Source organism: Leucopleurus acutus (assembly GCF_964270905.1).
Source record: "Leucopleurus acutus genome assembly, chromosome: 21".
Taxonomy (NCBI): Eukaryota; Metazoa; Chordata; class Mammalia; order Artiodactyla; family Delphinidae; genus Leucopleurus; species Leucopleurus acutus.
The window spans coordinates 32,906,670-33,195,027 of NC_139163.1; the positions used below are offsets into that span (position 1 = coordinate 32,906,670).

The 288,358-nt window shown below is 43.0% G+C and overlaps 5 protein-coding genes across 9 annotated transcripts; 3 read left to right on the forward strand and 2 right to left on the reverse strand.

The window, feature by feature from the left end:
- The first annotated feature begins 23,986 nt into the window (after window positions 1–23,986).
- POLB (DNA polymerase beta) lies at window positions 23,987–44,573 on the forward strand. Its single transcript, XM_082863747.1, has 14 exons — window positions 23,987–24,108; window positions 24,432–24,489; window positions 26,796–26,862; window positions 28,135–28,209; window positions 28,825–28,883; window positions 30,300–30,349; window positions 32,600–32,651; window positions 34,450–34,504; window positions 34,602–34,674; window positions 36,281–36,351; window positions 36,941–37,027; window positions 42,653–42,717; window positions 43,210–43,349; window positions 44,341–44,573. The coding sequence occupies exons 1-14, from the start codon at window positions 24,048–24,050 to the stop codon at window positions 44,433–44,435; spliced, it is 1,008 nt and encodes a 335-aa protein (XP_082719873.1). The 5' UTR covers window positions 23,987–24,047; the 3' UTR covers window positions 44,436–44,573.
- An 898-nt stretch (window positions 44,574–45,471) lies between these two features.
- On the reverse strand, window positions 45,472–48,610 carry DKK4 (dickkopf WNT signaling pathway inhibitor 4; the record flags this gene model as incomplete). Its single annotated transcript, XM_082863736.1, has 5 exons — window positions 45,472–45,492; window positions 45,675–45,907; window positions 46,759–46,911; window positions 47,344–47,494; window positions 48,503–48,610. The coding sequence occupies 5 exons, from the start codon at window positions 48,608–48,610 to the stop codon at window positions 45,472–45,474; spliced, it is 666 nt and encodes a 221-aa protein (XP_082719862.1).
- An 11,383-nt stretch (window positions 48,611–59,993) lies between these two features.
- On the forward strand, window positions 59,994–72,899 carry VDAC3 (voltage dependent anion channel 3). Of its 3 annotated transcripts, none has more exons than XM_082863926.1 (9): window positions 59,994–60,199; window positions 62,348–62,416; window positions 63,231–63,280; window positions 66,361–66,513; window positions 67,347–67,399; window positions 68,478–68,705; window positions 69,926–70,076; window positions 70,900–70,961; window positions 72,381–72,899. In XM_082863926.1, the coding sequence occupies exons 2-9, from the start codon at window positions 62,350–62,352 to the stop codon at window positions 72,457–72,459; spliced, it is 843 nt and encodes a 280-aa protein (XP_082720052.1). In that variant the 5' UTR covers window positions 59,994–60,199; window positions 62,348–62,349; the 3' UTR covers window positions 72,460–72,899. The 3 variants fall into 3 exon arrangements, with proteins under 3 accessions (XP_082720052.1, XP_082720050.1, XP_082720051.1); XM_082863924.1 differs by having other exon boundaries at window positions 70,900–70,957; XM_082863925.1 differs by lacking the exon at window positions 59,994–60,199 and adding an exon at window positions 60,682–60,779 and having other exon boundaries at window positions 70,900–70,957.
- A 10,408-nt stretch (window positions 72,900–83,307) lies between these two features.
- On the reverse strand, window positions 83,308–188,677 carry SLC20A2 (solute carrier family 20 member 2). Of its 2 annotated transcripts, none has more exons than XM_082863892.1 (11): window positions 188,590–188,677; window positions 131,110–131,660; window positions 126,148–126,288; window positions 124,822–124,907; window positions 121,796–121,892; window positions 112,469–112,585; window positions 107,423–107,626; window positions 105,573–106,140; window positions 97,295–97,480; window positions 95,959–96,043; window positions 83,308–84,760 (listed from the first exon to the last, which is right to left on the reverse strand). In XM_082863892.1, the coding sequence occupies exons 2-11, from the start codon at window positions 131,396–131,398 to the stop codon at window positions 84,596–84,598; spliced, it is 1,938 nt and encodes a 645-aa protein (XP_082720018.1). In that variant the 5' UTR covers window positions 131,399–131,660; window positions 188,590–188,677; the 3' UTR covers window positions 83,308–84,595. The 2 variants fall into 2 exon arrangements, with proteins under 2 accessions (XP_082720018.1, XP_082720019.1); XM_082863893.1 differs by lacking the exon at window positions 188,590–188,677 and adding an exon at window positions 157,010–157,372.
- SMIM19 (small integral membrane protein 19) lies at window positions 184,292–200,730 on the forward strand. 2 transcript variants are annotated; one of them, XM_082863901.1, is made up of 4 exons: window positions 184,292–188,295; window positions 192,831–192,968; window positions 194,497–194,621; window positions 200,359–200,730. In XM_082863901.1, the coding sequence occupies exons 2-4, from the start codon at window positions 192,835–192,837 to the stop codon at window positions 200,421–200,423; spliced, it is 324 nt and encodes a 107-aa protein (XP_082720027.1). In that variant the 5' UTR covers window positions 184,292–188,295; window positions 192,831–192,834; the 3' UTR covers window positions 200,424–200,730. The 2 variants fall into 2 exon arrangements, with proteins under 2 accessions (XP_082720027.1, XP_082720026.1); XM_082863900.1 differs by lacking the exon at window positions 184,292–188,295 and adding an exon at window positions 188,641–188,752.
- Window positions 200,731–288,358: the final 87,628 nt, after the last annotated feature.

Here is a 288,358-nt window from a genome sequence, read left to right on the forward strand (position 1 = left end):
TCACAGGAAATTTTAAGAATACATTGAACTGAATGAAAATAAAAATACAACATATCAAAATTTGTGGGATACGGCTAAACCAATTGAAAGAGAAATTTATAACACGAAATGACCTCAAGGACTTAAAAAAAAGAAGAGCAAAATAATCAAAAGCAAGCAGAAGGAACAAAACAAGAAAGATAAGACCAGAAGTCAAAGGCATTGACAAAAAGGAAAACAAAATCAATAAAACAATGAGCTGCTTCTCTGTTAAGATCAAAGAGAGAAGACACAAATTATCAGTATCAGGAATAAAACAAGATGATATTATCAATGTTGCAGGTATCAAAAGAATAGGAAAGGAATACTGTGAACAACTCTGTGCAATAAATGTGACAGCTTAGATTAAGTGAACCAATTCCTTGAAAAGCACAAGCTACCACAACTCATCAAATATGAAATAATTTGAATAGCCTTATAGCCATGAAGGAAATTGAATTTGTAATTTAAAAATCCCTGAAAAAGAGATCTCCAGGCCCAGATGGTTACATTGGAAAGTTCTACCAAACAATGAAAGAATTAACACATGCTACACTATCTCTTGCAGAAAACAGAATAGGAGGAAATACTTCCCAATTCATTTTGTGAAGGCACTATTAACATTGTACCAAACTAGACAAAAACAGTACAGAAAATGAAAGTTAACACATAAACATCCTCATGAAGATAGATGCAAAAATCCTTAACAGAATATTAATGAAAATTCAACAGTGTTATAACCCATGACCAAGTGTGGTTTTTTTTCCATGGATACAAAGCTGGTTCAATATTTGGAAATCCATCAGTGTAATCACATATTAAGAGGCTAAAGAAGAAAAATCACACGGTCATATCAGTTGATGCAGAAAAACTCTGGACAGCATTTAACACCCATTCAAGATAAAAGGCTTAGAAAAATGGAAATAGAAGGAAACTTCCTCAACTGAATAAATAGTCATCTACAAAAACCCAGCAGCAACCACTTTACTTAATGGTGAAAGACTGGTGCTTTCCCCTTACATTTCAAATAAAGCAGGGATGTCCTCTCTCACCCCTGCTGTTCAACATAGTAGTAGGAGTGTTAGCACAATAAGGCAAGAAAAGGAAATAAAAGGCATAGGGATGGGAAATGAAGAGATAAAACTGTCCCTATTTGCAGATGACATGATGGTTTATGTAGAAATCCCAAAGAATCTACAAAAGCTCTCCTAAAGCTAAAAAGTGACTTAAGCAAAGTCACAGAATACAAAGATAAACATTCAAAATTCTATACTAGATGAGCACATGAAACCCCAAATTAAAAATACACTAGCATTTATAATTACTCAAAACCAAATTAATACTTAGGTGTATTAATATCCAACATATATAAACAGCTCATACAACTCAATGTAAAAAAAAAAAAAACCTGATTAAAAAATGGGCAGAAGAACTGAATAGACAATTTTTCCAAAGAGGAAATGCAGTTGGCCAACAGGCACATGAAAAGATGCTTGACATCGCTAATCATCAGGGAAATGCAAATCAGAACCACAATGAGATACTACCTCACACCTGTCAGGATGGCTATCATCAAAAAGAACATAAATAACAAATGTTGGCAAGGATGTGGAGAAAAGGGAACACTTGCACACTGTCGGTGGGAATGTAAATTGGTGCAACTGCTGTGGAAAACAATATAGAGATTCATCAAAAACCTAAAAATAGAATTACCATATGATCCAGCAATTCCACTCCTGTGTGTTCATCTGAAGGAAACAAAAACACTAATTTGAAAAGATACATACACTCCACTATTTGTAGCAGCATTATTTACAATAGCCAAGATATGGAGGCAACCTAAGTGTCCATCAACAGATGAGTGGATAAAGCAGATGTGGTACATCTATACAATGGAATACTACTCAGCCATAAAAAAGAATGAAATTTTGCCATTTGCAGCAACATGGATGGACTTGGAGGGCATTATGCTTAGTAAAAGAAGTCAGAGAAAGACAAATACTGTATAATATCACTTATATGTGGAATCTAAAAATACAACAAACTAGTGAATATAACAAAAATGAAGCAGACTCACAGACGTAGAGAACAAACTGGTGGTTACCAGGGAGGGGGGCAGTGGGGAGGGGCATTGTAGGGGAGGGGGAGTGGGAGGTACAAACTATTGGGGGTAAGACAGGCTACAAGGGTGTGTGTGCAACACAGGGAATAGAGCCAATACTTTGTAATAACTGTAAATGAAGTGTAACCTTTAAAATTGTATAAAAAATGAGAATAATAAGAAATTTGAAAATCATAAAATAAAAATGGATCCGAAGGCAAAAAAAAAAAAAAGATACTTAGGTGTAAACCTAACAAAACATGTATAGGACCTGTATGCTGAAAACTATAAAATGCTGATGAAAGAATCCAAAGAACTAAATAAATGGAGAGAAATACCATGTTGTGGATTGGATGACTCAACATTTTAAAGTACCAGTTCTCCCCAAGTTGATAGGTTTAACACAATTTTTATCAGAATCCAAGCAATACTTTTGGTAGATATAGGCAAGATTATTCTTACATTTATATGGAGAGACAAAGGAGCTAAATAGCTAAAATAATTCTGAAAGAGAAGTGTGAACTGGATTAATGACTCTACCAGTTTCAAGAGATTCTAGTGGTTAGAAAAGTAGACACACAGATCAACTGAACAGAAAAGAGGAACCGGAAATAGACCCATACAAGTACAACCAACAGATTTTTGACAAAGGTGCAAAAGTAATTCAATGGAGGAAGATTAGTCTTTTCAACAAATGGTTGGATATCCATTAGCAAAAATAAAAAATTTGACCTGTCTCACACTTTATATAAAAAATATCTCAAAATGGATCATAGATTTAAGTGTAAAATGTAAAACTACAAAACTTTTAGGAAAAATACAGAAATTTTTCAGGGTGTAGAGCTTGGTGAAGTTTTCAGACATATCAAAATCATGGCCCATAAAATTTTAAAAATCAATAAAGTAGACGTCATCAAAATTGAAAACTTTTGCCCTGTGAAAGATACTTAAGAGAATGAAAAGACAAGTTATAGATTTGGAGAAAATATTTGCAAACCATGTATCTCACAAAGGATTCATCTAGAATATATAAAGCATTCTCAAAACTTCACTTTTTTTTTTTTTTTTTTTACTGACAATCTGATTAGAAAATGGACAAAAGCCATGGAGAGATATTTCACGAAAAAAAAGGATGCACGGGTGGCAATCATGTAAAGAGATGTTCAATAGAAATTCAAATTAGAACAATTAGTAATACAATATCATTATCACTTACAAAGCAAGTAAATTTTAAAATGGTGACAATATCAAGTGTTAGTGAACCTGTGGGGAGCTGAATCACTCAGACGTTGCTCATGGTGTATAAAGTGGTGCCCTGGAATCATTTGGCAGTTTCTTAAAAGAACTAAATAGATACCATACGACTCAGCAATCACATTCCTGGCATTTATCCTAGAGAAATGAAATCTTACGTCCACACAGGAAGGTGTTCATTGCAGCTTTATTTTTAAGAGCCAAAAACTGGAAGCAACATTTCCCACAACAGGTGAATAGTTAAACAGACTGTGATACATCATAACGTGGAGTACTACTCAGTGATAAAAAGACACAAACTATTGACACATGCAACAATTTGGATAGACCTCAAGGACGTTATGCTGAGTGAAAAAAAAAAAGCCAGTCTCAAAGGGTCACATACTGTGTAGTTCCATTTATACAATGTTCTCAAAATGACTGTGTTATGAGATGGAGAATAAAGGGAAATTAGTGATTTCCTGGAATTAGTAACGTTGGAGGGGTGGAGGGGGGGTGTTTAAGGCATAACCCAAGGGAGGTATTTCTGGTAATAGAATGGTTCTGTATCTTGATTCTGCTGGTGGTTGCACAAATCTGCACGTGATGATACAGAGCTATACGCACACATTGAATCAGTGTCAGTTACCTGGTTTTTGTAAGATGTGACCATTGAGAAAAACTAGGTGCAAGGTGTGTGGGACCTCTCTATAGAGTATTTGCAACTTCTTGTAAATCTGTAATTGTTTGGAACTTCTTGTGAATCTATAGTTATTTTAAAATTAATAGTTTTTTTAAAAAAGAGCAAAAAATCCCTGGAGGTAGAAGCCCATTTTTGTGGATGGGTGTTGGGCTGGGGCTTGGGGAGAAGAGGAAGGTGTGGGCAGAGACGGTAATGGTAGAAATGGAAAGAATGGGAGTGACATGGACACTTAGTAATATATTCTGTGTATATAAGAAGTGTATGTCTATTGCAGCAACAGGGATGGACCGGGAGGGCATTATGCTTAGTAAAATAAGTCAGACAGAGAAAGACAAACACTCTGTGTTATCACTTATATGTGGAATCTAAAAACAAAACAAATGAAGGTACATAACAAAACAGAAACAGACTCACAGATATAGAGAACAACCCAATGGTTAGGGGGAGGGGGGAGGGGAGAGGGACGGGGGAGGGATGTGATGGGGGTAGGGGATTAAAAGGTACAAACTATTATGTTTAAAATAAGCTACAAGGATCTATTGCACAGCACAGGAAAATATGGCTGTGATTTGTAATTACTTTAAATGGAGTTTAATCTTTAAAAATTGTGAATCACTATGTTGTACACTTGAAACTAATATAATATTGTAAGTCAACTAGACTTCAAAAAAAAGAAGTGCTCGGTACAAATTGACAATCTGTTCTAGTTAGTGATGCTGGTTTTATCTTATCCTTTTCTTCTATACGCATTCTGATTAATAAATAATAGGTAGCATCCTCTTTACCCTCCTCACCCCGTGTCATCTTGACGCCAATCTCAGATTAAAAATTGTTAAAAACAAAGATATGCATTTTTGCCTATTCCAAGTTGCTAAAGATATTTTCATAATCTACATTTACTTTTAGAAGCTTTCTATGTTTAGCATTTAATTTAATATCTGCATATGTTATGAAGAATAAAGTTTCAATTTTATCCAAAAAAAATATATATATATATGTCTTATTAATAGAAGTTTCTAGAAAAGTGCTCCTCAATAGAACTTCGTGTGGCAACAAGAGCCATCCAATCTGCACTGTCCAGTAAGGGGGCAGCTGAGACTTGAAATGTGGTGAATGCAACTGAGGAACTAGATTTTTCATCTTACTTGTTATTTAATTGCATTTTCAATGTGAATAGCCATGTGTGGCAGGTGACTACTCTATAGGATAGTGCATTCTAGAAGGAAAACACTGTCTTTGAAAGATGTATCTGGAGCAGGACCAGCATGTGTAGACTGGTTGCAATGTGCCGGGCACTGGACTAACTTTACTTGAAATACATGTTTCATCAGCGATAAAAAGGGTGTAATTTTTTTACCGTGGGACATGTTTTTGAATCAATGTCATGTCACAGTTGTGGTTATTGACTTACAGTTGTCATTTGCGTGTGTGAACTTGGTCATAGCTGTCATTCAGTTGAGCCATGTACACTTGGTACTACCCACGTTGAATCTAATTGCCTTTAAAAATCTCTTCAGAAAGATTACCCTTTTTCTTTTTTTTTTTTTCCTTTGGCCTCGCCACATGACACGCAGGATCTTAGTTCCTCAACCGTGGATCGAACCCGTGCCCCCTGCAGTGGAAGCGCGGAGTCCTAACCACTGGACCGCCAGGAAGTCCCAGAAAGATTACACTTTGATTCAACTTGACACAAATGTATTGTGTACGCAGAAACGCATAGAAACAGCAGTGAGCATAAATCTGATATTGGTCAAATAAATATTTCATGTGGAGATATGAACATAATTCTACCAAATTCTAATGGGTCATAAGAACAGAATATACCTACAAAAAGGCGAGCCTGTCTGTCACTGAAACACAAGCCAAAGGACAAAGGTCTATCTCGCATGCCAAGCAATGCAGTGGAAGGCAAGAGGAACTGCCAGGTCCCTCAGGGTAGCTGAAAACCTTAAAGCAACAAGAGGCTGGTGTGACTCGTTCCTTTGTCATGGCGATTACTGCTAAGACGTGGCGCCAAAGGGCAGTTGCGGGCATTTTCTTCTTACTGGTACATAAAATCATGGTGTTTCTTACAATTCAGTGGGTTTAGGTTGTTGAGATACAGCCTTTGGTAGCCCTCACAATTATCCACGAGGAAACTAGGGCTATAATCAGCTTAAATTAAATGTGATCTTCTCATGGGGCCCAGGAGGTCTCTCAGAAGTGGCTCTCCCTCTCCAGGAAGAGCTGGCTGCGGGGTGAGGGCAGCAGTCAGATTTTTCCCATCACAAACTGTCTCCCAGTTTGTTGGGATGATGCTGGCTCTCACAGGATGTGGCATCCCTGCATGGGTCACTGCACACAACTCACTGAGAAACTGCCTCCGGGCGCGGGCCCCCAATAGGAGCACATCCGAGCAGCAGGAAGAGCCCCTCCTCCTCTGTGTCCCTCCAGTGTTCCCAGTGACAAAGCTGATAACCGGGCCAGCCGGCAAGGCGGAGATGTTCCAGCATCAAAAACAGGACCGTGAAGGGTGGATTTGGGATGAACAGGCAATAAGCCGGTGATGCGCAGAGCCCAGCCCTTCGACCGTCAGCTTCCGTATCCGTCCTCCCACATACACTTAGACTTCCTTCCAACAACAAAGCAACTCCGTTTCCACCTAACAAGATATGAGCATCCTGCACAGAAATGAAAATGTTCTCACCCTTCCCCCAAATCAAGAGATACAGTCACTGTATCCATCACCAGCTGTATGAATGACTCCCCAAATAAAGTCACACTAAATTATAAAGTTTTATCTCCAACAACCTGTATATGAAATAATATTAGGAAGAAGGAGAGAGAAGGAAATGGATTGCATGTACAAGTAAGCACACACGTAACAAGCAAAGAGAAACTGCACACAGCCCCTGCGTCCTTGTTTCTGTACCTGACACCTTTGTCTTCCGTGAGGCTGGAATTGATCAGATGGCTTGCTTTCCCCACTACGCATTCCATGTTTCCCCTGCCCTCAGCCAGAGCCTCAGCTGGTCGGGATTCTTTGCCAGGTGCTGTGATCCAAATCTTCATTCCTAAAAAATCCAAATCCAAAATCATACAGCCTTTTTTTTTTTTTTTGCTGTAATTTTACATTAATCTTAACTATTGCACATAAAAGTGCCAAGAGACGCTCCAGAGAATCCCCTGGGTTCCAGACACAGTTCTCACTGCCCCGATTGTACAGCAGCAACTCAATTTCTTCCTGGAAATCAGGATCAATCATTCTAATCAGTAGAGTAAACACTCTCCTGGCCTGTTGGCTCAGTGGCATCAGGAGCCCAGAATGGGCAGGTGGCAGTCTCATGCTCCAATTAAACGGAACGCTGCTGGTTGAAGTGTTCCCTCCTTGGGCACTAAGACCTCCAGACCAGCAGAGCTCAAGACTGTCAGTGTGGGAAGCAAAAATTCTGCAAGGCTTTTTTTTATATATATAGTGAGCAAAGTCTCTTCTTTCACCCTTTCAATCCCAGACCCATGCATTCTCACTGTGGCAGAGATAACATCATATAATGTCCTTTGATTCAATGTGTAGATTGCATCATAATAAGGCAGAATCCCATCCTTTCAGGATGTTGTGTCCCAACTGGTACTGTAACTGTGTCTTCATTAAGCCACTCCAATTTCTGTTTTCCCAGCCACTTCCAGATGATAGAGTATGCGGTTGCACTTCCTCTGCTGTGAAATGAGCTCCTTCATCAGGAGCAGTGCTGTAGGGAGTGTGGTTCTATGGGTCTGCAGACGGTGGTGCTGACAGAGGCAGATGGGGAGAGCAAGTCCATATCCCGAATGCGGAGCTGTTCCAGTGGAATGATGCCCAGGATGAATTGCTGCCTCTTCCACTATAATCAAGCTGCCGTCATTTGGCTGGCTTGTCTCCCTGGGAACAGTGCCATGCTGGGGGCTCATGGGTGTCTGCTGGCCGGTTAACAGCAGCATTATCCATCTCTGCCTTGGTCAGAGGAAGGTCATACTATTGAACAAACAGTGTGGTGGCCGAGCAGAGAAACTGACCAGCATCCACTTACCGTGTAATTTTGCCCGCCTTGTTATTAACAGGCTCCCTGCAGTGGCTCTCCTCTGTGGGCATTGACAGGAGACACAAGTATCTTCAGTCTCTGCCCATCCTGGGACGTGCCTCTCCTCCAACCTCCCTTGCCCACTCCTTCCATGTCCCTTATCATCCAGCCACCCATGAGTGACAGCCCAGGAATCAGAGTAGATCCATACTTCTGGCCATTTCTTATTCCAGACAAAGTGGACAAGAATTGTAATGCTCACTGAGAGGCTTGGCCTTCACTTCTGTGCTTCCGAGCTACCCGAATGGGGCTGTAGTGCTGCAGCTATTTACTTCCAGGTGGCATCAGCATGTCATGCAGAGCCATCCACAAACCAGCCTTCAGTATTTTCTTCTTTAGTCCACTGGCCATAAAGAGCACCCCCAAGAGGCCATAGGCATGGATTGAGAAAGAGGAAGAGGAAGCAGCATCAGTTAGTGTTGAAGGGGTCTGAGCCACCCACTCCTGCAACTTACACCCTCTGGACCTTCCCTCCCATGCAATTACCCCCCCCCACCACCACCAAAAAGAACCAGTGTTCTGACCTCTCTCACTGTAGATTAGTTTTGCCTATTTGCACTTCACATAAATGTGGTCACATAGTATATACTCTTTGGTGTCTGACTTCTTTCCCTCAGCATATGGCTGTGAGATTCATCCACGTATTGTATCTGTCCATTTATTCGGGTCTTCCGGAAAGCTTTAAATAACTTAAATATTTTCCCCATGTAGATGTTGTGCATTAAAAAAATTTCTAGACAGTTTGTTGTTTTGGTCTATTGTAACTTAGGCCATTTTTTCCGATATATTTTATTTCTACAAATTTTTGAACACTAACCAATAATTTATTCATTTCTGTATCTACTTACATCTTTTAATTTTTAAGACATACATTTATGGTTCTTTCTCGATTATACTGACAAAATATTTTTCTTACTTTCAATCTGGTAGGTCCCTTTTGCTATATGTCTTGTTGTTGTACTTGGACTATAGTCAGTTTCTGGCTTTATCCAAACTCACTTTTCAGAGTGACTTTGCATAGAAGGGTTTTGAAAGATTAAGAAGAGTTTGTATAAGGGATCTCATCTTTTCTAGGAATTACGAAAAGGGTATAACCCTCATTGGGCTTCTTCTGTTGTGTTCTAATAAGGCTCTACTGTTGAGGCCATAGTGTAAGGCCATCCTCGTAGAGGTAGACATGATTTTCTCTGGAGAAAGTGAGCATCCCTGCATCAATCATCTGGAAAGGGCAGTTCCTCAGACAGATGTCCAGATCTTGGAAGGTGGGTCTAGACTTGGGTGAGGACTCCTGACTTCCTGTGGGACCACACTCCTGCTGGGCTTCTAGGTGTACTGACTATTTGATGATGCTCCCTGGTGGTATGGAAAAATGGCTTCTCCCAAGGACTAGTCAGGAAGGCAGTACTCCCCTGGAGGGGATCCTAAGATGAAGTGATACACTTTCAGATTATCAAGCATTACGTTGCTCTCTGTGTTCATTCCCGTCTAGCTATGCCTAAGTCTTTAGCAAAGCCTTATAATAGTTTCGCCCGGCTCAGGTCTCAGTTGTACACTAAGGACCTTAGGTGAGAATTTGGAGCTAAAGAAGAGACAGTAACTTGTTAACATAGTTATATGTGGTTATAGTTATTAATAAGGATAAAGCTATCAGGTATCGAGTACCCACTCAGTGCCAGGCAATTTACATATGCTATCTCATCTAATCCTCACAACAATCCCAGAGGTAGGTTCTATTTGTATCCTGTGTGGACGAGGAAATCGAGACTCAGAGAGATTACAAATCTGCACACATCCCATAGCTACTGGGAGGTCGGTTTTCAATCTAGGTCTCTTCTGACTCCAGAGGCCAAACACACACTTGTCAAATTACTTAACTTTTCAGAACTTACGTTTTTCTGTTTGAAAACATGTACCTTCTAGGGTTGCCCTAAGAATTCAGTGAAATGATGTATATAAAGGTCCCAGGCCATTCACTAGAAGGCAATAGGTATCCCCCCAAATGGTGCTTATCATTATGTTTTCCTTCTGCCTTTCTGGACATTTCTTCTTAATATCTTTCAAGGCTTCCTCTTCTTCTGATGACCTGCTAAATCGGTGTTCCCTAATTTGTTTTTTAACTAAGCACTCTCCTTAACCCAGGGTTTCAGCCACCATTTTTATTCTGGTGACTTCTAAGTCTTTATCTTCAGCCCTGATCACTGCTGAACTCCAGACCCAGATATCCATTTATCTGACATCTCCACTTGGATGTCTCGTAGACACACCAAATTAAATATGCCCCAAACCAAACACATCGTCTTTCTGTTCCAATTCTGGCTTCTGTCTCAGTAAGTGGCATCGTCAAATCACCAGATACCTAACCTAGAAGCCTGGGAATCTTTCTCTATTCTCATTCTCACTCATCCCTCACACTCAGTCATCAGGTTCTCCCAAGTCTCTTTTTATTACCTCTTGTGTCAGTCCCTCCCTCTCTCCCTGTCCTCCCTCAATTTCATTTCTACAGCCACTCTCACTGCCTAAATTCAGACTCTCATCACCTCTATCAGGCACTACTGCAGTAGTCTTCTAACTGGTTTCCCTACAATCTACTCAACCCTCCTATGTGTCCTCAACATTACTGATAAAATGATCTTTCTGAAAAGCAAATTGTATCATCTATTTCCTACTTAAAATCTTTCAAGAGCTTCCCATAGATTTCAGGACAAAGTTCAAATTCAGCACACAAGGCCCTTCAAGATGTAACTTCTTCCTGATTCTTAAGCTGTATTTCCCACTATTTATTTTTCAACTTTACCCTTTGTATCTGCTTTAAAGAATTACTTGGGACTTCCCTGGTGGTGCGGTGGTTAAGAATCTGTCTGCCAATGCAGGGACACGGGTTTGAGCCCTGGTCCAAGCAGATTCCACATGCCGCGGAGCAACTGAGCCCGTGCACCACAACTACTGAGCCTGTGCTCTAGAGCCCGTGCTCCGCAACAAGAGAAGCCACTGCAATGAGAAGCCTGCGCACCGCAATGAAGAGTAGCCCCCGCTCGCCGCACCTAGAGAAAGCCCACACACAGCAACAAAGACCCAACACAGCCAAAAAAACAAAAATCAGTGCTTAAAATAATTGGCTATGAATTAAAAAAAAAAAATAGGAATTACTTGAACTTCTCTCTAAAGAAAGCTATTTCTAGCCTTGGGCCTTCAGACATGTCCTTTGGAGGCCTATCCTTCCTTCCTCCTCCGTCCTCCTCCTCTACTGCCACCTTGCCCAACTGCCCCCCTTTCAACTCCTTCCTCAAAGCTCAGCTCAAGGGGCACTTCTCTGGAGAGCTTTTCCTTGAGCTTGACTCTGGTGCTTCTTCTTTTAATTATTATTATTATTATTTGTTGTTGTTGTTGTTTTTGCGGTACGCGGGCCTCTCACTGTTGTGGCCTCTCCCGTTGCGGAGCACAGGCTCCGGACGTGCAGGCTCAGCGGCCATGGCTCACGGGCCCAGCCGCTCCGCGGCCTGTGAGATCTTCCCGGACCGGGGCACGAACCTGTGTCCCCTGCATCGGCAGGCGGACTCTCAACCACTGCGCCACCAGGGAAGCCCTATTATTTCTTATTGGAGTATAATTGCTTTACCATGTTGTGTTAGTTTCTGCTGTACAATTAAGTGAATCAGCTATAAGTATACCTATATCCCCTCCTCTTGGACCTCCCTCTCACCCCCACCCCGTCCCACCCCTCTAGGTCATCACAGAGCACTGAGCTGAGCTTCCTGTGCTTTATAGCAGGTTCCCACTAGCTATCTATTTTATGCATGGTAGTGCATATATGTCAATCCTAATCTCCCAATTCGTCCCACCCTCCCCTTCCCACCCTGTGTCCACATGTCCCTTCACTCTATCTACGTCTCTATTCCTGCCCTGCAAATAGGTTCATCTGTACCATTTTTCTAGATTCCATATATATGCGTTAATATACAATAACTGTTTTTCTCTTTATGACTTACTTCACTCTGTATGACAGACTCTAGATCCATCCACCTCACTACAAATGACCCAATTTCATTCTTTTTTATGGCTGAGTAATATTCCATTGTATATATGTATCATCTTTATCCATTCATCTGTCATTGGGCATTTAGGTTGTTTTCATGTCCTGGCTATTGTAAATAGTGCTGCAATGAGCATTGAGGTACATGTGTCCTTTTAAATTATGGTTTTCTCAGGGTATATGCCCAGTAGTGGGATTGCTGTGTCATATGGTAGTTCTATTTAGTTTTATAAGGAACCTCCATACTGTTCTCCACAGTGGCTGTATCAATTTACATTCCCACCAACAATGCATGAGGGTTCCCTTTTCTCCACACCCTCTCCAGCGTTTATTGTTTGTAGATTTTTTGATGATGGCCATTCTGACTGGTGTGAGATGATAACGCATTGTACTTTTGATTCACATTTCTTTAATAATTAGTGATGTTGAGCAGCTTATTATGCGCCTCTTGGCCATCTGTATGTCTTCTTTGGTGAAGTGTCTACTTAGGTCTTCCGCCCATTTTTTAATTGGGTTGTTTGGTTTTTTCTGAAATTGAGCTACATGAGTTGTTTGTATACTTTGGAGATTAATCCTTTGTCTGTTGCTTCGTTTGCAAATATTTTCTCCCATTCTGTGGGTTGTCTTTTCGTCTTGTTTATGGTTTCCTTTGCTGTGCAAAAGCTTTGAAGTTTAAGTAGGTTCCATTTGTTTATTTTTGTTTTTATTTTCATTACTCTAGGAGGTGGGTCAAAAAAGATCTTGCTGTGGTTTATGTCAAAGAGTGTTTTTCCTATGTTTTCCTCTAAGAGTTTTTTTTTCTTTTCTTTTTTTTTTTTTTTCGGTACGCGGGCCTCTCACTGCTATGGCCTCTCCCATTGCGGAGCACAGGCTCCGGACGCGCAGACTCAGCGACCATGGCTCACGGGCCCAGCCATTCCGTGGCATGTGGGATCTTCCCGGACAGGGGCACGAACCCATGTCCCCTGCATCGGCAGGCGGACTCTCAACCACTGCGCCACCAGGGAAGCCCTCCTCTAAGAGTTTTATAGTGTCTGGCCTTACATTTAGGTCTTTAATCCATTTTGAGTTTATTTTTGTATGTGGTGTTAGGAAGTGTTCTAATTTCATTCTTTTACATGTAGCTGTCCAGTTTTCCCAGCACCACTTATTGAAGAGGCTGTCTTTTCTCCATTTTATGTTCTTGCCTCCTTTGTCATAAATTAGACGACCATAGGTGCGTGGGTTTATCTCTGGACTTTCTATCCTGTACCATTGATCTATATTTCTGGTTTTGTGCCAATACCATACTGTCTTGATTGCTGTAGCTTTGTAGTATAGTTTGAAGTCGGGGATCCTTATTCCTCCAGCTCCGTTTTTCTTTCTCAAGATTGCTTTGGCCATTTGGGGTCTTTTCTGTTTCTATACAAATTGTAAAATTTTTTGTTCTAATTCTGTGCAGAATGCCATTGGTTATTTGATAAGGATTGCATTGAATCTGTAGATTGCTTTGGGTAGTATAGTCATTTTCACAATATTGATTCTTCCTGTCCAAGAACATGGTATATTTCTCCATCTGTTTATGTCATCTTTGATTTCTTTCATCAGTGTTTTATAGTTTTCTGAGTATAGGTCTTTTGCCTCCTTAGGTAGGTTTATTCCTAGGTATTTTATTCTTTTTGTTACGATGGTAAATGAGATTGTTTCCTTAATTTCTCTTTCTGATTTTTCCTTGTTAATGTATAGGAATGCAAGAGATTTCTGTGCATTAATTTTGTATCCTGCAACTTTACCAAATTCATTGATTAGTTCTAGTAGTTTTCTGGGGGCATCTTTAGGATTTTCTATGTATAGTATCATGTCATTGGCAAACAGTGACAGTTTTACTTCTTCTTTTCCAATTTGTATCCCTTTTATTTCTTTTTCTTCTCTGATTGCCATGGCTAGGACTTCCATGTTGAGTAAGAGTGGCAAGAGTGGACCTCCTCGTCTTGTTCCTGATCTTAGTGGAAATGCTTTCAGTTTTTCATCATTGAGAATGATGTTTGCTGTGGATTTTGTCATATATGGCCTTTATTATGTTGAGGCAGGTTCCCTCTATGCCCATTTTCTGGAGAGGTTTTATCATAAATCAGTGTTGAATTTTGTCAAAAGCTTTTTCTGCCTCTATCAAGATGATCATATAGATTTTATTCCTTAATTTTTTAATATGGTATATCACATTGATTGATTTGCATATTTTGAAGAATCCTTGCATTCCTGGGAAAAATCCCACTTGATCATGGTGCATGATCCTTTTAATGTGTTGTTGGATTCTGTTTGCTAGTATTTTGTTGAGGATTTTTGCCTGTATATTCATCAGTGATATTGGTCTGTAATTTTCTTTTTTTGTGATATCTTTGTCTAGTTTTGGTATCAGGGTGATGGTGGCCTTGTAGAACAAATTTGGGAGTGTTCCTCCCTCTGCAGTTTTTTGGAAGAGTTTGAGAAGGATGGGTGTTAGCCCTTCTGTAAATGTTTGATAGAATTTACCTGTGAAGCCATCTGGTCCTGGACTTTTGTTTGTTAGAAGATTTTTAATTACAGTTTCAATTTCATTACTTGTGATAGGTCTGTTTATATTTTCTAATTCTTCCCGGTTCACTGTTGGAAAATTGTACCTTTCCAATAATTTGTCCATTTCTGTGTGGTTGTCCATTTTATTGGCATATTTTTGTTTGTAGTAGTGTCTTATAATCTTTTGTATTTCTGTGGTGTCAGTTGTGATTTCTCCTTTTTCATTTCTAATTTTATTGATTTGCGTCCTCTCCTTTTTTTTCTTGATGAGTCTGGCTAAAGGTTTATCAGTTTTGTTTATCTTCTCAAAAAACCAGCTTTTAGTTTTATTGATCTTTGCTATTGTTTTCTTCATTTCTATTTCATTTATTTCTGCTCTGATCTTTATGAGGGAACCAGTATTCTGACTTCTCTCACTGTAGATTAGTTTTGCCTATTTGCACTTCATATAAATGTAGTCACATAGTATATACTCTTTGGTGTCTGACTTCTTTCCCTCAACATATGGCTGTGAGATTCATCCCTGTATTGTATCTGTCCATTTATTCAGGTCTTCTGTAAAGCTTTTAAATAACTTAAATATTTTCCCCATGTAGATGTTGTGCATTAAAAAAATTTCTAGACAGTTTGTTGTTTTGTTCTATTGTAACTTAGGTCATTTTTTAAAAAATTATTTATTTAATTTTGGCTGTGTTGGGTCTTCATTTCTGTGTGTGGGCTTTCTCTAGTTGCAGTGAGCGGGGGCCACCCTTCATCACGGCACGTGGGCCTCTCACTGTCGCGGCCTCTCTTGTTGCGGAGCACAAGCTCCAGATGCGCAGGCTCAGTAGTTGTGGCTCACAGGCCTAGTTGCTCCGCGGCATGTGGGATCCTCCCAGACCAGGGCTCGAACTCGTGTCCCCTGCGTTGGCAGACAGATTCTCAACCACTGCGCCACCAGGGAAGCCCCTAACTTATGTCATTTTTTCCAATATATTTTACTTCTACAATTTTTTTTTTTTTTTACTGGCTGTTACTCATGGGAAAGTATTAATTAATGTTTATAAGTCAATTGTGTATCTGAGAACCTTACTGGACTTTTATGAGTTATAATAGTTTATCTTGACTCTATTGTGTTATCTGTATAAAAGTTATTTTTAGTTGCAAATAATTATGGCTTTGTCTTTTCCCTTCTAATCCTGATGCCTTTTATTTCTTTCTCCTGTCTTACTGCATTGGCTAGGATCTCCAGTACTGTTTGTACAGTTGTGATGATAGTGGACATCTCTGCCCTCTTCTGAGACTAAAGTTTCCCTGTCAAAAAGAGCGTTTACCCTAGGCTTTTATCAGAGAGTCTTTGTCAAGTGAAGAATATTTTCTACTGTTCAGTTTTCTGAGTCCTTTTAAAACCATAAATTGGTTTGAACTTTATCAAATGCTTTTTATTTATATATTGAGATTATCATGTGATGTATTTTTTCCTTTATCCCATTATAGTGAGAAATTGCACTGTTAGATTTTTCTGGTGTTAAGCTGTTCTGGTATTGCTAGGATAAACTCTACTTGCTCAAGATTTTTAAAAATAGACTTTACTTTTTAAAGCAGTTTTGGGCTCACAGAAAAGTTGGGCAGAAGGTGCAGCGATGTCCCAGAGACCCCCTGCCCCCACACATGTGTCACCTCCCCCACCACCAACATCCCCACCAGACGGTACACTTGTTACAACTGATGATCCTACGCTGCACATCATTATCATCCAGAGGCCATAGGTTATATCAGGCTTCCCCCTAGGTGTTGTACATTCTGTAAGTTTGGACAAATGTATAATAACATGTATCCACCATTATAGTATTGTACAGAGTAGTTTCACTGCCATATAATTTTTTGTTCTGAAAATCAGCTAATATTTTATTTGATATTTTTACATTATTTTAATATCTGAAATGGGCCTATACTTTTTCCATGGGCACTCAAAGTAGAATGTATATTTTATGAAATTGAAGGGAAATTCTTTTTTTTTTCTCATGGTTGATGTACATGGACTGTCATCTTTATGTGGATGGCTCATAAATCTACATTTTTATCCCTAAATTTCAAATTTGTATATCTACCTGTGGTAAACATATCCCATTACCTCAGAAACACTGACTTTATTATCTCCCCTCCCCCAAACCTGTTACTTGTATATTTTTGATTTCAAGTATTAGCATTGCCTTCCACTAAGTCCTATAAACTGGAGGTTAGTGATTGTGCTGGACCCCTGCATCTTCTTCACTCCCTCCCTATTTTCTACATTTTAATTTTTTTTTTTTTTGCGGTACACGGGCCTCTCACTGTTGTGGCCTCTCCCGCTGTGGAGCACAGGCTCCAGACGCGCAGGCTCAGCGGCCATGGTTCATGGGCCTAGCCGCTCTGCGGCATGTGGGATCTTCCTGGACCGGGGCACGAACCCATGTCCCCTGCATCGGCAGGCGGACTCTCAACCACTGCACCATCAGGGAAGCCCCTCTACATTTTAATTTTTAAAAAATTTTCTCTCTCATGTTCTCTTGCCTTAATTTTTAAAATAGTCTCCCTGCTTTCAGCCCACTTTCTAACACCTCCCACAAAACAAAAATTCATTCTTTGTAGTGCTGCTAGAGTGATTTTACTAAAGGAAAATTGAAAAATGTCACTTGGCTATGTGAAATCTTCCAGTGACCCTACAGCACCTAAAGATTAAAGTCTAGTCTCCACATTCTGGCATACATGATCCCATCTTGGTTTCTTTTTTTTTTCAATCTTCTAATTAGAATTTTTTAATTGAAGTATAGTATTTCAGGTGTACAGCAAAGTGACTCAGTTATGTATATATTCTTTTTCAGATTCTTTTCCATTGTGGGTTATTACAAGATATTGAGTATAGTTCCCTGTGCTACACAGTAGGTCCTTGTTTATCTACTTTATATATAGTAGTGTGTATCTGTTAATCCCACACTTCTAATTTATCTCTCCCCCCGTTTCCCCTTCAATAACCATAAGTTTGTTTTCTATGTCTGTGAGTCTCTTTCTGTTTTGTAAATAAGTTCATTTGCATTCATCTTGGTTCCTGACTTCACATTCCTCTGTATACACCAATTGTTTCTTCTTTATGGAAGGTTTTTCTCATGCATCACCTAATGTAATCCTTTTCATGCTTATTGGTGGCTCTTCCTGTTTTCTTGGTTGATTCCATGACCTCTCCCTGACCTCTAAACTAGTTGCCCTCCCCACATCCCACCAGGAGTTCTCTTATGTAATCTATCTTTACTCCCAAGGTGATTTAATCCTGCTTCATGGCTTTAAATCCCACACTATGCTGATTCGTTCACCTCAACCCTGAACTCCAGAATAATGTACCCGACTGACCCTTCAGCATTGCTGAGCGGATGTGGAACAGGCATCTCACATTCCAAAGTCAGCTCCCGATTTCTCCCTTCCATTGTGCGCTCCATGGTCTCCCATCTCCTTACATGGCAGCTCTTCTCTTCCTGTGGCTCAGTCACGGAACCATGGAGTCATCCCTGACCTCTCTCTCTCTCGCTCACATCCCACCACCCATCCATCAGTGAATCCTGTTGGCCAGCCTTCAGCCTAGAGCTGGAATATGAGTACTTCTTACCATCTCCTTCAGCCTCACCTGGCCCAAGGCATCATCACTTCTTGCCTGCATTATTGCATTATCCTCCTAACTGTTATGTCCTAATGCATTATTTCATTATCCTCCTAACTGTTATCCTCCTGTTATGTCCTCACTCCCCTACATCAGCCAGAATATGTCTTTTAAAACCAACTCAGATCCAGTCACTCCTCTGCTCACAACCCTGAAAGGGTTCCCACCCTACTCTTAGTAAAGCCAGAAGTTCTCACAGTGGCCCTGTAGGATCTGGCCCTGCTGTTCTCTGACCTCACCTCCTACCCTCCCTCTGATGCTGTGCTCTGGCCACCTCCCTGGCCTTGGGCTGGCTGCATCCTCCTCTGAACACACCTCTGACCTCATCGCCTGTTCCCCTCATCCTCGCTCACTCTGCACCACCCACACTATCCTCCTTGCTGGTCCTCGAATAAAAGAAAAAGATTTCGTTCCAAATTTGGTCTCATCAGTATCACCATTTGTTAAGTGCCTGGATCACTTTCTCCCCAGATATCCTCCTGTGTCCCTTCCTCTTCACCTACATCTCTGTTCATCCATGGCCTCATCAGAGAGGCCTCTCCTGGTCATCCTCTCTATCCTGGTACCCATCCCTTTCCCCACCTCCCAGGCACTGCCCTGTAACTCTGTTGTCTTGACTTCTTTGGGTTTTTTTTTTTTAAGCTTTATATATATATATATATATATATATATATATATATATAGTTTTTTTGGCTGTGTTGGGTCTTCGTTGCTGCATGCAGGCTTTCTCTAGTTGCGGCGAGTGGGAGCTACTTTTCATTGCCGTGCGCGGGCTTCTCATTGCGGTGGCTTCTCTTGTTGCAGAGCATGGACTCTAGGTGCGTGGGCTTCAGTAGTTGTGGCTCATGGGCTCAGTAGTTGTGGCTCATGGGCTCTAGAGCACAGGCTCAGTAGTTGTGGCGCATGGGCTTAGTTGCTCCGTAGCATGTAGGGTCTTCCCAGACCAGGGCTCAAACCCATGTGCCCTGCATTGGCAGGAGGATTCTTAACCACTGCACCACCAGGGAAGTCCAACTTCTTTGTTTTTATGCCACTTATCACCATCTGATATATTTATTTGTCCCTCCACACCCCCACTAAAAAGATCCACAAAGCATGGGATTAACAGATATATACTACCATATACAAAATAAGTAAACAACAAGGATTTACTGTGTAGCACAGGGAACTATATTCAATATCTTGTAATAACCTATAATGGAAAAGATTTCAAAAAGAATGTATATATATCGTAAATGTATATATATTTTAACAGAATGTATATATATTTGGTTATATATATATTTTAAAAGAATATATATATTTAAAAAGAATGTATATATATTTGGTCAAAAATATATGTGTATATATATATGTATATACATGTGTATATATATATAACCAAATCACTTTGCTGTACACCTGAAACTAACACAATATTGTAAATCAACTATACTTCAATTTAAAAAAAACCTCTGCAAGATGGAACTCGGTCTGTTCATTGCTGTATACCCAGACTCCAGAGCAGTGCCTGCCTCTTAGTAGGTATTCAATAAGTGTTTTTTGATTAATGAGCAATTTTTACCCCAGAGACACTCCCTCAATCACATTTATCTCAGAAGTACAGAGCACGCTCTCTTTAAAGGGTTCAGGCTTTGGGAATCCTAAAACGAGAGACAGGGGCTGTTATATTCCAAATTAGGTTTTGTTAGTGTCACAATTTGTTAAAATGGTGACAAAACTTAGGATGACCCACTTGTCTCGGTTTGCCCAGAATTTTCCTGGTTTTAGCCTTGAAAGTTGTATCTTAGTAAACCTCTTCTTTAATAAACCACTTGTATCTTAGTAAACCTCTCAGTCCCTGCCAACCTGAGATGATCAGCCATCCCACATCATAATCGGTCAGTATCCTGTGTAATTTGAAATATTTGACACTTCACTTCAGCAAGATTACAATTTAGGATATTCATCCAAGTTTTATTGAGCACCTCTATGTGGCGAACAACGATGAAGCCCCTTCTCCCATGGAGCTTACAATCCATGTTGGTGGGAGGGAGGGTCGGGCAGGGAGCAGGTAATAGGCAACTAACATGTTTCAAATAGTGTTCATACTAAGAAGAAAATAAAAGGCGGTAATGGAACAGAGAGTGCCTGAAGGTTGTTCAGGACTGTCACTCAAATGATGAGCAGAAAGCAGTCAGGCAGTGGCTGGAACGATGGGACATGAGCCCTGAAGCAGGTACCTGTGTGCACACCTGTGTCCTAGACAAAGGGGAAAGTGGCAAGAAGTGAAGCAGGGGAGTTGGTAGCAGGCGGACACATGAGGCCTTGAAGGCCATGGAAAGGAGCTTGGATTTTATTCTAAGTGCAGTGAGAAGGTATTTAAGCAAATGAATGACATATGCTGATACATGTTTTAAAAAAATCACTGTTGTCCTATTTGGAGCGTGGCCTTTAGGGTAGACGTCCCCAACCCCCAGGCCACGGGCTGGTACCTGTTAGGAACCAGGCTGCACAGCACAGCAGGAGGTGAGCGGCGGGAGAATGAGCGAAGCTCCATCTGTATTTATAGCCGCTCCCCATCGCTTGCGTTACCGCCTGAGCTCTGCCTCCTGTCAGATCAGCAGCGGCATTAGATTCTCATTGGAGCACAAACCGTACTGTGAATTGTGCATGTGAAGGCTAGGCTGCACGTTCCTTATAGGAATCTAATGCCTGATGATCTGAGGTGGAGCTGAGGCAGTGATGCTAGCGCTGGGGAGCAGCTCTAAGTACAGATTATCATTAGCAGAGAGGTTTGACTGCACAGAGACCATAATAAATCAATTGCTTGCAGACTCATGTCAAAACCCTATCAGTGAGTGGCAAGTGAAAACAAGCTCAGGGCTCCCACTGATTCTACATTCTGGGGAGTTGTATAATTATTTCATTATATACTACAATGTAATAATAATAGAAATAAAGTGCACAATAAATGTAAAGTGCTTGAATCATCCCACAACCATCACCCCCCGACCCCGGTCCATGGAAAAATTGTCTTCCACGAAACCGGTCCCTGGTGCCAAAAAGGTTGGGGACCGCTGCTTTAGGGGATAAGAGCAGAAGTGGGGAGGCCACTACGAGGCTATGGTAGTAATTGGGAAGCAAAATCATGGTAGACTGGACTAGGGTGGTGGCAGCAGAAGCGGTGAGAGGTGATCCAATTCAGAATAAATATTCTGGAGACAGACCAGACAAGACTTGCTGACAGATTGGATGTGGGGTGTGAAAAGAGCAATTAAGAATGACTCCTAGGATTTTGGCCCGATGGCAGGGTGGATTAAATGTCATTAATGGAGATGGGGAAAAGTTAAGGAGAAGCTAGAGGGGCAAGAAGCAATAGTTTGTAGGACATTTTGTCTTTGAGATGGTATATGAGACTAGAGTTCAAGGGAGATCAGGGCTAGAAATATAAAAGGAGTCTTCAAGCTAGACTTCGCATTTAAAAGGACAAAGCTGGACAGAGTGGAAAAGCTGGTTAAAGGCTCAAGGCCTGAGGCACTTTCCCACAAGGCTGGAGAGTGGAGGAGGAGCTGGGAACCAGCACACACACAAACAAACCAACACCTGAGAAGGGGTGGCTAGTAAGGAAGATTGAGGAAGAAGGGAAACCCAGAGCACGGGCTAACTTAGAAGCCAAGTGAAAACAAATTGTTTCCAGAAGAGAGTGAATGAGTGGATCAAATGTTACTGGTTTATCCAAGAAGATGAGGACAGAGAATTGATCATTTTCCTTGGATTTTCTGGCACTGATCTTTTAAAAGTTGACATAACTCATATAGGGATCCCACAGTTCCCTAAAGTTGTAACTTTCATTATCCAGAGGTGAATAAAAACTTTTTTTTAAAATGAGAAATGATCATTCTTCGGAACCAAATAATATGAACATAACCTGGAATAGAGATTGCATAGGAGAAAAGGAGAACAGAGAATATCTAAATGAAGGTGGGAATCAAGGTGGTAAGAAGCTTTAGAATAAAGTTAAAAGGCAAGGGACAAGAGGATAGTGCAAATACTTACAAAAACTTTACAAGTAAAATATACAAAAAAGTGTTAGTAGTAATATTTTAAAAATCTAACAAGTTCATAACAGACAACTACCCCATTAGAAAAATGAACTGGTGGCACAGTGGTTAAGAATCCACCTGCCAATGCAGGGGACATGGGTTCAATCCCTGGTCCAGGAAGACCCCACATGCCATGGAGTAACTAAGTCCATGCGCCACAGCTACTGAGCCTGTGTGCCACAACTACTGAAGCCCATGCACCAAGAGCGCAGCAACGAAGACCCAATGCAGCCAAAAATAAATAAATAAGAAAAATGAACAAAGGATATAAATAGGAAATTCAGAAAAGAAGAAATACAAATGTCCAAGAAGCATAACTTAAGATGTACACTGACAGTGTAAATAAAAACAACAACAACAAAAAAAACCCACACAGCCTAATCACAAAAACTTATTATATCTAAATAATTATTCCATTATTGAAAAGGATTTAGAAAGGACTGGATTAGAAGACTGGAAGTATATGTCCCAAAATATTGATAGTGGTTAAACTGGATGGTGAGATAATCATTTATGTCACTTTTCTATTCTCCTTTTATCTGTTTCTTAGATTTTTCTACAGCAACCATGTATCATTTTGTTAAGCTTTTAATTTATTTATACACAAAGCAATTGCCTGGAATTGGCAGTTGAGTACGAACCCCAGGAGTTACTCTTGTAAGTAACATATTGCTGATGTCACATTTCCATTTCTTAAGCAGAACTGTAAATTTTTCAGATATAGGTCACCATGTTGTAATGACAGTTGCATTGCTCATTATCTAGGTTAAGGGCTTCTTAGTGTTTTTTTCACTTTGGCCCCTGCCGCAAAAGGAGGGGACTAAAACATAAAATATCTTTTGACACTGGTTGGCATATCTGCTAAAAAGTTTAGTATGGGAGGCATTCCTGTGATCGGCAGATTTCATTCCAGACTCCTGCCGCAGCCTTACAGGACTCCTCTGCAGCGGGGACTGCATTGCGGTCTATGTACTCTACTCGCACCCCATCATCTTACATACCCCATCATCTTACATACCCCATCATCTGAAGTTTTGACTTCGGAGTCAAGACCAGACTTCCCTTCTAGGGAGAGGACTGCAGAAAACGTTATGCTTGGGAAGACAGGTACAACGCCTTAGGTTAGGAGTCCAAGTCTTCCCATAGGAACCCCACTGGGTTGTAATCCTGAGGCTCCCATTTCCCTTCCGCCAAATCTAAGCTCGGGTCCAACATCCTCCTCCCGGTCCTGCTGGCTCCAGGATCCTTTTTCTCTCTCGCCGTTGAGGCCCCTCCCCGGCCCCGCCCCGCCCCTCCCCTCCCCGGCCCCGCCCCGCCCCTCCCCGGCCCCGCCCCTCCCCGGCCCCGCCCCCTGGCCTTGGGCCCCCCCCCGGCCCGCCCCTCCCCGTGACGTCACTCGTGCGCCGCGCCCCCGCCCCCCCCCCCAGTCAGAATCCCTCATTGTTCAGCCAGTCGCGCTGGTTTCGCCGCGTTGGGCTGATCTGCGTCCTCTCCAGGTCGCAGCCCCTCCCGAAAGCTGGGCAAGGGGACCATCCCTGGCTGTGAGCTCTCTGCGGTCCTCGGGTGCAGGCCACCATGAGCAAACGGAAGGCGCCGCAGGAGACGCTCAACGGGGGCATCACCGACATGCTCACAGGTTAGCCCGGCCCGGCGCCGCTGCCTTTCTCCTCTCCTCCCTCCCCGCTGCTTTCCCTTCCTTCTCTCGAGTCCCGACAGCCCAAGGATGTCCGGCCCCTAGCAGCCCGGAGTCTTCCGTGCGGATCTTCCTCCGGCGCCGGTGGCAGATTGTCAGTCCTGCTGGAGACCCTTGAGTCACGCTTGGGCTGCCCTTAGCCTGGCCGGTGTACAAGCGGGGGGGTCCCTGTCCCTTAAGAGGTCGTTACGCCTCCTTCCAGGAAACTCAGTTCTCGTTTGTTTACTCGTGGTTCTTGTTCACCGAGCCTCTTGTTGCCTTTTCAGAACTCGCAAACTTTGAGAAGAACGTGAACCAGGCTATCCACAAGTACAATGCCTACAGGTGGGACGGGGGGGCATTCTCTGTTAGCATGCGTTCTCGGATGTGTGGCAATTAACAGGGCCGAGGGTCCAGTGGATATTAGGACCGTCTGTAGGAGGGGATAAAAAGCAAGAACTGAGGGTATTGACTCTGGTGGCACTTTACTGCGATATTTCTGGGAGAATTTGGGCAGAGTTCTGTAGGATCAGTTTTGATTAGTTGCCAATTCCGATTGAAAATAGGCTAATACATATTTTTCCCATCATTGAATGTGAATTACTGAAAATGCAGTTTGATTTTAAGTCATAATGAAAGATAGTGGGTGAGGTCTGTGCTGCAAAGTAGATGTGGTTCAGGGGAATCTTTCCATCTGGTTGGTGTGTGGCTGATCTGTCACCTTTTGAATCTCATCCTTGTCCATTTCACCAGGGCCGTTATCCTAGCCGTTAATGCCATATCCGCCTGCTTCCGCCCCTTTAATCTGTAAACATGTCCAAGTCCCTCAGCTCTTAAGAGCAAAAACAAAGCAATCTTCTTCACCTCCCTCTGCCCTCTAGCTGGCACCTTTTTCTTTCCTCCACTTTACAGTTAACCTTGAATAATCTGTATTCCTTGCCTGGATTTCCTCATCCCCAGTCATTCTTTATCTCATTGCAGTGTAATTTCCATCCTGCCATTCCTCTGAAAAGGTTCTCACCCATATCTCATCTTACTGGACTCTCAGTGGCATCATCTTGACTTCCATGATGGCACAATCTTCTGTTCTTTCTCCTCTTGTATCTTACCTTTTAATGTTGGTAGTTCCCAGAGGTCTGCCCTGAGCCCTCTTTTCTCACTTTTATACGTTCCTTGGCAATCTTACCATTCTTGGCTTTGAATACCAGTCAGTGACTCCAGATCTGTATTCACTGGGCTTTTCTCCAGATTTTCAAGCCTATGTTACCTTTGTCTCTACCCTTTCAAAACTAAACTCAACTCCCATCTTTCCTTCTCACTCACCATAACTAAAAACTGATTACACTCCCTTTCTTTACCTCCTGTGAATTCCTCTGTAAAATATTTGTACTGTTGTCCACACATTTGATGATCTCAAAATCAGAGAGAGATTCAACCCCGTATTCTACTTGAGTCTCAGGTGGCTTCAGAGAGGAGGTGTTTAGTCTTCAAGGAGCCCATCAGGAGATAAGGGAGAGGAGGAACAATCTAGAGAAAGGAAACAAAATGAGCCAAGGCACTGAGACACGAAGGGGTATTGCATTTTCTAGGAAGTCAGTAATTCAGTTTGCATAAGGGGTATAGTCTGAGTGGGCAATAAGTCTGGAAAAGCAGGTGATGCCCTACCACCCCTGCAGGCTCCTCCCCAGCCCCCAGTCCCCGTATACATTTCTCTTGATGTGACCAAAGTATTCTCTTGAATTAAATATTTCCTCTTTACCTTGATAAAACCCCAAAGCATCTGCATACAAAAGGCCTTTCCTGATTTAATTCTTCTTCCCTTTCAGGCTTTGTGCCATAGTGCCAATTATGTGGAACTGCTTGTCTTTGCTGAAACAATTTCCTCCACAAATTGCCCTCAACCTACCTTTCCAGACTCATCATCAGTAACATGCTAATACAGAAGTCGAAATCCAAATCTGAAGGTTATATGTGCTAGAACAGAGTGAAAAACTAAGGCTTCAAAGACTGTCCAAAACTACATTTAGCATTGAAATTATAGACAGGATACCATCAGTGAGCTCCCAGGGTGGACCCAATCTGTCACCAGACTACTGAGCTAGGTATGTGTGGAGATGGCAAGGATACAGGTCACTGCTTTACGTGGAACCGAAATGAGAGCAATGAAAAAAAAGAACTGGTACAAGGACATAGGGGAATACAGTTTTAAGCCATGAATTTAAAAATAACCATCCATAAGCCAGTTTGGTATGTAGTAGTTTGAATACTTCTAGGTGGCACATTGTTTATGAAAGGAGAGTTATGAACAATTTCTAAAAACTAGCTATTAAAAAAAAAGCTCAATGATATTTTCCACTTAATCCCAGAAAGGAAAGCCTACTGGTTTCCTGGATCTCCCTAGTTTTACATATACGGTTGAAACTGTGTTATTCTCAAATGCGAGGGTTTTCAGGATACTTTTACAAGTTAGAGATGCAGGTGGTCTGTCAGCTCATTGAGTTTTAAAGTTTTACACGGATGTGGAAGATAAGTTCACCTTGGTGAAAGTTTAAGCTGCATATTTGTTTGTATGTATATTCCAGTTTAAGAAAAACTAATACTTTGCTGGCTTTCCAATTGGTTTTCCTTTTTTTTGTTCTTTTTACTTGTAGAAAAGCAGCATCTGTGATAGCAAAGTACCCACACAAAATAAAGAGTGGAGCAGAAGCTAAGAAACTGGTAAGTTTAGGGAGCAAGTTGATCGAAGAGCTCACACACGTACCGATCTGATGGGTTCCCACAAGATGAAATTTGCCTCCGAAGCTGCCTTGACCCACACGGGCAGATTTCACTGCTTTCTTGGAATAATATTAATGCTGTTTCAAGCATACTTTTTCAAGCTTGGAGTGTTTTTATTGGGGGAGGGGGTGGATTTAAGATTTTTTTTAACATATGTAATTACAGTTTTCTTTCTCTACTTTGCCACGTATATGTGTACTCATTCTCACGCTGAATTTCAGCTTGAGTGTTACTCCTCAAGGAGAGTGTGGTAACAGAGCGGTACTCGCATGTCTGCTCGCTAGCTGTTCTTTCTGATCCCCAGGTAGGGAACTTATGTGAGTTAGTGTTCCCAAGGAGATCTTACCTGCTAATAAGCACACGATTAAGCCCCTTTGCATGTTATGACATTTAGCCCTGTTCTCTGTAATTTCCGTGAAGCCCTGTATGCTAATAGTGTCACTCCTGGGTGGGACTTGGCATTCTTTGTTCCAGCACATCCCTCACGTGATGCAGGTGTATGCAGAAGCCTGAGAACTTCTGTTCTAGAGCAAGTCCATGACAGCATTGTTATAATTTCAAAAATTGGAAAACATCTAAATGTTCTCCTGTACAGTAGTCTTAAAGTAAATTATGATACATTCATACAATAGTACACTATGCGGTCATTAAAGATGTTGTAGTTTATTTATCGATACAGAAATTTGTTCATGATTCATTTTTAAGTTAAAGCACTTTACAAAGCAGTATGATTCTATTTTTGTAAGAAAAATGTAGCCGTATGCATACACACACACACACACACGCACGCACGTAACTTTGCATATATATATATATATATATATATATATGAGCAAAAAAGAAGTCAGTACATAGCAGATGTTAAGTGGCAAGGTTACAGGTTATTTTAATTTTCAGGGTGATGAAATTAACAAGTGATTCTAATATTTTCTTTATTCAACTTTATATTTTCTAATTTTTCTACAACAAAAGTTAATTTTGAAAAAGCAAGGTCATTTAGAATTGTCTTATTAGGGCTCCTCTTTTGCCAATCATTTAAACATTTTGTCTTTGGGAGAATATATTTTTACTGGTGCTCAATTTTCTGTGTCCTTTGTTTGAAAACTGGTCATGTGATGATCACTTTTTTCATTTCTCATTTTTTCCTTTATCTTTTAGTGATTTGGTAAGCATAATATTTATGTGACTTTTATATTTTTATTTTCTATGTAGCCTGGAGTAGGAACAAAAATTGCTGAAAAGATTGATGAGTTTTTAGCTACTGGAAAATTGCGTAAACTGGAAAAGGTAAAATGCTAACTTACTTGTTTGCTTATAGTGTCTGCCTTTATGGCAGCTATCATGTAGCACCATTGCAGGGTGGGTGATGTCATCCACCCTCTGTTAGATTCAGTGAGAAAAGGGAGGAGCAGTTTATGGCTTTGTAAGTGTCCTATATTTTAGATTTTGAATATTGTTCTTATAAACTGTTCACTTATTTTATGTTGCATTTAAGAGACTATTAGCATCTGTGATAGAATTACTTCTTTATTTTCAGTACCATTTAGAAGGGAGATTATAAACTTTGACTAAATGATTGTTATCTTTTAGAATTTCTATGCTTAAACTCTCGCAAGCATTTTTATGGTTTTATTTCACCCTGATGATAGTCATTATATCACTTCTGGTCTTTTTATGAATAAGCCTTTTTAAAGTATTGGATAAATTAGAGAAGAGCCATCTTCATCTGCTTTCTCACTCACCTGTAACCACTGGGGTTTTACATGAATCCTTCTGCATGGGGTATCCAGGCAGTGTAAAAGGCTCTTCAAGTCTCTTAGCAGCCTAGTGTATTTCTAATAAGATCATTTGAGTCCTCAAAGCATTCCTAAATCATTGTTAGACTTTTTTTTTTCCTTAAAGATTCGGCAGGATGATACGAGTTCATCCATCAATTTCCTGACTCGAGTTAGTGGCATTGGGTAAGAATTATTTTTTAAGCAGACACAGTAGTAGGGTTGTTTAATTTTTTTATGTCAGCCAAACTAAAGTACATGCTCTTTCTCTTCAAGGCCTGTACCTTTCCACCTCTGCGCCTTTGCCCATGCAGTTCACTCACCCATATTTAGATGTCTCAGGCTGGTTCTTCAGAGGCTGCCGCGACTTTAAAAGCCCCATTCAAGGCACGTGAATCCAGTTTGAGTCCCCAGCCAGAAATAATCTCTCCTTCCTCTAAGCTCCATTAGCACTTGCTCTGTGGACTTATTATCACTCCCTCCACATTGTGGCTCTTTTGCCTCTCTGAGCGTGGTATTTATCTTAAACATTTAAGCTTTTTCTGTAGTACCTGGCATATGAGCTTGGAACAAGCACTCGAGTATTTCCTAATGAAGCCATCTCTGTTTTAAAGTTGAGCTAGCAGAGGCTTCTTTGACACTGAGAGAGTAAAGGTTAACACTGAAGTATTAGGGCTGCAGTGCTTTACTTAACTCTCTTCTTGATGGAATGAGGCCATTCTTTTAGGTATATGATGATTGTTCCTTAATGGCAACCATTTGATGAATATTATTTTAAAATATATTAAATTCCTAAACCTAGTATACTGAAAAGGAGCATGACTCCTTGGGGACCCAAGACAATTATAAAATGTTAATATTTGTTTTAGAGAGCGTCTGTTACATTATTCTCATTTTCCAGGCAAGAAAACTGAATGCAGAAAGTGAGATAGCTGTGGCAGGGCCAGAATCAGAACCTGGGTCTCCCGACTCCCAGTCCAGATCTATTATTTCTGTGCCACATTGCCTTCCTGATATGAATGTCAGTTTCTGTACCAAGGCTTTTTCTCATTAAAATCTCAGTTTAAATATCATCTGAGAGGCCTTCCCTCACCACCCAATCTAAAGAAGACCCAGCCACTCTGTCATATTACCCTATTTTAATTCATCTACCAGATATTTTTCTTTGTTTATATATCTGTTTATTGTCTCTCTCTAACCACTGGAATGTATAAACAGGTAAGACCAGGGCCCTTATTTGTCTTATTCCTGCTGTATTTTCAGCACCTAGAAGAATATCTGACACATAATAGGCCCTCATTAAATCTCATTTGAATGAATGGTTTTCAAGTGCCTGTATGTCTGGTGTATGAATAATGTACATGGGCATTATGCCACCTAGCTGCTTGGATGTCTTTTTCATATCTAAATTTATGACTGTCTTCCTAGATTAAGGCTTCAATAATTTGAACATTACCAAAGTAACCACACAATAGTTTAGCAGGTGCTTTTTTTAGCTCAAAGGTAGCTTTTATGTTTGACAAGAGGAGGCATAACTGGTTATTTGTTACAAGGATCCTGAGTTTCACTTGACACTGAGATAATGCTTTTCTTTCTTTGTAGTCCTTCTGCTGCAAGGAAGTTTGTAGATGAAGGAATTAAGACATTAGAAGGTGAGTCTGTACAGTGGGTCACTAATTTCAGGTCAGATATAGTGCTGAAGGACCATGCTCTAACAAACTGGAATTTGAAAAACCCTTTCTCAATTAGTAGAAACGAATGGTAAGATTTTCTTTTTAACTCTACAGTAGAGAACAGATATAAAGTATAGCTTATATTCCCATTTTAAACATGTTTTGGTCTATAATTTAGAAAAAAATCAAGAAGAACAAGAAGTGGCTTCTTGGTTTAAAGGCAATGATTCATTTGTAGATTTTTAGACGATTTTTAAATTGCTTTTGTTTCTTTAATAAAATTCTAGACCATAAAGTCCTATACATTCAGCCTAAAAGCCAAGTTATGTATATTGAGAAAAATTCTGTTAAGAGGCTTGCAATGCTTATTGAAGGGATTTTTGCTTCCAAAGAAATGATAAAAATAAAAGTCAAGTAATTATAAAACATTTTCCTTAAACCTAATATAGCCATCTTTTAAATATAATTTATCTCTTCATGCTTTCAAGGGTATATACTATATGGATTCATTACAGCACATCTGTGGCACTTGAGGATTAATATTTGTGGGCTCAACTAATTTATAAGCAACCCAGATGGTCAGGTGGACAGATTTTGGAGACTGACTTGGGTTTGAATCCAGTCTCCACCCCTTTATTAAAATAGTTGACTGTGGGGGCTTCCCTGGTGGCGCAGTGGTTGAGAGTCCGCCTGCCGATGCAGGGGACACGGGTTCGTGCCCCGGTCCGGGAAGATCCCACATGCTGCGGAGCAGCTGGACCCGTGAGCCATGGCCGCTGAGCCTGCGCATCCGGAGCCTGTGCTCCGCAACGGGAGAGGCCACAACAGTAGGAGGGCCGCGTACTGCAAAAAAAAAAAAAAAAAAGTTGACTGTGATACTTCAGTCTCTCAGCTACAAAATGGTATCATAATATCTCTCCCATATGATTTAATGCAATAATGTATGTAAAAGACTTAGCAGAGTGCTTGGTACCTAGTAAGTACTTAAAAATAGTAACTGACTCTTAAAAGGCATGATTAATTAGTAATATTATTAACTTGAGAATTTGTGTGAATCACATAGCTAGAGAATGAATTGTTCTATATATGCATCTCAGAGAGGGTTTGTGCTTTTCTGCGTGTGGCATATATAATTTACCTGAGTGAAATATTGGTTAAAGAGGTCAGGAGTTTGTTTCTCAAAGGTATTCGTTGCATCCCTTGGGGGCGTCAAGGATCTACTGTGGTGGTTTTACATTATTTCACCATTCACAGATATGTAATGTAATAGCTGTCGATATCCCTCTCTCCATATATAACAAACTCAATATTTCTGTGGCATTTTCGGTCATATACCTTAGTGTTTTCTGTGTGCACACAATTATGAGAAACATTACATGCTTATTTTTAATAATGAAGGTGCTTATTTTTCTCCATTTTATGTCTCCAGAGAGAATTTATGTTTGTGAATATAAGGGTGACCATAGGAATTGCTTTTTTTTTTTTTTAACATCTTTATTGGGGTATAATTGCTTTACAATGGTGTGTTAGTTTCTGCTTTATAACAAAGTGAATCAGTCATACATAAACATATGTTCCCATATGTCTTCCCTCTTGCGTCTCCCTCCCTCCCACCCAGGAATTGCTTTTGAAGCATACGTATCTTGCCGTTTCTTTAACAAGGCTCACTCCTGTGCCTGTACCCACTAAAGGACCACCCAGATGGGACTCGGTCACTTTCAGTTTAAGATATTACAGTTTTCTTGATTAAAAAAATGATAATACTACCCCTCCTTTCAATGGGCTTTTTAGCATAGTGCCTGCACAAATCGGTACTCAGTAAATATTAATCCAGTGAAGGAGTGAATGAACAAATGAACAGTATGAATGAACTTCTCATGCTGCTATTAACCGTAAATTAAGCAATATAGGTTCTTAGAAGGTGCGTTTTGCTATACTCAGTGAAGTTTGGTATGATCCTGGTATGTTTTATCTACTGTTCTATGTAGCTATAATTGAAATTTTGATTCAGTAAATAAAAATGATTATGCAGTCACTGTTGGGTTTTACTATTGACTTGAAGAATCACTTTTATCTAGTTCTTACTATCTGAAAGTTTTTTCATTTGCTTTTCAAAGTCATTTCAGTGTGTTTTCCAGGTAGTTCTTTGAAAAAAAGGATCACTGAAATTAGCATTTTTTTCTAAAAATGTTTAAATCAGCATTTCAACTTTATTTATCTTCTATACAGATCTCAGAAAAAATGAAGATAAATTGAACCATCATCAGCGAATTGGGCTAAAGTAAGATAGCAGATTTCCTTTTGACACTTGAAATGTAAAAGTAAAATTTTTTATAGCCATTCTTCCGTACACCGTAAGTCTTCAGACTTAGCTAAACACAGCCATTTTACTAATGAGAAATGCTAAGATTTGTTGCAGACTCCTGTAGAGAATAAGCCTGTATTCACACGTGTTTTTTTACTGCCTTCTAGTTTGTTTGCTTGTTTTGAGTATATCCCACATTACCTTGACTTTAGCTGGGAACTTCCCCTTAAAATACATAGAACTGAGGGCCTCAGTTAGTCAGGGTGTTTATTTCATGCTTACATTGTAGAAAGCACTGCCTCTGAGGTTAGGATATAAAGAGGTTCTGTGTAGCTCTTAAGAAGTTTAGAGTCTACCTGAGAAGATGGGACATGACCATGAAACACTAAATTTTTTTAAAAAGGAAAAGGAAGAAAACCCAGACACCTAAATACCAGAATAGGAATAACTAGTAGACGTGTCGTCTGTCAGCATGGGTAATTACTTTGTCAAGTGCAAGATACAGACCCCCCCTTCTGACTGATTATTTACAGCACGTAGTGTACATGCATAAGCACGTATCTCCTCTGGTCTTAGGTTGTCTGTTGGCCATTCAGTCCTAATAACCTGAACTTCCCTGTTGATGCCTTACCACAATATTTTAAAACTTACACTGCCTTTCCAAAACTCTGAATCAGTAAAAGATCAGGATGATGTAGTTCTCACTCTCCTTGCATTTACATAGTTACATAGTAAATGGAGTTCTTCTGAAGAACTTGCTTGTTGTGAGAATTGGTTTTGAACAGGCACTTTATCATTCTTAGATGTTATTTAATACTAAGATAGTATTTTTTTTTTTTTTTTTTTTTTTTGCGGTACGCTGGCTTCTTACTGTTGTGGCCTCTCCCATTGCGGACGTGCAGGCTCAGTGGCCATGGCCCACGGGCCCAGCCGCTCCGCGGCATGTGGGATCCTCCCGGACCGGGGCACGAACCCGTGTCCCCTGCATCGGCAGGCGGACTCTCAACCACTGCACTACCAGGGAAGTCCCCTAAGATAGTATTTTTAATAGCCTTATTGAAATATCATTTTATATACCAAGTAATTCACCCACTTAAAAGTGTGCAATTCAGTGTTTTTTTTATATTCCCAGAGTTGTGCAACCATGACTATAGTCAATTTTAGAACATTTTTGTTATCCCCAAAAAAGCCCAAACCCATTAGCCATCACTCCTCATTTCTTCCCAATTGCCCTTCCCTCCCCCAGCCCCTGGCAACCACTATTCTACTTTCTGTCTCTATAGATTTGTCTATTCTGGATATTTCATGTAAATGAAATCATAATATATGGTCTTTTGTGACTGACTTCTTTCAGTTAGCATAATGTTGTCTCGGTTCATCCATACTGTAGGATAATATTTTAAAATACAAGTATTTTTCAGGATTTAAGAGCAATAAACTGTAATCCCTGGATTTGCCAGTAGGGAGCAGTCTAACTTGGAACCGTATTAACTTAAATATATTTATTTACTCTTGGTATGTGAATGCGAAGTTTATTTAAAATAAGTTTGGATGGAATATCTGGAATATCACAAAACATGACACTTAAGGATTTTGAGCCAAGTTAAGGAATAAACCTCTCCCCACCCCCCCAATTTTACTCTTGTCGTAATGAATTTTAGTCTTGATTTTTGAAAGATCTGCTTGTATAAGGACACTTGATAAAGTAGGCAGTTTAATTTCTAAGATTCAAATTTCACAAAAAATCTTTTGTCTACTTATTTTGTCTTTATAGATATTTTGAGGACTTTGAGAAAAGAATTCCTCGTGAAGAGATGTTACAAATGCAAGTAAGAGTGTGCTGAATTGTATTCTTTGATTAGAATTGAGAATGTCAATTGGTGAAAAGCCATTTTTAGAATACTGACTTAATTTTTCTTCTATTAGGATATTGTACTAAGTGAAGTTGAAAAAGTGGATTCTGAATACATTGCTACAGTCTGTGGCAGTTTCAGAAGAGGTAACATACTTCCTAAGCTTAGGTTATTCATGCCTTGATGTTAAAATTGCCTAGGGCTTCCCTGGTGGCGCAGTGGTTGAGAGTCCGCCTGCCGATGCAGGGGACACGGGTTCGTGCCCCGGTCCGGGAGGATCCCACATGCCGTGGAGCGGCTGGGCCCGTGAGCCATGGCCACTGAGTCTGCGCGCCCGGAGCATGTGCTCCACAACCGGAGAGGCCATAACGGTGAGAGGCCCGCGTACCACAAAAAAAAAAAAAAAAAAAAACCCTAAAATAAAAAAAAAAAATTGCCTAATGTATATGAAAAACATGGATTAAAAAGATGTAATTTGTGTTACTTTATAGATTTACTAATATCTAGTAGTATTAGCTAAATTTATTTGTTTATAAATGGGAGTATAAATTAGAGGAAATTCATCCTGATTTTATTATAAGATGGGTTTTTTTGATGACTAGTTCTAATAAAATTATTATAAAATAATTTTAGGTATATTAAATGCTAATAGTGGTTATCTGGCTAGATGCTAGTGAAGCCATGAGTAGTTTTTCTGTTTGTTGTTTTACTTTATTTAATTTTCTAAGTTTTCTCTAATGGATCTAAGTTTAATGTCTCAGAGACATCAGCTCAGAACCAGTTCTCAAAACAACCAGGTTCTTCAGAAGATCTTAATTTACTATGTGAATGTGAACAAAGTGAGAACCACACAGTCCTGGTCTCTTACTGGCTCAAAATTTCGGAAGGGTAACCTAAATTTTAAAATATTATCTTAAAAAATTGAAATAGAACTTTATTTAAAACCTTGAAATAGATGTCTGACTGAATCTCTGGCCACCTCTGGAGTTTTGCTTAGGAAGTGGTAATAGGCTATCAGAAATTCTCTGGGTAGCTGCTATAAGAATCTAGCATTCTCTTTTTTTTTTGCGGTACACGGGCCTCTCACTGTTGTGGCCTCTCCCGTTGCGGAGCACAGGCTCTGGACACGCAGGATCAGCGGTCATGGCTCACGGGCCTAGCCACTCCACGGCATGTGGGATCTTCCCGGACCAGGGCACGAACCCGTGTCCCCTGCATCGGCAGGCAGACTCTCAACCACTGCGCCACCAGGGAAGCCCCAAGAATCTAGCATTCTTATCTATGATGCCATAATAGTAATTGTTACCAGTACTCATTAAGTGAATTCATTCAGAAGAATTGAAATGAATTTTCTGATTAACCTTTGCAGAGTTAGAGCATATTGTTTAATTTGAGATTTTTAAATATTTAGTGTTCATAGATATATTTTAAAGGTATATTTAAATGTTATTTTTATTCAGTATTGAGTAGTTACTTAGGTACATTTTTAATAATATTTAACCAATTGTATGCAACGTATATCTAACATCAATTACTGTTGTTATCCCAGATTCTGCTGTTTACATTAATATACCTGAATAGTTGGACAGAAAATTGAACTCTTTTAGCTAATTCTGAATATGAAGCACAGTGAAATAGAAAGTTAGGCTGTAAGAAGTAAGACTCTTCTATGTGTGTCATCACCTTGGTTCTGTGTTTGCCTAATTGATAAATTTACAAGGAGAATTCCATACATATTTTTTGCTATCATAGGGGCAGAGTCCAGTGGCGACATGGATGTTCTTCTGACCCATCCAAGCTTTACCTCTGAGTCAACCAAACAGGTACCTCAGAATTTATAAGCAAATGTGATCGGTCTTACACAGCAGTGAATATAATTTTCTAAATGATAGTTGGATATTTTCAGAATGAGTTTTTGTTTTAATCTTTCTGAAAGTCAGATGTTTTGTACTGACTGAATTCTTTGAGAGGCAAAGTAAGTTGTTGGAAGGGATACACATTGTTTGTCCACAAATAATTGGCAGGACAGTCTAGCATTTGGAAGAGATGAAATTTAGTAAAATACTTCCAGAATTATTTATTGTCTATCAAGAAACTTAAGCTCTGTTAGAAGACCCATGAAGGCAAAATGCTTTTGATTTTGGAATATATACCTTTTAAAGATGAAGCAGGTAACTTTTTGTTTAATGAAACAGATAAAGACAAATGATGTCTATTTGGGGGTATCATGATATTGGTGAAAAGTGGTGGTTTCATTTGATAAGATGAATTTTCTGTTAGAAGAAAAGGTACTCAGAACATAGGAAAACTAGGCATTTCTGCATAGAGCATCAGAAAACTCATTTTAAAAATGCTCTCTTGCTGTAACAGAGTAATTGCTTTTTTTCTTATTCCCTAATTATGATTCTATAGCCAAAGCTGTTACATCGTGTTGTGGAGCAGTTACAAAAGGTCCATTTTATTACAGACACTCTGTCAAAAGGGGAAACAAAGTTCATGGTAAGTACTCACTTGAATTAACACATTTAAAAAAAAACTGTGGAGACTGTCCAGTAACCATTCTGAGTGTGACCTCACTGTAGCTTAGTGTCACGGTCAGTAAATAGGACATCCTAGACCTTAGAGGAGATATATTCTCTAATCTGAGAATATTTTAGTAAAGAGGGTTTTTTTGTTGTTTTTGTTTTTTTTTTTTAATTTATTTGGTTGCATCAGGTCTTAGTTGCTGCAGGTGCACTCCTTAGTTGCAGCTCAAGGGCTCCTTAGTTGTGGCATGCGAACTCTTTGTTGCAGCTTGCATGTGGGATCTAGTTCCCGGACCAAGGATCGAACCCTGCATTGGGAGCGTGGAGTCTTAACCACTGTACCACTAGGGAAGTCCCAGTAAAGAGTTTCGTTCTAAATTCCCCACTTGTAAATAATCTGTGCCATTGGAATAGGTAATTATGCATAATCTGCTATTTTTAAAATATCCGTAATGACTTTAATAATTATATTTTTTCCCTAAAATAGCAAATACTCTTTGACTCAGAATATATTAATAAGTGAGATTAGAATTGTCTGAAGAGTATTAATCTGTTACAAGACCAAAGAAAGAAGGCATCAGGGTACGTGATAGAACGTCCAGGGGAAGAACCATGCTGTATGAAGGGGGCTCATAGAGGGGGCACCTGTGGAGTCGTCCCAGTGAAACACACTGTGATGGACTGTCAAAGTCCTGTGTTCTTCCTAGGGGATTAAGACTTGAGGATTCAAGACAAATAGCAAATGGATTAAAAACATTAATATTTTTATTCTTATTTTTATTTTTTTTTGCTGTACGTGGGCCTCTCACTGTTGTGGCCTCTCCCGTTGCGGAGCACAGGCTCCGGACGCACAGGCTCAGCGACCATGGCTCACGGGCCCAGCCGCTCTGCGGCATGTGGGATCTTCCTGGACCGGGGCACGAACCCATGTCCCCTGCATCGGCAGGTGGACTCTCAACCACTGCGCCACCAGGGAAGCCCCTAAAAACATTAATAAATGGTCCTGTATAAAAACCGAAGGCAAACAGAAATCTAGGGCTAATGTAAGAAAGGCTTACATTTATCTGCTGCTCACTTAAATACAGCATTTGGGCGCTCTTTTCTCCATGCCCCCCTTTTCCTAAGTCAGAGACTATGCTTTTGGAGCATGGACATGCTAAAATTAGCAAGAGTCTCACTGTGTAGATTTGACAGTCTTAGCCAAAAGTAGAAGAAGATGGTTGAGATAGATAATTGAATTACCATGTCATTCAGAAAATGGAACGGTGGTTGCCAGGGCATGGGCGGGGCAGCAGGGAGATGGGGAGTGAGTGTTTATGGGGACAGAATGTCAGTTGGGGAAGATGAAAAAGTTCTGAGGACGGATGGTGGTGATGGTTGCACAACAGTGTGGATGTACTTAATGCCACTGAACTGCACACTTAAAAAGGGTTAAAGTGGTATATTTTATGTTATGTGTATTTAATCATATATGCAAAAAAACATGTCATTTGATTCAGCATGGTGATTTTAATGGGCTATGAAAGTATATTAACTAAGTTGTCACACTTTATCAGTATTTTCAAAAGAACTTTGAGAAAGGTAAAAATAAAAATTCTAGTCAGTTTTTGAGAATTACATTTATGATCTGTTCTCCCTAGTCTGTCAGGTTTTGAGCTCTTACTCTATGCTCAAAAATATATGCACACATGAGATATTAATAAAAGTAGGATTTGTATATGCCATATGAACATCCTTTTAAGTTTAGATTGACTTTAAATCACTCAGAATGAATGTGCATAAATCTTACATTTAAAGAACATTCAATCAGATAAAATTCTAAAAATCATGTGCTAGACAAGTTGGGTTGTTTTTTTTAAATAGTAGGAAAGTGTCCTGGTATGCCACCAGGGACCCCTTCTGGCCTCTCTTCCTTCAGTAGTTATCTCTGTGAAAGCACTGGACTCTCTCCTGGGGAAGTGTAGCAGCTGTTTTCAGAGTTAGCCACCAGGAAGGTGTTTACACAATAAAAAAGCAGAAGCATTTTTTTACAGTCTGAACAGTATTCTTCTGTGCCCAAAGAGATCCAGAGGAAAGACCTACAGAGGCTGTAGTAATCCAGCTAGCAAGAATACAAGGAAAAATTACAAGCTGGTGGGCTGGGTGTAACCTGCAAAGGAAGGTGGGTAGCCAAGTATGTGAACATAAAGAGTTGCTGACATAGTGGAATTGGGTTATCCTAGTAGCTGCTCAGAGAAGGGAAGTCCTTTGTCTAGGAAGGTCAGAGGCAGCCAAATCCCAGCGATGCTGCAGAGTCGGCCGGTTCAGACCTCACAGTACATGTGGTGTGTGAAAGACTAGGACCGCTCACCCATCCGCGGATACGGGCTGGGATTGTGGAAGTCTTGGCTCTATCTAGCCTTCCGTTCTCTCGGTCATACCTGGCAGCACATGTACAGATATTGCCAGAAGGGGAATCCTCCAAACCTCTTTCCAGAAGAAAACAGGTTAAAAAATAAGAAAGCAGGCTTTTTGTTTGTTTTCGAAGTATAGAAGACTTAGACCACAATAAGAGACCAAGGCCTTTATGTTGTGACATAGGAATCCGTCTTAGTGGATGGTCTGTGTATAAAGTTTGTATACTGTACATGTAGTTCCTGTATTCACTGAAGCTTAGAAAATGCCGTGTTTGAGCCTGCTGTTTTGACATTTATAATTAGTATTTGTTAGGATGAGAAGCACTCCAGGTCAACTTTCAAATCATTTTATTTTGGAGGCAATAAGAAGTGATTTGTGTCTTGTTGCAAACACGGTGGGTGTTGGTATGTTGCATTGTAGGAAAGTAGATTTGGATACGGAGGCTTTAAGATCTTCTGGTTCCATTACCAATTTGTTGTGTGACATTGACAAGTTGCTTTACTTCTCTCAGGCCTTAATTTTCTTATTTATAAAATGATATCCTTGCCCTCTGTCAAAGGACTGTTATGCAGATCAGATTAAGTAATATATGTGGAAACGTTGAAGGGTTTGTACAAATATCTTTTGAAGATACTGTATCTTCAAAGAGTTGTGCAGTGTTATACTAGTATAATACATAATAATAATATAAAAGATAATATATTTCTATTTGGAAATAGATCAGTTGGAAGAAGGTAGTAACCTGGAAAGAATTAAATTGGGGAACAGAAAAAGGGATAGAAAAAGAGAAGATGGTGCTATGAAAGAACAAAGTGGGGAGAATGAGTGTCAGTAGGAATGAGAAGGTGTATTCAGTCAATTCACCAAATACATACTTAGCATCTACTACATTCCAGGCTCTGCTCTAGGAGAATGGGATAGATTAGTGAATTTAAGTAGAACTTTTTTTTTTTTTTTTTGCGGTACGTGGGCCTTTCACTGTTGTGGCCTCTCCCATTGCGGAGCACAGGCTCCGGACGCGCAGGCTCAGCGGCCATGGCTTACGGGCCCAGCCGCTCCGCGGCATGTGGGATCTTCCCGGACCGGGGCACAAACTCGTGTCCCCTGCATCGGCAGGCGGACTCTCAACCACTGCGCCACCAGTGAAGCCCTAAGTAGAACTTTTATTTGAGGGTATGGGAAGGGACTGCTACGTAACAATGAACATATTAAGTAGGTAAAACGTTAAGATAATAAGTATTATTTTTTAAAAAGAAAGGGAGTGCAGGAGACGGTATTAAAGAGTCCGGCCTTATTGAGAAGATGAGACCTGGGGAAAGACTTGAAGTAAGGAAGTTAGGCAGGCAGGTCTCTGCGGGGAGAGAGAGGCAGGCAGGAGTCAGGGCAGTGACCCTGAGCACGTGAACATGAGCAGAGATCACCAAAGGAGTTAAGATCTCTAGGTTTCTGAAAGGAAATTGGCTGCAAAATGAATTCAGCTTATGAAGTGGAGTAAACTCCACTCCATGTCGATCCACTTGTTTTCAGAACATCTTGTTGCTATAAGCACTGACTAAATAGTTTTAAAGATATGACCATCTGTGTGTTTTTTAAGTTATCTTCAAAACATGAATTCTCTTAAACTAATAGTAATCAAAGCTTAGGAAAACCAGGGTTATTCCAGCTCTTCTTGTAAACTCAGGGTCTTTAGTTAATTGAACTATTCTTCCCGTGAATATAATGACATTTGGAAGAAAAACCAATTTCCTCTGCATTTAGATGCCTTTTTACTTTATGTATGGTGAGTACCACTCAAATTTTAGCGTTTCGTGCAGGTTTGACCTCGGAGGATGATTTTCTGTGAAATATCTACAGCGAGGATTCACAGAACAATAGAAGATACCTTGGCTACACTTGGGGAAATGAAAGAGGCTTTATTTCAGACAGTCAGCATGAAGTGACCTAACTGAAATGCCAAACAAAACTAATCCACTCAATTGAATAAAGAATTTGTAGTAATACAGAGAAATTCTTTAACATTAGCACTTCAGAAAAAGTGCAGGAAATAAAATTAGCCTTGAGGACAGGAACAAAGCCATTAGATGGAATCCTATTACTGATGTGACAAACAGAAAGATCATTGCCTGTGGGTTCAGACATCCAGATCTGCAAGGTAATGCCTCATGGTAATTCCATTTGAAGGTTGAGTTGGAACTTGTTAGTGCCTAAGAAGGTAGGTTTCATATTTGAAGATAAACAGGTTTCATTAATCTCTCAGGAATAGGAGTTGCTAAAGAAAATACCCATTTTAGATTTTAGATTTTTCTATGTTGCTGAGTGAAAAGTATGTCTTTTAGTGACGTGTGTACCAACTCGACTGCTCTTTAGGACCAGAAACCTGTCACTTGTGTAGTTTTCTTAGAATGTGGCATTTGAAGCTTTAGATTTGAAATTTGGTGATGTTTGTATTTCTTTTTACATATTTATGCGTTGCTGCCCAGTCCATAAACTGTCCCCATTTTCCTGGAAAAGGAAAAGATAACAAAACACACCTTGATAATTATTGTTTAAAAACTGCAGAAGTATTAAAAAAGAAAACTGCAGAAGTATAATGAAAACTCACCTGTAGAGAAGGAAGAAAACGATCCTCTAATTTTCTTATCTTTTAAATTTTTCTTAATTTTCCTCTCTCTGTCTTTTCTGATTTCTGGGAGATTTCCTCAATTTCAACTTCTTCTACTTCTATCATATTTTAAATTTTGATTTAAATCTTTTCCTTGTGTTTTCTTTTTCTGTAGAATTCTGTCCTTATTTCATGGATAAAAATCTGTGATCTGAGAATATTACCGATAGCTTTTGTGTCTGTTTTCTTCTCCCTGAATAATCATTGTTTCTTCCAAGTTGCTTTTTTCTGTTTGTTTTGGTCTCTGTCTTTCACGCTTTCCTTGATTAGCTTCTCTTGTTTAGAGTCACACAAAAGCCAGACCCTCGTAACCAGAACCCTTGCCTGCTGTTTCATGTGGTTCTTTAGTTATCATGAAGCACAGTAGGAAGGCAGGGATAATATATAGTGCATAGAAAAGCTACTAAGTTACAAGAGCTCACAGTTCTAAAACTGCCTCCATTTAAAGCAAAAATAACTTCACAGTTAACAGTCTTTGATTAGAATTAAGCCTTAAGTTTAAAAAAATCTTTAAACATTATTTTTAAATATACGTTTTAGGGTGTTTGCCAGCTTCCCAGTAAAAATGATGGAAAGGAATATCCACACAGGAGAATTGATATCAGGTATTACTCAAAATTTGTTGCTGACCTATTAACTTTTCCCTTCTTTTCCCCTTTTCCCCCTCCCTCTGTATGTCTTGGAATTTGCATAAATGTCTAAGACCCCTTTTCATTCCAAAGTGCCACGTGTCCCTGCAGTAGACAATGTTTAGCCTGAAAGTATGTAAAGAATGATGACTGTCTGCAGAATCTACTTTATTATCTCTAGGTTCACCATGGTGTCTTCAGCAGCTCAAAGTAGATCCTGCCTGGGGAGAGTTGGTTGTAACAAGTGATACTGCTTTGCATTTGTCCACACCTCTTGCAGAGCATAGTTTACTGAAACCTCAACTAACTGCAAAGTTGAGGTCATTTGAATGGTCTACCTAATGATGGTGTCCTCTTCAGTTATTGGACCACACAAACTTGTTTTGTGCCTTAATGATTTTAAGAGTACTATTTTTGCTAAATTGGAAATATGTAGTAAAAGATTGGTGAATTGTTTATTGGTTGTAGGTTGATACCCAAGGATCAGTATTACTGTGGTGTCCTCTATTTCACTGGGAGTGATATTTTCAATAAGAATATGAGAGCTCATGCCCTAGAAAAAGGCTTCACAATCAACGAATACACAATCCGTCCCTTGGGAGTCACTGGTGAGTATTTTTGTCTGCATTAGAGATAATCCTAGTCATCTGGATATTTCGGTTTAGCAACTTTGGTTTTTCTAAAAAGCCTTTCAGTAACTGTGCCAGTTAATTGCAGTTTCTTTGGTATTGTTAGTCCCTCAGGCAACAAAAAAAGCTTTAATCCATAGGTGCTCCCAGGCCCTCAGTTGAAGGCCCATGATGACAAGATTCGTTTATTTCCAGCTCTATTAGAATGGATTAAATTCTTTCTACCTCTGGTGGTCAGTAAATAATCTTATTGATCTAAAGTGTTTTTGTTTTCTTAAATGTATCTCCAAGACTTCCAAAGAACCCAGGTATTTTTGTTAGTGCCAGGCCAAACTTGGTAGCTTTGGCCCCAAGCTTTTAAAGTTTAAAGAGTAAAAATTGCTTGATTTCTGTTCTATAGATCTTGTTAACATTTCACAATATACTGTGTGGTTTACTATTCTCTTCTAGGAAGATGAAGATTTTGTCTTTTTGTCCTAAAAGTGTTTTTCATCCCTGGTAGATGAGGGCTGTGCTTCTCACATGTCAGTGTGTATACAAACCATGTGGGGACCTCGTTAAGTGCAGATTTTAGTTCGGTGGCCTTCTGCATTGCCAGTAAGCTGCCAGGTGGTGCCAGTACTGCTAGTCTGGGGACCGTATTTTGAGTTGCAAAGGAACTCACTAGAGTGTTTTCTCTAATACGGTGGAGATCCAGCAGACAGAAAAATCATGGATTAGGGCCACTTCAGCTGGCCAGAGTTGGGGTACTGAGGTTCTTTGTGTAGCGCCGGTAATATGTGTGGCAAAGCACAGACACAAGCTCACGGGGGAGGGGGAGGGCAGTCAATATCTTTTTTTTTTTTTTTTTGAGTGGCTTGGGGACTATTTTCTTTTTCCTCTGAAAGTGAGTCCTGTGTAGCTCTCAGTCCTGAAACCTCTAAACTCCAGAACCGGTTCACGAGGAAGGTTCTGTTCTCCCTCCTGGCAGGAGTTGCTGGAGAGCCGCTGCCCGTGGATAGTGAGAAGGACATCTTTGACTACATCCAGTGGAAATACCGAGAACCCAAGGATCGAAGTGAATGAGGCCCATCCTCCCCGGCACAGCCCAATAGGTCTTAATTTATTTCTTAACCTTTGCAACATAAGGGTCTGTGGTGTTTTTAAATAATTGTTTCTTCATGCTGTAGCTTGCGTTAGTCAATAAAACCTCTTGTACTATTATCAGATGATCTTGTGCTTATTTTATTAGCAAATACGTTTAAATTTATATATTCTGTTCATGATGACACTTTACTAAGGGTCAGTGGAGAGGAGTAAGAGATGAGATGATAACGAATCTTAAATGGGAATTTTTGTTTTCCCATTTTCTGCCCTTATGCTATAAACCACATTACCTCATTACCTTTCCTCCTATTTACTGATTGTAAATTAGTCAATTAGGCAAGCCTTTGGAAGAAGGTTCAATCTTTTTTAGAGACTTTTTTCTATGCTTGGCCCATATGCGATTTTGTAACATATACTTATAACCTAATTCCAAGAACAGGTGTGTGGTTTATCTCTTAAATGAAATCTGTAACAGTTGATTGTAATCCATCAGAAAGAGCTTCCCTAATTAAAACCACTTTTAATATGTACCCATATGTATAAAATATGGTCTCTTGTACTTTGAACAAAGATTTTACTTTTTTTTGCCCTAGTTTTCTTCCAGTGTAACTTTTAAGTTCAGATGGTCAAAATGTATAAGTAAAAGCACTCCTTGAAAGCCCTAGCTTTGAAATATAGAAATTATTTAAATACAAAATATAGGAAGTTCTCAAATGGTAAGTAAAGCTATTGAAAACAAAATAATGTAAAAATGCTTTGTAACTTGCAGTGGGCTATACAAACGTAAGATACTACCTTTTGAATCTTACTTCTTTATTAACCAAGTTATTTTGTAGCAAAACGGTATTTCCCTTCCAAGAAATAAGTGATTATAAACAATGGGGGTTTTAAGGAAAAATAAAGTATTTGCTGTGATAATTTTCCCTGCCTACTACTGTCAGGTACCATAACTTCACCAGAAATTACGTAAAGATTTATTTGAACTAACGGAATCACTAGATCAAAGTTAAATTTGTTATAGAATCACATCACTTTTCTGCAGAAATAGACAACAAGCCCAAACTAGTTTCCATTCATCACAAGGCAGTTTCTCCAGCTCAGTCTGTTTCACTTACTACAAGATTTGACTTTAAGAGTTATTTGTATGGGAAGATTTTTAAGTTCTTGTCTGAGACTTCTGCTGGAAGACGTGCAGCTGTTTAGATTTTCTGGCCACACTCTTAACCGTGAGTTTCGTTGATTTCCAGTTGCCTGACTTCGACATGATAGTCCAGGACCACAGTCACAGCGCTGGAAGATTTCTGGAGCTTGTGCGGTATCTTTGTGTGCTCTCCTAGAGCAGACCTGTCCCTCCAATGGGACCGGTTTACAAATTTTAGTCCAAAAATGACAAGCACAGCAAAGTCCAGGTCCACAGTCGAAAGTTCTAAGACAGCTTTCTCCCTCTTGTCCTGTAACGAGATTGATATGGGCTTTAGTAATAAGCAGGGGGAATGGTGGCTTGTGAGGGCATGACTGGGTTAGGGCGTGGGGTGTAGGATAAAGTCGCAAAGTAAAGATAGAGCAACAGCATGCCTGGCTCCTGGGCTGAAAGCAACAATGGAGTGGACGTCTCTGTCTTCCCAAACACAATTTACTGCTTTATAAAGTTAAAACATTTATTAAAGAAAGATGGGATTTCCAGTCTTGAGACATGAAATAAGTATCACTCATCAGTGTTTTATTAAATGGGATTTGTACTGACCCAAAGAGAGACCACTACTTACACAGGGGGCAATTAGCCGCCTTCAACAAACAAGAATGGCCAATTCACCACCTTCAAAATCCTAGCTGCTTTATGTCAGAGACTGGAATTTGAGACTACAATTTTGTAAAAAGCATCTTAGTGAAGTTTGTATTTTGTCCGAGAATGAAAAGTTATTGCATCTATGTTCATCTCTCTTTTATTTTGTATTCTGAGAATCTAGAAAGGGAAATTTCTATTTGTTAAATTATAGGCTATAAAAGATGTACATATAAAATTTAATTAAACAATTAAAGGCTTTCTTGCTAATCAGCCGTTATTATAGCTATTCTCCGTCCTCTTGGCCTGCCAACTACCTTGTGCTCTTACCCCCATGATCTCCATAGCTGTTTATGGAAAGAGACTGGAAATAGGACATGCTCCCTAGGTGTTTCTGGGGTGGAGAGGCATAAGTCAGTTTCAGCCTATCCTTAAGAGCCTAGGAGGGGAAAATATTTTTCTTAAAAAAAAAAATATATATATATATATATATATATATGCTTAGAATGCTGCTGTTACCCTTACTGCCTTGTGATTTTTTAATATTTGGCTTCCTCTTGGGTTTGTTTTCCTGAATTGGGTGCTCATTTGTTCCTTGTGTATCTGTGTCGTCTTGGTCATCGATCTGCCTCTCCAGTATTGGGGTTGCATCTTCCACTGCAGTGCAAACATCTGAGAGACAAGCAGGTGGAGTTAGAGGATGAGAACCACAGACAGGCTCATTATCAGACTGTCACAGGGTTTGGCAGTACTTCCGCCTTCAGTTTCTGTATAACTTTCTAGATTTCCGGGACACAGGCACTAAATATTTACATCTCACATATGGCAAAGCAGGTGCTTAAGTAATTAATGGAATCTAAGTGAAAACAGAAGAACTTGAAAGATTCCAACTTGAACCCTTGCTTTAAAATCATCTCCAAGTTGCTGGCAAGAGTTGTTGCCGGGAAAGAAACTATTTTGCTGCATCGGGAAGAGGCAGCTGCGGAGAACCACTTTGGAGCCTTTAGAGAGTGCCTGTCGTGGAATACCCCAGTCTAAGAGACCCGGATGCTGTGTCTGCTCTTTGGGAGCGCTGCAGTCCTGCAAGTCTTCGTGCTGACTCACCGTTCATGCAGAGCGTCCCCGGGCAGCACACGGCAGCCCACTGGCACCACCTCCGTAATCCACGACAGGTAGCACAGGATGGCTTCTCATCCTGGGGTTTGAGGCAGAATTTTCTAGTGTTGCAGTCTTTGGCAGACATGCACTGTGAACCCTGTAAAGAGAAGCTGTTGTCACAGGGCTAGGGAAGAGTTTTTATTCCAGGCAGGAGATGGAGAAGGCCAAAAAGAGAGGCACTTTAAACACTGAGGCAAACCTCAAGCAGCATCTTGACTTTTCACTAGAATTGGTTTTCTTTCACAAAGGGGAGAGCAAATCACCAACGAAGAGACCTAGGTGCTGCAAAGGTTATTTGTGTCTGAAAAATTGTCCTACTTTTAAACATAGAATTTCATCTTTTATGCTCTCTGTGAAAATGGAAGAAAATGTTTTCCCACGTGTGTCTTAGAGATGGTTATGAGATTTTTGATATGTATCTAGAAGCTCTAGATGCTGTGCGATAGTTTAAAGAAGTGTTGGTGTTTGTGGCATCCCTATTTGACCGTTTTACTCCAGTGAATCACATCAGTCACCATTTGCCAACTAGGCCCCTCAGTGGGCCAACCCAACCGTCCTTTGATTTCTAGTGATGCCTCATTTGCAGAGAAACAGATACCGAAGACTGATTTCTCTCATCTACGGTTGATGCTTTTTCATATGTATATGAAACATTTCCTATAAAACAATTCTGTGAAGTGAGAGGGTTGGCACGCAGCATGTAACTTCTGACTCCCATATTCCCTGGCTGTGTGGCCTTGGTTAAATTCCTCAGCGTCTCTGAGCCCATTTCCACCATCTGTCATTAGGAGATGTGACAGCTATCTCAAGCTCTGAGGAAGAGGAGATGAGATAGTATGTATAAAAGGCCTGGCACGTGGTGTATAGCTTTCTAAACGTTAGCTTACTCCCTGATTTATAGGTGAATTGATAGCCCTGAAATTCAATGCCCTGAAAAGCCACTTGGCTCATCTGGTGAGTTAATGCTAAAGCGACTGGATTCTTCCAGGGTGCCTTCCACAGCCTCAATCCGGCCCACCATCTAGATGAGCTACTTCAGATGCTCATCTGCGTGATGGCTTCACTCAAGCCCAGCGCCCAGCCCTCCTCCTCTACCGAGCGTTACCTTCCGGGCTCCTTGCGCATCCACAGAGCTCTTGTTGTTGACATCCAGAACCAGGGCTCCCAGGGGGGCGCACAGCCAGCCAAGCCGCAGCAGGACCAACACCACCATCCTGGACCTTCTCAGCCCTCCCTGCGTCCTCCTCGAAGCTGGGCTGCTCTGAACCCACGAAATGGGAACTCAGCAAGTCGCCCTGGGATTGCTTTTTCTGAAAGAGAAGCAAATCGTTGGAGGAAGGTGTGTGAAATCAGGCGAGCGAGGTCTGACCGGCGGGTTCCCTCTGAAACTGTTTATAGACGTGCCCCCTCCTTTCTCTCCTCCTCCTTCCTCCTCCCTTTCCTTCCTTCTTACCCCACACACGCTCCAACAAATCCCCTCAAATCTGTTTGATCAATAGTTCAAAACGAGGACTCAGTAGAGGGGGAGCAGAGGCAGGGCTGCAGCCACTGCTCCTCCAGGGGTTGAACCCCTCTTAATCACTGCGTATCAAAGTCAGTTCAAAGGGCCAGCGGAAGAGCAGGATGTCTGTATCAAAAGCAAACTGATAATCACCTGCATTTCCTACCTTCAGTAATCCTGTGAGGGTGGAGGGAGTCTGCTCTAAGATCTGTTTTCACAGCTAGTTGTGCTCCAAAAAAGGATGAAACCTGTTAGCCAATACGCTCTGCGGGATGCCAAAAACTAATGAGTTACAAAAAATATACTGAGAAACTTTACACTGTGCTCAGATAGTGAAGACAGATAGAAAAGAGACAAAATGCCCCCTGAGTGTCTCTGGTATTCAGATGTAAAAATCCCAATAGCTTAAGAGCTGTGAATGTAACAGCACCTGTCCCGGCTAAATGTCAATTGGAAAATAATTCTCCTTAAAATGAAAATGGAACTGTTTGAAGTTAGGATTATTTAATTAAGAAGATAATGATTTTATAAAAATTGCCTTTTTTTAGTGATAGGGACAACCGCAGAAAGCCCATTTTATATACAGTTTTATACAATTTAATGGGAAGTTTAGGTGTATTTTATGAGCAATGGATTTAATTTGTGTTGTATGATGTTGAAGTGACTTAAGCAGAACAGGCTTCAAGACTGTAACTCATTTCAGATGGCATTTCATGCATTTTCAAGTTTCCTAATTTGAATTTTTAAAAAATCCTTCATCCCTTTTTCTCTGATTTTTTTTTTCCAGCCAGACTGTTAGCAAAGTCGAGTGATTTAGACACGTGCTTATCACTGCCTAAGTCCTTTAAGGGTAGATCTGGGTCCCCAAATCCCTTCATTGTTTGCTTTGTTCTCAGGGTAAATTCATCCCCATACCTGGGGTGTAAGGCGCCATTTAAAATCTACCAGTGCCCCTTATCTATGCCATCAATGGTAACCTTGGTGTTACTGGGTCTTCCTCCAAAACACCTGACATCAGTCCGTCAAGAGGTACCTGGACATTCTGTGCCAGGGGACCATTCCCAGCCTCGAGGGACACCTGGAGCCCAGTGGCTGGGGCAGGTGACCTGAGGGTCCGTTACCTGGCTCTCTTCTGGGGTTGGATGCCTGTCCCCATCGTGTGGCACAACGGAGCTATTTCTTCTGCAAGTACTACTTGTTTTCATGTAAACTGAGAGCATCAAACACCCTTTGATAGTAGGATACTCCTGGTGACTAGGGGTGTTCCAGAATTTATTTTGAAGTTGGACAATTATGGCCAAACATAAAGGAGAGAGCCCCAGGGTTCGCTCTCTGCTGGGTTTCCCTGCTTCCTGTTACCTAACAGAAGAGAGAATACCAGGGCACCAGAGGCCTCTGGCAAAACACACAGACAAAAAGGACTGGAACCAAACCTTCATTGAGTACTTTGTACTTAACAGAACCTATGTGTAGGTGTTGGGAATAAAAGATAAAACACAGTCCTTGCCCCTGAGGGGTTAGTGTCCAAGAAGATCTACATGTAGAGATGATTTTGATATATTATAATAAGCACTAAGATAAAGATAGAAATGTGGGGCTGAAGGATCACAGGGGAGGGTGTGATTAGACCTTCTGGAGGAATGAAGGAATGCCTCTACAGAGGTGGTGACTGGTCATTTGAGCTGGGTTTTGTGGGATGAGTAGGAGTTTCCTAGGTTGAGAAGTAGGGGATGGTCTTACCCCAGGCTCAGAGGGTGAAGTGTGTGCAGGGGCAGGGAGGTGCATTTTGGTTCTAGAGAATCTGTGTGGCTGGGGCAGATGGTGGAGAGACAAGAGGAGGCTAGACTGTGAGGAACCTGATAACAGGCAAAGGACACCGGGTATTATTTCATATGCAGTAGAAAGTCATCGGGGTAATATTTGAACTTGAAAATGGCAGGATCTAATTTGCTTTTTAGGAAAGCAGTGCTGGTGGCGGTGTGGAGCTAGGGTGCCGTGGATTGAAAGCGGATGCTGGGCCAATGAAGAGAAGGACGAGGAGGCAGAGGAGGGCCAGTGTAAGGCAGTGACACGGTGACAGTGAGAACCAGCCAAGGATGGGATTTGGCACTTGAGTCCCTACCATTTGATGTGGGGGGTGGTGGGTGAGTGAGACAGAAGAGCTGAGGTTACCCTGACATTTCTAATTCCACGCACAGGTGGATGGCTATGGCACTGAAGATGGAATTCAGGATGGAAAGCAGATTGGGGGGGAAGGGTGACACTATCCAAATCATCAAGGCTTTGCTGGGTATCTTAACATGGAAGATGGAAGATTAACCCCCGTGTCTTCCAGGAGCGATGCTCCCACAGACCAAGAAGGGTGAGGATGCAGACACACCAGGTGCAGGAGGCTACAAACAGGGCAACAAAACCGAAAAGCAGGCTCCTCTGTGTCTCTGTCTCTGCTTGTCTTTCTCTCGGCCTTGTAAGAGTGCAGGCTTTGGAGTCAGGCCAACCTGATCTGAGCACAAGTCTGGCCTCCCCTATAGCCCCCGATCCCCCCACTCTCCCAGGCATCCGGCTGCCCGCCATGGTGTTTATAAAACTCTATTGTGATTGGGTACTTCTTTGTCTCTACAACGAGGTGATAAGCTCTGGGTGGGCAGGGCTGTAGCTGTTCATCTTTGTATCCTCCTGCTTTGAGGGCCTGGCATATAATAGAAGCTCCGTAAGTTGTTTCATGTGAGGGATGGCTGCAGAGATAAATGGATTTATAGTGACTTTGTGACCTTGAACAAGGTGCTTCAACTTTCTAGCCTGTATCTACACAACTGTAAAGTGGGCACGACCTCCCCATAATGACTATATTCTGAGGGTTTAATGTGTGGATACGTGTAGAGGGCCTGGCACCATAACTGGTACTCATAAAACTCTATAAACCAATGTCCCTCACTCATTTCCAAGCCTGGACTTTCCATCCTCACGTGAACTTCAGGACCTAGCATGACTCACAGCCCTCCCATGGAGGCTCTCTGTAGAAGTGTGTGCAACCCAACGCACCGAAGAAGAATCTCCCCCAATTAGTCTATTATTTCTAGGTCTCCCAAAAGCCAGAGCAATTTTGAGGAACTAAATATGAGAAGCCTCCCTGGAAGATGACCTTTGGTGTATTTTCAGATCGGCGGAGGCTGCTTGTGCGCTAATGATCGGTGTTCATCAGCCAGGACGCCCTGTGGGCACCCTTACGGCCCTAAGGCTGAGCTCAATGACTGGGGATCGGAGATGATGGAGCAGTGCGGAGAGGAAGGCTTTATTAGTGTTTCTGCTTAAAAGGCGTTTTTTTTTTTTCTGCTCTTACGTCAGGGCCTGGATTTCCCAGACGCAGACAGCAGAGCACGTGCAGAGCCCACCGCCCCCACGGGGAGCCGTGGCCCCGCTAGCCACACAACGAAGGAAGCCCTCCCGTGCACTTCCGGCCAGGATGCTGCCACGGGGCGGCCCCTGGCAAGGACTGTGGGCCACCTGGCAAGCCCGCGCCGGTCCTCCTCGTGCCTCCGGGTGAAAATTCTCGAGAAGAAATTCCCCGGGGCTCCTGGTTCAGCACGGCGGGGGATGCCAGCCCCCCGGGTGACTCCTGGCCAGGGCGGAGGTGCGGCGTGGGCTGGTGTGTGGGAGTGACACCTGCATCCTCCGGGGACAGCTGCTGTAGCTCCCGGAGCTCACGGCGGAGGCGGCGCCGTGAGTTACGGTCACTCCGGAACGGACAGTTTTATTTGTTACGTCTCCTGTGTCGGCACCAGTGTGATTTCCGTACACTTTGCTTTTCTTAAAAGCAAATCGAAGGAGCCGAAACAAGCGGGTCTTTGGCAGGCTCTCACGGGAAATGGTCAGTAAATGAAAGATGAGGGGGCAGGTTGATGAGGGGAGACAAAGATTGCAGGATCCGTATAATCACAGCGCTGGTGTAAGCACTGCCGCTGAGGTACCTGAGGTCAGGAGGCACATAGCTGCCGGCCCAGGAAGCGGGTTTATCAGATGTCTTGCCCCTCAGGGCGGGCCCGCTTCCAGAAACAGCCTGGGAGCCTGGGTCCAGCTCATCACCAATTGTGTGGCCTTGGCTAGCTCACGTACCTCTCAGCCTCAGCTCCTCGCGGCCTGCAGGGCTCCTCCAGACCAGTTTTCCGGGAGTGTGTGATGCCGGGCGGAGGGGGAGGAGGGGTTGGGGGGTCAGCCACCATGAGGCTCACCCCAGGGGCACCACGCAGACCGGCGCATGTGTGAGCGGCTCCCTTTGGAGTTGGCCAACCAACCACGTGGCGCTGGGACCTGCCTTTCCCGTAAGGCAGCCTCCGTTCTCCTGATCCCAACCTGGCGTCCAGCTGGAAACAGCACCAGGGGCCCCGAGCTTCCTTTGTCAAGGTTGTGCTCTGCCTTCTTTTTGCTTAAAAAAATTAGATGATGTTGTGTGTGACCCATCAATCCTAAATGCCTTGTCCACCCTACCCCATTCCTGGGCACGCTCCATACCTCTCTGTAACAGAAATCCCACGGACTAGGTGCTTCTATACGAGCTGAAGTCTGAGGTCAGGGTGCCCGTGTGGTCAGGTTTATGTCAGGCAAAGGCCTGCTTCCTGGCTTGTAAACGGCCACCTTCTCGCTGTGTCCTCACGTGGAGGAGGGGGAGAGGGAGCTCTGTGGGGCCTCTTGCACGAGGGCACGAATCCCGTTCATGAGGGCCTCACCTCATGACCTGAGCACCTCCGGAGGCCCCCCTCCTAACACCGTCACACTGGGCGTTAGGATTGCAACGCGTGAATCTGGGGACACAAGTGTTCAGGCCACAGCAGGGCTTTTCCTCCTCTGCGTCCTGCAGTCCCTGACACACTCGTGCTACACGAGACACAGAGGTGGGGGTAGTGACAGCAGATGCTGCGATGAAAAGGCAAGAAAAGGTTTGTAAAAAGCTGGCCATATCTCAATACACATTCGCTGGAAACAGCATCTCTCGTCTTAGGTCACAGCAGGAGTCAGCCTGTTGGGACAGTGTCGGCACCACTCTGACTCGGGGACCAGACGTCCTTTCACCAATGCCACTGAGGGTCCCAGCAGCCTGCAGTCCCCATGTGTGGGCGATTTGGGGTGGTTTCTTTTTCAGCTGGATTACATTTATGTTTCCAGAGGAGATCACGAGGCCCTTTCAGCCCCTTGGTTCTATGAAACTCTCATGTGGAGCACCGACTTGGAAAGCAAGGTATTTTCATAGAGTCCAGTTTGTTTTATTCTCTTTACTGACTGTAATTTAATAGTAAATACACTGCAGGGACGAGGGCAGAAACCTATAAAATTGAGTGGAGGGCTTCCCTGGTGGCGCAGTGGTTGAGAGTCTGCCTGCCGATGCAGGGGACACGGGTTCGTGTCCTGGTCCAGGAAGATCCCACGTGCCGCGGAGCAGCTGGGCCCGTGAGCCATGGCTGCTGAGCCTGTGCGTCCAGAGCCTGTGCTCCGCAACGGGAGGGGCCACAACAGTGAGAGGCCCGCGTAACGCAAAAAAAAAAAAAAAAAAAAAAAAATTGAGTGGAATTCAACCTCCATTCTTCTTTTCATTTCATCGTTTTCCTTCTACACTTTTGTCCCCCGCATTCTTCTTCATTTGAGTCTTTCTCTTTTGCCTCATGTTTTTTCATTTTCTTATTGTCTCCTCCCTCTGCATCCCTATAACTAACCCCGCTTATTCCTCTTTTCCCTTGTGTCCAGTCCTAGGCAATGGTGTTCTGGTGGCCCTCAGAGCCTGGGGGCATGGTCACCTGACCTGAGGATCACCCCGTGGCAGCCGTCCAGGCCAGGGTGGGTGAGGGGGGGGTGTGATCTGTAAGCAGGAGTGGTGTCTCTAAGTGGGAGGCTGGAGGGTTGTAGAGGAAGGAACGAAGGCCCCCCTGCGACACTGCGTATGACTTTGAGGGACAGAAAGTGGACCCCTGCGGCGGTCCGCACATCCCAGGACACCTGTTTCAGGGAAGGAGCGTGCAAAGGGGAATCCTCCAGCCTGCAGACAAGATGGGTTCTGCTGTCTTTGGGTTTGGACCCTACCTGGGGTCTGATTCTTTTTCCTCGAAGGTAGGGAGTGAATCCCATAGTGTTAGGAGATCCCAGACCTGCCTGGAGTCCCAATTCTGAAGACACAAATTTTTCTAAATGAATGGCTCTGGCAACTATAGTTAACAATTCTGTACTGTGAACTTGAAAGTTCCTGTGAGAGCAGAGCTGTAATGTTCCCACCGTAATAAACAACAAAAAATGGTAATTATATGAGGTAAAGGACACCCTTAACCAACCTTACTGTGGTAATTATATTTTGCAATATATATTTGTATCAAATCATCACACTGTACACCTGAAACTTACACCGTGGTTCATGTCAATCACATCTCCATAGAGGTGAGGTGGGGTGGTGAATGGCTGCCCTGAGCTCTGCACACACGGGCTCCCGAGTCCCCACTGGAGGGGTGGGGCTACAGGCCTCGCCTCTCCTGGGGTGTTCTCCAGGGGCCCCTAGCTGTAGACTCCCTCCCCGCAGCCCCTCCACACCCCTTCAGGTGAGTCTGTGTCTGGCTCCTCCATCGTCCTGGGGTTTGTGATGTGTGCGACTCACTGGCGTGATCTGGCTCTGGCCCAGGGTGAACCCTGGTGTGTGGTCCAAGCCTCCTCAGAACTTTGGCCACAGAAAGCCATCTGGTGGAACCCCCTGGGTGGGCCCCATCTGGACGGACGGTGTACTCCTGGGGATCTCCGTTTTAAAGATGAAGACACCAAGGCTCAGAGAGGTCAAGTAGCTTGCCCAAGGTCACACAGCCGGTGAGTTGCAGACCTCGGATTTAACATAAGTTTTCTGGTTCCAAAGTTGATTCTTCCCTCTACACCACACTATACAGCTCACTAACCTAAGGCCATTCCCCAAAACATCAAGTTGCCTGAAACACAGCTATATATTCACTAAGGGGACATTGCCTATTAACTATTTTTAGGTTCCATAGGAGTATGCCATCCTCTTTTTTCTTAATTTATGTTTCACGTATAAGTGATCATAGTGCTTCACTAGCAAGTGATTAAGAAGAGCTAATTTGCAGGTTGTGTCAGCCAGGCTGTACCCTAATCCACATGCGGAACTTTGACAAAATTGGTTTCCTCATAAAAACAATTTGTAAATATTTGCTGCCCTTTTGACATTCAACTTGGACTCTAACTTGGGTAGGAAAACCCCCATAATTGTGTTCACAACCGTATGGAGAGCTTGGATGAGGCTCTGGGGGCAAGGGGAGGACAGGGGTCATCACCCTGACTCGAGTCCCAAGCCCCCTGCCCACCAGCAGGGTTAGCTACTCTTTACCTTGGTTCCTTGCGCCCTCTTGTGGCCAAGAGTGAAGGGAGCTCCCAGAAAGCCCAAAATAAATTCCAGGGACTGATCCCAGAGACATTTCCAATTTTGGATGGAAATTGCCCACGGAACAGCATGCCCTTCTCATGAACCTAGGTACTTCCCCACCTTATGAAAGTGAGTTTAAATTTTCTGATTATAACAGAAACACGTCTCCAAATTTTAGAAATTTTGGAAAATACAGAATAGTGTGAAGAAAATAAAAATCACATATACTCTGACCCAGCAGAGATAGTCACTATAAGATTTTGGAAACATTTTCCCGATTTTTTTCTATGTACATACATATACACACACATATACAGCATCTGTTTATTATATATACATATATATATATATTATGTATTATTAATCTATCACCAGTCCAGAATTAGCCATTACTAACGCCTACATCTACCCATGTGGGCCCCCTCTACCCAGTCTCTCTGTCTGCCCTGCTTCTTCTTAAAGTAAAACTGTAACACACACACACACACACACACACACACACACACGCACGCACGCACGGAATTACACTGTACTTAAACTTTTGTTTCCTTCCCCCTTTTTTTAACTGAGGCTTTCCCCCAGATCATCAAATATTATCAGAACACACGGCTGTACCATATCCCAGAAGATGGGTGTATTATAATTTAATGAATCCTCTAAATGTTGGCCATTAAGTTGTTTTTAATTTCTTACTACTGTAATTCATTCAAGCTATTCAAGATGAACCTTTGCACGAGTCTGTTTCCTTGAGAAGAGTCCTCAGACATGGAATTTCAGGGTATGATATACACCCTCAATATACAATAACACAGTCTTGGATGTCTGTCCCTCTGCACTGCAAGCCATGCCCCTCTTGTCCACCTGACCCATCCCTGGCACAGTGAGGCACTTTCACCGCTGGGTCCCTGTGCTCTGCTGCCCCTTTGAGGAGGCCCAGGGATGGGGCTGGTCCCTCTGCTTCTTCAAAGATGCCAAGGGGATCCTCACCCTTCATCAGAATTCTGAAGTCCTTGAAAACAAACAAGTGGGCCCTTTTTGCTTTAAAGAAACAGGGAATTAAATAACACCGCTGGCTTCAGAATCTTAATTTTCCTTACACTTAGGGCAATCGAGCTACTAAATCTTCACAGTGGGGTTTCTGTTCTTAGGGTGTTTTTTTTTTCTCATTTTTGAGGGTAAAACTATACTAACCTTCTGAGATTTCCTCTCAAAGGTAACACAGGCAGACAATCAGGTTACCTTGACTACAGCAGGTGACCTGTGCTGGGAGCCTGCTCACCAGGGCCTCTGGACGCACACAACACGGATGTGTCTGGGCGTGTGCTCATCCATCAGCTCTGAGCCTGGTGTCCTGTACGCAGTAAGCACGTAGCAAATGTCTCACAAACGAAGGAGTCCAAAGCCCCTTCCCTGCCCTAAAATTCTGGTTCTAGACATTTTATAGGAGAAGAATGCCAGGTGATTAGAAGTTGGACTGAGAAAGTCCTTTCTATGCTTCCCAAGAGCTTAGAGCCCATTGTGGGTCGGGGGTGAGCAATGGCTGTAGATTGGAGGCGGCAGAGGCTAGAGGCTTGATATGGACGTTGAGGGGTAACGTGGATCCTGATAAGCCGGCGGGGCCAGAGAGATAGCAAGCAAAGGAATGATTCCCTCTGCAGCCGCCGTTTTCCTTAACAATTTCTTTTACCACCTTCCTGCATCAGGTGCTGGGAGAAAGAGGAGGTCTTTTGGTGCATGACCTGGGACTGGTGTTATCAGTTCCCTTCAGAAGAAAGGTCTTTGGATAAAGAAGCCCAAGGAAGGAACGTTGCCAAATTCCCATTCAAAGTGCTCTTTACAGCCTTCAATGGCCTGTTGTACCCGACAAAGTCCAGATCTGTGCCAAACTACAGGCTGAAGCTGTGGCTCTACTATGCATATGTATGTGAATAAACGTAGTTTTGCCTGTACAGCTTTTAATCACTTATAGCATATTTTCATCTGTGTTATTAACTAATGAACATTTTCCATATGTCAGGTAGATTGTTATGTGCTCTGGATACATTATTTTCTTTAGTATTCACTACAATCCTCTGAAGTAGACCTTATTTAGTTCTGTTTCACAGATGTAGAAACAGAGGCATAGAGAGGTTAAGTTGCTCGCCAAACACCACATAGTTGGCAGATGTGAGATACAAACCCAGCCTCTTTTGACTACAAAGCTCATTTTGTTTAGCCTACTGAGTTCTATTGCTTTGTTGATGACATTTATCATCTTCTGCCTCATTCAGCAGGTATTTGTCCAAGTCTTACATTATGAGTCCTTTGGGAGCATGTATCTTATCTCTTATTAGCCTGAAATGCCTTACACACAGCAGGGAAATAATCTTTGCCTCTTGATTCAAGCAGCAACCTGGTACCAGGAACTGAATATCAAAGACTTTGTGGGGTTTTTTTCTTCCCAACTTTTTATTTTGAAAAATTTTAAACTTATCGGAAAGTTTCAAGAGTAATGCAACGAACATCCACATATGCTCCACCTAGCTACACCATTTGTTAACATTTTGCATGTTTTTTCCCTTGACCATTTGAGAGTTAGTTGCAGACACATGCTATTTCATGCCTAAATACTTCAGCACGTATCTCCTAAACACCAGGCCATTTCTGCATAATCAAGGTATAATCATCACTCTCAGAAAATTTTACATGTTACAATACTACTATAGTCGACATTCAAGTTTTCTCAGTTGACCCAAGAATGATCCTCAATAGATGCTTTTTGTTTTTATTTTTTGATGCTTTTTGTTTTTTGATCCTGGGTGCAATTTAGAATCACATTGGTCTTGGAGTCCTATCTTTGTCTCCTTTAATCTAGAACAGTTCACTAGCCTTTTTCTTAATATTTCATGAAATTTACATTTTCGAAGAGACCAGGTGGTTGTTTTGCAGAATGTCCCTCAATTTGGATTGTCCCTCAATCGGATTGTTTCCTTGTGAATAGAGAGAAGTCACTTTTTTGGCAAGAATGAGCATGTGATGTCAGTCTGTACCATCCCTGGTGATGTCAAGTTTGATCACTCGATTGAGGGTGACTTCTTTGATGTGAAGGTACCCTTTTCTCTTCACTAAGTAACCTGTGGGATGACACTTTGGAACTGTATGAATATCCTCAACCGTCCAGCATCTATCGATGAATTTTGCTTGAATCAGTTATTGGTGGCTCCAAAGTGGTGATTTCCTATTTCTATAATTTCTTCTACACTTATGAGCTGCAGTTCGTCTCTGAAGGAGAGCTTTCCCGCCTCCATCTCCTGTCTGCCTTTGAAATATCATTTACCCTGTGTCATCTTGAATAAGTCACGTCACTTACCCCCTCGGGACTTATTTTTCTCATCCTTAAGACGAGATGACCTAAGGGCCACATTCTTGAATTTTAGTCACCCTTACACGAAATCCCCATACAGATCTGCCAGGCATCCGCCAGAGAAGAAGACGCCGGGGTCGGCTGTGCCAGCATCCACTGCGGAGTGGCTGGTACCGCCGCATCCGCCGCCGCGGCCCCTCCCCTGGCAACGGTAACTAGTAGTCTCCGCGCCTTCTCGCGAGAGCGGGCCCCTCGCGGACAAAGGTGCGGTCGCCCGGCCTGCGCGCCCCACGTCAACCTCCGCCCGTCCCTGCGCGCCGGGCCCTGCCGCGCACGCGCGCACTCGGACGGTTGGAGATGTAGGTCCGCCTCGGGCCTGCCGCGCGCGACCCCGGCGCGACACTCCGGCGCAGCCGCGACGCGGGGCTCGGGGCGCGCAGGCGCCGCGGGCGTGGGGCCGCGCAGGCGCGGACGGCGTTGCTCTGAAGACTTTCTTCGGTGCCCTGGCGGAGCGGGCGCGCCCTCCTGGCTGAGCGGACAGGTCCTCCCGTCGGAGGTGAGGCGAGCCGGGGCCTCGGGCCGGCGGCCGGGCGGGGGCGGGGCGACCGGCAGGGCCCTGCGGGAGGAAGGGACGCCTAACGGGGCGCGGGCCAGCGGGCGGGGTCGGCGGGGACCGGCCCCTCGGGTGATGCACCGCCGCGCCGCCACCTGCTTGCGCCCGGCCGGTCCCCAGGACTCTCCGGGCGTCAGGCCGGACGGGAGGTTGGTTTCGAGGGAAGCCGGGTCCTCGAACCCCGAACCCACCCCCGCCCCCGGCTTCCTCCCTGGCATTGGAGTCCACCATCAGGGGGGCTCTTCCACTCCCTGCCGCCGAGGGGAGGATGCTGAATGTGCACCTTCAAGGGGCGAGGCGAGCTGACGGTCCCGTTAGTAATCGTGTGAAGCTGGGTTATAACTAACCCGTCACCCCCATCCCCCGACTGCGGCTCCTGCAACCCCGGTGCGCTGTGCGTGCCCACGGACAAGTGCATTTGTAGTCATGGAAATGTGCGGAACGTGTCGTCTCTGGGGCTTCTCGAGTTTTTGCTTGATCATACCAGCAGTGCACTTCCCATCAGGATCCTGGGCCTGAAAAAGTAAGCTTGAACTAGGTAAAATTGAGGTCCAACCCCCTACACGACTTTTGCAAAGTGTCTGGCAGGTCGTTTTGAAAAAGAAGGAAAATGCTAAAAGACTGTAATGGGTCCCTGGATGGATGTTTCTAAACATTTAAGTGTATCTTTTCTCTTGTCAGTAGAGAAAAAACCAGACTGTAAAGCCTTAACATTTCTTTTTGAATACGTAGTGCCTGCATTTCGGGAAACATTTCAACAGATACCGGCATCGGTTGTGATCATAAAGAGTAATATCAGATTGCAGTTGGCAATGTGTAAAAAGCCTAAAATTGATCCTTTGAATACAAAGGACTGAATTGTAAATCAATTGCTCTGGGAGTGAACTACGAAACCTTGTGGCTTAGAACAACAAAGCTTTAGGATGGCTATGAGTCAGTACATTTATCTCCTCTCACCTTTACGCTTTCTTCTTAACTTTATGTATATTTTAATACTCTGTTCTCTTAACATATCCTAATATCTGTCATATTTGACAGGTTTAGGTTAAGGGACAAATTTTAAGTGAATTCACAATTACGAAGTGCACCATAAAGTGTGTGTAGTGTTAAGGAATGGTGGGATAGGCAGAAACTTAGCAGCAGGCCAGACTAAGAGCTCAGCCAAATAGAAATAAATACCTTCGGTTGTGTAGGTGGTTCAGGGGCTAGCTGGTGCTCTGGATGTTTCTGGTGTAGTAATGGGGCCAGTGGGGTTGCTTGAGGTGGTTCTACGACCTGTTGGATGTGGCTGTTGAGGCTGCTGCAGGAAGAGGTTTCCCGTGGTGCACAGGGCAAAGGAGCGGTATGTTCAGCAGTGTCAATAGGCCTGAGATTTTGATGTGAGGGTCATCTTGACAGTAGAAAGGCTGGCTGAATACTAAGTAGGCAAGATGAAAAGTCAAGCCCCTTGGGTTTTGAAGGCTGTAACTTTAGAGTGTATACTGATTTGGGGGAGCAGACCGCTGCATGTAGACCCTGTCCTATATCTGGTTACTAGGTAAGATTATAGCACTTTATTTTAAGAAGAGTTTTGAGAGAGGGCATACTCTGGGTGAATACATTTCAATTAGTGTGGTAATTCTTAAGAACTGAATATCAGAGTGGCAAAAACGGTAACCCTGAAGATGTTTAATTGCATCTGTTTTACAGATCCTCAGAAAATTTACCTTGACATCTTACACAGCTCTTTGGCTTTATAACAGCCCGAGAAATGTTTTTCTAATGTACATTTTTGCATTTTTTTAAAAAGTAAAAGTCCAGTTTAACAGAGCATCTCCTTCAGCCTGGGAGAAATTTCTTTTCTTTGCAATGCAATCAGAAAGATGACCTTTGTGAATCTCATGAAAAACCCTTTTATTCTCTAGCATTCTGGAAAGCTCTTTTTAGAGGAGCAGCATGCTTTCTCTTAACTTGGCTTGCATTAGGGCATAAGCATTAATGACACAAAGGAAGAAAAAACTATATACCTCTTCTCACAGAACTAAACAGCTGAACAGTGAATAAATACTAAATAGTTACTTTTATTCCCTTGTCCTCATTTTTCTTTATAAGATATGTGTAACACACCGACTTACTGTGACCTAGGAAAGGCTGCCAAGGATGTCTTCAACAAAGGATATGGTAAGTATGCTATTGTGAATTGCCAATCTGGGGGTAAGCATTCGTACTGAATGCCTACTATATGGGAGAGACTGTGCTTAGTAAAATGAGGTTAAGTCAGCATTAATTTATTTTACAAGATTTAAGGGGATCACCATTAGCAGGTTACTAGACTTCTGTTTTTAGAGGTAGAGTCCCACAGGCATTAAAAGCTGTTGTGTACATTAACACATACATAGCATTTGCGTATTTAATATTATCTGTTGGGTGAAATCATATAAATCTGTAATATGTGTGCCTCCTTTGGTTAGCCCTGGGGACAGCTAACGTAGGGGGTGTAGCTTTCCTCCTCCAAATAATGGCAGTATTTTCACGAGGGTGAAGACACAGCTTTTGACTTCTTTGGAGGAACATACAGTGTTTGAAAGCAAGTGGACATTTAGTTTTAAAAATTTAGTCTTTGCATTTTTAATTTTTTGTGCTGTACACATTTGTTTTTTTATTAACTAGTAATGTTAATTATATATTTTAAGCTTGTATATATATATCTGCATAATTTCTAATAATTTTGGTTCTTAAAATAGTACATATTCTTTCATCCATTTGTTTTTTTAACTTATATTTTCAAAATATGTCTTTATTATTTTGAGGGAACTTAAAAATTAAACTTAAGTTATTTTGTTATAATTCAATTCCTTGTGGAACTCTCACCTAACAAGAATACTGAGTACTTTCCATGGAATGTACTATGGACTATTTTCATAATTTCTAAGTTGCAAAGACTGGAGTGCATGTCACATTTTGTACATTAATGTGTATTTCTGTGTGTGTCTAGGATTTGGCATGGTCAAAATAGATCTGAGAACCAAGTCATGTAGTGGAGTGGTAAGTACTTAATATATATATATATATATATATTTTTTCAATCAATTAATTATATTTTTGGCTGCGTTGGGCCTTCGTTGCTGCACGCAGGCTTTCTCTAGTTGTGGCAAGCGGGGCTGCTCTTCGTTGCGGTGCACGGGCTCCTCGTTGCGGTGGCTTCTCTTGTTGCAGAGCACAGGCTCTAGGTGCACGGGCTTCAGTAGTTGTGGCTCGCGGGCTCTAGAGCGCAGGCTCAGTAGTTGTGGTGCATGGGCTTAGTTGCTCTGTGGCATGTGGGGTCTTCCTGGACCAGGGATCAAACCCGTGTCCCCTGTATTGGCAGGTGGATTCTCAACCACTGCACCACCAGGGAAGGCCCTTAATATATTTTTAATAGATGTAGCATAATTAAGTTAAAGAAACCTGTTTAAAAATCATTGTTTAGTCAAGTTACTTGAAACGGCATACTTTTGGTGCTATGCTGTCTTCCCTACAGCTTTGTCCTGCTCTCAGATTTCAGTGAGCTGCCCAGCCACTTGAGCCCAAGGACAGTCAGGTTGAATTTGGGGGGAGACCCTTTGTGTTTGTCATAATAAGAGTATTCTGAGTCTTATTCTCAGAAGATACAGAATATATGTATACATATGTATGTGTATATATATATATATTTTTTTGACCCATGCCATATCTTTATATGTATACCTATGTATGTGTATATATATATATATATTTTTGACCCATGCCATATCTTTATATGTATACATATGTATGTGTATATATATATATATTTTTGACCCATGCCATATCCTTATACTTTCATGAATATGTATATGGACACTAAAATCTTTGCTTCCCTTGTATTGGGTTCATGCAAATTTTGTTGCCCTTTTACAAAAACAAATTAATTTTAGTCTCTGTCCCTTCATGATTAGTTGAAACAAATGTAGAAATGCATGTAGAAGATTAGTCTACAGTTTTTATTAATGTTCATAAAGTCTTTTTTACTGGAAGTTAAGAATATGGTAAAGGATATATCAGTGTATTATCAAAGCATCACTAACCAGAGCTTTCTTTAAGTAAGTCTCAGCAAATAGATCAACTTTACCCTCACCTTATTCTCTGATTTCTCTTTATTGGCTGCATCTTTTTTGTTTGGTATTTACCTATTCAAACCAGCGCAAATTTTATTTCTGGATATAATGATTAAATTAGAAGGGCAAGAAGCATGTGGAGTATTTATGGTACTTTGTCTTATGCTTCATATAGTCCTGGTTTGTCACTAAGATTCTTTCCCTGGGTTTTCTAGTAGTGAATAAATATGTATGCAACTCCCCTACTAGGATGGGATTTTGTTATATCACCTATTAAATTAGAAAAGTTATACTCATTTTGATTAGTACTTCAGAATTTGCTCAAGGTAGGTTTGTCTTGCAAAAATCAACAACTAAAATTTTATCTCCCTTTCATGCTGCTGTTGTGTGTGAATATTCATTCAGATGGTAAGAGAAACAGTATATTTGTGTGCTTGTTTTTATGGCTGCTTTTGTTCTCTGGTACTGATTCAGGGTAAATTTCATCCACTGCTCCAAATTTTCTTGATCGTATCTTGGTATTTTTATGATATGCCATCTATAACAGTAACATTTTCATGATTGTTTTGTTGCATACTAGCATTTAATGCAGAACCGTAGATGTTATGTGCATGTTATAAATATATTTTGCACTGTTTGAGCTAATTATGAAATTAGACAAAAACTGAAGCAATTGTGAGCCTGGAACTCAACTTAGGAAAATTCTAGCCTTTTCTTTGAGATTTGTACCTCTGGCATTTTAGATTTTTGACAGAGCTTCAGACTAAGAAATGATGATAAGAAAGAAATATAGACTAAATACTCTTTTACCTTTATTTTTTGCACCAAAATTAAGGTTTATATTTGCTATACTTGCAAGTTTATGAAAGGTAAATGTGAAAAATGAAACACTAGGTAGCTGGATCTACTAAAAGAAAGTGATGTGAACTATTAAACGTGACTAGCATTTTATCGTGTTTTACCAAGGCCTTGCCCTTAGTGTGCAGTGTGATATTCTCTTTGAAAACTTTCTGCGTGGTGTAGATAAACAGATCACAGTTTCCCAGTTGTTTCATCAGCCTGTAGAACGAGCGTTAGGGGGCAGGGTTGGCAGGGTTTCTTTACTGTTGGCAGTATTTCAGAAATGTTCTTTAAAAACAGGGCCAATCAGAAACATTTTTTCTTGACAGTTCATAGATTGACAGTGACAGGTGTTGACTGTTTGCTTCCCCTAGAAGGAGATCTATTTCTAATTGCTTATTGTCATATGACTGAGGGACACCTAACTGGGAGGAGGATATATTTTAAGGCATTCATAGTAACTATTTGACAGGGAAGAGGGATAAGTTACAACATTCCATTTTCTTGTGAAAAATGGGTACTTTCAATTATTGAAATTGTGTACGCTGATAGTCTTATGGATAGTTTTGTGGACAAAAGCAATAAAGTTTTTTATAACAGTGTGAATGTACTTAATGCCAGTGAACTGTACACATAAATATGGTTAAAATGATAAATTTTATGTTAAGTGTATTTCACCACAATAAAAATAAGGCTTTTTAATGCATTAAAGTTCTGGCCCTATTAAAAGGGGGCAATCTAGGGCTTCTAGTGTTTGGGGATTTTTAAGGACTTTAAAGTTAACTAATAGTTCACAAGGTACGATGGAGAACTGATAGTCTTTTTCGTGTCATGAAAGTACATATTTAAGATTCAATATTTTTGTCTTTTTAGAAAAGGCATTTATTTTCAGTAAAGATATTTTTCTTTTAAAAGAGAGATTCCCATTTAGTAAGAGAGTATATGGCACAGAAGTATCAGTAAGAGAGGTGGAGTAATGGGAAGATGCAAGACTGGTTAAAATATTTAGAGACTGGAAAGAAGGAAGGAAAGCAGGAAATAAGTTGCTGCAGAGTAGGGCTGTGGTAAAAAGTAAGTTGTGTTGGTTTCTGCTACATTGAACATTACTTTCTGGAATGAATATTTTCTATCTCATAAGCTGATTTTAAAGTAATTATTTTTTCTTACCAGGAATTTTCTACTTCTGGTCATGCTTACACTGATACAGGGAAAGCATCAGGCAACCTAGAGACCAAATACAAGATTTGTAACTATGGACTGACCTTCACCCAAAAGTGGAACACAGACAATACTCTTGGGACAGAAGTCTCTTTGGAGAATAAGGTAAGAGAGCGTTGGAAGATATTTGTAGGGTAAAATTATCTTGGGGATAAAATGATGAACAAATCCCAAATATAATTTGAGATCTTGCAACCCTGTCTAGTTTTCGTATTTTTTCCTCTGCATGTGACCTTCTTTGGTATGTTTTATGTTTCTAGAAAGTAAGGTTTTGTTGCTGTGTACATAATTATGATATCTTTTGTTCTGACCAGTTCTATAATACTTATTGTTACACAGCTGAGCCTCTCCTGAGTAGACCAAGCTATTTGTAGTGATCTAATTTAATTTTGTTTTGTAATCATTGCAAAATTGACTCCACAGAAAAATGTTTCTAAAATTCTTTAATGTTTTCAAAGAGAAAATCTTTCAGCAGTTGTCAAGTGCCTGCTACATTCAGGGCACTAGTTTTTGAAGTATGTTTATTTGCACATTACCATATATAGATAATGCATATGTATACATAGCTGAATAAATTACTTAGGTTGGCTTGTTAAATGTCCAGTTACAATAATTTCAAGAGAGTATCACAGTTATTTTGTTGTATTGGGATTTTCTGGTTTTGTACTCTAATTTACATTATTGGCTATAACAGGATTTGACCTGTATGTTTTAGCCTTTTTTTGGGTGAGAGAATCATGATGAAACCTGGGGGTGAGGGGAGTGGGATAGGGGGCAGGGAAGGAAGAAGAGGAAATTTATTAAATCATTTAATATTTGGCTTTCTTTAATGACTTTCTTATTTGTTAGGAAGTTAGAGAAAACTTTAGAATTGGTTTTTCAAGTCAAGAAAAGAATCAAAAATTGCTGATTGTTAATTTGAAATCTTTATTTTTCAGTTGGCTGAAGGGTTGAAACTGACTCTTGATACCATATTTGTACCGAACACAGGGTAATTATCCCAACCGCATTTTCTGAAATGGTCTTGTGGCTTGAAGGGATAGAGGGGTCTAGGGCAGGGAACTGCAGGAGGAGCTCTGGAGGTGAGGGGCACAGAGACCTGTGTGTGCAGGAGGGAGGGAGGGACCCTCCCTGAGGACACTCCCTATGTGACACTCAAAGAGGCACCTAGTAGAAAAAATGTAGGAGCTAGAGGGGTCTGAGACGAGATATTTTTTAAGCTGTCCTGAAGATTCACGGATGTGATGTCTTGCTGAGAAGTTAACATCTTAAGAGAAGAATGTAGTCTCCTGGCACCAGAACACTGCAAAGAATAGTTCTGCTTACTTGATTTCTTAGCCTTTATAAATCCCCCAACTTCTCTGACTCAGTTTTTTCATCTGAAAAATGGCGATTATGTTGTTTCCTACCTGCCTCTCTCTAAAGGACAGGTGCTCGATGGGGGCCACGTGGCATTTCTCCTCCACTGTAACAGCAGGCGTGTCCTTCCTGCTACACACCTGTGTTGTCTTCAGGACAAGCACAGGACTATTAAGAACTGATTTCGTGTTTTCAGTATTGTCCTTCAAAAATGTACACTTCTGTTCCATCCATCTAACATTGTCCAGGGAGAAAACACTGGCCTAAGGAAAATAAATATGCTTATTAAAAAAAAAAAGTACACTTCTCTCTATGACAGGTTACTAGTTTAGAAGTTTGTCGGGCATTACCTTTTGTAGCATTTGGAAACATTTAAAGAAATTTGGTTTCTTATATGTCTGTATACATATACATTCAGATTATTAATTTGGTACTGAAATATCTTACACCTTTTTATACTTATGCTTTCATGAAATTAATCATGAAATACCCTATCATTTGAACTTACAGCGAGGAATAGGTAAAAAATAGTATATATATTTCTAATCCTAACAAAATTACATTTGTAGAGCTGTCATTTGAAACATTTTTACTGTATATGGGCCACCTGCCAAAACAGTATTTACATTATGGGAGAGGAGGGATCTTACTCTAAAAATTTCTGGACAGCAGTGAAAACTTGTGCTGTTTTCATTTGGTTTTTTTTACAGAAAGAAGAGTGGGAAATTGAAGGCCTCCTATAAACGGGATTGTTTCAGTCTTGGCAGTAATGTTGATATAGATTTTTCTGGACCAACCATCTATGGCTGGGCTGTGTTGGCCATTGAAGGTTGGCTTGCTGGCTATCAGATGAGTTTTGATACAGCCAAATCCAAACTGTCACAGAATAATTTCGCCCTGGGTTACAAGGCTGCAGACTTCCAGCTGCACACTCACGTGTGAGTATTCACGGTTCAGAGTTCCTCCTTTAGTGCCGGCACAGTCGCCCAGAGGATGGTAGCCATTAGCATGTGGAGAAGGTTGGATGGGGTGGTGCTGGCATGACGTCATGCCTTGGTGGACATACAGCTACACTGTGCCGCTTGTAGTCGGCAAAGCACTGCAGAGTTAGTGCACTTGGCGCTGGTGTTGTGCTGCTGGCAGTTGCTGGCCTCTGAGCCTGTACCCCAGCCACTGGGATGGAGAGGGCCCGGGGCAGGGGTCACCTCCTGATAGAAGGGATCCTTTGGAGGCGTTCCTGCTTCCTCTGGTTCCCTGTTCATCTTGTCAGTTTCTAGAAGCAGGTCTGTTAGGATCATGAACAACCTCCTAATTGATCTGAGCGTCCTGGAGCATCCCCAGTGTAATTCTCTGGAGGTTTTCAGGTACCCTGGTCAGAAGCAGTTACCTGGGTTGTATTCAGAAGTAGCAGAAGTCCTCAGAGCAGTCCTGGGTTCAAGTCTGTAGGCTGCAGCCTGGTGGTTACATGAATTTGAACTTATAAACTGTATTTTATGTCTTGGCCTACTGGGCACTGCTGCTGTCCCAGGAAGAAAAGCAAAGGATCAGCTCTGTGTTTTTGAAGTGTTACAGATTGCTTTCCACTAGACAGTCTGTTCCACTTAAATAAAGTCGCTAGTGGTGTAGAAAGAGGCATTGAAATTGATAAAACAGTATTATGAAAACTCAGGGACTGACTGCTGAGGTGCTCTGAAGCAATACGTCGTGTACTTCCCTGGGGCCATGCACTGTAGCTATTGTCTGGAGGGTGCTTTCTAATGCTAAGATTGTGTTTTGAGTGAAATCCAGAATTGGCTTGTACTACTATATAATTTTTTTTGCAGAATCTTTATATAACTCTACTTTGAAGTTTCTAAATACTGTGAACATGTCAGAGACATACAGATCATACTTACTTGAGGTGTCTGCCTTTGTGCATAATTGAATTGTGTCTAAGAAATTCATGTCTTGTGGAGGAGCCAAGTAAATGAGTCAGATGTTACTGTGCTTTAATTAGGTGGCTATAAATCACATAACCGGTTTGTTTGGAAGTCTGTTGTGCTAGAAGTCTGCTGAAGTCTGTAGCTGTAAAATAAGACCCGATTTAGTTAGTCTTAGAATTTGTTTCCATATTGTAACAAACTAGATATTTATGACTTTTCTTACGCTGTGAAAACAGGAACGATGGCACTGAATTTGGAGGGTCGATCTACCAGAAGGTGAACGAGAAGATCGAAACATCAATAAACCTCGCGTGGACGGCTGGCAGTAACAACACCCGTTTCGGCATCGCCGCTAAGTACAAGCTGGACTGTAGAACTTCTCTATGTGTAAGAATGTGCTGCAGATTGGGTCTGCTCTTAGGGTTTCGTCTAAGTCGTAAATGGATGCTGTGATGTGGTTGTAGTTTGCATGTTCTTTATTAACTTTGAGCTACTCATTGTGTAGTGAAAAGAGCATATACCTGAAGTCAGGAGCTGTGGGTTCTAATCTTAGTTCCTTCTGTATTTGTTGTCTGACCTAAAGTCATTTTATCTCTTTGGCCTCAAAATTTTCTTATCTGTAAGTTCCTGGGTTTCAATTACTATTCCTGTTGCCATTGGTAATTCTTGTTAATAACACTAATTGAGCTCTTAAATTTCAGGTCCTATGCTAAGACTTTATGTGTATTATCTCATTTAACCCTCACAACTAATTATTGGATGAGTAGTATTACCCTCATCTGCATTTTATAGATGAGGGAGCTGAGACTTAGAGAGGTCAGGTAACTTGCCCAAGGTCACACAATAAGAGACAGGTGCCAAGATTTGATCCCAGATCTGTCTCTCGCCAGAGTTCATGCTCATACCACTGTCGGAGGCTGTAAAACTGGTAACTCAAAAGAATTCAGTTCACAGGAGGGATGTTCGGCTGCACAGTGTTTTAAAATTTTGCTCGAGGCCTTTAAGCATGCATTCTCAAGGTCCCCTCTGTCCTCTACTGACTTCTTAAAAGATTTATCTTTTATTAATTAAGTTTTCAGTTTTACTAATTCTGGATTGGTCCTAAGGTGTTTCAGCTTTGGAAATCTGATGCATGGAGTGGTTATGTTGGACTTACATATTATGAAATTGATTGTTCTCTAACTGTTTCTATTTCATCTCCTAATCTTAGGCTAAAGTGAATAATGCCAGCCTGATTGGACTGGGTTATACTCAGATCCTTCGACCAGGTGAGTAAAGGAGTGAATAACTATGGGCTAGGGGTAGAAGGTGATTGAGGAATAATGAAAAGAACCTACAGACAACCTGCAATCACTTTAGGTTGATTCAGACCGTTTTGTAACATTTGGTTGTTCGAAGTAAAACAGATTGAGCACTGTTGTTTAAAAAAATATTTTTTGGGGGCTTCCCTGGTGGCGCAGTGGTTGAGAGTCCGCCTGCCGATGTAGGGGACACGGGTTCGTGCCCCGGTCCAGGAAGATCCCACATGCCGCGGAGCGGCTGGGCCCATGAGCCATGGCCGCTGAGCCTGCGCGTCTGGAGCCTGGAGGCCGCAACAGTGAGAGGCCCGCGTAACGCAAAAAAAAAAAAAAAAAAATTTTTGTACAGTAAGTTCCCTACATATAAACGAGTTCTGTTCCAAGAGCGCGTTTGTAAGTCCAGTTTGTTCGTAAGTCCAACAGAGTTAGCCTAGGTACCCAGCTAACACAATTGGCTATATAGTACTGTATTGTAATAGGTTTATAATACTTTTCACACAAATAATACATAAAAAAACAAGCACAACAAATAAAACATTTTTAATCTTTCAGTACACTACCTTAAAAAGTACAGTAGTCCAGTACAACAGCTGGCACACAGGGGCTGGCATCGAGTGGACAGGCAAGAAGAGTTACTGACTGGAGGAGGGAGAGGAGGTGGGAGATGGTAGAGCTGAAGGGTCGTCAGCAACAGGAGATGGAGCGCAAGCTGCCATTTCACTCATGGCTGACGCTGATGGCACAGGTTCTGGCTCCTTGCTGGATTCAATTCTGTCTACCCTCTTGAAGAGACGATCTAGTGATGTCTGGGTAGTACTGTACCAGCTACATCACCACTGCTTTTGTGCTTGCTTCTGGACATCCTGGGCTTGAAATAGAGATACCGTACTACTGTATTCTATACAGTACTGTACAGTAAAGTACACAGAAGCACAACCACTTGTAGAGGATGCACACATGTGACCGTGTTTGCCAGACACGTGAACTAACTTCCATGACTGGACGTGTGAACACACGTTCGCATCTTTGAAAGTTCACAGCTTGGAGGTTTGTATATAGGGGACTTACTGTATTCCTAATAATAACTTGGTTACTGTGGCTTGTGAGTTTGGTTGATCACTCATCATTCTTAACCGTGAACTCCAAATAAAGTGTGCCATGACTGCTTTACAGATCAGGTGGCTGTGGATAACCTGGCATGGAGTTAGTAACAGAGGTAATCTCATAGCTTTACAGATCAGGTGGCTGTGGATAACCTGGCATGGAGTTAGTAACAGAGGTAATCTCATAGCCAGCTGTAACCCATGCCATTGATTCCACCCATTGTTTCTAGGAAATGCAGATCTGATTGTAATGCTTGTTACAAGTGATTGTGGTGTTTGCTTCTTCCTAGGAGTGAAACTGACCCTGTCAGCTCTAATCGATGGAAAGAACTTCAATGCAGGAGGGCACAAGGTCGGGCTGGGATTTGAACTAGAAGCTTAATGTGGTTTTGAATAGAGCATCAGCTTTGTCCCTGGAGGTGAAGAGAAGTCAACCCACTATGTTTTGGCCTTAAAATTCTTCTGTGAGATTTCAAAGGTGTGAACTTCTTATTCTTCCAAAGAATTGTAATCCTCCTCACACAGAAGCCTAGATATCGAGTCCAGCCTAAGGGAGGTGTGCCTGAAGGCATGCCCGGAAGTTGTCATGTTCGTGCCACGTTTCAGTTCAGTTCTGCAGTGTTATTTTCAATGTGTTGCTCAGCGACAGTGTAGTGTCATGTTACAAAGGAGATGACCCGACCCTCCAGTTGTCCATCACGTCCTGCATGTCCCACACCACTTTTTCATGACCTTGTAATATATCGGTCTCTGCGGTAGTGGAATCTTTCGTTTTGCATCAGAGTAAAATAAAATAAACCCATCACATTTGGAACATAATTGGTCATCTCACTTGCCAGTGCTGGTTTCTTATATTTGGCGTGATTGATTTTGTTGTGAAAAGCACTCACCCGTGGGATGTGTGTCTGAATCGTCTGTGCTGCCGCCCGTCCCCGCTCTCCTGCTGCTCTTCTGCGGTCAGGCCGCGTTGTCAGACGGCGCGCTTTGTTCTGGGGGTTAGAAGCACATCTGCCGAGGTCCTTGCCACCTGTTGCAGTGTGAGAGACTGTATCCTGTTGGTAGTTTTGTAAAGCTGCTGAGGGACAGTGAGCGTGTGAGTGGATGAAAAGAGGGCAAAGGAAAGAGGACAACTGGGGGAAATGCTGCCAGGGAGAGGCTGGTGGGAGGGGTCACAGCTGGATGGGGTGCATCCATGGCCCCCCCCGGGCCTCAGGACAATGCTTTTGATGACTAGATCTAGAAGAGTGATGGCCAGAGGATGGAAATACCAGTTTAGAAAAGAAATGAGTAGACTATGATGTCTTCAGGGCTTACTGGTAAATCATCTTTCTAAGAGTAGAGCTCCTTTTGAAAATCTTTTTTTTTTTTTAACAAAATATGTGCTGGTTGCTACAGATTCAGTCAATGTAGACATAAATAAAAGTGAAAATTCCCATTCCTCTCTCCAGTCCCTCCTTCTTCCACTGCCACTAATAGTTTGACATGTGTCCTTGTGATATTTTTCAGTGTCTTTAGAGATTATATAAATATCTATCTATATAAAATGTTAAAATGCATATCTTGTCTTGCAACATACTTACAAAGTTAACAGCAGAGTCCTCTGTTTGTATAAATATCCCTCATATTTTTAATTTTTGCACTTTTGTATAAATGTGGCATTTGTTTATTCCGCTTTTTCCTATATCCAGTCTGCTTTACAGAGAGCGCTGCCTTGAGTATCTCTGTCCGTTTATCTTTCTCCACTTCTGTGCGTATTCCCATGGCAGCACTGCCCAGTAGAACTTGCTGTGATGATGAAAATGAGGTATGTCTGCACTGTCCCACACGGCAGCCACTAGCCATGCGAAGCTGTTGAGCACTTGAAATGTAAGTAGGTCAGTGGAAGAACTCAGTTTTTAATTCTGTTTCATTTAAATTACTTTTAAAATTGAATAGCCACATGTACAGTAGGGGCTGTTGTATGAGAGGTGCAGGTCTACAGGATCGGTTTCTGGAAGTGAGATTGCTGAGTCATAGGTTGTGCACATTAGATAAGTAGTACAAAATCGCCCTTCAGAAATTTTGTGCCAATCTGTTTCTACCAGTGGTGGTGAAGAGTACCCATTTCCCCATATCCGCAAAAACGCTGAATGTTATCAGACTTCAAGATTTTTACCAGTTTTAGAGGTGAAAAATGATACCTTGCTTTAATTGCATCGCCCTAATGGCCAGTGAGATAGAGCTGTTTTCATATGTTTACTAATCATTTATAATTCTCTGATTTGCCTATTCAAGTTCCTTGCTCAGCTTCCAAATGAGTCATCTTAAAAACAACTGGACACGATTGCTTTTGGAAAATTTCCGTGCTGCAAGGTATTTCCCTACCACCACCAAAGATTATCTTTACTAGAATCCAAATTCCAACCACCACTTCTTATGTCAGAAGATATCTGTGATACCAGCCACATGATACAGTTTTATCTTCTCACTGTCTTTGTGGGTTGAGCCACCATTACAGGAGATTAAGTATAACAGAAAAGGAAAAGGGAATGAGGGGCGTAAACAACAAATTCATTGTGTTGTTGACACCTGTATCTTACAGGGAGAACTCTGTGCAGACTGAACGGGGATGGGATGCTGGGCTGGGCTGGCAGCTGCACCGGGAGCTCCTTGGGTTAGAGGGGTGTGGCTGTGGACATGTCTCTTCAGTCTGGTGGTGTTTAGGGGCGGTGGATGGAAATGGGGCTGGGGCATGAGGAGGTGCAAGGAAATGCTGCTGAGATACTCCCCTAATTAACTGCTTCGTTACTTACCTGTGAGGTTGGTTGTACTTACGGCCTGAGTTAGATGGGAAGCGATTGCTGTAGGTCGGTGCTTTATCCTTCCTTGTGCTTCCCTTTTAAGTAACGTGTTCTTACAGAGCTAAAGAGCCATACTTTGTGTTGATCCAATACCCAGACATGAGCGTAGGGACGTGAAGTTCAGCCTTTATTCCGCAGTTTTACTGACTCATATTGCTGGCTGGGCTGTGTTCTGAGTACCCTCGTCATTACATTGTAGCAGAAAGGAAAGCACATTTCTTGAGCTTCTGTGCCAGGCCCTGTCCTGGTCACCTACGTGACGTAATCTGCTGGCTGCTCACACAAACAGCTTGGAGTGCAGTCGCCCGGGAGTGGAAGCCATGCCAGGGGTCCTGGGACAGAGGTCTTCCTTGTGGTTTCGCATGTGGAAATTCTCAGTACTAGCTCTTCTCTCCTGTAAAATGCACCTGAGCAATTGCCCCCTCCGCTGCCGCCTCCGTCTCTCCAGTTCAGCCTTGTAACTCCTGTGGCCGCTCATTTATTTGATCTTATTTAATTTGAAAAATGGATCCATTCAGGACCCTGCTGGGATCCTCATTCTTGAGCCTTACCCTCAAGGTAGCTTATTTGCCCTTCAGTGCAGCCTGGGAGCAGAGGACCAACATTCTGGTTTAGACACATCTATGTCAGGTGGTTCTTTGATTCGGTGGCTCCATGCCTGGGAATTTGCCTTAAGGAAATCATCAGAGATGCACACACATTGATGTACAGGGTTTCTAACTGCAGTGTTCTTTATAATAGAGACATTCATAACTGTTCAAATGGGGATGATGAAATGAACGGGGAATGATGGTATGTCTCTCCATTAAGTGGAATATTACTCAGCCATTAAAAATCATGTTTTTGAGGAGTAAGAATCATTGAGGATTGTTCACAATGTTACACAGAGAAAGCGAGGTAAAAAACTAATCTGTTTTATTTAAGAAAAATGTTTATGCAAATATAGGAGAAAATACTCCAGAATATTAATGTTCATTACCTCAGGAAGGTGGAATCATAGCTAATTTTTATTTGTTTTATGTTTTACTACAAGTTTTCTGGTTTTCTAAAGTGAATTTGTTATTTCTGTAACCAGGGGCAAGCTCTTCTAATCAATGTTATTGTGAAAAAGGCAGAGGGCTCCTCGCGGGCCACAGCAGGCAGCATATCTGGCAGTGGTGAGTGCGTTCAGGGCTCAGCAGAGGACGCGCCCCCCGGTCCCAGGGTCCGCGAGGCTGGCCATCAGTGAAGGCAGGAAACACCAGAGGCTCCTGCTTGCTCCCCTTGGGAAAGTTACCCAGACAGAGACATTGAGCAACGTGTTGGTGTTGCTCGTGATGAGAAACTCATAGGCATGAGGTTTTTATTAGATTTTGTAAGAAGAGGTGGAAGTTCACACACCATATTTTAAATATTAATTCCCTCTGCAAGAGACTGTGCGTCGCTAATCCATCATCATAGTCTGAGCGTAACTGCTCAAAGGGCAGAGGGCAGTCAATGTCCTGAAGCTTCATTTAGTTATTACTAAGTGTCTGTGCTTGGAAGCTCACTGCCAACTTGGCCAGGCTCAGGTTCTAGAACCTGGGACAGAAGGAGCCCTGAGAGAGAGCTGGGGCTGTTTGTGGGCGCCCCCTCCGTGTTCTCTGCACGCACATGCACGTGGAGCCCCCTTTCCCTTTAAGCCCACAGCTCTGTGTGCTCTTGGGTCAGTTCCCTCGGCCTCTTCCCCTTTAGAAACAGCACCCCTGTTCTTTTTTCTTTTTTTTCTAACATCTTTATTGGAGTATAATTGCTTTACAATGGTGTGTTAGTTTCTGCTTTATAACAAAGTGAATCAGTTATACATATACATATATCCCCATATCCCCTCCCTCTTGCGTCTCCCTCCCTCCCACCCTCCCTATCGCACCCCTCTAGGTGGTCACAGAGCACCGAGCTGATCTCCCTGTGCTGTGTGGCTGCTTCCCACTAGCTATCTACCTTACATTTGGTAGTGTATATATGTCCATGCCACTCTCTCACTTTGTCCCAGCTTACCCTTACCCCTCTCCATGTCCTCTAGTAGGTCTGTGCCTTTATTCCTGTCTTGCCCCTAGGTTCTTCATGACCTTTTTTTTTTTTCCCTTAGATTCCATATATACGTGTTAGCATACAGTATTTGTTTTTCTCTTTCTGACTTCACTCTGTATTACAGACTCTAGGTCCATCCACCTCATTACAAGTAACTCAATTTAGTTTCTTTTTATGGCTGAGTAATATTCCATTGTATATATGTGCCACATCTTCTTTATCCATTCATCTGTTGATGGACACTTAGGTTGCTTCCATGTCTGGGCTATTGTAAATAGAGCCGCAACGAACATCGTGGTACATGACTCTTTTTGAATTACGGTTTTCTCCGGGTATATGCCCAGTAATGGGATTGCTGGGTCATATGATAGTTTTTAAGGAACCTCCATACTGTTCTCCATAGTGGCTGTATCAATTTACATTCCCACCAACAGTGCAAGAGGGTTCCCTTTTCTCCACACCCTCTCCAGCATTTATTGTTTGTAGATATTTTGATGATGGCCATTCTGACCCGTGTGAGATGATATCTCATTGTAGTTTTTTTTTTGTTTTTTTTTTTGCGGTACGCGGGCCTCTCACTGTCGTGGCCTCTCCCGTTGCAGAGCACAGGCTCTGGACGCGCAGGCTTAGCAGCCATGGCTCACGGGCCCAGCTGCTCCATGGCATGTGGGATCCTCCCGGACCGGGGCACAAACCCGTGTCCCCTGCATCGGCAGGCGGACTCTCAACCACTGCGCCACCAGGGAAGCCCTCATTGTAGTTTTGATTTGCATTTCTCTAATGATTAACGATTTTGAGCATTCTTTCATGTGTTTGTTGGCAATCTGTATATCTTCTTTGGAGAAATGTCTATTTAATTTGTATGGAAACACAAAAGACCCTGAATAGCCAAAGCAATCTTGAGAATGAAAAACGGAGCTGGAGGAATCAGACTCCCTGACTTCAGACTATACTACAAAGCTACAGTAATCAAGACAGTGGTACTGGCACAAAAACAGAAATATAGGTCAGTGGAACGGGATAGAAAGCCCAGAGATAAACCCACGCACATATGGTCACCTTATCTTTGATAAAGGAGGCAAGAATATACAATGGAGAAAAGACAGCCTCTTCAATAAGTGGTGCTGGGAAAACTTGACAGGTACATGTAAAAGTATGAAGTTAGAACACTCCCTAACACCATACACAAAAGTAAACTCAAAATGGATTAAAGACCTAAATGTAAGGCCAGACAGTATAAAACTCTTAGAGGAAAACATAGGCAGAACACTCTATGCCATAAATCACAGCAAGATCCCTTTTGACCCACCTCCTAGAGAAATGGAAATAAAAATAAACAAATGGGACCTAATGAAACTTCAAAGCTTTTGTACAGCAAAGGAAACCATAAACAAGACCAAAAGACAACCCTCAGAATGGGAGAAAATATTTGCAAATGAAGCAACTGACAAAGGATTAATCTCCAAAATTTACAAGCAGCTCATGCAGCTCAATATCAAAAAAACAACCCAATCCAAAAATGGGCAGAAGACCCCTGTTCTTTTGCCCTCCACTTAAACTTGACGTTCAGGTTCTGCCCTCAGCCTTGGTTATTCTCTACCTCGACGCCCTGGGGGTATGTTGGAGTGAGGAGCTTTTTCGAATGCCCTGGCCTGTCCTCAGTGTAAGGGCAACAGCTCCGTCCTCCCTCCCTGGGGCTGTGAACAGATTGCGGGTCAGGACAAGGTGGCTTCGTCCTCACCACTGTGAGTGCTACCTGACACTAGCTCGGGGCGACAGTGACAGCAGTGTTGGGCCGGGCTGCCCAGCCTGGGTGGCACGGAGGAGAGCGGTGCTTGTGCTCCGACTGGTCTTTCTCCCCAGTGCAGCAATCAGACACACTCACTCCCTCGGGAGTATAAAATATAAGGGCACAGAGAGTCCGGAGTGTGATGCTGGCAGTGGCCCATCACACGGAGACGTCCGGCATATTCACGCCTGCAGTGTGCGCTTTTAACCCGCCCTCCCCCGGAGGGATGGCCAGGCAAGCTTCCGGCTGGCGGAGAGTGGGGCGTGTGCCCTTCCCACGGCCTGGAGCTGCTTCTCATCCCTCACCGCCCACCGCGCCCATCTTCCTGCCTGGACTGCTGAGCCTCTCCCGACCTTTCCTGCAAGCGGCCTGTCAGACGCCTCTTCTCCGCTATTCTGCCGGCATCTGAAACGTGCCATTTCCCAATAGAACCAGTGCTCTCGCTGCCACTCTGCGCTGGGAGTCTTCGCCAAATTTCTGCCTCTTCCGTGAAAGCTTCCCTTCCCCAGCCTCTAGAAACAGCCCCCACTCCCCCCCTCCGGCGGCTGCAGTCACACCCTACGGCAGATTTCCTTTCCCAACTGCCCCTGAAGATGATCTCCCAGAGACCGATCCTTTTGTCCTCCTAGCCTTCTGTCCTCTTACCCTCTGTCCTCTTACCCTCTGTCTTCTTATCCTTCTGTCCCCTTACCCTCTGTCCTCTTATCCTCTGTCCTCTTATCCTCTGTCCTCTTACCCTCTGTCCTCTTACCCTTCTGTCCTCTTACCCTCTGTCCTCTTACCCTTCTGTCCTCTTACCCTCTGTCCTCTTACCCTCTGTCCTCTTACTCTCTATCCTCTTACCCTCTGTCCTCTTATCCTCTGTCCTGTTTGCCTTCTGTCCTTACCCTCTGTCCCCTTACGCTCTGTCCTCTTACGCTCTGTCCTCTTACCCCGTCGCCTAGCCTCTTGTGGCCAGGTCAGCACATGGCACATGATGGGCATACAGTGGTCGTTTACTGAATGAAGAAAGTGAGCCGTCAGGCGGGTGGGCCTGCTTTGGAGTTTCTGCATCCGGATTGAGGTCCTCCTTTGGCAGGTACTCATAGTTACCTGTGGCCATCAAAGCAGCACAGGTAATTCCTGACATTTCTAGGAACTCTTTGAATTATGACCTAATGAACATTCCATGAGGCGACTTCATTGCTGCAATTTAAAAAGTTCTGGAAAGAGGGCCATGACCGCAATTACATCTGACCCCACTAGGTGCCGCTGCTGTCGCTGCTCATGGAAGGTGTTTGGCCGGGAGGTGGGGTGGGGTCCCGGCCTTCTGTCCTGGAGGTCAGTCTGTCTCCTTCCTTTTGACCTCCTCCCTCCCTTCCCCAACACGTCCCAACTCATAGTTTGGAATCTACATTTCAGGTTTGGTTTAACCTCTGAATTTCAGGCCTTGGGGAGCGGGCAGCAAATCCATCCTGCTCTGGCTCTGTTGGTCTCATCTTGTTCCAGGCAGTGGAGTTGCTCACCCTTACTGAGTCTGAAATTCCCTACTTAAAATCAGATTTAATTCCTCGTGTTTCTCTATAAAAACAGTCAGAATAACCCTCTCACCCTTTTTCCTGGGCTTCCTTTCCAAGGTCTTAATCGTGTTCCTTCTCTGACCCTTCCTCTCTTGGCCACGGCACCGTCCTTTATCTAGAGACCACATTTGTGGGCACGGTCTGACAGCCGCTGAACCGGAGGAGACGATCCAGTCAGGCCTGGGCTGCTCTGTCCCGTTACCATTGGGCTGCCTGAACTTTTTCTCATCCCGTGCCTCAGTTTCCCCAGTGGCTGGCCAGCTCCAGGTTTCAAAGGCCAATGTTTCAAAAGGAATGGTGGTGGGGTGACGGAGTGTAGGTGATTTTTTTCTTAATACGTTTCGGGGCTGTTTCATTGTCTTTTCAGTAATAAAGGATGATGCGCTGTAAAGGTATTTAGGAAGGTGACAGTCCGAGAACAGAGTTACATCCCCTCGTGAGAGTTTAACCACATTCCACCGGCATCCCCAAGCCTGCAGAGAAGCCATTCTCCGCGTTCTTTAGCCTCTAGTTTTGCCTCGCTCAGCTAACCGCGGTTAATCTACTCCTTTTCTTTTCTTTTTTTTTTTGCGGTACACAGGCCTCTCACTGTCGTGGCCTCTCCCGTTGCGGAGCACAGGCTCCGGACGCGCAGGCTCAGTGGCCATGGCTCACGGGCTCAGCCGCTCTGCGGCATGTGGGATCTTCCCGGACCGGGGCACGAACCCGTGTCCCCTGCATCGGCAGGCGGACTCTCAACCACTGCGCCACCAGGGAAGCCCAATCTACTCCTTTTCTTCATCACCTAATTCAGTGCTGCCCTTTGAGCACTCCTGTGGGAAATCATCCTTGAAAAGTGGAAGAACAGGCCCCTGTTTACGGAGCCCTACTGTGGGCCAGGCCTGGAGCGGCCCCTCTCCTGCCACTGTCCCAGGGACCCTCACGGCCCGTGTGGTCCCATTGCCCCGTGAGGAACGTGCGCCCCGGTGCCCCCCGAAGAACCTGGAGGCAGTGGGCGGGGCGGCCTGCACACAGCCTCCTGTGAGGCCCCGAAGAGCCTGTGTAATCTCCCTCAGGCGCCCTTTTCCTGCCTCCCTCTGTACTTGAATAAGCTCGCTGATGCCACAGATCTTTACACTCTCCCATTTTCTGAGGGATGAGATGGTTTTAAATCTCTACTGTGCAGCTTATTCTGAGGAGACAGGGAGATTGACAGGGAGATCCCTTCTTTAAATTATCTTCTAGAAAATGAACAAATGTGTTTACATATTTGCTCAGGAGGTCAGTTCATTTGGAAAAGCAGAGAATGAAGTACAAGAACCTTGTCCCAGAGCTCGAGCTCCTTCTGCAGCCTGTGCTGCATGCAGGCTCTGCCTCAAGGGGAGGCCGTGTCCCCAGGCGCTCCTGAGCTGCACGCCGCTGTCTCTGCACAGTGCAGTATCTGGTGACAGAGTCACAGTAAGGTGCCATGGATGCGGAGGGTCCCTTGTCCGAGGAGTGTTTGTTTGCATTTTTAGAGGAAGAGGCTGATTAACTCAATGGAAAGACTATCAGGCGTCCCCTCCCCTCGGGGGGAATCCCTCCTCTGCCCTCATCCCAGTCACGTAACAGGCAGGGAGGGGCAGCGGGGAAGGCTCGTCTCTGCACACAGCTTAGTCATTGCCTAGTCTCAGTGTTGTGTTCTGAAAAGATGCTTGATATGATTTCAATTTTCTTAAATTTACTGTGAATTGATCTGTGGCCTAGCATGTGATCTATCCTGGAGACTGTTACATGTGCACTTGAAAATGGTGTGTATTCTGCTGCTTTGGGATAGAATGTTTTATAAAGAGCAATGGACTGGCCTGAAGGCCAGTGTTTCTGGACTGATTTTCCGTCTGGATGATCTCTCCATTGACGTCAGTTAGGTGTTCGAGTCCCCTGCAAATACTGTGTTACTGTCAGTTCCTCCCTTTATGTTTGTTAATATTTGCACTATGGATTTAGGTGTGCCTATGTTGGGTGCATATATACTTACAATGGTTATATCTTCTTGGATTGACCTTGGATTAGTCCCTTGATCATTATGTAATGTCCTTGTCTTCTGTTACAGTCTTTGTTTCCATTTGTATGGAATATCTTTCTCCATCCTTTCACTTTAAGTCTGTGTCTCTAGATCTTAAATGATTCTCTTGTAGGCAGTCACTGAGGGCCCAGTGTGGGTGTGACCTTTGTCCCACTTCACATCCAGGGCCTCTGCCACCCTGGCTGCGGGGCTGAGACAGCAGCCTTTCTCCCAGGACACAGCTTGCAAACTGACACTGTGTCGTGCTGTTATTTTTCTTACAAAGTTTAGGAGGCAAGAGAACTTCTTGAATGCATCGTTTTAACAAAAGCAGGGACATGAAAGGCTTAAAATGCCATTTAAAAATCAGGGTGGGCAGGTTTCTTTGTGGAGAACTGTTTACACCTGGCCAGCTCTCCTCACCTCTTACCTTTCCGGCTCCAGAAGGAGATGGACTCCTGCTGCAGAGACTGGACGAGTTTCCTTCTGAAGCTCCTGATGCTTCACGGAGCTGGGTTTTTGAGCTGCCTGAGCAAGAAGGGAGATAGGACGTGCATTCCTGCTGGGTCCTCAGCTCTGGACGTGTGAGCTGTGGCCCCAACTCCCCTGAGTCTGACCGACTTAAGAGCGAAGCGGGAAGACCGAGCAGAGTGTGACAGTCCCTTTAACAAAGGTCCCATGGGGGACCAGCTCTCCTGGCGGACGGCTCATCACCAAAGGCTCAGTGTGTGTGAACGCACGGCAATTTCGGGATGCCGGGCTGTGCGGGCCATTCTTTCCTTTTCTCCCTCATGTGTATTTTCTGCACACACATGTACTCGTAGTAAAATAAGAGAAAAAAAGGTATTTGAAAAATAGAAGTAAACAAATTATAGCTTTTATTTTTGTGGAAACTCAATAAGAAACATCATATAGGCATTTAGAAAAAGACTTCAGAGGCAAAACTTTTGAGGGGCATGTTTTTATTATAAATGTAATATGTTTGATTAATGAAAAATCACAATGAAGTACCGAGAAAATGTTTGTCAATATAAAAGTTTTAGCAGCATTTCCATAGTTTCAGGCTCTAGCATTAGTCACACTTCCTCCCGCTATCGAAAAAGAAGACGCCAGTGGGGCTCCAGCAGAACATCGTGCTGCTCCACTTAGTGAAGGCCTCAAGGAAGTCAAGTCCAGTGTATTGTCTAACAGCTCAGCCCTCCCCACTCCTGAGCTTCCAGAATGTCAGAGCACTTGCCTCCGAGTCTGAGGTTAGAGGTCCATCCTTCAGGCTGCAGGGGAGGAGGGGGCGGAAATTTAAACTGGACTTGATATGTAGTGCTCGGTCACACGTCCTCGCCGCTGTACCTTCTCTACACTGACAACAACGAAGGGCCAAGATCTGGCACGGGGCAGCAGTGGCAGCGTGGTGGCGGGGAGGGGGACCGGAAGTGGGACGTGCACACACGCGGGGGGCTGGTGCCTCACCATACACCCTGCTCCAGGGCAGCTCAGAGCATGGTGGTCCTGCCGCATCCCAGGCTAATGGTAGGATTAGTGAGAAGGGGAGACAAACAGTATGAAAATATAATACTGGCAAACTATTCCCCTGCTTCTTTGGTACTTTCCAAACTTCTCTGATCAAAAAAGGATAAGGGAAGCACACCATTAAAAAATTACAGTTTTAAGTATTTACAGAAGCAATTATGATATATTACATAATCAATACACAGTATATGAACAAATTCTTCAGTGAAAGCACTTGTGAACTCCTGTTCCAGTATTCAGTAGCACACTGACACACATACACCTTCCCAAATGGGTATCATCCATCCTGTATCTCACTTACATTACAGTATATTAAATGGGAAAAAAATACCATTTTCCAATCTACACTTTCCTTTTCAAAGGTTCTTAAAATTTGCCACTGAAATCAGTATGTACAAAGATTTGCTGAATATCGACTTCTAGGCAAGTGTCTCCACGCCCATTTCGAGTATGTCTGAAATAGCACTACCTATTATTCTATGTATACCATATATATTTAATATATAAGTAACCGCACCATGTTATATCACCACGATACCAGTTTAGTGCACATGATTATGTACAGTAGTCAAGTTAGCTCTGGAGGACGACTCTACACCTAGGTGGACGGTGTGGTTTGGAACATCACAGAGGGTCGTGGAGGCGCTGGCGGGAGACAGCACGCAGCGCCCACACGCAGCCCGGCCCATCCCTTGTTTACCGGCTGGAAGAGGACCGGTCACACGAACGGAAGGATCCCGTACACGAGCACAGCCATGACAGCAGCACTGAAGAGCCCTGCTACAGGCACGGTCACGAACCAGGCCACAAAGATGTTCCGGAAGAGGCGCCAGTCCACGGCCTTCCGCGAGCGAATCCAGCCCACGGCCACCACCGAACCGACCTGGAGGGGCACAGGCGTTTCAGAGTCAAACCAGAGGCGAGACACAGTCTACACACTTGACCGATGTTAACTGGCTAATCTCAGAAATAAACTACATCACAGGATTCCCAATTCTTTCCCCTAAATTGGGTAAAAGCTTTTAAAAATACTTTTTAGATTTTAGGTACAATTATTTTAGGATTATTCCATTCAGAATTCAGGTTCTGATGCACTTTTCCACCTGTATTCTGCTCTATTTGAGTGGAAGCTTAGCCAACCAAATGTTTTCTATTCCCCCTGCACCTTATCAACTAGCGATGACCGCCCTCGTTTTAAAGATTCCCCAGGCATGATACTGCTTATTACAGTATGTGAACCTGCTATAAGTACACAAGGAAATGGCGATAAAGTATCCTTCTCCTGGAATAACAGCATCATAAAATGTTGGAGCTGGAGACCTCTGCAAATATCTAATCCATCTAATCCCCGTGGCTCAGTCTGCAGAGAATAAAACATTTCCAGAGGGTTTGGGGCATGAGGAGATTTGTAAATCACGGCAGGTTGAGAACTAGAGCTGAGGCCTCGTGATCTTAAACTGGTTTTCTCCACTATCTCCAACTGCCTTGCAGTCCTTGTACTTCAGCTGATTAAAAAATTAACTAAATGGGCTTCCCTGGTGGCGCAGTGGTTGAGAGTCCACCTGCCGATGCAGGGGACACGGGTTCATGCCCCGGTCCGGGAAGATCCCACATGCCGCGGAACGGCTGGGCCCGTGAGCCATGGCCGCTGAGCCTGCGCATCTGGAGCCTGTGCTCCGCAATGGGAGAGGCCACAACAGTGAGAGGCCCGCGTACCACACACACACAAAAAATTTAATTAATTAACTAAATGGAGCGTAAATATAATTGGATCTGTCAATCATGCCTCACAAAATGATAGAGATACTTGAAAATCAGAATGTTAACCTGGATTAAGATATTCTTCTGTACACTCGCAGTTCGTTTTGTGATTTGTTGAAAATGTACAAGGGAAAACCCCACAATTTTAAGTATCTAAAAATGGAAATCATAAGAAAGTACAAATCCTGTAGCATCTCACACCTCACTCAGGCTCTGGTGAAGCTCAGAGACATGCCCTTGACGGTGCCCTTGGCCACTGGGAGGTGGCCCCTGAAGATGTCCAGGAAACAGGCTTCGTCTCTACTGACCCACAAATACTTCAGAGTCAGAAGGGGCCAATGAGGTTCAAAGAGCAACTGGGGTCTATTCTGGGGTCAACAGAAAAAATAAAAGCCAACACTTGTTTATGGAAGCAAACTGGAACACCAAAACCAGCAGCATATTTAGAGGCAGTTAATCTGACATTTTGACAACCCAAGTCGTGATTAACCAGCGATTCCATACATCTCCAGGTAGCAACGAACAACCCATCGAAGGGGCATCAAAATGATCATTCTACGTAAACCCTTTGTCTATAACCAGTGTACTGCACGAACCTGATTATCCTGCTTAGCAGTTCCTAGCACACGCCAGCCAACTGAGGCTTTTCTACTGCAAAAGGACTAGCTAGGTTCTTCTGGTCCTCGAATATGGTCAAATCCACTAACACTAGTTTCCGAGATTAGACTCTCCTTGTTACCATCCTTCCAGGGCCTGTCCCTCTTCAGCGCACTTCAGCTTGGCTCACACATAGAGAACGTGCTCAAGTTTCAAGGTTATCTACGCCCTCTTCCTTTGTTAAAACACTTTTCTTAAAAAAGCATAAAAGTAATATAATCGTATTATAGCAAGTTTATGTAAGAGGAGTGGACAATTACCCACTACTAATGGGTTGCCCCAAAACACCACTATTGTCATGTTTATATATTCCTTTCTACTATTTTTTATAAATATACCTTTACTTGTAAACAATAGGGTACATTACTATTTCCTTTCTTTAAGAAAATAAGCATCTTCCCATAGTGCTCACAGACTTCCTGAGTATCATGTAAAATGGTACACCCTATAGGTGGATGTACCTTTATTTAAACATTTCCAATTTGCCTCTAATTTTTCCCTATTAGAAATAATTTCATGATTAATATACTCATTCATATAGCTTATATTTAGGCTTTAAAAAATAATATTCCCTGAAATGGATTATTAGTTACAGGGGGCATCTTAAAAATATCTTGAAATAATGTGGAAACTTAGAGAAAATCTGTAAGAACTCTCATACACCCCTTATGCAAATTCACCAATTTTTAATATTTTGCCACAATCATGAAGAAACATTTTAATACCACTGAAATATCCTGTTCCTCACCAACTGCCCGCGCCCACCCCCGCAACTTCTGCTAAAGATTCAGCAATCCAAGCTTTATTACAGGGGTTGCAAAGTGGTGATTTACCAACTCCCTTCCCATGTCATCAGATGGAATGTTACTTTGAGAAAGAACTCTTTCCTCTCCTAATGCATTTTAGGATCTTGATACCTACTGCCAAATCAGTTGTAAATGTACAAGGGCATCCCTAATCTGTGAATTTCAGCACACTATAACAATCCTGTGAATTGTTCTCTTTTTGCTAATCAATCAACAAAACGTGTTACTGTTGCTTTTATTTGCATATCTTTAATTACTACTAAGGCTGAACTTTAGTTATATATCCAATTTTACTCCCTCTAGTCTTTAGATATAAAAATTGTCCTTTCCATAAAGATGCAAAACATGACACCAAAATATAAAACATGGGAGGTGGGGGAGGAGTAAAAAACCGTAGAGCTCTTAGAATGTGTTGGAACTTCAATGACTATCAGTTTAAAACAAGTAGATATAGGTTGATGTATATGAACTGTATATGATACGATATATATGTATATGTATATGATAACCACAAATCAAACTTATAACAGATGCACAAAAAGCAAAGAGAAAGGAACTCAAGCATAACACTAAGGAAAAGCATCAAACTATAAGGGAAGAGACTAAAAGAGGAAGAAAAGAACAAATGAACTACAAAAACAACCAGAAAACAAAGTGGCAATAAGTACATACCTATCAATGATCACTTTAAACATAAATGGACTAAATGCTTCAATCAAAAGACACAGGGCGGCTGAATAGATTAAAAAACAAGACCCATCTATATGCTGCCTACAAGAAACTCACTTCAGAGCTAAAGACACCCATAGACTGAAACTGAAGGGATGAAAAAAGGTATTCCATGCAAATGGAAATGAAAAGAAAGCTGGGGTAGCAATACTCATATCAGACAAAATAGACTTTAAAACACAGTCTATAACAAAAGATAACAAAGGGCATTATATAATGATAAGAGAGTCAATCCAAGAAGAGGATATAACATTTAGAGACATATGCACCTAATGTAGGAACACTTAAATATATAAAGAAAATATTAACAGACATAAAGGGAGAAACTGACAATAATACAATAACAGTGGGGGACTTTAATTCCCCACTTACATCAATGGATAGATTGATCATCCAGACAAAAATTAGAAAGGAAACACTGGTCTTAAATGAACATTAGATCAGATGATCATCTACAGAACATTCCATCCAAAACCTGCAGTATATACATTCTTTTTAAGTGCACGTGGAACTTTCTCCAGGATGGATCACACAAAACTAGTCTCAATAAATTTAAGAAGATTAAAATTATATCAAGCATCTTTTTCAACCACAACAGTATGAAACTAGAAATCAATTACAGGGAAAAAAATGGAAAAAAACACAAAACAACAAAAGACTAAACAACCTGCTACTGAAAAACCAATGGGTCAATGAAGAAATCAAAGAGGAAATAAAAAGATACCTTGACAGATAAATGAAAGTGAAAACACAACTGTCCAAAATCTGTGGAATGAAGCAAAAGTAGTTCTAAGAGGGAAGTTTATAGTGATACAGGCTTACCTCAAGAAACAAGAAAAATCTCAAATAAACAACCTAACTTTCCATCTAAAGGAATTAGAAAAGGAAGAACAAAGCCCAAAGTAGCAGAAATAAGGAATAATAAAGATCAGAGAGGGAATAGAGACAAAAAAAAAAAAAAAAAAATAGAAAAGATCAGTGAAATCAGAGATGTTTTTCTTCCAAAAAAAATCCTGACAAACCTTTATCCAGACTCATGATAAAAAGAGAGAGGGCACAAATAAACAAAATTAGAAATGAAAGAGAAGTTGCAACCAATATCAAACAAGCATAAGAGACAACTACAAACAGTTATATGCCAACAAACTGGACAACTTAGAAGAAATGGATAAATTCCCAGGCACATACAATCTTCTAAGACTGAGTCAGGAATAAAAGATCTGAACAGACCAATAACTAGTTTTGAAACTGAATCCGTAATCAAAAGACTCCCAATAAACAGAAGTCCAGGACCAGATGGCTTGACAGAGGAATTCTACCAAACATTTAAATAATTAATACCTGTCCTTCTCAAACTATTCCAAAAAATCGAAGAGGAGAGAACACTTCCAAACCCGTTTTACGAGGCCAGTATTACCCGGATATCAAAACCAGAAAAAGATGCTACAAAAAAGGAAAATTACAGGACAATATCCTTGATAAACACAGATGCAAAACTCAACAAAACATTAGCAAACTGAATTCAACAATACATAAAAGAGATAATACACCATGATCAAGTGGGATTTATTCCTGGGATGCAAGGGTAGTTTAATGTCCGCAAATTAATCAACATGATACACCTCATTAACAAAATGAAGGATAAAAATCACATGATCACCTCAATAGATGCAGAAAAAGCATTTAACAAAATTCCACATCCTTCTATGATAAAAAAATCTCAACAAAGTTGGTATGGAGGGAACATATCTCAACATAATAAAGGCATTTATGATAAACCCACAGCTAACATCATACTCAATGGTGAAAAACTGAAAGCTTTTCCTCTAAGATCAGGAACAAGACAAGGATGTTCACTCTCATCACTTCTATTTAACATCGTATTGGAAATCCCAGCCACAGCAATCAAATAAAAAGAGAGAGAGAGAGAAATAAAAGACATCCAATTGGAAAGGAAGAAGTAAAACTGTCACTGTTTGCAGATGACATGATCCTATATTTAGAAAACCCTAAAGACTTCACCAAAAAACTGTTAGAACTAATAAATGAGTTCAGTAAAGTTGCAAGATACAAGAGTAATATAAATAAATGTGTTGGATTTCCATACACTAATAATGAACTATCAGAAAGAGAAACTAAGAAGACAATCCCATTTATAGTCAAACCACAAAGGATAAAATACCTGTGAGTAAATTTAACCAAGCAGGTGAAAGATCTGTACGCTGAACATTAGAAGACACTGATGAAGGAAACTGGAGACAATACAAATAAATGGAAAGGTATCTTGTGTTCATGGACTGGAAGAATAATATTGTTAAAATGTCAACACTACCCAAAGCAATCTACAGATTTAATGCAAAGCCTATCAAAATACCCATGACATTTTTCACAGAACTAGAACAAACAGTCCTAAAATTTTTGTGGAACCACAAAAGATCCTGGATAGCCAAAGCCATCTTGAGAAAAGAGAACAAAGCTGGAGGTATCATGCTCCTTGACTTCAGACTACACTATAAAGCTACAGTAATCAAAACAGTAATGTTACTGCACAAGAACAGACAAACAGTTCAATGGAACAGAAGAGAGAGCCCAGAAATAAACTCGCGCACTTATGGTCAATTAATCTATGACAAAGGAGGCAAGAATATACAACGGGGAAAAAACAATCTCTTCAATAAGTGGTGCTGGGAAAACTGGACAGCTACATGTAAAATAATGAAATTAGAACATCTTCTCACACCATATACAAAAACTCAAAATGGGTTAAAGACCTAAATGCAAGACATGACGCCATAAAACTCCTAGAAGAAAACAAAGGCAGTATGGTCTTTGACATTGGTCTTAGCAATACTTTTTTGGATACGTCTCCTCAGGCAAGGGAAACAAAAGCAAAAATAAACAAACAGGACCTAATCAAACTAAAAAGCTTTTGCACAGTGAATGAAACCATCAACAAAATGAAAAGGCAACCTACTTAATGGGAGAAGGTATTTGCAAATGATATGTCCAATAAGGGGGGAATATCCAAATATATAAACAATTCATACAACTCAATATAAAAAAAGAAACAACCCGATTAAAAAATGGGCAGAGGACCTAAATAGGCATTTTTTCAAAAAGATGTATAGATGGCCAGCAGGCACATGAAAAGCTGCTTGACGTCACTCATCATTGGGGAAATGCAAATCAAAACCACAATGAGACATCACCTCACACCTGTCAGAATGGCTATCAACAAAAAGACCACAAATAACAAATGTTGGCAAGGATGTGGAGAAAAGGGAACCCTGGTACACTGTTGGTGGAAATGTAAACTGGTGCAGCTACTATGGAAACCAGTATGGCGGTTCCTTAAAAAATTGGAAATAGAACTACTATATAATCCAGCAATTCCATTCATGGGTATTTCTCCGAAGAAAATGAAAACACTAACTTGAAAAGATATGTGCACCCAATATTCACAGCAACGTTATTTACATACAAGAGCCATGACATGGAAGCAACGTAAGTGTCCATCAACAGATGAATGGATAAAGGAGAAGTACTGTGGCACAAGGGAATATTACTCAGCCATAAAAAGGAATGAAACGCTACCATGTGCAACAACATGGATGAATCTGGAGGGTATTATGCTGTGTGACATAAGTCAGAGAGACACAAATACTGTATGCTTTTACTTATATGTGGAATCTAAAAAATAAGACAAATAAATATAACAAAACAGAAAGAGACTCACAGAATCAGAGAACAAACTAGTGGTTACCAGAAGGGACAGGGGTGGGGAGAAGGGTAAGAGATGAAGGGGATGAAAAGGTACAAACCACTAGGTATAAAATAAATAAGTTATAAGGGTATAATATACAGCACAGGGAATATAATCAATATTTTATAATAACTTTGTATGGAGTATCATCTATAAAAATATCAAATTACTATGTTGTACACCTGGAACTACTATATTGTAAGTCAACTATAATTCAATTTAATAAACACCAGCTAAAATAACATCATGATAACATAAAAAAGTCTCTTCATGTATTTTGCCCATTTACATATTGGAATCTAAATGTGTCTCTTATTTGTTTATGTGGTGTTTAAATAAATTTTTTTTTTTTTTGCGGTATGCGGGCCTCTCACTGTTGTGGCCTCTCCCATTGTGGGATGCACAGGCTCAGCGGCCATGGCTCACGGGCCCAGCTGCTCCGCGGCATGTGGGATCTTCCCGGACCGGAGCACGAACCCGTGTCCCCTGCATCGGCAGGCGGACTCTCAACCACTGCGCCACCAGGGAAGCCCTAAATAAACATTAACTCTGATATTTAATGCAAATACTTTCTCAATCCAGTATTTTGCTTTCACTTTTAAGTTTCTAATTTCATGCAATATAATACGCTACGCTTTTCTTCTGTGATTTATCCTTAGCTTGAATATTTGATAAATTCTCATTTATTTTAAATTTTCTAAAATAAAATTCTATTTTATTCTAAATTTTAAAATAGTTTAAAAACATCAAGCCATCAGACATATGTTCACGTATTTTGAGAACTGTGGGTCTACTTTTATTTTTCTAGGGTGATAGCCAGTTACTCAACTTCAATTATTGGTTAAAATTTTCCTGCCCCAAACTATATGCTCATATATACTAGGTTCTATCTCTGGTCTATCTACTTTCTTATACAAGTATCTAATTTTTTATTATTGTGGTAAAATACATAATGCAAAATTTATCATCTTAACAATTGTTAAGTATACAATTTAGTGGCATATAGATCCTCATTGTTTGGCAGCCATCACCACCATTTATCTGCAGAACTTTTTTGTCATCCCAAACTGAAACTCTCTGCCATCAGCCCTCCTTCTCCCCACCCTCCTACCTCCTGTTTCCTTATAGCAGACTTCCTATCTGCTGAGGCTACTCCCTCTTCATCGCTTTTCTCTGTAGATCATTTTATATTCTTGCTAATTTAACCCACCAAATTAACTTTAGCCTTATTTTGGAAAGTTATGAGAAAAACTTGGTTGGGCTAGTGTTTGAGGACTTTCCCACCCAATGACACAGTGTGTCTCACATTCAGGTTTTCTTTTACCTCTGAACAAAGCTTTGTGCCTTCTTCATGTACATCATTCACTTTACTAGGGTTTTCAAATGTCTTTTTGGCATGTATTTCAACAGATGACCGTACGTTGTTTTCTAATGCATCGCTGAGCCGTGTGTTATTGAAGACGTCTGTAAACACCCATTTGTTGAGCCCTGTGAGGAGCCAGACCTGTACAGGCACCAGCCCTGCCCTGTTCCGGAGCCTGCATTCTGATAATCCAGATCAATGTGGTCCTGCTGAAATGTTCTTTCATGATATTGTTGATGTCATTTACTAGCATCTTAAAGTTTTAAAATCAACATTCATATGTAAACACAGCTTTCATTGTTTGTGATGTTTTTAATCAGGTTTCGGTATTAGGGTTATTCAGTATATGTTTTATAGACCAAACTGGAGAGTTTCCTGTTTTATTTTGTTTTTTTCTCCTACATTATGGAAAGTTCATATAATGTGAGAATTATCTATTCTTTTAAGATGGAAAAGATTAGCCAGTGACTCCATCTACAACTGGAGTCAGCAGTGGCCTCCTCCTTTTTGCCTTTTCAGGTGAGAAGAATTGTTTTTGGAGAACTTCCTTAATTTCTTCCTATTGCTCTGGTCAGGGTTTCCACTTTTTTTCTACTTTTTGTGTCACATTTATTTGTCATGTATATTTTTGCAAAAAATAATTCATTTTACAGAGGTTTTCAAATCCTTAGCATACAGCTATATGGTTTTATATTTTAAAATTCTCTCCCAAATCTGTTATGATGACTTTCTTCTTTCTAACTTAATTCCCCTCCCTTCCTTTTCTAAGAATTTGATGTTATTTTGTTAGTAAACACTTTCCTCTCCCCTTCTCCTTCACTAGTTTTGTTTTAAAATTTATTTTGCTTTTATATCCTTCTTGCTGTTTCCTGAGAATTTTTATTGTTCTGAACTTTTTATAAAATACTAATCTGAATGTTTGGTTCTTTTATTTTCCCTTTGCTCAATTAAAGCATGTAAATATATGAATTTTTATCTGAGCATAAGTTTGCTATGTATACACACACGGACACACAATTTGTTTTTTTCTCTTTTCCAAGAAATCTATGATTATAATTTTTAAACTCCTTGATTCAACTGTTACTTAAAAAGAGCATTTTAAAATGTCCAAGGGGATACTTCCTTTTTTCAACATATATTTTTAGTTTAATTTATTTGGGATTAGAGATTGTGTAGAATATCTGTTCTTATTTTATAAATTTAGTTGTGATTTTCATCATGGTCTTCTGAATTTATGACTAACTTTTATAAACGTTTCATGATACTTGACAAGAAGGCATAAAAATTTGATATATATTTATTAATTATACTGCTATAAATCAAATCCATTATATTCCTAAGTACTTCTGTCTTCTTCATTTGTCACAGACTTAGACACATTAATTTCTGAGTTCTAACAGCTTTTGCCTTATGTTTTTAGTTGTTATGTTATTTGGATCACAAGGGGCCCAGAGTCCCATGTCTTTACTACTGATGAGGTCTTTTTTTGATATAAGGTGGTATTCTTTGCTGCGTTCTGACTTGCCTCTTAATAAGTTGAGTGTGTTTCCAGATTAAGTCCATCACCAGGCACTAACAGCAACAGAATTACTGAGAAGTAGGGGAACAGACAGCATCGATATTACGAGTCCTCTAAGGTAGCCCTTTCATCTTCCAGGTTAGAAACTGAAACCTAGGGGCTAGTGGTCCTATTTGTACTTATTTTTTAAATTGAAATATAATTGATTTACAATGTTGTATTAGTTTCGGGTGTGCAGTAAAATTATTCAGCCATATATATATATTTTTTCAGATTCTTTTCCATTATAGGTTATTACAAGATATTGAGTATAGTTCCCTGTGCTATACAGTAAGTCCTCGTTGTTTATCTGTTTTACATATAGCAGTGTGTATCTGTTAATCCCATACCCCTAATTTATCCCTCTTCCTCCGTTACCCCTTTGGTAACCATAAGTTTGTTTTTTATGTCTGTGAGTCTGTTCCTGATTTGTAAATGAGATCATTTGTATCATTTTTTAGATTCCACATATAAGTGATATACGGCATTTGTCTTTCTCTGTCTGACTTACTTCACTGAGTATGATCATTTCTAGATCTATCCATGTTGCTGCAAATGGCATGATTTCATTCTTTTTTTATAAGCCTTTCACATTTAGCGGTGCTTGTTTACAGACACACTGGTTGGAGTTTTCAGGCTGTGTGTAAATGGAGAGCCCATCACTGTCTTGGTCACTGCGGTACCCTTGGTGCCCAGAGTGGGAATAAACAAGCTTTTCAGGAATGACAGGAATCTATGAACCTAGGAAAATCTGCAAGCCGCTTTTGCTTTGTTGAAGTTGTTGGTGGGTATATTTGTATACAGGAGATATTTTAGAATTCCTCCAGGTACCGGGCAGCCCTGGGTTACAAGGCCTGGGTTCCAGCCCTGGCCCACCCCAGGGGTCCTTGGGTAACTCCCTGAAACTCGCGGGGCCTGTGTCCTCTTCCTTCATCTTTAAGCTTCCTTGTGGCTCCAACAGCCCAGGTACTAGACAAGGAATTCCCTCTCCCGCTGAGTTCTAGAGCACATGACAGTGGTTAATATCATCCGGAATTCACTCGAAGGCAATTGAGTCACTTCGACCACCTTATATTAGAAAAAAGAACTGAAACAACTGTGTCTTACGATTCCATGGAAACGATTTCTGCCTACTTCTGTCCCCCTGTCAAATCCTGGGCCCCTGGGCCTACAAACACGGTTCGTGGACGCACAACCTCAATGCAAAACCCACTGTGGAAACGAGAGAACCAGGGCATGTGGAAGGAGGGCAAGCTCCCGCCGGGCACGCGTGGAGCAGCCAGGTCTGCGGGACAGGAGGCGATCCGAACCGCTGCCGGCGGTAAGGGCCGGGATTTGCCCCCGGGACACCCCGCCGTGACTCTTCCACCGACCGCGTGCCGAGCGCTGCCCGAGCTCCCCTCGGCCCCGGGTGACCGGGCAGGACGCGCGGGCGCCGGCCTACCTTGCAGTGCGTGGTGCTGACGGGCAGCCCGACGTTGGAGGCGGTGACCACGGTGAACGCTGAGGCCAGCTCGATGGTGAAGCCGCTGCGGAGGAGACAGGGGATGCGTCACGGGCGCCGCCGGTGGCTCGCCGGCCCTGGGTGCCCAGGCCTCACCAGGACGCTCCTTGGGTGGACTGCGTCCCACGTCATCAGCAGAACCAGGGACTGCGGCATGGCGGCAACATGGCACCAACGCTTGGCATGAGGCTGCTTGCGGCCCTAAGGAGCCTCGTTTTCCCGGTATGTTTTCAAAAACCACACCCTGTAGGAGCTGGGTCAGAAATTCCTGCTGAGCCGAAGATGGTGAATTGTCATGTCTAAAGTGGCGCAGGGAAAACTACGCTCTCATTTTTAAAATGTGTACGTATCATAAAGGAGTGAATTTTTTCTCAGATCACTAATTTTTCTTCAAATCAATCTTGTAAGAGAATCATTCATTAAAATGACTTTCAAGGGGGAAAAGATCTCTTACAATAGGTAGTTTCAAGTTTTATCTGTATTTGGAAAGTTCTCCTGTGAATTTGTTATTTAACCAATAGCTCTAAAGCAGTGGTCCCCAACCTTTTTGGCACCAGGGTCCGGTTTGGTGGAAGACAATTTTTCCGGAGGGGGATGGTTCAGGCGGTAATGCGAGCCAGGGGGAGCCATGGGGAGCCACGGGGAGCGGCAGATGAAGCTTCGCTGCCTGGCTCACCCTCGCCCGCCACTCACCTCTTGCTGCGTGGCCTGGTCCCTAACAGGCCACGGACCGCCGCCGGTCTGCGGACCAGGGGTTGGGAACCCCTGCTCTAGAGGATACACACTAGAAGGACCATAGGAAACAACGTGGGAGTCTCCAAACCCCACCCCAGGGCATGGGCACCCCTCCTGCCAGCTTAGTTCAGGAAGCAAAGGAAGGATGTAGAGTAGACCTTGAAGGGCAGCAGGGGACAGCTGCCTGCAGCCAGCAGGTGGAGCTGGTGAGCAGAGGATTTTCGGGAAAGGCAGGCCCAAGAGCCCTTCTCTCCCTCCCCGCCTGCTCTCTGGACCTCAGGCGGGGTAAGGGCAGTGGGAGTGTGGGAGGGGAACAGGGTGCGGGTGTGGCTGCAGGTGGATTCGCTTTTTCTCTTCCCTTCCTGCTTCTCCCTCTATTCCCGTTCCTCCCACTCCCACCCTCATCTTGTGCCACCGCTGAGCAGTGCATGAGGGTGCCGGGTGAGGATGGCGCACGGGGACCCCGCTGCAGACCCGGCTGTGCAGAGAGCCGCGCTGGGACGTCCAGACACACCCACTCCGCGCCGCCCCGGCGGCTTACCTGGACGGCGTGATGGGGGTGAGGTCCTTCCCCATGGTCTGGATCACTCTTCTCCCCCAAACCCAGAGGCCTGTACAAATTCCAACCCCTCCGTAAAACAGCAGCCAGACGGGAGTCACTGCTTCTTGTAGGACCGCACCTTGTTCATAAATCAGCCACAGAGCTACCAGGGGACCAATGGCATTACTGGGAGGAAAAAAGAGGTTAATTGTATAAACATCGTACATGCATACAGATGACGCTGTACATGACATGCAGGGACTTCTCTTCTTGAGAACAGCCCATCTGTCGCATTTGGGGCTTGCCTATGTAATCTACAGGTGATAAAAATGATTTAGTAACTTGCTTGGTTGTGGTTTAAAAAAACAGAAAGTTTACCATCTTGACTATTTTTAAGTGTACAGTTCAGTAGTGTGAAGGATATTCACACTGTTGTGACACAGGCCTCCAGAACTTTTCATCGTGGAAATCTGAAACTCTGTACTCATTAAATAAGAATTCCCTTTGCCCCTGCCCCACCCCCGGTAACAACCGTTTAACTTCATCTCTGAGTTGGAGTAGCTCTGCGAGTTTTCTCCTTAAGTGCAAGTGTATGGTATTTGTCTTTTTGTGGCTAGTTTATTTCACTTAGCATAATGCCTTCAAGATTCATCCATGTTGTAGCATATAACAGAATTTCCGTCCTTTTTTTTTTTTTTTTTTTTTTGGGGGGGTACGCAGGCCTCTCACTGTTGTGGCCTCTCCCGTTGCGGAGCACAGGCTCCGGACGCGCAGGCTCAGCGGCCATGGCTCACGGGCCCAGGCGCTCCGCGGCATGTGGGATCTTCCCGGACCGGGGCACGAACCCGTGTGCCCTGCATCAGCAGGCGGACTCTCAACCACTGCGCCACCAGGGAAGCTCCCCCATCCTTTTTAAGGTGGAATATTCCACTGTGTGTGTGTGTGTGTGTATGTATACATACGCACACACATACACACACACACACACACACACACACACACACACCATATCTTGTTTAGCCATTCATCTGTTGATGGACACTGGGGTTGCCTCCACGTCTTGGCTATTGTGAATAGTGCTGCTGTGAACACGGGTGTGAAAATGTCTCTTTGAGACCTTGCTTTCCATTCTTTTGGGTATATGCCCAGTAGTGGGATTGCTGGGTCATATGGTAATTCTATTTTTAAATTTTTGAGGAATCTTCAGACTTTTCCACAGTGGTTACACCATTTTATATTCCCACCAACAGTGCACAAGAGTTCCAATTTCTCACATCCTTGCCAACACTTATTTTGTTTTTAGAGTAGCCATCTTAATGGTTGTGTGATTTGTTAATTTTTTTTTTTCTGGCTGTGTTGGGTCTTTGTTGCTGTGCACGGGCTTTCCCTAGTTGCGGTGAGCAGGGGCTACTCTTTGCTGCAGTGTGTGGGCTTCTCATTGCGGTGGCTTTCCTTGTTGCGGAGCATGGGCTCTAGGCGCATGAGCTTCAGTAGTTGCAGCACATGGGCTTCAGTAGTTGCAGCACACAGGCTCAGAAGTTGTGGCACGCGGGCCCTAGAGCACGCAGGCTTCAGTAGTTGTGGCATGTGGGCTCTAGGGCGCACAGGCTTCAGTAGTCGTGGCACGTAGGCTCAGTAGTTGTGGCTCACGGGCTCTAGAACACAGGCTCAGTAGTTGTGGTGCAAGGGCTTAGTTGCTCTGCGGCATATGGGATCTTCCTGGACCAGGGATCGAACCCATGTCCCCTGCATTGGCAGGCGGATTCTTAACCACTGCACCACTGGGGAAGTCCCTAATTTTTTTAAAGTACTGAAAAATCACAAGAAGTGGATACAAATTCTTTTTTTTTCTTCCTTTCTTTCTCTATTTCTTTCCATTTTCACTGCCAGCACAGCTACTAACATTAGCTACCAATTTGGGGCAGCTGTGCCAGCCTCCCCACTATGGGATCACAAACATTATTGCTAATCATTAGTTCTCAGGCCCACCCCTTAAACTGGCTATTGTCACTCCCATTTTACTGATGAGAAAACTGATGCCAAAGTCATGTCCCTAGCAGGAAGCAGAACTGGGATGTGAGCTGAGGACTCACTCAGGTGCTCACCCCTCCCCCCAGACCCCCTCTCATCACTCAGGCCCTTGGCAGGCAGGCACTGACTTTTTTGGGGGGATGCCACAGCTTTTCTTCTTTTTTAAATTAAGACTTTATTTCTTTAGAGCAGTTGAAGATTCATAGCAAAACTGAGGGGAAGGTACAGAGGTTTCCCATATACCCTCTGGTCCACACATGCATAGCCTCCCCTCATCAACATCCCCACCAGAGTGGAACATTTGTTACAACTGATGAACCCATACTGACACATCAGAATCATCTGAAGCCCATAGTTTACAGTAGCATTCACTCTTGGTGTTGTACATTCTATGGGTTTAGACAAATGTATAATAAATGACATGTATCCATCATTAGGGTATCATACAGAGAATTTTCACTGCCCTAAAAATCCTCTGTGCTCTACCTATTCATCCCTCCTTCCCACCCCAACCCCGGATCTTCTGTCTCCATAGTTTTGCCTTTTCCAGAAAGTCATATAGTTGGAACCATACAGTATGCAGCTTTTCATATTGGCTTCTTTCATTCAGTAATATGCATTTAAGGTTCCTGCATGTAATTTCATGGCTTGATAACTCATTTTAGTGCTGAATAGCATTGTGTAAATGTACCAGTTTTTATCAATCCACCTATTGAAGGACATCTTGGTTGCTATGTTTTGGCAATTTTGCGTAAAGCTGCTATAAACATCCATGTACAGGTTTTTGTGTGGATATAAGCTTATCAGGATAAATACCAAGGAGCACGACTACTGGATGGTACAATAAGAGTATGCTTAGTTTTGTAAGAAACTGTCCCACTGTCTTCCAAAGCAGCTGTACCATTTTGTATTCTCACCAGAAATGAATGAGAGTTCCTGTTTCTTCACATCCTTGCCAGCACTTGGTGTTGTCAGATCAGTTGACTGTCATATTTATGTGGGTCTATTTCTGGGCTCTCTATTCTGTTTCATTGATTTATCTGTCTGTTCTTTCACCAATACCATACTGTCTTGTTACTGCAGCTTTACTAGCAAGCTTGAAGTCGGGTAGTATCAGTTCTTCAAGTTTGTTCTTCTTCAATTTTGCGTTGGCTATTCTGGTTTTTTTGCCTCTCCATATAAACTTTAGAATCAGTTTATCAGTATCCACAAAATAACTTTCTGAGGTTTTGATTGGGATTGCATTGAATCTATAGATCAAGATGTGAAGAACAGACATCTTGGCAATATTGATTCTTCTTATCCTTGAACATGGAAAATCTCTCCATTTATTCCATTCTTTGATTTCATCCATCAGTTTTACAGTTTTCCGCATATAGATCCTGTACACATTTTGTTAGATGCATCCCTAAGTATTTCAAGGTGCCAGTGTACATGGTACTATTGTGTTTTTGAATTTCAAACTCCACCTGTTCTCTGCTAATATGTAGGAAGTGATTGATTTTTGTATATTAACCTGTATCCTGTGTCCTTGTTATAATTGCTTATTAGTTCCAGGAGTTTTTTTTTTTTTTTTGGTCAGTTCTTTCAGATTTTCTACATAGATGGTCATGTCATCTTCAAACAAAGACAGTTTTATTTCTTCTTTCCTAATCTGTGTACGTTTATCTCCCTTTCTTGTCCTAGTGCATTAGCTAGAACTTTCAGTACAGTTTTGAAAAGCAGTGCTGAAAGGGGACATCTATGCCTTGTTCCTGATCTTAGTGGAAAAGCTTTGAGTTTCTCACCATTAAGTATGATATTAGCTGTAGTTTTTTTGTATTTTTTATCAAGTTGAGGAGTTCCCCTCTATTCCTAGTTTACTAAGAGTTTTTATCACGAATAGGTATTGGATTTTGTTAAATGCTTTCTTCTGCATCTATTGATATGATCATGTGACTTTTTCTTTTTCGCCTACTGACATGATGGATTACATTAACTAATTTTCGAATGTTGAACCAGTCTTGCATACCTCAGAGAAAGCTCATTGGTCATGCTGGATAATTCTCTTTATACATTGTTGGATTCAATTTGCTAATAGTTTGTTGAGTTTTTTCTTCAGCGAAGTTCATAAGAAATACAGGTCTATAGTTTTCTTACAATGTCTTTCACTGGTTTTGGTACTAGGGTAATGCTGGCCTTACAGAATGAGTTAGGAAGTATTCCTTTTGCTTCTATCCTCTGAAAGAAATTTGTAGACAAGTATAATTTCTTCCTTAGATATGTGGCAGAATTCATCAGTGAACCTATCTGGGCCTGGTGCTTTCTGTTTTGAAAGGTTATTAATTATTGATTCAATGTCCTTAATAGATATAGGCCTATCAGATAGTCTATTTCTTCTTGTGTGAGTTTGGGCAGTTCTGTCTTTCAAGGAATTGGTCCATTTCACCTAGGTTATCAAATTGGTTATTCATAGTATTCCTTTTATAGTATTTTGTAGTATTATCCTTTTAATGTCCATAGGATCTATTGTGATGTCCCTCTTCCCTTTCTGATATTAGTAATTTGTGTTCTCTCTCTTTCTCTGAGTTAGCCTGGCTAGAAGCTTATCAACTTCATTAATATTTTCAAAGAATCAGCTTTTTGTTTCATTGATTTTCTCTATTAGTTTCCTGACTTCAATTTCATTTATTTCTGCTCTAATTCTTATTATTTCTTTACTTCTGCTTACCTTGGATTTAATTTGCTCTTCTTTTCCTATTTTTCTAGGCTGGAAACTTAGATTGATTTTATTATTATTTATATTATTATTTATTATTTACTGATTTTATATCTTCCTTCTTTCCTAATACATGAATTCAATGCAATTTGAACCAGTCTTGCATACCTCAGAGAAAGCTCACTTGGTCATGCTGGATAATTCTCATTATACATTGTTGGATTCAATTTGCTAATAGCTTGTTGATCCACCTGCCAACGCAGGGGACACAGGTTCGATCCCTGGTCCAGGAAGATCCCACATGCGACAGAGCAACTAAGCCCACGCACCACAACTCCTGAGCCTGCACTCTAGAGCCCACGAGCCACAACTACTGAAGCCCGCGTGCTGCAACTACTGAAGCCCACATGCCTAGAGCCCATGCTCTGCAACAAGAGAAGCCACCGTAATGAGAAGCCTGTTTACCGCAACGGGAGTAGCCCCCGCTCGCCACAACTAGAGAAAGTCCGTGTGCAGCAATTCAATTCAATTTTCTTCTAAGCAGTTTTTGCTGCTTCCCACAAATTTTGATGTGCTTTCATTTTCATTTAGTTCAAATATTTGAAAATTCCTCTTGATATTCCTTCTTTGATCCAAGTGTTATTTAGAAGTGTGTTGTTTTTTGTTTTTGTTTTTGCGGTACGCGGGCCTCTCCCGTAGCGGAGCACAGGCCCCGGACACGCAGGCTCAGTGGCCATGGCTCACGGGCCCAGCCGCTCTGCGGCATGTGGGATCTTCCCGGACTGGGGCACGAACCCGTGTCCCCTGCATCGGCAGGTGGACTCTCAACCACTGCACCACCAGGGAAGCCCTGTTACAGTGTTTTGATCTCCAGTGTTCTTTTTGGTTCTTTCTTAGGATTTCCTTCTCTCTGCTTACCTTGCTCACCTAATGGATGCCTACTTTATCCATCAGAGACCTCAGCCTATGAATCGTAGCTGTTTTCAATTCCTCACCTGATAATTCCAACATCCCAGCCATGTCTGGTTCTGAATTTTGCTCTGTCTCTTCCAATTGTGTTTTTTGCCTTTTGGTATGCCTTGTAAATTTTTCTTGATAACCAGACATGATCTCCTGGGTAGAAGGAACTGCTGTAAATAGGCCTTTAGTGATGTGGTGGGAGGTCTGGGGATGGAGAAGCCTTCTGTAGTCCTTTGATGAGGTCTCGGTCTCTCAGTGAGCCTGTCCCTCTGGACTGTGAACTTCACAAGTGTTTCTCAGTTTCTGCTTCCCCCTTAAGTGGGACAGGATGGCTCGAGGTGGGTGCTTCCCTTCGCCCAAGCGGAAGATGAGGGAAGTGTGGAGTGTATTTCCCCTCCCCAGGTCAGTTAGGCTGTGGTAATCCCCCTGCAGGCGGGGCTCTGGTGACCTGGTTTCCCCTGGGAGCGGGCCTGGTTAAGCACACAGTTGCTCTCTTCTGTCAAATGCTTTCCCTCTTCCCTATCTCTTCCCTGATATTCACTGTGAGGACCTGGTACAGCTCTTGGACATAAATCTCACAATATCATGGGGTCCCCCTACCATGGGTCCCCTGGAGCCTCTAACTCTCTGCGTGTCCCCCCTGAACCTCCAGGGTCCATCATTCCAGTCCAGGTTTCCCTGGTTCCATGGCAGCTTCCACTCCTGAGTCACTCTTCCAGGACTGTCTGTCCCTCCAGTCTTGGGGGCAGTGGTTTGTCCTGTGTCCTCCTCTCCTTTCTGGATCCAAGAAGAGTTGTTGATTTTACAGTCCATTCGGTTTTCTCCTGTTGTTAGGGTAGAGTGACAACTTCCAGGCTCCCTATGGGCTTTCAACAGCCTCTGTAGCTCTCAGCCCACCCTCCACTCTGCAGACTGAGTCACGAAGAGCCAGCTCCCAAGCCCGCTTCTCTCCAGCTGTGTGACTCTGGGCAAGAAAGTCACATTTCTGAGCTTCAGATTCCCCGTCTTTGAAGGATACCACTTAGGACTGCAAAGGACTGCTCTGAGGAGGGTTAGGGTAAGTTACAAGTGGTTCAGCTCTGAGCCCTGGTACAGACTTGATAACTTCTTCCTGAACGAACAGAAGCCCCCTCTTCACATCACACCATTATTTCTAAAACCTTGCTTTCATCAGACCATATCCCTGCTCAAAAGCCTCAAAAGCAGCCCCCAAACTGCAAACAGTTGCTCTAAACTCTGCTCACCTATAGCAGCTACCACCTAGACTCTTCCTCTGGCCTTTAAATGCTGTTCTGAGGTGTTCTGTTACTTTTCTACGTGTATGTCTTTCTTGTCTCCTTAACTGGAATTTAAACTCCTAAAGGACAGGGACCCAATTCATAACACTTTGACAGTACCAGGCTTTCAATAAAGAATTTGTGGATAAAGAGGAGGAAGTGGGCTGGTGGGGGAGGGCAGAAAAAAAATTATTAAGAGGAGACAGAACATGGTGCCCCCAATTAAATAACATGGCGACCCCTAGACGACACTGAGCAGAACATAAGATGTCCAGGCCTCTTCTCTGGCACAAAGACTTCTTTTAAAAAGAACAGAAATGCTGGTGCACGTGGGTAGACAGTGTAAAACAGAGTCATATAACTGAGCAAAAACACAAAAGCAACAACGGCATGTTTTCCTGATTTGGACAGAAACATTAGCCTGTGTGATAACTATAATAATAGTAAGAGTGAACATGTAGGGATATTGATTATGGGAGAGCTCTGTCTTGAGCTTGTTATATAAAGCATCTCACTTAATCTTCACAGAAATCCCATGTGGTTGGTACTAGCTTTACTCCCACTTCACAGATTGGGACACTGAGGCTTTGGGAAATTCAGTGACTGGTCCGGAGCTGCCCAGTGAGAGGGGGGTAGAGACTACACATCCGGGGCTTCCACGACCCGCCGACCTGAGCGTCTCCACGCTCTTGCTTGTGGCTCTTCCCGGAACCCCACCCCCACCCCCAAGGCATGTCCTGCCTCGGGCCCTCGCATCTGCTGTCCCCTCTTCCGGAATGTTCTCCTACAGACGAGCACACGGCTGCGCCCTCAGCCCCTGCAGGTGTCACTCGGCGAGCCCTCCTGACCCGAGTAGCCGTCCAACACGGCAGCTCTCCAGGGGTCCCACACCCCTTTGTACTCTTCTCTTCCCTTTAACGCGTGTCACCGTCTGGCACACTACAGGAGCTACTTATTCACAGGTGACCCTTGAACAACTCGGCGGAAATCCGGGTACTGCTCTCTCTGACTCAAAACCAAAAGGAACTGATTAATAACTCAGGCAGGGCAGGAAGCTGGAACGGCGTGGGCAGAGTCAGGGCTCAAACCCCACGTCTTCTGATAATGCGTGTTGTGATCTCCGATCCAACACAAACCTTCCCCCACACCTAGTTCATTTAAAGATCCGTGCAGTGAAGATGCGGGTGCTACACTCGTGGGGGAAAAGCCCATGTCGGTGGACCCGGGCAGTGCAGACCCGCGAGGTTCCAGGGTGGCCGTGTGTCTGCCGTGCGCCTCCCCCCCGCCCCGCCCGCGCGCCCTGGGCACTGACCTCACGTCGTTGCCGCCGTGCGCGAAGGAGCCGAAGCAGGCGGTGAGGACCTGCAGGAAGTGGAAGAGCAGGTGGACCTCGGCCGAGTCCTTCTCCTCCTTCTCGTCGTCCGCCGCGTCATCGCGTGGCGGCTCGGGCTCGGCCAGCGGGGTGGCCAGGCGCACCTCCACGCCGCCCTCCTCGGCCTCGATCTCGGCCTCGGCCACGGCGTTGCAGTAGCTGGAGTAGCTGTCGTAGCGCAGCCGCCGGCGGGAGTAGGCCACGGCGTCGGCCACCAGCTTCTCGCTGTCCTCGGGCGCGGGCGCGTCGCCGCGGCGCGTGGCCAGGCCGGGCAGCCCGCAGATGGCCGCCGTGTAGCACGTGTAGCTGTTGTTGCGCCGCAGCAGCCGCGGGGCCCCGTCCGGCGCCGGCCGCTCGTCGCGGATGCGGTGCAGCAGGTCCTTGTAGAGACCCGAGTCCTTGTGCACCGTGTGATACACGTGGCCGTCGCCGCGCGCTGGGCCGTCGAAGCCGAAGGTCCCGTTAGACACGGGCGACTTGGCGCCGTGTGTCATGGACAGCGCCCGGCCTGCAGGGGGACAAGGGGACAGACTGAGAGCCGAGGTCATCTGGGGAAGGCGGGGTGGCGGGTGCTTTTGCTTTTTCCCACGTGCTCCATTTTCTAACTTGACTATGAAGGCCCTGCAGTATGGTTCAAATAAAAAGGGAAACTTGGAAACATACAACAAAGGGTAAGTAAAACTAACATGGTAGTTAAAAAATGATGTTACGGTCTCTTAAAATGCGTTTTCCAGAAATCACGGTAGCATTCTCTCCTTTTCTAGGAACCAGTGAAAGGAGGATTCCCTGTAAGGAGCTCATTTTACAAAAAACTTCATATAAGAGGGACCCAACCCAGACCCCTGTGAGATACAGGCTGTAGGTGCTCCTTAAAAATATGACACAAATGGACTCATCTATGAAACAGAAACAGAATCACAGACATAGAGAACAGACTGGTGGTTGCCAAGGGGGAGGGGCTGGGGGAGGGTTGGAGCGGGAGGTTGGGATTAGCAGATGTAAGCTATTACATAGAGAATGGATAAACAACGAGGTCCTACTGTATAGCACAGGGAACTATATTCAATATCCTGTGATAAACCATAATGGAAAAGAATATTTTGAAAAAAGAATGTATATATATGTGTAACTGAGTCACTTTGCTGTAGAGCAGAAATTAACACAACACTGTAAATCAACTATACTTCAATTTTTTAAAAAGAGGCCAGTCTGGGGAGTCAAAGGCGGATCTGTCAGATCAGTGGGCAGTTTGTTTGCCTTCTTTGGCCAAGTCCCAAACGCAGCCTGGAAATCGGTACCGGTGCCCCTGCAGGGAGGTGGGCCAGGCAGACGCTGGTGCCTGCCCATCACTGTCCAGAGATGCTGTGGGACAAAGGACCGCCCCCCCAAGATGGTCCTGATGGTTTCTGTGATTCTCTAGTGGGACCCCCTCCCGTTCCAATGTCAGCTTTCGCTCTGCGTCTTCCAGGAGGAAGGTGTTCGTATTAAGCTGGATAAACCGACCTTCCAATCTCCAGCAGTTAGGTGACTGCACGTGGAAGATGCAGGTGAGGCACTCAGAGGGGTGGTACGGGGGGTCTGGGTGCCGCTGGGAGACTGTAGGTAAATGGCTCTTGGAGGAAAATCGCAGGACACGAGTAAGCCTGCTCTGCGACTGCCTGGTCCCTGAGGCCTCTTTAGCGCCTGGGTTTTCTCAAAGCAGAAACCGGGGGACACTTGTGTGCACTGGAGGCTCAGTGCTACACGCAGGCCGGCAGGCCCAGCGCCACCTCAGCCCCCGGGGGTCTTACCGTATGGTACGCGGGGGTGGTGTCCCCCTGTCGTGCTTTCTGAGGTCCCGGACGGCTCCGCGGCCGACCCGGTAAGGGGGACGGTGCTGTCGTCATGAGCCCTGGCACCCGGTAGCTCTTTAAATACTGGGGACTCCGCTTCCTGAATTTTGTTGAGGCTTTCATCAGAGACTCGCGATAAAGCACTTTCTTTTTGTAATTTGCCTGAAGAAAATAGAGGCATAACTGAAAATTTTGTCAGAGAATTCTTGTTACTGACAAATGAATACAAAAATAAGTATTTATCTTGTTACATACTTACTTTGGGAATCAAGAAAAAGGTTAGACAAAATAAAGTGGAGAGTTCAATCATCTGGGAAACACAGGCTAGAAAACTCAGCTATGGAGGGAAAGATGGAGGCTTAGGCCTGAGTTATCTCATCCAAGACCAACAAAAAAGACAGGATTAGATTGATTCCCAAGGTAAACATTCTGTAAATACTACAACCATCTAGACTGGCCTTCTATTTTCTTAAACTAACCTCAGAATCCCTGAAATGTTTATCCTTTTTGTCTTCAAAGATACTGTTATAGTCTGCTTGGTTTTCTTCTGTTCAATAAATGACTGCTCTCAGATTTCTTCAGGCCACCAAATCTTCAGAAACAAGTAAATCATTTTCCTCAAAAGGAACAGAGAGGGCTTCCCTGGTGGCGCAGTGGTTGAGAGTCCGCCTGCCGATGCAGGGGACACGGGTTCGTGCCCCAGCCCGGGAGGATCCCATATGCCGCAGAGCGGCTGGGCCCGTGAGCCATGGCCGCTGAGCCTGCGCGTCCGGAGCCTGTGCTCCGCAACGGGAGAGGCCACAACAGTGAGAGGCCCGTGTACCAAAAAAAAAAAAAAAAAAGAATGCTCTCCAGCTTTAAACTGCTTTTTAAAAATCCCTGGTTTCTTTTGAAAGTAAAGGATTTCTAAAAGTAAGTAGAATCTCTCTGTTCCTTTTTTTTTTTTTTTTTTTTTTTTTGGCGGTACGTGGGCCTCTCACTGTTGTGGCCTCTCCCGCTGTGGAGCACAGGCTCCGGACGCGCAGGCTCAGCGGCCATGGCTCACGGGCCCAGCCGCTCCGCAGCATGTGGGATCCTCCCAGACCGGGACACGAACCTGTGTCCCCTGCATCGGCAGGCGGACTCTCAACCACTGCGCCACCAGGGAAGCCCGAGAGCATTCTTTTTAATCAAATCTGGTGTGTGGTGCTGGTGATTTATGACCTTGTTTCCTCACCTGAGCGGATGTCTAAGCTCTTACCTACCCAACTGAAATGGAGACATTCTCGGTTCCTCTGCTGAACACACTCAGCATCACCTCTATTTCTATACTTACCCTAGATAGTCAGATACAACATAGATTTTTTAAAAACTAAATTTGTTATGTACTGCAAGGAACAAAAAAGTGTGCATACAGATCTCTGACCTCAAGTTGCTTACAATCTAGATGAGAAAAGATAATATTTGTAAAGATTATAATAACAATTTTTAAAAAACACTTTTTTTTTTTTTTTTTTGGCCTCACTGCGCGGCTTGTGGTATCTCAGTTCCCCAACCAGGGATTGAACCCGTGCCCCCCTGCAGTGGAAGCGCGGAGTCCTAACCACTGGACCGCCAGGGATTTCCCCAAAAAACCTGTTAACACATGAAACAGGTATTATTATTTTCTCTCCTTTATAAACAGCAAACTGAGGCCCAGAGAGATTAAGTCATTTGCCGAAGGTCACATAGGTAGCAAAATGCAGTCGGTTTACTCTCTGTCCACGCCCTTAACCACAGTCTGTACTTAAATTAATAGAAAAAGATACATATATACTGAAATGTCAAAATACGTGGCATTGACCAAAAAATCTCCTGGGAAGCCAGTATGGGTAGTGATGTCAGTTTCCTGCTGTAACATTATAGCCTAAATGTGGAAGAAAAGATTTTATGGCCCATTTCACATTAAGGTTCAGGTATTAGAAAAAGCCTTTAGACATCAGAGCATTTAAGTCTAGTTTATCACTGCCCATGGGGTTAAGTGAGCCAAGCAGGATGTTTAAGGTGGGCCCCTTCTCAGCCTGGAGTGGGAACGGCTACACAGGAGATGGAGCAGCAGCTGGTTATCAATCTGGCTTCACTACTTAGTTTCAAGTTGTATGTATTCATGCCGTTTTTTTATTATTAGTTTTTAAATCTACATGCAGTAAATTGGCTCTGTCTGTGTGTGTAGAACCTTGAGTCTAACAAATGTCTAGATTCCTACAGACAGTCCACAATCAGGATAGGGAAGGGTTCCATCAGCCCCTAAAGCCTCCCTGGCAGTCAGCCCCTCTGCCCATCCCTAGCCTGTGACAACCGCTGATCTGCTCTCTGGCCCTACAGTTTTGTCTTTTCCACATGTCATATAAATGGAACCATAAGACATGAGCTTTTGAGGCTGGCTTCTCTGACCTGGCATGATTAGTGCATCTGAGGTTCACCCAAGTTGTTGCAGGTTTCAGTCGCTCACTCTTCTTCACTGCCAAGTAGTGTTCTAATACATGGGTGTATTTATTTACATAAATACGTGCTTGTTTATTCGTTCTGTGGATAATCCGTGCTGTTTCTAGTTTTTGGTGATGGCAAATAAAGTTGCCATAAACATTCATAGCCAGGCTTTTGTGTGAATTTAAATTTGCATTTCTCTAGGGTAAATACCTAGGAATGGGTAAGTGTATATTCAACCTTGTAAGAAACAGCCAAACTGCTTTCCTGAGAGGCTGCACCATTTTGCATTCCCACCAGGAGTACAGAGCATTCCAGCTGCTGCTCAGTCTGTAACTTGTCTTTTTAAATTCTCTTAATAGTGTTTCTCACAGAGCAATAGTTTCTAACTTTGATGAAGTGCGATTTACCAACTTCTTTTATGAACTGTTTTTGGTATCATATCTAAAAACTCTTTGCTTTACCAATGGTCTCAAAAGTTTTCCCTTTTTTGTCCTAAAAGTTTTATAGTTTTCTGTTTTACATTTTTATCTATGATGCATCTTGAGTTAATTTTTACAAGGTGTAAAGCTTAGGTCAAGGTTCTCTTTTTCGCATTCAATATCCAACTGTTACAATACCATTTATTGTAAGGACTATTCTTCCTCCATTGAACTGACTTTGTATTTTGTCAAAAATCATTTGCCCATATATATTTGTGGCTCTGTTTCTGGACTCTAATCTGTTCTGTTAATATAGATGTCTCTTCACCAATTCCACACTTTCCTGTAGCTTTATGGTAGCTCTTAAAGCCAAGCAGTACAGGTCTTTCAAATTTACTCTTTTCCAAAATTGCTTTGGCTATTCCAGTTCCTTTCCCTTTCCATATAAATTTTTAAAGTGACTTGTCTAAATCTACAAAATATCCTGCTGGGATTTTTATTTAAATTGTGTTAAATGTATAGATTGATTTGAGACAAACTGACGTTTTCCGGTATTGAGTCTTTGCGTTCATGAGCATGGTATGTCTCCTCATTTGTTTTGTTCTTTGAAATATGGGTTTCTCAAATTCAGATATATCCGCATGAACGTGCGATTGTAAGGTACACTCTGAGGCCAAAATTAAATACTTCTTTTCTTTTGAGAGCCCTGTAAAAGGCTCTGTGTGGTCTCCAGACTTGGAATTCAATCATGTTGCCACTGACAGGAAAATACCTCCTGCAATTTTCTAAGCCAGTCTTCTTCTTCTTTTTTAATTGCTTTCATTGAGGTATAATTTCCATACAGTGAAATTTATACATTTTAAATGTACAGGTAGATGACCCGTGACAAATGACTACAGCCTGTAACTACTCCCCAATTAACAGAGTCCTGCAAAGTGCCTCCTGTCCCTAAAGTTCCCTCCTGTCCCTGCAAAGCTCCATCCTGTTCCTAGAGTTCCCTCCTGTCCCTGCAAAGTCCCCTCCTGTCCCTGGAAAGTTCCCTCCTATCCCTACAAAGCTCCCTCCTGTCCCTGCAAAGTCCCCTCCTGTCCCTGCAAAGTCCCCTCCTGTCCCTGCAAAGTCCCCTCCTGTCCCTGCAAAGTCCCCTCCTGTCCCTAGAGTTCCCTCCTGTCCCTGGAAAGTTCCCTCCTTTTCCTACAAAGCTCCCTCCTGTCCCCGCAAAGTCCCCTCCTGTCCCTAGAGTTCCCTCCTGTCCCTGGAAAGTTCCCTCCTGTTCCTACAAAGCTCCCTCCTGTCCCTACAAAGCTCCCTCCTGTCCCTGCAAAGCTCCCTCCTGTCCCTACAGAGTTCCCCTCCTGTCCCTGCAAAGTCCCCTCCTGTCCCTGCAAAGTCCCCTCCTGTCCCTAAAGTTCCCTCTTGTCCCTTGTGCCCCTTTGCAGTCGGTCTCCAGCAACCAGTGGTTTCTCCCGCTGTGGATTACCGTTCCCTGGAATCACGCAGTATGTACTCCTTTGTGTCTGGCTTCTCCCGGTACTTCTTCTCTTCACTGCTAATTTGTCTTCTATTGTATGAACAGACCATAATTTGGTTATCCATTCACTTTTTAATGAGCATGCCGGTTGTTTCCGTTTTTTGCCTAGTATGACTGACCAATTTGTGTACAAGTCTTTTTATTTCTCTTGGATAAATACCTAAGAGTGGAATTAATGGGCCACATGGTAAATGTTTGCCTAACCTTACAGGAAACTGCTCAACTAACTTCCCCCATGGCTGTACCAGTTTTTATTTCACCATAAATATATGAGAATTCCAGTTATCACACTTGTAATCTAGTCTTTCTACCTTTAGCCATTCTTGAGGGAGGGAAGTGCTACCTGACTGTGGTGTTGATCTGTATAATCTCATGTTTCTCAGCAGGCAGTTACCTTCCATTAGCCATGGCGACTAGGACCTCACTGTCACCTGGGTCCCAAGTTACCAAGGAAAAGTTTGAGCCAGAAAGCCGTCAGGAGCCACAAGCCAAGGACTGGCCTGATCTCGGTGTGCGTCCCTCTGTCAGTCAGGATCACCGTGGACGACAGCGAGGGCTCAGCAGTCAGAGCACTCTTGCAGATCAGAAGAACGGCAAAGCCCTTACCTGCTATCTTTCTCCGCATCCACGGACACACACAGAGCCACACGAAGAGGGCGAACAGCAGCGCGACCCCGAAGGAGATGAGCACAATCGCCCACATGGGAAGGACCAGGCCCAGCACTGGGGATAAAGGGGACACTTCTCAAACGTTGGGCATCACGTCCACATACCTGCCGTTCCCCAAACCTGAAACGAACCACCTGGATTCCGTGTTTAATAAAACTCTCAACCAAAAAAGATGTGCTAGGCTTTCAGGGCGTACAAAGCTGTGTGTTTAAGACACACAGCTTTGCAAATATGTGGTTAAATCAGTAAGTAACCTAATTATTAAAAATCGACCAACTTGGCACAAACGGCATATTAAGTTGGGAATAAACCCATTTACAGTATTATCTCAATATCTAAATTCCTGAGTGGACAAACAGGGGTAACAAAGGGTCCGTCTTCCCTCCTAGTGCCCCCGCCTCCGCCCCCGGGCAGCACGAAGCCCAGGGCTGCAGCAGGCACAGCAAGGCGGGCAGCTGCCTCTTTGGTTTCTCAATAGTCAGCAGCCCGGCTTTAAATGGACATGACGCTCAGATCACACACACGAACCTTTTTTAACGTCAGATTAAATTGAGAAACAGCAGACACAGGAAGAGTCTGCTGCCCCCTTCGTAAGTGCCTGAAAGCAGGGCATAAATTTCTTGTGAGAAACGTGCCTTCCTTGTTCCAGGAAGAGCAAAGTGACCCTCACCACTGGAAACAAGGCACCAATACCAAGATAAGTCTGCACAAACAGACCTTGCTAAAATAACCGTTCTATTCTGTTTCCTCCTGTATTTCCTAGTCACTTTCCATAATTGATCACCCTTTGTCAAAATGGTATATAAGTCCCAAAGTCTAACTGCTTCTTTGCGTGTTCATGTCTTTTCTGTGAAGGCCTCCATATGCATAAATCAACCCTTTCTACTGTTAAAAATAAAATAAAATAAAAACTTAGATGGCAAAGTTTTTTAAAAGGACACTGACTTTGAAACTCAACTCCTCTTTGAAGTGTCACTCATGGAATTACAACATAGAAAAACTTTTCATTACTATCCAGTCCAGCACACGAAGTGGCCATTCCATCAGCCAGTGAAAGTATGGAGGGTGGAGAAGCATCAGGCTTCCTAGCCCCGTGGGCCCCAGAGCCCAGCTCTCCCGGCCGCACAGGCGTGACTCACACACGCTCACAGGGGCACCCTTGCACAGGCACAAAGATACAGGCACAGGAACACTCACTACAGCATTATTTGTAATGGGAAGAATTTGCAAGACGACTGATACACGCATCATTCCATGGAAACGTTGTCAGTGTGGTGCAGAGCGTAAAAATGAGGTCAGTCTAAACATACTCATAAGGAAAGAGGCCCGCGATCTAGTTAAGTAAGAAAGGCCACCTGGATCATGGTGTGTTTACCATGACCCAATTTATGTTTAGAAGAGAAAACAACCCCACACATACACTCCTACCATATGTGTGAATAGACAGAAAAAGTTCTGGAAGGAATCAGTGGTTCCTCCTGTGGAGAGATGAGAAATTGGAGGGGGCTCTCCCTTCTCACTACATATACTTTTGTACTGTTAACTTTGAAAATTTATAATGGGCACACACTTTTGTAAATTGTTAAACTTTTTTTCAAAGTTTGAAAGGAGTGAACTTTGCTCTTAAACAAATCTCTAATGATACAGCCTTTGTTAGTTACACTGCTAGCCACTCTGTACATACAAACCAACTTACAGTTACTCAGGTAAGGTATTATTAGACATTTTGGTAATGGTAAGAGGGAGAGCAGGTAGTTAATACTCTAACTGGGGAGTCAGAATTAACATATATAAATATAAAAACAAAAAACCAAGATCACCCAGCCTTAGTACAGCGGAGGGGCCACTGGTGGCAGCAGACACTCAGTGGTCAGGCCACTCCACCCTCAAACGCCCGATTACACCAGAAAGCACATGGCCCCGTGCAGGGCTGCACTGAGGCACCTGGCAGCCCTGCTCCAGGCCCGGCTGTGGCCTCGGACCCGAGGCTTGGAACTGCTTGTAGAACCACTCAGGCTGACCTCACTGGCCACGCTCACGGCCACGGCTTCCTGCTTCTGCTTTATGTCTTCGTGCCAGTGTCTGATACATGTGGTAAAAGACCACTCCAAAGCTGTTTCTTGCTAACTGAGTGGTAACTGTTAATTACCAACATCAAACTGATGAACGTCAACACCAACTACAGCTTAAAAATACTTGGCTTTTGAAGAGGTTTCACGGTTTCCTTGGTGGTTCCTGGTTCCGTTGATGATAAAATTGTTACTTGGGCTACTTTTGGCTTCACTGCGTTAACTTGATCTAAGACAGGCGAGCTCTGGGTACTCTGGGGAGGTGATGCAGTTTGGGAGCTGGATATAGGAATATTTAAACGAGTGAACACTTTTGCCCCCAGGCCCCGTTTGTTTCCTTCCCTGCCGAGCAGAGCTCACCACAAGGCAGGGCAGGGCTGCTCTACGTGCGCCTTCCAGGCCCCTCTCCACGCTCTCCGCGGAGGTCACGTGAGTTCTGGAGGGTGTCAGGACCCACATCCGAAAGGGAGGAACTGAGGCCGGCTACACGACTTCTGATGCTTCTCTTAGACAATAAGCCACAATGTCACCTGACCCTTGAACCTTTACCATCACAACTACCTTCGCCATCGGTTTGGCCTGGGAAGTGGCCAAGAAGGTCCGAAGCCACCCTCTGAGTCACAAGAACTGGACGGGAGGTCAGGGGCTCCACACATCACTGAGGGTGGAAGGGGTGGGAGACAGAGGGAAAAACCAAGGCTGTGAAGCTCAGCTAAGGAACCAGGAAAGCGGGGCAGTCATCCACGGTGAGTAAGAGAGGAGGGGAACAGAATGGGGACAGGGCTCGGGCCTTACAATTCTTATGCCAATTTAGTAAATTAACAGAGCATCAGAAGTGCACAGGATTGACGTACATACAAAACAGAAACAGACTCACAGGCACAGAAAACAAACATGGTTACAAAGGGGAAAGTGGGGGGATAAATTAGGAGTTTGGGGATTAACAAATACACACTACAATATATAAATAAGGATCTACTGTAGAGCACAGGGAACTATACTCAGTATTTTGAAATAACCTATAAGGTTAAACCTTACAGTAAAAGGACCCGAAAAAGAATATGTGTGTGTGTGTGTGTGTGTCTGTGTGTGTGTGTGTGTGTATATATATATATATATATAACTGACACCTGAAACTGTACACGTGAAAAAAAAAAAAGCGCACCAGGATTTACTTTTAAAGCCTGCATATAAGAAATGCAGACTGACAGTTACGGGATACAGCTCTAAACTGTACTAAATACATAAAATCAACTTTCATGGATAAAAAAACAATTAAATACAAAAATCCAGCACGGAAAAGCCTTTGCATCAACGTACCTCCAGGGGAAAACTGTTTTTCTTCTGAAAATTCAAGGTTGACCTTTTCACAACAAAATTTTTGACAAAATACTTCGCAGTGATCAGCCTTCCTGCGAGGATCTCAAATTGTTTTCCGGTAACAGCACTCCAGAGGGCACTGAGGCCCGGCGCCGTCACCCCATGGAAGGCGAAGTAGGACACGGCTTGCATTGCTCCGGTCCCCGCGGCCAAGAGCGGCTGCCAGGAGCCCACACTGGGCGCTCGCAAGCCCAGGCCTCACTCCAGCCCCTAAATGGCCTTTCATCTCAAGCTCTTTCATTTTCTGAACAGCAAAGATATGATGAATAGTGATTTAGCTCTAACCACAAGCATCCTTGCAACTCTCTCCCAAATCCCCCGAAGATCAGGATATCCAAGTGACATGAGGAAAAGCGGAGAACTTTTTAGAAACACAGTCTTCTGGAGTCATTATTACTTTGCTACATCTCTTGTTTTTCATATATAACAATCATTGTTAGAATCTAATAAAATAAATTAAGCTTCTATAAAACCAGTAAGGCTTTTTAGCCCATATTAGTTCCCTTACACTACTCATCAGCCTCTCCTGCACCCTCTCTTCTCTCTCTCTCGGGTTTAATTTTAAAAATAATAATATGGTTATAAAAAGATCATCCATAGATAATCATCAAGGACCTACTCTACAGCACAGGGAACTCTACTCAATACTCTGTAAAGACATATATGGCAAAAGAATCTGAAAAAGAATAGAGATATATATGTATAACTGAATCACTGTGCTGTACACCTAAACTAGCATAGCATTGTAAATCAACTATACTTCAATATAAAATAAAAAATAAAAATATCAGCTGTATAAAACCGTATCACGTACAACTGTGGAAATTCCTCGTCGTCCATCCTTCTGGAACCCACTTCCCAGAGTAACACTGTTAACTATTTGGTGTGTATCTTTTCAGGCATTTTCTAGATATAAACATATGGTGCAGAGTGTTTGTGAGAATTTTTTTTTCTTTTCCTTAAATTTAATAGATGTAAATCACACTGTATATATTCTTCTGTGCCTTCATTTCTCACATAACAATATATTATGGACATCGTTCCACAGTAACATGCACACACAGACACACGTCTGCCTCATTTGTAGAATTACTTTTTACTAGTCCTACCGTCCCTGATAAATGAAGTTTCTAGTTTTTGTTTTGTTTTAGATCAACACGCTCAAGCATTAGAGGAGCTCCCTATGTGAAAGGAATCTTGGGGTAACTTTAAGAAAATGAAGCATTGGGCTTCCCTGGTGGCGCAGTGGGGGCTTCCCTGGTGGCGCAGTGGGGGCTTCCCTGGTGGCGCAGTGGTTGAGAGTCCGCCTGCCGATGCAGGGGACACGGGTTCGTGCCCCGGTCCGGGAAGATCCCACATGCCGTGGAGCGCCTGGGCCTGTCAGCCATGGCCGCTGAGCCTGCGCGTCCGGAGCCTGTGCTCCGCAACGGGAGAGGCCACAACAGTGAGAGGCCCGCGAACCGCAAAAAAAAAAAAAAAAAAAAGAAAGAAAGAAAATGAAGCATTGTTTTGAAATTCAAAAATGCTATTTCCTAATTTGTCCTATAGTTGGGATTGTTTTTTTATGCATATGGTACCAGCTTTCTCAAACCAGGGTTCATTTATAATAATTCTGAGAAGGAAGTAAGTTTAAATCACTCTGTTCTGAATCAAGCTCTCAGTGATACTGGAGAATCTTCTCAGCCCAGGCCTTCCCCACCCAGGGCCCTGGGCTGGGAATCACTGAAGCTCCAACGCCCAGCTTCTCTACAGCCCAGAACATTCTCTACAGCTAACGTGGAACACAGAGGTCCTCTGGGAACAAAGCTCCTTCTCCTGAGTCATTGGGGACCTGAGGGGTGGCTGATGCTCTGGTTCCCTCAAGGGGGCTGGACCAGAAGAGCTGGAGGAGGAGGAGATGGAGGAGAAGGGGGAGGGGAGGGAGGAGGAGGAGGAGGGGAGGGAGGGGGAGGAGATGGAGGGAGGGAGAAGGAGGAGGAGAGGGAGGGGGAGGAGAGGAGGAGATGGAGAAGAAGGGGGAGGGGAGGGAGGAGGAGGGGGAGGGGAGGGAGAAGGGGGAGGGGAGGAGATGGAGGGAGGGAGAAGGAGGAGGAGAGGGAGAGGGAAGAGAGGAGGAGATGGAGGAGAAGGGGGAGGGGAGGGAGGAGGAGGGGGAGGGGGAGATGGAAGAGATGGAGGAGAAGGGGAGGGGAGAGGGGGGAGGAGGAGGAAGAGGAGATGGAGGAGGAGGGGGAGGCAGCCCCATCTCAGGTGCAGACCACTCTGGGGAAGCCAGAAACCAGGCCTGGTTAAGTCTGAGAATTCATCTGCTAGTAAGGAGTGAGCAAAGGTTGCTAGCTAGAGCGTTTGAAGAGCACCCCTTACATGAGAACCGTGATAAGGCAGTAGCGTTTACGGTAAAAGGTTATGATAAAGGGGTGGTTAGGGCAGGGGTCATCTAAATGCACATGCATCCGATCACCCAGGGTCTCCCTGGTAAACGCAGACTGCTGGTCTGCATTTCTGGTTCATCGGGTCTAGGGCTGAGCCTGAGAATCTGCATTTTTGGCAAGTGTCCATGTGACGCTGATGCCGCCGGTCTAGGGACCACACTTTGACTTAGAAAGCTTCGTTAGCGGATCTGCTCTGACGCCTCAAAGCCGTGTGCCATGAACCTCAGCGTTTGTTCTTTAAATGCTAAACAAAAAACAGGTCCTGTACAGCTGAAGACTTTCCTTAAAAATAAACTTCAGGCTTCCATCTAAGCCAACCCAAGTGAGTACTTTATTTTCCTCAAGTTATTTTTGCTGCTTGCAAATTATTTTTTAAAGGACAAAAATGCAAAGACAATTTTTTAAAGTGCAACTCAGTTTCTGAAGGATGACTTTTGAGAAAAGTCATGTCAAACGCAAAGTAAAACAAACCAAGCTAGGCTCAAGATATAAACAACTTCAAAATAACTTAGAGAGGAGGAACAGAGGAAGTCAAACCAGAACCCTGTAACTCAACAGCCCACGGGTCCCCACTGAATTCACGTCCATCTAGAAAAAGGCTACTTATCAGAATCTCTGCAAGTTGAAACGGGGTAAGGTGAATGCTGCCACTCTTTTTTGTTAGCAAACTTTTCATTCTTTCCTTTTATCTCTGGGGCCTATGTGTTGAACGGAAGCGTTCTAAGAAAGAAAAGGACTAGCAAGAATAAATTCCAACAGGCAGAAAGGCAGGCAAGTTCTAAAAGGGGCAGAGGACCGAGTCACTGGGGAAGTGATTCTTCCCAGCCCAACCCTATCCCCAACTATGACGCCACAGCTACAGATGACCATAGGATAGAATTAATGTCTAGTTTTAACCTTAGACGTTTAAATAAAAATAGGATTTAGACTCACCTATTGAACATCCCATAAACACTCCCCAGGAGCCAAGACATTAGCAAAGTCCTTTTCTGACTGAGTGTATTCTGATCATCATTAACAGCGACATTAGGTACCAGGCACTAGATACTGCGTGTCTTACCCCCGCCCCATCGTGTGTCAGAAGAATGTCATATAACTGGGGCTCGGGACCAGGCTGCCCACTTAACATCTGCTTCTGCACCTGACTAGGTATATGACCTTGGGCACTCAGTCAGCATCACTGTGCCTGCTGCCCACCTGGAAGGGGGCGTTAGCAATATTACCAATTTCCCAGTGGAGTTCAGAGGACACAAAGGATTAATTCGTGTAAAACTCAGCTCAGTAAAAGCGTTTATTATTTATTTTTCACAACTTCTCTATGAAGTATTTATATTATCCTTAGTTGCCTCATCCATTATCTAGTTTCATTTTCTCTAGAATTTTTTTTTTTTTTTTTTTTTTGCGGTATGCGGGCCTCTCACTGTTGTGGCCTCTCCCGTTGCGGAGCACAGGCTCCGGACGCGCAGGCTCAGCGGCCATGGCTCACGGGCCCAGCCGCTCCGCGGCATGTGGGATCTTCCCGGACCGGGGCACGAACCCGCGTCCCCTGCATCAGCAGGCGGACTCTCAACAACTGCGCCACCAGGGAAGCCCTTCTCTAGAATTTAGTCCCTTAGTAATCTGATTCTTCTAGCAAATTTGCAATAAAACTGCAGCAAAAGATGAGAAAAAGAAGTGATGGAAAAAATAGGTAAGTATGGGAAAAGTCAAACTTTAATAAAAATCATACAGTTGTGGTCCTCTGACATTCAGACCGAGAACCAGGGAGCAAGAAGAATAGAGGCTAGGGAAAAAAAAATGCAGAAACAGAACTAAATGGTTGTCATTTACACCAATTCCCACTTCCAGGACTCGCACCCCGGCCTTCATTTGTTTAATCTCTTAAATCACTAGCCCGGGAGGTGTCTGGCTATTGATGGCTGGTAGGCTTTTTGTTCCGTTACCCTGGGCTCTGAGAGCCTGCACAGAACTAAGAACAAGGGCTCAGGTGGACAAGACATCTCTCTGCTACGGCTGACTTCCCACCTGGCGCTCCGGGCCCCGCCCAGCACCGCATGGAAGCTTCGTGAGATTCACAGACTTGGGGTGGGGTGAGCTTCAACTTCATGGTACGCAACTGCTGTTACTCTGCCTCTGTGTTTTTGTTATGGATCATGAAAACAGTCTGTGACAAACACACTTCATATTCCGTGAATGATCAAGCCCAAAGGGCCGTCAGGCCGCTGTCACCTGAGGCTAGGGTTTCATCTCCCTCCAGCTCACCATGACGTGCAGCCTTGTGCTTTTCAGATTACTTAGAGCCGCTGTGGTGCTTCACGCCCCCTCCCTTCACCCAGAGTCTGAAAGCCCAGCACACAAACATAGAATTAGGTATGGCTATACAATCCGAGAAACACTGCCTTGAGAAAACCCGGTTGGAGAAATTAATAAGGATTTCCCCCGTTTGGGAAGAGGGCGCTTTCAACTGTAATACGACACACCATTTAGCAGAAACTTTATCTTTTGAACAGAGAGAGGGAGGTTTTAATCAGATATGGCCCGTAACTGAATCTTAATCCTTAAAGGACATTAACAAGAAGGAAAACGACACACACAAACATCTCTGCTCACTCTGGCCATCCCACAGCAATGGACGTGTTCAGGATCTAGCTGCAAGAGGCACATCTCACAGAGGGCAATGGGGGACCCTCTCTACCAAGATATGCATGGAAATGGTGAGTGAGAAGAGTTAACCACCTCCTCCACACGGGAATGTTATGCAAATGACAGTACTGTACGTAAGTTCTTCTTTACCCACTGAAAACGTAAAAGAAAGGAACTTTTAATGCTGCTCCACCCCAAATCCTTGAAAAGAAAGAACGAAAGACATCGGAATGGGAAGAAAAGGAGCAATTCTGAAAAGAAAGTCATCACTGGTTCCAGTATCTGAAATGCAGAACCAGAACGGCAGGGCTCTAGTCCCTGGACTCACAGGTTTGAAGAGTTCTGGGGGGGGTTAGATGTTTGTGCTGTGGACCACGTGACAGCCCCGCCCCGGACTGTCCCAAGGTGGTGACCTACTGCTTAAGCGAGCTCCCCCCTGCCTCCAGTGGCCCCCCCAGCTCAGGGAGGCTCAGGCTGTCCGATCATGTTCTGCGACTCAGCACCAGGAATCTGAGGCACAAGGGGGATTTCAATTTTCTTTTTTTAACCTGAAGTCTGTTGCCTGTGTACTTCACATCTCTCTTGAGTATTTAAAACAAGTAAAGGCATCTCCTACTCTTTTCACTGCTCCGTAATGAGTAACGATTGTGAGTAGTGCTTCTGACTGTTGGCCAACAAATCCACCACCGCCGCTGGACTCTGACACCACCTGCTGGCCGTGACCTTCCAAGGGCTCTTACCTGGGGCTCCTGTGTACATGATGGAAAACACATTGATCGCGATGGTAGCGGCATAGAACACGGGAAGCGCCCGGAGGCCGTTGGGAACGGGGTCCTCCTGTGGGGTAAGGAGATAAGGGGGTAGGTCAGGACTCCAGGGGCATCTGCAGGCAGCACAGGCAAAATGACACAAGTCATTTTTCCAGGAAAGCCCTGTCCCTGCCGCGGGCTGTGTGCACCTCCAGACCCGGGGCTGACCTGGGCTGACCCTCCTCCTACACGAGTGCTGTGGCAAGGGGCCCATGATGGTGACCAGCAGACGCATTAATGCGCTGGGATCACATGAGGTGGTGACAGATGTGGGGACAGAGAAGGGCTGTTGGTGAGGCCAGCTTCTGGGACTAAAGCCCTGACCCGGAGCACTCACTATTCTAGCTACATTCACATTGGCCCAAAAATCCACTTTCAGCAAATATTTTGAGGCCTGACCCTCTGAGGATGCCCTGAGAAAGTCAAATGACTTCAACACCACAGCATTACTACGAGATTTTATGGTACTCCGTGACACGATCCGGGTTGGCTGTGCTGAAATATAAAAAGCAAGGAAATACAGGACCACGTGCTATGACTTTCAGAATCCTTTCACGAGGTGGAGCATTCCACCTTCAACTATTAAAAAGTGAAAAGAACTGTGGGTTCTTTGTCTAAGAAAACATTTTTTTACAACCTTAGGCTTCTGGTACAACACTTCCGAAATCTAGTATTTCAGCGAGAACAGTACTGCACGTGTTTTAGGCAAAGTCACACCTGGGAGAATATTCGAAATTTAGAGTTTACAGAGGAAAAATATAGAGTTTGAGGGTTTAGATCTACAGAGGATTTTGAAGCAAAAATATGAACTGGGAACTCCTCGACGCAGAACTGGCACATGGTGTTGCTTAAATAATTCAAACATGGGCTAATTTCTGATGACCATGTAAGACACTCTTGTACATTGGTATGAGTCTATGACCCACCCATGATAAAAGGAAAATTAGGTCTAAGCTTGATGCGAGCTACAGAAGTCAGGATAAGTACAGACTATCTCACAGTTCCTAGTTGACAGTTCCTACTGTCAAATGCAAACGTGTGCAAATCAAGTACGTTTGCAGAACTGTAAACTCATCAAGAACCTGCCTGCAATGTCTCAAGCGGCCACCAGCACTTGTCAGGAGGCCTGAGGTGAATGGAAGTGAGATGTCAGGAAAGGGAGAGCTGGGGTGGAAGGTGATTCAGCCGCATGGGAGCCCCAGCCACAGTCACAGGACGGCAGGTGAGGAACAGGTACAAAGGGATGGGCAGGAGCCTGGGACGAGGACATCACCTCCCGATCTGCCGTGGACCTGGGACAGGAACCCAGGCTGAACTGAAAACGAAACGTTGAGATGCTCACATGCCTACTGCCTCCGCTTCCAAAATGCTGTTTTCTGGGGGATGACGGCTGCTACAGAAAGACTCCCAACCAGTAACTCCTGAAGGCGTAAAGTCTTCAGTTTGCGTGTTGTAACTGAATCACCTTATGTTTTCTCAAATAACCTATTCTTTTTTTTTTTTTTTTTTTTTGCGGTACGCGGGCCTCTCATTGTTGTGGCCTCTCCCGTTGCAGAGCACAGGCTCTGGATGCACAGGCTCAGTGGCCATGGCTCATGAGCCCAGCCGCTCCGCGGCATGTGGGATCTTCCTGGACCGGGGCACGAACCCGTGTCCCCTGCATCGGCAGGTGGACTCTCGACCACTGCACCACCAGGGAAGCCCAAAATAACCTATTCTTAAAATGCAAATGGCAGCTGTCTCATTGAGACCCGTCTCTGTTCCTCCTCCTGTCTCGATCCCTCCCTCCCTCCTTCCTTTCCTTCCTTCTCTGCACCCATCACCTGCCCCCCATCCAAGCAGCCATCCCTCTCTCTTAACAGATGTTCAACCGGTGTCTCTGAAGGGCCTAAGCAGCGCTGGACGCCGTCTATGCATGCGAAGAGACAGTCATGGTTTCTACTCTCACAGATCTTACGGTCAAATAGCGAACAGGGGGCCAAGCAGGAGATAAATCGCTGCACAACGACGCGAGTGCAATGATAAGAAGGCAGTGAGCGTGTGGGGATACAGAGGGACGTACCCAAGCGGAGGCTGGGGCAGGAGAACCTGGGAAGTGACTCCTGGCGGGGGGGCAGATGACGGGGGTGCAGGGGGGGCAAGAGTGGGTGGCACCTTCCAAGATGTTACTGGGTCCTAGGACAGCTGGACCCCGGAGAAGGGCTGGTGAGTTTGTGACCGTCCAAGAGACTGAGCCCGCCTAGAAGAAGAGCTGTGTCTTCAAGCAAGGAGACGGCTGAAGGCAGGCGTGTCCCGATGTGCTCGCGCGTGTGCAGAGCAGCCAAAGGCAAGCAGCAGGGCTTACGAAACGCAACAGCCCCTTGACGGGCAAATCGAAACGTAACCCCGGTTTTCTTTGTTTCTTGCCGAGAATACTGATCTCAGTAAGCTTCCATTTTCATCTCATTTTATTTTTGATAAACATGTACCCACACAGCCCCCGCCCCCGTGGGTGTTATTTCCTTCTTTTTATCCTATCCTCAAGGATAGGAAGAAAACCAGTGTCTGAAGCTTCCTTTCTCCATTAAAAAACAGAAAACACCTTACACTTGCGTAAAGAAATTCTCCAGCTGTTTTTAGTGCTAGTTAATTTCAAAATCGTAACACTATCTTCCTCTATTCTGTTTACTGTTCACAAAATAATTATCTTTCCTTTTTTGAGGGGTGAGCACCGTGCCCAAGAATGCTGACCAATGAACTAAGTCGTATGGCAAGACACCTCATGTCCAGTGCTGGTTCTGGGGGAGCCCCTGGGCACTCACCCACCTCTTCCTGCCTACTTTTGAATAACGTCTAATTCCAACTTCAGGGGGCTGTGCCTTAACAATTATTCCTCTGACTCCCTCACTATTAATTTCTATTGAGTAGAACCAAAATTAGGTCTAAAACTTAATTTAAAAAATAATAGCCTCACTTACCTTTCTTAAGATGAACTTTCTGATCAGTACAAACAGCACGCCAGACATGAAACCAGACAACAGCGGAGATATAAACCAAGAAGCAACTGAATAATCAAAAGAAAATCTAATGAATGTTAAAATTCTACATAATTCAGGTCCTATTTATATAATACAGTGATAACCAGCATATAGCACATACATTAGTCAGCATTCCTGGAATTGTTCACCTTGACTCAGAACCCAACAAACCCACTGCCTTGGCAGACTGACCTCCACATAGGGGTCACCGTCCTCACAAACAGACCTCAGGCCACGGCACACACACCACCTCCCAGCTCCGGCCTCCGACGACGGTTCCTTTGATTCCCACTGAGCCCCTTCTGCCTGCCCTTCGTGCAGCCCCATCCCTGGACCACCTTCCCTTTCAATTTCCAAGGCCAGCCTCGTACTGTCACCCCGTAGCCTCTGGCTGCACACTGGAAACATCTGCAGAGTTTTCAAAAACTAGTTACGTTCTGGGTCCACCCACAGAATTCTGCTTTAAAAGGTCTGGAATGGGGTCTGGGCACTGATATCTTTAAATTGCTCTCCCAGGTAATTCGAAAGTGCAGCCAGAATGAAGCACCACTGTTCTAGAAGCCTGGGACCTCGGGTGAGTTTCCTGGGACCTCGGGTGAGTTTCCTGGGGTCAGCAGAGTTCCCTGGCAATCTGTGTCCTGCTTGCAGTTCAGGGATCCGCTTACCCTAGGCCTCCTAAGGCCACTACGATTCGTACAAGGATGGAGATGGGCGAGAGAGAGTGTTTTTCACAACGGGCGTGTTGGTACTTAGGGGGCTGAAAGGACTTCCCCCTTACTGAAAAAGTCAGACCCAGGAAGCAGGTTGTCAAACCCCTCTTAACAGTCCCCACTGGGCAGCCCCCAACCCAGAAGCAGCACCAGGCAGACTGGGGGTCTCCTGGATGCAGTGGGGCAAGGAGCACCCGGCTCACTTCCAGCTTCCGCATCACCAGGAACTCTGACTCCTGGACCAGGGCCCAGTTTTTCTCTGCCTACACACTGATTTCAACCAGATAAATTTCTAAATGCCCTGTGAACAACAGATACTGATTTTCAAAGCTGTATGACAATGTAGCATTTGAAAAGAGCATCTGGAGTTAAAAACTGCATAACAGTGCACAATCTCTGCTAACAGAAATTTTAAGGGAAAACGTTCACAGACCTATCCATGTAGGTCTTCTAAATGTTCACACTTAAAGAAAAAAGTATAACGGTGACTTTTAATAACACTTACTCTAGAAAATGTAAACTTTCCTGCTTATAAGTGAAAGAAAATGGCAATTACCGATCTTGACCAGCTCCATCCACTGCACACCTTTTGTACCAATTGCGACGAGGGAGAATCCAATGGTGGCCCCGACAATGCAGTGAGTCCCCGAGATCGGGAGCCTCAGGAAAGATGCAATGAGCTGCCAGACGGCGGAGCCTGTGGGTTGAAGATAAAAAACAAAGACAGAAAAAAGTCAGATATACAGCGATGTCTCAAACAGCCATAGATGGAAGAAAGCCAAATTACGTTCTCCTTCCTAATGCCTCCCTGGGGTTAATTGTCTCTGGATTGTTTCTTTACAAAGCCCTGGGAGAAACCACTCAAATAACTTTAGCCAAAGGAACATTCTTCAACACTGAAGGGATAATGCTGACTTATTCAAAGGAAAGTACTTGAAAGTATTTAAAGAAAAGCCCCGTGATGTCAGTTCCTAGCTGCCTTTGTCATGGTTAAGCAAGGGTGGGGTGATGAGGTGAGTTCTGATGTGAAGTGTGGCCAGGACCAAGCAGGAGACTGAGGACGAATGAACATGGAGAAACAGGAAAGGCTGCGTATTGGAAAAGATTCTGCTGTAGTTACGCCGTTCAGTCACATCATGAGGAGGCTAGATACCGCCTACGTATATTAGTCGGTACAAGAGAGAGTATAAAATACAAACAGCAAATCACAACGCTGTATACCTGAAGCCAATATAATGTCACGTCGAATATACCTCAGTAAAAACAAAGAGAGAGTGTGTGTAATCCCGCATAACTTTTCGCAGTTTTGCCTCTCCTGTGAGAAGTAACCGTGATATTTAACCCCACGCTGGGCGGCTACCCTCAGCCCCTGCCCAGGCGGCTGGGCCCCTCCAGGCCTTCTAATTCTCAGGAATTAAGAGGATCCCTGGGTTTGGGCTTTGTGTCCTTTTACCTCAATTTCGCCACCCTTTTCTAGGCTTCGTGTTCTTCCAGGCTACAGTTCACTTCAGATATTTTCATGAGCAGATCAAGTTTTGCAGGGAGTATTAAAAGCATTGGCTGGGGAGAGGTCACTTTCGGAAACAGCTGTTGAAAAGCTCACAAAGGGCTGCAGGGGACGAAGGGCCTGGCTGATAAGCAGGGCACGGCCTTAATCCCAAGTGTTAACTCTGGAAATCTGGCTGCTTGGTAGCAGCACTTTTAAACAGACCCCTGGCATTTTCTCCAAAAACATCTGCGTCACAGAGGCTCGTGAGAGGTCGTGCAGGTCCCCATTTGCGGAGCAAGGCTGACAGCTGCTCTGGGAGCGCCAGGCAGGCTGACCTTTGTGCCGCAGTGGGCCGTGACCCCGAACCTACCCCCTGAAACGTGTGCTGGGAGGAGGAGGGCCAGCCTTGGGCTGCCAAACCGGTGACAGGCTTGATGGCAGCAACCAGGCTCCCCCGCAGGCAGTCCTGCAAGCCCGGACATCTAAGCCCTGGGCTCCTCAGGGACTAGTTGTTTTAAAAATAAAGCCAGACTTTGGAGCGTGTTTCACACCACAGAACCAGAACTTAAAAAGCAAATATTCTTACAAAAAGTAAAATACCCTAGTGATGTTAAGAGAATGGGATAAACTCACCCATGTGAATTCAGACCATGAGGTTTTCAATCCTGAAAGCCACTATCCTCTCTCTGGCTGACTTTATAACAGGAGGGTTGGTAAGGAAAGGTAGGGGGACGGGGCTGCCTGAGAGAGGGAGGAATGGGGGGTGGGCACTGGGGAGCAGGGGACAGAGGGGAGGACGGGGCCTTGCAAGGCGAGAGTGGGCCAGAGGCCCTCCTTGACCTTGGGAATTCCTGGAGGTGAATGGGATTACATTAACTGAAGGAAAACAGTGGGAAAAAGAGAGAGTTTAACCTAAGATAATGATGTCCTGCAGTGAAGGAGGGGATTAAGCACAGGATGAGGCTGCCAGACAAAACCTGGGGAAAGTGGAGGTTAAGATGGGTGTCTGAGGCCACAGCCTCCTGGAGGATGAAAGAACAGCAGAGAAGGTACAGGTTACGCGGAGGCAAAGAAGACTCAGCACTTCCTAGGGTGGTTCCAGGAGATGGCTCGGTCGTGCTGTCGTGGGTATTTCCAGGAAAAGATGGCGCGTTCTGAATTCTCAGTGGATTTTGGGAACCATTGGCGGCTTCATAGTAAGTGGATCGACTGTTGCTTTAGGGCTGAGCTAGAGTCCCCAGAGGTGCCTTGTTCAGGAAGTGTGGCTGGCATGAACAATTTCTTCTACCCAATCAGCTTAACACTACCGCAACTTTACCAGCAAGCGCAGAGATTCATGGGCTTGGGGTGGAGATTATAAAGAAAAAAGAGAAAAAAAATAAAGAGATGGGAAGAAAAGGGACAAAGAAAGGGATGTTGACTTTAAAAGAGGAAGATTGGGAGAACTCAGGCATCTGAACAGAATCATCTCGGTTTGGGCCAATCATGATTATACCACCATCCTAAACTTCCCCAGTTCCCATGTACAAGGAACCCAATTTTAAAAGTCTAGGTAACTCTCACCAATTCCCAACAAAATAGGCTTTGAGATTCTTCTAGCCACACACCAAAAAAAAAAAAAAAAAGACACCAAAGCAAACCAAATCAAGTTATTCAAGCAAAAATCCCCAAATGCTTTGGTTGACCTAAATTCTAGTGGAGGTAAGTATCCTTCATTCTTTGAGTGTAGAGACCAAGGCCAGGGGTGGGAAAACCCCAAAACTGGACAACTTATGCTGTCTACACGGCAAGTTAGTGGTGACGTGGAGCTCAGCCCGCAGGCCTTCCGTCCACCCAGGGCCCTGGGGCAGCCTCACAAACAAACCTCCTCGGTAAGCACCACCACTCCCCAAAGGGCTCATCCAACTCAAGGAGGAGCCTCTGTTAAGATTGAACTTCATCACTGTATAGCACAGGGAACTCCACTCAATCCTCTGTAATGACCTATATGGGAAAAGAATCTACAAAAAGAGCCGATATATGTATATGTATAACTGACTCACTGTACACCTGAAGCTAACACAACATTGTAAATCAACTACACTCCAATTATAAAATTAAAAAAAAAAAGATTGAACTTCATCAGTGTTTTTCTTTATTTCTCCTCTACTTTCAATATATCTTGTCCGCATCATACCAACTGGCAAAATCTTAATTTCCTCTTGATATGATTATGTCTTAGATATTGATCATGACTATTGAGGGTGAATTTGACAAACAACTGTCAAACTGTCAGGGAAACGTCAATTATACCAGACTGTGATGAGAAGTACATGTTCAGTGAAGGTGAAAATTCAATCATTACAGTAGCTGTTGTAGTAAATGATTTTTAATTCTTAAAAATAATGATGAATTAAAGTCATCATGAGCCTTACATCTTTCACACAACATGTGCAGCTGACAAAGAGGAACTCCTCAGCACGTATGACCAGCTTACTGTGCTTTAGTAGTATTTAATTCCTTACTGAGGACATCCATCTTCCAACCAAAGGCCTCAACTACTCTACTTCTCAAACCAACCCGCTGTAAAGAAAAGATGATGGGCCACCTTAAACCTGGCAAATGACCTGCACATTCTTAAGAAGTGCTGGCGGTGGTAAACCCCTGGGGATCCGTGGGATGTAGCCGTGTTCTTGGTCCACCGGCATCCGGCCTCCCGGTGCAGGGCTCTCCCCACAAAAACACGTGCCCTGTTGAAAGCAGAAGGTGGCAGGACTCCCCTCTCCCACCTCTCCCCCACTACCCGTGTAGACACGCCATCTGCTGTGCATCACCTCGACCTAGAGGCAAGCAGAGGAGGAGCTTGTCGGCTGCACCTAAGGCCCTGCTGCCCGAATCTTCCAGCTCAGCGAGGGCAGCGCCCACGGTGCTGCCAGTGTGGAGTCGCCTCGGGCAGGGGAGGAACCACATGCCCGACACCACCAATAAAAGGTCCTACTGCAAACAGGTGACATACAAGCGATCTTCCGGTGGAAAACGAAACAAGCGTACTAGGGCTTCCCTGGTGGCGCAGTGGGGGCTTCCCTAGTGGCGCAGTGGTTGAGAGTCCGCCTGCTGATGCAGTGGACACGGGTTCGTGCCCCGGTCCGGGAAGATCCCACATGCCGCGGAGCGGGGCTGGGCCCGTGAGCCATGGCTGCTGAGCCTGTGCGTCTGGAGCCTGTGCTCCACAACAGTGAGAGGCCCGCGTACCACAAAAACAAACAAACAAACAAAAAACAAACAAAAAAAACAAGCATACTAGATGGAGCTCCCAGGGGTGGAATCAGAAAATCCAAACAAACACTAACAAAAGGAAGACAAATGACAGAGAAGACCAGAATTTCTTGAAAACACAGTCACTTAAGAGTCAATTGGCAACTGCTTTAAAACTTCAACAGAGAATACAGAAGTTAAGCTAATAAACACTGTTTTGGAGCAACCAAGTTTTCAAAACATTACTTCCTAACTGATGGAAAATCTATGAAAAAATAGAAATGAACCTTCAAGGTTTATAAATAAACCTAAGTAAACCTCTCAAACACATTCACTTAGACGTGTTCTTTCTTTAATAACTTTCAAACAGCTTTAAAATGACAAAGAGCTATGCTACAAATATCTTTTTCTGGACTTTATGAAAAGCACTGACTTAACCAAAATCTATTTGGACAAGCAAGTCTGCCATACATTCAAGGACAGAAATGGTTGCTTGATATTTGAACACTGACCAAAATGATAACTGAATTAAACACAGAGAGCACAAATAATAGTAGTAAATGAGTAAATAATAGTAAATGAGAAATCTGAAAAAGTATACATACATATATATATGGCTGAATCACTGTGCTGTACACCTGAAACTGACACAACATTGTAAATCAACTGGACTTCAATAAAAAAAAAAGAACCACCAAACCAGTTTTTGAAAAGTTAAAACAAAAATCTCACTTATGTATATGAGAAATGGGTCAGTGGACACATTCCCACAGGTGGAAAGACGAGGCTACTTACCGACCATGGCACTGACCTCCCCGGCCATGAGCGTCTCCACAGTGTGGTTGTACAGGTTCACGTCAATGATGCCTTTCCGGATGGTCTCTCCGACTTTGGCCCCCAGTAACACCGAACCGGTGGTTTCAAAGATTGAAGCCAGGATGCAGGCCTGCCTCAGGGTCACCACGCCCGAGCCCACGGCAGTACCAAACGAATTGGCAACATCATTGGCACCCACGGAAAATGCCAAGATAAAAGCTATGAAAAAACCCAAGATGACCATCCACAGATACTCATCTGTGGCCATTTTGGAAAGGGGGTTCCGGGTACTTTTCTTTTGCAGAAGTATTTGAAAGGTGCCGAGCTTGAGGTTAAAACGTCGTCAGGCCGAGAGTTCTCGTAAACAATGAGTCTGCTCTGGAAAGTGCCGGATGATGCTGGAGCTGCACAAACTGCTAGCTGCTGGTTTTCAAACTACTGTCAGGACAGTTCATTGGGTTGTGTTCAGTCAGCGGTAAAACACATTCCATATTTCCCTTCCCAGTCTGGGGAAGCTGTGAGATCTCCCCCTGTAACAGGAAGAAGACAAAAGAGATCAATTACCCTGAGCAACCGGTGACAACAGTTTGTTCTTTCAGAAAGAAATGTTTGGAAACTGCTGATAGGATCTCACGCTGGCATGTGGCAGATCTGACCATAAAGCAACGCAAGGAAGATGATAGTCAGGCTACCTGCCCAGCCCACCCCCAGGAAAGCTGATTCTAGAGCGTCCCAGGGTGTAGCTGCTTTATGATCACAGGTAGGAAGTCTTAATAGGATACATTTTTATGCAATTGGAAAAATATATGTGGTCTTTAATTTTACAAAGAAAAAATTGCCTTGGATGAGCACAAGATAAGGAAACGAGAAATTCAGAGTTACCGCGTTCCTCAAATACGTGGACCACGCCTGATTTCTTGGAACAGGATGACCCGATGTGGCTGTGACACCGTGGGGTGTGGCAACTGTCTACCTGACCATTTGCACACCCTGAGCTTGGCAGACCCGGGTCAGACACGAAGTGACTCCTTCAAAAGATGACAGGATGGGAACTGAAGGGGCTCCCGGGGGACAGGGAAGCTGGAGCGAAGCGACCCTGTCAGAGCAAGAAGCAGATCAGGTCACTACGCCCTGTTTCCCACCTCACTCGGGGAACAGTCAGAGGCCTGACCATGGCCTGGGAGGCCCTCCCAGATGTCCTTGGGGCTCCCCCCCAGATCTCGGGGCTCCCCCACCAGATCTCCTCGGGGGTCCCCACCAGATCTCCTCGGGGGTCCCCCACCAGATCTCCTCGGGCTCCCTCGCCAGATCTCCTCGGGCTCCCCCCAGATCTTGGGGCTTCCCCATCAGATCTCCTCGGGCCCCCCACCAGATCTCCTCGGGGCTCCCCCACCAGATCTCCTCGGGCTCCCCCACCAAATCTCCTCGGGGCTCCCCCAGATCTCAGGGCTCCCCAACCAGATCTCCTCGGGGCTCCCCCACCAGATCTCCTCGGGGCTCGCCCCCCAGATCTCCTCGGGCTCCTTCCCCACCAGATCTCGGGGCTCCCTGACCAGATCTCATCGGGCTCCTCCCCCACCAGATCTCGGGGCTCCCCACCAGGTCTTCTCGGGGCTCCCCCCCAGATCTCCTCAGGCCTCCCCCCCAGATCTCCTCAGGCCTCCCCACCAGATCTCCTCAGGGCTCCCCCACCAGATCTCCTCGGGCTCCCCGCCTGACCTCCTCGGGCCTCCCCCCCAACCCCGCCCGGGCTCACTGACCTCAGTCCCTGCCCACCCCCTCCCCTCACTGGCTCGCTCACCTCAGGCCCTTTGTACCTTCTGGTCCCTCTGCCAGAAACAGCCTGTCTGATGGCTGCACAGCTCATCACCGGCTCCAAGTCCCTCTCTGCCCAGATGTCACCAGAGCAGCCCTCCCTGACCCTGTCGAAGAGCACCCCGCATGCCATCATCCCTCCCTCTCACCTGACCTTTTGTCTTTTCTACTGACCACCTCATCATTCATTCACTCACTCACTCCTGTCCGGCCCCTCACAGGACGCAAGGACTTTGCTGCGTCTCCAGCACACAGACTAGCGCCTGGCACGGGGTAAGCCCTAATCAAGTTGTTGAATAAGTGAAGAAAGAAGCTATTAAACAAATGAAATAACTCTTGCATAGGCTTCCTCCTGGGATGAAGATGTGACATCACAGAATTAATACATATGTGAAGTAAAAAGGTCACTAAAAGCCTCAGAACGGTGGTATTCTATTATTATATAGTCAAAGTACCACATCTGTGCAGTTCCTTTGAGCGGTTCTAGGCATCGGGAATGGTGCCCATAAATGCTAACTGAACTGAATGAAACAGGCTCATACACCACGTCATACACAACATAATGATCAATCAACATTAAGGTTATTTAGAGGGAAAAGAGCAGGACATAAAATTTATGTACCTGTGATTGTGGCAACGTTAAAAGGCATATAAAAGACCAAATGGTAATCACTAAAATTGTAACAGTGGTTGAGTTTAAGAAGCAGTGTCAAGATCATTTTTTCCTTTCCTCCAAAAACTGTATACCATGGTGATGTGCTTTTCAAATTAAAATAATACATAAAAAACAAATCAATAAACGTATATTGAGAACCATCTTTTTAAAAAATATAATTCACTAAAATGTGGTGAGTACACGTGCTGGGAGGGCAGTGTAGGCAATGCTACAAGGCACACGATGAAATAAAAAATGTGCCCTGACCACCTTCTCATTTTCTAAGCTTCGTGGTCCACGCAATTCTGGAGATTCTGGGCCCGACGGAGACACGGGAAAAGACCACTCTAAAGGCAAGAGACAACGTTCTATAAATGAAAATACAAAATTAAACCATTCTGGACCAATATCATCTATCTTAAAATATAAGAGAATTCTAGATGAAAGTCCATCTGTCAGGTTAGGTGGCCCAGAGGGCCAACAAGGACAATGCCCAACAGATATTTACTGCAGGCCCCCGCCTGCCCGTCACGAGGAAGATGCTGAGTGATGATGGACGGGGTCCTGCACGTGCGGAGCTCCCCTCCAGGGAGGGAAACAGATGCTCATCGACAAACACACGTCAGACCATCAGCTGCAGCCGATGCTGCGGAAGCAGGAGGCTCTCGCTGCACGTGCAGCATCACGAGCACATGATGGGGGCAAGGCCTGGTCTGCGCGGGCAGGAGAGTGTCCCCTGCCGTCTAAGGACGGGGGGTCAACCTGCGACTGGGGGAGGCATTCCAGGCGGTTCCCAGCTGGGAAGGAGCGGGACGAGGGGAGGGGACCGGTGGCAGCCGGGGTGAGGGGCCCATGGTGGAAGCTGAGCTGGACCATATTAAAGACTGTGGTCACCGACTAACAACAGGGGGCGCTGAAAGGGTGCTGTCATGCTCAGACCCTCCTTCTGGGAGGCCCCCTGGCCACAGTGGGAAGAGAGAACAGGATGGAGGCCGGGGTGGATATGGGGAGACTGCCTACGAGGCCCCTGCTCGGCGCAGATGGGGTGTCCTGGGCCCAGGGCAGGGGTGTTGACAGGGGAAGAGAAGTGATGCAAAGAAGCCAACCATGGCGTTGGCTTGTCAACAGCGGTGGAGAGAGGAGAGCTGGCGCCTACCTGTGGAGCTGGGCTGAAAAGTCACTGAGCAGGGTGTGTTTTCCCTTCTGCACTGTACTTGGTTTTGTTTGTCAGTGGCAGGATGGTGTCTGAGCACAGCTCGTGGCTGGACACGGCACACACAGGGGTGAAGGCAGCTCAGCAGCGATGCCCTCAGCCCAGCTTTGCTTGGAGTGAGGCTTCTCATTGTCTTTATGGTGCCCCTGGCACCATTTCAGAGCAGGGATTCCCTCTCCTACTTAGATGACCTTAGATAACTTATCTCCACAACTGTGTCTATGTTTTCTCCTTCACACTCAAACCCTCAGCCAACCGGCTGAAGTGCAAAAGCAGCTGGTTGAGGAGAAAGGCTTTTGCCCCTTTTCTGAGCCCAGATGATTTCTATCTTGCATGATATTTACCCGGCCAGTTTCTTATTGCAAGTACCAACACCCTGACTTTCTCCATTGATTTTTATCAAATGTGAGCAAAATACAGAGCTTAAATAACCACACAATCTGCTCTATGGAAAAAGATAGCAACGCTGCTGAGACCGAGCCCTCGGCGGGCCAGAGGACCACTGTGCAGGAGGCCACAGTGGAAGTTTGCCAAGAACACCGCCCAAATTCAGAGCGGCTGAGGCCCGACCAGGATGCCGTCGGGGAGTGCTGGTGTCTGAAAGTAGGATTTTGAAGGGAGGTGATCACATCAGTGGGGAAATCTGACTTATTCAATAAATGATGCTGGGACAACGTGCTAGCTGCTAACTATCTGGAAGGAAGAAAAAAGTGAGATCCCTACCTCACACCAAGTTAAAGGTGGAAAGAATCAACACATGTGAGTTCACGGGAATCCTGCAGCTGGAGACAGAGGAGTCTGAGGTGTGGAAGCATCACTTGGAAATGCCTCTTCTCGTCCTCAGCAATGGTTCTCAACAAGGGGCAGTGCTGTTTGGAACCTCCAGCAAATGCCTTGTTCCTTCTAACTCTCCTAGGAGGGCTTTTCTGAAAAAGGTCAGGACGAGGTGGGGGGAGGTTGGAACAAGCTTCCTCTTTCCCTCTCCTTCCCCGAGTGTGAAAGCCCCTACGTGGTCGGGATTCACAGGACTGAACGTTACGAGACAGTCGTCAATTTTCAGATGCCGTCAACCTCCTGCACTGGAAGAACAGAGCCCTTCAACTGTTTGACTTATCGCAGGAGGTACTGAGGGTCTCATAAGCTGTGTCCGAAACGCGTCCTGTTCACAAGATCCTGTCTTTCCTCAGGGGCTTCTGAACAAGCTGCTCGGCTCGGCTCTCCTGCCCTCGTGTCTAGGCCTTCAGCTCTGAATGAGCCCTCCTCAGGGATCCTGAGCTGAGGCTTATACATTCTCTACTTCCACGAGCATCTGCCTCAACTCTCCCTAACACCCTCTTCTCCACCCTAGAAACAGGAATGTTAACGGAAGGGTGAAAACAAACGTTCTCAGGATATTTCTAGTCACGTTTGTATGCTGTTTAAAAACAGCAATGTTGCTGAGTTGTAGCACTTAATAGACATTTGTGCACAGAGGAGCTTGGGTGGGAGGGTCCCGCTCTGAAACGCTGCCAAAGGCGACACCCGAGGAGACCCCTGACCCTTCCAGCAAAGGTGCTGCTCCAGCCCCCCTCCACCCTGCACACCCCTCCCCCCAGCCTGGGGTCTAACCATCTCCCCAGTCCGGCTACCAGCCCCAGACAACCAGGTCAGTGGCAGACTGTGGCCTGTTCAGGAGCTCAGACCCACGCAGAAAAGAATCCCAAAGATGACTTTTGGCTTCTTCCCCAAGCACACACCTATTTTCATCAATTCATGTGCCAATTTCAAACTCAGCTTTTTAAAGAACACCTCTCATCCTGAAGGATGCTTACCGAGCTGCCCTTACATTTCACCTAATAACTTCGCAGTCCTCCTGTCCCTATGATGCAGAAGGAATTCAATACATCTATAAAATGTCTTCTTTCCTGGGTCTGCTAGGAAACAGTGTAAGTAGGGCAAGGTCCTACTTGATGAGGCTTAATCTCATTTACTGACATGAGCTGAGTAATAATTAATAGCTGCTTACATCCTCCAGCTTGATACGCTCTAAAGCAGATAGGAGGAGGGCATCCACTGTGCTGCTTCTGGGCTGCGCGGCTCTTTTCCCTGACATTCATGGGCCACAGCCAGGCCAGGCCCCCCCTTTGACAGATGACGGGAAAGAGCCAGGTCCCCCATGCAGAGAACCTGGGGCTCTGAAGTTATTTTCCAACACCTCCCCTGAGGCCCAAGTGCTTCACACACACCCTCTGAAAATGTACCACCTGCTCTCCCGGAAACCGGGGCTGGATCTTGAATTCTGACACTTAAGTCGAAATAGCTCTTCAGGGGCACGACGTAAAATCCAGTAACCCTCTGCTACACGTGGGTGAGCCTGACTAGTAAGACAAAGAAACTACTAGCTTTTCCTGGTAACATTTAAATAAAACGGAAGATTCACTTTTGGAATCTTATGACTTGCGGAGAACAGTACAGCAGAAACATTTTTCTTTCACCATTCAGGATGTAGATCTTGTCATAAGGAGTTTCTATTAACAACATCATTCTTTTTTTTTTTTTTTAACATCTTCATTGGGGTACAACTGCTCCACAATGGTGTGTTAGCTTCTGCCTACAGCATCATTCTTGAATAGCTCACGGAAACATCGACTGCAAACGCTTAAATGTTAAAAAGACAGTTTAAAAAGTAATAGTATATTTAGGGTAGAAAACGCTGAGTTTCATATTTTCACACGAATGATAAAAAATGGAAACATTACTAGAATGGGTCTGAAACTGGCCTCTGCCCCCTTTAAACAGCATATTCACAGATAAGCGGAGCCGCCCTGGGAGCAGAGGTGCCTGGAGAAAGGCAGGTGGATGCTGTTCTGATGACGGCAGAGGCAGGGGGACGGGCAGAGGGGACGAGGAGGGGAGAAGAGGGAGAAAATGACGTCAGAAGGCAAGGTGACAACGCAGCCAGAGGTCAGGCACCACCTGGAACAGGGGTTTGGAGGCAGAAGATGCAGATAACAGAGGCAGGAGAAGCAGGTGTCCTCGCTGGGGACTGAGCACGGACACAGAGCCTGGAAACAATGACGTACGACGTGCAAAGTGAACGACGCGGGACTTCCCTGGTGGCGCAGTGGCTAAGCCTCCGCGCTTCCAATGCAGGGGGCCCGGGTTCCATCCCTGGTCGGGGAACTGGATCCTGCAGGCACGCCGCAACTAAGGAGCCCGCCTGCTGCAGCTAAGACCCAGTGCAACCAAATATATTAAAAAGAAAAAAAAAGGGAACGACGCAAACTGGAACAGAAGTGGCCTGGACGTCGGCCAACAGATGCGGCCCCTGCCCAGCCCTGTGTGTCCTTCGCCTCCTCCTTTTCTCTCTGCTGTTAGAAAAGAGCATTTGTTTCTCCTGCCCGGAGAAGGGGAAAGAGCACAGGGCCAGTCAGGGCTCCGGGTCCATGCCACCGCAGCCTCCTCCTGGTTCCACAGCCCTGGACAAGTCATATCAACGCCTCATCTGAAAAGTGGGAAGAACGGCACACAGCATGGTGGTGGGTGAAGGCCCCCAGCTCAGCGCCAGGGATCCACACCTGGCGACCTGCCGTTACTGGCAGATAAAGCCCTGGGCAATGGTCAGGAAACCTGAAGCCCAAGCCTGGCGCTGCTACTAACTAGCAACGTGACCATGGGTAAGTCCTGTCTCACCATCTGCAAACGGGGACAGGAATAGCAAATCTAATGCATGCAAAGTGTTTTGTAAGTTGCGGGTAGCCTCAAGCAACTTGAAGTTATGGTATCACTGTAGTCACAGGAATTGTAACAGAGTGACGTTCCCAAATCCTTCTAGAAGGATCTTTCTCACTCGTATGCCTCCGTCTCCCTCCAGTGCGGCTCTTCTTCCTCGATGTACCGACTCTGGCCTTGTCTTTGCTTGAAGACTGACATACACTGTAAGGTGCAGGAACTTCTTTGAGGGGTGGAGGGAGGCGAAGAGGTAGAGAAAAAAGAACCCTAAAAGGTACTAAGAGAAAAAATCCACACAAAATGGTAAAGCCACTTTGGAAAACAATTTGGTGGTTTCTTATACAATACAGCATACAAGCCAGCAATCCCCTTCTGAGGTGTATTTACCCAAGGGAAATGGAAACACACGTCTACACAGGAAACTTTCTGTTCTCTCTCTTGCGTATGGTGGTGGTTATACTACCATGCATGTGTGTCAAAACTCATGGAACTGTACACTTACAGCTGGTGGGCTTGACTGTATATAAATTATGCCTCAATCAAGCTGATTAGAAAATAACACGAATATACAAATAGGTGAGGTGATGGATGCACTAACTGACGAGATGACAAGAGTCCTTTTGCAATGTAGATGTACAAATACGTATCAAATCATCACGGAGTACACTTTATTTTTTTGCGGTATGCGGGCCTCTCACTGCTGTGGCCTCTCCTGTTGCGGAGCACAGGCTCCGGATGCGCAGGCTCAGTGGCCACGGCTCACGGGCCCAGCCGCTCCGCGGCACGTGGGATCCTCCCGGACCGGGGCACGAACCCGTGTCCCCCGCATCGGCAGGCGGACTCTCAACCACTGCGCCACCAGGGAAGCCCGACACTTTAAATTGTAACATTTAAATGGTAGTATCTTACCATTTTATTTGTCAGTTATATCTCAACAGAGCTGAGGAAAAAAAGAAGGAAAACGACAGGGTCATCTTTGATATTTTCCCTTCCTGTACTGCCACACTGTCCCCCCAACCCCCAAGTCCCCTAGGATAAGGTACAAAAGTTATTAAATAGTTAAAAACAGAAAGAAAGAGCCACTCCCTTACCTGAGGAAAGAAGGAACATTCCACTCAGACACAGTAAAACCAGCCAGTGCAACCAATGGAGCCAGGGGTCAGGGGCAGGCTGTCACCCTTGCTCCAAACAATGGTGTCGAGAAGCAAAGAGCACACCAGATCAGAGGAGGACGCTGCACTGCACAGGGAAAGGCCCACAGAAAGGGACTCACACACAGCTTTTCCGAGGCCAGAGACGAGAGAGGAAGGCCTGCTGCTGGGAGAGCCTACTGACCGCCCTTCAAGATGGGCACTTAGTGCTTCCACAGAGAAGAGAACAGCCGGCCTTCCCGTGGAGGTAAGTCTCCATCAGTTCCGTAGGACCCAAAAAGAGGTACCCTTCGAGAGCATTCAAGGTTAGGGCAAATATAAGCATTTCAGCTGAAAATCACTTCTGCGGAGGGCCACAGACTGCAGGTACTTTAATTTTATTTTATTTTTGGCTGCATTGGGTCTCTGTTGCTGCACGCAGGCTTTTCTCTACTTGTGGCAAACAGGGGCTACTCTTCCTTGTGGTGCGCGGGCTTCTCATTGCAGTGGCTTCTCTTGTTGCGGAGCACAGGCTCTAGGCTTGTGGGCTTCCGTAGTTGTGGCACGGGGGCTCAGTAGTTGTGGTGCATGGGCCTAGCTGCTCTGTGGCATGTGGGGTCTTCCTGGACCAGGGCTCGAACCCGTGTCCCCCGCATTGGCAGGCGGATTCTTAACCACTGCACCACCAGGGAAGCCCTGCAGGTACTTTAAATCTGAACTTGTGGACATCTCATGTACCAAAGCTTCCAGGAGGTCAGTTACAGTAGATGAGCGCATGAGATAATAAAAGTGTCACCTTGTTTGCAACTCCAATACCAAACTCGAAAATCAGTCCAGTAATGTCATCTCCCAAAAGTACAGTCAGAAATGATTTACACGGTTCCGAGCAACGGTGTTTATTTTCATATGAGGAATGGTGCTCGTACGCTTGCCAGGCTGGGCCAGAGGCAGGGCCATCCCGGTCCTCTACCTTGAAGGAGGAGGACTCAGGTAGGGAAGGGGTGTTCTTTATGACATCAGTCTCAAAAGTTCAAGAAAACAAGTAAATAATTTAAAATGTGAATAAATACTCATGTACAAAGATGTTTATTAACAGGGTCATTTATAATGATCATGAAAAAGAGGAAACCACCTAACTGTCCCCAGACAGGAGAATGGCTGCAGAAACACGGGTGACTTCTAAAGATGAAATATTATGTAGTCACTAAAATGGTGTAACTTGAGAGTTTTACATGACATCGGAACATAGTAATAATCCTAAGTGAAAAATCCGTAAACAAAATGGCCTGGGCCATATTTCAACCATGTTTAAGAATGCACCGGGGGCTTCCCTGGTGGCGCAGTGGTTGAGAGTCCGCCTGCCAATGCAGGGGACACGGGTTCATACCCCGGTCCGGGAGGATCCCACATGCTGCAGAGCGGCTGGGCCCGTGAGCCATGGCCGCTGAGCCTGCACGTCCGGAGCTAAGGGACTAAAGAAACAGGCCCAATAAGAGCGACTCTCTCTAGGTGTTCTTTACATTTTTTGATATTATGAAAACTGTTTACAATGAGCAATTACTACTTTCATCAATTAAAAAAAAACCTTCAAACACTACAAAGAAAAGTACTTTTTTTAAAAAGTTAGGCATGTACAACCAAAATATGCTTAGTTTTTCCTAGTAGAGAAAATGAATTTCATACGAATCTGTCTGTTTTCAGCCTAGGCCTCTCAGACAATTCTTTCTTCCTTACGACCCACAACTTAAGACACAGAATACGTCTTCTGTTCTCTTCATTGATCTTATCTTTGTTTTTCACTTTCAAGGCTGTCCCTTCGTTCTGGTGTCTGAGCCCTCGGTGAATAGGTCTCTGCATGGTTTGGGGCCTCGATGTGCAGGAGTCTAAAGGTTCCTCCTCGGTCACACTTGCTCTTTCTCTGGATTCTTTCTTCATCCTTCTCATGCTCCTCTGGAGGTTTTGGCCATCAGGACTGAACTTAACCCAAAGAATAAAGCAATTTCCTGATGGTCCAAGTACTTCACAGTAGTTGAGGTTAATGTTTACAAGAAACAACCTATGATTAACTCTTTTAGCCTATCTTGGTTCACAGAATTAGAGAATCATAAAACATTCGAACTGAAGGGACTTTTAGAAGTTATCTATTCCAATTTTGGTCCTTCTGAAGATGTGACTGTCCTGAGAGTACAGGTTGTGATTACCCACTTACTGTGTAGGCGGCGCTCAAACGAAACCCGTGTGAAGGCAGCAGAAGTGATGCCCCTGGCTGACATGCATCGGGCTTTCTTAATGACACTACTCCTGACCCCGGGGGGTGGGATACCTTGAGGTCCTGGCCTCAGCCAGGGGTGGGAGGCAGAGACCATGGGGAAAGAGCAGAGGGTGATAAAGAGAACGGGCTACCAAGAAGGCTGCAGAGCCTGCACCCTGGAACGTTTTCAGGGTCAGCTGATGTCTCAAGTGCTGTCCAGCTCCATTATTTTACATCATCCAGAGACCACAGGGCCGGGAAGAGGCAGTTTAGCCTGGAACTATGAACCACAGGATTGTCCTGTGGGGAGAGGGAGTGGAAATTTCTGACCCTCTCCTGAGCAGTGCAGTCAACGGCCTTCATGAATTTATGGAACATGAACAAACTTATTTTGGTCCTCTAGCTACAGTTTCCACTGCAGAGCCTGTGGGCTCAGCTCTTCTGTACCAGGCCTCATTCCGGATATATTCACTCTCCCTCCTGCATTTTTGTCATTCTGACATTTAAATGTCTTGTTGGCTCATAAAGCGTGTGTGTTATTCAGATGTTTTCCACACAGCCTTTTGCTCCCTGGGAAGGCACTGTCTAAACCTAGTCAGTAAAAATATTTTTTAAAGGATGAAGAAATAAAAGCAAAATTAATTCAAATGAATTAAAAGTTAAAGGAGTTAGGATGATTTGGCCAGAAGAAGGGAAGATTTGGGAGGTCCTACATGACTTACATGAAAAATATTTCTTAGAAACGGAAAGACGGCCTCAGGAGGCATAAGTGTTAGTTTCCTGGAGGTGTTCAAATGGGATCTGAATGACTGAGTGGTGGGTTAGAGCAACAGAGCCCCTACCTATTATTTCCATTTTAAACGGATAATTCAGTGATTCCATGAAAAGGTTACCAAAAGGAAATACATTATCAGCCACTCTTTACCCAGTTGGAGATACAGCAAACACTCTTTCCAACGACAGGTGAATAGATAAACAAGATGTGGCACATACATACAATGGAATATTACTCAGCCATAAAAAGGAACGAAATTGGGTCATTGGTAGACACGTGGATGGACCTAGAGTCTGTCATGCAGAGTGAAGTAAGCCAGAAAGAGAAAAGCAAGTATCGTATATTAATGCATACGCGTGGAACCTAGAAAAATGGTACAGACGAACCCATTTGCAGGGCAGGAATAGAGACGTAGACGTAGAGAACGGACATGTGAACACAGAGGGGGAAGGGGAGGGTGAGACGAATTAGGAGATTAGGTTTGACATAAATACACTACCATGTGTAAGTAAAATAGATAGCTAGTGGGAATCTGCTGTATAGCACAAGGAGCTCAGCTCAGGGCTCTGTGACGACCGAGAGGGGTGGGATGGGGGCTAGGGGGTGGGAGGGAGGTCCAAGAAGGAGAGGATATAGGTATACATAGAGCTGATTCACTTTGTTATACAGCAGAAACTAACACAACACTGTAAAGCAATTATACCCCAATTAAAAAAAAAAAAAGTCTTTCATTGTAGTAAGAAAAACTACACTCAGGAGGAAAAAACTTTGTAACTGAATGGGTTGCCACACACTGCAATAAGCTCCCACTGGAAATGTGGAATTACTTGCAGTGAAGATTTGAAAAATAGATTATTACCATCTTGCGGAGTGTTTTAGGTGCAATAGTGCTTGAAAGCCAGGGACTAGAATAGCTGAGCTTTACACATTTTCTCCCACTCCAAGACAGAAGTGGCTCCTGAGCGTTTTTCCCTTTCTGTAGGCACTATAGACAGATTCCCTCCAAATATTCTAGGTAAAGTTTTTTCTTCACTCATAACCAAAAATAGACGCATTTTCACGAGCAAACCACTTAACATCCCTTCTATCAACTGGCAAACCTAGGATCACTTGTTCCAGTTCTGTGCCCTGAAGTGTTGGGCTGCTTGGCTAAGTTCCAGGAACTATATTAGGGAAATACTTTCCCTTCAGCCACAGTTTAAAATGGAACTATGTATATAAATAGATATCTTGGTTCTTACATACTTATTTGCTAATTCTGTTCCAAGTATAATGGAAGCTCAATAAAAATGTGAATGACACAAAAACATTGATTCCTGATACCACTACGTATTATTTCTATTAATGGAACATTAGTATAAATAGAAGAGTTGATAGATGAAGATTATTATCTTAAGTATTCTCCATGCTCAACTTATAGCCCCATATTTCTTGTTCTCATTCCAGAGGTTCTTAGGCAGCAGAAGCAAGAGAGGACAGATAACTATTAAAATGATTTAGTCGGACTTCTTGTGATGTAGCAAAGTCTGTTCAAGGCTCTGAAGTGCCTCATCAGAAGGCTGCAAACGATTCAATTCCACCATCAAGTGCAAAATACAGCGTAAGCAGCCTAAACAAGGCAATAAGGCCATAAATCGTTCATCTGGTTGGTAAGTCAGGTGAACATTTAGCAGTTCTTCATATCTCTAAGACTATGAAATTAAAGTCTTGTTACTAAATTAAGAAACCAGAAGCATTTACTTGATATCACCTTCAAAGAACCACGGAGACAGAAGTTAAAAAATATAAGAGAGATAAGACAGCTTATAAGGTTTCTTTGAAAATTATTTCCCAATTCTGAGAATGCTCCCGGCACTTCATTCCTTATGCATGATTAAGATAAACTTTCTTGGGCAAGTCACTAGCTCCCTTTGCCTCAATTTTTCCTTCAGAAAACTTAGAGCTGGGGAGGATGCTTTGATATGAACATAAAGAGCTTTCTTAAAACAACCAGAAAGCAACCAGATATAAGCTACTCTTTAGTGATGTTTTAAATCAGTTAAGAGAAGAAAAATATGTAATTATACTGTCTTTTATCATTACCTACTTAATTACCTTTACTGGAGTTCGTGTGTGGATTCAAATTGCTGTCTTGTGTCACTTCCTTTCAGCCCAATGAACTTCTTTTAGCATTTCTTGTAAGGCAGATCTGCTAGGAGGGGATTCTCTCAGTTTTCATTTACTTGGGAATGCTTTTATTTTGAAAGACAGCTCTGCAGGATGCAGGACTCTCTCGGCACTTTCACACGTCTTCTCACTGCCTGCGGGCCTCCACTGTTCCTGATGAGACGTCAGCTGTAGTCTTGGTGGGCTTCCCTCATACCCCCCAAGTCACTTCTCCCTTGCTGCTTTCCGATTTTCTCACTTTCAAAATTTTGACTATAATATGTCTGGGTGTGGATCTCTTTGTGTTTATCCTCGTTGGCGTTTGTTAAGCATTTCGGGTGTGTAGGTTAGTGTTTTTCACCAGCTTGGGGAAGTTGTCAGCCATGACTTCTTCGAGTGTTTCTTCTGCCCCTTTCTCTCTCTTTTGCTTCTGGTATTCCCATTGTGACACTTAACAGTGGGCTATCTTTTTCTGAGGTTCTGTTCATTTTTCTTCATTCTTCTCTCTTTCAGTTCCTCAGACCAGATAATCTCTGTCATTCTATCTTCAAGTTTGCTGATTCCTTCTTCTGACAACTCAAATCCACGGTGCAGCCCCCTAATGAGTTTTTCATTTTGGCTACTGTACTTTTCCACTTTAAAAAAGTATTTTAATTGTGGTTAAAATAAACATAAAATTTACCATTTAACCATTTTTAAGTGTATAGTTCAGTGACATTAAGTACATGCACATTATTGTGCAAACATCCCAATCACCCATCTACAGAACTTTTAATCTCAAACGGAAACTCTGTACCCATTAAACAATAATCTTCCATTCTCCCTGGCAACCACCATTTTACCTTCTGTCTCTATGAATTTGACTACTCTATCATATGAGTGACATCATACAGTATTTGTCTTTTTGTGACGGTCTCCATTTCACTTAGCATAATGTCTTCAAGGTGCACCCATGCTGTAGTATGTGTCAGAATTTCCTTCGATGTTTTAGGCTGAGTAATAGTCCATTGTATGTATAGACCACATTTTGTTTATCCATTCATCTGCTGATAGACCTCTAGGTTGCTTCTACCTCTTGGCTATTGTGAATAATGCTATTAAAATGGGTGTACAAATACCTCTTCAGGTCCCTGCTTTCAATTCTTTCGGGTATACACCCAGAAGTGGGATTGCTGGGTCGTATGGCGGTTCTGGTTTTAAGGAACTGCCGTACTGTTTTGTACCGCAGCTGCACCACTGTACATTCCCCCCAGCAGTGCACAAAGGTTCCAATTTCTCCACATGCTCACCAACACATTATTTTCTATTTTATTTTGTTTTTAATAGGGGTGTGAGGTGATATGTCCCCCTGTGGTTTTGCTTTTCATTTCCCTAATGATTAGTGATGTTGGGCATCTTTTCATGCGCTTGCTGGCCATCTGTAAATCTTCTTTGGAGAAATGTCTATTTAAGTCCTTTGCCCATTTTTGAACCAGGTTGTTTTTTGCTGTTGTTGTAGGAGTTTTTCACACATTTGTATTTTGGATAATAACCCTGTATCAGATGCATGATTTACAAATGCTTTCTCCCATTCTCTAGGTTGGCTTTTCACTCTACCGATCGTGTCTTTCGATGTGCAGAAGCCTTTCATTTTGAGGTCGTCCAGTTTATCTGTCCTTACTTTTGCTGCTTTTGCTTTTGGTGTAGTATCTACATTTGGTTCTTTTTTTTTATCATTTCCCTCTCTTTAAGGATAGTCTCTATCTATGCGATGAGTCACTGCTCCCACACTTTCCTTTAATTCTTTAAGAATGGTTTCTTTTAGTTTTTGAACTAAGAAAATAAAATAATAGCTTCTTTGAAGTCTTTGTCTGCTAAGTTCAGTAACCGGGCCCCTCCAAAAGCAGTCTCTACTGCCCAGTTTCTCTAACATGTCCCATAATTTTCTGTTGAAAAATGGACATTTTTAGATAATATATTGTAGCAACTCTGGCTACTGGTTACTCCCTCCCCACCAGAGGTTGTCTGTTTGTTTGTTTACTTGGCTGGACTAATTCTGTGTAAGTCTGCTTTCCCTACAGGGCGCAGCTGCTGATGTCTCTGCTCGGGTATTTCTCCCTTTTGTATACTTTGGTCTGGCTTGCTAGGGATCACCCATGGGACAGCATAGGACACCTACTGGTCAAAGGTTGTGCTTAAGTCTCCTTAGCTAGTTAAATTTTCACCCTCTACCATGACGTTTGGGGCCTAGAGACTACTTTCACAGTTCAGAGAGCAAGGGACGGTGGGAAGGTCTGAATATAAAGGAGCTGCACTGGAGTTGGAATTATTATGTATCCTGGCTGTGCTGGTGGCCATAAAAACCTGAGCATGTGTAAAACCTCATACCACTGTACACCAGAAAAAGTGAACTTTACTGTATGTAAATTTTTAAGTGACTGGATTTGCCTTTTAAGAAAAGATACCTCGACACCTGTACTGCTCTTACACAGCTGAATCCAATGTGATCACTTGGGTTCTTAAAAGTTCAGTACTTAATATTTAATAGGGGGACAGAAAACAAAATCTTTCTTATTATACTATTGCCTACTGGGGGTCATTTCTTCTCAGAACACAATACAAACTAAACTTAAAAAACCATATCCTTCTAATGCTTAATAGTTAGTATGATAAGGTCAAGCTTTTATACCTGACCAAAGAAGTCTCTTCTGGATTAGGTCTCGTCGTTTTTCTTCAAGTAAAAATTCTGGATTTCCTTAATTGTTACTGACAAGGCCCACAGAGCCTGAAGACACTAAGACTTAAAGATCCAGGAAAAATCAAGCGAATGTATACAAAAGTAGAGATGGCAAAAATCGGGCCTGACAGACGGGGTGCGAGGCTGGACGCACTGCCTGCCGGGTCCCCAAGGATCCCCAAGTCTGCACAGCAGGCTGAGGCACACAGTGACAGAACGACTCAGCGAGCCTCTCTTCCCACACCAGCCGCCACTTTAATTTCAGGTCAAGTTGAAAGCAATCCCTCTTTTTTTTTTAAACCTTTACGACAGTAGATGAGCTCATTTATAACTCCCAACCACCTCGCTACTCTCATTTTTGCTTTTAATCTTCAGAGTAAAGGCAAAAACAAACAAAACAAAAAGGGAATGAACAAACAAAAAAACAAAAAGGAAGAAACTCAGTCCAAATTTTTAAGCCAAGATTCATTCTCTTGCTCTTACAAAAGCCACCCTTTCCCTCGACAGCCACCAGTTTCCTGCCTTTTCTAATGTAGCCTATAGTTTCACGAAATACTTTTATCTGCTTTATCCCTTTTATTTTATTTTATTTTATTTTTTATAAATTCATTTATTTATTTTTGGCTGTGTTGGGTCTTCGTTGCTGCACGCAGGCTTTCTCTAGTTGCGGCAAGCGGGGGCTACTCTTTGTTGCGGTGCGCGGGCTTCTCATTGCGGTGGCTTCTCTTGTTGCAGAGCACGGGCTCTAGGCACACGGGCTTCAGCAGTTGTGGCGCACGGGCTTACTTGTTCTGCGGCATGTGGGATCTTCCCAGACTAGGGCTCGAACCTGTGTCCCCTGCATTGGCAGATGGATTTTTAACCACTGCGCCTCCAGGGAAGTCCCTGCTTTACCGCTTTTAAAAAGATGCTCTCTTTCTTCCTTCGTGCCACTCAACTGGCAAAACCTTCTATTAATCAAACTGTGACCACCTGCTTATTCATCTTGATACACATCTGTGCTCTCGCTGTGTGCGGATAGCTCTGTGTCTCACTGAAGTTGGAACCACTTGGTGGCAAGGATGTGCGTAAGTGGCCTCCACGGTCCCCACTGGGAACAGGGCTCCATCCACTGAGTATCTGACTATCTGGGTTAAACGGTTCACCCACTGCTCTCTTCCCCTCCCCTGCCCAGCGAAAATGAAGATAAACCCATGGGAGATGTGCCTTTACTTCCTCGGGGAGGCAAGAGTGTGGAGAAGGATTACGAGATTATTCCTACTGTGTAAGTGCAGGAGAAAGAGACAAAGATGATGAAGAAAGGAAAGAGAGGATGAGGAGAAGAATGCTCCTTGTAAGGATAAAAACAGTAGGAAGGAAACTTGAAAAACCAGCTTTCTCTGTTCTCAGGATTCCAGGAAACACTCCTGATGAGTAACAAAGGTTCTGAACCAAAGACTAGGTCAAAACATGGTTGTACAGGATCCTAGATTCCTTCTGGTTTCTCAAGGCTCTTTGGCTTTAAATTAAGCTTAAGGTATCAGTCCCATTGAAAGTGGATTCAACTGAATCTCAGTCCAGACCTCCGTCTTCAAGTGAACGTGGGGATGGATCCACTCATTTGGGCCGAGGCTTAGGAATAGACTGAAATGAGAGGCCCTTTACATAACCATCAGAAGGACTTACCCTCTCGACTAACCATACAAAGCGGGTAGAAAGGGAGGTCTCCTGCTTCTGCTCAAGACTTTCTTAAATCAACGGCCACCCGTACCAAAACACCTCCCCCAAACAGCCTTCTGATTAAGGCCACAGGGACATCCTGGCAGCCTGTGGCAGAAGTAACTAAGATAGCCAGTGCTCTCCTACAGGGCCATCACTCACCTCAGTAAACGCTGCTGAGATACACGCAGATACCACACGGTTAAGTACTGTGGAAACACTACCCGAGGCCCCCAGCACATGGTTCTACCACCCACTACTATGGATCTATGATCCAGAAGGATGGCCCCTGACAAAACTTAAGTGGGTAATCGTAACACTAGGCACACCATTTTAATGACTTTATAAAATATGCTGGATTCCCCAGCTCCCTGCCTTTGCTCTCCACATAACACTGAACCTGAGACCCTGGCCCATTTGACATTCATGTGAGAGTTCACAGAACCTCCAGAGCACCCAGTAGTGACAGCAGACCCCTGCCGAATGCCCTTCTCACTGCAGAATTAACAGGATCAACCTTCACTGGTAACTGCTACACATCAGCCTATGTGGGCCTCTTCCCAAGAAACAACATCTCAAGTCTCTGCCTTACAGTTTTCCACTGTAAAAATAATATGCATGCATATAAAAATTTTGGTAAATACGGAAAAGGAGAAAGTAAGGCAAGGAACAATGCTCCTAGCCCACCACTGCAAAATGACCCTTGTTTTTGTGTACATTTTGGTGTACTAGTTTTATCCACAGGGGTAGGCATTAATTATGTAAGCCACTGGGAGGCCACTGGGGAATTAAATAAAATATAGAAGTCAAAATAAAAATGAGTTACAGGGCTTCCCTGGTGGCACAGTGGTTAAGAATCCTTCTGCCAATGCAGGGGACACGGGTTCGATCCCTGGTCCGGGAAGATCCCACATGCCGCGGAGCAACTAAGCCCACGCACCACAACTACTGAGCCTGAGCTCTAGAGCCCGTGAGCCACAACTACTGAAGCCCGTGTGCCTAGAGCCCGTGCTCTGCAATGAGAAGCCACCTCAATGAGAAGCCCACGCACCGCAACGAAGAGCAGCCCACGCTCGCTGCAACTGGAGAAAGCCTGTGCGCAGCAACGAAGACCCAATGCAGCCAAAAATAAATAAATAAATAAATTTATTAAAAAGAAATTAATTACAACAGTTCCTTTTTGAAAAGAAAGTTTTTCATTATTACATAAGTAATATATGCTCGTTGAAGAAAAAATGTCTAAAATACAGGTAACCAAAAAGCCAGGGGGAGAAACATCATGCATGAGCTCATCTCCTACAGATAACTACTGTTTATATTTGGTGCACTGCATTCTTTTTTTATGTACATATAAATGCCTTCCTTTTAAAACAGGAATTAAAGCCATTAGCCCGTTTAAAAATGCCTTCCATTCAAAAAATGAGGTGATACACGTTTTCTGTAACCTGCTAGTTTTACTCCATGTACATCCAACATCTTCATTTCAAATGGCTGCAGTGTGTTGCATTATATAGCAACATCATAAATTATTTAACCTGTACTTTTTTGGTTGTCTCTGGGGATCTTTTATTGAATTATTAGGTAATTCTTGTGTAGTCTAATAACCAGCTAAGGAGTTTTTTTTTCCTCTCCTTTCCAAGAAGTTAAATTTTTTGACTCAACAACTACCATGAGACAAAGTTAATCCCAAACCACTTAACCACTCTCATTTTTAAAAAAATTTTTTTAATTAATTAATTTACTTTTGGCTGCGTTGGGTCTTTGTTGCTGCACACGGGCTTTCTCTAGTTGTGGCGAGCGGGGAATACTCTTCATTGCGGTGCACGGGCTTCTCATTGCGGTGGCTTCACTTGTTGTGGAGCATGGGTTCTAGGCGCGCAGGCTTCAGTAGTTGTGGCACGTGGGCTCAGTAGTTGTGGCTCGTGGGCTCTAGAGCGCAGGCTCAGTAGTTGTGGCGCACGGGCTTAGTTGCTCCGCGGCATGTGGGATCTTCCTGGACCAGGGCTTGAACCCGTGTCCCCTGCACTGGCAGGCAGACTCTTAAACCACTGCACCACCAGGGAAGTCCCACCACTCTCATTTTTAATGACACATCTGTGGACTAGATATGACTGATTTTAGAAACAAAATTACTTTTGCCAGGGCGAAATACCCAAGAAGACTATTTTGTCATTTCTCTTTGCACAGAAATGAAAATAGCCTTTTGCCTGCTACCATGAAGAACCAAATCAAGTAGCCATTTGGATTTCCTCTACTGAATATATAGTTATTGAGAGTTCAGGGGTTTTAAAGACAGTATTTTCTATTCAGAGACTGATCCAGGGCGTTAGAAGTCAGTCGTCTCTGCTCTCTGAATCACTAAGACAAACCTGTCCTCTCTGTGTGCAACCACCACAGGGACCAGGTCTCACATACTCTGTGCGTAGATGTAGAACGTGACAGCACACGCGGCCTCATGTCTGAGAAGTCAGGTTTTTCCAACATAACGAGGTCTGAAGACTCAGTGACAGCCTTGGAATACTCACCTGCCACCTTCACCCTCTGTCTCGCATGACAAGGCAAACAAGTCTGCACCAGACTGCCCTCACTTGAAGGAATGTTGAATACTCTGCAAATGTGTGATAAAGAACAGCTATGAAAGCTAAGGATGCCACTATCCCGGTTCTCAGCGCTGAGCTCTGAGGGCCTCAGAGCCTGGCTAAGGCAGGACGTGGCCTCTCTGGGGACAACAGTGTGATCCAGGTGTGACACTTTCTAGGCAAGACTGGCAAAACATGTCCTCAGAGAACCCTTTCTTCACTCTGATCACAGGAAGCTCTGATTGTCCTAAGCGCTATACAAAGTGTAACAGACACACTCTCCGTAGTTTGTTTTCAACCCCAGACAACTCCTTCAAGCAAAAGTACAAAGGAAAAATACACAAAAGGGCAAAGACAACTAAATTAGGATGATTTTTTTTTTTTTTTTTTTTTTTTTGCAGTACGAGGGCCTCTCACTGTTGTGGCCTCTCCCATTGCGGAGCACAGGCTCCGGACACGCAGGCTCAGCGGCCATGCCTCACGGGCCCAGCCGCTCCGCGGCATGTGGGATCTTCCCCGACCGGGGCACAAACCCGCGTCCTCTGCATCGGCAGGCGGACTCCCAACCACTGCGCCACCAGGGAAGCCCAAGATGCATTCTTATTATGTGCAAAATGGGGGGCTGCGGGGGGAGGAGAGGGACTCTTAGGAATAAGTACCTGGACTGGGGAGGGTCAGAACTGCCAGCTGCCCGATTCGAGATCATTAATTACATGGGCAAGGGCGGAGCACCTGTGGCCTTGGACGGTGCAACAGAATAACTCACTAAGTATTTGTGTTAAGTGCCTACTAGGTGTCCCGTTGGTTGTCTGCTGCGGATACAAAACAACAGGATAAACAGGTCCCTATCCTCCGGCTCTAAGGGACCCACTACCACAATATATTTAGGTCCCCCTGTCCCCAGCTTCCAGGTGGCAGGTGGAACTCCCCGTGCAGGCACGAGGGATGGCATCCTGCAGGCAGAAGGGACAGAGTTGGGAAGATGGGGTGGCATCACACTGCCCCGTCCCCACGCTTCTTCTGAAATGGGGAAGAGCCCCCCCTGAAATGGGGACTGTCACAGCAGTCTGTGGCACAGAGGGGTCACGGGCCAACACCAAGGGGCTCCCCATTTTCACAGCTGCCCAAACTTGCCCCCAGGTGGCTGCTGAGAAGTCACACGGGGAGCAGACAGTCTATTTAATGACACTGTGATAGAGCAAAGGCAGGAGATAAAACACAATATGACTTCAATCACAATATCTCATCTGTTCCTCATCTAAAACGGGCACTGTCTTAACTACTGAGTTCAGAAAAGTAATTGCAAAATTATCCTGGGTAATTATTAGTCTTCTCTCAGTGACAGAGGAAATCCAGCGCAAAGTTAGGGCTAGAGGGGGCTCTGACAGGTCATTTAACTCCTGACTTCAGACAGAATACTGAAAACACTGCAGACAAATATGAACCCATTTTTAGATGACTTCAGGAAAACCGTTTACATTTTCCAGTACCCAAGTTCCCCATTTTGTAATACTCGTCTTTGTACCTCATCTAGTGGTCCTCCAACTTCATCCGAATCACTTGGGGGGCTAGCTAAAACCAGATTGCTGGGTCCCACCTGCACAGTTTCTGAATCAACAGGTCTTGGGTGGGGCCTGAGAATGTGCATTTCTCACAAGCTCCCAGGTGGTACTGATGCTGAGGGTACTAGGACCACACATTGAGGACCACGGTTCTAACTTAACCCTTACTGGACCAAACCCTTACATCCTCAACAGAACTGGATACTAGTTGGCCAGCGTCCCCTGGTCCAGAGGCACACAGATACTGGAATAACAATCCAAGAGTCCCCTGGTCATTTTTTTCCCTTCAGCCTAAATAACAGAAGTTCCCTAACATCTTATTATAGGCACCATTTTCCAACCCTTTAATCATTTTTGAGGTTTTCTGTTGGGATCTCTCCAAGTCCCTTTTAGTTGTGGAGCCGTGAACTAGACCCGGAACCTTAGTCAGAGATGGGATGAGGTTGAGTATAAAGGGAAAATGACTCACAGATTCATACCACATCCTCCTTTTATTAACCTCCAATACCCGAGCTTGCCTTCTTAGCTCCCTCTGATTCCTGCCCTTCTGACACCGTTACAGGCTGCAGTAATGCTGAGTTGACCTTCGAAACGCCTTTCTTCAGAGAAGCTCAAAGCACTTCTCTAAGTAACACAACTGTTGACTTGACATCCCCAACCAGATTGGGGATGAAGTAACTTGTTCAATCGTGTATCAGTTTAAGAGGGAGAGAAAATCGGGAACCCAAATTCAGGTTTCCATCCAGATATCACTCTGTGGAGAAAGATGCCCCTTACTTGTATTGCTTTTATGCGGTATCAAGTTTCCTCCTTTATAGACTAATAAACAGTCCCTTTCCAGGTGCAGGTGAAACTCCTGATCTCCTTCCCTGCGCGGGGAATCGTCCCAGAGACCTGCGGTTGTGGATCAGGCCCTGGGGGCCATCCCCCTCTTACCTCCATCACTTCCCCAGCTGCTGGAAGAGACAGGGAAGCAGGGCCCCGTGGCACTGCCGGCTGCCCGAATCCTACAAGGCAGAAGCCCAGATGGACTGAAAGCAGCCCACGGGTGACCCCCGACCCTCCCCATTTGTCTTCCTTTCCCTCCTTCTATTCCTTGCTCTGCAGGTTTACTCAGTGTGCAAGTCGCGGCCCAGGCTCTGTCCCGCCTAATCTGAGCATGTGGGCTCTTTGAGAGTAGGAACTATGCTTTCTTTGTGCATTGTATGGCTCTGGGGGTGCTTAATACATGCTAAATAGTAACAGCCGTCCCAGCATTTCCAGAAGCAATCGGCATTCCTGCCGAGGGCCAGATCCTATTACCATACACTTGTGCCCAAGACAGGCAGCGCTGAAGACACCCCTCTGCTCACTGCTCCTTTCATCCGGAACTCAATGTATCGAATCCTATTCCTGCAAGAGTTCCTTCTGAAAGAACATTCTAGAAGTGTGATCACTGAGCACATGCATTAGGCTCCCAACCAAAAGGCAACCTGTTAGATAACGTAAGTCTAGCCACACAGTTACCTATTAAAAACCGCATGTGGATGAAGGGGAGCCAGAGAAAACGTTCCTCTCCACTTCCCTGAAAACCCCTCAAAGCTTCAGAGCAGAAGACTCTTCTCTAGGAATGAGGTCACAGTAAAAGAAATCTACTGCGATCAGGAGTTACTCTGTCAGAGCCTCTGGGGCTGTAACTATTTTAAGGGGGAAAGGACTAGGACAGAAGGGCGGGCTGCCAGGGAGAGCAGCTTATTAAACAGGGCTGGAGGTCACACCTGCACAAAGTTAAGTGCAGGAGGCTCAGGTGTGCCCGGCACACGGCTGAAACCACGGGTCCCGGGCTCCTTCCACAGGCCACAAAGCTGCCCATGTTTCTCAGCATCTGGACCCCCTGTTGGTGACTCTAGGTTGAGCTCACTGTGATTGGTCACGGCCAAGGTCACAAGTAGTCAACAGAGCCTCTTCTCAGGAGGGCACCGAGACCACTGTCCCTTTACCAGCCCCCCCAGGGTGAGCCGCAGGAGGAGAATCCAGGCTCCAGCAAACAGGAGAAATTCCCACCCTGACACTGACATCACCTCCTGGCCTAGATCACTCTCTCAAAGCGCATAAATCACAAAAGCAAACACTCGGAGAGCGTCTAGGGGCATTTTAGTAACTCCTCCTAAAAGAACATACGCTTCCTTGTAGTAAAAACACCTTGGGAAACTTCTTTCTGTTAAATTAAAAACATGGATAAATCTTAAACAGCTTTTCTTTTTTGCAGGACTAAACTACAATTGAGCGGATGAATAATAGCTTGAAAAGGATCTAATACCCAACCACAGTATACCTCTAGAAACACTCCACTGAGACTCTGATGGTGCCTTATTAACAGTCGAAAGTAAGAACAGTTACTCTCTTTGGATAAAAGTATATATTCTGAAGAATATCCTGGAACAAAGTCGCTTTAACTGCTGAAGATGACATTACAGACTTCTCTGTCATAATTACAATGAATCCGGATGGCAAGTTTCTCTTCTACTCAATAAAAAGACTTAAGTTAAAAAAAAAAAAAAGTTTATTTCTAAAAATAGCCCAAGAACTCAGTTCTATTTTCCCGTCTTACATTCTTTTCCTACTAAATGTACCACTGAAACATTTCCTTTCATTGTTGGCACCTTGGGTTGTTCGGATTTAAAATCAGACAATACATACTAACAAAGAAGTCTTTAAATGCAGCTTTCCAAATGGAAAATGGCATCTGAGGGCAAGCCTTCCTCCGGGCCCACAGATGATGGAGCCCTAACGCCTGGGAGCAGCTACTACCCCGTTAGAACTGTTTCATTAAAATCAACATTCCCAGGGGGGAGATAATTTACGTATTAATTGATAAAGAAATTCCTGCCAGGTTCTGTGTCATAAGCAAGTTGTTTGGCATGAAGTCAGAGTCTTCTGAATTAAAACACACTTTGAACTAAGCAAGGTGATTCAGACTTAATTGAAAATATTCTACATTAAAATCTTTAGTTTTCTTCAGTCCGAATTTAAGCCGGCGACTTGTTACATTAAAAGCAGTTAAGATTAGGGAATTCTTCCAGAAGATAATTTCAATTACTTTCCAAAAGCTTCCTCCTAAATTCATTTTATTTTTTAAGGGCTTCTCTTTAGGAGTATATGGATTTAAGCACCAAATCGTCCTTTAACAAAAACTGTCCATCTACACGTTTTACAAAATTACATTTGACACTCCCATTATTTCTGCACATAAACTTGTAGCTCACAGTAAGTGTAACAGGAATCCACTTGCAACATTTTTTTTTCCTCTAAGAGTTAGGTAACCATTGAAAATAAAGCTCAATGACACACCATTCCATTAAGCAAATATCTGAGCAGATGAAGTATATAACAATCCACAGACTGCTTTTGCAAAGATAAAAATAGTAAGAATCACATACTTTCTCTTGGGAAAATCGAGGAAGGCAGGTTTCTTGCATTAGGATACATTTAAGGAAAGCCCTTTCGCCACCATTCTTAGAAGCCTCTGAAGTGCCCACCCCAGAGTTCCCAGTTTTCCCAAGAGATAAAAAATTACTATGATAGCAACATTAGGAAGATTTAAGGAGAAAAGAACAAGGAGGAATCTGAAAGATTCCCCCAGTACTCACAAGTACTTTCAAAGAAAATCGGGGCTGCAGTTCTTCAAAGACTGCTCTCTGGGGATCACCGACACAACCTGAGTCTAAAATAGACGCCTCTCACATGGGGCGGAGAAGTCACATTTCAGCTTGCTAACTTCTACTTGGGTAAACAGTTTTACAACTCATAGAACGAACCCTGGCTAAAATTAACTGCACCGGCGCAGCGGGCAGGAACTCGCTGATCTGCATCATGTGTGCGGGGATTTATTCACTGGGACAACATCGGTGTCCTCTTAATGGGAGATCTGGCCAAGGGGCGTGCCCTGGGGAACAATACGGAGCATCATGATTATGCTAATTATTGAATTCAGTCCCATGGTGCTATCTCCTTTTACGCTGTTTTCCTGTTTTCGCAAGTACTGACAGAGGGAGAGAGAGCAAGCTCTTTTTCACAGCAGGCGTTCACTTGATTTTTAAGCACTTTCAAATCAGACAGAACTTTGGCAACAAGGTGGCAGTGCTGTATGCTCTTCACAAGGAAAAACCAAGTAAAGGGATATTCTGTCAGATTATTTACACAGCATGATTAGACGTGGTCCTACGTGAAATTAAACAGGCATCAAAGACACATACCAGTAAGTCTACCAACAAAGAGCGGTAAGTGAAAGCTCTTTTTCTGATATATAATGAACGAATTTCGTTTGCCTTCTGGCTTTGTCTTCTGCATCTCCCAACGAGCCGCTGTGAGGATACAGGTTCACTAATAAATTACAACTGAGAACAAATATCTCAAATATTTGCAAAAGGCATCGTCCTTAGCGAGAAGCATGTTGAAGTGTATTTAACTGCCTGGCTGTCTGGAACTGGTAAACTGTCCTTTATAGGTGACAGACCACCTATAAATCATGTTGAAGCTCAAGTTGACAGTTAAAGACCCCAAGTACATAGCTGATATTCAAAAGAAAACTGGAAGTAACACGGAACTTTCTTTGAAAAATACAAGTTGCCTTAATAAGTACAACTTGGATCAAAGACACAGAACTGCTTATCTACTCAAGATGGTTCAGACTAGTCTGTGTAGATATTTAAGTTCTTATGACACATTTTGCTCTTACTGGACACTTTATGAGAACTATCCAGGCACACTACCAACATCAATCAAATCTCCAAACATCTCTGGGAGATGTCATTTTCCCATTTTGTTTCTAAACAGATGGGTAAACAGGGAAATTCAATGCCTTGTCCAACGCTTCTCACTGAATCAGCACGGGATTATTCCACCTCTGCTCCTAACCTCTCTATGACATGTCTTCCATGTTAGCTATTCAGCTATAATCCTACAAATCTTTTCAGAGCTGTCTGTTTTCCCAATTTTAAAATGTCATATGTCAGTTTAGATTTCAAGAGATTTATTCTGCTCAGCTCCCAGATCCCAGGTCTGAGCTCTGAGGCTCACACCCCAACTCCCTGGTACGGGCAGGTGACATGGACCCATAAGACCTGGATGTGTCCTTACGAAGCACTTGGCCACCTGTGGCACGCCACCCGAAGTGGCGAACGGGTTGGTTCTCACTGGCATGAGCTGGAGCCACCAGCACAATCCCCCTCCCGGCTGTTTACAAAAACTGCTGGCTGCCAGTCTGGGCTTCCACCCCCAGGCCCAGCCTTATGCGGCTACAGCCAGCACGTGCTCACCCCCGTGAGATGGTAGCTGCCCTGCATTCACCATCCCAACCCGTCACTGGAGTGGGCCCCCCAACTCTGCGCCAAAAGGAAAGAACTTATCGCAGATGGCTGACCTCTGATTAACATGATCACTTCTCAGTGATCCACAGTGAACTTACTCTGGAATTCTTAATGCCAAAGGAGGACATCAAGACGCTATTTTTGACACAATTATCCTTATCCTATTATGTCACAGTTCAGTCAAAGAGTTTCTAAGCCAAAACATTATTTCTAGCCTAAACTGAAAAAAAGAAAAAAGCCAATACACCGTAAATACTTATGCATAGGATCTGCCATCGGAGAGGGTCAGGATGATGGGCCCACATCCCTTACACTGAAGGCAGGAGACGCCGAGCAGTTTTCCAGTTCTTCACGTATCAAATATGCTGAGTATGACTCCACTGTTGCTTTCAACAGAGGCCACACCTGTTCCAAAATGCAAGAACTAAAACATTCCAAAGAAAATAGTGTATCCTCCAATGTACGAGTCACCCTGCTGTTTCCTTTTCATGAGCGAAAAGAATGTGAGAGTCATCTGGACTCTTGTTCCAGGCATACCTGTGACAGTAGAGAAAAATCTCTGTGCCTCATTTCAAAGCAAGGTAAAGCCTCCCGTTCGCTGTCATGAACTGTGGGTGGTGGGCATGAGGCAGAGGCAGAGCTATGTGCGTGGGGGCCGGCGCCTAGGGGCTCCAGTCTGACAGACCCATGAAATCCAGACAAAGACAACTGTTCTGACAAACTCACGTTACTGGCCTGGCCTGGATCACGACCCTCTGGAGCAGCTACCTCTATAATTTAAAATTTTCTAGTCACGTTAAAAAAGTAAAAATAAACAGGTGAAATTAATTTTAATAACATTTTTTACTTAACTCAATACATCCAAGATGCCGTCATTTCAACATGTAATGAATATAAATATCGCCAGTGAGAGGGTGGGAGACATGGAAAGCCGAGGAACTCAGACAAACAGGAAGAATATGACTCAGAAAAGAGAAAGGACTAAAAGGAGAACAAACAGACCAAAAGGAGGAGAGATGAAAAGAAGAAAAGCGGTTCTCCCTGGGTATGGAATCGAGTTATAGAATCATGTAACAAATACTGTTCCCGGAATACTGGAATGTTGCCGTTCTGGGACATGCTGCTGGGGATACAGAAAGGAAAGACAAGGTCTCTTATGTCAAGGAGCTCACTGCTGAGTGAGAAGAACGGACCCCCCCAGCCCCAACCTGGCAAATACACGGTTCTGGTAAATAGGGCGATGCAGTTATGTGCTGTGGGCCATGGGAGCACAAGGAAGGGGGACAGCTTCATTTTTAAATGAAGGTTATTTCTAATGAAATTTTTTTATTGAAGTATAGTTGACTTTCAATTTTGTGTTAGTTTCAAGTGTACTGCAAAGTGATTCAGTTATATACATATAGATATTTCTTTTTCAGATTCTTTTCCCATATAGGTTTTTACAAAATATTGAGTAGAGTTCCCTGTGCTCTACAGTAGGTCCTTGTTGTTTATCTACTTTATATATTGTAGTGTGTGCATGTTACTCCCAAATTCCTAATTTATCCCCCCCCCACTGAAATTTTAAATATATGTCCTAGAATATTTCAGGATTCTGAATTTTATTTTGGACTCTAGAACAGTCATAGATAGATTATTCCAAAATATTTAAAAATGACATCTGGAACCAGCAGTAAAGTTTCCCCTCTGAGTTATTTATCATCTTCATTACACCTGGTTATCTGGCCTAACTAGTGAAGGTACAGGGCAGGAGAAAGGTAGGAAGGGGAAAAAATTCACATCTCACCACGGTCCCCAGGTTTTCAGAGGATGGCATAAAGCACTCAAAAACTTCGTGCTGAAAAAAACATCCCCAGCCCACTGGGGAGAAAGTCTTCTTTGGACCATAGCTGGGGAGTCAGTAAGACCTGGTTCAAAAGGCAGCCCCACCCACCAACTGTATGACCCCAGGCAGCTCAGCGGGCCTGTGAGTCTGCTTCCTTGCCACCCATAAAACAGGGGCAATGGTGCGACAGCAAGGGGCAGCGTGAGGACTCCGGGCCGGCCAGGCACCCGGTCAGGCACGGCCACGCACGCGCTCTCAGTAAACCACTGCACCTTTAGGGTCGCACCCTTTCCACGTTCAGTGCAGTCCTCGCTGAAGACCGGTTTGGAATGTTACTGAGTGAGGATGAAAGCCTCCCGACTTTCATTCTTCAAAGCTTCAAAACAGAAAAAGTTGAAAGGGGCTTCAAACAATTGTTAAGTATTTCAGGGAAGCCAGGGTCTGCCAACTGTCTCTGAAAACCCTGCGGCCTGGACAGCCTGCTCAGTTCTCCTCCATCAGAGCAGCTCAGGCCGCAAGCCTAAGGCTGGATCAGAGTTTAGGGACACTGACCAACAGTACGCACAGATTTCATATCCGGCAGGTGGTGCAGTAACAGCCCCCTATCTGTTCCTGCTTCCCTGTACCCACACCCTGGGGGAGCCCCTGCCCACACTGACCTGGGCTTGGCCTGCAGACATCACCCAAAGACTTAAGGGCGGGCCCAGGGGAGCCTGCAGCCTCCTGCTGCACTTCGGAGCCCTGAGACCACCACCTGGAGACTCCCGGCTATAGCCTTCTGAGGATGAGACCACGTGGACACAGGCTTGCCCTCTGCCACTGAAGCTCCACCCCGGGCAGCCCGACGATGGCCCGACGGGCCAGGAGGCCACCCCAGGCCTGCGGCCCCAGCCAAGCCACCAGCTAACTGCAAAGACCAGCCGGGCTAGCTCCAACCAGAAGAGCCACCAGGGTGGCCTCCCGAACTGCGAGACAGAAGGTTTCCTTTTCCCAGCTGCTAGAATTAGGTGGCTTGTTATATAGCAAAAGCTCACAAATATACAATCTTCAAAAGGTCTGTAACAGTCCATCCCTTTACTTCCAGACGAAATCCTTTAAGACTAATCTACGTCTATCTTACTCTTAAAAATTCACAATTGTAGCTTAAAAAAAATCCACAATTCTGATTACTACATTTACTTTGTCATCTCCACTATCACGTTAATCAAACTAAAATGAAATAGTGATATGGTCTGATGATAAAATTGCTAAAATGTAAGTGCTCTATTTATTTCATCTTATAATTGGAAACAAATATAAGTGGCCTTCGATGCTACAACTCCCTGTGCTAAAGTAATGACTTCTCCATCCTGGCCTTCAGAGTGATTACATGGGCAGAGTTCACAGCCTTTCAGTCTGTCTTAATACTTCAGAAATGGATTAAGAGTACCATTTACACACACATGAGCAGAGAAATCTGACTCAAAGAATAAACCACTTTTTCTCCAGCATTTTTTGCAAGCTAAAAATATATATACACATAGTAGCAAGTTCAAGACAGTTCTTTTTAAAGCCTTTGATAAACAGCTAATTCTGCATAATCTATAACATAATTATATCAGGACTATGAAAATAAAGGCAGCATTATTACTGCTGTTGTTTGAATACTTATTAGAGTTAATTTTTTAAGTATCTTAGAAAATTTTAAATTTCTAAATTTTAAAATTAAAAAATTTTTTAATTTAAAATTTAAAAATTCTAAAATTTCTAAATTTTCTGGGGAAAATTTATCCTCACCATACATTCCTAATAGTCACATCCATTTAACAAACACTTGTTAAACAGCTGCTTCCTGCCACTAAGAAACTCCCAAGCATTTGCAAGATTTGAACAAACGGCAGGCGGCCCAAGACTATAGCAGAAAATGGTGTTAATGACAGTTCTACCTTCAAGAGGCTCATAATCTGATAGGAGACATGACAGTGTATATATAAACCTTTCTACCATATAAGAGGGTAATCAGTAAGCATCCCAAAGGGTGAAAATCCTTTCCAATAGGAATCTAAGAAAAGAAGAAGAGGCTTCTAGTTGGGTTAGTCAAGAAAGGCATCTTGGAGAAAGTGGCATGTGAACTGAGCCTCTGCCTGCTGATAAGCTTTCAACAGTAAAAGGAGTGGAAAGAACATTATACAGAACCAACAACGTGAGCAAAGACATGAGAAAAAGGGAGGCTGTGATGCATGTCTGTAGAATGTATGTCTGGGAAATGGATTTCAGCTCTATCAATTAATAGCTGTTTAGATCACTAATAAAGTTCCTTAATTTCTCCAAGTTTATGCTGTAAAGTGTCCAATGATTGTGTGGAGTCCAGAGCAAGACTGCCCGGGTTCCTTCTAGTTTCAACACTTAATAGTGGTTGACCCTGGGCAATTACTCTCTCTGTGTCTCAGTTTCATCATCTTTAAAATGGGCATAACAATATACAAATTTCATAGGGTGATTATGAAGATTAAATAAGTTTATATTTGTAAAGCATGCAGAACAGTGCCTGGTGCTTAATATATAAATAGTTTGTTAAATAAACAAACTCATGTTTATGCATACATAGCAAGACAGATAGATAGTTAGATAGCTAGACCAGTAGACAGATGTGTATCAATACAGAAATACAGATATAGCTATATCACCAAGGACAGAACATGCATGTAGTAGTTGCTAGATATATTTAATTTTTTCCTTTGTCTGAAGTTCACAGAGCACTGTACTAGAGCACGAGGGTCAGCCATGTTTTCCCGTGCCTCAACATGAGCCTCCACTCAGAAGATCAGAGACTGTCCCTCCCCTTCTCTCTTGGGGCAACCGTTGTGCACGTGAGATGCTAGGTTTAAACTGCTAGACAGACACAGCACGGCTGCCAGATTCAAACAAAGCTGTAGTAATGTCTCATGTAATAAATGTACCTTCATTGGAAAAATAAGCATAGGCTCATTAAGTACAATCGAAACCTCTATAATTTATTAGTATTCAAGCTAATCTAAAACAAGAAACCTTAAATGTACTGTAATTTGAGATTTCAGGCGGAAAAAAGTAGACAAAGGCACATGATTCAAAAGGTAGGTTAATGAAATCTTACTAATTCTAGTCTAATTTGGCTTCAAGTAGTTATATATCCAAACTGAAAACACTTTTAAATGCAGTTGTATTACTTGAACCTATTAACAAATATTAAACTGAGTTCCCTCTGTTTTTAAGATGAAAATACAGATTATACTAAAAAAAAAATACTGCTAAAAGTACTTGAAAATATTCTGTCGTGTTGAAATAAGTAAAAATGTCCTGCAATCTTACACTATTTGTTTCAAAACCTCTTTTTCATAGATAATGCAGCAGTGAAAATTTCACCCACCACAGATCAAACTGTATTGTCAATTCCGCACTGGTGAACAGAATGTGAATTAACAAGTTATGCTGAACTGCTAATCGTAAATGCCCACTTCTCAGTTGACTCCATCCAATTATAGGAAAACTATTAAGAATCAGACAACAAGCTATTAACCTCCAAAACCTTCTGGCACATTAGCATTCAGTATTCATTTCTGTTATTTCAGCCACGCTGTTTCACAAGCAATTAAGCCAACTTCAACAGCTCCTACAATCTCTTTTCAGGGTAAGGACTAAAAGAGGGCTGTAGGTGAGCTCTTTAATAGAGCCGTGCTGCTGGGTTCATTCGAATCCCAACTTCACTGCCTACTAGCTTAGCAACCACAGGCAAGTTAACAGACTGGTAAAAATGAGTCAATGGACATACAACACTCAGAACAGTACTTGGCATGGATTTTTTTAAAAAATGTTTATTTTACCTATGTAAAATAATGATGAAGGGGAATTCCTGTTTGAACCACCTGTACATAGTAGAGAATCTACTTTGGGGCTCTGGGTTTTTACAGGAAACTTGCAGGGTAAATCTGAAAGGACCCTCATAATAGCAGCCCAAGGCTGCCAGTTTTACTAATAATAATTTCAAGTAAGTTCTCATGGCTCCTGTGTTCCATTCTCAAGTCGCCGAGCATCTGTAAGATGCCTAAGTGTGTGGGAAAACACGACACTTGGTACCAGTTTACCAAAACAGTTGGGAAATCAAGGATTTGCTTTCTAACTTTTAACAGGTTTTTTGTAAATGGATGTGGTCTGTTCTCAACCAGACACACTGAGAAGTGGTCACTTCGGGGGTAAGCAGTTCAAAATCAACCTCAAATTAGAAGAGCTGAAATATTCATAAGAGATTCTAACTTCACTTAGCTACAAGAATCCAGTAGGTGGCTGGTTTCAATGGGGGGACAGAGCCTAGTCTCTTGAGATAAATGTACATGATTCTCTCTCTTAAGTACTGTATATTTCACTTTAAAAAGTGCTCCAATGAGGGCTCATTTTTCAGAATATCAGCAATAAACAAAAAAACAGAAGGATTAACAACTCAGCTCTTAAAACTGTAATAGCCCAGAAATTATAATAATCCAAGAGGCCATTCTCAGAAACATAGAGACCAGCTCCTTTACACAGACCCTGGTTCACAAAAAGAAGCGTGGACAAATGGTACTGGGGTATTGGGGTTGACTGTAGACTGTGAAACAGGAAACAATTACCCATTTTAGACCTTAGCGCTCACATTGTAAGACTCGGTTTCTTCTTTTTCTTGACATTCTCTTCCTGTCTCTCTAATTGCCAGGAAAGGGTGCATTTCCCAGTTCTTTTTTTTTTTTTTTTTTTTTTTTTTTAGAGACGGGGTCTCGCTATGTTGCCCAGGCTGGAGTGCAGTGGCTATTCACAGGCGCGATCCCACTACTGATCAGCACGGGAGTTTTGACCTGCTCCGTTTCCGACCTGGGCCGGTTCACCCCTCCTTAGGCAACCTGGTGGTCCCCCGCTCCCGGGAGGTCACCATATTGATGCCGAACTTAGTGCGGACACCCGATCGGCATAGCGACTACAGTCCAGAACTCCTGGGCTCAAGCGATCCTCCTGCCTCAGCCTCCCGAGTAGCTGGGACTACAGGCGCGCGCCACCGCGCCCGGCTCCCAGTTCTTTGAGTCAGATCTGTTTTTAAAAACGTGTTCCTAAAAAATAACTAAAAATTATTCTTTTTAGTTTCACTAATTAAGATCCTTTCATGTCAACTACACTGAAAGGAGGAGTTCTTGATAAATCCAGATTTCTTTAAGGCTGAACGTGGGGAATACAGCCAATATTTTATAATAACTATAAATGAAGCATAACCTTTAAAAATTGTGAATCACCACATTGTAGACCTGTAACTTATAAAACACTGTACAACTATACTTCAATTTTAAAAAGTAAAAAAAAAAACCCTCTTTTTAAATAAGATGATGGACATGTAAAAGAGTAGCATATTAATAAATTCCAACTAACACTTTGATTTTGAATAAGAAAATTCTTGTTATTATTCAACTCTAAGATATGATATTGGATTATAGAATAAACAGCCAGTTAGACAAAGGGTATTCTAGTCATTCATACACAGCCTATCAGAAAAACATGCAAATCATGATGTCAGACTAGTACTTACTGTTCTTTGTGTAAAAGTGTTAAATAAGCCATATCTTCTCCTAAGAGTGTAGTGGTAGGCCAGTGTACAGGAAAAATAATTAAGATAAAGCCCCAAACAATATCCAAAAGAATCTCTCTGAGATCATTCACTAAAGTAATCTCTTTCAAAATTTAATCCTGGGCACTGAAGAAAAGAAGGACTCAATCACATTTAAGTTACGATTCTTTAGAATGTGTTGGACAATTCTGAGACACACTGAGAAAAAAAGTATTAACAACAGCCAAGAGAAGACGGCAGCTAAAACTTAAGGGTCAGAGATGAGATCAAAATTAGAAACATATGATGTCTGGAGAACCGTCCATATAAGGGTATCTTTAAATCAGTAACTAAGTTAGGATAGTCCACTGGGCAAAATAAACAGCTGCCACCATCGGAGTGGCTGATTCTTCGTCTCTCGTTCAGAAACCTCGGCACCATCTCAGGAGCCAAACGTCACATGACTGTAAGCTCAACAATGTTTGGAGCTATTGTCAAAGCTGGTCTCGACTTTCCTAGTCCCAGGTGAGAAACTCATATACTTCCATCCTTCCTTTTCATAAAAGTACAAAAAAGCAACAGTAGAGGATGAACTTCTGCCGAGCCTTCCTCACCGCATCTGGTACAGCATAGTTACTTATACGCTCAACCCCAAGGGCTTTCTGATTCCCCAGAGTAGGCTGCTTTCCCCTCGCATTTACTTATTCATCAGACTTTCAGGGAACTTGTTAAGCCGGTGCCAAGCACGAGAAAGGTGAAATAAATAAGGATCTTACCTTCTAGGAGTTCAGTGTGGTATGGAAGACAGACACAAATAATTGTAATACAGTGTAAGGCCTATAACAGAAGTCTGCACAAAAGGAAGGTTGCAACTGTCTTTGGGACTTGGGGAGGGTCTGCGACGGAAATGACCAGGCAGAGAAAGAGCGAAAGGCATTTGAGGCAGAGCGATCAGTCCAGGCAAAAGCTTGGAGCACGTTCTGAGAATAGCAAAAACTATGTGCCCAGAGTGTAAGTGACAGGATGTGAATGGGGGACGAGGCAGAAGATTAGGCTGAAAAAGTCGACTGCTGAGGTCCCTATGTGCCATGCTAACGCGGTGGTCCGCTGTCTTGTACCGCTGAGGCTCTCAACTCTGGCTACACGTAAAAGTCTCCTGGGAAGCTTTAAAACAAAATATTGATGTCTGGTATTTGTTAGTATCAATTAATTGGTCCAGGATGGGGATTGGGCATTGGTGTTTTTTAACAGTCTTCCCATGTGACTCTGTTATGTGGCTGGGGTGAGAACAGCCACTACAGGCAACAGGGAGTCAACACAACTGTATGCACAGGATGGGGGTGTAAGAACACTAAATAAATAAATAAATAACTGGGCAACAGTGTGAAGAGTAGATCAGAGGCACAGAGACCAGGGGAGGAATGTCAATGGACAGGTTACCAAATACAGTCGAGAGGTAAGAGTCTAAGCCAGTAGTTAGTAGTAACCTTTCCTGCGTCACTGACCTGTGTGAAAGTCAATGATAAAGGTTAGATGCCTTCTCCTCAAGAAGAATACACCTATGTCAAAATTTCAGGGGATTATGAACCTCTTTGAGCAGTGGACTCAAGTGAAGAAACCCTGACCTAAAAGCAGTGAATAGAAAGAGGAGAGAGAGACTTCTGAGGTAGAATCAATAGCACTGATGACTCCCAGGTGAGGGGAAGGAAGAGGGATTCAGGCTGACACCACCACTTCTAGCTTTAGAATTGTTAGTGATAAACATGTATTTGTGCACTTACTTAAGTGTCAGGAATGACACTAAGCACTTAACGTGTACTCCTCTCAGGGAATCTTCCCAATTCTAGAAGACAGATTGCAATCAGGTTGATCACTGAAGAAACTGAGATTTAGAGACATTAAGGCGCTTGTCCAAGGTCATGCGGCATTAAGTGGTGGAGCAGGAATTCAATCCTCCAGAGCCTGCGGTGCCCCCAGCACCTCTGGAGGGTGGAGAGGAGACAGGACAGAGCAGAAGTAGATTTAGGATGAGAGAAGGAAGGGGGAGGGGAGGGAACACACAAATTAGTTTTAGACATGCTGTGTTCCAGATAGTATAAGACATATCAGTGGCACTATCTGCTACGTCAGGAAAAAAATAGAAAGGAGCTCAAGAGGGGACAGCAGAACATAGCAGTAGAATGTTTAGGGAGTCCTCTCCATGAGCCGGGCACCATGCTAAGTGCTTCTATCGGGGTGTAAGTGCTATCGTTACCTTCCCTCTACAAGGAAACAGACTGGGAGATCAGGTCCCAAAGCCAGCAAGTGGTGGAGCCCATCTCCTTAAGCCCTAACCTAAACCTCTCTGGCACCATAAAAAGGAATGGAACCCATGGTCAGAAGTGGCAGCAGCCCCCAAGCTGTTCTAAGACCACTAGTGTGAGATACAGGGTTTTTCTTTTTTTTTTTTAAGCTTTATAATTAAAAAAAAAAAACAAAAACTTGACAGTATTTATCCATTTCCACAACCTAAAGGATTTTTATATTGTTTCAGTTATTGAGGGGCAATAAGAGATATCTGTGTCTCACCCAAGTGAAATATCAGAGCTACATCTGCACAGGGAAGTATGCAGACTTGGATGCCGGCCTGTGCAGACAACAAGCAAGACACAAATTCCAGGCAGTATTATTATCATCTGAGTCAGGATTCCGAACAATTAGTCTAATGAAGATAGTGTCCTATGTTTCCGGAGGCCACAATGAAGCCAGGAAGTGGTGAAATTTCCTTTTTTACTCTCTTTTTGCAGCATGAAAAGAATGTGGCTTTTCTCCTCTCTAAAGAAACAAAAATAAAGTCTTAAACCACACACTACAGGCCTAGACTAGTTACTTCAGGTTTAACAGTGGAATAACTTATGCGCCGCAAGTTTCAGATAAAAACCTGTTATATTTCAACATTTCAGCACCTTTCAAACACCTGTACTGGCAATCATGTAGCCTTTGAGTTAAAACCATCGCCTCTATAAAAGCACTTTAAAAGAGCCTACAATATTATCCTAGAATTTTCTCCTGTTTTGGAATTTAAGCACCTGAGAGAAGAAATATGACAATCCAATTAAAAGGGTTTTGAAGTCCTATGGTACAACCTTTCACTTAGAGCAGGAATTCCTTCCTACAGCCCCTGTCCTGGTCCCCCCATCATAGGCTTGAAGTCATTACTCTCCAGGGCACCCACCCCATCACTGGAGAACTCTCACCAGAGCTCAGAGCAGGTCACAATCCTTTGCCTTGTGATGTCCACTCCGTCAGGTATTTACTGAGCACTTGTGCGTCCACACGCACAAGCTCTCCACACCACCTTCCGGTCCTGCCAGTCCCTAATGGACGTCGCTCTTCAACACCCTCTCCTTCTGCTCCAACGACCCAATTCCTCCTCCGGTGGTTCCTCCCGCGACTTATTTTCTCAGCCCACCACCGGTCTCCCTCCCCTGCTAATGTCTCACCTAAGCATGGGTCACAGGAGTAAACACATTCACCAGGTGTGGTCTAACATCTATTTTCAGCAGCCGCATCACAGAGAGGCTCACAGAAGCCTGTGGCCAAATAAACTCATAGCTCGTTTTTGTCTCAGATGCATGTGGGGCGTCCTCAACTCCTGCAGATGGTTCCTCCTGAGGCTACTTCATCTTGCTGGTTTTAGAACATTACCACAACCTGTTCAGATTATTCTGAATCCAGTCTGCTATGTGTGGTATTAGTCATCTCTCCTAGGTTGCTGTCAGCCTTCCTTGAGGAAACAGCCCTGTTGAAAATCTGATGAAAGCCACAAAATGTACACAGTTTTGCAATCAATATCAAATGATTCTTGGACCCCCATGAAGCCCATCCATTGGCCTGTTTAAGGTGAAACCTTAGGAATTCTAGGACCTATGAAAAACACCTACGGTCACTAGAATTCATTCAGATCCATTTCTAAAATAATTGATTCTCCTATCTAATGCCCAATTTAATACCCAGAAGAAGCCAATCAACTGGAATTCAACTGACCTTAACTCACTAATTCTATCAGAGAAGATATCCAGAAACTAAGAAATCTGCCCAAAACCAAACCACAGGTTTTAAGAATACTTTAGACACAAAAGCACAAGCATCTAAAGTTATACATACAAAGATACGTGTAGCATCACTGTTTGTAGTGACAAAAAAAAAGTGTGTGGGGAGAAACATCCTGAATATCCATCTGCAGGGAAGTGGTTGAATAAATTATGGTGTGTTGAAAATTTTAATTCATTTTTTGGAAACAAGAGTTAGAGCTGATCTATTGACTTGGAGAGATACCCATGATATATTAAGGAGGAAAAGCAAGCTTCAGAATAATATATTGAGTATGATCCTACTTAAAAAGCAAAAAAACCCGACAAACCCTACATCCTGAGACATACTTTTCTGAATACAGGAAAAGGTGTGGAAGAATTCACATCTGTGAACATGGGTGGGGGATGAATTCTTTTTTTCTTTGTTCATCCTTGTATACTTTCACTTGTTACAAGCTAATGCTGCTTTTGCAAAGTAATAAATTCTAAAAAGAAAAGAAACTAAATAAAGCTGACAATAGGATCTATAAATAGACTCAGCTCTCTCATCCCAGCACTCCAGGCAGGTTTTCTTTTTCTTTGGCTGCACCCCACGGCATGCAGGATTTTAGTTCCCGGACCACGGATTGAACCCGTGCCCCGCACAGTGGAAGCATGGAGTCTTAACCACTGGACCGCCGGTGAAGTCCCAGGCAGGTTTTCTAAATGCCTAATTTCTCCCAAAGGTTCCCACCCACAGTATACCTTGGACGAAGTCTAACTTCCTTTTTGACTTTTCAGTGATTCTGAGTTTTTTACTGTTTGGGGTACTTGATTCCATGTCACAGGCACTCTTCTGTAATACAGAGTAAAGCTGTGTTTTGTAGATTAAATGTGTCCACAATTCACAAGTGTGATTATTTTTCCCCTTAGGAAAATACGCACCTCAGCAGAGCCGTAAATAAAAGGTATGCGGAATCCACATTAGTCCAATACGCAGGAGATGGACGCATGAAGCACAAACACTAGCAAATTCTAAGGTGAAGACATATGAGCAGAGACGCCATTCCTGTTGGTTCAGGGGTTCTCAACCTTGGCTAAACATCAGAATTACCTGGAAGCATTTTTTAAAAATACCAGTGCCTGGGCGCCACTTCCGGAGATTCTAAGTTAACTGGCCTGGGTGTAGGTACTTGTTTCATTTTTAAAGCTAACTAGATAATTCAGACAGAGTTAAGAACCACTGCTTTTTACAGTTCATCCTCTTCCTTCCTTTCTCCCAATCTTTTACAAAGAGCTTTTTCTTTATCGGTTATTTTAAGGCTACATTTGGGAAAGCCAAAACCGATCAACCAGCTGACCCTGTCCACCGTCTATAATTCACATCGTCCTTATGTGGACTTTTGATGCCCAAATTAAATAAAGTTACGTAAATCCATGGCTACCACAATTAAGGACCCTTCACATGTCAAAAGAGTATTTGTAGCTTCATCTGAATAATAACATCATTTATTATAAACTTTGGAGACAATGATTTTATGAAACATCTTAGGATGCCAAACATTATGTTGGAAAGCAAAAGTGCCAGCACTATTCTACCGATTATCTGAAATTTTGCCACATATTAGTCAATTAATGGACTTCCTGGTTTTTTGCGCTAATCTAAGTATTTTTAAAAATTCAGCTCTACCACATCGTAGAAAATTGATAAAAAGAAAAACCATTGCATGAACTATTTCCCCCATTCAAATTCAGTATCTGAGAACAATTATATGTCCAAGAAAATTTTTAATAAAGTGTGAAAGGGGATTCATTAACAAAATGAAATATTTATTTAGTACATATTACATTACAGTACAAAAAAGACAGAATTCTATACTTCGGACGCATGCCACAATTTATACAGAAAGATAGTTAAAACAAAGGACAATGTATATTATTTACATGATTTATAATGGCTGGTATTAACAAATAATTGTCTATGTCTATATGTATATATATATATATATATATATATATATCTACAAGTGTGGACGGCATTAGCATATATTTTCAAAGAAGCTTACAACGGTCCATCACATGAGTTTTGATCCAGGAATTGCACTCCTAAGCATTTATCCTAGTGAAATGAAAACTCAGGTCCACACAAAACACCTGTATACAAATGCTCACAACAGCTTTATCTGCAATAGCCCCAAACTGGAAACCACCCAAATGTCCTTCCAAAAGACAAAAGGTTAAACTGTGATACATCCATACCATGCCAGTACTCAGCAATAAAAGGGAACAAACTTGATACACGCAACAGCGTGAAGGGATCTCCAGGGCATTATGCCGAGTTAAAAAAGCCAATCTCAAAAGGTCACAGGCTGCATGATTCCATTTATATAAGAGTCTCAAAATGACGAAATTATAAAGCTGGAGAACACATTAGTGGTTACCAAGGGTTGGTGGGTAGAGGGAAGGTTATAAAGAGGTAGCAAGCAGAAGCCTTGAGTTGATGGGTCAGTTGTGTGTCCTGGTTGTGGTGGTGGCTACACAGATCTACACGCAATGGAACTGCACACACACACACAAACACACACCACATATACATACACACCCACACATAGTCACACACACCCACACACCACATATACATACAAACCCACATAGTCACACACACACACCACATATACACACACACACAGCCACACACACACCCCACATATACATACACACCCACAGTCACACACACACACACCACATATACACACACCCACAGTCACACACACACACCTCACATATACACACACACCCACATAGTCACACACACACACCCCACATATACACACCCACCCACACAGTCACACACACACACCCCACATACACACCACACAGTCACACACACACCACATATACATACACACCCACATAGTCACACACACACCACATATACATACACCTCCCCACACAGTCACACACACACACCCCACATACACACCAGTCACACACACACACCACATATACATACACACCCACACAGTCACACACACACCATATACATACATATCCAGTCACACACACACACACCACATATACACACACCCACACAGTCACACACACACACCCCACATATACACACACACCCACACAGTCACACACACACACATCTCACATATACACACACACCCACACAGGGTCACACACACACACACACCCCACATATACACACACACCCATAGTCATACACACACACCCCACATATACACACACACCCACACATAGTCACACACCCACACACACACACCCCACATACACACCAGTCACACACACACACAGTCACACACCCACACACACCACATATACACCAGTCACACCCACACACACAGGCACACACCCACACACACCACATATACATACACACCCACATAGTCACACACACACCCCCTACATACACACCCATAGTCACACACACCACATATACACACACCCACACCCACATATACACACACACCCACAGTCACACACATAGTCACACACACACATCACATATACATACACACCCACACACCCCACATATACATACAAACCCACACATAGTCACACACACACCACATATACATACACACCCACACACAGTCACACACACACCACATATACATACACACCCACACATAGTCACACACACACACACTCTCACACACACACACACACACACACACAGTGCATGTAAAACTGGAGAAATCTGAATAAGCTCTGTGGATTGTACTGAGGTCTATTTTCCACTTTTGCTCTGGTACTAGCTGCCTCTGGGGGAAACTGGGTGAAGGATACACGGGAACTCTGTATTTTTACAGCTTCCTGTGAATCTGTAACCATTTCAAAACAAAAAGTTTAAAACAAGTTTGAGGGAAACATGAAGGTGGTGACTTACTTACAATAAACCGTTTTTCTTCATCTAAGTGAAGGTATAAACAAGTAAGGGGAGATATACCAGATGGCTGGAGAGGAAAAGATGACGAATAGTATTTACTGAGCATTTATCATGCGCCAGGCACTACAGCTGATCTCATTCAACTCAACACTCAGTCCAGTGAGGTGGTGGCTGCTAAACAGCCTCACTTTTCAGATGAGCAAACGGAAAGGTAAGAAATTCAGTCAAGGTCACACAGCTGGCAAGTAGCAATGATGTCAAAGACCATCTCAAAGCAAAGAGGATGATTATTGTATCAAGAAGGGTTTAAAAAGTAGCTTAATATAGGCAGAGTAGGTGAAATACTACAGATGTAAAATCTTAAATATGCCCACAGCATACCTGCTGAACAGTGTGTCTTCCAAGAACTTAAATCCACAATACACATCAGCCCTGGATAGCTGAATGCACGTGACCAGAGATGTATCTGAAACTGTGGTTATTTTTTTATCTTTTAAACTTTTGCTTAGAATTGAGAAGAAGAGTAACATTGATTTCTCCTCTTTAAAAGGTGCTCGCTGAATGGAAACAGGTAGATAAGAGGGAGCCAGAATTCGGAAATAATACGAACAAGGCACTCAAGGTGGGGGAAGTAAAGCTAATTGACTGTCACAAAGCCTGTTCAGGAAAGAAAAGGGAAAGCTTGCAACCTCGTCAAATGCCAGGCAGGATCGTCTGAATGAGGCTAGAATAAAACCAGAATCCTCATACAATGAACAACAGGGGCTAGCAGGATGAATATTTATTTGCAATAAAATAGTTTTAAATACAATAATGCAGTTAAGGTTGGCTTCAGTATGGCTTAGAAAAAGCAAAAGGAAACTTTCTGCCCTTTATCACTCCATCCGTAAATTCAATGCAAATAATAAGTGGGGGGTGGGTAGTGGGTGGCAGTTTTAAACAAGATTGGCCACAAGCTGACAGATAAAGCTGGGCGATAGGGACACGGAGATTAATTCTCAAAGCAGCTTTTCGGGCCACTGGTGCCACCTGCACCACCAGCCCTGATCACATGAAAAAAAGCAAAAAGAAGGGAGGCAGCCACAGTGATAAACACACCACTGTTTTCCCAGGACAGGTGGAAATGCTCACTCCTCAGAAATCTGCTTAAATATCCTTAAGAAAGAGTCAGGGACACCTAAAATGTAAAATGGGTAGTCCTTTTAACACTGCAACTTTTCCTGAAGGATCAAAGAATATTTTCATAAATACAGTTTTTGAAGACTGTTCATCACCAGCTTGTTTACAATGGTGAGAAATCTGATACCTAAATTATCATTAAAGAGGGATTAAATATATTATGGTGTACTCTTACAATGGAATACCAAGGAGCTATGTAAAAAAAGGAAGACATTAACCCACAATAACAGGGTATGGCAAAGGGAGGCAGGAACCAGCTGAAAGCTCTCCAGATGGCCAAAGCTGGAACAATTTGAGCCAGACAGTAGTGTTGTGTCAGATTATAACACAAGTATAAATACCCACTGGTCTACACTGATATAAGTAAACAGACTGGATAAATGAATACCTGCGGAGAACAGACAAAGCTCCTGTGCTGCAGAATTCCAAACACTGTAGGCAGGTCCCCTGCCCTGCCCCAAAGAGGTGGAGCATGGCCCCCGACTCCTGACATGGGTGCTGCCTTCTTCCCAAGAGCACAGATGTGAAGGGGAGAAAGAGAGTAACTTCGCAGTACCGACACCTGACAAGCACCGCCTCAGTCAGGATACCAAGGTCAACGTCACACAGACAGCAGGCACCCTTGAAACGATGGGATGAAAACGGCTCTTGGCCCCAGGGGTCTCTCTCCCCCAAACACACAACCCCAGTCGAACCATGAGAAGAACATCTGCCAAGCCCCAGCTGAAGGGCACCCTACAACACCTGACTAGTACACCCCCTAACTGTCCAAGTCATAAAAAACAAGAAAAGTCCATAAGAAACTGTCACAGGCACGGAGAGCCGAAGGAGACCTGAGGGCGGAAGTATGGAATCCTGGACGGGATCCTGGAACACAAAAAGACAGGAGGTAAAAAAGCTACGGAAATCTGAGGAAGCATGGACTTCGGTTAATAACGATGTATCAATATTGGCTCATTAGTTCCGACAAACACACCACACTAAGGTAAGATGTTAATGATCAGGGAAACAGGGAACTCTTGGCACCAGCTCTGCGATTTTCCATAAACCCAAAACTGTTCTAAAATAAAAGGATTATTTTTAAAAAATGAAAAAGAAAAATTTTGATGAAGATGTAAACTTATAATGCTGTGGAAGGATGGCCAATATATAATAAATGAAAGAAGAATTACTAAACAACATGAATGTTATGAATCTATTTTTGCTTTAAAAATATACATATGTGTATTTATACACCAAAAAGTCTGGAAGACCAACTATACATCAAACCACATACCTAGTGATTTTCACCACCTCCTTTATACTTTTCCGTAGTATTTAGTTTTGTTTTTCCACTAAGCATTGGTTACTTTTAACATTGAGCCTCATTACTCCCAGGTCAAGAACACAGTTGTTTTATTTTTGGGGAAAAAGTAGCTGTACAGCATAGAATTAATAGAAACCACCTTAGCTCAAAATAAGATGCATTTATAAAACAGCTAAACTTTACTTTTTCAAGGGGAAATATTTTAAAGGCGGAACAGAAAAATGATTGAAAGCATGGGATTTCATCAGACCTGGAGTACAATCCTGGTCTCACCATTTGCTGTCTTGTGTGACCTTGGGCGGCTCAAAAACCTCCCTCAACATCCTTACTTTCACAGTGGGGAGACGTAACGCTCACCACAAACCTATGCATCTGCAGAACTGCCCTAACATTTATCTGCCTATTTATTTATCAATATAAACACATATTGCACATAATACATAAATGTATTTCATAACCTCAAATTTTATTAGAAAATTACCTGACTAGTAGCAAAGAGTTCGATGTATGCCAAGAGCCTGGCCCTACTGAGGCTCCATAATGGTAACTGTTGTTGTTATTAATAATAATAATATTGATTATTAAAATCCAAGAAAAAATAAAACACTATCAGAAAAACATTTCATTTCTCAAAGTATGTAATAAGGAGCACTGAGAGACAAGACCAACACCTCAGCTCGTCCTACACCATCTGCTGTGCTGCCCCAAAGCCCTCTGCTAACTAGACATTCATCAGGGCGACCAAGCACGTTCGCATGCCCAGAGGACTGCTGTGGAGAATTTTCCAGAGAATACAAGTGAAAGCCACTTGTCTAATCACAGCCGGCTTAAACTAAACTTTGGAATATTAACGCACCAAGTCTCCCTTGCTGTGGAAATGAATGTAACATCAATACAAATTAACACCAGCCATAAAACACAAACGAAACTGATTTAAATCCCTTGACTGTAAATAAGGAACTTTAAAGATGCTTTAGACAAGACATACATTTTCATCAAAATTCTGGGCTGGTAGTTCTAGCCCAATACTGATATTTAAAAATTACCCCAAATACAACACTTATAATACACAAAATCACGACAGAATAGACAAGTCTAATCATGCTATGAATTAGTGGACTTTTATAACAAGACTCAACAACACAGAACAGAAGAATCATTTGTTTCAAGTGAGAAGTTTACCCGGCGGGGTTATCCTATGGTCTAGGACATAGACCCAGATTTTAAAGAAATTAATCAACCATAATATAAGCAAAATAATATTAAATCACTGTGCCAATTTTTTCTACTACACTAGAAAATGCAGACTGTTCAGTATGGTTCTGTTAGAAGAAGTTAATTTAAACAGCTTTTAAAATAACAAAAACATAGATATAATCCAGGAACTAAATTCAGGTTCGTATATATAACCCAGTGTTGTGATTACAACTCTACAAAGACTGATTTTATAACACACTCCAAAGTGTCTGTATCCAATAAATCTTACTCTAATTTTCCTGAGAGCAGTTGTTACGGAGACCTAGCCCAGTGATGTCATTCTAGCTGAACACTTTAAAACCTGTGGCATATTTCTGTCAAATATGCTTAACTGTAGCAAATTTTAAATTTGAGAATGGATGTGATGTATGGGAAGAAATCACCGTCACTGACAACTACACCTGGCAAGTAGACTAAGCGAAATAAACTTCTTTTGGTTAAAAAAAAAGAGGGGATTGACTACAAGGTTTTTACTAAGGTTAAGTTTTCCTAAAAACTATAAAACCAAATTTGAAATGGGAATTCCAGGCATGTGGGGCAGCAACATTATCTACATAATAAGAGTATGTTCATCTGCCATGTTCTCTACCGGGTGTTTCCTTCTCCAATTTTTAAACGATAACTGAATAATGGACCATACTGGCACCTCGTATATATTACCTCATTGAATCCATGTAACATTACTAGACAATTATCACCATTTCAAAGTGAAGACACTGAGCCTGAGTGCTTTCAGTAACTTGCCCAGTTCACACAGGTAACAAGGAGAGACCAGCAATTACTTCATAATCGCAATACACACACACACGCACATCCCCCATTACCTACACATTACATCTGACTTTTTGAGGTTTTTGACCTCTACTTTCTGACTCTCCCAATTAATCTCTTCCTATGACAGCAGCTACTTACGTATATTTTTGCATCTGCCCTACTGTGTTGCAGTTGTCACTTATCAACATTCCCTACTCAACGATGAGCTTCCAGAGAGAACGGCTCACACCTTGCTCATCTCTGTAATCCCAGAACACAGTCCTGTATTTAGCACATCTGCATGCATTTCTTGTTAGTACTTAACAGCGGTTCTGATGTTGATTCTGCTAGCTGCTCACGGGTGGTGAACATTACAGAACCAGCTTCAAGATACCTGCCAACCACCACCTCAAGGAGGGCAGACGCAGGCAGAAAGGAGGTTCAACATGATCAGCTTGAATCTGTAGGGCTGTTCTTACCATAGCATTTAGACACTACATTATGCGGTATGTAGGGTTTTTCTTTTTCACATTTAATAAAGCTGCATCTGCACTCACATTAGTCCACCTCCAGTAGTTCACTGCACAAAACGAAATTACAGGACAGCACGACACGCATAGTGCATGCAAGAATGAAGGAAAAATCTACAACAAGGTAAACCATCAACAGCAGAACGGTAAGATTTTGCCAAAAAGCTACCTTTTCATTACAACATGACTCCAGAGTCCAGAGGGGCAAGACCACACAATTTATACGCTTTCCCACACAAGAAACTAACAGGGTTGGTTATTCATGACATTTGGAGACTGGTACGGTATAATTACAAAATGACACAGGTTAATACTTAAGGAGACATCAAGTCTCTCAAAATAAAATGAATATTTACAAGATTAAGTTTCTGTTTTGTTATTAAAGTCCTGGAACTTCAAGGAACATATAAAAATACAGATGACTTAGTACTCAGATTAGTTAACAGAATTACTGATACTTTTTATTCTTTTAGGGGACCTTTTACCTACTAAATCTTAGAGTCTGCGGTTTGTGGTTTCCGTTTTCCATCTATAGAAATTGATTGCGAGCCCTTTTGTGGTATTTATCTTTCTCTTCTCATCCTCCACCCGCCCCTACCCCCAAACCTGCTTTGGATGTCTGTCTTCTTTAATTTTTCAAGACAAGGCAGTGAAGTGAAATGGCATGAACTCTTGAATAAAGAGTTAAAAATGTTAAAATCATATGACTCTCCTCTCTTTAAAGTAGTATTAGTCTTCTAGAATACCAATCTAATTCTTAGAAGCAGAAAACACAGGAAGCTCAATGTTCCAAGAAAAGTTAGTAATAATTGATTCATCCTGGCTACCCAGGAAATACACAGCAAGGACCTGTGTTCTATGCAAGTACAGACAACAAATGCATCTAGTAATACCTGCCACCCAGGGACAAGGAAAATAGAAAAAGAGCTCACGGAGCAAATGCACAAAAGGTACAGGAAGAAAACAGCATAAATGTAGGGCTGATCAGGAATCAGAGCTCGATGAGAGCCGTGACAGATCAGTGAGCTCTACGGACAGAAGCAGACGGAGGTGGTGGAGGAGAGGTCGTCACTGACGGGAGGTGACAGAAGTGAGCAGAGGCGAGGAGGAACCAGGCAGGGGTGAGAGGACAGGAACTAAATTACAAGAGGGGACAAGAAAGAACGGCGGGGCCGGCGCAGAAGGAGGCATGCCCCAGGAACAGACAGCATTTTTAATGGGAGACTGAGTCATAGAAAAAGGAAGGAAGGAGGCAAAATGCAAAGATACCAAACAAGAAATTCTGGACAAATGAGGAAAAATGTAAAAGTGAGACCAGGTGATAAATACGTAGGGTAGAAAGGCAAAAAAAAGGATAAAGTAAAAGAAACCTCTGGGAAAGGAAATATTAAAAAAAGACAAATGGTTTCTGGAATTTCACTATATTAAATTAAATTTTTAAACCTGTTCTTTTGTTTCTGTTTCTCGCTGCTGGGTAAAACTTGATTGCGAACAATGGTTTCCACAATCTCCAGAGGAGAAAAGTACTGATGAGGTCAACTGACTTAGTAGCAAAACTAAGAAGAGCTGAAAACAATAAAATTTACTTATGTCAGTTAACCATCTTAGCTCTAACCCACAAACTAATTTTCTTTCCTTCTTTTTTTTCTGTCAACTTGTTTCATCCATACCTATTTCCTCCCTCCTGTATTACTATTATATTTTAACATCTTTATTGGAGTATAATTGCTTTACAATGGTATGTTAGTTTCTGCTTTATAACAAAGTGAATCAGTTATACATATACATATATCCCCATATCCCCTCCCTCTTGTGTCTCCCTCCCACCCTCCCTATCCCACCCCTCTAGGTGGTCACAAAGCACCAAGCTGATCTCTCTGTGCTATGCAGCTGCTTCCCACTAGCTATCTATTTTACATTTGGTAGTGGATATATGTCCATGCCACTCTCTCACTTCATCCCAGCTTACCCTTCCCCCTCCCCGTGTCCTCAAGTCCATTCTCTACATCTGTGTCTTTATTCCTGTCCTGTGCCTAGGTTCTTCATAACCTTTTTTTTTTTAGATTCCATATATATGTGTTAGCATACGGTATTTGTTTTTCTTTCTGACTTACTTCACTCTGTATGACAGACTCTAGGTCCATCCACCTCACTACAGATAACTCAATTTTGTTTCTTTTATGGCTGAGGAATATTCCATTGTGTATATGTGCCACATCTTCTTTATACATTCATCTGTCGATGGACACTTAGGTTGCTTCCATGTCCTGGCTATTGTAAATAGAGCTGCAATGAACATTGTGGTACGTGACTCTTTTTGAATTATGGTTTTCTCAGGGTATATGCCCAGTAGTGGGATTGCTGGGTTATATGGTAGTTCTACTTTTGGTTTCTTAAGCAACCTCCATACTGTTCTCCATAGTGGCTGTATCAATTTACATTTCCCCAACAGTACAAGAGGGTTCCCTTTTCTCCACACCCTCTCCAGCATTTATTGTTCCACAAACTAATTTTCACACTGACACATACACATCAATGACCTTAGTGACCAACTGCTTCATTTACTAATCACAAAGCTTTCTCTCTCTCTCACTCTTTCTCTCTCTGTGCTTATCAGTATTTGGAGAAATCCCCGCTTCTTACTACTGCCCTAAAAAAGAAAGGGCAGAGTAAGAAGGTGACATTTACATCAATACTGCTAAAAAAAAAAAAAAAAAAGTCTGATGGAAGCTTAACACAAGGTTAAAACAATAACAGTGAAAAGATGCAAATTTCCTATAAATTTCTATGACCCACCTTTTCTGGACTCCTACATAACTGAAAACAGAACACAGAGATCATCCTTCATTTCCATCTAGAAACAATAGAAGAAAACAAAACACTTAACAAGAACATAAAAACAATAAGGAAGAGCTATTCTGAAAAAGAAGAGAAATTATTGTACTCTTAATCCTAGGAAATAACCAAGGGTAGAAGAGCTACCGTACCAAAGGTCTATTTATGAAGCTGTAATTCGTATAACTCTTATTTTTAAACTGAAAAAACATAGTCATCAGATTTTCAGTCCAAAAAACTGTGCAAGGAAAAAAGCAGGCACACACAGAGGCTGAGAGGAAGATAAAGGAAGATGAACCTAAAGCCCCAAAGCTTTGAACAATCACTGAGAAGAAGCAGTTTCTCAACATCCCGCGCCTTGAGGAATTCTTCAGTGAAAGTCAATTTCTGAGGGCCAACATCCTATTATAAGCTCCCATTCCTCCTATTGTATCTACTGTTTCTCTATCCACACAGATTGAAACTCTGATCGTAAGCAGATTACCAGCTTCAGCAGCAGGGGAAAAATAACTCAAATATTATACACAAAAGCAATGGGGTAACAAAGACAATGTAAGAAACATGTAAAGAAATATGCTACAGTCTTGTTGCTCATATTTGCAGAACTATCTTCTTTCAGCTGCTCAAAAATCCTAAATGGCATTGGGCCAATTCTTGAAATTTGCCTTTTCTTCAGTTTTTTTTTTTTTTTTAAACCATTCTTCCATGAATATCGTAACGGGTCACGTGGCCATACAGTCCATTCACAGGCATCTGACATGATTATTTACTTCTGGAAACAGCTGCTGAATTCCAAGGCACTGGGACACTTCTTGAAGGAACAAACCTGGTTCTCTGGTCTCTACTGAGGACACGGTGAAACTAGGATTCTCTGAACTCAGCGATGACACGGAAGCCAAGCTGTGCTGTTTCCAAGGTAAGATGCCTTGAAAAAAAAAAAAGCTAAAAATCAATCAGATTTTAAAAACAAAAAAACTCTAATAAAGTAGTGAAAATTCTCACACAGTGTTATATTTTCGCTAAGACTGAAAAATAAGTAACTCAGATAAAAAATTTCAATCCTTCACTTCAACTTTAAATATATTTTCAAAAAAATTTTATAGGGCATCACAGGTTATACAATTAAAAATACTGCAAATAATTGACTGTTCCTGAAATTAACAAAAAATAGCCATTAAAATTGTAAAGAAATTCTGGTGACTGACGTTTTGATGTTTACCATGGCCAGGATAGAAGATGGGCTTTGAGAAAACACTATTTCTCTGCATTCATATCTTATTTGGAAATGGTATGAACAAGCATGATTTATACTGAGCTATAAAGTGAGCTACAGAACTGATGACCTGGAAAATTTCTTCTAGCCATAAAATTCTGAAATTGCATACTATCTGGTGATAAAATCTTGACACCACTGAACCAGCTGTAGGCAAGCCATTTGACTTTTCCCTGATTTTCTCATCTATAAAATACAGGGCTGGGGCTTCCCTGGTGGCGCAGTGGTTGAGAGTCCGCCTGCCGATGCAGGGGACACGGGTTCGTGCCCCGGTCCGGGAAGATCCCACATGCCACGGAGCTCCTGGGCCCGTGAGCCATGGCCGCTGAGCCTGCGCGTCCGGAGCCTGTGCTCCGCAATGGGAGAGGCCACAACAGTGAGAGGCCCGCGTACCGCAAAAAAAAAAAAACCTCTAAAATACAGGGCTGGTTCTTCTTACATGAGGAGATGGGTACTAGGGTCACCTGAGGATGGCTTAAAATACAGATGCCTGCCCAGCTCCAGCTCTAAAGAGCCCTAACCTCTGGGATTAGGCTAAGGCATCTGCTCCTGTTACTGTATAACGAACCCTGGGTCATTCTATATACACTCATACTTAAAGAACCACCACACTAGGTCATGTTCGGGATGCAGCTCTACAGCCCTAAGAGTCATAAAACGGGGCAGTAGGGATGCCATTACTCCAGCTTGACAGGTTTAAGACAAATGAAATCACTGTGTCATTTTCTCCTTCCCTAAAAATCCCCCGTTCAGAGAAGATGCCAAAACTAAGATTAAGGCTAACGTGCCAAATGGATAAACACTTCAATGGAGATTATTTTTAGCCCAAATTGTCCCAACTATATCCTCAGATATTTAAATAGAACACAACTGCAGGACGATATTCATAGTCATAAGCTGCTGCTCTGACAGGCCATCACAAAACATGAGCTGATGTGAAAATGATAGCAGCAACATGCCATTTCTTACTCAAATTATAAAGCTGCCCCCAAGACAAAGGTCACACCCCCCTCCCCAGCAGAAGCGACATGTCACGCAGAACACCGTACCTGCAGAGCCGCTAACCGGGGCTGTGGCCCAGGCTTCACTCCAGGGCACCTCCTCCTGTGATTCCTGGACAGCGGGTATGGTGACGTGTGTGCTCCCCTATCGGCCGAGTCATGTGGATTCAATGGGCTCTGTTGGTGCCCAACACCCCCAATATAATACTGTCAGCTCCCGACTAAAGGGATACAAAACTGGGCTTTCAGAGTAAACCACTTTCCTTCATCTGGCTGGATTTTGTTTGCAGGCCCTCATCCAAGTCCACATGGCTTCAAAGTGACCTCACTCCAGGTTTGTCACCAAACCAACAGTGCCGTTAAGTTTTTTTCCACCAAATGAATATTACTTGGTTAGAAGAGGCCTCTGGGCCCCAAGAGTGTGTTCTACTGTCCAACACAAGCTGAAAAAGTGGGTCAAGATTTCACAAAAGGACAAGGCAAACGGACAGATGGGCACCGGAAGCCTTTAGTAATGCTCCCATCCTGGTAAATTACATTCACTAGGGGTTCTTTCACATGAGTTATTTGACACTGAATTAGTACCTTAAACAGTCACTGCCCTTTGTCCTGGTGAATCACTGTCCTAGAATTCAACACCTACCAAGAGTCCTAGTCTCCCTCAGCTTTGAGGTTCAAAATTTGGTTTTTCTCCTCTTGCCTTCAGTCATTTCAAAATACAGTCCCCTCAACCATTTCGTTATCAACCTCTTCTGCCTGGAAAATCCAGCATTGTTTCTGCAGCTCAAAGTCATTGCCACCATGTATGCTACTTTGAAATTTTTAAAGAGCTTCCTTTACAGCTGAGAAACTAGGGTCAACTTTTAGCTCTCTTTTCTGTCTTTGATAAAGTAAAACTCCCCAGAGAACCCACACTGATTCAAGAGCCAGGCTGCCTGGGTTCATATGCCACCTCCCTGCTTACTACTCACTTTGTGGTCTCGGGCAGGTGACTTAATTACCTCCCTGTGCCTCAGCTTCCTCATGTGGAAAGTGGGATTATAACTGTACCTCGGTCAAAGGACTGTTGTGAGAGTCGAATACGTTTACATGTAAAAGCACATTGTAAGCACTACATCAACGTTAGCTATCACTATTTGCTTTATGTAACTCCAAATTCTCTTATTGTTCCACGTGTGTACACGATGTTTGCCCAACTGAAATACTACCTACTCGAGGACTGGGACCACATTTTGAATATTTCTGATGTTCCCCCCATGGCACCTAATATTCACTCAATAGGTAAAAATAAACCTACTCGGTACAAATTATTATACTGGATGAACAAGGAAGTTCTCAAACACAGACCTGTGTAAACATGTATTCCCTGCCCTCGAGTAGCCTGTATTTTGGGTGGGGAAACAAAACACAGGAAACGGTCATGCGACAATATAAAGCCATAAATGATTAAATGCCAAAGTATGTGGTTTAAACAGCTACCATTCAAAGGGCTCACTGTGAGCTGGGACTCTGGAGAGGGCAAGCCTGCAGTGGCCCTGCCCCTAGAGGTGACTTGGATTTCCACGACAGGTGGGAACAGAGAGAGGATTCCAGCATATCTGCTCATTCCACAGATATTTACTGCACACCTTCCGTAGGCCGGCCTCTGTCCTTGGCTCTTGGAATACGGCCATGAGGGACCCAGAAACGGCCCATGCACTCTGGGACCTAAAAGGGCACTCACTCCACGTGAGAGCCAAGTTCTGAAGTAAGGAGGAAGGGCCTGTCCTCCAACCCAATGAAACACAACATCCCTTAAATGTCTCGTGAACAGGAGCCAATGCTGGCATTACAGTCACTCCGGCTTCCAACAATGGCAAACATACAGAAATTAATAACTTTTCATGTACTGTATTCTAAATATCTTCCATTGTTTATGAAGCACATTAAAGAGATATTCTCCATATTTCTGGATACAAATAACATATAAGAGATTTACAGACACACACAGTATTACTGGAACAGTTTTCGTAATAGAGGCTGCGGAGGCCCAGCTGCTCAATCTTGCCCAAATGAAAGCCTATTCATTAAAGCCCTGTGCTTTGTCTCCTCCCGCCCTTTTCCCTTCTTCTTCTACTAGTGGCTGCCCACAGATATCAAATATCTACTAGAAAAGTGCCTGAAGATGCATGTGTTGGCAGGAATCAGTTAGTCACGATGGGTGGAAGTGTTAACACATGCATCTTTTTCTTCCTGCATCCGTCCACTCATCTCCTCCCAGAAGAGAACGCCTTCAGGTAAAGGAACCCTCTTATAAATACCGACTGGCAAAGCATTCTCACTCCTTTCTTCTGCGATGATGGACCACTATCTGAAGATGCGTTAAGTCCAATACGCTCTAATCACAAATATGACACATTTCCAAGCGCTTCGCTCATCCTCTACAGGCCTCTCACCCGATCCTACTCTCCCAAGATGCAAACTGCTGGATCCCACCATCATTCTCGTCATTGTTACGCCTACATAAATTATTACATTGTACCTTTGGAAACACAGAATAAACTTCTTGATTAAGGAAGTCAAAACTACTCAATTAAATCCAGTCAAAAACTTAACTTCTTCATGCACAAAGTACTGGACTCAAATATGTTTAAGACATGTAAAGGCAAACTGAAAAGTAAGGTAGAACCCCTACAACGTAGATTACTTAACATTCTCAACATCTACATACCCATGAAAGTTAGACTCATCAACAAAGTAACAGCCAACCCAGTTTTTTATTTCCTTGGTTTGGTACTGGAAAATCACATTCCTGTTTGACTGTCATTCGTTAACCCTTAATTAGGAATGTTGCTTAGAAACTATATATGGAAAAAGGGCACCTTTCAGAAGGGACCATTAAGGCTTTCCCAACATTTACTTTTTTCCAACATCCAAGCATAGCCTGTTCATTGGGTGACAATGACATGTAATGGGAACTCTGATAAAGAGACACAGGGCTTTGGAAACTATTGAATACCCCAATAAAGGGACTAATTGCAGTTCTGTGCAAATGCAAAGCCTTCTTCCAACTTGAAAAACACATTAAATTACTCTATGAATCATTTTATATTGCCCACACCCTTATTTTACAAAAAACAGAAACAGAAGCAATTAATGTACATATTCCGCATTTGGACACGTTCAAATCAAACTCGTGTACTCAAGTATTTCTAAGCAACCTATGTTTATGCAAAAAGTTATCCGGAAGATTAAATGAGATAAAGCATGTAGACCATTTGGCAAAGGCCTGGCAAGCAATCAGTACTCAACATTGCACATTATTATCGTTCCTAATTTTCCAACTCTGTAATCATACTAAACAGTTACAAATTTATGCACGTGATTATGTATATATAATATATATAAACGAATATGTGTTACTACTAGAAATAAAGCTTTTATGTTATGTACCAAGCAATGCTCTTCATCCAGACAGAGGTGAGTTTAATTTTAACAGAATGATCCACAAAGAAGCAGAGAAAGCTGGCTAAGGGGTAGGATGTTAAACGTTACCTCTAATCTCTGCTTATCAATTAAGGATACAGCCTCTACATGGCCTAGTATGAATTATAATCAGCAGTCAGCTGATCCTAGAGAACTCACTCAAAATGAATAGTTAAGACCTCAAGCACGTGGACAAGTGGCCATTTATTTGCAAGGCTGTGCCAACCACTGAAATCTGATTACTTCAATACTCATGCTGAAATCCTACATAAATTCATTACTTGTCTCATGCTAGAATTTTGCAAGTCCTTACAAAAATTTTAAATATCCAAAAGTCACTTAAACTGACAAGACTACAGCATCCTGGGCACATCCAGTTTTTAGAACACTTCAATAGCCTCGGCCACGCATCATTTATTATGACAGGGAAAATGCAAAGACAGTGACAGCACGCGCTTTCCTAAGCAAATATTAAAAATAACCCTATGCCCTCATTACGAAAAAGGAAAATCTTCGCCTTCCCAGCTTAATCTCGACCCGGGGCCAATGCACACTCCCACCTCCCACGCCGAGACGCCGCCCGGGCGCGCCGAGGTGGGGCTGGAGGCTGCTCGCGCTCTCGGGAGGACCCGTCCCCTCTCCCCGCGCGCTCGGACGCAGCGCGGCCAGACCCACGTGGACTCCAGGCGACGGCGGCCGGACCCACCGCCGGGGTCGCCGCCCAGGGTCGCGGGGAGGGGCCGGGGGCGGGGCCAGCGCCGCGCCGCTAGGCCGGGGAAGGGAGCCGGGCTGCACTCACGCGCCCGCTGGGCGGCACCGGGGCCGTCGCGGCGTCCCTCCGGTTCGCACACTGCGAGAGGGGCGGGGGGGGCGGGGGGGGGGAAAGACCTGGCTCCTCGTTCCATCCGGAAGCCGCCGGGCCGGCAGGAAATGACGAAGCAGAGGTCGTCCGGTCCGTGCGGTAACCGGCTCCGCGCGTCCGGCCGCGACTGCCGGGGAAAGAGCGCGGAGCAGAGCCGCCGGGCCGCGTGCCGCCTGCAGAGCTAGCGGCGTGAGTCGCCCCGCCCCGCCCCGCCCCTCCATGCGGGGGGAGGGTGAGAGGGAGGGAAGGGAGCCCGAGGGCGCCCCTAGCCCCGCGCCCGGCCGTCCCAGCTCCTCTGCCGCCGCGCCCCAGGCTGGAGGGAACAGTGAGGCTCGCAGCTCCAGAATCGCGGATCGAAAGGCGGAGGCCGTCGCCTGCGCAGCGCAGGGCACCCGGGCTGGGAGGATGGGGGGATGGGGGTGTGGAGCGGGCGCGCTTCAGGATCGCACCGCGCGCAGCCCGCGGCCGCCGAGCCCTGGCGGCTCCGGCCCCTGCCGCCTGCCGGGGTGGGGGTTACATTGTCTGCCCGCTAGACTGCTCCTCTCTCCGGGACTGGCAAGTCTCACGAGTCTGGGCAGGGCCGGAAGCGCCCACGTTTGGGAGTCCAGCGTGCGACTCGCTAGCCTGGGTGGTTTTGGGCGAGTTGTGTACCCAGCCCCCCACCCCGCGTCGTCTGCCAGGTGGAGCTTTCGTGCCTCCCAGCAGGGTGATGGTAACAATTAAATGCATATGTGGACTGCCCAGCACAGGCCCCTCAGATGTTAATTGCCTTCGTCTTGCTGGTTGAAGGCCTGTGACCTTGTACCCTCCCGCTTCAGCAACCCAAGTCTTTATTTAGCGTTTCAGAGGACTGAGGGAAAACAACATTGATGCGATGGATTGTGTTGTATGGAACTCGTAGAACTGTGTGAGTGACTCCAATCTGAACTTGTTTCAAAATAGCAAAGCTCTAAGTGAGAGACGAAATGGATACCATTCAGGACACGATGACAAGTGATCCTCAAAACTGAACCACCTAGACACGGCATCGGGAACCCCAAATACAGAAAATAATTTAAAAATGATACAGCCGCTTGATTCCAAGAAGAGTACTAGTTCTCTACTTAAAAGTTTGTCAAACTGAAATCAAGCGCCAGTTGTCACATTTTGCCAACTTTATCTCTGGATAGTTATGTTCAGCTCATCCTAGCAACTCCTTACTGAAATAGCTCAAGCATTAGTTTACAGGAAAAATATGTGGAAAAGGTGCAGTTTTCTCAGAAAAGCCCTGAATGACAATCCAAGCACATGGTGGTCTTGCTGAAACATCCATTAACTTGCCAGGAACAAACCACTGTAACGCCCCTGGGCATTGTGCTTCAGACTTAGAGGGAGGCTGTGAGGTGTGCAGTAGCCGCTCAGCAGGTGTGTGTGTGTACACTTGGTTAGACTGTGGCGAGCTGGGTGGGGACCAGTCATAGTTCAGGCCACATGGGAGCTGTGGTCTGTACTGTGACTTTGTACAGGACCACTCCTTATTCCTGGCAGTCTTACAAAGGCATGCCATTGGTCATGATGGAGGACCAGGCACGAAAGGCCTACCCCCGGTGCAAGTCTTTCACAACCATACTACTAAAAGTAACTCAAAGTGTGTGTCCCCAGAACAGTAGTGTCACTGCGTACCAATCAAGTTGTGTAATTCACAGTAAAATTTCACCATTCTTGGTCAGCAGAAGTTCAGAATCCTTCTCTAAAATATAATGAAAAACTGGCATATTTGTAGGAGGAGGAAGACAGCTCTGTAGGAATACACCATTTATTGAGTGGCACATGAACAGAATTTTGTGGAACACTAAAGCAAGAAATTCATCTGGCTCAGATCCAGTCAGGCGGTAGAAAACACGTAGGAAATACTTTAAAAGTGTGTCAGATAAAGGGCACCTGCGAAATGTCTCAGTAGCCATTGTTAAGTCTGCTCCCCTTTTCTTCTCCAATTTGTTCGTAACTCCCAATCCTGAAACCTGCCACCCTCACTGCGTGGCCGTGCCGGCCCTTCCGCAGCACCTCAAACCAGACCTCTGAAGTCATCTCTTATGGCCAATAACAGTCATCGTTATTTTATGTTTTGGCACCAACGGAAATCTAGAAAAAAATGCTAGATTCCATAAATTGTAAAGACAATTATAGTCTCTGATGTTCCAAAAGTTTCCATTCCTAAAGTAGGCTGATTACTTACTATGAATAATGTTACATCCAGAGAAACTCTGGAGTTCAATTTTAAGGAATAAGAATTGAAACTGTGAATAATGCCAAATCCCCCTGCGCCTCCCACTCTCTTAAAAAAAAAAACAAAAATCCATAGCCAATCTTTAATATGTAGGAATTGGGTATGTTTAATGATTTAATATTTAGATCTTGCATCTATAAAGTTTTAAGTTCTGTTTTTATTATTCTCTGTTTAATTTTTAAAAGACCAATCCTTATGCTCATCAGACACCAATAGATGTTTCACAGGAATGACTCTTGCCCTCAATGTCTAGAATGTAAGTTAAATGGCCATTCACGATACTCACTTTAATACAGTCTGTCCGCGAACGTCTGACAGAGACTTCAGGTGCCAGAATGGGGCCAACATGCCACCTGGCCTGGGAGCAGACCCCAAGGAAATTTCATTCATTTTATGCAGAGGCAAACTGTAAGAAAGAAAACAGACTCTGCCCTTAATATACACTTATTAAGTTACTGAGCCAAATCTACACTAAAGAACATTTTGGGGACTTCCCTGGTGGCACAGTGGATAAGACTCTGCGCTCCCAGTGCGGGGGGCCTGGGTTCGATCCCTGGTCAGAGAACTAGATCCCACATGCATGCTGCAACTAAGAGTTGGCATGCCACAGCTAAGGGGCCGGTGAGCCGCAACTAAGGAGCCCTGGAGAGGCAACTAAGGAGCCCACTTACCTTAAAAAAAAAAAATTTTTTTTGGAGGCTCACAGGACAGATTGCAAGATATTTCAGTGGAGGAATTTCTGCAATGCCTTCACTGTTATAGGGTGTCTAGAAAAAATTGCAAAACAATTTCTTGGACATTCCAGATACCTTTTTTCTTGGTATTAGAAAATGGCTATCTTAGTAGAAACTACAGTACAGTTATCACCTGTCATTTGTTCAGTTTTTCTCCTTTTTTTTTTGCGGTACACGGGCCTCTCACTGTTGTGGCCTCTCCCGTTGCGGAGCACAGGCTCTGGATGCGCAGGCTCAGCGGCCATGGCTCACGGGCCTAGCCACTCCGTGGCATGTGGGATCTTCCCGGACCGGGGCACGAACCCGTGTCCCCTGCATCGGCAGGCGGACTCTCAACCACTGCGCCACTAGGGAAGCCCAGTTTTTCTCCTTTTGATAGAGTATCTAAAACAACACTTCTGAATTTCTTTCACATATTAGGTCATTTTACTTAGACTTACCTAGTTTAGATTTAACACAAGAGCAGAACTTTCTCTTTAAGGAAAGATTCAGTGAACTTCTCAAGTGCAAATAAGAAACCAGTACTCTTTCCCTTGCTACTTGATATACTTGCTGTTACCATTCATTTTCTGTGGGAATGTCCAAAAAATGCATTTCCTTGAATAGAAGTCACAGCTGTGTAAATAGCAAAATAACTTTTTATCCCATAGCTTCCACAGTGGGCCAGGAGGCCAAAACTAGATAAAGCTCCAGACATTTTCGTTTTCCAGGTGTGTCAGGGGCCTGTGGAAGAGCACGGTCCTGGCTGGCGCATCTCATCCAGACTGCTATCACGGGTCTAACGCTGTCCTTCTCTCTTAGCATCCCAGCCATTTGTGTGGACCTCTGTTTTAAGTATTCAGTTGCTTTCATCTGGGTGATAGTTACAGTTTGGAAACTGTGCAGTGACATTTCAACCCATATCCTTTTAGAAATATGATTTTTAAATCCCAAGTTTGAACCTTTATGTAGGAACTGTGATGTTTCAAAGTCAGAAATAGGCGAAAATGTGTTCCATGCCTTAGTGATCTAGACCAGGGTTGGCCAACATTTTCTTAACGGGCCAGATGGTAAACATTTTAGGCTTTGAGGGCTGTGAGGCAAAAATGGAAGATGCTCTGCTTAAAATGTATCCGTTTAGAAATGTAAAACCATTCTTGGCTCCTGGGCCATACAAAGTCAGGCAGGGGGCTGGAACTGGCCAGCAGGCCCTCTGTTTGCCAGCCCTTGTCCAGCCATCACACCATCACTAACTGAAAGAAACCCTGCCCTCTTTGCTGCCTTACAGTCCCATGCCTGGCGGTTACGGAGTGATGGGTGACGAGGGCTCTATCGATTACAGCGTTCATGAGGCCTGGAATGAAGCCACCAACGTGTACCTGGTAGTGATCCTTGTCAGCTTTGGGCTCTTCATGTATGCCAAGAGGTAAAGGCTTTAGATTCTCAGGGTTGATAAGAACCCAGCCATTTATAAGTTTTGTAGTTTGTTTGTTTGATCTAAGTTAAATGCACAAAAATAATTTCATCAGCATTTTTGTTCCTGCTATGAAATCACTGTCTAGTCGGGTCAGCCCTCACATTACCGGACACCAGGATTTGGCTTGGAAAACCCAGTTGCTCTGAGAGATGGGGATGTAAGTGCAGCTCTCGGCGCCCAGGCCAGATGCTCTATGCTCCTATTCTGTCATTTCTGGTGCGGCTCAGTTTTCTCATTCAGCCAGCTTCACTGTCACTCTCGGATGAGCACATATTTTGGGCCAATGTCCCTGAAATGCACAAACTCTAACTCCTATGTGTTCAGCAATTCTGTCTTCGCAAATTTCAAGCCTTCCCTTCTGTTTCTTGTGCATAATATTGGTATGATCCAATTACTTGTCTGTCCGTCCCCCAAAACTCAGTCCCCTGAGAACAAGGACTTTTATTTAACCTTTGTGTCCCTGATGTGCCACATGGTGTAAATCCTCAATAAATATTTCTTGCTGTGATTCCAGATGCTGTAGCGTAATCCAGCTGTTCTTTTCCACGCTCCCTGGCTCCTTTCCTTCAAGTACAGTTAAAAACAAATGCACGGTGAGGGGCGTGCTTTGAAGAGGAAAAACAGCAGTAGTTGGATTGAGCTGCTGCTGCCCGTAGCCATGTGCTCGGTGGCGTCCTCTACCAAGGTCAAAGGCATTAGACAGTTCAGGATAATTAGTCAACCAAGAATAATTGATGCTCCGCCCAGGGAACAGTTCAGACCCACACTTGCCACGGGACCTGCAGGCTCGCCCTTCCCGACCCTGAGACCCCTGAGCTGCTGGCCAGCTGGCCGCCTGGACTCTCGGGGGAGCGGGGCCGGGGGGTGGGGGGCAGGCGAGAGGAGGCCTCCACAGAGCATGGGGGAGCCGCTGGCAGGTAACAGCCTTCCCCTAAAAATAGCCACCGTCTCCTCCCCACCCCAATGTTTTAAAGGCAGAGACAGGCTGTTGTTAATTTTAACTATATGACCCCACTAAGGCCATGCTACTCTATTTAAGAAATCGTTTATTCATTGTTTTTCAAAATTAAGGTCTGCTCACATTCTGTTTATTCTCTGTCCGCAATAACTTAGTTTTATTTGCGTGACATGAGAGGGAGGGGAAGAATAATCATACGTTTTTTGTCTGAGCATTTTTCCATACAACAGGGCTTTTTTTGTGGGGATTGAGGGGAGACGCTTTGTTGTATGAAGTGGGCATGTTCAGCTACTGCCTTTTCTTTCTTATAACCCTGTGACTGTACACGTACAGCTTCATACTTCTAGTGAAAGAAAGAATACTTGAGCCCAGGAAGCATCTCACGGGGACAAAATAGAAGATGGACTCAGGGCCACTTACGTCCTTTTAATGCAGCTTCTGGTTACTACGATCATGTGAATGTTACAGTCCTACAACTATGAATACAAATCTCTTTTCTGCATTGGTTTTGTCTTTTAGAAATAAAAGGAGAATTATGAGGATATTCAGTGTGCCACCTCCAACAGACACTCTGTCAGAGCCCAACTTTTATGACACAATAAGCAAAATTCGGTTAAGACAGCAACTGGAAATGTACTCCATTTGTAAGTATTCTGTGCTTAATTACGTACGTAAGCATATTTAAAATAGACTCTTTGGGGTTGAGTCTCGTTGGCAAAGGTTATCAGAAATAGCTGATAATGACACAGGGAACTATATTCAATATCCTGTAATAAACCATAATGGAAAAGAATATGAAAAAGAATATATGTATGTATATCTGAATCACTTTGCTGTACACCAGAAACTAACACAACATTGTAAATCAACTATACTTCAATTAAAAAAATTTTTTTTTTAAGAAAGAAATAGCTGGTAATGAAATCGTAGGGCCTTTTTTAGATGCTCAACACAGTATCAGCAAACCCGGTTTGCATGAAGTTAGTGTTTCAGGACACTTCACTTATTTGGGGCCCTTCCAAGACCCTGAGAAGAGCCCTAGCAACGTGTTTCACGTTTTGAAAATTTGGCAGAAATTAGATGCCTTAACAGTCGGTGAGGCTCCTGTCTCATCCTTCTCTAATTTCCCTCCTTTGCACTTCCCTCATGTGCAGTGGCGTTGAGGTGGCCAAGAGCATTTGGGGGATCTGGCTGAGGGGACGTTGAGTTGAACCTACTTTAGTTCAGGTTTGAAATTTTGTGTTTATAGAGTTTGCAGTCACTTCTTGACAATTAAATTACTATGTGCTGCAGCCATAGCAGTATAGAAACAGCTTCCAGGCCAGAGGTTATTAACATGTCCTGTGGTACTAAACCCTGTGAGTAAGTGGTGGAGAAGAAACAAAGGTTAAAGGGCAAGGAGCCAGGATGAATTGTACATCCAAGCCACAGCCTTTGATGCCACCATTTAAAAAAATGAGGTGTGGTTTCCATGGTGTATCATTAAATGAGAAAAGGCAAGATGTAATTATATATATGCTAGGGTACTGCTCCTTTAAAATCAAATGACCAAAACATCCCTATCTACGTGTAATAAAAATGTAGTATAGAATTTTTTTTTTATTGAAGTATAGTTGATTTACAATGTTGTATTAGTTTCAGGTATACAACACAGTGATTCAGATATATATATATATATATATATATATATATATATGTTATTTTTCAGATTCCTTTCCCTATAGGTCACCACAGAATATTGAGTGTGGTTCCCCGTGCTATACAGTAGGTCCTCGTTGCTGTTCCACTTTATATACAGTAGTACACATATGTTAATCCCAACCTCCCAGTTCATTCCTCCCCAACTCCTTTCCCCGTTGGCAGCCACAAGTCTGTCCTCTATGTCTGTGGGTCTATTTCCATTTTGTAAGTAAGTTCATTTGTATCTTTTTTTTTTTAAGATTCCACATGTAAGTGATACATGGTATTTGTCTTTCTCTGTCTGACTTACTTCACTTAGTACAACGATCTCTAGGTCCATCCATGTTGCTGCAAATGGCATTATTTCATTCTTTCTTATGGCTGAGTAATATTTCATTGTGTATATATATATATATATATGTGTATATATATATATATATATATATATATATATATGTACTTCCTCTTCTTTATCCAGTCATCTGTATATGGACATTTAGGTTGTTTCCATGTCTTGGCTATTGTAAACAGCACTCTAATGAACATTGGGGTGCATGTATCTTTTCAAATTTTAGTTTTCTCTGGATATATGCCCAGGGGTGTGATTGCTGGATCATATGGTAACTCTATTTTTAATTTTTTAAGGAACCTCCATACTGTTTTCCATAGTGGCTGTATCAATTTACTTTCCCACCAACAGTGTAGGAGGGTTCCCTTTTCTTCACACCCTCTCCAGCATTTATTATTTATAGACTTTTTGATGATGGCCATTCTGACCGGTGTGAGATGATACCTCATTGTAGTTTTGATTTGCATTTCTCTAATAAAAATGTTGAGCATCTTTACACGTGCCTGTATGTCTTCATTGGAGAAATGTCTATTTAGATCATCTGCCCATTTTTTGATTGGGTTGTTTCTAAAAATGTTCTGTATAATTACACAAGTCTGGAGGAAGGCTTGGAAAGATACACGTCAGATTATTAACATTCATTACCTTGATGGGAACACTGTGGGACTCGAGGGAAAAGATTGGATATTTTTAAAAGAAAGATAGATGTCTGTGTGTTTGCATGCTCGCATAGAAAGAAGCAAGAAAGAGTGATCAGCAAGATGTTACTGGTATGTGTCTCGGGTGGGCTGGAATTTCAGGTGAAAAGTAGAAAAACCATATATATATATATATATTTACACAAGTAGAACCTCTAGAAATTTCTTCAGCATAAATTTTATCCTGAGAAGTAGTAACAGCAGTTCCTTTGGGGAAAGGAACTGCAGGACTAATCAGGTGGGAGGAAGGTACATCTTCCCTGTTTCCTCTTTTGTCCCTTTTGCATTCATGTTTTACTAGTTCAGAATAAGAAGTAAAACTGAATGTTACAGAGTAGCATTATTCACAGTAGCCAAAAGATGGAAATAACCCAAGTGTCCTTGACTGATGGATCCACAGAATGTGGTCTATACATGAATAGGATGTTATTCAGCCTTTAAGAGGAAGGAAATTCTTCTTTTTTTTTGGTTGCATTGAGTTTTCTTTGCTGCACACGGGCTTTCTCTAGTTTCAGTGAGCGGGGGCTACTCTTCGTTGTGGTGCGCAGGCTTCTCATTGCAATGGCTTCTCTTGTCGTGGAGCACGGGCTCAGTAGTTGCAGCACGTGGGCTCAGTAGTTGTGGCTCGCAGGCTCTAGAGCGCAGGCTCAGTAGTTGTGGCGCACGGGCTTAGTTGCTCTGCGGCATGTGGGGTCTTCCCGGACCAGAGCTCGAACCCATGTCCCCTGCATTGGCAGGCGGATTTTTAACCACTGCGCCACCAGGGAAGTCCCAAGAGGAAGGAAGTTCTGACACATGCTACAACATGGATGCACCTTGAAGACATTATGCTTCGTAATTATTTTTATTGTGAAGTGAAAGAAGCCAGTCACAAAAGAACAAATATTGTGTGATTTCTCTTCTGTGTAGCAAATTCACAGAGACAGAAAGCAGAATCGTCAGTAGGAGTGGGGGAGGGAGTGGGGAGTTACTGTGTAATGAGGACAAAGGTCAGTGTGGGGTGATCAAAAGAAGGGTGGTGGTGGTGGCAGCACAACAGTGTCAATGTAGTTAATGTCCCTGAACTGTACACTTAAAAATGGTTAAAATGGCAAGTTTATGTTTTTGTATTTCACCTCAAAAAAATATATCCTTAAGGAAATTTAAGTATTTAAAAAACAAAAACAGGGAACCAGAAGCTCTGTATAGAAAATTATAAGTAAAGAGTTAGGTTTTCATTGATGCCTAGTCAAAACAGAAGTTTGTGGGTGTTCCCTGGTGGCCTAGCAGTTAGGATTCGGTGTTTTCACTGCAGAGGCCCAGGTTCGATCCCTGGTCAGGGAACTAAGATCCCACATGGCTGGAGGCACAGCCAAATACAAACAACAAACAAACAAAAATCAGAAGTTAGATCCTATCAAAAAATATTCCGTAGTATAGCATATACAATTATAAAGCCAGTGTGCAGCTCTTTTTCTTCTTTGATGAGAATGGCGTAAAATGAAATTTATCAGGACACCTGTGTGTGTAAGGCATGGTAGTTTTCTGTTGCTGCTGTATTATCACAAATTCAGTGGCTTAACACAACACAGATCTTACAATTAGAGATTAAAAGTCCTACAGCAGATTCACTGACTAAAATCAAGGTGTTGGCAGAGTTCTGCTGTTTCTTTCTGGATGCTCTAAAGGAGAAGCTGTTTCTTTGCCTTTTCCAGCTTCTAGAAACCACCCATGCTGCTTGCTTTGTGGCTTCATTCGCCCATCCTCAAAGCCAGTAGCACTGCATCTTTCTGACCGTTCTTCCATTTTTATAGTTCCCTCTCTCTCTCAACTCTGCCAGGAAAGGTTCTCTGATTTTCAGGGCCCCTGTGATCAGGTTGGGCCAGATAATCCGGGGTAATCCCCCTTCTCAAGGTCCTTACCTTAAAAACATCTTTAAAGTCCCTTCTGCCCCAGAAGGTAACATATTCACAGATTATGGGGATTAGGATGTGGACATCTTTGGAAACCATTGTTCTTGTAAATAGTGAGTATTTGCACATTTAAAGAGGCCCATCACAGGGACTTTGGAAACCATTGTTCTTGTAAATAGTGAGTATTTGCACATTTAAAGAGGCCCATCACAGGGACTTCCCTCGTGACACAGTGGTTAAGAATCCACCTGCGGTGGGGGGTGGGGGAGGCTCCCCTGGTGGTGCAGTGGTTAAGAATCTGCCTGCCAATGCAGGGGACATGGGTTTGAGCCCTGGTCTGGGAAGATCCCACATGCCGCGGAGCAACTAAGCCCGTGTGCCACAGCTACCGAGCCTGCGCTCTGGAGCCCGTGAGCCACAACCACTGAGCCCACGTGCCACAACTACTGAAGCCCGCGCGCCTAGAGCCTGTGCTCCACAACAAGAGATGCCACTGCAATGAGAAGCCTGCGCACCGCAACGAAGAGTAGCCCCTGCTCGCTGCAACTAGAGAAAGCCTGTGCAGCAACGAAGACCCAACACAGCCAAAAATAAATAAATTAATTAATTCAAAAACAAAGAATCCGCCTGCCAATGCAGGGGACACGGGTTCGAGCCCTGGTCCGGGAAGATCCCACATGCCGCAGAGCAACTAAGCCCGTGCGCCACAACTACTGAGCCTGCGCTCTAGAGCCCATGAGCCACAGCTACTGAGTCCGCGTGCTACAACTTCTGAAGCAGTGTGCCTAGAGCCCAAGCTCTGCAACAAGAGAAGCTACCGCAGTGAAAAGGCGGCGCATTGCAACGAAGAGTAGCCCCCACTCGCCGCAACTAGAGAAAGCCCGTGCCCAGCAACTAAGACCCAACAACGAAGACCCAATGCAACCATAAGTAAATAAATAAATAAATAAATTTATTTACAAAATAAAGAGTCCCATCACATTGCATCATTCTTAGTGCTGATGATGTCTAGTCCTGACTTAGTCTGGAAGTTCAAGAGGAAATAGCAAACAAAATTCTTTTCCTTAAAGAGGACTCCCAAAATTGTAAAGCTTTCAGCCACAATAATCTGTATCCGCCCTGAGTATATAAACAAACAGTATTTCTTCCTTGGCTGGTAAAAACTTAATGAAGAGACTGAAAGTTTGAAAGCCAAGCAGTGAATGACATTTGCAAAGACTTTAGCCCTGCACTCTCTCTAGTTTCAGTTTAAGACCTTCAATAAATATTTCTCAGAAGCACAAAAAGAACACAGAATTGCAAGTCTGTTTTTTCTTCTAGTTTATATTAATGACAATGTTCAGTAAATCTCTTAGGCTTCTCATTTAAAATATAGTCAAATTCCTTATGATGTGGACAAAAGCATTATTATTAACTTATCTTGAGGTGGAGATGGGAAATAAGAAAGGACATTACAAAATGTTAATTTAAGTTTAGTAGCTTAATTAGTGTTTACCCTATATTTCAATGCTCTGAATAATCCTGATGTACAAGACAATAATAATAAACATCTGAAAATGGATATCAGCACTGCTGAGAAATTAGAGGATCATGAAGTATAATAAATTTCCTCTAATGAATAAAAAATTGTTTAATTCTAAGCTAATTCTTTACTGAGAATCATGACTTGACTGATTTAATGATGTGAGCTCATAATTATTTTGCGATTTTATTAATCATATCTCCTTTTTTCTTGCTTATTGTTTTGTTTGTTTTTCAATAGCCAGAAAGTATGATTATCAGCAGCCACAGAGCCAGGCTGACAGCGTGCAGCTCTCATTGGAATGAAATCTCAGAAAATGAGCAGCAGGAATGATCGTTGTTCAAGAGTGCAGTCTCCTCGCGCTGCCAAGTCACGAGCAGCATTTTTTTTAAACTTCTGTCTCCATAAAATCATTTTATTTGTGACTTTTCCCCAATTTGTTGGTGTGTTTTGTTTCACTTTTTTAAACCTCATCTCCAAATCATTTGTTCCACAAATCAGAAATTCCTCAAAAGGCCTGAACACAGAGAGTCTGCACGTACCTAGGAAGATAGACTATCACCAGAGATGGTGACTGTACCTTGTGAAGACTTTGATCCCTTCAGGAGACAGTCAGGAAATAAAAGCACATCTTTGGAAGCAAGAGTCTGGAGCTGATGCCACTTTGGAACTTCTTTGCCAACTTAAAAAATAAAAATCTAATCATTGGAATAACTTCCTCTTCGACTGTGTTCTGGGATAAATATAATAAGGATAACGGACTAACGTATGTTCTTATGGCTGTTGTTACCTCTAACCGAATTAACCGTTTTTGCTACTTCAGAATTTGCACAGTAAACTGTCTTTTCTGCGTTGTGAAATTGTGATGCGCACCCCCCTGCTAACTGTAGAAGTTTTCTGTGACTGGAGTTTGTTCCCCTTAATTGTATTCCCAGGAGTTTCTTCCACCAGAAGAGTCTTCTTTCGGCCGTGCTGGGGCTATACTGCGGAATACATGGGCACCTCTGACTGGTGTCAGCAGCTTGCTTTGGGGTCATGTGACCATCAGTCTTTAATGTAACTGTATGGTTTCTTAGGCTTTTTTAGCATAATAAGCTTCCCTGCAGACTCTCATATCTTGTACCATTTTGTACTGTACATTGAAATGTTTTCACCCAGTTTTTCATATTTATTTAAATAAAAGCCGGTTGGGGATAGTGGCAGGGAAGTTCAACTGTCCATGTAACTGTCCATAAATTAGTTTTTGAATCAAAACTATAATTTTAAGAGTTAGAGTTAATATTTCAAGCATTATTGCCTTTTCCTTTATAATTATGAGGTAAAGAATATAAATGAAAAGGTTTAGACCAAATAAAATCATTTCAGGGAAATTGCATTTACTTTTAAAATTTAAATCTTTTCAAATACATATATATATTGTATAAGGTGAATTGTTGACCAAATGGAATAAGTATTTCTTAACTCACAGATGAGTTTGAACGCACCGCCTGTATGTAGAATGAATACTCGGACTGAAGGACTGTAAACAGTTACAATTATGGCCTGGCGATAGCAGAGCAGCAAGGGGACAGTCTTCTTAAACTTTGCTTTGCTCTCATGTAATCAGGAACGGGGGCGGTTTACCTGCTGTCCCTGATGTGTGGCACAAATCTAGACAAATTACGAAAACTGGCTATCTCAGCTGATTTGTACAGTGTACCTAAATAAACATCAATCACAACGAAATGGACTGTGATGGTTTTTTATTTGCATCCACTGAACAGAGACAGTCACGACTAAAACCTCACAGATCATTTGGTGAGAGTGGAACTCTGGCAAGTGAGAGAGGAAGATTCCTCATTTCTTCTCTAAAGCCCGCTGATGGGAGTCACGCCTCCACCAGCAGGATCAACAGCAAGTCCGCCTTTGAAGTTTCTTCTCTGCTTCCACAGCTGAGCTGGGAAAGCAGGGGATGCCCTGCAGCCACACTTCAAAGGGACACCAGTTATTGTCCTGCTTCTGCCCCTGAATCCACCAAGGGTTTGATGGAACTATTTTCTTTGGAAGAAAAAAGGCATGACTAATAAACAGGTCAGTAACACTTGTGTTCTCTGTTTCCTCATTTCTCTCTAACTGCATAAGATGCTCTGCGGTAAGCATGGAGGGGCAGCCTCCCTGGGTGCACAGCTGGGCCCAGCCCACTGCCCCAAGGGGCACAGATGCTTGCTAATGACCCCACACCGTTTCAGGTGGAGCTCCTGATAGGATTCAGCAGAAAACGAGATGCAGAGTTTAGGGTGAAATTGCTGTAATGGCGGAAATATATTTAAGTATTGAGTAAAAATAAGAGAGAAAATGGTAATAAAAATAATTTCAGATATTAAGAATAAATGTATCTTAGTACTATATGTAAAATAATCAACAAATTTCATATATCACTTATATGTGGAATCTAAAAAAATGATACAAGTGAACTTATTTACAAAACAAACACAGTTACCAAAGGGGAAAGGGGTGGGGGAAGGATAAGTTAGGAGTTTGGGTTTAACATATACACACTACTATATATGAAATAGATAACCAACAAGGACCTACTGTATCGCACAGGGAACTCTACTCCATATTCTGTAATAACTTATGTGGGAAAAGAATCTGAAAAAGAATGGATATATGTATATGTAAAACTGAACCGCTTTGCTGTACACCTGAAACTAATACAACATAGTAAATCAACTATACTCCAATATAAAATAAAAACTTTTTATAAAGAATAAATGTATCTTAGAAAATATAATTAAAGGGAGAAGGGGGATTCCCTGATGGCACAGTGATTAAGAATCCGCCTGCCAATGCAGGGGACACGGGTTCGAGCCCTGGTCCGGAAAGATCCCACATGCTGCGGAGCAACTAAGCCCATGCGCCACAACTACCGAGTCTGTGCTCTAGAGCCCGTGAGCCACAACTACTGAGCCCGCGTGCCACAACTACTGAAGCCCACGTGCCTAGAGCCTGTGCTTTGCAACAAGAGAAGCCACCGCAATGAGAAGCCCGCGCATCACCACGAAGAGTAGCCCCCGCTCGCCACAACTCGAGAAAGCCTGCGCACAGCAACGAAGACCCAACACAGCCAATAAATAAATAAATTTTATTTTTTAATAAAAGAGAGAAGGGACCAAAGCATATTACAGGGAGCCAGCTGATTCGTTCAACACAGAGTTACGGAGGACAAACTGGGCTAGCCATATGTCATCCTCTATAGGCTATTTGATTCTAATGACAGAATAGGAATAGGTGCTGGAGAACTGGAATTAAAAAGGACACCTGGCTTATATCCAACCTGTATGCAAAATAGTGAGGCTCATAGAAGAGGAACTGGAGCTTAGTCTTAAACTGTTTCCCACTTGACACCCTAATAAATCCAGAGCCAGACTCACACAAAACTACAAAGCAAGAAACATTTCCCACCCGTCTTTTTGTCCCTCTTCAGCCTCCTGTCAGTCTCTTTGGGCAAGACAGGTCTTGACTGAGGATTTAAGAGTGGGGATGATGAATAAGCCAAGAACTAAGGAGGTGGAAGAACATGGAAACTTCCAGCAGCAGGTCGTCTTTCTTCTATCCTGGACCTCTCGCCCCCAAATAAATGAGTGACCTTTAGCACTGGAGTCTATGCTGACCTTTATTTTATTTAGATATAGTGAAAAGCTAAAGCCATTTATGCAGCATTCCACACCCGAGGTAGCAAGATGATAAGTCAAAGGGGAAGCCAATCACTGTCTGGGGTTATTGGTAGCCGTTCAGCACCAAATTTGATACTGAAGGACCACTGTGCTTTTCACATCTTTTATTTTTGATGTTTCTAGTTCCAAAGTTTCTTCTTTTCCAAATCAAGAAATGACAGAGGTGTCACTGTTGCAAGAGAGTGGCTCCACCCCAGGGATTTGTATGAAAAAAATATTTTGACAAATTGCAAGCTAGCTGAAGAAAGTTGGGGCTTTTTAACTGCAACCAATATTGATGTTATTAATATTAAACTCAACTGCAAATGCCTTTGGCCTCAGAAATCTGAAAAAAAAATGCACCACATAAATGTAAAGTATTTATGACATAACAAGTTAATGTATGTTTATTATATTCATTTTGGGGGAAGGGATTGCAAGTGTCTCTGAATAACACTTTATCTTGAGGTTTTAAAAAAAGGCCCATTTAAGTTGACTACAAGCTAATATAAATCATATCTGAAATGCTTTCTAGCGCCCAGTACTAGAACAGTAACTAGCCCAAAGTAAATACTTGGTAGGTAGTTGCTGAAATAATTAATTTATTGGCAACAATTTACAGAATTGATGTTTATTTTTTATATTTTAAAAAAGTGTGTGTAGGTTCTGTCTCTGGTAATGGAGGAATAATTGTGTCAGACTAACTCTCTTACAGATAATGAGTTCAGGACAAAACATAAAAACAACTATCTGAAGGAAACCGTAAGCAGACAAACCAGGAAGAAGATGACGCTTGAAAGAAGGAATGGCACTGGCTGAGATTTGTGTTTATGTGGGTTTCTTGCCTGACGGTATTTCTTAGTCCACCAGTTGAGAATAACTAGAACTCAAGGAGAAAGCTACAGTGAAATTGGTTTGAGGAACAGGGCAGTATTCAGAGCTTCTAGACTGAAAAGTGAAGTGGGACATCACAGAAAGAAGTGAACCCCAGAAGGGGGCACCCCAAAATATATATGTAAATTCTGCCAAGTCCTTGGCTGATCCCTGAATTATGAATCTACATGAGAGACCCTAAAGGAGACTGGCAGAAAACAAACAGCTGAAAGGCTGAAAGAACTAAGCAGGGTATTCAGCTGTTGCCTACCATTGGAGATACAATTTGAATCCTGCCAAATTAATTACCTGCTAGAACAAAACTCAACACTTTTCAGAGGAAGATAAAAGAATCTAGAGTCTCTAACACTGTATCATCCACAATGCCCAACATACCATCAAAAATTACAGGAATGAGAAGAGCAGGAAAATGTGATCCACAGTCAAGAGAAGAAATGGGACAACGTGGTCCCTCAAGAGAAAGAACAGTCAATGTAAACTGACTCCAAGATGACCCAGATGTTGAAGTATCAGACAAGGACTTCAAAGTAGCTGTTACAAATATGTTTAGATAAATGAAATACTTTCAGGTAAATGATAATTGAAAGGCTCTATCATCAGCAGATCTGCTGTAAAAGAAATACTAAAGGAAGTTCTTTGGGGGAAAAAAAAAGAGAAGTGATAGCAGCTGGAAACTCAAACCTAAGCAAAGTCTAGGCATAATGAATGACCAGTTGGGGAAAGACAATGATGAGCAAGTAGGGGCTCTTATCAAGTGGGAATAAAGAGTATATAGGACTTTTTGTACTATTTTAACCTTCTATAAGCTTGAAATTCCTTTTTTAAGTTATAGAAAAAGTATTTGTCAGTCAATTTCTTAGTCAACCAGAGTCTATTTTTTGTATCACACCAATCATTGGCAAAACTGAAAAACAGGCAGTGTGTCTGAAGGTGTCTTGGACAACATTATACTTCTTTCTTCTTTACTTCTTCACACAGTTTCCAATATCCTTCTGTCTATCAAAATCTATTCCAAGAAAGAATCTAAAACACACTTCCACAAAAGTATAAATGACTGATAAAACTGGGTGTCTGTTCTGCATTTTAACAGAGAGAGCCTTCAGCTGGAAAGGAATGAAGTTTTCAGACATTACAGAGAAGTTTAATTTTCAGGCATAAGAGAGCCTTTACGTAAGCAATTATGTAAGCAATTAACTAAACTGCACCTATCCATTTGGCTGCCACACCCAATTCTGCCCTTCTCCATCATCTTAGTTCAAACTCTAGCAATGAGACTGTCACCTCTTCCCCACCAGAATGATTAAATGCATTGGAGTCCCTAAATAAAGAGAGTGATTCTACAGTTTTGTATCTGTTAAAACAGTCAGCTCTGTCTCACCCCAGTGAGGTAGGAAGAGAGATGAGCTTTTGGTTACCATTTTACAAATGAGGAAAAGAGAACAACGGGATTGACTCTTCCAGTCCTGAACTTCTGCAATACTGAGAAATGTAAAGATTAAATGGGAAGAAATGTCTCCAGGGGCAAACAGAGAGAGGTACGAAGGCAGGTATATAAAAAGGCAGTTTCTGACAAACATATAGCTTGCTGTCAAGTTTTTTCTTTATCCACTACAGTGGATACTTTAAAAATTCTAGGTGTTTAACAAATAATCACTTAATTAAATCATCCAAGAAGGCAGCCATGCCTACGGAATAAAGCTGTCTTAATAGTTTTCTATTTTTTCCCAGTGCAAGAGAGTAATAGTGTTTCTACCATCCTTGCAGCCCTTGCTAGAAGTCCTGTATACTTTGTGACAGTGATTAAACTCCAACAACATATAGTAGTTTTTTATTTTATTTTTTTAGTGCCTTACAATAACAAACATTTATTTTCTCACAGTTGAAGAATTTGAGAACAGGGTCTCTGGGTGGCTCAGGGTCTCTCGAGGCAGCAGTGAGTATGTCAGCCTTCAGGTGGGGTCACCTTCAGCCGAAGGCTGGAAGGGCTGCTTCCAAGGTGGCTCCCTCACATGCTGATGGCAGGAGACCTCACTTCTTCACCATGTGAGCTGTGTCATGTTAATACCCTCCCAAAAGCAAAAAAAAAAAAAAAGGATGGATTTATTTTCCTTAAAATATCCCAGAGCACAGTAAGTATACTATATATTTTTAAGGTGTTACAATTTTAAATATATATATAATTATCCTTCAAAAAACATTGGTAGTTAAATCTCATTTCATCATACCAATGAAAATGGTCGCATGGAAAGTCAAAAAAAGCAAACAATCCCAAAACATTAACCTTTTTTGTGTGTGTGGTTACACATTTGCCTTTCCAAATTCGTTTTGCTACACCAGTATTTTAATTGGTTTGTGATTTCTTAAACTCTTTCACCCTAACTGTAAAGGCCAGCAAATGCAAAGCTCTTTGAATTCCAAAGGGAACAAAGCTGGCCTGGGGCTGTGAAGGGATTGCAGGTAATCTACAGATGCGCCAGTTGGTTTTAGACAATCTTTAGTGGACCAATTCCATCTTTTGAAAGAGTAGTCAGGTGCAGGTTTTTACAGATTCATTTCTCTGTTGTTACATTCAGGTTTAGTAGATTACCACAGCATCACATTTTGAATTTACTTAAGTCACCATCTCCCACAATTTATAATTCTTAAGTAAAATCTAATGGATCTAGAGATTATCATACTAAGTGAAGTAAGTCAGGCTAAGACAAATATATGATGTCACTTATATGTGGAATATATGCTTTGTTTGTTTATTAAAAGGAAAAAAGATGCTGGCAAATCAAGTATGCTTCAAAAGAGTTACACGATTTTTAAAAACACTAGTCCTTAATTACTGTTGTGGGGAACTTCGAGCTGAATGTATTAACCATACACTTACTGTTCTGCTAGCTGACAGCTTTGACTGACGCTTGAGGTTTGCTTTTTCAAGCTATTTGAGGGTAAATTTAGCTTGAAACAGTTCTGAATAGAGGGAAGCCACTTCATGGTCCAAACAACCCATTTCCTTTTGAACTCTATTATAACTTGTGGTTTTTGGCCAATCAGAAGGATCTAGTTCATCTTTCTCCTAAGAATTTTTTTTTTTTTTTTTTTTGCGGTACGCGGGCCTGTCACTGTTGTGGCCTCTCCCATTGCGGAGCACAGTCTCCGGACGCGCAGGCTCAGTGGCCATGGCTCACGGTCCTAGCCACTCTGTGGCATGTGGGATCTTCCCGGACCGGGGCATGAACCCGTGTCCCCTGCATCGGCAGGCGGACTCTTAACCACTGCGCCACCAGGGAAGCCCTTTCTCCTAAGAATTTAAAATATAATTTGATTTTGATTTAGTTTGTATCAAGCCACATTTAATACAATCAAAGACAATTCTTCATTTCTGTATGTTTCAGGACAATTTTGAAAGCACCAACAGAGATACAAAATGAACTAGGTAATGGTTTAGTTAATAGAACACAGAATTTGAAACCTGAGTTCCAGCCTATTTCTATCTGTGTGGTATGTATTTGAATTTGAGCGTAGCTCACTAACTTCACCAGGCCTCAATTTGTTCACCTGTTAAATGGAAATAAGACTGACTGCCTTTAGCCCAGGGATGTTCACATCCTAAATGATATACCACCTGATCCCCTGGGAAGGCAATGGAATGATCCTTGGTGATGTTAAATATTTTTTTACTGTGTAATCAATGTCTATATTTAAGAGCTCGAAAGAGCAGAATCAGACAAGGATGGAGTCCCTAAAGCCTCCTGTGGCCACTACAGCGTGTATTCATCAGCTTTCTCTGCAGTCCCAGGAAAAGCAGCCAGCTCATGAAAATGTATAAAGTCCAGGAATTAAGCATCAAACAAAACTGCCACGTGTGAACACGCAGCTAGGTATCTCACGACATCTAAAACCCTTTGGTCTCTGTTTCATCCTTCAAGTAATGAAACTATCTTCATTTTTTTCCAGATGGAAATATGGGCACAGAGAAATCAGGGGAGAGGCCCAATGTTAAAAACCAGGGCTTCCCTGGTGGCGCAGTGGTTGAGAGTCCGCCTGCCGATGCAGGGGACATGGGTTCATGCCCCAGTCCAGGAAGATCCCACATGCCGCAGAGCGTCTAGGCCCGTGAGCCATGGCCGCTGAGCCTGCGCGTCGGGAGCCTGTGCGCCGCAACGGGAGAGGCCAGAACAGTGAGAGGCCCGCATACCGCAAAAAAAAAACCCAAAAAAACCCCCCAGAATTATGTTGTCTCTTGAGATCCTTGTCACTCTGTGCTTCTTATGATTCTCATAGAAACAGAATGGTTTGGAGGTTCAAGCATTGTTTCCGTAGAAAATAATGCAGATGTTACTGCTGGGGAATAAATTAGCACACCTAATTTATCAACCTTATTCAACTCCGTTGGAGATCAAAGAAAAGTCAAGCAAATTGCAGCAAGTTTTCCTTACAGTATTTTTAGAGTATCATTCCCAAATACTCAAATATAGAGGATTCTTTCCTTTTCTTTGTATTCATTTGATTACCCCATAGTTTATAAATCACACGTCTGTTTTGTACACTTTGTACCAGACAAGTCCGGGCATGCAAAGCTTGTAGCCAGTTCACAAAAGCCACTTAACATATTTGTTTGTCATTTAAGTTATGACTTTGAAAACAAAAGAAGACAAGGGCTTTCACAGTGACAGGCAGGTTTACATAAGCTGCTGCACAAACTAAATTCAAAATAACTCTAGTTCATATTGAAAAAGTTATTCTTTCATTGCCACTCTGTCATAACACTCTTTGATATTTTTTAAAATATCCACAGTAATTAATAAGTATGACACAAAGCTTTCCCTACCTCTTCTCCTGTGTATCCTTTTTGTAAGTCACAGAAACTGCAGCCACCAAGGCTTTCTACTGACGACTGGATGAAGTCTTGCTTTTCCTCCAAAGCACTTGTCCTGACATGCTGTAAATCAGGAAAACAACCAAGAGACATAGGCTTAGGGGCACATATAGGATGTGGGGTTGGTTCATTTGCTTCTTTCTAGTATCTCTTTCTGCTACAGTTTCAGTTCAGTTCCTCAAGAATATGCAAGTTAAAAAAAGAAGAAGACTCCTACAGTGCAGGTACCATCAGTGACCCAGTGAACACAAAGTCAGTAGGTGTGTGTGGCGGATGTGCATCCGAGGGGCTAGCAGCGAGAGCTGTGGCCCGAGAAAGACCTGATTTCCATCCCAGCTCTTTTTCTACTGGCTTCGCTCTGTGTCCTTACCTATAACATGGGGATAATAACTCCCACCTCAAAGAACTATTTTCAGGGTTAAATGAAATTCCCAGTGTTAACTGCTCAGCATCGTGTCCGACAATATGTGTTCCGTAAGAATTGTTGTATACTCGCTTTGAGCCAGCCTATTTGTTTTATGCTAAAAATAAAGTAAAGCGTTGCTAGGATGAATCAAGAAAAAAGACCATTCTCAGGAGTGAAATATTTGTATGGTATAATTTTTAAAATAATGGAGTTTCTTACTTTCAGTAACATACAGTAACAGAACATGCATAGATTATGGCAAACCTGTTTAATGAACAAATAAGAACCACTTAGAATTATCATAGCAGGATATCATGGAAAGGGGGTTAGATCTGCTTGATTTCAATTCTACATTTATTCCTTGAGCAAATTTCTTTATCTTTGATCTTTAGCTTCATTGTTTGTTAAATAAACCCCTGAAGGGGTGTAGTGAGGATAAGATGTTAAAACAAAATATATGTCTGTCCTTCGGTCTAAGATAATATATTAAAGCTATATACATATCTATCCATCTATCTATCTGCCTACCTATCTAGAGAGGGAGAGAGACCACACAATAAACTATATAGAGTAGTGATTATTCCAATATTATGATAAATTTTTTTACTGCAAGTAAGATTTTTAAATTAAGTGCTGAAAATTAATATGATATATGTAAACATTCTCTTTGCAAAATTATTTGCATAATTGCTTACCTAATCCTTTTGTCATTTGTATAATTAAAACTTAACCTGAAGGGAGTTGTGACTGTGATGGGCACATGGGGTGGGGGGAGTGAGTTTCTATTTCTTGACCTGAGTGGTAATAACAAGGGTGTATCTGCCTTATCATTACTAATTAAGCTATATATTTGTTTAGTGTGGGTTTTGGTGTCTGTGTTGTATTACACAATAACATTTTTTTTTTTTTTTTTTTTTTTTTTGCGGTACGCGGGCCTCTCACTGTTGTGGCCTCTCCCGTTGCGGAGCAACAGGATCCGGACGCGCAGGCTCAGCGGCCATAGCTCACGGGCGCAGGCGCTCCGCGGCACGTGGGATCTTCCCGGACCGGGGCACGAACCCTGTCCCCTACATCGGCAGGCGGACTCTCAACCACTGCGCCACCAGGGAAACCCAATAACATTTTTTTTTAATAAAAAATTCACTCAGTACAATAGCCAAGACATGTAAGCAACCTAAGTGTCCATCAACAGAGGAATAAAGAAGATATATATATGTATATGTGTATATATATATTTTTTCATTCCCCCAATGGAATATTACTCAGCCATAAAAAAGAATGAAAAATGCCATTTTTAGCAACATCAATGGACCTAGAGATGATCATACTAAGAGAAGTATAAAGACAAGTGACAGAGAAAGACAAGTATCATAAGATATCACTTATTTGTGGAATCTAAAAAGATGATCCAAATGAATGTATTTACAAAACAGAAACAGACTCAAAGACATAGAAAACAATCTTATGTCACCAAAGGGGGCAGGGAGGAGAGCTAAATTAGGAGTTGGGGATTAACATATATACACTACTATATATAAAATAGATAGACAACAAGGACTGACTGTATAGCACAGGGAACTAAATTCAATACCTTGTAATAACCTATAATGGAAGAGAATATACACATATACATATATATCACTTTGCTGTACACCTGAAACTAACAAAACATTGTAAATGGGGCTTCCCTGGTGATGCAGTGGTTAAGAATCTGCCTGACAGTGCAGGGGGACACGGGTTCAATCCCTGGTCCGGGAAGATCCCACATGCCGCGGAGCAACTAAGCCCATGTGCCACAGCTACTGAGCCTGTGCTCTAGAGCCCGTGAGCCACAGCTACTGAAGCCCGTGCGCCTAAAGCCTGTGCTCCGCAACAAGGAGTAACAGCCACTGCAATGAGATACCGCGCACCACAACAAAGAGTAGTCCCCACTCGCCGCGACTACAGAAAGCCCGCGCAGCAACGAAGACCCAATGCAGCCAAAAATAAATAAACTAAAATAAATACATTTATAAAAAAACAAAAACCAAGAAACATTGTAAATCAACTATATTTCAATTAAAAAAATTTTTTTTAATTCATTCAGCCTGGGAAATCCCTGGCGGTCCAATGGTTAAGACCCTGCGCTTTCACTTCTGAGGGTGCGGGTTCAACCCCTGGTTGGGGAACTAAGACCCCACAAGCCACAAGTCGTGGCCAAAAAAAAAAATCACTCAACCTAGTTACTGTATGAACTACTACAAACGTGAACTCATAGAAGACTGATTCAGGTTTAATTATGTTTTAAAAACATATAAAATAGAGTTAACACACAAATAAATGAGTGATATTGATTCCTACCTTTTTACTGGGTCCTTCCACCAACACACCAAATTGCTATCTGAGTTTTCCACTTTCATGTGAAAAATTTTGGATGCAATAAGCATGGTGTGCCCAACTAAAGACCAAAAAGTGTAACCAGTTAAAAAGAGATCAGTGGAAGACAAGTTGAATGTGAGTTCACTTTTGTATGGCTATTAAAAGAATAAAAAGATGCCTTACCACTCTCTCACTTCGGGTGGATAGGGACGGTGGGAGGGAGACGCAAGAGGGAGGAGATATGGGGATATATGTATACGTATAGCTGATTCACTTTGTTATACGGCAGAAACTAATCATTGTAAAGCAATTATACTCCAATAAAGATATTGAAATAAAAAAGATGTCTTAGCCATAATATTAAGTTACTATTACCTCTAATGAAAATGTGAAAGTTGCAATTATTCTGTTACTAAGTAGAAAACATGTGACTAGGTATCTTTGGGATACTTACTGGAGCTTTCTCGAAGTAAAGGGATAGAGAGGTACCTTATGACCAAAGCTTCATGAGGGATCAGAAGCAGAAAACCTGGCAAAAAATAAGGAAAACCTGATCTCCCTCCCTTGGCCCCTTGGACTTTTGCTCTCTTCTCCCTGCAGACAACCTCCCCTCCTTGAAGAGCAGCACATATGCCCCGAAGGGCTGCCCCTCTACAAGATCTCTTGGGGCCAGCATCTGATGCTGTCTTTTACTCGCTCTGTCTGAGTTCCAATTCCAAGTAACTGTGGACAAAAGAGACCATGGGAGCGGAAGGTTCTCTGCTAATGCATTGTAGGCGCGAGAGGAAATGACTTACTGGAATTCCACATAGATAACGACACGGCCACTACCATGAGTCATTTATTCATTCCACCAACATGGAACTACCATGAGTCAGAATGCACTGGGGATTCAGAGATGAACAACACTCAGTCCTTACCCTTGAGGAGGTCAGACTTCAGAAAGCAAAACAGAACATCACAAGAAATTCCTTAAAGCAGATAAAATAAAGGAAGTATAAATAAAGACTTTCAAGATCCTAGAGGAGGTGATGACTAATTTCATGGAGTAGATTTGAGTAGAATAATCTTGAAGAATGAGTATTAAAACTCACAACAGACTCCAGCAAAAGATATGTTAATTTGCTTTCATCAAAATTGGGAATATCTCTTCAGTGAAGGACACTATGGATTAAATCTTTTCGGGTCCAAGAGGAGATTTTTTTTAAAAAATTGGAGTATACTTGCTTTACAATGTTAGTTTCTGCTGTACAGCAAAGTGAATCAGCCACACGTATACGTATATCCCCTCTTCCTTGGATTTCCTTCCCATTTAAGTCACCACAGAGCATTGAGTAGCGTTCCCTGTGCTATACAGTCTATTCTCATTAGTTATCTATTTTATACATAGTAGTGTATATATGTCAATCCCAATCTCCCAATCCATCCCACCCCCCCTTCCCCCACTTGGTATCCATACGTTTGTTCTCTATTTCTGCTTTGCAAATAAGTTCATCTATACTATTTTCCTAGATTCCACATATGTGCATTAATATATTTGTTTTTCTCTTTCTGACTTACACTTCACTCTGTATAACAGTCTCTAGGTCATCTATGTGTCTGCAAATGGCACAACTTTGTTCTTTTATATGGCTGAGTAATATTCCATTGTATATATGTACCACATCTTCTTTATCCATTCATCTGTCAATGGACATTTAGGTTGCTTCCATGTCCTGGTTATTGTAAATAGTGCTGCAATGAACATTGGGGTGCTTGTATCTTTTTGAATTATGGCTTTCTCTGGGTATAGGCCCAGGAGTGGGATTTTTGGGTCACATGGTAGTTCTATTTTTAGTCTTCTAAGGAACCTCTATACTGTTCTCCATAGTGGCTGTATTGATTTACATTCCCACCAACAGTGTGGGTTCCCTTTTCTCCACATCCTCTCCAGCATTTATTTGTGGACTTTTTGATGATGGCCATTCTGACTGGTGTGAGGTGATACCTCATTGTGGTTTTGATTTGCATCTCTCTAATAAATAGTGATGTTGAGCATTTTTTCATGTGTTTGTTGGCCATCTGTATGTCTTCTTTGGATAAACATCTATTTAGTTCTTCTGCCCATTTTTTGATTGGGTTGTTTGTGTTTTTGATATTGAGCTGCATGAGCTGTTTATATATTTTGGAGATTAATCCCTTGAGAAGATTTTTGAAATATCTAAAACTGAAAGGATCTAAGGCAACTCAGGAAGAAAATGATGGGTGCTCCAAGTGAAGATGGTAACGTTTGTAAGCAAGCAATGACCAGAGGAGGAAACCATAAGCATTAAGCATCACTCATCCCTAAACATTTTATACCAGTTAGACCAGCAAAATCAGCAAGCTGGATAGTGCCAGGTGTGGGCAGGGGTTGTGGGCTGTCAGCTCTGGCGTGGGAGTACTAATCAGGGTATCCATCCTGGAGAGAACTCAGCAGTGCTTGTCAAGTCTGCATTAATACTCTGCATCCAGTGCAGGGGGAGGGGGACAAAGCAGAGAGGCCAGCTCAGAAGGTGTTCTGTGAGTTTGGCTTTGATTTTAAAGACAATGGAGAACCAAGAGAAGATTCTAAGCAGTCCAGGGACATGGCCAGACAAACCTGATGGGGTGTGAAGTTAAAAACGGAGTGGGGTGGGGGAATGGCAGCTTAGAAAATGAGTTAGGGTCATGGATACGTAAAATGACACAGTGAGTAAAGCAGAATGCGAAATAGTACTACATAAGAATGCAGAGTACGTTTACTAAAAATCAGGAGTGAATCTGGAATCGAGTGTGTCATATTTAACATTCGTAGGTTTCTCTTTTCCCATGCAACAGCTTGTTTATGATTTTTTCTAAATTTTTTTTTTTTTTTTTTTTTTTTTTTTTTTTTGCGGAACGCGGGCCTCTCGCTGTTGTGGCCTCTCCCATTGCGGAGCACAGGCTCCGGACGCGCAGGCTCAGCGGCCATGGCTCACGGACCCAGCCGCTCCGCGACATGTGGGATCTTCCCGGACCGGGGCACGAACCCGCGTCCCCTGCATCGGCAGGCGGACTCCCAACCGCTGCGCCACCAGGGAAGCCCCAGACAGTTACTTTTTATAAGTCTATTATGAAAATTTAGAACCTAGTTATACATAAATTACTCTTTAAAGAATGTAACTACTCTGAATTTATAGGATTGTGAATTTTTTTCAAAATATGTTTTACATTTTTTACCATTTTTTACAATGAGGTTGTACCTCCTTAATCTACTATTTTTCCAAATTAAATTCTGATTTTTAAGGTAGATGAATGTGAGATTTGTTTTATATAGAGGTGCAGTGGAATCGTAAACCTTGACGCTGAACCTAGTTCCTCTTGGGAAATGAGCTGAGTGGGCCAGCTCATCACTGATGTCACTGTGACCTCAGCCAGTGGGCGAAGCAGCCCAGGCCCCAGGGCATGTGGGAAAGTCAGACCTGGCCACCAGCAGGTTCTCTTCAGTGATGAGACCTACAGAATCCATGCCACTCACCAGTGCAACCTGTAGGTGGTCAGGAAGGGCTGGTTAGCTTCTTTTTTGTGCGTGCAGACAGTTAATTGCCTCTACTCTTAGAAACTGTCCATTTTGGCTTCTGCCACCTGAATATTAATTAGCACCCTTTTCTCTCTCTGTGCACCTAACCATCTCAGGGCAATGCCAATGTCGAGGATACACAAAGTCTTTTTTCTTCTTTGCGTCTAGTTTTCTGACTTTGCTTTCTCCCTCTGCCTCTCTCCCTGCTTTCCCTCAGCCCCAATCTGCTGTCTTTCCTTTTGTACCCTGTGTCCTAGGCTTGCTGACTGTTTTCCTCATTAATCCACAAGGAGACTGCATTGAGGCCTGGACACGATCTAGACCAGTGGGCCCTCTGGGTAGAATGTCTGTGTGGTCTTCTGCAACAGGACTGCACAGAGAGCTGGTTGGAGGATTTATGCCCCTTCTGCAGTGATGTATTCTAAGGCCAAAGAGCCATGTAAACATTATGTTACCTGCTGGAATGTTTTTTTAAAAAGTAAATACTTAGGATGCAGGCAAGCTCTTCATTTTATTGAAAATATCATCCAACTACTAGAAATGATATTCAGTGGCACCAGGGATTATGATATGTCAGGCCCAATTTCCTTATTGGTTTTAACTTAAACACCTTTAAAGAATTGCTTCAGGGTTTCCCTGCTGGCGCAGTGGTAAAGAATCTTCCTGCCAATGCAGGGGACACGGGTTCAGACCCTGGTCCGGGAAGATCCCACATGCCGCGGAACAACTAAGCCCGCGCACCACAACTACTAAGCCTGCACTCTAGAGCCTGCGAGCCACAACTACTGAGCCCGTGTGCCACAACTACTGATGCCTGTGCACCTAGAGCCTGTGCACAAGAGAAGCCACCACAATGAGAAGCCCGCACACCACAACAAAGAGTAGCCCCCTCTCACCGCAACTAGAGAAAGCCCGCTCAGAGCAATGAAGACCCAACGCAGCCAAAATTAAATAAATAAATTTATTTTAAAAAAAAGAATTGCTTCATATTTTTTGGCCTTTGTGGTATGATTTACTATATTAAAGTAATAAATGAATAATAAATAATTGACATGATTTACTTATTATTATCTACTTAATGCAATAGGCGAGCTCCTGAAAAGTAGTATATAAATAAAATTAAGAATAGAAAGAATAGAATTTGAAATGACTGAGCTCTGTGAAGAAATTCTGTTGTTAATTGCCCAATAGTTAAAGAATCTTCTTGCAAATAAGGTGGCAGCATTAGAGTGTGGGAAATAATAGAATCTGGAGTAATAAAACCTGGGTTTCAGTTCTGATTCTGCAGAGTATGAGCTGTATGATACCCAAATGCTCTCAGCCACAGTTTTCCTCTGTGAAACAGGTAGGGATTATTTCACAATAGTGTTGCACTTTGCAAATTATAAAGGACTATACAGGTGTGAGCTGTCGCTATGATTACTGCAGAGCCTTTTAATATACAGGTTCTTGTGTGATCCTCCTGCATCCCGTGGTGGTGACAGAGCGGATTTTATTATACTTTTCTATACATATGAGGAAAGTAAGGGTCAGGAAAGTCTAGGGATTGACCTAAGGTAACATCTCTTCAAAGGTGGCAGAGGCAAGAACCCAAAGCCAACTTTTTTGGCTCCTGAGTCAGGACTTTGCACTATACTACACTGCCTCAGACTTTAGGAGTAGGGAGGGGAAGTGGAGGGAAAGGGGAGATGAGTTGTTACACATTGATATGCTTTCCCTGCTACAGTGGAGAGTGGGCAGGTATGGGAACCAGTAGTGGCTGAAATTCTAGGTCTACCTCTTATTAGCTGTGTCAACCTGGATATAATAGGTAATCTCACTGAGTATCCCTTTAGTCAACTATAAAATAAAGATAATAATATATAATTTGTAAGGTGGCTAAGATTAAATAAAGTGATGTGCATCTTACACACGGTACATAAAAAGCATTCGTTAAGGCACATATTAGTACCAAATTCAGTCCCACAAAGGTATGGGAGAAAAGAAACCCAGTATGTCTAAAGTGGCATGTGGAAAGGCAGTAGTTCTGCCTGCCCTGCTCTCCTACAGGGCTGCTTGTGGACCAGGAGAAGAGAAACATTCTCATCTTCCATGAATTTCCTCCATGCAGTCATTCTAGCCATTGAAATTGCCTGCAATTCAGAATGTCCTTCCCACTTCTTCCTGAGAAGCAACAATGGAATTCTTTTTCTTTTTTTTTTGATAGAAGTATAGTTGATTTACAATGTTGTGTTAATTACTGCTGTACAGCAAAGTGATTCAGTTACACACATGTCTACACTCTTTTTTTAATATTCTTTTCCATTATGGTTTATCATAGAACATTGAATATAGCTCTCTGTGCTATACAGTCGGACCTTGTTGTTTATCCATTCTCTCTATTATAGATTACATCTGCTAAGCCCAACCTCCCCCTCCATCCCTCCCCCAGCCCCCTCCCCCTTGGCAACCACCAGTCTGTTCTCTATGTCTGTGATTCCGTTTCTGTTTCATAGATAGGTTCATTTGTGTCATATTTTAGATTCCACATACAAGCGATATCATATGATATTTGTCCTTCTCTTTCTGACTTACTTCTCTTAGTGTGATAATCTCTAGTTGCATCCATGTTGCTGCAAGTGGCATTATTTTGTTCTTTTTTATGGCTGAGTAGTATTAACAATGGAATTATTTCTTGATTACTAAAGGAAATGGAAGATTTTCAGTCTCAGATGGTAGACTGAGTACATAAAATTATAAACTCTGCATTAAGATGCTAATAAATAATATCTTGAAAACTTTAACAATAAAGAGGCTAGGAAGGCGTATCATCAACAAACAAGGGAGTTTAACAAACTTCTGTAAAACAAAAAGTGTGTATCGCGCTGAGTGATGAAGCAGACCCTCTGGAGCCCAGATTATGGGATTGCGTTTCAGGCACTGGGGTGACAGTGGACCTATAGACAGCCCTGAAGAGCCTTCAGATCCCATGGTGGGCACGAAGTGAGGGTGAACACAGGGACTGGTTAGAGACTTACACATGACAATCACTCCTCCCCATAATTCTCCCCTATTTCTCTATGCATGATGCCTTATAGCCAGGCATTTAAACCCCAAGCAAAGAAAAAACACCTTTTCTAAAAACATCAGAAGAATTCTCCAGGGAGAACTAAAGAGGCTAGACTGATGGTGACCCAAGTAAAACTCCCCTCTTCCCGGTTCTCTGCAGAGCACGGCCTCCACCCGCCTGTCTGCCTAAGTCTAAAGCAAAGTGTGTCCAGAGGAAAACTCCCACCTCTGTACCCAGTACTCGCGGTCAGTCTTTGAATTTCCACATTGCCAAATATAAGCAGATACCCAAAGCTAATCAGACATTTGAGTCAGACTTGCAAAGTGGAAGAGAAAGAACAAGTACACAAAAAGAAAAACTGTCCCTAGAAGACACAGAACTCATTAATGAAACAGAAGATAACACTTTAAATACTGTAATTAGTACCAACAGAGATATGAGTAAAACAATATATTCATGAAACAAGGAAAGGAATCCGTGCAAAAGAAACAGAAAATTAGAAAGAGCTCTTAGAAAGAAAAAGAGAAAGATTTTTGAAATTACAAATTCAACCGAAATCCCTCAGAAAGTAAACCAAAATGAAAAACATACAGAAAACGTAACCAAAAACTAAGAGGCATAGAGCCTTAATCTGGGTGGCCTGACTTATAAGTAGTAAGTTTTCCAGAAGCAGAGAACAAAGAAAACAGAAGGAATGAGTTTATCCAAAAAACTATCATAAGTTCCAGAGGTTGTAGGGAAAGAGACTACAGGATGTCCAGAAGGATAAGTGAAAAAAGAGCCATACCTAGAAATCTCACTGTGAAGTTTGAGAACTCCAGAGATTTAAAAAATTCGAAAAGCCTCCAAACAGCAAACAGGAAGGAAGAGGTTTATAAGACACTCGTCCCACCAGAGTGATGGCAGGATAATGGCCCTTTCAGATGGGCAAGGCTGAAGAAAATTTACTTCCCACCCAGTTTTTTTGTAGAACGAGGAGTAGGGTCTAGGCTACGGTGACTATGAGCCAGGGGAGTACTGATGGTTGCCGTGTAGTGGGCCCAGAAATCGACCAGGTCCAGATCAGAGCATGGGGGTCCTGGAGGGGAGGACCCAGGGAGAAAGATGGTGCAGCCATTTCTTTAGACCAAATAAAATGACTCACTCAGAAAATATAAACGAAGATATTGGGTTGGCCAGAAGTTCATAACATCTTACAGAAAACCCGAACAAACTTTTTGGCTAACCCAATATAATAAAAGCATTGGATCCAAGAAAGTAACCAGAGACACCAGGAAAAGCAAAAAGCTGTTTGAGAAAACCACAGTCTACACACGAAAAAACTGGAGTTTCAAAAAGAAAAATGGAATCGTTTCCAAGCAATGGATAACATATAAGAACCTGGAAGAGTGGGGAGCTGGTCAAGAAGACATATCATGTTAACGCATCTGTTCCTTCTTACAATGAAAGAGTAATTAGAAACTCATAAGAAAAAGTATAAGAAAGACATTTTCCAAATACAAGGCAAACTGCAATGTGGCCTGTTTGAATCCCATGTTAGAACCTTCGTATCCGAGGGACACAGGTGCTTGGGAGAAAGCATTGTGTTTAAAGACACTATTTGACAGTCATGATAATGTCAATGCTGCTAATTATCTTTAACATTTAGAACCGATTTATAGACAAACAGCAGAAAAGAGCATTAGGATTACAATGCAGGCTATGCTTGCAACCACCTTTGATATTTTAAAATAAAGGTTCAGCCCCCAAAGTTGAGATGGAGAGGAAGAGCCTGGTCACTAACATTCATAACACAACATGGGGAGTTGGGGAGAAAGAATCCATCTCGATGGAGCCAGAAATGGAGGTTGAAGTGTCCTGTGAGAGCTGCAATGGTGTCAGGGCACCAAATCCTTAACTGTTATAGCAGGAATTGAATAGATAACATTTAAAGCTGATGAATCAGTAGCGGTATAGATACACAATGGTGTAGATGTGTAATTTACTGATAGGGAGTAAACTCCTAGAATAAATAACAATAGAACGAGGCTAAAAGTGACGGCTGTGGTAGGAGGACAGGAAGTACAGAGGAGTGAGGGTGGGGGGCAGTTTGCTTTCCTTGTAACCCCTTTACAACGTGATTTTTAGTTTTTTTTTTTTTTTTTTTTTTTTTTTTTTTTTGCCCGCACCGCGGAGCATGTGAGATCTTAGTTCCCCGACCAGGGATCGAACCCGTGCCCCCTGCAGTGGAAGCCCGGAGTCTTAACCACTGGACCGGCAGGGAAGTCCCTACAGTATGTTTTTTTAGTCTGATAAAAGTTCTAATTTTTTTTCAGCTTAATTAAAGTCTAGTACGCTTTGCATATTATGTTGACACTTTTTACATACTTCTGTCCCATTTTACAGAAGGGACACTGAGGCTTAGAGATGCTGAATACATCCCTTGATGCACAGCTCCTAAGAGCAGCACCCAAATGCCAGCCCAGGTGACAGGAGCTCTTATTCTCTCTTTTCAAAAAAATTTATTTATTTAATTTATTTATTTTTGGCTGCGTTGGGTCTTTGTTGCTGCACGCGGGCTTTTCTAGTTGCAGCAAGCGGGGACTACTTTTCGTTGCGGTGCGCGGGCTTCTCATTGTGGTGGCTTCTCTTTGCTGCGGAGCACGGGTTCTAGGTGCGCGGGCTTCAGTAGCTGTGGCACACGGGCTTAGTTGCTCTGCGGCATGTGGGATCTTCCCGGACCAGGGTTCGAACCCGTGTCCCCTGCATTGGCAGGCAGATTCTTAACCACTGCGCCACCAGGGAAGTCCCATTATCTCTGACTTAAATAACTGATTTTTCAAATCATATTTGGGATCCGGGTGGTCCAGGTCCTCACTCCTGATGCTGGCCCTAGAGTCCATTCTTAAATCTGAACAGGTTTGAGTTCTGATGGTCTGAACTGTAAAGCAAGTGCACAAAGCATTTTCTTCAACAGACATACAGGCGATTTGACAAAGGAACCCGTGGTTTTTATTTCACTTTCTCCTGAATCCTTCAGATTCTTACTCTTTCCGTTTTTCCCATTCTCTCCATCCTATTATCCACCGACTTCCTGAATGATTAGTCTTCACTTCCTGTCTCTACATTCTTACTTTCCTATTCCTGCTCAACCTCCTGAAATCCGACTTCCTGTCCTTTCCCCAGAAGTCCTGTCCTGCTGGGCAGGGTCCTCGCGGAGTCTCTTTCGGTCATGCACCAGAGCTCAGGATGACGTCTGTTACATCACATGGCAGAAATTTAAAAAATACATGTTGTTGGGAAAACTTACGTAGGCCACGGATAAAGAGAAGGTTAGACATGGATTTCCTGATCCTTCCGTCATCTCATAGAGAGATATATTGGGGTTGCATCCCAGGTGAGGCGCTCTCCCTCCATCTGTCTTTCTTTTGAGGACAAGTGAGGGAAAACTGTGTTGCTTAAGGACAGTGTGGGTGCCTGCTGTTTAAGGAGTTATCTGGGAACTCCGGATGCCCAGCCTGGGGAGACTGGGGTTCATAAAATATCCAGGAAGCTACACATCCGGTGAGAAGCTGAGCTTGGGTTCAGGGATTCGAGCTCTCAGTCCTCACCTGTGCCCTCCTCTCTCCCCATCCCAGGTCATTGTCCAGACAACCCAGAATGAGTTCCCTTTGCCACTTTCAAACAGTTCTGTCCATTTCACAACAATCACTAGCCCTCTTGAAGCTGTTACAGCTGGAAGTGTAAGTCAACAACTTGATAGCCAAATAGAGTGGACATTACTTGGTCCTCACCTCCTTATCAGCTTTAGGGCCCTTGACACCATTGAGCCCTCTGGTCCTGAAATCCACACTTCTCTTGGCTTTTCTAATATTACTTTCTTGGTTTTCCTTCTACTGGTCTGACCTCCAACTCATTCGCTAGCTCCTTTTATCTCATCTAAATGTGGGAGTGGTGAAAAGATAATAGATAATGTTTAAAACGGAAAACACAATCCAAGATTTTGAATATTTTATATAATATTTAGAAATATGAGAAATAGATCCATGAAGAAATAACGAAAAGAGTTGAACGTGGTTTTCTCTAGGAAGATTAGGAATTAGTGACAAGGAGAGCTATTGTAATCTGTAATAACCCCTTTGCGGTACTTGACTTTTTAAATGAAGTATAACTATTTATTTGATGAAAATTTAAAATCTACTTTAAAAATCTCAGTAGAAAGGCTGAAAGATAAATAAATCTATACATGTACTGATATATGGAAATATCTCTAAGATTTGTTAAGAGACGAAAATCACAAAGGAAAAAACTGGTTAGTACGTGGCTATGTGTGTGTATAAGTATGTGTATACAATGCCCACATATGTATAGAATATCTCTGGAAACACGTAAAATAATTTCACAGGAGTCAGTTCCCTGACTCTGGGGAGGGAAACCAGGTAGTTGGAGGTCTGGGATATGATTAATATGTTTCAGGGTATGTATACCCTTTTTATTTTTTGAATTTTGTATTATGTGCATTTTTTTTCTTTTTTTTACTTATTGAAAATAAAATTCTACTCATCCAAATCTGGTTTAAAGTAACATTTGACAAGTAGCTCTTGAAAGCATCACCTCCCAAGCTTTTATTAAAATATCCATAAAGGTAAAAGTTCATACCCTCACCAGAAACTAAGACTGATGGACATCAATGAATTCTCAAAGGACTTACTCCTAATTAATTATAAGTCAAATGAAGGCGAGTTGAAAACATGTACCCAAACTTTCTCACGGCATGCCACTCTTAATTTACAAAAGACACTACCTTAAAATGGTGGGAAATGCTTTAAAACCTACACCTCACTCACAGCTCAGAGGTTTGGGTCCATTTATTGGTTCATTCTTATGACAAACATTACAGACTAAGTCCCTAAGTATTGTGTGACATGCTGTCCTTGTACTGGGGCTAAACCCAAAGGCAAGACAGTCACGGGCATGGCCGTGCTACATTTGTAACCTGGCCAGAAAACTGGGAAAGCTGTCTCCATAAAGCTGGGACTGTTTTTGTTTTTTTGGGGGGTGGGGTTGAGACCGCCAGAGCACAGCTGCCATCACCTTGCCCCCCTCCAGCCCACCCACACCCCTTTGTCATCTGTCTACACACATTAAGAGACAAGAACTCTCAGGTGGCAGCTGGAAGGGGTGCAGAATATTCCTCACAAGTACAGAATTTCTGTCATGGGTAGCTGGGAAGAATCCTGGTAGCTGGGCAGCCCCAGTTGTATTTCCTTTGTTTAGAATATTACAGAATCAGGCAGAGGGAGACTAAGTACACTTGTGAGTACTCGCCTCAAACTTAGATTTGGACTGAGAGCTGGACTCACCACCTCGTCTCCAGAGGTGGATCTGTGATGGGACATTTTTGTTTGTTTTTGGGTTTTTTGCTCCTACAATTTTTTTATTAGAATATAGTTGATTTACAATGTTGTGTTAGTTTCAGGTGTACAGCAAAGTGATTCAGTTATACATACCTATATATCTATTCTTTTTCAGATTCTTATCCATTATAGGTTATTACAAGATATTGAATATAATTCCCTGTGCCATACAGTAGGTCCTTGTCCTTTATCTATGTTTTATATAGTAGTGTGTATATGTTAATTCCAAACTCCTGATTTATCCCTTCCCCCTTTCCCCTTTGGTAACCATAAGTTTATTTTCTATGTCTGTGTGTCTGTTTTTGTTTTGTAAGTAAGTTCATTTGTATCATTATTTTTTTTAGATTCCACATATAAGTGATATCAGGTGATATTTGTCTTTGTCTGTCTGGCTTACTTCATTTAGTATGATCATCTCTAGGTCCATGTGATGGGCTTTTTTTATCATCACTCAAATAGACAGAGTGAGGCCAGAGGCAACCCATACACTCTAAATATTGATAAATGTTGCCTTAGAATTCTTTCAAAAGATATCAAATGAGGCCTATAAACATATATCACAACAAAGAGAAGGGAGCAGCATACGGAAGACTTCGAGAATTCCAAACACCAGAAGAAACTTTCAGAAACTGTGCTGTCCTTAACAGAATACAGGAAGGTATGGTCAATATGAAATACAACAGAAAAATCGTAAAGAGTAAATAGAGGAAGATGAAAAGGCATCAGAATGAATTAAAAGGGTCAGGGATGAGATAAAAAGGGAAAACATGGAAACTAAAAACAAAATAGCAGAATATAATCTATAGACCAGAATTGATTGTGTAGAAAATTGAATAGGTAATATGAATGAAGCATATGGTAGACTGATCACGTTAATGACCCTAATTTAGAGTCTCCCTCTGCCTATGCCCTTTACCCTAGAACTTTGGAGTTCCTTCCACTTTGACTTTGGGCTCAGCCGCGTGACTTGACAAAGAGACAGCAGCAAACTTGACCCATATAGAAGCTAGAAAAGTGCTTGAGCATTCTGGATCCTCACCCTGTCCTCTGCCTTCGCCCTGAGTGTGTGCCTAGGCTAGCCTGCTGGAGGATGAGTGACCACATGGGGCAGAACCAAGCCATTCCCACTAAAGATAGCCTCACCCAATGGCTATCATCCCTCCCGCCGACCACAGACACATGAGCAAACCAAGCTATTAGCAGAGTCCAGCTCAGATGGGCAGAACCACCCAGCTGACCTATAGATTCTTGAGAAATAATAATACATGGTTATTGTTTTAAGCCATTTTGTTTTGAGGTGGTTTGTCATATAGCAGTAAATAACACAAGCTTGAGAAGCTATCCCAGAATTTAGGGGAAATAACAAAGAAACAGAGAATGTGTGTTTAGACAATAGAGGACATCCAATAAACGGATAACTGGTATTCCTGCAAAAGACATCCGAATAAGTCAAACAGAAGGAATTATCAAAAGCAAAGTAAAAAAAAAAAAAAAAAAAATTTCCTGGGCTGAAGAAATCCTATGTAGTCAGATTAAAAGTGTTCATCAAGTTTAAGCCAAAATTTATGTTTAAAGGCTTATACCAAGACATCATCTAGCACATTCTGAATTACATGAATATTTTCTTCTGTAGTCTATTAATATGATAAATTACATTGATTGATTTTCAAATGTTAAAATACCTTTGCATTCCTGGATAAACCCCATTTGGTTGTGATGTGTTACCATTTTTATATATTTCCAAGCTCGATTTGCTAATATTTTGCCCAGAATTTTTGTATTACATGTTCATGAGAGATACGGGTCTGTAGTTTTCTTGTAATATCTTTGTCTAGTTTTGGTATTAGAGTAATGCTGGCCTCATAAAACAAGTTGGGAAGTATTCCTCTTCTGTTTTCTGGAAGAGAATGTGTAGAGTTTGTATTATTTCTTTCTCAAGCATTTGGTAGAATTTGCCAGTGAAATCATTTGGGTCTGAAGTTGTATTTATGAGAAAGTTTTTATTTTATTTTACTACAAATTCAATGTATTCAATAGATATAGGACTATTTCAGGTCATCTATTTTCTTCTTGAGTGATTTTTTGTTTTTATCTTTCAAGGAATTGGTTGATTTTACCTAAATTGTCATATATATGATCATAGAAGTTTTCATAGTGTTTCCTTATTATCCTTTTAATATCTGTAGGTTCTGTAGTGATAATGGTAATTTGTGACTTCTCTTTTTTTCCCCCCCTTGGTCAGTGTGGCTAAAGGTTTTTCAAGTCTTTTCTTTCTCTTTCTTTCTTTCTTTCTTTTTTTTTAAATCATATCAAAGAACCAGCTTTTGGTTTCATTGATTTCTCGATTGTTTTTGTTTCTGATTTTATTGCACTCAGGACTTATCTTTGTTATTCCCGTCTTCCTGATTGCTTTGGGTTTAATTTGATATTCTTTTTCTAGTTTCATAGGGTGGAAGCTTAGATTATTGTGTGCCATGGACTGAACATGTCTCCACACCAAATTCGTGTGTTGAAACCCTAAGCCCCAGTGTGATGGGATTTGCAGTTAGTGAGTAGGGTTAGATGAGATCATGAGGGTGAGGCCCTTATAAAAAGAAAGGGAGACATGGGATTCCTTTCTGAGAGCCATTGCCAAGAACCTGACCATGCCGGCCCCCTGATCTCAGACTTCCTGCCTCCAGAGCTGTGAGAAATAAACGTTGCTGAAGCCATCCAGTCTATGGATATTTTTTATAGGCCACCTGACTGAGACTGTGGGAAACTTTTTTTTCCCCCTAATATAAGCATTTAGTGCTATAAATTTCCCAAGCTGTTTTAGGTGCATTCTACAGATTTTTGTATGTTAACTTTTTATTTTCATGCATTTCAAAATATTTTCTAATTACCTTTTAGACTTCTTCTTTGACCCATGGTTTGACCCATATATGTGTTGTTTAACATTTTGAGATTTTTCAGGTACCTATTATTGACCTTTTTTTATTTTGTGATGGTCAAGGAACATGTTTAATATGATTTCAAATTTTAAAAATGTGCTAAAATTTGTTTTATGGCCAGAATATGGCGTATATTGATAAGATAAGGTTGTTTAAGAAAGAATAGGTTATAAAAAATATTTTAAGAATAAAAAAAATTAAAAAAAAGAAAGAATAGGTTATTAGTTGCAGGTAAAAGCAACGTGTCTGAGATACCATTTCACTCTTAACTGACTAAAAGCAAAAATAAGGTGTGAGAAGTGGCCCCAAACAAATTACAACAAGAAATGCATATACTTTAAGCTGTTATTATATTCTTTCTTGTAAGTGAAAGATTTCCAGATTGAACAAAAAATAAGGTCAGTCTATATTTTTAAAAATTAGGGACAGGGCTTCCCTGGTGGCGCAGTGGTTGAGAATCTGCCTGCCAATGCAGGGGACACGGGTTCGAGCCCTGGTCCGGGAGGATCCCACATGCCGCGGAGCAGCTGGGCCCATGAGCCACAACTACTGAGCCTGTGTGTCTGGAGCTTGTGCTCCGCAACAAGAGAGGCCGCGACAGTGAGAGGGAAGCGCACCGCGATGAAGAGTGGCCCTCGCTCACCACAACTAGAGAAAGCCCTCGCACAGAAACGAAGAGCCAACACAGCCAAAAATAATAAATAAATAAATAAATAAATAAATAAATATTTTAAATTAGAGACAGCTTAAAACAATGTGACCAAAGAATTTTTCAGATAAAGGATAGGCAAACATAGCAGGCTAATACAAACAAAAATATAGCAAGGATTACAATAAGTTATTTTACAATATTGAATCCAAGCATTTAATGGGACTGAGAAAATATGCTCATCATAAACTTTTATGTGTTGACTAGTAGAGCAGCACAATGTGTGAACTGACGAAAGCTTAATAGAAGTGTGACTGTTTAATAAACCTCTGAATATTTGACAGACCAAATAGATGAGAAATATGAAGGGTAGGGAGCAGGGGGTGGCAAACTTTTTCTGCAAAGGGCCACATAATAAATATTTTAGGTATTGTGGGTCACATACTGTCTCTGTCACAGATTCTACTCTTTTTTTTTTTTTTTTTTTTACAACCCTTTAAAAATGTAAAAGTCCTTCTTAGTTTGTAGGCTATTCAAAAACAAGCCACAGGCTGGATTTAACTTGTAGACCATAGTGGACCAACCCCTGAAATGGAAAATTCAAATAATATATTTAATAAGGCAATTTATAATGAATTTTTAAAGTATACATCAAACTTTGTACCTTAGAGATGTTTTCTACATGTGTACAATGAGAGCTGCTTTGGTTGCAAGTTTAGAAACTCTCTCGAATTAGCTTAACGTGGTGAAGGAGCCATGATGAGCATCTAAGGAGCCATAATCCAGCTGGCTTCAGGCTCCAGCCCTAGTCCAAGTGGCCATGACCAAGGGAACAGGTCTCACCCCCATGATGGAAAAAGGCATTATCCGAGAGGGGATTGCGAGTTGAGCAGATACTCAAAACATATCTGTGACACGACAGCCTTTGGAGAACAAGTGTGTGTCACACACGCAAACACAGACATGCACGTATGCAAATGCTCATTCTTCCAAGGATGGCACTTCCTAAGGGGATCCCAGTTTCTCAGGTGTTTTTCAAATTGTGAGTTTTCACCTATTAATGGTAGAAGATTAATTTAGTGTGTTGTTTGGCACTTGAAAAAATGAAATAGAATAACAGAAAATATCAGCATATCTTTACCTGAAAGGTTAGGTGTTGTTTTGAGATTTTCAGCTTCTGTTTTATATTAAAAAATATATTTGTCTAAAAAGTTTACAGAATACTAAATTCTTGGTACAACCACAACTGTAGTCAGCCCCCATCCTGAAGGAGGGAACCAACCCCATGTGGACTAAATTCTCGACTTACCCACCTCCCAGCACACATGCCAAAAAAGGGGGCTGTCTCGAAGTGTGAAACACTCACACTGGGCTTCATTGTCTAACTGTATGAAGTTGAACATGGTCCCAGTGAATGGGAGGTCATTAATCTTTTTCTGTGTTCTCCATGATTTTAAGTAATATTTATGCTATCTACTCCTAGAAAGTTTGAAGAGACTCAGCTGTTGGGCTGGCTGGAACATGTACCTGTTTCACTGACAGTTTTTAAATTTTTACTTGTTTTTTTATTTATTTGGCTGCACCGGGTCTTAGTTGCGGCATGCATATGGGATCTAGTTCCCTGACCAGAGGTCGAACCTGGGCCTCCTGCATTGGGAGCATGGAGTCTTATCCACTGTGCCCCCAGGGAAGTCCCTGGCAGTTTTTAAAATAAATTTATTTATTTAATTTATTTTACTTTTGACTGTGTTGGGTCTACGTTGCTGCATGCGGGCTCTCTCTAGTTGCAGCGAGCCGGGGTTACTCTTCGTTGCGGTGTGCGGGCTTCTCATTGCAGTGGCTTCTCTTGTTGCAGAGCACAGGCTCTAGGCACGCGGACTTCAGTAGTTGTGGTGCACGGGCTCAGTAGTTGTGGTGCACGGGCTCTGTTGCTCTGCGGCACGTGGGATCTTCCCAGACCAGGGCTCGAACCCATGTCCCCTGCATTGGCAGGTGGATTCTTAATCCCTGGCAGTTTTTTTAAATGACAATTTCATCTCTTTCAAAGTTACTGCTCTGTTCAGTTCTGCTACTCCTTTTTGCATTAATTTTGGTCATTTATGTAAAAATCATTTATTTTCTTCAACTTTTCAAATATATTAATATTAATTTGTAGAAGGCCTTCTCTTATCAAATCTCTTCTACATGTTTCCTTTCTAATATTTAATGTTATATGTTTATTTTTCAGAACTGTACTTGCTAGAGGTATGTCTATTTTATTGTTGTTTGTTGTTTTCAGAGAAATGGCTCTTGAATTTAATTCTATCATTTTTGCATTTTAAAATTCATTATTTTAGCTCTTATCTTTCTCAATTTCTTCCTTCTGCTTTCTTTAGATTTAAAAAATACATATTTTTTTTTGCTATTTCTTTACTAATTTCTTGAGGAGAATTCTTGATGCATTTATTTTAACTTTTTCCTAATTAATAACAAAGTCATTTCAAGTAATGAATTTTCTTAAATACTGTTTTGGCCTGATTCCATAATTGGAGTGTTTTAAATGATTTTTGACTGTTTTTCATTGAAACTTCTATTTTAATTTTTAAAATTATTGTATTGTGGCAACAGAAAGTGGCCTATATGATTTTGGCTTTTGAAAATTAATGGAGTTTTCATATGTGGAATCTAATAAAAAAAATTAATGTAAGTGAGGGCTTCCCTGGTGGCACAGTGGTTAAGAATCCGGTGCCAATGGAGGGGCCACAGGTTCGAGCCCTTGTCCGGGAAGATCCCGCATGTGGGGAGCAACTAAGCCCATACGCTGCAACTACTGAGCCTGCACCCTAGAGCCCGCGAGCCACAACTACTGAGCCCATGTGCTACAACTACTGAAGCCCATGCGCCTAGAGCCCATGCTCCACAACAAAAGAAGCCGTGGTGATGAGAAGCCCACACACTGCAATGAAGAGTAGCCCCTGCTCGCCGCAACTAGAGGAAGCCTGCACACAGCAACGAAGACCCAACACAGCCAAAAATAAATAAATAAATTTATATTAAAAAATATATATATAAAAATGAACTTATTTACAAAACAGAAACAGACTCACAGATTTCGGAAACAAACTTATGGTTACCAAGGGGAAAATGTGAGGGGGAGGGATAAATTAGGAGTTTGGGATTGACATATACACACTACTATATGTAAAATAGATAACTGTCAAGGACCTACTGTATAGCACAGTGAACCCTACTCCATTTTCTGTAACAACCTATATGGGAAAATAATCTGAAAAGGACTGAATATATGTATATGCATAACTGAATCACTTTTCTGTACACCTGAAACTAACACAATATTGAAAATCAATTAGACTCCAATAAAATTTTTTTAATTAAATGGAGTTTTTATTTCTGATTAATACATGATAGGTTTTTGTAAACATTTCAGTAGACTCCTTCTGGAGCTGTCTGGCCAACTTAAACCCCTTCTTTGAGAATTGTCATCTGGGTGGGTTTTCGTAGTATGTGACTTTGCTTTCCACTCCCATACCACACCTGCTCCCACCTCCCCAAGAGCTAAATGAACACGATCCAAGTTGGGCCAAACAAGTTTCTTCTCCCAGGAACTGGGTACTGAGGCTCAGTGACATATGGAGCTCTGCTCTCCACTGGTTGTTCCAACTGTGGGGATACCTATATCCCAACTTGTGCATGAAAAAGTAAAGTGGGGAGAAAGAGAGGGAAGGAGGGGGGAGGGAGAGGTATGGGGGAGGGAGAGGTATGGGGGAGGGGCAGAAGACTGAATCCTTGGCTCCCGGCAACTCTCCAGCTTCCTGTTGTATTTTCTTCTTAAAGTGTGACTACATATCAACCTCTGAGTTCCAAGAGATGCTCCTGTACACTAGAGTAAACTCCTTTTCTTGGCCTAGGGCAGTTTGAGTGGATCTCTATTCCCTGCGTAAGCAGGTATGAAGGATGTTTGGATGGAGAACTGAGTTCAGTGTCTCTGTTCCCTTGGAAACGGTTTGTCCCACAAAGAAGTAAACATTCGCTTCCCTTCCAGGCAAGGGAGACCAGGGAATTGTGATATCTCAATGCTGAGTCACTCTTCTTTGTCCACGAGGAAGGAAAACTGCTCAACCTTTCTTGACAATCAGGGCTTTTCCTAATCTAGAATCAAGAGCTCTTATGAAAGAAAAGGAGAGACGGGGCTTTTTTGGTGTGGAAAGGAGCTTGGCCTCAACACTGGAGGAGGCTAGGAAAGAAGTGGATGTGCATTCTGAAAACGGGCTGTTTTCCAGGAGGTGCCAGGTGAGTGGGCAAGAGGAGGCCCTCTGTGGAGGCTGGCCTTGGGGTTCCCCAGCTGTGCTGGGCCAGAGTCCTCACCTGGCTTTTTAACCATTGACTGCACAAAGCTTTATTCTTTTTAAAAAAATTTTTTTTAAATATTCATTTTGGGGCTTCCCTGGTGGCGCAGTGGTTGGGAATCTGCCTGCCAATGCAGGGGACATGGGTTCGAGTTCTGGTCTGGGAAGACCCCACATGCCACGGAGCAACTAAGCCCGTGAGCCACAACTACTAAGCCTGCGCGTCTGGAGCCTGTGCTCTGCAACGGGAGAGGCCGCGGCAGTGAGAGGCCCGCGCACCGCGATGAAGAGTGGCCCCCACTCGCCGCAACTGGAGAAAGCCCTTGAACAGAAACGAAGACCCAACACAGACAAAAATAAATAAATAAATAAATAAATAAATAATTTAAAAAAAAAGCAAACTAGGCTGTACCTAGGATTTTAAAACATATATTCATTTTATTTTTAATTTTCCTTATTCTTTTGGCTGTGTCGGATCTTAGTTGTGGCACGTGGGATCTTCGTGGAGGCGCGCGGTATCTTTTTATTGCGGAGCTCGGGCTTCTCTCTAGTTTCGGCATTCAGGTTTTCTCTCCCTAGTTGTGGCGTACGGGCTCTCTCAATGAGGCACGCGAGCTCAATAGTTGTGGCGCGCGGGCTTAGTTGCCCCGCGGCATGTGGGGTCTCAATTCCCCGACCAGGGCTGGAACCTGGGTCCCCTGCATTGGCAGGCGGATTCTTTACCACTGGACCACAGGGAAGCCCCGAGCTTTACTCTTTTATTCACTTTTGCCCCCGTTTTTACTCCCTCTTTCCTAACCTGCATAGGCAAGCATCCTAATGTGTTTGAGATGCTAAGTATTTTTTTATTTGCTCGTATAAAAACATTTACTGTTGTTTTATGTGCATGTGTATTTTGAGATATAATTCACATGTCATATAATTCACCATTTCAGCATGCACAGTTCAGTGGTTTTTAGCATAGTCACTGTGTTGTGTAAGCATCACCACTACTGTGCATGTACAATTAATTTACATAAGGGTGTTCTGTATTGTCATTCTGTTTCTTACTATTTTTGTAGGGCATCCATGCTGCTGCATGCACACCTGGTTCATTGCTCTCACCGCTGCAGAGAAGCCCCTAGTGCAATCTACCACATTTTTCTTATCCACTTCCTCTGCTATGGACACCTAGGTTATCTCCAAACCCCCCCTCCAACAAATGCTTCAGTGAACATCCTCGTACCTGCCCGCTTGTGGGCGGGCGTGAGAATTGTTCTTCTGGAGGGGACTGGGTACAGGCGGAGCGACCACCTGATTCCACCAAGTACCACCGGATGGTTCTCTAGAATCACTGCAGCAATCCACACTTCCATTGCTGTTCCCATATCCCCACGGGCTCGCAGCATCATCAGCTTTCTGCTTTCTGCTCTTCTAGCCAGTATAAAGGGATACATTCTTGTTTTGCCTCACTTCTCAATACCACTGACATTGTATGTATCTTCATATGCTGATTAGCCTTCTGGGTTCTTCTGCTTGAATTGCCTGCTTTTTGTTGTTACTGTTGTTTGGATTTGCTGCTCTCTTTTTCTCCAATTGGACTTCCTTTTTTTTTTTCTTTCTTTCCCTGTATCCTCTAGATAAGAGACCATGTTTGGTTTATATTCTGCAAATATCTTCTCCCAATCTGATCCTGCTGTTAGTTTTTTCCCCATGGTCTCTCATTTTCCATGTGGTTAGAAAATTCAAGCCACCTACACCCAGAGCCAGTGCCAGTGAAGTGCTGAGCATCCACACCAGTTCATACCAGTTCACACCAGTGGAAACCTGACTCTGCCACAGACGCTCTCACCTGCAACCACAGGGGTAGAGGTGCCCTGCCCCTGCCACAGGTGTGCTCTGCTGCCCCCCGGCTCCACTGTGACAGCTTCTGGAATATTCCCTCACCCGCCTCCCAGCAACCATAAAACCAAAGGTGACTTGGACGCCCTGTGAGGCAGTGAGGGTGGGGACCCCTTCCAAGGAGGGCGGGGAAGTGGGATGGGCAAGGGGCAGAGGGCTAAGCCCGAGGGGAATTTGGGGGAGGAAAAGTAGGTTTTCTTTTTTTAAAGTGCTTTTAAAGTTTATTTACATTTATATTTATTTTTTGGCCGCACGGCATGCAGGATCTTAGTTCCCCTGACCAGGGATCGAACCTGTGCCCCCTGCAGTGGAAATTCCAAATCGTAACAACTGGACCACCAGGGAAGTCCTGGAACAGTAGGTTTTCAAATACAAAAAGGCTTTATCAGGGTAGAAATTGGTTTAGAGAGCTGGTCTGTAAGTAAAAGACCCTCAGGGAAAATGTGAAGTTGGGGGTCCTGAGGGTTACCCCATCCCAGGCAGGGAAGCTGGTCATCTACGTAGTCAGGGAAGGAGACCCTTGGGTCTCAGGCTCCCTGAAGTCAAGGCTTAAATCAGACTCAAAGTCTTGCGTAAAATGTACCAGAAAAGTGACAAATTCCAGACCAATGTGGCTTGGCTGGAAACAAAACAAAGAAAGCCAAACATTTGAAAATACTGAAGTCCAGTCTAATAATCACGCCGAATTGCAACAACTGAGTTCTGTACTTTGCTCTCACCTCTAGTGCTGAGGGTTAAGCCCATTAAGTTGGAGTCAGGTGATTGCAGTGGGGTGTGTGGGAGGATCCTGAACTGGGAGGAAACCCAAACTCCTGGGCTGCGCTGGGCACTTCCCTCCAGGCACCGCCGCTGCGCCAGGGTGGACAGGTCTCCCTCAGCATCCATTCTGGATGACAGGCTTGAAATGCAGCATCAGTGGATGCTGATGCTATGGAAACCTCCCCAGTCCATTTTTCCTCTCCATTAGCCGAGACTAAGACATTTAAAATGAGACAAGAAGGTGTGGTCCAGCTCCAGCTGTTTAGCTGACTGGAAGTTATTCATAGAACTGCCTGGCCCAACACGACAAGATGCTAACCTCTGTATTGGGTTTTGGCAAGTCAAGCAATTAAAAATAACATTGTCAGGCAGCCTACTAAGACTCCGTGTAGTTATGTCACCAGGCCAAGAAAAGTCTGTTAAGTGAGGGCCCATGGGTGACTGAGCACCCTGCCTCTGCTCTAGTGCACCCATCTGAAGATGAGAACCACACAGAAAGAAGAGCGGAGGGCCAGAGAGACAAATTAAGACATCATGCGTATCCCCAGATTGAACCATGACGGAAGCAACTTCTGTCCATCCTGGTACTTTCATTTCTTGCTTAAGAAAGTTTCAGGAGGATTTCTCTTGTGGGTAACCAAAACATTCTGACTAATACAGGTGGTGTAAATGTTAGAAAGGAGAGAAAAATTTTCACTAGTTACATTAACTACCTGGAAAACCCCAGAGAATCAGCTGAAAACTTATTCAAGCAAATAATAGTAAGGATGAAGTTTTTAATTCAATAAGTGGTGTTGGGATGTTAGATCCCTACTTCACACCAAAATACATTTCAGAAAGAAAAAAGGTGTAATTAAGCCATAAAAGAAATAGAAGAAAATATGGATGCATTTTTATCTGATTTGGGAATAGGAAACGCCTTTCATTTTTGCGGTACGCGGGTCTCTCACTGTTGTGGCCTCTCCCGTTGCGGAGCACAGGCTCCAGATGCGCAGGCTCAGCGGCCATGGCTCACGGGCCCAGCCGCTCCGCGGCAGGTGGAATCTTCCCGGACCGGAGCACGAACCCGTGTCCCCTGCATCGGCAGGCGGACTCTCAACCACTGCACCACCAGGGAAGCCCAACTCTTCTGTTTTAATAACAGTAAAGCACAGAATGAAAAATCAATTAAGATAGGGAATTTGGGAGGAAGATCAGGTTTAGGGCTTCCAGGGGCCGTCTTTGGGAGTGGGGAAGATGATTGATTTGATTTGGGGAGTGTTGGTATTTGCGGGAACCGCTCTGTCAAAATGAACTAGAAATAGACACACGTGTCTAAAACTGAGGGTGACCCCAAGGTTAGAGACATGTGTTTGGGACAATTCAGCATACAGATGATAGTTAAATCTACTAGAGTGTCTGAGATTACCCCAGAGTGAGAAAAGAAGTGGTCCCCAGAACCTGGCAGGACACTGACATTTAAAACCCAGGAGGATTCTTAGGTCCTTCAGGGCAGGAGATGCTCCAGGTCTGAGTTATCCTTGTGGCCATGACATTACCTAGCACCGTGCCAGGTACATATTGGATATTCTATACACACCCTTTTTTTAAAAAACATCTTTATTGGAGTATAATTGCTTTACAATTGTGTGTTAGTTTCTGCTTTATAACAAAGTGAATCAGCTATACATATACATATATCCCCATATCCCCTCCCTCTTGCATCCCCCTCCCACCCTCCCTATCCCACCTCTCTAGGTGGTCACAAAGCACTGAGCTGATCTCCCTGTGCTATGCGGCTGCTTCCGACTAGCTATCTATTTTACATTTGGTAGTGTATATATGTCCATGCCACTCTCTCACTTCTATACACACCCTTTTGATTGTTTCCGTTTGTTTCTTAGATTTAATTCATTTAAAAATAGGTCAATTCATATGATTCAAAATTCAATGAGTGTGAAAGGATATTTTCTTGGTACCCCTGTCCCTCAGCCACTATTTTTCCTCCCTGGAATCAATGAAAATCAACACTTTCTTGCATATCATTTCAGAGATAGTTTATGCGTATGCAAGCAATATATATATATATATATATATATATATATACATGCAATATATATATATATATGCACACACACACATATATGTATATGTATATAAACTCTCTGGTTTCAACTCCTTTTTTCAATTGACACAATATTTCAGAGATTGTGTCATGTCAATAAATCAAGAGTTTTTTCATTCTTTTTATGACTGTACAGTATTTCCATTTCTAGATTACCATAATTTGTTTAACCAGACCCTTTGTGATAGCTATAAAAGTTATTTACAATATTTTGCTTTCACTAACAATGCCGGAATAGAGAATTTTGATTGCATGTCATCCGATGGTGGTGGTTTTGAAAAGTGTCACCTTGATTAGGCTGAACCGCGGGCTTCACAACTCCCTTTCATGTATGTTTCCTGCAGTGTGGATCACAGAAGACATTTTGGTCACATGAGATTGGAGGACAGAGGTAAAGATGCAACTGCTCGTTTTGACCTTGGAAGGTGAGGGCAGGACCACCGTGTGCCTTTGTAGCTCACAAGACTTGTGGCTCGTCTGTGGGTGGACCTCCTTGGAGTGAAGAGGTGGGCTGTAGCCACTCTCAGCTTAGAAAAAATTCTGTCATGTTTTCTCATCTGCTTTTACAGCTTGCTTTTCTGTATTTAAATATGTAGCCCCTTTGGAATCTGTCCATTTGTTTACCCAGTAGTTCTAAGCCCATTTATTGAATACTCTGTATTTTCCCCTTTGATTTTAATGCCATCTTCACCATGTATTTGGGTCTGTTTCTGAACTTTCTCATCCTTTCTACTGATTTGTGTATAACAATTTATTTATTGAAGTTTACAACATTAAAAAATATCTAATTGGACCAATCCCCCTTAATTACTTGTTTTTCAAAATGTTAGTGGCTTGGGACTTCCCTGGTGGTGCAGTGGTTGAGAATCCGCCTGCCAATGCAGGGGACACAGGTTCAATCCCTGGTCCGGGAAGATCCCACATGCCGCAGAGCAACTAAGCCCATGCGCCACAGCTACTGAGCCTGCAAGCCACAAATACTGAGCCCACGCACCTAGAGCCCATGCTCCGCAACAAGAGAAGCAGCCGCAATGAGAAGCCTGTGCACCACAATGAAGAGTAGCCCCTACTCACTACAACTAGAGAAAGACCGTGCGCAGCAATGAAAACCCAGTGCAGCCGAAAATAAATTAATAAAATAAATAAAATAAAAACAAATGTTAGTGGCAAATCTTGTTTTTTCCTTCTCGTTTTATTGGGATGTAATTGACATGCAGCTGTATATTTATGTACAGCATAATGATTCGACCCATATACATCATGCAATGATGACCACAGTAAGTTTAGTGAACATCTATCATCTCATATAGATACAAAATAAAAGAAAAAAAATTTTTTTCCTTGTGATGAGAACTCTTAGGATTTACTTTCCTAATGACTTTCACATATAACATACAGCAGTGCTAATTATATTTATCATGTGTTTCATTACACCCCTAGTACTTATTTATCTTATAACTGGAAGTCTGTACCTTTTGACTGCCTTCATCCAGTTTCCCCTCCCCCAACTAGTAGCCAGAAATCTGATCTCTTTTTCTATGAGTCTGTTTTGATGTATAATTGACCTATGACACTATGTTAGTTCCTGTTGTACAACATAGTGATTCAATATTTCTATACATTTCAATTGATCACTATGAGAAGTCTAGTTACCACCTGTCACCACACAAAGATATCACATAGTAATTGGCTATATTCCCCACACTGTACACTTCATACCCTTCACTCCTTTACTTTGTAACTGATGTTCGAACCCTCATGGGTTTCTTTCCTCCCCCTTCTCCTCTGGCAACCACCTGTTTGCTCTCTGTATCTATTACTCTGCTTCTGTTTGTTCATTTGTTTTGCTTTTTAGATGCCACATATAGGTGAAATCGTAATGGTATTTGTTTTTCTCTGTCCTTTATACAAGGTTTAGACTCAACTTTTCGAATTTAAAAATTCATTTAAAAATTTTATTGGAATTATGTTAAATTTATAGAGACCTGATATCTTTATGATATTGAGTCTTCCCAGCTAAGAACAGTACACTTTTCACTTGGTCAGCTTTTCCTCTGTGTCCAAAAGTAAATTTTAAAATTTTCTTTGTAGAAACTGCACATTTATTGGTAAGTTTATTTCCGGCTATTTTATCGTTTTGTGGGACAATTGAAATGTCTGTCTTTTCTTTCATTATATTTTCCTCCAATTGGCTATAATTTATACATTTTTTCCCCAGTTGGGCCTTAGGCAGGACCCACCTGAAGTGTTCCAGCCCCATAATCGTTGCTTTTTTTTTTTTTTTTCTTGGTAAGTTTCCTAGGCAGCCTTGAGAACAGTAAGTTAATACTACAGCTCTGTTGCAAATTTCTCTCTTAGCCACTCAGTTTCAAATTTCCTCAGCAAGGGCACAGATGGTGTCCCTCTTTGCTGGTATTTTAGTCAAATCAAGGTTTTTGTTTATGCTTTTTTTCTTCAAGCCAAATAGTGGAGATATTTTTGGTAAAACTGGAGTTTGATCTCATCAAGTCTCCAGGCCAAGCACTCAGGAAGCAGGCCAGCAGCGCTGTTATCTGTTCCGAGGACCCCACTGGTACGGATGATTGTATGTCTGTAGAAATTGCTAAGGCCATATTTTCATGCCCTCTTGTGAACTGATACAACTCTGCAGTGCTGGGAGTGTAAAAATCACCATGCTTCCAGCATATTAATTCATTAGAAATGGTTAGAACAGCAAGGGATTTTTGAGATCAGGCATCTAGTCTAAAACTTTCATTTTATAGATGAAGAAGCCCAAGGTAGTTGAAAAGTGATGAATTAAAATTGCAGACTTTGGATGCCAGGGTGGGTGCCGTCTCTTCCAACTTACACTTCTTTAACTTAAAATGTCTCAACACTTCAGAGGAGCACCTACAATAGTCACTGTTTCCACCATAAGCACCAGAGTGAAAATACCTGGTCAACACAACCCACTTTCACTGATATTCAGGCCAGGAGCTGTGTTTGACCCTGTTTGTCCATCTCTAGACCTTTGTGCTAATCCAGCAGTTCTCAGAATGTGGTCTGGGGACCCCTGTGAGACTGACTGCAAGACCCTTTCAGGAAGTTTTCAAGGTTGAAACTATTCTTATAATAATATTACAACATCATTTGCTCAGGAATGTTTTCCAGAATTTTCCAAGAAAGTATATTTAGGATATAAATATGTGCATTTTCAGACATTAACTAAGTTTGTTCTCAGTACTTTTGCTGAGCTCTTACTACTTCAGTTATACTTGCTATAATGTCTTTAATCTCATTATTGTCAAAACAATTGTTATTTTGAAATCCTGAAATTTGTCTCCAGCCTACGTGGAAACAAAGCAAGCATATTTTGTTGTCTTTATTTGCAATCATTTTTTTTGAGATTTTTAAAAATCGAAGTATAATTAATGTACAATATTACAAAAGTTACAGGTGAACAATGTAGTGATTCATAATTTTTAAAGGTTAGACTCCATTTATAGTTACTGTAAAATATTGGCTATATTGCAATCATATTTTTAAATAGTAAAAACTTTTCTAAAATTTTAAACATTTTGTAAAACTGTTTTGAAATTTAATAAAATTTTATTCTAAAGTAAAAGAAAATTTATTTATAATATATCTTTCTTATTTTTAAAGGTGAATGGTTACTTTCTCAACTCACAGCTTCACCATCTGCATATAGTCATTTCTCTGGCTCAGAAGGTGGGAACTTTCAAAGAAAAGGGTGAAATTGTGAATAAGAAATAAAAATATGGTGAATATTACCTTTTCCTTGGTTGTATATATGTTAATAATTTATTATTATTTCTGAAAGTATTACGGTGAGTGACTTCTGGTTTCTGGTCCAGCGTGATCTTAGAAGTGATCACGCCATCCTAATGACAAGAACAAAGCTGAACAAACTGAAAAATCAACAACTCTTCTTAGATCTGTCGTCAGAGCCGTGGAGTCACAGGGCAAACGGCTGTCCAGAAATTTAAAGAGACAAATAGGTAAATGGAGAGAATCACGATTTACCAGATCTGAAACTCCCTGGCAGAAAACTCCGTGGGAACCAGTGCCCAGGTAGGGAAACCTGAACTGTAATTGATGAATTGCTGGAGACTCAGAGGGGACAGTCTGAGAGTTAAAAACTGCAGGAGGATCCAGTCATAGGGGGTCCCCACGATTTTGTGAGTTTTACCTCTAGGAGCTCACAGGGAATATCAGAAAAAATTTCCTTGTGCTTCCACCAGGGGGAAGGGAAAAGTAACCATTTTGACAAACCCAGAGAATTCTGTTCTGCTTAACATGGCCTGCCCTTGGGAGAAACTATTTATCCAGAGCCTAACCTGCTAGGGCTTTATCAGAGCCTAACTGACCGTGGGGAAGGGAAATACCTGACTGCAGCCCCCTCTAGTTTTCCACATGGGGAAGAAAAACTTCCAACACCAGCCCCCTCTACCCATCCTCTCCCACCAAAGACGAGGAGAGGAACTGAGAAGCACCGGAGCTGTTCACAGAGGCTCAAAAGACTGAGACCTAATCATAGGGCTATAGAATGCTACCCCGCTGCCACACTTACCGTTCCTTTACTAAAGCCCTGTTTACCGCGATACCTTTTATTCAGTACATCATGTCCCACTTTTCAACAAAAAATTACAATGTGTACTTAAAGGGAAAAAACACTGTTTGAAGGGACCAGAACCAGAGTCAGATATGGGAGGAATGTTGGAATTACCAAGAATTTTTTAAACTGTGATTAAAATGCTAGGAACTTTAATGGAAAAAGCAGACAACATGCAAGACATAGTGGATAATGTAAAAAGAGAGATGAAAATTCTAAAAAAAAAAAAAATGCCCAAGATCAAAACCACTGTAATAGATGTGCAGGATGCCATTGATAGGCTCCTTAGTAGACTAGACTCGGCTAGGAAAGAATCTCTACACTTGAGGATATTACAATAGAAACTTCCAAAAATGAACAACAAAGAGAAAAAAGACTGAAGAAAAACAGAATATCCAAGAACTGTGAGACAACTACAAAAGGCATAACATATGTATGTATCGTGGGAATGCCAGAAGGAGAAGAAAGAGAGAAAGGAACAGAACCAATATTTGAAGTAATAATGACTGAGAATTACTTCAAATTAATGTCAGACACAAAAATACAAATCCAGGAAGCTTAGAGAACACCAAGCGGAATAAATTCCCCCAAACTACACATACGCATATCATATTCAAACTGCAGAAAATCAAAGATAAAGAAAAAATTCTTGAAAGAAGGTAGAAGATAAAAAAGCTTACCTATAGAGGAACAAAAATAAGAATTACATCTGGCTTCACCTCAGGATCCATGCAAACAAGAAGAGAGTGGAGTAAAATGTTAAAGTGTTGAGAGAAAAGAAAACCCACCAACCAATAATACTGTACCCTGTGAAATTATCCTTTAAAAGTTAGAGAGAAATAAAGACTTTCTCAGATAAAAATTGGGGAAATTTGTTTCCAGTAGACCTGCCTTGCAAGAAATGTTAAAAGAAGTTCTTAATGTAGAAGGAAATTGATATAGATCAAAAACTCAGATCTAGATAAAGAAGAGCATTGGAGAAGGAATAAGTGAAAGCACAATTAAAACTTTTTTCTTAATTGATCTAACAGATGACAGTTTGTTCAAAATAATGGTACCAAAATGTATTCAGTTATGTATGCTTATATGCATAATATAACACTCCTTTGTCATAAATGGACTCCAGCAGGGAGAAAAATCACTAAGGATACAGTTGAACTCAGCACCATCAATCAACTGGATATAACTGACATCTATAGACTGCTTCACCCAACAACAGCAAGTTACACATTTTTCTCAAGTTCACATGAAACATTCAGCAAGATAAACCACATTCTGGGCCATAAAACACACCTTAACAAATTTAAAAGAACAGAAATCATACAATGTGTACTCTCAGACCACAGTGGAATTAAGCTAGAAATCAGTAGCAGGAAGATAGATGGAAAAATCCCCAAACTCTTGGAGACTAAACAACACACTTCTAAATAACACATGGGTCAAAGAAGAAATCTCAAGAGAAAATTTTAAATTTTGAACTAAATAAAAAATTAAAAATTTAATATACTGTGAAAGCAGTGCTTAAAGGGAACATTATAGCATTGAACACATATGTTAGAAAAGAAGAGATTTCTAAAACCAGTCATTTAAGCTTCTCTTTTAGGAAACTAGAAAAAGAAGAGCAAATTAAATCCAAGGTAAGCAGAAGAAAAGAAATAATAAAAATTAGAACAGAAATTAATGAAATTCAAAACAGGAAATCAAGAGAGAAAAATCAATAAAACCTAAAGCTGGTTCTTTGGAAAGATCAATAAAGTTGATAAACTTCTTGCCAGGCTAACTAAGAAAAAATGTGAGGGCACAAATTATTAATAACTGAAAGAAAAGAGGAGACATTACTAAAGATTTCATGGACATTAAAAAGAATAATAAAGGAATATTATGAATAACTGTGCCTACAAATTTGATAACCTAGATGAAATGGACCAACTCCTTGAAAGACACAATCTGCCAAAACTCATGCAGAAGAAATAGGCCACCTGATAGGCCTATGTCTATTAAGGAAATCAAATCAATAATTAATGATCTTCCAAAACAGAAAGCACCAGGTCCAGATGGGTTCACTGGTGAATTCTACCACACATTTAAGGAATAAATTATACTAATTGCTTACAATCTCTTTCAGAGGACAGAAGCAGAGGAAATATTTCCTAACGTATTCTATGAGGCCAGAATTACCCTAATACCAAAACCATCACATGGCTATAAAAGAAAAATCACATGATCATATCAATAAATGCAAAAAGCATTTAACAAAATCCATTCCCATCCATGATAAAAAAAAAAAAACCTCTCAGTAAACTAGGAATAGAGGGGAACTGCCTTGGCTTGATAAAAAATATCTACAAAGAACCAACAGCTAACATCATACTTGATGGTGAGAGATTCAAATCTTTCCCACTAAGATCAGGAATAAGGCAAAGACATCCCCTCTTATCACTGCTTTTTAAACATCATACTGGAAATCCTAGCTAAGCAATAAGACAAGAAATGGAAAATAAAAAGTATGCAGATTGAGAAGGAAGAAATTAAAGTGTCTTTGTTCACAGATGACATGATCGTCTATGTAAACAATGTGGAAGAATCAACAAAAAACTCCTGAAACTAATAAGTGATTATAGTAAGGTTGCAGGATACAGGGTAACTGTACAAAAACCAAGTGCTTTCCTACATACCAACAACGAACAAGTGGAATTTGAAATTAAAACACATTACCATTTACATTAGCACCCCTAAAACAAAATTTTAGGTATAAATCTAACAAAATATATTCAAGATCTATTTGAGAAAAACTACAAAACTCTGATGAAAGATATCAAAAATAAACTAGAAATAAACAGAGAGATATTCTGTGTTCATGGATAGGAAAACTCAATGTTGTCAAGATATCAGTTCTTCCAATTTGATCTACAGATTCAGTGCAACCCCAATCAAAGTTCCAGCAAGTTATTTTGTGGATACTGACAAACTGATTCTAAAGTTTATATAGAGAGACAAAAGCCCCAGAAGAGCTAACTCAATATTGAAGAAGAACAACAAAGTCAGACTAACATTACATTATTTTAAGTTTTACTATAAAGCTTCAGTACTCAAGACAGTGTGATTATTGGTGAAAGAATAAGCAAATAAATCAATAGCATAGAACAGCAGCCCAGAAGTAGAGTCACATAAATATAGTCAACTGGTCTGATGAAGAAGCAAGGCATTACAATGAAGCAAATATAGTCTCTTCAACAAATGGTGCTGGAACAAATGGACACCCACATGCAAAAAAAAAAAAAAAAAAAAAAGAATCTAGATACAGACCTCACACCCTTCACAGAAATTAACTCATAATGGAGCATAGTCCTAAATGTATCATACAAAACTGTAAAACTCATAGACATACCATAGGAGAAAACCCAATGACCTTGGGTATGGTGATGACTTTTTAGAGACAACACCAAAGACATGATTTATGAAAGAAGTAATTGATAAGCTGGACTTCACTAAAGTTAAAAACTTCTGCTCTGTGAAAGACACTGTTAAGAGAATAAGACAAGCCACAAACTAAAAGAAAATATATGCAAATGACACATCTGATAAAGGACTGCTCTCCAAAATATACAAAGAACTCTTAACACTCAACAATAAGAAAACAAACAACCCAATTTAAAAATGGGCAAAAGACCTGAACAGACACCTCCACTAAAGAAGATATACAGATGGCAAGTAAGCACATAAAAAGATGTTCAACATCATATGTCATTAGGGAATTACAAATTAAAACAACAGTGAGTTACCACTATAAAACTGTTATAATGGCCAAAATCCAAAAGACACTAAATGCTGGCAAAGACGTTGAACAACAGGAACTCCTGTTCACTGCTGGTGGAAATGCACCACGGTACAGCCTCTTTGGAGGACAGTTTGGCAGTTTCTTATAAAACTAAACATACTCTTATCACGTAATCCAACAGTGGCACCCCTTGGTATTCATCCTAATGGATTGAAAACTTATGTCCACATGAAAACCTTCACATGGATGTTTATAGCAGCTTTATTCATAAGTGCCAAAACTTGGAAGCAACCAAGATGTCCTTCAGTAGCGGACTGGATAAACAAACTGTGGTACACCCAGACAACGGAGTATTATTCAGGGCTAAAAAGAAATGAGCTGTCAAGTCATGAAAAGACATGCAGGAAACTTAAATGCATATTACTAAGTGAAAGAAGCCAATCTGAAAAGTCTACAAACTGTATGATTCCAACTATATGACATTCTGGAAAAGGCAAAACTATGTAGACAGTAAAAAGATCAGTGGTTGCCAGGAGTGAAGGGGAGCAGAGGAATTAATCAGTAGAGCACAGAGGATTTTTAGGACAGAGAAACTATTCTGTATGTTACTACAATGGTGGATGCATGTCATTTACATTTATCAAGATCCATACAACATACAGCACCAAGAGTAAACTCTAATGTAAGTTATGGACCTTGGATGACAATGATGCGTCTACACAGGTTCATTGGTTGTAACGCACATACCACTCTAGTTCAAGATGTAGATAGTGGAGGAGGTTGAGTGTGTATGGATGTGGTATATATAGGAACTCTCTATAATTTCTGCTCAAGTTTGCTGTGGACCTAAAATCGCTCTAAAAAATAAAGTTTATTAAAAAAAATAAAGTTTATTAATTAAAGGAAAGAGTATTATGATGCCAATTAAGTTGTAGTATCACTTGGAGACCAGTCACTCAGCATTTACAGAAAAAGGAATTGAACATTTTAAATGTAGGTGTGATGAGCTCTTTAAAAGTGAAAAGTTATTTGTTACAGATTTTCACATTAGAAATGAGAAAACCTCCAAAACAACCTACAGGGTAAGTTATCTTACTATGTTGGCTGAAGAAGTGCACACCATAGCTGAAAGGCTTACAAAAGGTTCACAGTTGACAATGCTGAATGCCTGCAGGATGAAGTCCATAGAGGAATCATGGTGGTGCCACTTTCCAATGACGCAGTAACTAGTTACATTAAAGTTTGGGTTACCGATGTGATAAATGAATTTTCACATGCAGAAATTGTAATTTTGCTTTATCAATGGGACAAATCTACAGATGTGGCTGGGTTTGCTGTTTTGCATGTTTTAATCCATTATCAGCCCCAGTTAATAAACATTGAAGATCTTTCATGGGAACACGTGGCAACAAACACAAAGAGCTGAAGAACTTTTCTGACAACAAACCGTTGCTTGGCAAGAAACACGAAACACTGAATACCTTTTGTGAGGCTCATGGTTTATCCTGGAACAAGTCTGTTCACATTTGCACAGATGACACAAAAGCCAAGGTGAGTAAAACTACTGGCACCTTAGCACGAATCGAGGCAGTGGCATTAAATTGTACTGTCTTTGTATTCTTCACCACGTAGTTAAAAAACAAAACAAAACAGTTTCACTTAGGAAAGTCCTTGATAAACCTGTAAAAGTTGTTAATCTCATCAGACCTCAACTCCTTGAATACACATCGTTTTCGTATTTCTCCCCAACAAAATGGGGAACACTTGCGTTGCAAACTGAAGTATGGCGTTTGTCTCAAAGAAAAGCTCCTGTCAACAGCTTTTTGAGCTGAGCAAGCTACTTTTGTCACGGAACACCATTTTTACTTGAAAGAACAGCAGGAGGACAAATCATGATTATTCAGACTTGGGTATTTGGCTGACATTGTGTTGGAAATAAAGAGTGGGCCCTTTATTTCAAGGAAAACATTGACACTTTTTTTCTTGCCAATGATAAGACTGAATGTTCAGGGGAAAATTAGAATACTGTAAAACTTGAATTCACCACCATATGTTTGACAGCTCCCCAATACTTTCTTTATATGTTATGTGATGACATTAATGAATTATTTTGTATTGTTTGAAGTATGTCAACATTGAGAAGATCTGCATAACTCAGTAAACCAATATTTTCCAAATGAAAAAAATGTGTGAATTTATAAAAATATTCATGAGTAAAATATCCATTCAAAGTGTCAAATAGACTGATGGATTTTAATGTAACCATTAAGATGGTATGGTGTGATGAATTGGGAGATTGGGATTGACATGTAGACACTAATATGTATAAAATGGATAACTAATAAGAACCTGCTGTATAAAAACTAAATTAAATAAAATTCAAACATTATTAAAAAAAAGATGGTATAAAAGTTTCATTAGTATGGTTTCTGATTCCACATTATAAGTAACCTTTAAGTGCTATCACTTGTCAAGTTTTGGTGTAGTATCAAAGAAGAATATCCATAATTATCTGAAAAAACTATTAAAATACTCCTCCCTTTCTTGTTTATCTGTGTGAAGCTAGATTTTCTTCATATACTTCAACCAACACAACACAACAGATTGAATGCAGAAACAGATATGAGAGCTGTCTTTTATTAACTTAGACATTAAAGAGATTTGTAAAAAATGTAAAACAACTAAAGTTTCTTTTGTTTTGGAAAATATAGTTTAAAGTACAGCTTAAGAAATGTCCTTGTCTTATAATATAATGGGTTTATTATTTTATTAATGAATATATACATACCAAACATTGGAGAATTACTGTGCTACTCTATTCCTCTTCACAGCACTTATCACACACCTACCAATCCAATAAAATTGGCCATGAGTACTCAAGACTCTTTGAATTGCCTAAGCTTTCCTCATTTACTCACACTAGTCCTCATTCTGGCTCCACCTCTAGCCGATTCCAAACTTTTGGCCCCATTTTCTACCGCCCAACTCTGAACACACCTGTGGCAGCCACCCCCCACCTCCCTCCATCTAACAGAACCCAGTTTTGTTTCCCCCTCCTCTGAGTGGCCTTGACCTTCAGAGCAGTTCAGGGCCAAGGGGGCACCTTAGTTTTGTCTAACCCAATATGGCTGTCTCATTCCCTTTGCTAAATCATTGGTTTAAGCGTGGTTGTGAGACCATGAGATGTGAGAAATCTTCTGAGGACTCTGGGAAGGTTTCCTCAGTCTTAAAATGGGACATAAGACAGGGTTGATTCCCTCCTTCTGCCTGGATACTGTTGTTGATATATGAAGCCCAGAACCACTGCAGCCATTTGGGGCCCATGAGGAGAATCTGCCTAACAAATAAGCCAGTGTGTGGAGGATGACTGAACATAAAGATAGAGGCAATTTGGCCCTTGATGACACTGCTGTTCTATAAATGAGCCCTGCCTGCCCAGTCTCTAGAGTGCTAACTAGGAGCTCTTATATTTCCTATTGAGAATTTACCTTTCCTTTAGCTGAAAATATCCAAACCCCTCTGGACATTCATGCAAATTATTTTTCCTTGCCTCTGCCCACTCCCATTAGCTCTCCACTCCGGTTTCCTTCAGTGAGAAGAAATTCTAGAAGAGCAAAAGGCACAGGCTTTAGACCCGGACTGTCCAGGCCCAAAGCTGGCTTGGTCGCATCCTAACTGGTGAGAGAAGGCAATTTATTGAATCTGCTGGGCCTTGGTTTCCTCATTTGTGAAAGGTGGCTAATAAGAGGGCTACATTTCATGAGTTTAAGTGGGGGGTGGGGGGTGGGGGGGGACTAAAAGAGCTAATACTTTTAAAGCATTTGGAACAGTTTTCACTTTCTTGAAATCCATCAAAGGAGGATTCAAACAAGGTGAACTTTTAGTGAATGGCATGCATTTTTGCTCACAGATTTCGTTTAGACCAAAATATTAGGTTGGACCATATGAAGTTACCAGTAACCCACTGTTTCTGACTTACAAAAATGGCAGTTTCATGTGATTCAATCTACTACCCCTGGAAACTATGCTTCAGAGCTGTGAAAGAAAGCTCTCTTCTCTTTTGGAAAAGAAGAGCAGCTCCAGAAGCAGGTCCACAAAGGACAGGACACTGGAGATTAAACTAGGGGCTGCCAGGGAGTTCCCTTCTATTATAAGCAGGCAGCAGAGGCCGAAAATCAAAACAAGTAAATGGATTACGTGTATTTAATTTGAAAACAGTACAGTGCTATCTAAAATTATTATAAAAATACTGTTTATCATATAAGCAATCTTTAGTGCCTCATCCATGAAAAAGATACATTTTAATAGTAATATATTTTACATTTCAGTTTTTCACTTGAAAAGACCAAATTGTAAAGGAATTCATTGGCAGCCCCATAGACATTGTGACTTTTATTCATCTCACTATCCGGGGCAAATCACGTGGTCTGGAGTAAAATATGGGTTCTTAAGCTTTGGAGAGTCTGAGGCTTCAGGTGTCTTTCTCACTAAACTGGTTTAAATTTTAATTAGAGGATAATTCCATACTAAGAAATGTGGCCTCTTGACGCCCTCCCCAGGGGATAATAACATACCAGCTGCCAGCTACAAGGAACTTGATTTTTTCAAAACACCGGGCATTTGGCAAAGGCAGTGCTGAGCCACTCACCACGGTGCTCCACGGAGGCCGAGTGCGGGGGCTGCTCTGCCCTATTTCATAAGTGGAAGCGTCACAAATTGGAGCCGGACAAGACGGCCCAGAAAAAGAATGCGGTGGCCCCATGGTCTCTCACAGTCTGTTTCCTCTAAGGAGGAGCAGGCGCCACCAGGTTTCCAGGCAACGCCCCTCCCCTCTGATGCCTACAGGAGAGACCAGGCTCCCAGGTGCGTCCCCCATCAGGGAGCAAGGTGATGGAGTCACGGAGGAGCTTCCATGCGGCAGGGGATGGGGGAAGACATGGGAACGCTCACACAGAAGCGGACACATTCTGTTCAGAAGGTCACTTTCTGTTTGGGGGATCGCGTCTCTGCTCTGGAATTCTGATGTGGGTCTATTGAGGCCCATGGAAACGACCCCACAGAGACCTGGCATGGGTCCTGGATGCGAGCTACCCTTGAACCAGGAGCAGAGCCAGCTTGGGAGCTCCCTGGTGGTCTGAGCCCTGACCCAAATCTCCCTTTTGTTCCCCAAATGGCTTGTATCCCAAGCTCTGGGAAACAACCGTAAGCACTGCTGAATGGGAAATGGAGCTCCACGCTTTGACTCAAGGCCTGGCCTTCAGGATGGACACCCTGAGCCCGGCGTCAAGGGACCTGGGCTTCTTTTGGAGCAGCCTTAGCTGAGCGTGCTGCCAAGAGGCTGCCCAGAGCTTGGCTTCCTCGTTGGCTGTCTGCATAGGACTCCTGTACTTACCTTTCTCCTTCTTTCCTCCCTCCCCACCCCTCCCCTGCCCCCATGAGAGTAGTTACCTCTGGGGAGGGCCGGGAACATGACCCGGGAAGGGAAAAAGCCACCTCAACTTTATTTGCCATCTTCCATTTCTTTTATAAAATTAAAGGTCCCTGCAAACCTTTTATGACAAAATATTAACATGTGATATTTTAGGGAGTGACTTAATTACTCCATATTTTTCTGAACCTTTAAACTTAATACAGTATTTCAACTGTTCACAGTGGTGAAATTAATAATGATACCCTTTTTCTCCTTTGATGTATTTCTCACATTTCTTCTAATGAGCATGTTTTTCTTTTCTGATTGAAAAAATCTTTTTTAACTGTGTTGAGTAGCTGTTTACACAGGCGCTGTGAGATTGGTGCTATGTGGAGAATTACTGGGACATGGGCTTGTGCTTTATTAGGAGATGATGCTGGAGGACACAGACTATGTACAGTGTCATTGGGGAGCAGAATAAAGACATTTAACCATAGAACGAGACTATAGCGTGTTGGACTCCGACCAGGTCAAAGGTAAGTACATAGGGGGCATGAGGGGAGGGCACTACTTTCAGCTTTTCATTGCATTTCACTCAGAAAGTTAGCCCATCATCCAAAAGAAGGTTGTAGTTGTCCCTCCTCTGGGGAGGAGCAGAGCTATGGTTCTGCACAGAGGGAGAAGCCCTTCCCAGGACAGGCAATAAGGAGCCACATTAGTAGCAGATGGACAGTGTGGGAAGCTGAGAATCAGGTCAAATTGGAACCAGGGCTCTTTGCTTAATGACTAAGGCTCTCATCATTCGCTCAGTGAGGAGGCCTGGAAGGTCACAGCAAAGCTTTGTGGCATACTCTTTTTATCTCGTATATGAGACTACCTGAGTGTGTGCAGGGAAATCCACACAGTGCATTCCATAGCAGAGTGTGTGGAAGTTCACTTTCAGCAATACTTTTGTTACTTTAAGGCAGTTTCAAAGAATCTGGCCAGGTTCTGCGGAAGCTTTGACTTCCCCCGTCAGAATGCAGCTTCTGAAGGGAGGATTCTGGGAAGATGGTGGAGGAGGAAGCACCAGGAATCTGTCTCTCCACCCAGACAACAACTACAATGGCAGAATCAACCTGATGTAACTATTTTGGAACTCTGGCATCTGTTGAAGGCTTGCAACTTCTGGCAGAAGGCTTGGAGGCAAATTGCAGTCAATTGCAGCAACTTCAGCTCCTGACTCATTAGCAGTTACCCATCCCCACTCCCAGACACATGGCAAGAGGCTGTGCAGCTTGCACACAACTTGTGGGAGCTAGAGTGGGTAAAAGGACCCTGTCCCCCAAGTACTGGGGACCTGTGCTCTGACTGCTGACCACAGAGGTGCAGACAAAGAGGGTGAAGCCATTGCTGTTGCACCTCCCCTCATTGGTTCATGTTCCTCCCCCTTCAGGTTGAAGTGAATGCCAGAAGATTTAAAGGGCCATCCCATCCTTTCCCCCTCCCATCATTTTTTGCTTTTCCTCTTTTGGGAGCCTGAACTTAAAGACTAGGACATTCAAAAACAGCTGAATATACAAAGAAAATTTAAAAGTGACTGTGCATGCTCAGGGAAAGGCTCAGAAAAGACCTGAGAAGACATTAAGTTTACAACTCAGGCTGATCCTTGGCACAGAGACAGCTTATAATAGTCAAAAAATAACAACAGAAAACATCAAACCCTGGGGGAGGGGGAGAATCTGACAGTTTCCAGAGTTACCACATCATTAGATTAAAATGTCCAGTGTTTAATACAAAAATCACATGGCCCATTCAAACAAAGGGGAAAAAAATCAACAGAAACTGTCCTTGAAAAAGACCTAATGGCAGATATACTAGACAAAGACTTTAAAACAACTGTCTTAAAGATGCTCAAAGAACTAAAGGAAGATGTGGAGAAAGTCAAGAAAATAATGTGTGAACAAAATGAAAACATCAATAAAGAGATATAGGAAACACAAAAAGAAACCAAAAAGCAATTCTGGAGCTGAAAAGTACAATAACTGAAGTGAAAAATTCACTAGAGAGGTTCAAAGGCAGATCTGAGCAGGCAGAAGGAAGAATCAGTGAACTTGAAGATAAGACAATGGAAATTATCAAGGCTGAAGAACAGAAAGAAAGAAGATTAAAGAAACACGTTACACGACACCATCAAGAGGACCAACATACACATTGTGGGAATCCCAGTAAAAGAAAAGAAAGAGAAAGGGGCAGAGAGAATATCTAAAGAAGTAATGGCTTAAAATTTCCCAAATTTGATAAAAGACATGAATATAAACCTCCGAAAAGCTCAATGAATTCCAAGTAAGATGAAGTCAAAGAGACCCACACAGTCTCATTATAATCAAACTTTCAAAAGACAAAGGGAAAATCTGGAAAGCAGCAAGGTAAGTGAATAGTCACATACAAGGGGATCCTCAATAAAATTATCTGCAGATTTCTCATCAAAAAATTTGGAGGCCAGGAGACTGTGGGCAGATTTATTCAAAGTGCTCAAAGAAAACAACTGTCAACCAAGAATCTTATATCTGGCAAAACTGTCCTTTAGAGTGAAGGAGAAATCAAGGCATTCCCAGATTTAAAAAAGCTGAAGGAGTTCATGACCACTAGACCTTCCCTACAAGAAATGCTCAAGGGAGTCCTGTGGAGTGAAATGAAAGAACACTAGACAGTAAACTGAAGCCATATGGAGAAATAAAGACCTCATTAAAGGCAACTACATGGACAATTGTAGAAGCTAGTATCATTGTAACAATGGTTTGTAACTGTACTTTTTGTTTTCTACATGAGTTAAGAGACTAATACATTTAAAGAAAACAACAATTATTAGTGTAATAGCTCGTATTACTGTAACTTTGGTTTGTAACTCCAAATCTTGTTTTCTGCATAATTTAGGAGGCCAGTACATTTAAAAGAATTATTAGTTTATGTTTTTTGGCATACAATGTATACAGATGTAATTTTGTGATAACAATAACTGAAAGGGGTGGGGACAGAGCTGTAAAAGAACAGTTTTTGTATGTTATTGAAATTAAGCTGTAATAAATTCAAATTATAATGTTATAACTTTAGGAAGTTAAATGTAATCTCCATGATAACCACAAATAAAATAGTTTACAGAGTATACACAAAAGGAAATTAAGAAGGAATTTAAACATTTAATTTAAAACATTTAACTTAAATTAAATTAAAAACATTAAATTTAATTTAAAACATTTCATTTAAACTACAAAAATCAACAGAACACAAAAGAAGACAGTAATGCAGGAAATGAGGGAAAAAGTGGCTTCAGGGCATATAGAAAACAAACAGCACAATGACAGAAGTAAGCCCCTTATTATCAACAAAGACAGAGATTGGTAGAACGGATAAAAACACAGGACCCATCTATATGCTGAGACTCATCTGAAACCCCAAAACACAAATAGGTTGAAATGGGAAGGATGGAAAAACATATTCCATGCAAATAGTAACCAAAAGAGAGCAGGACTGGCTATACTAATATCAGACAAAGTAGACATTAAATCATATAAGGTTACAAAAGACAAAGAAGGACATTATATATTAATAAAAGGCTCAGTAGAGCAAGAAGATATAACAATTATAAACATTTGCACACTCAATGACAGACTATCAAAATACATGAAGCAAAACTGGGCAGAACTTGAAGGGAGAAACAGAGAGTTCTACAATAATAGAGACTTCAGTGCCTCACTCCCAATAAACCAACTAGATCTAACAAGAATATACAGAACATTCCACCCAATGACAACAGCATACACATTTTTCTCAAGTGCACATGGAACATTTTCCAGGTAGACCATATGTTAGGACACAAATTAAGTCTCAGTAGACAAAAAATGATATCATACAAAGTTATGACAGATATCTTCTCTGACCACAACAGGATGAAGTTAGAAATTAAAAAAAAAAAAGAACACATAAAGAAAGCTGAAAAATTCACAATACTGTGGAAACTAAACAACACACTTTTAAACAACCAATAGATCAAAGAAGAAATCACAAGGAAAATTAGAAACTACTTAGAGATGTGTAAAAATGAAAATATAACATGTCAAAACTTACATGATCCAGCAAACGTTATGTGAAGGTGGAAATTTATAGCTATAACAAGAAAGAACTCAAATCAACAACCTAACTCTACAACTTAAGAAATGAGAAAAAGAAGAACAAACTAAACCCAAAACTAGCAGAAGGAAGAAAATAACAAACATTAGAGTAGAGGTAGATAAAACAGAGTGTAGAAAAACATCAGAGGGGCTCAATTTGGCAGCATATATACTAAAATTGGAACGATACATAGAAGATTAGCATGGCCCCTGCATGAGGATGACACGCAAATTCGTGAAGCATTCCATATTTTTGAAATTAGAACACTTCCTAACACCATATACAAAAATAAACTAAAAATGGATTAAAGACCTAAATGTAAGGCCAGACACTATAAAACTCTTAGAGAAAAACATAGGCAGAACACTCTGACATAAGTCACAGCAAGATCCTTTTTGACCCACCTCCTAGAGAAAGGGAAATAAAAACAAAAATAAACAAATGGAATCTAATGAAACTTAAAAGCTTTTGCACAGCAAAGGAAACCATAAACAAGACGAAAAGACAACCCTCAGAATGGGAGAAAATATTTGCAAACGAAGCAACTGACAAAGGATTGATCTCCAAAATACACAAGCACCTCATGAAGCTCAATATCAAAAAAAACAAACACCCCAACCCAAAAATGGGCAGAAGACCTAAATAGACATTTCTCCAAAGAAGATATACAGATTGCCAACAAACACATGAAAAGATGCTCAACATGACTAACCATTAGAGAAATGCAAATCAAAACTACAATGAGGTATCACCTCACACTGGTCAGAATGGCCATCATCAAAAAATCTACAAACAATAAATGATGGAAAGGGTGTGGAGAAAAGAGAACCCTCTTGCACTGTTGGGGGGAATGTAAATAGATACAGCCACTATGGAGAACAGTATGGAGGTTCCTTAAAAAACTAAAAACAGAACTACCATATGACCCAGCAATCCCACTACTGGGCATATACCCTGAGAAAACCGTAGTTCAAAAAGAGTCATGTACCACAATGTTCATTGCAGCTCTATTTACAATAGTCAGGACATGGAAGCAACCTAAGTGTCCATTGACAGATGAATGGATAAAGAAAATGGGGCACATATATGCAATGGAATATTACTCAGCCATAAAAAGAAACGAAACTGAGTTATTTGTAGTGAGGTGGTTGGACCTAGAGTCTGTCATACAGAGTGAAGTCAGAAAGAGAAAAACAAATACCATATGCTCACATATATATGGAATCTAAAAATAAAAAAAATGGTTCTGATGAACCCAGGGGCAGGACAGGAGTAAAGATGCAGACGTAGAGAATGAACTTGAGGACACAGCGAGGGGGAAGGGTAAGCTGGGACAAAGTGAGAGAGTGGCATGGACATATATACACTACCAAATGTAAAATAGATAGCTAGTGGGAAGCAACCACATAGCACAGGAAGATCAACTCGGTGCTTTGTGACCACCTAGAGGGGTGGGATAGCGAGGGTGGGAGGGATACACAAGGTGGGGGGGATATGGGGATATATGTACACATATAACTGATTCACTTTGTTATACAGCAGAAACTAACACAACATTGTAAAGCAATTATACTCCAATAAAGATGTTTTTATAAATAAGAAAAACAATAGAGAAAAATCAGTGAAACCAAAAGTTGGTTCTTTGAAAAGATCAACAAAATTGACAAACCTTTAGCTAGATGGACTAAGAGAAAAAGAGAGAAGACTCAAAGGACTAATATAAGAAATGGAAGTGGGGACATTCCTACTGATCCCACAGAAATAAAAAGGACTATAAGAGAGTACCATAAACAATTGTTTGCCAACACATTTGATAACTTAGATGAAATGAACAAATTTCTAGAAACAGAAAACCTACCAAGACTAAATCTGAGACTAAGAAATAGACAATCTGAGTAGACTTATATTTAGTAATGAGATTGAATCAGTACTAAAAAAAAAATCTCCCAACCAAAAAAAGCCCTGGACCTGACGGCTTCACTTGTGAATTCTACCAAAACATTAAAATAAACGACTAATACCAATCCTTCTGAAATTTTTCCAAAAAATTACAGAGGAAGGAATACTTCCTAACTCATTCTTATGAGGCCAGCATAACCCTCATACCAAAGCCAGACAAAGACAATAGAAGAAAATAAAACTACAGGCCAATATCCCTAATGAATATTGATGCAAAAATTCTCAATAAAATACTAGCAAACAAATTTCAGCAGCATATTAGGAGTATTATAATCCCATCATGACTGAGTGGGATTTATTCCTTGAATTTAAGGATCGTTCAACATATGAAAATCAATCAATGTAATACACTACATCAACAAAACGAGGGGAAAACCCTACATGATCATTCAACTGATGCAGAAAAGTCATTTGACAAAACTTAACACCCTTTCGTGATAAAAACATTTAAGAAAATAGGAATAGAAAAAACTACCTCCACATAATAAAAGTCATATATGAAAAACCCACAGCAAACATAATGCTCAATGGTGAAAGACTGAAAGCTTTTCCTCTAAGATCAGGAGCAAGGCAAGGATGCCTGATTTCACCACTTCTATTCAACATAGTACTGAAAGTTATAGCCAGAGCAATTAGGCAAGAAATGAAAATAAATAAAAGGCATTCAAGCTGGAAAGGAAGAAGTCAAATTATCTGTTTGCAGATGATATAATCTTATACATAGAAAATTCTAAAGACTCCACACACACAAAAAGCTGTTAGTACTAATAAATGAATTCAGCAAAGTAGCAGAATACAAAGTCAACACACAAAAATTGGTTGCATTTCTATACACAAACAATGAACAATCTGCAAAGTAAATTACAAAAATAATTGCATTTACAGTAGCATTAAAAAGAATAAAATACTTACAAATTAACTAGGAAGGTGAAAAACTCGTACAATGAAAACTACAAAATATTGCTGAAAGAAATTTTTTAAAAACATAAATAAGTGGAAACACATCTCATGCTCATGAACTGAAAGAGTTTAAATGTTAAAATGTCAATATTACCCAAAGTAAGCTACAGATTCACTGCAATCCCTATTGAAATCCTAATGACTTTTTTTTTCAAAAATAGAAAAACCCATCCTAAAATTGATATGGACTCTCAAGGAACCTTGAATAGCCAAAATAATCCTGAAAAAGGACAAAACTGAAGGACTCACATTTCCTGATTTCAAACCTTACTACAAAATCAACTTTACTTCAATTAAAAAAAAACTTACTATGAAGCTACAGTAATCAAAACAGTGTGATATTGGCATAAAGACAGACATATAGACCAGTGGAATAGAATACAGCACAGAAATAAACTCTTGCATCTACAGTCAAATGATGTTTGACAGGGGGGCCAAGATCATTCAATGGGGGAAGGGCAGTCTTTTCAACGAATGGTGCCGGGAAAATTGGATATCCACGTGCAAAAGAATGAAATTGGACCCTTACCTAAGACCATATACAAAAATTAACTCAAAATGGATCAAGGACATAAATGTAAGTTCTAAAACAAACTACTGGAATAAAACATAGACAAAAGTTTGGCAACACTGGTAATGATTTCTTGCATATGACATCAAAAGTGTGGATAACAAATGAAACAATAGACCAATGGGATTCATGAAAACAAAACAATTTTGTGCATCAAAAGACACTATCCACAGAGTTAAAAAGACAACCCACAGAATGGGAGAAAATACTTGCAAATCATATATTTGATAAGGGATTAATATCCAGAATATAGAGAGAACTACTAAAACTCAACAGCAACAACAAGAAAAAACCTGATTCAAAAATGGGCAAAGGACTTAAATAGATATTTCTTCAAAGAAGATATACCAATGGCCAATAAACACATGAAAAGATGCTCAAAGTCACTAATCATTAGGAGAATGCAAATCAAAACTACAATGAAATACCACCTCACACTCATTAGGATGACTACTATTAAAATATAGAAAACAACAAATATTGGTGAGGGAGTGGAGAACTGGAACCCTTGTATACTGTTGGTGGGAGTGTAAAATGGTGCAGCCATTATGGAAAACAGTGTGGAGGTCCCTCAAAAAATTAAAAACAGAATTACCATATGACCCAGCAATTCCATTTCTGGGTACATACCAAAAAGAATTGAAAGCAGGGTCTTGAAGAGATATTTGTGCACCCATGTTCATAGCAGCATTATTCACAGTTGCTAAAATATGGGAGCAACCAGTGTCCATCAACTGATGGGTGGATTATTAAAATGTGGTATATTTATGCAACAGAACATTTTTCAGGCTTAAAAAGGAAGGAAATTCTGATAAATGCCACAGCATGTACGAAACTTGAGGACATTATACTAAGTGAAATGTCAGTCACAAAAAAAGACAAATACTATACTATTCTACTTATAGAAGGGTTTTGGACTAGCCAAAATCATAAAGACAGAAAGTATAATTATGGTTGCCAGGGGCTGCATGGAGGGGAGATGGGGAGTTATTTTTTAATAGGTACAAGCTTCAGATTTACAAGATGAAAAGAGTTCTGGGATGGATGGTGGTAATGGTTGCATAACAAGGTGAATGTATTTTATACCACTAAACCATACACTTTAAAATGGCTAAGATGGTAAATTTTATGTTATGCTTATTTTAAGAGTAAAGAAAAGGTATTTTTAAAAATTCAGCTTCTAAGAATGAATAAAACCAGGTCCCACCTTCCTGACTTATAGAATATTACTTCAGTAAAGCTTATTTCTCCCAGCTGTGGTTCCCATTACAAAAAGGTCTTGTATATCTTCTAATTCCATCAGTTAACAGATACAGATAGAACATAAGTTGTGCACAGCAAGCACTGGATTAGACCCTAGGATGCTGTAATAAACAAAACAGGTATTGGTCCTGTCGTCTGGGAGGCATTCCTAAATGGGCATTGCTGTTCTTGCCTTTTATACAGTTGATCCTTGAACGATGCAAGGTTAGGAACTCCCCCACACCCAGTCAAAAACCACAATAATTTTACAGTCAGTCCTCCATATCTGAGGTTCTGCATCCAACTGTAGATCGTGCAGTGCTGTAGGAAGCATCTAGTGAAAAAAATCTAAGTGTAAGTGGACCCACAACAGTTCAAACCGATGTTGTCCAAGGATCAACTGTACTTTCTACCTGGCCTGTATCTAAGAGCTCAGAAGAATCTTGACGTTGTTGAGAACAAACTCTTTTCTCCGTTATAGTTTATTTCTAGGTGAATCCAGCTGATATGTGTTGTGATTCTGTATGTCAATTTCCCTAGGCCATGGTACCCAAGTATTTGGTCAAACATTATTCTAGATGTTTCTGTGAAGGTGTGTTTTGGATGACTAACATTTAATACCGTTAGAGAAATGCAAATCAAAACTATTGATACAATGTGGTACCACCTCACACCAGTCACAATGGCTATCATTGAAAAGTCTCCAAATAACAAATGCTGGAGAGGGTGTGGAGAAAAGGGAACCCTCGTGCACTGTTGGTGGGAATGTAAATTGGTGCAGCTACTATGGAGAGAAGTGTAGAGGTTCCTCAAAAAACTAAAAATAGAGTTGCCATACGATCCACCAATCCCACTCCTGGGCATATCCCCAGAGAAAACTATAATTTGAAAAGACACAGCCACCCCTATGTTCACAGCAGCACTATTTACAACAGTCAAGACATGGAAGCAACCTAAATGTCCATGGACAGATGAATGGATAAAGAAGATGTGGCACATACATACAATGGAATACTACTCAGCCATAAAAAGAATGAAATAATGCCATTTGCAGCAACATGGATGGACCTAGAGATTATCATACTAAGAGAAGTAAGTCAGAAAGAGAAAGATAAATACTATATGATATCACATATAAAATATGAGGCAAATCAACATATCTACGAAACAAAAACATATTTACAGATATAGAGAACAGACTTGTAATTGCCAAGGGAATGGTGGGGGAAGGAAGGATTGGGAGTTTGGGGTTAGCAGAGACAAATTATTATATGTAAGATGGATAAACAACAAGGTCCTACTGTATCGCACAGGGAACTACATTCAGCATCCTGTGACAAACCATAATGGAAAAGAACATGAAAACTATATATATATATATCTGAGTCACTTTGCTGTATAGGAGAAATTAACACAACATTTCAAATCAACTATACTTCAATAAAATTAAAAAGAAAATAATTTGATACTGTGAACTTTGAACAAAGTAGATTTTCCCCTGTAATTTGGTTGGGCCTCACCCAAACAGTTGATGGCCATTATAGAACAAAGACTGAATTCTGCCAGCAAACAGTCATCAGACTTCAGCTGCACCGTGAGCTCTCCTTGGGTTTCTAGCCTGCTGGTCTACCCTGCAGATTTTGGACATGTACCTTCATAAGCATGTGGGCTGTTTCCTCAGAATAAATCTCTCTCTCTCTCTTTCTCCTGTGTATATACATATACACATCCATTTTGGTTGTGGGCATGGGAAAGTGTCCAAAGCTACCAATAATTTCCATTGTCAGGGAAAATAAATGGGTTTTGGTTGCTAAAGCTGAAAGGACTCTTAGAAATAATGTAGACCTGTGGTATCCAAACTCCTTTTTTCCAAATCAAATTTTACACAGTATTCCACTATACTGAAATGGGGTAAAGGAACCTACTTATTTCAATTGCCTTATTCTTCTCCCCTCTCCTCTCCCCAAGGTACTCTTGGAGGCACAGCTCCTGAACTTGAACCTTCCAGCTCATTGTTTACAAACAGGATCAATGTGTATGTGCCCCAGGAACATACTCTTGCATGTTCCCAGTTTTATTTTTACAGTAGTGCTACTCAAGTCTGCACCAACGTTATTACAGATATAAATTCCTTATGCTTGTAGCTCTGGAAGAACTATAATAAAACAGGTTTACCAATTCAATAAAAATATTCCAAACCAATACAATTTAACTTAATAACATTCATTTGCCAGACGATGTTGTTTTGCTCAACTAAATTGCTACTGGTGATGTGAATATGCTAATGACTCTGGAGAGGGTTTTCTTGTGTTTGACAGGTCCACTCCTTTTTTTTGGGGGGGAGGACTATGTCTTATTCCTCTTTCTTTTTCTTTTTTTAATTTTTAATTTATATTGGAGTATAGTTGATTAACAATGTTGTGCTGGTTTCAGGTGTACAGCAAAGTGATCCACTTATACATATGCATGTATCTATTCTTCCCACTCATTTCTTTTAAAATTACTGGACAACCTTCATGTATAGGGGGCTCCATGGTATCATTTGGCCTTTACTCAATGTGGATATGGTTAAGACCTCTTCAGTTCTTTTCTGGGTACCCCCTGGAAATGAGAGCAGTCCTGCCTGACGCCAAAGGGAAGATAAACACGGACAGACACCGAGGCTCGGGGCTGGGCAGCCCTTGGTTAGAAGGGGGCAGTGGAAGGATCCAGGTAAAAACTTACATGAGTTTTCATCAACATGAAAAATTAATAGCAGATCAAAGGCTAATAAATAGTGAGTTGAAGTGAAAGGTGTATTCTTATCTTATTCTTGTGACTTTTCTGTAGGTTTGAATTTTTTTTTTTTAAGTTGGGAAAAAAAGAAATTCTCACAGAGAACTCAGAGCTCCCAAGAATATGTCTGTATCTCCCAGTGTGAGAAGCACTGATCTCTTTCAACCCTTTTTAGATTGGAAAATTGAGGTTCAGAGAGCAGAAGTAACTTACGGGATCTACCGGGCTAATTAGTGGAGAATTAAAATTAAAACCTGTCTCCTTGCCTAGACCCTTCTCCATACTACTATGAATTGTAGGGCTTAGCACTCTGACTTTCGCACACGGTTATATTTTGCTGCAAGAAATTGGTGAGGATTTCAGTATACATAGACCTGGGTTTCCAGAACCCTACTAAGCTGACCTTTGAGAAACACCAGCTTGTATACCCCCCATATCACAGGCATAACTGCCCGTCAGGAGAGGCGGCGGAGTGTTTTACTCTTAAGCAGAACAAAAATCTCTTTGTTCTCATACTCCAGTGACTAAATCCTCCTCCAGTGAGTAAGTACCACCTGAGGCCAGGCAGGGCCAAAGGAAAGGACCTGGGGCCACGCCCACACCCAGACCCACCTGAAGGCACCTTCGAGGCTCTAAGTCCCGCCTCCAGGTCTGCACTTTAGTTTTTCATCAGTAAAAAAGAGAAAATATAAAGCATAGGAAAGAAGCAGAAATTATTCTATGTAAAAGCACTTTGAAAATAGGAGTATGACAGATGGACAAGAGGCACATGAAAAGATGCTCAACATCGCTAATGATTAGAGAAATGCAAATCAAACCCACAATGAGGTACCACCTCACACGGGTCAGAATGGCCATCATGAAAAAGTCTACAAATAATAAATGTGGGAAAGGGTGTGGAGAAAAGGGAATCCTCTTACACTGTTGGTGGGAATGTAAATTGATACAACCACTATGGAGAACAGTATGGAGGTTCCTCAAAAAACTAAAAATAGAACTACCATATGATCCAGGAATCCCACTCCTGGGCATATATCTGGACAAAACTATTCGAGAAGATACAGTCATCCCTATGTTCATAGCAGCTATATTCACAAAAGCCTGGACATGGAAGCCACCTAGATGTCTATGGACAGATGAATGGATAAAGAAGATGTGGTACATATATACAATGGAACACTACTCAACCATAAAAAAAAGAATGAAACAATGCCATTTGCAGCAACATGGATGGACCTAGAGATTATCATACTAAATGCAGTAAGTCAGAAAGACAAATACCATATGGTATTACTTACATGTGGAATCTAAAATATGAAACAAATGAACTTATCTACAAAACAGAAACAGACTCACAGACATAGAGAAGAGACTGTGGTTGCCAGGAGAGGGGGGGTGGGAGAGGGATGGACGGGGAGTTTGGGATTAGCAGATACAAAGTATTATATAGAGAATGGATGAACAACAAGGTCCTACTGTAGAGCACAGAGAACTATATTCAATATCCTGTGATAAACCATAATGGAAAAGAATATGAAAAAGAATGTATATCTGTATAACTGAATCACTTTTTTCTACAGCAGAAATTAACATTGTAAATCATCTATACTTCAATAAAATAAATTTTAAAAAGACATCCAAAAAAAAAATAAAGAATATAGGAACATGAAACAAAGCACAAATGTTTTAAGAAAAGCTCATCATTTAAACCATCATCAGGGTTAAATAGCTGAATGACTGAAAGATGTGGTTATTGCTAAAAGGAGTGAAATGGCTGAGGAGCTGAGAAGAATGTGTGAAGGGTTCCAGCCAGTACTCTTGTCTCCATCATACCAAGAGGGCCAAGTTCATGGGAAACAGCCAGGGAGAAACACCAAGTCATGTTTCACGTGAAACACAGACACTGTAGGTATTCATCAGAGAAAATTACATGCAGAGAGGGTGATTCAGAGAAAACCTCCTTCCCCCACTGCAAATATTCAGAACCGCAAATACATCGCAAAAGGGAACTCTCCTTTGGTTTTCAGTAAACAGTCAACAACTTCTGGAAGCTATAATCTAGTTCTTAAGGGTCTGCACTGACAGTTAAGCTGGGGATGAACCCGTTTGACCACAAACCTTGGAAGTTGCACAATGCTTTCCACAAATGTTAGGTTCACAGTTCATTAGAAGGATCCTGGGACCCTGGCCAGCGTGCCCGCCAGCCTTCTGGTGCCTCTTGGAGAGTCTGGCGGTGGGAAATAAAAGTCTGTAAACGGTCTGGGCAACTGAGAAACAAAGTTTATAAGTTGTCTGGGCAAGTCTACTCACTGCTCCTATTTCACAAAGGAAACTAGCATGGCTGGTCCAGCCAGGGGTGGATGACTGTCAGTGGAATGGCCGGACTGACCAAGAAGGTGGTTTCTGGAGAGCAATGCTTCCGTTAGATTTGCTGGTGCCTAAAAATGCCACCCCCCTGCACCCCTTCCTCAGACCCACACTCTCCTGGTGATGTCACCCAATCCCACGGTTGCCTCCAGCCTCCACCTGCTCCCAATGCACTTTTACCAAGCCGGTTCTCTAACCCGGATGTGCCCCCCACCCCACATTTGGACGGCGGCATCTGGAGTGCCACGGGCACTCAGGGGCTCCCGTCCCCCACCCTGCTTCTCCTGTGTTTGCAGTCTCGTTGGAAGGCGCTCCTAGACACGGAGTGTGGTTCTTCCCCTCCCTGACATCTTCAGGTCTATTCGTGAGCCTCCCCTCTTCCTCGGTGGCTGGCTGTTTCATCTGCCCTCCCCACACTGTGGCACCATCCCAGCTTGGTCCTCCTGCCTTGAACTGGTTCTCCTAGACTCTGTCCTCCATGTCGCCCACAGAAGTAAATTCAATTTCTTCAGGACAGCGGTGAAGGCCGCCGTTCAGTCTGCTTCCCACCTCTCCTCCCCTCAACTCTCACGTTCCACCAAGGCCAGAACGCTGGTGCTCTCCACACTCACTGCACTGTTGCCAGCCCATGGGCTTCTCCACGCTTCCCCTTTGCCTGAAACACTCTTGTGCAGCCTCACCTCCTAACCATTAGCTCATCCCCTCCGACTTAGTTCCGGGGTCTGCTCTTCCTGGAAGTGGACCTTGCCTCTCCGTGGAGTTGGGTGTGGCCCCCTGTGCAGCTCAGCCCCACGAGGTGCTCTGTCATTTCGGGCGAGTCTTAGTTTTATAACGATCCCCATGTGTCCCTTATAACTTCATCTGTGAGCTCTAAGACAAGCAGACTTTGTATTCTCAATATTCAACAAAAGTGCTTTGAGAATATTTGCTGGACGAATGAATAAATGATCTGAGTTTAATTTTCTGGGCCTCGAGGAAATATGTCCAACACTAAATCCACAATCTGATAACCCAGCCCCGACAAGGGTCTATTGGGGACCCTCGATGGGAGGTGGGCTCCTAGCTCTACCTCTTACCACGTGGTAAACGGCGGCTCTGGGAGGGCTGGCTGGCTGGGTGATCTCCCAGAGATCTGAGTAGCCGTGCAATGAAGGTGTCGGGCTTGTGGACCAGGGTTGTTATCGAGGTCTACCACTCTATGAACTGAGCTCCCTTCCGGGCCTTAGTCTCTAAAGGAGAGCCTGGACTCAGACCAACTCTAAATTCCCTTCAGGTTTCAAGAAAAACCATCAGCTGTGGCAAAGTGGCTTTGCCCAGGGATTCAGAAGTGATGAATGATGAGAAGGGGACAGCCACATGGCATCCTCTTCCCTAGAGCCGAGGGGGATGGCTGGCAAGGCTGGAGACACATTTCATTGTTCTACTGGGGGATGGGGGGAGGGCAGGTGCTACGAGCACCTGGGCAGAGGCCAGGGATACTGCTAAACATCCTGCAGTGCGAGGGACAGATCCCACAGCAGAGATGACCTGGCCGCAACATCAGTGCCGAGGTGGAGAACCCTGCCTAGAGGTTTAGCCCTTCACCTTCGAGTCCTAATTCGCCAATAGGCCTGTGACTCAGGTACAGTGGATCCGTCTTCTATACAAAACAGATAGGCAAGCAGACAAGGAAAGGTCACCATCACTGGACCTCCAAAGAACTGAAGTTGTGTGTGTTTAAGGCAAAAAGTTTAGGGTACTTACCTGTTCAGGATTCACCCAGGCAAATTTCTCCAGACTGCCACCTTCCAGTCCTAACTAATTCAGGTGGAGGTAGGCAAGGTTGATTCTGGACAAATTTATAATATCGCACCTACTCCCAGTGGCATGTCCGTTGCCCTACTGGTTCCCGCCCTCCAGTCTAGTGGAAGGTGTGACACTTTAGCGTCTTGGAAACATTTCCATGAAGATGTCCCAGTATCCTGGGAAGCCCCCTTTGATCTCATTCTCTTTAATTCCATATTTCCTGTGGTTTCTATTGCACAGCCTATTGCTTTGTTGTATGTGGTTTGGGGTTATCCACTGAAGGAACCTGTAACATAGTCAGACCCCTAACTGGATTGCAGGCCCTTCCAAGGGTTTCTGTGGCCCCTCAGTGCCCACCACAGCGCTGAGTCTGTAGCAGAAATTCATTAAAATCTTGTTTGATTAATTTCCACCTTCTAAGGAGATAATTAGCAAATTACAACAACTAACTCCTGCTTATGAGGAGACTCTGCCCCTACCAAGTTTATTCTCATGATTCCTTTTCTCTGCACATCCCCTCACCCCTTGTGACCCTAGCATATTTTAGTAACTCTGCTAGTAGGAGTTTCAGACGGGGTAGGGAGAGGTTGTGTTGCAAAAAGGAGAGGATGCTTGGGTCAACAGAAGTTGGAAGGCGCCTTTCCTTTGTACCTGGCTAGGGTGGGAAGGTGACACAGGAACACTGTCCTAGACCCCTCTCCCAGTCCCAGGGGAGGTGGCTGGCCTTTTTGCCTCTTTTCCAAACTTCTAGCAGAAGCAGAAGCCAGTAGTGTATATGGACATGGAGAGGTAAGAACCAAGTGCTGGGAAAAGAGTTTGTGGTACTTGTTCCTTCTTTCTGTATCTTTCCATCCTACTTTTACCTTTCCAAGCTCGCATCTGCTTAGGTTGAGACTTGGGACTATAACAACTGGGGATTTTCAGGGTTGTAACATATGATGCTCCTACATCTGTGATGATACTGGCCACACTTGTTACTGTCAGATACTCTTGCATCGGCAGAATGGGTGACACTTTGAGGACCACTACCCACTTTCCAAGTCTGTGCACACAGAATGGGAAATGCTTTCAGAAACTGCCTGGTTAGAGCTTTAGGACCAAACTAGTCAAGATAAGGACATTAAAGTGACTCTTTTCTATCAACGCTTGGATTAGGTAGTCATTTGTGAATACTGCCTTAGCAAAGCATAGTTAAGGGGGTAGCGGTTAATGCCAGATCCCTGCCTTCAAAGCTGCATTAAATCACCTGTGCTGATTAAGACGCTTCTAACTCTAAGACTCGATGGAATTTCTCCTTGACTGAGAGTCAGGACACCTGCAACCTTGTCCCCGCTTTGCCGCTGACCTTCAGTAACTGACTTCATCTCTCCAGTCCCTTTTGCTAAAATGTGGATAATCACACCTGCTCTACCTGTCTCCCAGGTTTGCTGTGAGGACAAGCGGAACACATGGCAGTGCCCCCTGTCCCCACCCTCCACCTTAGAAAGGCCTCTTGGAACCTTCTGGCTCTTTTCATGGTGCCGATAGAGCCCCTCGCATTACCGCCGTCTGTGCTGTTACTGCGTGAACGGCCAGAGGGGGGCCCCGGAGGAAAGGAGGAAGCCAAGGCTAGGCTGCCCCCGGCACTGCTTCCAGCCTGAGTGCCCCCTTCAGCAGCCACGGGTCCCCAGCGTCCCCTGCCGAGCTGGGGACTCAGCCCGTCATAGATGTTGGGAGCAGCCACCGTCCTGTGTTCTCAGGGCAGCAGAGGGAGGAGCAATGCCCACCTGAGGGTCTCCGCCCAGTACCCCACACCTTCCGAGGCAGCTGGGCGCTTCCGTTCCCGCCGGGCAGCCAGGCGGCTCACACGACTCCCGGTTCCCCCAAGGTCAAGTCTCCTCCCCACCGCGGCTCTCCCATAGCATCGCCCGCCAGCCTGGCTGGGATCCTGCACTGTGCTGACGAGCAGGGAACCAAGTGTGGGTGGGAAATACTGTGCAATTCCTAGGGGTTATTGTAATGTGGATTCCCCCTCCATTTACTCATAAGTAGAGACAGCTAAACGCTAGATTATAGGCATCAGAAGTTGTCGATTGTTTACTAAAACCAGGAGGGTAGTTCAATGGGATTCAACGGTACGTATTCATTAAGGGAGAAAAAGGAAGTGCCTTTAAACTTCCCCACTGCGTATAATTGACTCTGATGAGTACCCACAGAGTATGTGCTTCATGTCAAATGCAAGTTACTTTTCCTTCTGGCTCTTTCCCATGAACTTGCCACGAGGCCATAACTACTTAATCCCACTAGCACTGGAGTTCCAGAAAACTCTTACTAAATTATAGTCCTGGACTCCCTCACTCTCACGCCATCCCTTACCTCATCTCTCATCCTCAGAAGAATGTACCTTCGGCTCAGTTTTATTTTTATTATGTCTTTCCTGGGGTCCTGACATCCTCAGAATCACCTCTCTCTGCTGTCACCTCCTTAACAAACTTCTTCCTTGGTCTGACCTCCAGAGAACCCATCCTCATGTCTGCATCATAGCAAAGCAAGAAACCATCACCAGCGATGAACTCACATATATTTGCTGAAATGTTTTAACATACAATTTGGGGGATTACCATCAAACCTAAGTCTTCAACATTTTCCTGTTGCATGGAATCCCTCTGATTTGCATCTTAAACAAGAATCACCATCCTTCATCAACTCGGGAAAATTTCTTGCCTCTTAATGCTTGATCATTCTTTTTCTTTTTATGGAATTCCAATTCACTGAGGTTTAAACCTTCTCATTCTGTCCTTTATCATGTTTCTTTCTTTCTCTTAGATACTTTTCATTTCTTTGTCTCTCTGACCTGCATTCTGGGGAAGATCTTTGGGTATTTTTCTGTTCATAATTCTTTCTGTCTCATGTTTACAACAAAATTAAGTATCTTAATAAAGCACAGTAAAGTTTTATTTAAAAATTTTATACACACACACACGCTCATATCCTTTAGCAGATTTCAGCATTAAACAGTTGCACACATCAAGTTTCAGCTGTTTATTTATTAATAAGGTAAATCCCCAAAGATACAACTGACTTTGCACAGTTAGGGAGAAAATATCATCTCCTGCATACGCAGAAAACTGTGCGGATGGCTTCTGAAAACCTTCATTCTCAGTAGCTTTACAAAAGGAAACTTTCATTTAAAAGTCCGAGCCTTCCTTCCTCATTTAGCTGTGACCTACAAGCACTGAGTGGTCAGTGGGGATTCCAGGTTAGGAGTTGTTCTTTCTGACTCTGACGGAAGGACTGAGCATCCCGCTGTCCCACGTGACAACAGGCCACTCTAGGACTCCAGCCCCAGGAGGAGACAGATCAGGTTGGATGCTTATGGCCTGGACCTACACAAAGACGGAGGACTGTATATACATATATAACTGAGTCACTTTGCTGTACAGCAGTAATTTACACACATTGTAATTCAACTGTACTTCAATAACAAACAAATTTTTTTTAAAAAGACAGAAGACTGACATTTCCAGGCCCAGGAAAAGATTATACAATCTTTCGTAGAAGAATCTTCCAATCCTTCCAGCTATGTCTGAGCTACCTTTTAACCTATCCACTGAGTTTTAATTTCCATTATTATCATGATTTTATTTTTAAAAGTACTATGTTTCTTCTTTCAAATCTGTCTGGTCTGTTTGGCAGTGTCGTATTTCTTGCGTCTGTTTTTGACCCCTCTTTTATTTCTTTAAACCCCGTGAAGTGCCCACTTTAGATTCTCTAGGGGATATGCCAGGATCTGATGCCCTGAGCATCTGACCTTTCATTGCTGGTCCTTCTGATTCTTCCTCAGAGGCGTGTTTCCTCCTATGTTTTGTAACTGGGGCTATGAGCTCACGTCTTACTTACCGAGCTGTATTTGTGGAATCATACGAAGCTTTGGCTGAGTGTGCCGACCTCCAGAAAGGTTTTACCTTGAATTCCACCAGATGCCCTCAACCCAAGACCGCTGAAAGTTAAAGTTCTCAGCCCTGAGATGTCTGGACAGCCCAGGTGATTCAAATTCATTCCTCAAACCCATGTGAGGGAAAGCCATGGTTATACACTTTCGGGGTACTTTTTTCCCACATCTAGAGTCAAGGTCAAAGCAGATGAGTTTCTCTGTTGTGGCTTTGCTGGTGCAGAGTTGTTCAGGCCACCCTTTTGCTGAGGGTGGCGTATATAGGTAAGGGGTCTTATCTCCAACTTCCCAACCTGCACGGACCCTTACTCCATGAAGATACTCAAACCCACGGCTCTTGGAAACTGAGACTGGAAAACTCCTTCCCGGGGTCTTTGTATAGAAGCTGCCGGAACCTGCTTACCTCTGTGGTTTCCTGGGATCTCTTCATTTTGACTCCTGAGAATTTCCCCTGCTTTCTTGAAAGTGCAGTCACTTGCAGGATTATTTATAATAGTCAAGACATGGAAACAATCAAAGTGTCTCTTGACAGATGAATGGGTAAAGAAAATGTGGTATTTAAACAACGGAATACTATTCAGCCTTAAAAAAAAAGGAAATCCTGCCATTTGTGATAACATGGATGGACCTTGAAGGCATGATGCTCGGTGAAATAAGTCAGACAGAAATACAAATACTATATGATCTCACCTATATGTGGGATCTCAAATGAAAACAAAGCAAAACTCAGAAAAAGAGATGATCTGCGGTCACCAGAGGCAGGAGGTGGGAGAGAGGGAGTAGAACCGGGGGAAGGGCGCCAGAAGACACAAACTCCCAGTTATAAGATAAATAAGTACCAGGGATGTCATGCACAACACGGTTAATATAATTAACACTGTTATATGTTATATTTGGAGCTTGTTAAGAGAGTAAATCCTGAGTCCTCATCACAAGAAAAAAAACAACAACAGTTTTTGCTCTTTTTTCTGGTAAATATATGAGGAAATGGATGTTAGCTAAACTCATTTGGTAATTAATGTACAACACATGTAAATCAAATCATTATGCTGTACACTTTAAACAGTGTTGTATGTCAATTATATCTCAATAAAACTGAAAGAAAAATAGGCAAAAACTTTTTTAAAAAAGGTACATTTATATATTTAAAAGCAAATTTTAAAAATTATTGCATTCAATATTTTTAGTTGTTTTATTTAGTATTGTTTTTAGAGGATACCTACTCTACCATAATGTTGGAAAAGGAAGTTTCCTTCCATGTTCAGAATCCCCTTTCTCTCAGGAGAAAAAACAAAACAAAACCCGTTAGCAGGAAAAGAAATAGTACCAGATCCAGAGCCTCCCTCCCCTACCCCAAAGAAAAGCCTAGAAGTCCGTGTACCTAGATATATGAATGTTGTTTGTATCTTGGATTGGGCCGCCAACCCAGACACGGGGACAGGGGAATGCCTAAATTAGGCTGAGCTCTATTTAGGGAACTTAATCTTTTTTTTTTAAAGATTTATTTATTTATCTATTTTATTTTTATTTTTGGCTGCATCGGGTCTTAGTTGTGGCACACGAGATCTTCGTTGTGGCTCGTGGGCTTCTTTCTAGTGGCGCACAGGCTCCAGGGTGCATGGGCTCTGCAGTTGTGGCTCGGGGGGTTCCAGGGTGCGTGGGCTCTGTAGTTTACGGTACTTGAGCTCTCTAGTTGAAGTGCCTGGGGGCTAAGCTGCCCTGCAGCATGTGAGATCCCAGTTCCCCGACCAGGGATCTAACCCGAGCCCCCTGCGTTGTACGGTGGATTCTTTACCACTGAAACACCAGGGAAGTCCCTAGGGAACTTAATCTTATATAATTTCATTTAATAAAGGATACATCCTTGCTCTGCTAACATGAATTCCTTGCTAGCATAGCGTAATTACATGGGCCAAATGGAAGACAGATAAAGAAATAAACAGGATCGTAGGGGAAAAATGATATTGCTGAGTAAGAGGATGAGGTGCGTTGGGTGATGTGATTACTGTCACATGTGTGTGATGGGTCCCTGGATACAGGATGCTGCCCGGGCCAGGCCCACTCATAGCTAAATTTAATGGCCTCCCAGAAGAGTGGTTCGCACGGTGGCACTTGCAATTGCTGGGGCGTGATTGTCCCACCAGAACTAAGACCCTGCGCTTGCCTGGGCTTGGGTGGCTACCGTAGTAAGCAAGCTGAAACAAGCTAGTTCCTCAAACCTGACCCACTGGCCTTGCAAACAGAAAATGTGTCAAGTGTAGGAGCAGCAATGGGGTTCTTCAGAGCAGCTCAAAACCACTGATGGAAAACGTCTTCATCCTGGCTGGTGAGAGCAGGTGCTCAGATACTGTGGCAGGACCCTGGGGGAATGTTTTCAACTTTCAGGGTTCTTTGCATCTGCTCCCTTCCATCCTAAGTGGTTCGATGTGTGTCTGTGTGTGTTTGCATTTTCGCACCTCCTTTCCTTGTTGGCATTGACCTTGGTCTTGGGAGGCAGTAGAAAGTAATGTCACACACTCTGAGTTAAAACCCCAGTGCTGACGCGTACCACCCATGTGAACTTGGAAAATCACTTAACCTCTCTGAGCTCAGCTCCCCGAAATGAGAAACATGGATAATAACAGTGCACATCTCAGCAGAGGACCAGATGAGATAAGGTAAAGCCTTCAACACATTTCTTGGCAAGCGTGAAGCACTCGAGAAATGTAAGTTCCTAATGTTATGGGTAGCGATGTTAGTAACAGCAGAACAGCTGTGGAAAAAGTGAGCAAGTGAAAATGCCCCGGGCTCTGGTTTCAATTGACAGAGCCCCTGCGGGGTTTTTTCTTCCTCCTAATTAGCTCCTGCATCCTGTCCGTACCCTGCTTGTATCCTGGTCCTGCCATTCACTGGTTAAGTGACTTAGAGAAGCGTGTTGCTCAGGACGGGTCCTGAGCTAACCCATCCCTCCGCGGATGCGTAGAAGCTTATTTTTGACTCAGGTAAGCTTGGCTGTAGGTCCAAGGAAGCTGTCCTCCCTGCCGTGGCCAAGGTCACCAGGACCTTCCCATTTCACGCCTCCCAAGGAGGAGTCTCCCCAGTCGCCCGGGGGGAGGGGGCGGGTGGAGCCAGAGCCACCCCATCTTCTGTGTGTCCAGACAGCGCTGCTCCTGGCGGCCCCCAGGCCAGGTCTGGTCCGGTAGCCTTTCCTGCGCCTCACTTTCCTTATCTACAAAATGGAAAGACTGCCTCCCAGGTCTGTGAGGATTAAGAGTAGGTACAGAGGATGGATAGCACCTTTGTCAGGGTCCTGGCAGGAAGCGGCTGGCACACTGACAAGAATTTATTGTTCCCAGAAGACAGTGAGTGATGACACTTGGTACAACGTGTGAGCAGGTGTTTGAAGTCCGACTCGTTCGAAGCAGGTCAAGGCCAATTCTAGAGCAGAGAACAAGGGAGCCCCCTGGGCATGTAACAGGGCAGATCTGGGGGTGGAGGCACAGCACATTGCAAGCACAACACATAGTAAACCTTCGTCAAATCTAAAACGCTCAGCCTGCATCCCCATTCAACTGGGCTTGTAGAGTGTTGCTGGCTCCCTGCCACCCCCAAACATGGGTCTGGCTTATTCTCTGGTCTTTCTCTCCCCCTTCACTAAAGCATCTAGAAGAAAGGGTTGTGACTGCAGACCCCAGGTTGTAGCACACACCCAGAGAAACATGTAACACAGGACCACCCACGTGTGTCCTTGGATGCTCTGTGGCCAGTGTTCCCCTCGGTATGGACAGAGCCACTGTACTCCACCTGGACACGCTTGGCTCCCTGAGGCTCCGCTGAGAAGGATGCGGGGTAACTAGGACCCCGAGGATCCCCTCCCCACGGCTCAAGGCCCCCTCTCCCTCCTGGATTCTCGCAATGGCTCCCGGTGGGCCTCCCCGCTCTGTGCCGACTCCATCCAGACAGCCTTGCTCCCATTTGAAAAAACATTCGCTGCTCCCGCTTTCACAGAGAACTGAGTCCAAACCTCATCCTGTTACCCGAAGCTACTCTCTCTCTCTCCCCTCCTACCACACCCTCCATCGGAGGCCAACTCGAACCACACCCAAGTAGTCAGTTTCCTCCTGTTCCCCTCCTCCCAGCTTGGGTCCTGATGGAAGGCCTCTCCCACAGCTACAGCCCTCTGCTCCTCTGCCTGCCAAGTCCGTGCCCACGTGCTCCATCCTCCCAGGAGTAAAAAGTCCCTTTTTATCTTCCATGGTCTTGTATGACTGTTGTCTTCCTGATGCTGGTGATTTATGTATATGTTTGTCTCCTTTACCAGATTACAAACATCACCAAAATCATCATTTCTGTAGCCTTCTCATGATGCTTGGCATGGTGTTTCACATGCGTAGGTACTCAATAAGTAAATCCACTCTGAGTCTTTTTCAAGAGCAATTCCCATAAGAGCTAGGGAAGGAGAAGTCTCCATTGGCAGCCCTTAATTTATTTTATCTTATTTTTAAAATTGAAGTATAGTTGATTTACAATGTTGTGTTAGTTTTAGGTGTACAGCAAAGTGATTCGGTTACATATATATATATATTCTTTATCAGAGTCTTTTCCATTATGGTTTATTACAGGATATTGAATATAGTTCCCTGTGCTATACAGTAGGACCTTGCTTATTTTATATATAGTAGTTTGTATCTGCTAATACCAATCTCCTAATTTATCCTTCACCTCCTTTCCCCTTTGGTAACTATAGGCTTGATTTCTATGTCTGTGGGTCTGTTTCTGTTTTATAACTAAGTTCATTTGTATCATATTTTAGATTCCACATATAAGTGATATCATATGACATTTGTCTTTCTCTGACTGACTTCACTTAGTATGATCATCTCCAGGTCCCTCCAAGTTGCTGCAAATGATATTATTTCTTTTTTTTTTTTTTTTTTTGCGGCACGCGGGCCTCTCACTGCTGTGGCCTCTCCCGTTGCGGAGCACAGGCTCCGGACGCACAGGCTCCGCAGCCATGGCTCACGGGCCCAGCCGCTCCGCGTCCTGTGGGATCTTCCCGGACTGGGGCATGAACCCGTGTCCCCTGCATCGGTAGGCGGACTCTCAACCACTGCGCCACCGGGGAAGCCCTATTTCATTCTTTTTTATGGCTGAGTAATATTCCATGGTATACATGTGCCACAGCTTCCTCATCCATTCCTCTGTCAAAGGACACTTAGGTTGCTTCCATGTCTTGGCTACTGTGAATAGTGCAGCTCTTAATTTAGATACATCTCTGTTAAAAAAAAAAAAATTCCCCAAACCCAAACCTCTACCAGTGGAGGGATGTGGAGCGTAGGAGACACACCTGGCGTTACCTGGCATGCCCCGCCCCATGAGAACCATTCAAAGGTTACACTAGAATCAGGGTTCTGGGAGGGGCCCAAAGGCAAAAGAGCCGGTGTCTTGTGTGGCTTGTGACCTTCCACTTCAAGATCAGTTCCTCTCGCAAGGAGAGGAAGGTCTGGCTGTCCTTAAGGTGCCGGTCGAGATGGACTCAGAGACTCTCGTTAGGACATTTGCACACACAGGACTCCCGGCAGAAGAGCATGCGCTGCCAGACCCCTGCTTCCCTCCTGCAAGCCTTCTAGCCCACGGTCACCTTTATAACTGAGCTGCCAGCGAGGGTAGGCTTCCCTCCCATACAGTCTGGCAAATGGGGGCAGCCTCCCTTCCCGGGATGGCTCAGAGCCTCAGCCCCCCACTGCTGTGCTCTCTCCCTGAGAAGTTGCTGGTCACTTCCTAGCCCCTGATCTGGCCCTGCCGCTGGCCCAGGCCGTGAGGAGGGCTCCCCTCCCCCAGTACCCCGACCTCTGCAGTAGCTCAGAAGTCACATCCTGTGTTTGTGTTGTGTATGCCAGCCCAGAGGTCCCAAGCCCTGTGCAGACAGCTGCTTGTTCCTGTTCCCTCCCTTTTCTCACTGTGTCCTGGTAAGGAAACTGTGGAAAGGGCACAATGCTTGGTGGAATGGGGAAGTTAGCACTTGGAATATAAAGCAGGAGGTTAAGGATAGGAAATGTCAGAAAGGTTTGGGAAAGGTCAGAAAGCCCTAACTCCTGGTTTCGGAATAAAATTCACTCTGGCTCTAAATCAAAATTCACTCTGGTTCTAAGTCAAAATTTTCCTTCTTTTACGTTCCAGCCACCTGGCTGCTTTCTTGGTGACCTTTCACCATCTGGCACAGGTGTGGGCACAGGGGGCGGGGCAGGCTCACTGTGCTTTGCTGGCCTGATGATGTCGTTGAAGATGTGACCCAACTTTGCATAGAACAGACTCCATTCATCTATGAAGCATTTTATATACTTTAGAATGTTGATCTTCCTGTGAAACTCTGCATTTTATGGATGAAATACTGGGGCCTCAGAGATGAGCCAGAACCTTGAATCCACAGCTCCTTCCACTGGCCCACAGCTCCGTGCTGAATTTGATGGGAGTCTGTGTCTCCTTTCTTTTGGATTCTTCCACGGTGCAGAGTGTGGCGTTCGACACATAATAATAGATGCTAAATAAATGTTTGCTGATTACATGGAAAAGCATTTGCACCGCTAGGGGCTCAATAAATATCTTTTGAAACTGATTTGCCCATGACCCCCGACCCTCCCCTCAGACTGTGACGTCTCCATCGGGGCTCCAGGCTTGCGTTCCATATGCCTTCAAGAAGGTAGATGGTAGTTCTTACCTTTACCTGGGACACAGCAGGTCAAAACCTGAACTGTTCCCCCCACTCCCTACCCTCCAGCCCCAGCCCCAGCTTCATCTCTTTTGTCTTTTTGCCTCACAAATCCTCGCAGCTGGTACTTTCGTGAGAGTTACCTCATCCGGGGCTCGGTAAGCGTCAGAAGCCTGATGGAGTTGCCAAGTTCCCAGCACCTCACGTCCATGGATTTATCAGTATCACAAGATTATAGGATGTCAGAGCTGGAAGCCACCCAGGCCCAACCCCTTCATTACAGATGAAGAAACCATCCCCTCAAAGGGATTTGCAGGAACCAGAGGCAGCACCACGAGCCCCATCTTCACACTCAGCCTGGGTCTGTGTCCTCATCAGACTTGACGTGGCCATTCTAATCTCTCTGTTCTCCCAGGTGGTTACCTGTCAAGTGGCTGCATGTTTCAGCGTCTCTTTGTCTCTGACTCTCAAGAGACAGTTGACAGCACAGCTCTTTAGAATCGGCAGCCCGAGCTTAGACAAAGCTTCTGCCTCTCCCGGAGCCGAGCAATCTGCTCTCCTGCGAAGCTCATCAACTTGCCCCAGCATCTGATGAGACTGTTTTCTCTAGAAACTTCCTAGCAGTTAGCTGGTAGGAACTTTTCGTTGCTAACTAAGCAGCACACTCAAACTCTCTTCATTTTATCTAACATCCCCTACAAAGCTAAGGATAACTCAGGATACTTGAGGGCTGTGAATAGCTAATCAATTCAAAAAGAGTTATTTAGAGCATGATTAGAAATGACCAAAAGTCCGTGAACTATGGTTTGACCCAGACAATAGGCACCTGGGCTAAATCATCTACAGGCAGAGACAGCCCTCAGAGGTACACTGGGAATTACTCATGGACATGTGGTCTGCAGAGCTGACCAGGACCGGAGAGCTCTTCCGGCCGGCGCCTCTCTCCTGGCAGGGAGCTGGGAAGGAAGTACCACGTTTGAGCACCAGCTATGCGCTTCCCATACATGAGCTCATTGGATCTGATTCCCTCAATAGGCCTGCGGGGTAGCGTCCTCATTTTACAAATAAGAGAACTGACACATTAAAGGATGTAGTCATTTTCTCAGGCTGACGAAGCTAGAAGTAAAGCCAGCCTTCAAGCCCAGCTCTGTCTCTCGATTCAAAGACTAAGCTTTTTCTGTTTCACCTGTGGGTTCCTTCTTTCCCTCCTTCCCTCCCTTTTACCTCTATCTTCCTTCCATCTCCCTTCCTTCCTTCCCTCCCTCCAATCTCTCTCTCCTCCCTTTATCTCTCTCTTCCCTCCCTCCCTCCCTCCCTCCTTCCTTCCAAATGCTTTTCCAACGGAAACAACACACAAATCCCAATACACAAAACATATCAGAGTAGAGCTGCTTTGCTTTATTCATAATTGACAAAACCTGGAAACACCCCAAGTGACCATCAACAGATGAGCAAATAAGCAAGCTGGGGGACATGCCTACCATGGACTACACTCAGCTACAAAAGGGAAAGAAGGCAGCACTGACACAGACCGTGGATGAATCTCAGGATAATTTTGCAGGATGAAAGAAGCCAGACACAAGGGTGCATGCGGTATGATTTATTGACGCAGAAATTTAGAAAAGGTGAAGGCAATCCACGGTGAAGGCAAATCAGTGTTTGCCTGGGGCAGGGGCCAAGGGCTCACTGCAAAGCGGCTGGAGGGACACCAGTCTATTTTGGGGGTAATGTAATTGGCTCTGTGTGTGGGGTGATGTTTCTACTTGTCACGGCTCATTGAACTTCACACTTAAATGGGTGCAATTTATGGTGTGTAAGTTATACCTCAATACCATCGGTTTGTCTTTGTATGTTTTTTTGGTTTGTTTTTAAAGCAGAGCTACTTTCTTTTTTTTTTTTTGCGGTACGCGGGCCTCTCACCGCTGTGGCCTCTCCCGCTGCGGAGCACAGGCTCCGGACGCGCAGGCTCAGCGGCCATGGCTCACGGGCCCAGCCGCTCCGCGGCATGTGGGATCCTCCCGGACCGGGGCACGAACCCGTGTCCCCTGCATCGGCAGGTGGACTCTCAACCACTGCGCCACCAGGGAAGCCCAAAGCAGAGCTACTTTAATTGAGGAAGGGATGCCTCAATCCCACGTCCTCCCAGACCCCCTGAGTGACCTGCGACCCCCAAAAGGACCCCGGAGTGCTCTGTGGAAGTTTACATCTTCAGGAGGCCGTGGACCACACCAAGCTGCCCCATGCAGCCCTAATACTGCCCAGGAGTTGAGGCTTTGTAAGGGGCATGAGGTCTGCTCATTTTCAAGGAAACCGTCTCAGCATACTTACTGCAGGCTGCAGAGTTCCACCCAAATCAGGGACAAGCTCTATCATGGGCAAGAAAGAGGCTTCTGGTCCAGTTTTCTTCTCTGTACTGTAAAATGAACGCTAATGCAGAATGGGGAGGTAATAAATGAAACTAAGGAATTTTACGAGTGCGCCTGTGTGTGTGTGTGTGTGTGTGTGTGTGTGTGTGTGTGCGCGCACGCGCGCGCGCACGCGTAGGTGATGGGCATAACTTTGCTTCACACCACTTGGGTGCGGGAAATGTTTCATGTCTCCCAATCAGATCAGCTCCAGCTCCAGTCTCCACTGACCGGAGCAATGGGATGAGCAGTGTCTGTTTTCATTGCCTCGGGGGCATGCGAGTCCTGGGGTGTTTATCAGTCCAGAGGATTTCAGGAAGCAGCTTTGTCCTTGAACTTCCTGGTCCCAGCTGGGCATCCAGTGCCCAAAGTCTAGTATGCATTTCAAAGGCAGGGGCTTTGATCCCTGGCTGGGGCGGAGGGGAGGGGCTTGCCCCAGGCCCCCAGTGGACACACCTAGTATTCCGCCCCCCATGGAGCCCTGGGCATAAGAGGGCTGGTCACTGCGGCCTCCAGCGGCCCCCAAGCCTCCTCCCTCCCTGGGCCTGAGGGACCTCCCTCCTCTGCTTGCCGCCCCCCCAAGTCCCCCCCAGCCAGGCTGCCTTGATCTCCTCCATCCTGGGAGCCTTCTCCAGGACCGTCCATCCTTGTTCCCTAGCAGGTCTGGCAATGGTTGGTGGGGCACTGGAGTGGAAAGCACTCCCCGGCCTTCCTTCCTCTGATGGGAGCAGGCAAAGGAGGGCTTCACTTTTGCTCCGTGAATCCACAGCAGGAAAAGGAAGCCTGGATGGGAATCAGCTTTTTTATTAATATGAGAGTTTATATTTATATTTGCATAAGATCCATGAGTTAAAGAACAGGTTTATCTCTTTCACAATTGTAACCCCTGGCCTCAGCTTGAGACAGTCTAGGTGACCAATAAATATTGAATGAATGAATGAATAGGAAATGCCTGGAGGACACACACACACTAGAACTTGTCACCTCTGGGAAGGGGAATTCCATGAAGGACTAGCCCTTACTATTATTTATACTTCCATATTGTTTGCATTGCCTAAAATTGTGTTTAGCGGCTCTGTAGTGTTTATATAGTCTGTATTAAAAAACTTTTCAGACTGTAAGGAAGAAGCACATGTAAGAGCTTTATTATGATTGTATTATACGAGGGAGGTTGTCCTGCAGCCACGGTTCCCATTTGGTAGGATTATATTATTGGATGAGAAAATGTTAAGATAATGGACTTAGGCCAGACTCAGAAAGGTCAGAGTGTTCGGTTAAATATCTCTAGACGTGTGACTGACAGCCGAGTGGGTGACTTGTCTCTCAAACACGACTTACTCATTCTAAATTTAATGAGAAAATTACTGAAGCATTTTATCAGGAATAACGATATCCCAGAAGGTGTGAATTATATCCACGTGAATTGCACCTCTTCCAGACCAGTTGAGAACAATCGCTCCTTTATGTTTGTGAGGTTTTAGTCACCCTGTGGGAGTTGAGAGGAGAAAGAGAAAGGACATGCAGACTAAAATCCATGCAAGTCAAAGGAGCCCCCGGGAGCCGTGGGTGCCGTGGATGGCAGGTCACGGCAGTGTCTTATTCCCTCTTAACTCTTTAGACTATCATTAGAGGAAGGTCTTTGGTTTCTCTGAAACCCCCAGAGTAAAACCTCTGGGGAACCAGAACCGAGATGCAGCTGATCAAACCTAGACCCAAAGACAGCAGCTCTCCCCCCGCTGGTACTCACGGAGTTTCCTGAGGAATCTCCTCACCGTTCTCAGACTGAAACTCAGAACCAGTGAAATCGGAATCTCTGGTGGGTCCAAGTATCCTGTTTTTTTTTTTAAGATCGGTGGTTCTCAAACCCTAGCATGAACCAGAGTCACCTGCAGGGTTTTTCAAACACGGACTGCTGGGCCAGTTCCAGGATGTCTTGGGTCTGGGGCAGGTCCTGAGAACTGGCCTTTCTCACAAGTTCCCAGGTGATGCTGATCTAGAAGATTCTACCACTCATATGAAGTCAGGACCTGGCAGAGGGCGGAGGTACGTTCCTGGGGCAGGCTCACTGGAATCGGCTGGGCGCTTAAGCCCAGAGCCCCTGACTTACTACTAAGATCAAGAGTGGGATGGGATTGAACACTGCACTCGGGGTGTTTGTTGAAAGACAGAGGTGCCGTCAGGCAGGAGTGTGGAGACAGAGGACAGAGTTGGCGGGGGCGGCAGGGGCAGGGGCGGCAGGGGCAGGGGCGTCTGTGGGCCTTAGTCCCCAGGTCCAGCCCCGGGGGAACGCCAAGGCCTCTGTGAGTCTCCAGGGTGAGCAGAGCTGCCTAGTTGCTGTTACCACTGTTTTGAAAGCAGGACAAGCAAATAGAGATTATCATACTAAGTGAAGTCAGAAAGAGAAAGACAAATACCATATGATATCACTTACATGTGGAATCTAAAATACGGCACAAATGAACTTATCTACAAAACAGAGACAGACTCACAGACATAGAGAACACACCTGTGGTTGCCAAGGGGGAGGGGTAAGGGGGAGGGATGGATTGGGAGTTTGGGATTAGCAGATGCAAACTATTACATATAGGATGGATAAACAAAAAGGTCCTACTGCAGAGCTCAGGGAACTATATTCAATATCCTCTGATAAACCATAATGGAAAAGAATATGAAAAAAGTGTATACATATGTATAACTGAGTCACTTTGCTGTACAGCAGAAATTAACACAACATTGTACATCAACTAGACTTCAATTAAAAAAAAAAAAAAGCAGGACAAGCAGAGCCAGGACTACAGGAGACAAGTGAGACACTCGCTGTGGGCCCCAAACGGAAGTGAGTGCCAAGAAAATTCACTAATTTATACAAGTCATTGTTATCAACATTTTAATTTTTAAATAATTATAGAGTCACAGGGAGTTGCAACAACGGTATTCCCCCAACGCTGACATCTTGTATACCCTATCGTACAACATCCAAACCAGGAGGTTGATATCAGAACATTGCTGCTAACTGCACTCGAGATGGCGTTTGTTAACCTGTATTCACGTGGATGGCTGCGTGCACTTTAATGCTAAAGCTCGCCTAAAGCTTGAAATTAATGCCAGAAGTCCATGCTGCGCAAAACATCAAAATTTTAAAAAGACAGGGTCAGTTAAAGTCTGTTAACTACCACACCAGAGCCTGAGGCAAAAGGAAAATTAGTAACATTTTGTTCGTCATGGATTTTTCCATTAATTTTGATTTTTTAAAATACTGCATTAAAAGATTATTTATCTCAACAGCTGAGTTTCTGGGGCCCCCCTTAGGGCTTGGGCCTGCAGTGAGTGCCTCCCTCGCCTCCCCCCACCCCTGCCCTTGGAGGGAGGGCTCCATGACCATGACCGTGCTTGGTGCACCCCTGCAGGCAGGAGCGAAGGGAAGGGGTCTCTTCCGCTGCTCTTCTCTGCCGACATCTGCTCTGCTTTTGGGGCCAAACAGGCTGGCACTGGCACTGTGATTCAGCCCTAATTACAAGCTGCAAGACATGGGGCTTCCTTCTTGAGGCCAGTCGGGTCACAACAGTCAGCAGCTCTGTCCCCTCCCACCAGCCTCTGGCCTCCTCTGCACCCAACCAAGCCATCACTGACCACGTGAGGACAGAGGGCTGTCCCCCTCCTGCAGCTGTCCTCCTCTTTCCTGATGGCACACGGCGTCCCCTGAGAGCAGGCTGCCCACCGTCGCTGGCATGGAGATGGGAGGAGAGGAGGGGAATTTAACTTTGCAGGAAGGCTAAAGCAGTTAATCCGTTCGTTAGGATGATCGTTCTCACTTCTGAGAACCTATCGTGACCACAGGCTGCCTTTCATCCAAGACTGAGCAGAGAAGTCAGGGTCTGCCTGAGTTCCCTCCGAGGTCAAGAACGGTTGCCTTCAGTGAGTATGTTTAAAAGGACACGGACTTCCCTGGTGGCGCAGGGGTTAAGACTCCGTGCTCCCAATGCAGGGGGCCAGAGTTCAATCTCTGGTCAGGGAACTAGATCCCACATGCATGCCACAACTAAGGAGCCCTCGAGCTGCAACTAAGGAGCCTGACTGCCTCAGCTAAGACCCAGCACAACCAAATAAATAAATAAGTAGATAAATAAATATTTTTTAAAAATGGTACAGCCACTCTGGAAATAAATAAATAAATAAAAGAATGATCTTCAAATAAAAAAATGTAAAAGGACAAGGGAAAGAAAACCAAGTTTGTTTGGAGGACACCCCTTGTGTCAGCAGTTAACAAAAGGTTTTTAATGTAATGGTGTTAAGAGCAAAATACCAGAAAGTAAGGACAATGGAAGTAACTCTTATTCAACCTAAGGCATTTACCGAGTGTTTGCGGCGGGAAAAGTGCTGTCCTGGGACCACAGATACTTATCCCCTGTAGTGTTTGACCCCGTGGCTGGCAACCTGAAGAAGAAAGATCAACACACACAGGGATAACCGTAACCCCAGGAGGACAGGGAGGCATGTACCTCTTGAAAGGAAAGAGCTGACAGCAAGTGTGAGCTGTGACCAGGGGCCGAGGCAGCCAGGAAAGAGCTTGCTCGTGCTTCCTTCAGCCATTTCTTGTCGGTCCTGCTATATGCAAGCGTGCTATACCGTGCTCGTGTTTATCACGTGCTAGTGTTTCAGAAACAGGAGGCCAAGTTGTTATTCTTATAAACGGGCCATTTGTACGCGCATGAACAAGAAGAAATCAAAACCTTCTAGAGGCTCAGAGTAATTCTGATGAGATCATTGTTAGCTGGCCTCAATATTTTGGGGACACGATCTATTTTTAAATCCAAAGGACACAGGAGGGGAGGAAAGGAATCAGAAGGGGAAGAAGAGACACTCCGGGGTTATCGTTTTCCTACAAGATTTTGGCTGAGTCTCCTGACCACGTGTGTCTAGTGGAGACAGACGAATCGTCTTGTCCTGATGCCTCGCAGGCCCCCAGACACTTTCTCCGGGGCCCCTTCTCTCCTGAAGGGCATCCATCTATGCTCACACGCCACGTGAACAGTACAAGAGGACACGGGCAGGACCCACCAGGATTCTGAGCGAAATAAAGCGGAATCTAAATGTGATCTGTCGAAGTTCCCATTTGAGAAACTCCGGAGCCAGTCTGCCCTGGGAAGGTGCCGTGGTGGAGGTTTAGTGAGAGCACATCATTTGTATTGAAGAAGGAAAGAGTTAGTGGGAGGGATGAGTCAGCCTGAAGTCCCCACGTGGGGTGGGGCCCCAGCTCCGTGCAAGAGGAACATGCCGTCACCAGCCAGCAGGAGCCGTTTGGGGCCCTGGTGGGTAGAACCACACGGCAGGCTGATGAGCACGACCGCAGGCTGAGCGCCGGGCAGGTCCGCCTGGCCCGGGCAGAAGCACCCTGTGGTTGCCGTGACAACGACTACCACCAGGGGGCTTAACACAGCAGCAATGTATCCTCCCACAGGACTGGCAGCCAGAAGTCGGGAGCCCAGGTGTTCCTCCGAAGCCTCTTGGGGAGGACACTTCCTGGCCTCTCCCCGTGTCTGGTGGTTCCAGGGGTCCTTGGCTGGTGGCCGCACACATGCTCTCTGCATCCCCCTCATATGGCATCTCCACCACCTGTTTCTCCTCTGACTCTCTGTGTGATCTCTCCTCTTCTCATAAAGACACACATAAGATGGGACTTCCCTGGCGGTCCCATGGCTAAGATTCCACACTCCCAAAGCAGGGCGCCCGGGTTCGATCCCTGGTTGGGGAGCTAGAATCCTGCTTGCTGCCTGGCACAGCCAGGGGAAAAAAAAGACACCTGTGGGATTTAGGGCCCACGCTCATCTGGTGTGACTTCATTTCTTTTTTTTTTTTTTAATATTTATTTATTTGGTTGCATTGGGTCTTAGTTATGGCAGGAGGGCTCCTTAGTTGTGGCATGCATGTGGGATCTAGTTCCTGGACCAGGGATCGAACCCCGTCCCCCTGCATTGGGAACGCAGAGTCTAAACCACTGTGCCACCAGGGAAGTCCCCTGGTATGACTTCATTTCAACTAACTATTTACATGTGCAAGACTCCATTTCCAAAGAAGGTCACATGCTGAGGCTCTGGGCAGACGTGAGTTTGGGAGGACACTATTTACCTGATTCCACATTTGCTGAGCAAGTTCTGATTTTGTTTTGAGCTGTCACTTGATGCCTGCGGGTCTTGATACAAACTGAATGCATCCTTGTGGTTTATACAATAGATGTGTTTACTCGGCCTCCACAGTCAGCAGCCCCAGGGCAGACCCTGGACTTTCTCAGGTGGGAACTTGCCCCTTGCTGTTTCTGATTCCGTTGACAGCACTAATAAGAGCTGCACAAAGACAAGAACGCCCTGTTGGTTCTGTGCTGATGCCTGTCCTCACCCAGCACAGTGCCTGCTGTACAAGAGCCGTTCAATCATTTTGCTGAGCAAGGAAATTACAATAGTTAACATTTTAGTGAGCACTGTTTTTCAGGTGTTACGTGAACTACAGGTTCCCTTGTAACTGCAGCCCTTTAAGGTAACTTTCCAAATCATTTTGAAATTAGGGAAACTGGGGCTTCCCTGGTGGCGCAAGGGTTAAGAATCTGCCTGCTAATGCAGGGAACACGCGTTTGAGCCCTGGTCTGGGAAGATCCCACATGCCGCGGAGCAACGAAGCCCAGGCACAACTACTGAGCCTGCGCTCTAGAGCCCGTGAGCCACAACTACTGAGCCCACGTGCCACAACTACTGAGCCCACGTGCCACAACTACTGAAGCCCGCGAGCCACAACTACTGAGCCCATGTGCCACAACTACTGAAGCCCGCGGGCCTAGAGCCCATGCTCCACAACAAGAGAAGCCACCGCAATGAGAAGCCCGCACACTGTAACAAAGAGTAGCCCCCGCTTGCCACAATTAGAGAAAGACCAGGCGCAGTAACGAAGACCCAACATAGCCAAAAATAAATAAATAAGATGAAATTTATTAAAAAAAAAATAGGGACGGCTTCCCTGGTGGCGCAGTGGTTGAGAGTCCGCCTGCCAATGCAGAGGACACGGGTTCGTGCCCCGGTCCGGGAATATCCCACATGCCACGGAGCGGCTGGGCCCGTGAGACACTGCTGCTGAGCCTGCGCGTCGGAGCCTGTGCTCTGCAATGGGAGAGGTCACAACAGTGAGAGGCCCACGTACCACAAATAAATAAATAAATAAAATAGGGAAACTGAAGCTTAGGAAGATTGAGGGGCTTGCCAAGCTCTGGGAACAGAGCTGGGTCCCAAGTCCAGAGAGTGACTAACTAGGTTAGTGTAAGAAAATCGTTCTCAGTCTAATCAATTCTGGTCACACTGACAACACTGACTTCTAAAACAGAGGGTTGACGTCACTCCCTTGACCTTGCGGACCCCACGGGGAGGTGCCGTCTCTGGGGCCAGCAGAGACTGGACTCTGTTCAGTCTCTCCAAAACTACAACACCACTTTCTGAGACTGAGTCAGCAGGGAAAATCCTCCATTCTTCCTTCCTCTCCACATGTTCCTCCTCCACATATGTTCTCTTCTCTTGGCCTTTTTTCCCCACAAGAAGAATTACCTCCTCCTGTCTGCTTGGATCTTGTGGCCCTTCCTAGCGCTCCCATATCGCTCCATCAATCTTGCCCTTCTCTTCTGTCTTCGGTTTCTTCTTCCCTTCAGTCCACAAATATGCTCAACTCTTCCTACCCTAAAAGAACTTCTCCCCTTGATCCTACTACTCTCTCCAGATGCCATTACTACTTCCTTTTCCTGATGAGAAGAGTGCCTGTGACTGCTGGAGCAGGGGCAGTCCTGCTCTACTGTGAGATGTCATCTGGGTGGCGGGAAGATGGTGCCAAAGGGGAAGCACCCAGAGGCCAGGACACTCATTCAACACTACCTTCTGACTCCACCCATACTTGTCTTTGACCTTCACCCCTCTTTATACTCTTCTGCAGTGGGTGGGCGGTCTCCTAGAAGCTAACGTCTACCACCCACTCACTCCTTTAGAGTCTGGCTTCTGCCTACACCAGTCTTTCATTAGTGTCATTACTAGTCTCAGAAACATCCACGCAGGTTCTTTGGAACCACTACGCCATGTTGCTTCTCCAAGTAATCCATGGTTTGGTAGGAAAAACACACTACGTCAGTTGGGAGTTCATCTCACTGCAAGTAATGGAGTATCATCAACAGTGTCTTCAATTTATTGCTTACTTAACAGAGGTGAGCTGTTTGGGGCTGGTTTAGCAGTTCAGCAACATCATCAAGGACCCAGGCCCTTTCGGACATGCTCAGTATATTGACGTTTTGTCCTCATGCTTGTTGGTTACTAGTCACAAAGTGGCTGCAGGTGAGCCAAGTATCATGGCCTCACCCTGCACTCAAAAGCAGGGAGCAGCAAGGAAGGAAGTGGGAAACAAAGGACTTGCCCTTTAGTAGGGAGAAAAACGTTTTCACAGAAGCCTCCCAATAGTTTATTAGCCAGAACTGAGATGTGGCTGTTCGTCTCAGCTTCCCTTTTTTCTCTGGTCTCCTAAATCAGATCATTCTCTGATCTCTTCAGGCAAACTTAAGAGGTCTTCTGCGTACCCACTGTACCTCTTGGGTACCTTGATGACAAAATTGAATGCTTTTAGGTCTTTGTTTAAGTGCCTTTCTTCCTCACTGAACCCCACCTTTCATCTTTTCATCCCCAGGTTCTGATA

Bases quoted from the DNA above. Each gene is read 5' to 3' on its own strand.
- POLB (XM_082863747.1), top strand. From the start codon at position 24,048: ATGAGCAAACGGAAGGCGCCGCAGGAGACGCTCAACGGGGGCATCACC. The intron at 37,028-42,652 runs GTAAGTACTCAC...TATACGTTTTAG, and splicing joins AAGGGGAAACAAAGTTCATG to GGTGTTTGCCAGCTTCCCAG. The intron at 43,350-44,340 runs GTGAGTATTTTT...CCCTCCTGGCAG, and splicing joins CCGTCCCTTGGGAGTCACTG to GAGTTGCTGGAGAGCCGCTG.
- VDAC3 (XM_082863924.1), top strand. From the start codon at position 62,350: ATGTGTAACACACCGACTTACTGTGACCTAGGAAAGGCTGCCAAGGAT. The intron at 68,706-69,925 runs GTGAGTATTCAC...CTGTGAAAACAG, and splicing joins TTCCAGCTGCACACTCACGT to GAACGATGGCACTGAATTTG. The intron at 70,077-70,899 runs GTAAGAATGTGC...TCCTAATCTTAG, and splicing joins ACTGTAGAACTTCTCTATGT to GCTAAAGTGAATAATGCCAG.
- SLC20A2 (XM_082863892.1), bottom strand. From the start codon at position 131,398: ATGGCCACAGATGAGTATCTGTGGATGGTCATCTTGGGTTTTTTCATA. The intron at 124,908-126,147 runs GTAATTGCCATT...TTGATTATTCAG, and splicing joins GATGGAGCTGGTCAAGATCG to TTGCTTCTTGGTTTATATCT. The intron at 84,761-95,958 runs GTAGGCCGGCGC...GTGCCCCTCCAG, and splicing joins TCAGCACCACGCACTGCAAG to GTCGGTTCGGTGGTGGCCGT.
- SMIM19 (XM_082863901.1), top strand. From the start codon at position 192,835: ATGCCTGGCGGTTACGGAGTGATGGGTGACGAGGGCTCTATCGATTAC. The intron at 192,969-194,496 runs GTAAAGGCTTTA...TTTGTCTTTTAG, and splicing joins CTCTTCATGTATGCCAAGAG to AAATAAAAGGAGAATTATGA. The intron at 194,622-200,358 runs GTAAGTATTCTG...GTTTTTCAATAG, and splicing joins ACTGGAAATGTACTCCATTT to CCAGAAAGTATGATTATCAG.